Source organism: Durio zibethinus, chromosome 21, assembly GCF_047325235.1.
Source record: "Durio zibethinus cultivar Kanyao isolate XHJ-2024 chromosome 21, ASM4732523v1, whole genome shotgun sequence".
Lineage (NCBI taxonomy): Eukaryota > Viridiplantae > Streptophyta > Magnoliopsida > Malvales > Malvaceae > Durio > Durio zibethinus.
In genome coordinates, this window is record NC_143182.1 from 927,780 (window position 1) to 1,202,512 (window position 274,733).

The following is a 274,733-nucleotide window of genomic DNA, read 5'->3' on the forward strand; positions in this document are numbered from 1 at the left end:
ATAAAATAAATATCAGTAATTGGATCCTAATGAATTAGGCTCAATTGGTTAAGATTTGGATCAAATAGGGTGTCAACATCAAAAATTTAATAAATATTATATATAGAAATTGTTTCCAAGCAACCAAGAAAATTAGCCAACATAAGAGAAGTTACCCATTAATGGGTAATATTGGTCTTTGCATGTATCCTATTATCTATATTTTATAATACGAATATATCTATTTATATTTAGGAAAGAAAGGGATATAAATTTGCTATATATATATATATATATATATATATATGGAAAGGAAAAAAAAATTATGGCTATCTATAGAATTTACCTTGAACAGTGATGAAGAGTTTTATGCATTTCTATTTTCGGCTCCATCCTTGAATTTATGAATGAATGAATGGTATGTATTAAAGGGAAAACCTCCAACTAAGATCTTGTCTTTGACTCTTGAATATTAAGGTTTTTTTTTTTTTTGGACAGATAATTGAAGATTTAAACGTGGAAAGCATCATTAAAAAAAAAAGGAGCGAGTGAGAATTTTCATCAAAAGGGCTACTAATAGTATTAGGACCACAGCTTCTCCGTCTCTAAATTGATCTCTCCGATTTGTCATTTTCTTCCTTTTTTGTTTAGTTAGACCACCGGCTTTAATTTCCTCGTTGTTTGTACGCTGTAAATAGAATTCACTTCATCGGCCTGTTGACTAAATTGGAATCTGAATTCTTTACTACTTTGTGGTTCTTTAATTTAATGACAGGTAATCATAAAACATAATTAATTCGACAATCCTTGTTACACCCATGCTTTCCGTAACCCTTAAATTTACGGCATCATTCACACCATAATATAGGATATATATATATATATATATATATGATTTATTTATTTATTTGTTTTTGCATTATAACAAGTCATTCCAACAGCTTTCGGTGAATTTTTCTGGATGCGATCGAATTAAGCTTGTCTACTATTACGTTCTTTCTTTTACAGTCAGCTTGAGGGCTTTGTTAATCATTTTTTCTTTTCGTCTAATTTGAAGTCGAAGGCTTTATTACTTTCGGCTATGATTCTGAAACGACGTACTATTATTGCAAATTAAGCTTCTCTTTTTTTTACTATATATGTATTTGCTTCTGACGGCAGATAAGACGTGCCTCTGAATGCAACAAGATTTAATTTTTGTAAATACCAAGTGTGTGATTTTTCCCTTACATATACATACATATATATATATATATGAACAGTTGTCTAAAGGTGTTATAATTTAAATATTTATTCATTTATGATAATTATTAATTTTTATTTTTTTTAATAATTTTTTGTACTTAAGACTACTATAATTTAAGCATGGTCATTGAAATTAAAAATTATTAACTGCGACACGATGGTTAATTATTTTTGAACTTTTGATAAAATGAAAACTTTTTTTATTTGGTAATTATGAGAATTCACTAAAATTATGAGAATCAAAAGCGAGGTTTGATAAGAAAAAATTGGAAACGTGAATGGACGGTTACAATGAGAAGTATGATCATATATATTATAAAGCTGATGATAGATAGAGGTCAAAACTTTTGTAGATAAAACCTTTTCGGCTTCATATCTTCCGACCAGATGGACCAAGTAATAATCAACCCACCAAATGCAAATGTGGAACATATGCCTCAAAATCACACTATTATTATTCCCTTGGTGACCTTTCCCATTGCCAATGCATTTATCTGTACAAAAGGGAATGGGGAATTGTTTTCCCTTCCGTTACACATTCATTCATTCATTCATCTCCCCAGTCATTATCAGAATCTTCACAGTAGGGTCGAAAGCATTGTTGTATGAAAACCGTGTTGAGGAGGCCTCACAATCGGTGGAAATCTCCCAAACTTCAACCCTACACCGAAAGCAGCAGCTTAAGTGCATATCGTTTGATTCAAATGATAAAATTGCATACTCAATTCAAATGTCAACTGTTCTGATTTAAGAAAATATGACAAAATATGCATGAAAAAATTTCTCTAATTAAAGAGAAGAAAATTTTCAAACCAAATTATATTATATAGGACATGTAACCTTTAATTATATTCTGCTTTTAGTTACAGGCTTTTACGTACAGAATTATATAGGAAAAGAATGTAAGATTTTGTGATATAATATGAAAAAGTTTTATTGTGGAAAAACTATACAATCAAGATGTTATCTATGCTTCTCTGGATACCCCAGTTCTTTTAACTGTGCTTTTAAAGCAGCATGCTCATGCCACATCCTCTCTAACCGAGCTTCAACCATAACCATCTCTTCTTTAAGGTAATGCATCCGCTTCTCCAACCAAGCAACAGCTTCAGCTGGCCTTTCACCACCTCCACCACCCATGCTACCCATATACCCTACTGGATAACTGACATGAACGTGTTGCGGTCTGTTTAATAGCACGATCATACTCACCTGCAGTCAGAAACCGGGAAAAGGAATGTGAGCTGTAAGCATCCACCAATATGATATGATAAATCCAAATTAAACTTTAGGTTTTGATCGGTTTGCAAGAGACGAATGCTCCTTGGATTGTAACAGGTCCACATTGGAATGACCTGTTATTAAAATGAAGGGACTAGCTAATGGAGTAAGATGATCAAAATCACTTGAGTAAACCAATGAAGGTAACAAGTTAAATGGGAACCACAAACCTGCATCAAGAAGATCACAGCAAATGCAACTGCTAAGACTAGTGAAATATGACCTTGGCTTTTCAAGTATGAGTAGGATTTCAGAACAAACTCTCTCAACAATGATGCGATGGATGAAGCATTAGACAAACTTCCTTGCAAAAGATTCCCAATTCGTTGGTTAACATCCATAGAATCAGACATCTGCAATGTCCTTGCTGGATCACTCAAGTTATGAGATATTTCTGAAGGTTCTTTGGTAGCCACTTCTCTTTTAACCTGGAGTTCACCAGTTTCAGTTAAGCTTCCAGAAGGATCTACCCCTGCTTGAAACAAAGGACTTGGTCAGTAATTCCATTATCCGCAACATTGACTAGAGCACAAACATAATTAGAGGAAATTCTTAAAAAAAAAAAACCAATCTGATGCTCGAACCTCCTTGTTTATCAATGTTCTGCTTCAACAATTCGTGTGCCTGAAACATTAATGACAAAATTTCTTAGATCAATGTTCAAACAAACTTACCAACATAGACATGAAAATACAGGAGAAAGATAATACCATGTCAATCCACGTTGCATAAGCTTCTCGACATTCTTCCAGAGTAGACTGCACTATTTTCCCTGTACCACGTGCTTTGTATCAGATGAAGGAAGAGATAAAAGAAACATAATCATTAATATATAACAGCAACACATCCATTTAGTGAGCTAATCGAAAAAAAAAAAAAACCACAAATCCTTCTGAGCTTATCTTCAAAGTATTAAGGACTGCCAAATCTACAAGTTCAAAATATTTTAGATGTAACACAAAAACATCTTGCCCTTAAGATCTCCATTATTACAAAGAATTCTAGATTTCATGTCATAAAATTCCTTCCTCTACAAACAATAAATAATCTATTTCATTGTAAAAGGAAATAAGTTTTTGGCACTTCCGCAAATTAATTTAAAAGTGAAGTTAAAAAAAATTCAAAGAATTTGTAACTGGAACCACAATAAGAGAAGCTCAGTGTAAGAAATGCATAAAACACATTATTAACAAGATTCATTGGCATTCAGCAGAAGCAAACCCTTCCAAACAGTTCTCTTGCTAAAAGCCACATTCACATAAACCCTCAAAATGCAGCCTTCTTGTGGACCATCACTGTCTCTTTCTACATCCCAAAGCCCCTGATAAAATACACAGCAATTTCAAGCACATATCAGAAACATTTGAACTGAACTAAAAGCATCACAAATAGAATAGAAACAGATCATGATTGCCTAAAACAGGATAACTTTTCAGAACTGAATGCAGAAAATGGTGCAGGTGACCTTTTTCCACAGCGTAGAAGCATTCATATTCAGCATCCTCGCAAGTTTTATTATGTTATAACTCAAACATAGAAAGGGGGGCTCTATATCATCTCTTTCACTCTCCAGAATACACATCCCAAATTTGAAGAATTTTAAAGTAAGAAAAAATAATAAAATGTTCATTTGAGCTGGCTCAAAACCTTACATGCCAAGTTTGGCTACACTAAAGTTCCACGCACCATGATAAAGGATTCTTAAACCATGGTTTAATTTACCAAATTGACTAGACAAAGCTTTAGCTCAAGAAAGATTACCAACCTAGCACGATAGACTAACAAGTATGCAATAAGCATTGCACACAATCCTGTGCAACATGATAGAACAAAACACATTGAAGTAGACCAGCATTTCATAAAGGAGAAACTAAACGGTGAGTTGATTTGTACACCATATGTATCAACCAAGGGTCAACTTGCAGATTTGTTGACTAAAGGTCTCAGCAGTGCAACATTTCAAAAAACTATTTCCAAGCTTGGAATGGAAAACACCTATTCATCAGCTTAAAGGGGAATGTGGGAAAACACTTATTTACAGTTGATTGTAATCTTGTAATCTGTATATTTATATTTGCATCTCTAGAATTAAGTATTTGGATCCCTAGAATTAATGACAGAAAATTATGATAGACAATTCCTTAATTATATGATCAGTTTTAGGAAGATTTAATTTCCTAGTTTATCCACTAGTTAGTTGTATATAAACCTAAAGTACTTATATAAATCTTAATGAGCAGTGTTACAATATACATTCAGTTTTACTCTTAGTTTTTCACACAGTTTTATTTCTTAGTTTTTTTACAGTCTCCAGTATTGCACAGATTTCACTTTTGCTTTTAGTTCTCAATTTGAAGGGCTAGAGTGTAATTTTCCTCACTATTTCTGAAAATTCCAGCCCATAATCTTCAAGGAATAGCAGGATAATTTATGCCTAAAAGCAACAAACTAGGGAATGGAGAACACTTCACACATTAAAGCATGTCAAATGGACTCAGATTTTGCTTGTACCTCTACATGGAAATAATCTCCATATGGTACATCATTGATCTCTTGTGATATCTCCATAACCAAATGACTGTCCAAAGGGAGAGTGGTATTGTCAGGATTTGTACAAGAATAAGAAAAGAATATGAAAAATCTAAATGAGACAAAATAGGCAGGGTGACCCAATCAAAGAATTATAATTTATTGTCTATTCCCAGTTTGAGTGTTGTGAAATGCATAGAACAACCCACTACTTGGACAAATGTTAGGATAAATTTTGGGTTTATCGTATGAACCAGAACAGCCAATATTTAATAGTTCAATGCATCAATTACTACAACTTCAATAATATTTCTCACTAACTAAAACTAGAGACGTATCAATGGCTCTAGTTTTAGACTAAACTTAGACCAACCCATGTTAAATCTTATGCATGGTAGAACTCGGACTACCAAACATATCAAGATTTGAATAACAATAATGGAACAATCACAAAAAGACAGTACTTCCACATATGAGTGAAATAAGTGATGCAAATGCAAGAGAAAATAGGTTCATCTCAATGATGCATCCCCTCAAATAAGAAGCAATAATAAATTAAGAGTGTCTTTATAATAGCATGCAAGGCACCACAAGGAAATTTATAAGAGTGTCTTTATAATAACAATAATAACTGTATAATAGCATGCAAGGCACCACAAGGAAATTTATAAAAACCTGTTTCTGTAAATTCGAAATTTCTGGGCCTCCCGACAGCTACCAAATTTTGCACCTTGATCAAATTAAGAAAAAGGTTAATGCTAAAAGAAAACCAGTCAAGACAGCATTAAACTGACATGACACTTAAACCAATATTATCCGTTACAAAAACATAGAAGAAATAACTTTTCATGCCATTACAACTATCCTTGTCCTTATTTTAAAAGGTTTTTAATTAATTATGACAATTAAATGAAATAATGCTAATGTGGACAGGGATAAAAATACTGGGACAAAAGGTTCACATATGATGATAAAATCATACCAAAGTATATTTTTATGGGATGTTGAAATGACACATCACGAACATGTCCAAATTTGTCATGAGGGCACCATGAAGAGCACCTGAATTCTGTAAAACATAGACATTTACTAAACATAAAGGCATATGTACAAAACGTAAACACTTTTATGATATGATATGATATAATCAAAATATTAACCACAAAAATAAACCAAAAATGCATATTTAGAAATTTATAATTCCTCAAAAGTTCAGAGCGGAGTACCTTTGTCTCCACATCTTCTGTGAAAAGATTCAATGAAATTAACAGCATTATCTGAAAAATACAAATTGAAGAACTCCTCTACCTTAATCTGCAGTCCAAGAAACATGACTGACTTCAGAACAAATTAAGAATATACCTATGTTATAAATGTTTTGCAATGTGGAAGAACATTAAGGAAAATGAGTTCACAATTTACTACCGGAAACTTTGATTCAACAACCTTGGTAAAACATTCAGGAACTGCATAAAAGAAACAGCACATTCAGATGACCATGACATATACAAAAACAAAGTACAATGAGAGTATACTAAGATGCCATCTATTACCAATCAGTACAGAGGAAGAAGGTCAAGAATATATGGCCTCATGTCTATGTCAATAAGGATGACAGTTTAGTTTCCTCCCATACTTGAAAATTTTCCTACGGCCAAGGCCCACCATTGCATTTAAGCCTTCATGGTACAAAACCTAAACTTAAACCCGTCTACCTTCTCTCTTTGCCATATACCCTCATCTGCCAACAAAATGAATGATAATTCCACCCATTTCTACAAGAAATTATGAGATTTCATAGCCTACCCACTTTACTTCAACACCTCGAGAACCAGTTAAGCTGCAACTTTCCTTCAGCCTACTAATAAATTGATGTAGAACCACCTTAGAAGATTATTAGCATATTTAGGGTCATATTTGATATTTTGAGTATATTAGGGTTTATTGTAAGGCATAAAAAATTAAGTTTATAATCTTCAAAAGAGCCCTTGGAATTATTGATATTTTGAGTTATTATTGGATTTCGCAATTTCTCCTAGATTCCTCTCTTAGATTCTCTTTCAATCTTCCTCTATTATTCTCCTTTACCCCTCTGATTCTTTGTTACTTCATATTTTCGGCCTATTTCTCACTCTACTTATCTATTTTCTCACCTTTGCTTTATTTCTCTCTCTCTCTCCCATCTGTTGCACATCATAGTCCTAGTTCAGGATCACCCAAATCACTAGCCTAGAGAGTCAGGAGCGCAATGCCCACAGAATATTAAATACATAATCAAGTCCCAAAATAATCATGGAACTTGCTATGCGGCAAAGTGTGAAAAAGAAATACATTAGACAACCACAAAAATGAAGACCTTAAAATGAGATAACATGTAGAACTTGAGAACGTCACAATTCAAAACAGGATCAACTAACCCTTCGGTGCGTCACAATTCTCTGGCTTCCAGGAACAAGTATCTGCCGATGTTGAAGACCCTGTATTTGTAACTAATTCAGGACCTACTTCTAAAATGAGATAACATGTAGAACTTGAGAACGTCACAATTCAAAACAGGATCAACTAACCCTTCGGTGCGTCACAATTCTCTGGCTTCCAGGAACAAGTATCTGCCGATGTTGAAGACCCTGTATTTGTAACTGATTCAGGACCTACTTCTGCATCATTGTCAGAAGTGGATAGAATGTTAGAACCACTAGCAGTGGGAACATCCTCATCCCTGTATAAAAAAAAAAGTAGTTAAATAAAATGATTCACAATTTCAAATCCATAAAAAAGTAAAAAAATAAAACTCAGATGAATTCACAAGAAAACTCTCCAAACCATTCTGTTCATAAAGAATACCTGTCTGTGGATTCCATGTCATTTGTTGGGTTTTTGATGCTATTGACCTTTTCCATTGCAACAAATCCATTCTCTCGACTGCTGGACTCAGACATGGATTCCTACAATAAAATAAAGCAGTATAAGAAAACAAACAATGGGGAAAATATGCAACTTGCTCTAACTAAGCTATAAACCTCAAAGTTTTCACAACATTTCAACCGGGAAATTGTCATAAATTTTATTGAATTAAATGGAAAACCTACCCAAAATTCTTACATACAGATAAAATAAGAATAAGATTATAAAATCAGTATATGATACAAAATACCAGTAAATGATGCACAAGCAGTAAAAAACCATAAGTTAACATTTAAGATGAGCATGTATGCTAAAATATGCAACTTGTTCTAACTAAGCTATGAACCCCAAAGTTTTCACAACATCTCAACCAGTAAAAATGTCATAAGTTTTATTGAACGAAATGGAAAACCTCCCTGAAATTCTTCCATACAGATAAAATAAGAATAAGATTACAAAATCAGTATATGATACAAAATCCTCTAAATGAAGCACAAGCAGTGAAAAACCATATGTTCGCATTTAAGATGTGCATGCATGCTAAAATATGCAACTTGCTCTAATTAAGCAGTGAGCCTCAAAGTTTTCACAACATTTCAACCGGAAAAATGTCATAAATTTTATTAAATGAAATGGAAAACCTACCTGAAATTCTTACATATAGATAAAATAAGAATAAGGTTACCAAATCATTATATGATGCAAAATAACTCTAAATGAAGCATATGTTCACATTTAAGAAGTGCATCTATGCTATGTATCAAGAAGGGGTATCAAAAGACGTAGTCAGCATACACTGCATACCTAATGAATTGTCTATGATAAGATGTACAACAATCCTCTTCAATGCTACTCATAAGCTGTGAAATATATTTTTTCCCGACAGATAACCTGCAAAATATTGAAGATTACCTGTTCTGCAATTTCTTTGGCTCCATTACCATGATGCATCCATCCATCATTAATGAGCTTGAAAGCCTCATCACGAGATAGGAATGATGCAAAGAAATACTGCCAAATCAACAAGTAGAGTCAGATAGAATAACCAATGCATGCACGCTTATACAAGCACATAGAAGAAATATGCATGCCATGTATTACTACCTTCCTTCCTCCAGCAAAAATTTCTATTGCATTAGGGAAGATTCCAGCAGTCTTTGCTTTTTTAACACTTGTAATTTCATTGAAGGTGATTATTTTCTGCATAATAAACCCATAAAAAATTCTAAGATCATATAATTATTAGGTAAAACTTAAAAAAGCAGCCAGAAAATAGGACACAGGAAAAGAAACTAAGAGTAAAACCAATGTTTGAGGAATACCTTTGTTTCAAATCCAAATATATTAGAATAAAAGCAAATATAATGAACAAACAGGTACATGTGACCCTGCAAAAAGTATAGAAACATAATAATTAGAGAAGGGAACATAATTAGACTTAGAGCCACCAAATATTCATAGAATATAACTGCCCCACCCGCCCCCTCCAAAGAGCCCCCACAGATTGACGAAAGGAAGGTAAGGTGATATGCCTAGCAAAAATTAATAGATGCAGCAGAGTAAAGAAATCATCCAAGTAAAGCATGCAACTTCAAGGCAGGAAAGGTCATTGTAAAGATGTAGATTACCTGAAGAAAAATACTCTCCTGGAATGCACAGTTAAAATCTTGAACAAGGAACTGCAGCAAAGGAAAAAAGAAAATGTTTAAAATTACTCTACCATTAGAAGTCTAAAATATAAGATAGTGAGAGAAATCTCAAATAACAAGCAATTGTAAACAACAAGTGTTTTAAAACCTATGACCAAAAGTAAAATAAAAAGATTGGATATAGCATCAGGCTACATGAATGTTTAGATGTCTGGCATTCCTTAAATGCAACACATCATTATCTCCTTCAAATTAATCAAGAGAAAGAATGCATTAATTTGCCAGACAAAGACTGTCAAAACAAAAGGAGACAATTCAGAGAATTACTGAACCCTGGTGATCATGAATAGACTAAAGACCAAAGATGCTCACCTCTTTTAAATTTCAAAGTGAAAATGTTTTAAAAAGTTTAAAGATGACAAGATATCATTTAGAATCTAAAGTTGAACAGAAAGAACGAACAAACATTTTCAAAACTTTGACCAAAAACAAAAAAAAAAAAAAATCTGAGCTTAAAATGTCTTCTACATGAACGTTTAGGCACCCAAAACTTCTTAAATACAAACTGGGATATCTCTTTCTCATCAATCATGAGAAACAATTCTCGTATTTACAAGGCAAACGAATATCAAAACAACAAACAAAGGAGACAAGTAGAGAATTGCTAACAACTAGTGGTCACTACCGACTAAAGACAAGTACCTCTTCAGGTGGAAGCCTAAACAGTTGGCGGTATTCTTCACTTCTCAATGCTGCTGGAGACTGAAAATAAAAAGCATCAGATTTGGGCATAATGCTAAAAATTTTCAATTAATTGAAAACTAAATTCCCAATGATTTAACCCTTCTTTTTCAATGCATTTGGTTACTCATTTTTGGAGACACTTAATAGAATATTGTCGCCATATCTACTTAATCTAATCAATTCAAGTTTAACTACATTATCCATATGCATTAATTAAAACTTCTTATAGACTTTCTCTTTTAGACCTCTTATTAGATTAAAATATTTACAAATCATATTTTTCTTTTCCAGAACACCAATCAAATAATATTCCACATTTATTTTCAATTGGGCTTGTTGCAAAACAGCTACCTCAACAACTTATTTGTTACTAACCATGAACAAACCACCACATTGATCCCTTCATAGTATTGAAGGACAAAAATTTGGCAACATATTTTAATTTCTCTAGCCAACATTTTCTGGCTTTAGCCAATAACCACATGCCCAAGTGGCATGCACTAAGTTTAGCACAGGTTTTATAGCGAAAGATGAGGATTTAAAATGCCCAAAACTTTTAACTTTATATATCACTATACTTTTACCAGAAAGTTGGCACTCACCGGCTTAATCGAGCTTGACCTTAGCTACAAAGAATGCCAAATCCTTTCGAAACTTTCAGTGACTAATTTGCGAATTTAAACATGAAAACAAGAAAGGTTCAACGGATTCCTAATAATATAAAGTACTATGAAAGTAAATATGCGTAAATAATGGTAATTTGTTTAAAACTCACCCATAATTATCAAGAATTAGCAAAATTATCTTCGCAAAAGAATCCTAATCAAATTTCTCGCCTTTTCCTAACTTTAGTGAAGGGAACAGATAAACGAATTAAGTTATTACAGAGTGATAAAAAAAAAAAAAAAAAAAACCTGAATTTCAACATCTCTGTAACTGGGGTTAGGCGAAGAATTGGAAGGATCGTTGCAAGCGGGCGTGTCGGTGGGAGACGAATCATTAGGCGAAATTAAAGAATCAGAAACGACATCGGTAGCTAATTTCGGGAGAGACAGATCCATGAGCGGCCTCGGCAGATCGATCCTCTCTGCGGCGGCAGATGCCACTGCCATAGCAGAGGGGAAAAGCCGACAGAGATGGCGAAGATCTGAGTTTTCGTTTTCTTTTTTACAGGGGTGGGGTGGGAGACTCCAAATTTATGGAAGCTTAAAGGGCAAGGGGTAGTTGAGGGAAACTAATCCGTTTGACAAAACAGGGACTGAAAGCGGAAGCAAAGAAGCGTGCAGTTTTGCAGTCAATTTCACGGCCACGCTTTGTCTTCAGGGGGAGACGTTGACACAGGGCGTTTAATGAGTGGATAAAATGACAACGGTCGAGTCCCGATATAGACCCTACCACGTGCCGGAGTCAAAACAATCGGTTAAGCTTCTTTTTTTTTCGGCCCCTTCCATTTTGGGCCAAGCTAACCAACTTTTGGTGGTGGAGATTTTTGTTGGGCTTCTTAACAAGTTCTTGTTTCATGGTTCGATCGTGGCCCAAACATGGTGAGCTTCCCGTTAAATCCAGCAATGTTCTTTTCAGAAAATATCAATGGGTCATTGGGTCCAGACAATTTCATGAGCGGCATCAAAGTTTGCTTTTCAGAAAACATTGAGACGAGATCACGTGATCGGCTGGGTCATGTTCATGCGTAACTGACATGATTACATTTACCGAAAGACTGGCCACAATTCGGTTGACTAAATTTGTCTGGACCGACGGGTCCCGACCGGTGGGTAGATTCTCAATCAATCATGGGCCTATCCTAATTATTTGGAGGTCTTGTTTTAATGTCTACAGCCTCTGCTTTTAGTCTTTTACGGGTGTAATGGAGTTGAGCCAAAATAATAAATAGGAAGATTGGGCTCAGATCTTATATAATAAATCATAAAAGTTAAAGAGTAGCCAAAAAAATCCAACGTGAATGATTTTTTTTTTAAGAATAATTAGATGTCATGTTAAAAAAATATTAAAATATTAAAATAAAAGTGGTGAGACAAAATTTATTTTTCTTGATATACAGTAAACTTATATTTTTTTCACAATTTTGTATCTAAAGTAAAATGCTATGCAAACTTTGAATTTTAAAATATTCTAATATTACTTCACTAATCAAATTACAACTATAAAAAGGGTTCAAGGTAGACATAGTCTTTTAGGCTATTGGCAAAAATATTTTGTTCTAAAATCTTTTTTATTATATACTTTGTTGATTTAGTTCATGATTCAATTTCCTTTATTTGGAACATGCAAGTGTCTAATTTCCTTTTGATTTAATTTAGATATAATATAGAATATCAATATAATATAATATAATATAAAAATAAAATCTTTAATAAAAATTATTTATTTTATTTTATTTGTCTCACCATTAATTGACTAATGAATTTATTTTTTATTTGATGGTAATAACTTAAATTGTTTTTTTTTTATATGATACGTTTTAAAAAAATTGGAACCAAAAGATTAATATACTCTAATAATAGTAGGAATGTCAATTTTATCATATCTAATAAAAAATCTAATTTTTTATCTAAATGAAAATGAAAATATATATAATTTTAAATTTTTATCAGGTACAGAGAAAGGAACGAGTAATATAGCATTTATCTTGTATCATACATATATATTTAGTAAATAATTTTTTTATTAAATAATATAAATTATTATTTATACAAAAATTATATAAATATGTAATATAAAAATAAAAATTAAAAAAAATAAAATTTTTATTTTTATTTGTTTTAAATATTATAAATACGAGAATTATTCATACCAATTAAATAACTCAAATAAATTTATAGATCAATCAAATAATTATATTAAAATTTTCAAACTTAACTGAATTATAAGCAAGTGATATGAACACAAAATTTTGTTGCCAAGTTATATTTTGTTTGGTAGCTCAAATGATTTGGTAGGAAAATCTAGGTACTTGTGATTTTCCCCTTTTTTTCTATTTCTTTTAGCCAAGGTGTAAGTCCTTTGTGAATCAAAGTGGCTTCATATCTGGTTTGATTGGTTAAAAGCTTGAGACTTGGAGAGCTTTGCCTCTATGGAATGGAAAATATATAATTAAAATTTAGTACTAGAAAGCACCCCTTCCCTCTCTCACCGAGAACAACACCAAAAAGGCAAAACAATACCATATGCTCCTCATTTAGTGCAGGATTTACAGGTTATACCTGAGAATAGCCACTGGAAAAGCCTTTGGTGTGGACCAAACTTGAGGTAAGAAAAGAATCATGAAGGAACCCACCTTTAAAATCCTTCTCTTTTCCTAATTCCAATACACAAATTCACAAATCCCACACTTTCAAACCTCCCATTTATGCTCTTTTCAAAAAGCTAGGGATGGGAACAAATTGCAAGGCCCACACCGGATTACAAAACACTTATTTTCTGGAAAATGTGGGCATGAATTTTAAGCTTTGAGTATAGTAAAATATTGAGCTAATCATTTTAATCACTGAGTTTAACTTTCATGGGATTGGTGACTCACATGACAATTTGTCTAATTGATCTTGACCATTGACTCAAATAAAGTTAACCAATCATCATCCACCATTATCTTGCCACATCACCCTTATTTTTTTTCGATATTTTTGACTGAATATTTGTCGTCGTCTGTTATAGGATTCGCATCAAATTTACTTTTCTTTTTTTCCTCTCTCAAACAGGGGAAGGAAATCAATTAAATAAAAAACGCCTTTTTCCCAAATTCGGTGAGTTGATCTCCCAATTGGACAACGTTGAATAGATTACTACATGGAAACAGTCTTTTTTACTCAAACAGTTCCTTTTTATTAAGCACTTGTTCCATTTATTGAGCGAAAAGTCTTGCCCGATTTGATAAAGAAAACCAAGGCCTTAAATTTGTGGAAAATCATAATCCTAAATAACATTTTTTATAAAAATTTTAAAGAAAAATATATTGTTTAATCTTTTAGATAAATATATATATATGCTTATATTGTATATGGTAATGTAAAAATAAAAATGTTACTATTTACATTCCAATAATTACTCAACATACTCTCGTACTTTTAACATTTTATTTTTTACTTGATGTACCCATGCTCAAAATATAAATTTATTAAAAACTCAAATATTTTGTTTCTTTGTCGCTCATACCTCATCTCCTATCTCTTTCCAACCGATTTTAAACGCCAATCAAATTAAATTTAAAGAAAATTTCATCCATTTTAAGTTAGAAAGTATAAAATTAGAGGTAAATAATTTGTTCTTTATATTTTTTATTTGATTTCATATTTAATTTTATAAATTTCATATTAAAATATTTTAGTGTGATTTAAAACTTTTTAAATTTATTTTTGAAATTTCTTAAAGGTTTTCAAAAATGAAAATAGATATATGAAAGTCTTTAAAATATTTTCAAAAATTTGATTGTAAATTTTGATAACAAGTTTTTTTTTTTTTTTTAATAATAAGAGAAAAAAGCACCAAACATGTTTATGGGGAGAAGAATAAAATAAGACTAAAAAAAAAAAAAAAAGAAGATGCTAAGAAAGATCAAAGTTCAAAATAGAGATCCAGATTCAAAATTTCGAAAGAAAATATAAGTTTTATCATGATTAAAAGAACTCCAACAATAATATCAAATTATCTTAGATAATTATCATTTTGACAACTTTTAAATTGATTACACACTCATTTCAAAATACATATGTAAGATTAAAAAATTATTAGATCAGATAATGACTCAAAATTAGTCATCATCCAAAACCAACCTCCCTTTGCAATATTAGTTTTTGACAAAATATGCAACTAATATGTCATACATCAGGGATATAGGTAATAAATTTAACAATCTAATATCAAATCGCTTGATGGGGTGATAGAGTGTTAAAGGAATGTAATGATCAAAATGATATAATGATATTTTCTTCTGTCAAAGCCTTCAACAGATAATTAGAGATATTTTGATCATTTTGTATTGACTTGACATATCATGTTGATATAATATTTTCAGTCCACCTCAGCTCAACCCTGTTCTAATATTGTCCCTCTCAACTTATCTATAAATATGAAAACTCAAGCATCATGAAACTAGATTCATCTCATTCATCTCTCTCTCATTCTTACTTTTTAATTTTTTTTCTTAATCTAATATTTATTGACTTACGTGTCAGAATGTAAACACAAGAAACACTTATTATTTTTTAGTTATAATTATATTTTTTTTGTATTTACAGGAGTACTCTTAGGTCGAAGCTCAACACCTATAATTTCACATTTTATTTTATAAAATTTCATATTAAAATGTTTGAGTGCAATTTGAAATTTTTGAAAATTAATTTTCAAAATTTCTTAAAGGTTTTTAAATAAAAATAGATATTCCAAAGTTTTAAGATATTTTCAAAATGGATTTCCAAAAATTTTGATAACAAATTAATTTTTTGCTGCGAAGAAGAAGAGAAGAAAGCACCAAACATGTTTACGGAGAGAAGAATAAAATAAGAAAAAAAAAATCAACAAGGAAAAAGGAAGGTGCTGAGAAAGAATAAGAAAAAAGGACCAAGCACTGGGAATGAAATAAAAAAGTGATTGATTTAATATATATATATATAAATAATTTTATTAAAATTTAAATTTATAATAAAAATTTTGAAATATGAATAATTTTTGGAGTATAAATACAACTTCTTAAAAATAATTATTAAAAAATAACATTAAAAAAACATTTACTAAACTTAAATTTAAAATTATTACATTAAAATAAATAAATTTTACCAATTAAATCAATCTCTTACCGATAATCCAAAATAACATTAGAGTAATGCTGGATGCAACATTTTCCCTCCTCTTTATTTTTTCCTCTATCGTTTTTCAATAAAGCTTCTTGACGCGGTGAAGTCTTTGTCATTTTCCCTCTGGAAATAGAGTGTTTGCAATTCTCTAGTGAATTGACAACTGATGGCGACGTGTCTAATAACTTGACTCCATTTTGTTCGGACATGAACAACAGTAGAAAACGACTTAATGTACGTTTGCCTCGTGTCTGTATAAAATTGGTTGTAAAAAACGGGTAGAAGGTAACGGCTACTATAGTTAACAACAGCACAGGCTATTAGGTCGAATAATTCACTGTGGTCGGTCGAAACCACCAAACCACAAAACAATCACACTGATCCACGCATTGGTTTGGACATTCACTGTTGTTGTTAAGCTTCAATTTGTCGCACCTTACAGTCCTATTATTGCCTGGACCGAAAATGATAGGTGAAATTTTTATATTTTACGGTTAAATTTTACAATTATTGTTATTATAAACTTAATTGTAAAGCTAAAAAATTTAAAATTTAATTGAAAAAGGTAGAACTTATTGCAGATCAATGTTTAGAAAAATTATGAGAAATTATAAGAATTAAAAAATTTTAAGACAATGTTAACTTTATAAAAGATATGTATTAGTGTATTTGCCTAAATGTTTACGAATATGGAATGGAAAAAAATAAATTCTGGTGTACGGAGTGAGCATTTTGTCTTTGAGCAAACAATATTTTGGGCCAACAAGTGGCAGGGGAAGATGGCTGACCAGTGACCGGTCATGCTCTGAGTGGCTTCATCTTGTGCTTTGTCTGGCTCGTTATTTAGCCATTTTGGTGTAATCCCACATTTAGACCCGTCCTTTAAAAACTTTTGTGTTCGATTATTGAGCATTGACTGCCACGCAAGAGCCAGACATTGAAGGACCATGCACGCTCATGCGTCCTCTTTGTAAATGTCCAAATTGACCCTTCGTCCGGGAGAGCACATCAGCCTCGGACGTTTACATTGCAGGGCACTTTTGGACAGACAAACTGAAAAAAAAGAAACAAAGAAATCACTGTCCGTAGTCCAAACCAACGCGCTCTTGTTAATCTCCACGCCTCACCTTCCAATTATGAACTGTTATTCTTCCCTTCCTATAATTGTTGACAATTTCGTATCAAGTTTTTCCAACAAAAGAAATCAAAAGGCTTTTTTTTTTTTAAATTCCAACTCAGCATTCCGTATTCAAAATAAAATGGAATTTGAGATTGAAACTTTAATGCTATGTTTGGTACGACGGATGCAAAATGCCGGGAAGGTGTTTTGTTAGTGTTGGCCATTCGAAAAGTAAACAATTAAATGGTTGAAATATGCCATAAATTTTTTATGCTAATTAATTTAATTAAACAAAACATTATTTATTATTTTATTTTTTTATAATATTGGGAGCCTCGTCATTCATTCATACCTATAGGCCACGTATTTGAGAGCAGTTGTACTACTACCACAAGAGACCTACGGTGGAAAAATGAACTCAAATATGATTAAAAAAAAAAGCAGCAGAAAAATTATAATTTAGAAATGGGTTGGGGCCCACCTATTACAAAATCCGTGATTATATCATGGCGCGTCAACCCATCCAACACATATAAGTATTTAAAGTTAAACCAACTTTCAGCCCTCTCTTAATTCTTGTAATTAGGAACCCATTTTCCATTTGTTATCACTCATTAACTTTGCCCGCGCCTTTTTCAAAAAGCTCCATTAATGGAGCGTGGCCTATAAAATTACTTTACTTTATTACTTGTAGATTTTATTTTTTTTAATAAAGAGAATAATCATTTTTACTCGTATTTTGGTTGTGTATGTATCTCACCTTTGTATTCTTAAAAGCAAATAATTCTTAATCTATGTTTTATAATATATATAAGAACATGAATATAAATTGTTTTAATTGATGAAAATAAACATGGTTGTTAATTATATTTTTAAATTATAATTTAATAATAGTTTATTATATTTTAACATTCATTCGATAAATAAATTTAATTTATAACGAAAAAGCATATTATGTTAGGCTATTAAATTTTGAATAAAATTTAATTTACTTATACACACTATATTCAAATATAAAGCAAATTATATCAAGCTAAGTGTTAAATTTTAAATAAAAATTAATTAAAAATCACATACACATTATATTCTGACATAAATAAAGGTAAAAACGAATAAAACTTTTGATGAATCATCTGTGTATATGTTCAGTTTCTATTTGTTTATATTTATTTATTAAATTTAACAAATAATTTTGGATAATATTTTTATACTTGTTTATTAAATGAATTTAACACAAATAGAGATATATTTTATTTGTTTATATTTATGAACAAATTTGTTTAAAATTCATTTAAAACATATTCTTTTATCGTTTAGTTATAATAATAATAAGATTACATTTCTATTATTTACTTTAATCATATTTTAAAATTTATTTATATTTATGAATACGAATAAAATATAAATATCTTACCATTTAAACGAAACACACTTAAACTAACAAAGTAATTTTTTTATTTAATACGAACCAAATTCAAATATATCTAAAATTAAATAAAAAATCACAAAAATTTATTTATTTATTAATATTCGATTTATTTATACTCTAAACATAAAAGCAAATTATATTAGATTAGATTATTAAATTTTGAATGCAAATTTTCTCATGTTAGGATATTAAATTTGATTTTTTTATATATTGAAATAAAGTGTTAAAAGTGTTCTATATAACGTGTAATTTAAACAATAGAGAAGGCTATGTATATGTATGCACTATGTCATGATGTTGAATGGTGAAGGTATATTAAAAGTATGATAACAACCGCATGCAGCTTTTTAGAAATTTCATTATTCTTTTCTACCAAAAGAATTTAAGCAACATAATATTGTCAATACCTAATAATTGACTTACATAGTACTATTAGAATCTAAAAATAAAAAACCTAATAATAATTCAAAAAGGTGTGAGCACGCGCTGCTTTACGCGCTTGATGATTGCAGTGTCACAAGGCAAGCTGAAGAAATCCCAACGCCGATAGCCCGATAATGAAAAATGGAAAGAGAGAGAGAGATATCAGAGATGGAGCGCCCCACCTTTCAAAAGCAGTGTAGCCTAAAGAAGGAACAGACATGGGACCCGCTTAAGATGGACCCCAAATGGGCCCTTCACTCTCTCTCGCTCAGTCGCTCGCCTCCCTTTCCCTTCCCTTCCCACTCGCTCACTCACTAATCTTACAAAGCAAAGAAATTCTCTTCCTCTCTCTCTCTTTCTCAGAAAAGCAAAAGCAAAAGCTAGTCTGCCAATTCTTAAACCATCACAACAACAAAAGCTTTTTTAGTTGCAGAGCTAAACCAAAAAAAAAAAAGAGTCTAGAGAGAGAAAGAGCAGAGAGAAAAAAAGAAAGAGAGCTCGGCCTCTAGTAGAAAAAAGAATCTGTTAATTTAGCATTTGTTTTGGAAATTTTGGAGGAAGAGAAATTCAAGGCTGTGAACTGATAGAAGGCAGAGGTCAAAGCTCTGTTTCTTCAATCCTTTGATTTTTCTCTGAAGTCCGTACAGGTTCATATTCTTCTTAGGCTTTTTTTTTTTTTTTGGTTAGGTTCTTTTTGGCTTGAATGTTCTGTATTTTGATTTTTTTAAAAAAATTTGTTTAATAAGATTTTTGAGATCTCTATCCTTCTCGGTATATTTGCTGACTTGGAATTCGAGAACATTCTGCATGTTTTCTTCTTTTATTTATTTGAAAAGGGGGAGAGGTTGAAAGGCTTTGGGGGTGGAATCGAAAGGTTTTCGCTGGGAATGTGCTGACAAGGAAATGGAAGAAATGTGGGGAATTTCAAATTTCTACCTTTTTTTTCATTTGTTATTTTTCCTTAAAAAAATAACTAGGGTTTTTTCTAATGTTATTTTATAGTATCCCAATTTTGGCATTTCAGTTGATCGCAACTGAAGTTAAGGATTTCACCAGCTTATCTGATCGATCTGCTTTTGATTTTAAAAAATTTGCATGTTAGGGTTCTCTTTTCCAGTGTTGGCGCTAAAATTAGAGGTATAATGAGAGAGCTAGGATTGCTCTATTCTTATAAGTTTAATATTTTTTCCATTTGTGATTGTTAAAATTTGTTAAAAAATTCTTCCCTGTTATGGATAGAAAATATAGGAAGAGGCAAATATATGATTAATCAAAATTTTTTATAAAAATTATTATTCTGAAAACTAAATCTATATAAGATGTGTGAGTTTTGATTGATTAATGCTTTTATTTTATGTTGGTGTGCTGATAAAGTGGTCGAAAAATCTGAAAAATGGAATTGTTGATTTATATACCCGTTTAGGAAAAACATGAAGAAAAGCTGATTTTGAATAATATGATTAGAGAATATTGGAATAGAAATGGTTTAGTGGATTGCTTTTTAAAGTCCAACAGAAAACTAGAGGAATGATTGAACTCAACTTTGTCCCCATTTTGCAGGGTTGCTTTGCTTTAAGGTTATTCCATGTAAAGTTTCAAGATTACCCGGAATGGAAAGGGATACAGAATCAAAGTTGCTTCCTAGGAAATTGCCTGCTGTAAGTTCAGTGTCAAATAGTCATATGGTTTTCGGGAGAGAAGCAGGTCTTGTGCCGAATTTGCAAGCTGTATTGGTTAGCGATGAAGTGGGTCCATCTATTGTGGGAAACTCCCAAGATTCTGAGCCTGCTCAACCGGTAAGGACGTGGAAAGGGAAAGACTCTTTGCTTGAACAGGAAGAAATCATGCCTGATGTTCTTACATTGAAGGGCAGTAGTGATTCATTGGAGGAAGGTGGACCTAGTTCTTTTTCTGGAGTTAGTCACCCTCCAGAACCTGTTGACACGGATCTAATGAGACCCATGTATGTACCAATCGGTCAGAAGAAATCTGATCCTGGGTGTTTGATGAAGAGCATGTCAGTGAAGGGACCTTTTCTAGAAGATCTTTCAATTAGGGTTCCTCCTAAGAAACCAAGTCCTGCTGTTCTTTCGCCAGCAGAAAGTTTGGTTGAAGAGCCCAATGATTTAGGTGCATTGTCCTCTCCATTTTCAGTTCCACGTGCATCACAAAATACAGATAACTCTCTCCTTCCTCCAGATTCAGATGAGAAAGAATGTGTTTGGGATGCCTCTCTGCCTCCAAGTGGAAATGTAAGTCCACATAGCAGCATCGACAGTGCTGGTGTCGTCACTGCTATGAGCATTGTCAATAGCTGTGCCAGTACATATAGGAGTGATGTAGTTACAAGTGATGGCATGATTAGCGTGGAGAGGAACTGTGAGAGTACAAAAGGAAGTGTCAGAGCAGATTCACTTGAGAGTGCAAAGACTAGTGTTAGCCGAGCAAGTGATAGCAGTGGCCTTAGTGATGAGAGTAACTGGAGCAACATTACTGGAAGTGCTAATAAACCGCATAAAGGAAATGATCCAAGGTGGAAGGCCATCCTTGCTATCCGGGCTCGAGATGGAATTTTGGGCATGAGTCATTTTAGATTGCTTAAACGGCTTGGTTGTGGCGATATTGGCAGTGTATATCTCTCAGAGCTGAGTGGTACTCGATGCTATTTTGCAATGAAAGTAATGGACAAGGCATCCCTTGCAAGTCGTAAAAAGTTGACTAGGGCTCAGACGGAAAGGGAGATTCTGCAGCTGCTGGACCATCCATTTCTGCCCACTCTGTATACGCATTTTGAAACTGACAGATTCTCATGTCTAGTCATGGAATATTGTCCTGGTGGTGATCTACACACTTTGAGGCAGCGGCAACCAGGAAAGCATTTCTCTGAATATGCTGCAAGGTATGGCTTATACTCTAAAATGTTTGCCTAGTTGTGTAGAATATCAGCATTCTTAAAAGGAAAAAAAGAAAAAAAGAAAAAGGAAAAATCTTTCTGTATTAAGGTTTCTTTTGTATGTTATTGTTATTTAGGTTTCCTTCCTCAACTGTATCTATCTTGTCTTTCTTGATATTTTAACCTTTTTTCTCAAAAGTTTGCTTCCGCAAAGATTCAGTTTGTCGATTTGTTTTTTCTTTTTTGTTGTTCATATGCCTCTTACTATGTGTTTTTTGTATTTCTATATTTAGAATTTTGGGCTAGTTAGTCTCTAGTTATTGGATGGGTCTGCAGTTCCACTTGTTTCCCATTTTATGTTGCAAGATTTTGTTTTCATCTCTTCCATATTTTTCCACATGTTGGGGACCTTCAGCATATCTACGATTACGAACTGTTGGTTTTTTCATGTCTTTAGAGTTATGGTGTCAAGTAAAACTACCCTGGTTAACAGGCCTTTTTCTTCATCAGTTCCTATCCTAACCATGAAAGAATTCATCTTAACTGAGTCAAAAGAGAGTAGCTCTCTATGCATCCTTGGGCAATTTATGTCAGGTTTATGAAAGTTATTTTCTCCTTCATGCTACTGAACTCCGGATAGGGAGGCTTGCCGTCCTTGTGGACCTGCTAGTCTGTGAACGTGAGAGATAAAATAGCAGATGCAACTAACTGAAGCTCCTATCTCTTTCTTTAAGTCTTTTATGTTGTAGAATGAACAGGAGTCTGCAGAGCTGTTTATAATAAGGAGGCTTGAGCAACATTACATGTGTTTGGCTTGGAAATGGATTCCTTTTCCTTCCTGAGGTTGCTTGGTTCCCATTACTTAACTTTGTAGGCATCTTTTATCATAGTGTGCCATTGAATGATATTGTTAACAGTTTATTTTGAGTTCCAAGATTTCTCATGTATTATGCTGTTGCTTGATGAAATTAGTCAAGACTCATGGGACATGTGAGAGTGCTACTTAAACTGATATGAGAGAATCAAGACCCTACTTTGGCATGAGAAGATCTGAATTTCTGATATTGGTCTTCATTTATTTATTTTCAATATACCAGCATTCACTTTACCCCTTAAGCCAGTACTATCTGGAAAAATAATTTCTTAGTCACTGTTCAAAAAGGTTGTTGCATGTATTTGTCATGTTTTTGTATAGCTGGCATAAACACATTGCTAAAGGCTTTGGTCATTGTAGCAGTGTTATAAGCAAGTATTTTTCACTGATCAGTGAATTTTGGGCCAAAAAGTTATAAACCCCATCTTTCTTAATGCAGATTTTATGCTGCAGAGGTTCTTTTAGCGGTTGAGTATCTCCACATGCTTGGTGTTGTCTATAGGGATTTGAAACCAGAAAATGTTCTAGTTCGTGATGATGGCCACATAATGCTTTCAGACTTTGATCTTTCCTTAAGATGTGCGGTTTCTCCCACACTGATAAAAACCTCAGCATGTGATTCTGATCCTTCAAAACGTGGAACTGGTGGTGCATTCTGTGTTCAACCTGCCTGTATTGAGCCTACATCAGTTTGCATCCAGCCTGCCTGCTTTATACCAAGGATATTCCCTCAAAAGAACAAGAAGAAAACCCGAAAACCTCGAGTTGAGTTTGGGTTGCCTTCTAGTACCCTCCCGGAGCTTGTTGCGGAGCCTACTGCAGCCCGGTCTATGTCCTTTGTTGGAACCCATGAATACCTTGCACCTGAAATAATCAAAGGAGAAGGGCATGGAAGTGCTGTTGATTGGTGGACCTTTGGAATTTTCTTGCATGAACTGCTGTATGGTAAAACCCCCTTTAAAGGCTCGGGAAACCGTGCTACACTGTTCAACGTTGTGGGGCAACAACTGAAATTCCCAGATTCGCCAGCAACCACTTATGCTAGCCGTGATTTAATCCGGGGTTTGCTGGTGAAGGAGCCACAACACCGGCTTGGGGTGAAGAGGGGTGCAACTGAGATCAAGCAACACCCTTTCTTTGAAGGTGTAAATTGGGCTCTAATACGATGCAGCACCCCACCTGAGGTGCCAAGACCCATGGAGTGTGAGTTGCCTGGGATGCCTGGAAAATTTGGGCCAGCAGAGCCAGTGGGGGTTGGTGGCAGCAGTAAAAGGATGGTAGGGACAGGGACAGACATGAAATCTGGGGGTAAATATCTGGATTTTGAGTTCTTCTAGTTTTTCAATTAGGGGATGCAATGTTGTATCAGTATCATTAGTCAAGCTTTCCAAGAGTTTGCTGATAGTACTTTGTTCTGATGATATACTTCAGATCACTACCTCATCAAAGAAAAATTCATGTTAATTGAAAAAAAAAAAAAAACCAATGGCTTCATTTTTAAAAATATGCTGCCTTTTTACCCATCAACTCTCAGCTTCAGTTGATGTGAGAAACAATATTAGATAATTCAGACCGACTATTTACATAGCACAAATTCTTGTCATTTTTTTTGGTCTGAATTCTGAAATTGCTCCCAGTTGTCTTAATTATATGGATGTTAAAGAATGATACCATTCATGGTTGCGTAGATGAAGAAACACACCTTACCGATGGTTCCCTTCCTGCGATTTACCCTGGAGTTTGTGCAGAAAAAACATGAATTTGGTTTTTGAGGGGTGTTATTTCGAATGAATCTTGATGTACCACTGATGCTGAAGATTCGAGTATCGCCATCATTTCAGGTCTTTGGCAGCAGAAAAAGAAACATTAGTCGATGTTCTTTTTGTTGTCGCATCACTACTTTTTTGGCAGACTGGTTTTTTTTTTTATCATTACCTAATTTCCTTTTAGCGTAAACGTGGGATTGTTATTGTAATTTCATTTGGAGAGGGTGGTGTTTTTACCATTATAACCACATCATAGTTCTCTTCAATATCTTGCGCATTTGAAGCAGGCAAGAGCTGTATGACTTTTCAGGCTGTAATGGCTACATGGGTGGCCCATATACATAGATCCAGAACTAAAGAGGGGTCCAATGCAATAATGCAGAGATAGATCATACATAGTCCATATGTTGACAAAGCCTAAGCCTCTGTCCAACCTGAAGGAAGGACTGGCATTGTCAGGAAAAATTGAACTTTTCCTTTCAAAGCCAAAATCTTTGGATCTCTTCTCCACTCTTCCCCGGTTGGATTCTCACCATATGCTTCCATCTTTTACCTTTATCATCTACTCCTATAACCTAACGTCTTGTCCTCTTTATAAAAAATAATTGGCTCTTTGAAAGCAAACAAAATAACCCACAATCAAAATTTCAGCCAAGCTACAGCTGAACTCGTATGTGTAAGATTTCTATCAGTCTATTGGTTAAAAAAGAGTTGCAGTTAGACAAAATAAGGAACAATATTACCCTTCTACAGACAGGCTAGTAACATAACAAACGACGTAAGAAATTTAAGAAAACCATCTATAATTTGCAGCTTTTAAAATTTAATGTGAGTGAAGATCCTATCTTGCAGCAGGTCAATCAACCCTATCTCAGGATAGGGGATGCCCAACAGCCTGAAAGCCATTGCTGAATCTTGGATTATGTAATCATCAGAATAACATTTGATTATTAACCCATTAAAAAAAAAAAAAACAGTGCTTCAACAACTTCCCCTGGTGCTTGGAGCATTGGGGAAATCAAAATTACTGTAAAAAAAAAAAGAAGCAAATCAGTTGGAGCAGATTTTGAAGTTGTAAACCTGCATGTGAGTTTGTCAATAACAACAATTCTCTTCTTTGGGCTGACGTTCACATTTTTGGTGAAAAGCAACAAAATAGAAGTTGGATTCTTATGTGGGATAAAAAAGGAAATGTAGTGACTTGTAGTAAGATGGAAACAAAACAGAAGCTGTCAGATGGAAACAGAATCGATATTTGGAGGGACTGAACTGAGCCAAAAATATATTTCTGTTTGCAGATGGAGCACAGTAGCAGTAGTAGTATTAAATATGCGAGAATATTAAAGGGTGAAACATTCATGGAAGGCAATGGTCCAAACTTCTGTAACTTTAAAAACAAACATGGATAGTTGCCATTTTTTACTCTTTTTTTTTCACATGGGAGAAATGTTGCACCTAATTTGTTTGCACAGAATAACTGTTTTTGTCTTATTTGATAACTCAAACTTTCTTTTTTCAACGAGAAAAAAAGGAACTAGAGTATGGGGTGAAAGAAAAAGCAAGTTGAGATTCATCTTCTTGCCAAAGATGATATCAAGCTCTGACATGGCCAGCCTAGCCCTCAGATCAATAATGAATTGCCTCGCCTGGACCCTATAATACCCACCATGCTTATAAACCTTAAGCCACCATCCCTGTCAGTAAACCAAAGAAAACAATACAACAAATTGGAAGAGAGAAGGAAGAATTTGGGTATTATTCATCTGCTGAAATTGCATCCTTTTTTTTTTTTTTCCCATACAAGAATCCGAGCAATTTCCTGTACAGACAGTTCCCTTGGCTTGACAATTGATAATGACAAAACCACAAAAAGACCTCCCATGTATTTACACATTCCCCCAAAAAAGAAAAACCAAAACCAAAAAACAATAATTATAAGAGGCAACAATCAAGAAAACCCAGCTCTATAAACTTCAACCGACCTAAAAAATTCGAGTGAAAAAAAATGTATTCATCTATTTGATATGATAGGAACGGGAGCATACTGAGTCAAGTGCCTCAGTAAATAAGGCAGAAAAGCTAGTCAATGCTTGAAAAACCCCTGGCAATCCTGTTTGAAGATTATTTAGAGTCATTGCTCTGGTCACCTCTACTGCTTTGGCATGTTTCAGCATTTCATCTTCCAACCGCCTTTGGCAGACTGCAAGCTCAGATTTTTTTTCAGCAAGGGGATCTCGAGCGTCTAGAACCTGCCCATGATCAGACACAGAATCAGGAGGTCCAATACCAACCATAGAATATGAGTGGTAGAACTTCCTTTCTATGTTCCGGAGAGATGAAGCCTTCTTCTCAAGCTCCTTTGATGCAGTTTCAGTTTGCTTCTTAATCTTAAGCTCTTCAGTTTGTTTAACAGATATCACATGGATGACATTGATAAAACTTTTAATAGCTTCAGAAGCTACAGTATCAGGGACACGCTCAAGAGCAAGCTTCCATTCTTCACAAAAAGCACATACATTAGAGGGCTCTGTGTTGCCACCAACATTGTCATTACTGACAGGAAGCAAGGTGAGCTTGAACCAGCCATGGAGGGAGAGGATAAAATCCCGTTGAAATTTTATTAAACGGCAGAAATTAGAGTGCCAGGCAGAGACAGCTGACTCAAGATCACGTGTTGCCAGTCGATGCAGTTCAGAAGTTGAATCACCTTTCCCTGATCTGTTTATAAGACCACGGACTTGCTGCACAATATTGTTCTGAACTTCATGGTAATGATGCATCGATCCCCACATATACCGGATGCTGCATTTAAATACATGTGATTTGTAAAAATCATGTTTAAATTGAAATTATTTTAGCACCAAACTTGTTCTGCTATGCTGAATTTCGATAAATGGACACCAAATATTATTAGTTGAAGCACCAACGCAAGGTCTGCAGGCATGTTCCTTGTAAATTAGCTGATCCACCATGATTAAACAATTCAAGCAGCCCATAACTTAACTATTAAGGCCCATCTGTTTGGAAGTTTTCTTTTAAGTAATAAACCCCACTGATCAGCTGGGAGTGAGCATGCTTAATCTAACAACAGGTGTTATACTACAGAACTAGCAAAAACTGTTTTAGGTGTTACCTTAAATCATCATACTTCTACTCATTCTTAATCATGTTGCTGAATGACGATAAAATAACAACAACAATGATAGTAAGGGGCTTTGACCAGTTCATCATTTTCAACAACCTGTCAAAAAGGAATTATGGTGGGTCATGATAGTTAACTCCAACGCACCTAACCCCCATGCCCACCCCCACCCCACCCCACCCCACTTGTCTGTGGCCAAAAAAGAGTCTATAGATCAAAGAAACACTGTCAAGTATATTGGGGCCACTGTCTGATTCTAAAAGATAAAAGTTAAAAAGTCCAGGACTAAAAGGCACATGTGCTAACAGAGAGGATGATCAAGTGGCATAGCAGAGCAATGAATCATAATGGTTCACCTACCCTGAAACATAGCAAAATCTACACTACAATGTTTCATATGAGAAATAACGAATGCAAGATTCAATTCCCCTCCCGGCTAAGAACTCAAGCCACCCAGGGACAATTTCTTTTAAGTAAGAATGAATTTCAAAGGATGATAATAATGGAAAATGGGGGAAAGTAAAATTTTTACTGACTTCACTGAAAAATAATCTATAAATATGACAAGAGTTAAAATTATGAAATTTTCTTGTTTAAGGGAGAAGAAGATTGGAGTTGTAATAATGTTTTACTGGACTGATAATATTGGTACTTAGATCAGTATTTCACCATCCATATAAAGTTTCCCAGAGGGTATAGAGAATATTTAATCGTCTATGGATGTATATAGTTGTGTTGCATCATTAACATTTCAAAAGAAAGTCTTAACCATTTCAAGACAAAACAGAGAGAAACAAAAGAAGAAAAAAGAGTACCTACCCGTGACAAATTTCTACAAGCAGAGGAATAAGGTCACTATCTCTAAGCCCAATAATGGCAGTAGAGGTGGTGGAGACAGCCTGAGAAGTGACAATTATTAGTGACTGCAGCCTTGTTATTGATGCCTTGGTCTTGTCTATCTTGGCTTCATTTTCCCCCTTGTACTCTTGACTTTGCAGTGTTGACAACTTCTTCTCATGATCAATCTTTACTCCTTCTCTAGCCTGAAATTGTTGAAAATTTATTGCTTATATTAGCACTCATCTGAAACAATTTGGCTCGAACATAAATCGGTGCAATGGCATAAATTCACCCTCAGAGGAAGCCAACAACCAGGTAAATCATCAAATTATCTTTGCACCACATGTTTATTTTCTTATCCAGAGACAATATGACACCAGAATCCTAATGTCCAACCAATTCTTGAAAATTACAAAAGTTTCAATAAGATAACACCATAGGGTGTGAGAAAAAAAAAACTTTTACTATCTCATACAAGTTAAGTAGCCACTTTCTCCCTTAGCGTTCAATAAAAAATAAACAGCAAAAACTCGGTAGGAAATGTCCTGGTGAATAACATATCATTGAGGCATATAGGCAAATTAACAGAAAGCAACTTCATTCTCTACCAACCATCACTAATTTAAGTGGAAACCTAAGAAACTAAAGTTCATTTACTGATGCAAAAGAAACATTCCCAGACGAGACAAATCTCCCACTACATTAACAAATGCAGGGTCTGTTGGTTATGTTGGCTAATAGTAGCTAAACTGCATCCACCAAAAATAATATTAAGCCTGATTTTGTTGGGCCTAACTGTCTAATGGCAATGTCAAGGGTATTTTAGTCCTTTTAACTTATGATTTTTATACTACTAATAGTGAAAGCAAACAAAACAAAAGGATAATTACAATAGAAAAAAAAAAAGATTAATACCACTATAGCCCAATTACGATTTAGGACCACGAAACCGTCCGTTTTGACAACAATACCCCATAAAGATTCGAAGCCACTAACAGTTTCCAAAGGGGCGTTTTCGTCCAAATAGAAAAAGAAAATCAACAGTCAAAAACTGCGGTTGACATACACTACCGGGCATCAAAATTTGTGGAAATCGTAGTCATTTCTCTGACCCCTTTGTCGCAAATACGAAATTAGTAAAATGCCAGAAAAAGTAAAACTAAAAAAAAAAAAAGGAAATTAAAATTTACCTTCACTTCCTCGTAGAGCTTCTTCTCCCAAGCCAAAAGCCGGTCCAAAGTAGAACAAAGGCTCTTTGAACCGCCCGGTTCATTGAGCACAGTCGTGTCAAGCCGGTATTTCACCGCCAACGGCGGCTTTGAAGTCCAGCTCGAGCTCAAGTTACTCAACATGCTACTTGAATGATACACTGTCTCTGTAAATCGAAAACCAAATAGTTTAAAAAAATCACAAAAGAAAGTAAATAAGATTAAATCAATTTAAATTAAAATTAGCATAAAAATTCTCCACATTTGAAATTACTTTTCAACTGCCTGAAACTTTTATCAAGCTGAGCTCTACCGATCTCGAACATCTCGGAAACCTGATCTCCAGCGGCGGCAGCTTTTTCGAAATTCTCTTTTATCGCGTCGACAATCTCTTTCAAATCCTTATGCCTAACCACCATCTTCATATCCATCATAGCACCAGTTCTATAACTGCCAGATCCCACATCCTCCGACTTATTGTCCATTTTATTCCCCGCGGCGGCCCCATACATCTGCTGCTGTGCCTGCGGCTGTACTGGCGGAGGAGTCTGATTATGAAGATGATGCAACTTCTCCGACTCCCCTCTCATCGAGGACCCGAAATTGGAGCGGGTCCCAATCCCGGATCTGGATGCCACGTCATCCTCCTCTTCTTCATCCGATGAACTCGTTGTAGTGTAGTGGTCGTGGTCGTGGTCTCCCCATTCACTGCATTGCACTTCTTCTCTTTCGGTTTCCTCATTGAAATTACTCTTGGCGTTATCGGAATTGATATTGTAACGGTGACTCAATCTTTGTGGACGGAAGAAATCGTATTCTGATTTTTCCGTTTCGGTATCTTCCGCATCTTCAGGGTTGTTGGAATCTAAATGATGAAGCCGTTGGTGTAATTGTTGGTTACGTTGTTGTAATTTTTGGTCAAAGAAGTCGGAGCCAGGTGGGGATGGAGGGTAAAAGTTATCCCAGTTCCAAACAGAAGAGGTTTGAGAAGGAGTAGTTGAGTAAGTGGAATTGGCTTGATAAGCGGTTGGGAAAAAGTTGTTGGAAAAACCGGATTTGGAGCTTTGAGGAGAAGAAGAAGGACTCGATTCGGACAAAATGTGGGGGAGTTTCGGGGGTAGCTTACGTGGCCGACGACGAATGGGTGCGGGAGATGAGATGCTTGAAGCGGAGAGTATGTGGGGGAGTTTGGAGCTAGCGATTGTTGGAGAAGGGAAAGCGGAAGGAGAGAATGGAGGAGGAGGAGGAGGAGGGTGGAGAGAAGGGGAGGGAGATGGAGGGACACGTGGAGGGATCGGATTGATTGGAGGAGGAGGAGGGGGAGAAGGGTTGGCGGGGTGGAGAAGGACAGCAGGGGTTTCGTCAGAGACGGAAAGGTGTTCACCAGCGGCGAAGGAGGAGAGAGCTGAGCCGGTGACACGGATAGAGTTCAAGTAGTCGGCGTGAGCGGCGGCAAGGAGGTGTCGAGCGTGAACGGCTTCCTTCATCAGGCGGCGCCTCTCTTTGCACCGCCTCACCGTGTCTTCATTGTCCAGCTTTGACATTGTACAACCCATTCTAGCACACTATTTAATCAAACAAGAAGAAAAACAGTAACTCTATGCTGAGAAAAAAAAAGTAGAAAGAAAAAATGAATAGAAAACGTAAAGCAGCTATAAGCGGTGGCGCGTACTGCAGTGGTGGCGCCTGATTTAAGCTTTGTAAATCGTAGAAGTGATATTCCTTGAGAAAGTCAGAAAAATGAACTCTAAGCTAATGGAGTATTTAACTGTTCTGTTCCCATATATTGTTGTGGGGCGTCCATTTTTTTCACGGGTTCTTTTTTAAAATAATATTCTTTCTCTACTTTAAAAAAAAAAATGAAAAATTTTGATTTAATATATTTAATATTAAAATTTTAGTTTTTAATAAAATTAAATTTTTTTAATAATTTTTAATTTAAAAATAGCAAAAATAAAGAAAAATAATTTTAAAATAAGGGATTTAAATGTTAAAAAATGGACTTACGATACTTTTTGAGGAAGAAGGGGGTGAAGGGAGGGGATTTCGTATTTAATTATGTTTAAAATTTGTTGGTTGGTTTTCTCAAAAAAAAAAAGAAAAAGAAAAGAAAAGTTGGTTTTGGTTAATTAAATATTAGTATTAATTAATTAGTGTAGCAGAAGGCTGCTTTTTGTTTTTACATTGTGCTTTACAGGGGGTGGTGAGAAGATAAGGCATAAAGCGTGGACATTTATCTTCAACGCTCCCAAAAAAAAAAAGGTATTGGGCAGTGGGCCATGATCTTGATTATTGAGTTGAAGGGCAATAAGCAATTCATAATACCGGATTTCTTGCCCTTCTGGTGTAGGGCACAGCCATTGGCATTGCTGGATTTATTTAAAGATTTGCAATACTTGACGACTGTAAGGAGTATGCACCGTTAGAAAAAGAATTTAAGTGGTAAAATGAAAATGTAAAAATGCTTAGTGAAAGTGTTATAAGAATTTAAAAAATAATAGAGATGAAACAAATTATCTGAAATATAAAACAATAAAAATGAAAGTAAAAAAGGTTATTCGTGAGCAAAGATTAGAATTCATGAGGAATCAAGATGCTGTTATGTTCTCCTAAATCAACTGATTTGTTTACGTGGAAAGAGAACATAAATCAATTACTGCTATCTCCTATATTTTATTACATTTGAATTGAAAAAGCTTTTTTTTTTTTTTTTTAGAAAGTTGATTTATAAATGCTGACCGTGGAAAGATGTTTGCTCGAGTATTCTTTTCCATAAAAAGGACCATTTGTAAAAGAATTAGTGGGAAATTTTTAGCTTAAAAGAATGAGCTAAACATTTGACAAGATTTTCTTTGAAGTGAAGTAGATCCAGCATATTAGATTTTTTTTTTTAAAATCAGGGCAGATAAACTGATCCAACCCCCAAGATAGACTGTTGTAGATGAGAAATTTCCTCACTTGAAAGCTTAAATTATATATAAAAGCAACAAGGGACCACCAGTGTTGTAATCCAAGACATATAAGACGAATTAAACCAACCCTAGTTGACGGTTTATTAGATATTTGGTTCATTGCTCATGTTGCCTTTAAAATTTTCAACCAGGAATGTCTGAATCTTCAGGAACTAAGTGAGATTAAATGCAAGAGCAATAACACCAAAGAATAAAGAAAATGCGGTAGTCTTTGATATTGAAATTGCAATTCATAGGCAATAAAAGATGTATCGAAGGGATTGTAACTTGAGAACCCAAATTCAAAAGAACCACTGGGAAGCCAAAAGTTGTTCAAAGAGTAGTAACATGCACAAAGGATTGCAAGCATGAAAAGGCAGAATAACATAGATATTCCGCAATGAGTGGATCCTTTTGAACAAAAAAGCAGTGGGTGGTGAAAGGCAGAGACAGAAAAAGGTAAAGGCGGGATTTTTTTTTTCCCTCCTCATCCTTTCTATTTCGTAGTCTCACTGGACCCAACCCATCTCTTTTTTCTCTTATTTTCTTATTGTTGGTGTTTTTCTTTACCTTTTCGAATCAACTTTTGTCTTGCCGTTTAAACTTTAATAGAAGACTTAAACGGTGTGAAAGAACCTTTATAATTCCACCTCACCAACTCAGGCCTGAAGATGCCACTTGGTTATGCTCGAATCTGAGGCATGGAACTTAAACTCAGCTTAACGTCACTGGTACCAACAAAATATGCTTATCCTCCATCTTTTTAGGCAGTTTTGTGGCTCTAACTTTTAACTCTTTTCGGTTGGGAATATAGGTGATGATCAAAACTACGAAATTTAGAGCATTGACAAGTTGATAAAAGTGGCCAAGCAAGATGAAGTTCAAATTGAAATAATGTATGAAAAATGATGATGTAGCCATCACAGGACACAATAACAACCCTACTTTGAACTCTTGGAAACTAATCCAAATAACATCGAGTACTACCTTTTTTTTTTTTAATGAAAAAATTATACCCTACACTCTAAAGTGCAGTATGACCAAAAAAATAATGCAGTTAAACCTTAAAAGATTTTTCAGAATTTAGAAACAGTTTTTTTAGTACAACAGAGGCAGAGCCACCTGCTCTCAACTGTAAATAAAGGGTGACTAAAGCCGCATACATACATATATACGGAATGGAGTATTATTTTTCTCCAGCTTTGGTGTTGTAAGCGTCCAAGAACCCTAGCAGTTATAAAAGTCGAAAGAAAACAGAGTAATGGCAGGCGGCAATCCAAAGAAAATGATGGAACTGTTTTCTTCCCAAAAGGCTTACAAAGTGGACCCAAAAGGGAGTACATTTTTCTAGATTGGATTATCTAATCTACCTTTTTTCTATGCTTTATGAGGCAAAAAGCTCTGGATACGTGATTAATCAGGAGATTTTGAAACTCAAGTTAGAACTCAAATCACCCAATTTCTCAACACGATTAATTTGATAAGGCAATGGCCTATTATTACAGCCACCGCATCAACGTGACTTGAGCATATCAAACAAATATAAACAGACTCACGTCAATTCAACTGGACGAATACCCCTTAGCCAACAGAGAAAACAGTTTCTCCCCAAGAAAAGAAGGTAAATTCAAACTCAAATTCTATGATAAAAGTTAATAGAACTATTACTTGTAATGTCACATTGATTTTTCAAAATCTAGCATTAGCAATCCCAAATGGCGTTTTGGTCATACGCATTCCATAAAACAGGAGGATAAAGATTATAGAGGGAAGAGATTTTAAGAGAACAAATTGAAAAGCAAAAGTAACCAACCAATGATTCTGACAACACGAAGCAAGGGGTATGAGAGAAAATTTTGGTGCTGTTTGGGTCCCACCACGTTTCTCTGCCAAACAGCTAGCGGAGGAAAGAAAAGATCTTGTTTTATCGAGTCAAACAGAGCAAATACACAGAGGCAAACCCATACAGCCATAGCTACAACAAGTCATAAAACCTTTTGGAGACATTTTAGAGCTAAAGGCTAACTAGTTGAAGAGCCCTTTTTCACCTGACAAGAACCCCTCTTATTTAGTTGGCACGTGGCAGCACACGTGCTTCTATGCCTTTAATTGTATATTCAAAGTTGGCGAGAGAACTACGATGTGGAGCTGCCTCATTTTTTCATGGAGATGCAGCTGAAGACACATATTTCTGGTCATCAGGAAACCCAAATTTCCCATGCAATCCCTGAACCATGAAAAGGATAAATGTCAAAGGAAACCACATTATCTAACCCAATTTGATCACAAAATGTCAATCTGTTATCATCATAAACGAATGATATATAGACAGATTGAACAAAAAGATGCCTATAATTGTAGTAATTAAATCTTATTGTAACTTTTTGATGATTACAGTTTTTGTAAAAAAAAAAAAAAAAACATGCCAAGGACTAAGGAGGTTCTTTTTTGGGGTGCTAAAACCAGTTGCTTCAGTGAATGCAATGATGAGATTGATACTTATTCATGCTATAAAATGTTTTAGTCATCTAGTGACACTAAATAAGGGGCATTTCTGGTATGCTATACAAGGAAATAAACCTACAAATATAGTTCTCGGTACAACTAGGCAGAGCAAACTTCTGCAACAATCAAGGAAATTCACATAATGAAGGAATGAGACCAAACCAAAGAAAAAATACAACATACCATTGCATCATTGATTGCATAAGCAACGCAATAGTGCTCCTGAAAATCAGCAATTTGAAACGAAATCAGTGATGATGAGAATAATAAACTCCATAGAACTTTTTACTCAACAGATGATAAGTCATAAATTATGTAACTACCGCCTATCCATGTGTTAGATTTCCGTTCAGCGAAAGGTTCACTTACCTGCATCATATGCCATTCTTCAAATTCATCAAACAATTCCAGCCGCTCAATTCTGATCACCAGGACATTACATATAAGAATTCACCCAAAGAATATTTCGGAAATGCAAAAAATGGCAAGCTTCCCAACGTTAAGTACAAGAAAAACAGCTAAAGATGTTAACCAAGAAATTGGAAGGAATTTCTCTTCATATCTTCTCAAAAACCTTCAAAGAAAGGCTGCTCAAAGAAAGGAAGCAAAGATTATTTTTTGGCTAAAATATTAAAAAAGCCCTTGAACTATTCTACTTTTCTTAAATAAGTCACTATACTCTTAAAATTTGATTTGTATCCAAATAAGCCCTTATTTCAAATAAAAAATGATTTATGTTAAGGGTTTATTTAGGTATAAATTAAATGTTTAAGGGCTTATTTGGGTGTAAATTAAAGATTAAAGGCTTATTTGAATGTAATTAAAGTATAAGGACTTATCTAAGTAAAGTTTTAAAGCTCAAGGGCTTTTTTCTTATTTTAGCCTTTTTTTTTCCATTAAAGCAGCATTCACAGAGCAGCAATGGGATGCACAAAAAGACACAGGAATTCAGTATCTGATTTAGATTTGAACTTTCTACTTCTAAAAGTAGTTCTAATCTGTTGAAAGAACATCTTTCCCCTATAGATCCAATTTGAAGTTACACTTGGATGCCTCTTTGGTTTTCGTCATCAATTTCGGGGCCTACAGCCGCAGCTTGCACAGTGCCTAAGCCAATTACCCATGCCATGCCCTTGGCAGTTGGATAATTACTGAATAAAAGTGGTGACAGATTCCTAGGAGTTATTCGCAGCAAACAGATCCATGATTATAATTTATGTAATCAGTAAGCAATAAATAACCATACATGATCTAATTCTTTTTTTCGAGTCCATGATAATATATATCAAACTTAGCTCATGCAATTTCATAATAAATGAGTAATTCCATCAAGCTCAGGCAAGATGCCATCTAAGCAACCAAATTAGCTATGTCTTTGTTGACATAGATGAAAAAAATAATAATTTATAACGTTCAGCATATACCTGCGTCTTTCATGAGAATCAACAAATTTACTATAAACTCTCATCATGTCCCAGGCAACAGCTTTCTGAAACCTCACACAGAAAATTCACAAAAGATGGTAGATAAAACATAAGAGATTAATGTTTGGCCAAAAAATACATAAGAGATTAATGAAATAATAAAATTTAAAAGAAAAAAAGGATAGAAAGAATCCTGCTCAAAACAAATGGAAGAAGAAAAGGAACAAAGAACATACAAATATTACCTTTTTTTTTATGATGCCCTCATTTCTACAAATTAAAGTTCATCATTCTGGCAATTACAAGGAAGACAGGAGAAAAAGAGAAGGGCAAACAGTCGCTAGATTTTTAGCTTATCTAGCCAGAACTTGGGCTTTATATCAGTCATTTCTATGTTTTTTTTTTTTCTTTTATTATTATTTTTCAACAGAGACATTACCATGTTTACCATCAAAGAAATGGTGCTCCATAGGCACCCAGCAAATGTATACCATAAAATGAATAAATAAAACAGGCAGATGTATACGATATTCCTTGTCCTAAATCTCCTTATCATCAGCCCACACTGTTTCCTTAAGGAAATATAAAATAAATAAATATGGTATAATGTCAAGTGAAATTAAAAAAAGACAAGATATGTTCGTATACCTGCCATCCCTGATCAAGAAATAGTTTTTTCTTTGCAAGCAAAGTTGGTGTAGCATAAATACCCAAAAGTGCACAGCCTCGACTCTGCAACAAAAAGTCAACAAAGAGTTATTGATTTCTAATAACTAGTGTAAGCTTCTATAAGTCAACATCAAGGCATCCGAACCCCCCATTTGTGGCATAACCAGTGCTTAAGCGAAGAGAATATATCCATTTGCACCTTTTTACTTCCAAGGCACTTCAAAAAATAAATGGTATTGACTGCAATTATATGTCATAATCCCTAAGTTGAAAATTTCTTTCATTTCAACCAAAGAGAAAAAGGAGGGGAAAAAGGGTATTCTGTAAAGGGAATCTACAGTCCATATTCCTACCTAGTTAAACATCTTTCCACCTAAAATCAACAAAATGCAAAATAAGACAAAGTCTCTGGGTACAAAAGATATTTGAGCAAAAAAGCTGAATGAGAAACTACTAATTCACTCACAGAATTGAGACAGCTCATAAATAAATGAAATTAAGAAAGAAGATATTTTCACCTCCAAATTTCTTATCATTTGCTGCCCAAAAGCATCATCTGGATGAATCTGTTTACAAGGACCATAAATTGTGAATTCATCATTTTCTCTTCAACCATGACAGACACAGAAGGCAATGCATTCAAGGGAGGAACATTATCAGGAAACCACAACCAACAAAAAAAAGGAATAAAGATGTTGGGATTTCAGAAAAGTAAAGAACCTGCTCATATAAGAAAAATATTGCTGTTGAAAATGTTTTTGATGCCCAACCAACAATAGAACGGCTTGAATCTGGATCCAGGTATATTAAAACGCATTCTGCAATTATAAATGTTGGCAGACTGATACCAATATTAGATGACCCTTAAGGTCCCTAACCATGGAAAGAATAAGCAGATTCCACCCAGCAAGGGCAGAAATTAAAGATAATCCATGAAGAAGGCTAAAACATCATACAAATTTAACACCCAAACAAGGGAAACAACACAAATTTCTGGAAACCATCATAATAATAACCATGAAACATGTGAAATGAAGTAGATGGACAGATATCCATTGCTTACAGCTTCCAAATGGATTAGTAAAATGCAAACAAATACAAAAGAATAGGAATTGATTCATGAACATACCCAGGATCCATATTTGCCAGAGATATGACATCATCCAGTTTTTGTGTGTCCCGCAAATCAACTGGAAGTAGCTTGTAGTGATCACTAAGCACTTCTCCATTCTCTGCAAAGACCTGAACTCTTTATCATTCCACAAAAGAAGTATGTGCGTAAATGCACCACAAGCAAAATTGAAAGTAGTGTGAAGAACAAGAAGATAGCAATATGATTCCTTCAATCAAAAGTTTGTTTATAGATGATGGAATATAATAAACAAAAAATCTGCCCCCAAAGCCTCAAAACATCTAATAAATGCCCTTGATACATGATTCTTGAACAAGAAAATTTTTAGACGTATTTGACAAGAGGAAACAAGCTCACACCAAATACAAGTTATTCACAGAATAGTGGTTGAAAGTGACACTTTTCTACATCCTGTTTTTCATGGTATCTTGAATGCTTTAATGTTATGTACCATGGAGTAAGCACACTCCTTGTGCCCACGTAAACCAGAAAAGAAAATTGGCATTTTGAGAAATAAAAACAAAAGAAAGCCATCATGAAACTCATACCAGCAGCAACTTGATGTATCAATAACCCAGGGCAACTTACCGCGTGAAATTGATGCTGTTGCACCAATTTTGTCCCTCAACTGACTGCAGGATTCAATAAGGGAAGCCTTCTTACTAGTTACCTAAAATAAAAGAAATCACTGTTTAGAGACAGGGTAAAGTAAAAATCAACTGCAACCATACATTCGAATTTGCACCTCTTTAAAATCAAGTTCCACGTATAGATATGGTGCTTTTCCCTCATCCTGTCCAGGAAAAAGAAAATAAAAGGCCAATTAAACCTGTAAATATTCAGGCTTCTATAAAGTAAATAAAAGATTTACAAAAATTAAGGAAAATCTGCAGTAAATTACCCAAAAGGAATATGCATTATCTCCAGATAATTATCAAACATATAAAACAATAATATAATTAATACCAGTGAAATGCAAAAGTGTAACAACTTAAGTTTCAATTATTTTACACAAATCAAACAATAAAGATAAACGTTCTTAAGTCTGTCATGTGTTATGAGTTTATCCAAACTCACGAGAAAACGCAGGCACCTGCAACTGAAAATATGTGGTATCAAATCCAGCACCAAGTGATAATATCTGCTTCTTTGTGTTATCCTTTTCACTATTGCATCCTTCACAATCAAGAAACTGATAAAGGAGCTTCCTCAATGCAGCCCATCGAGCAAAATAACCTCAAATACCACCAAAAAAGAAAGAAATAAAGAACCATCAATAAAGATTAAACTCATTACAGAAATCGCAACGGAACAATCAACGTGCAATTTATTCAAATGAATCAAATCTTACCACGGTTAATTATAGGAGATCTCCTCACAGGTCTTCTAACAAACAAATGGATGTAGTCATCTTTCATGTATCCCTTTTTAACACATGACCTTCACATAAACGGTATGACAAAGTGAGAAATAAAATATCAAATACCAATCTTCTTTCAGTTTTGACTTTTGAATGAGTGAAATATACTTATTTGATTAACATTAAAAAAAAAAAATAGTGCCAGTAACAACATTATTTTTCCGAAATTAAGAAATGTTCAAAATTAATTGAATGTTCATCAGATTCATCTCCTTCGCGTCGAAATCTTGTATTTAAACTGGATCATAAACTGTTAGGGTTAGGATTATTCGAATACGATTACAATTTTCCAAACCTAAATTTTCAGTTTTCTTTAATTTTCCCGATCACAAAACATTGATAAATGAAATTAACCTTTCCGTGCAGGGCAAATATAACGGAGATAATAAGGCGAACATAAGGAAGAGGCACTCACAGTTTACTGGCAGAAGCGTCGTCGTTGGTGGCTTGAACCGCCGCACTGTTGCTACGTGAATCAGCCGCCGACTTCGCCATGCTTCGATTACCCTTTCTTTTACGCAATGGAAACGGAAGAGCAATGGCCAGATGGAAAGAGAATAGAGAGAGAGGATTTTTAATCGAAGAGAGGAAATTAATTTGCGAATAACTGAACAAATGCATGCGGTTGCAGGTTTTTAAGGGTTCGCCCAAGCTGTGAAAATCTCTGGCTCAGAATTTGACGCGCCAATATTTGGCTGCCACTTGGTAAAATTATTAAGAAGTTTTTGCTTTGCTCGGGGGAAAATAAATTATTTATTTTAATTTCGATGCGATTGAGTTTTTGAATGAATATAATATTAAATTTGAGATTTAAAATTTGATTTAAATTTAATTAATTTTTAATTTTTTTAATTTAAATTTAATTTGAGATAAAAATTAAATTATTTAAATTTATTTAATTAAATTTAATTAATATATAAAAATAAATATAAATTTTATTTGTGTTTGAATTTAAACTCGAGTTAAATATAATTTATTAATTAAAATAATTAAAATATAAAAATTAAATTTTATTCATAAATAATTTTAATTACGTATAAAAATATTTAAATTTGATTTGATTAATTAATTAAATTATTTGAATTAATACGAATTTAATTTAATAATAATTTAATCAAATTTGAATAATTTATTAATATTAATATATTATTTATATATCTAATTTCAATTGATATTTTTTGTTTATAACTAATAACTATTTGTAATTACGAATTTACCATCATACAAAAGTTTATTCTCTCTCGGAGAAGATGAAACGTTTCTAAAAAATTTTGAATCTTTATCTCTTAAATAGCAGTGATTAGTATTAGTATTCGATTTTCGAAAAAAAAAAGTATTAGTATTCCATTTAATTTCTAACCTATTTCATTTTTTTTACAATTTAAAATATTAGTACTTCAATTTCAAAGTTATGTCAATTTGATGAAATTATTAAGTGTAATTCGAAATATTTATAGGTTATATTAGATCAAATCTAATTGATTTTTCAAATTTTTGCTTAAGATTTTGTATGATTTAGAGACTTTGATTTAATAAATTAAAAATTTAAATTATATATTTTAATATTAAAATAAAATATTTTAAAATATTTGTAATAATTAAATAAAAACATATATTGAATTAATTTAAATTAAAATTTATCAAAAATCAACCGATGAAGCCTTTAAAGGTCAAGTATGTGAGTATATGATCATTACTTGTCAATGTCAATTGAGTAGAGATTTAAATGTTAATGAAACAATTGCACATGTTAATAGCCGAAAGCCCATGGAATTTTATGGAGTATATAACAAGACAACGAAGGCGAAAAAGTTGATAATACGTTTTACCTAAAAATAAAAAGTGATGTAGAAAGGAATTATTATATAAGATCAACCTTTATCCTTTTTTTCCCTCTTCTTAACAAATAAATATGCAATTGAAAAAGTATTACTAACATTTAGATCAACTAATAATTTCATCTAATTATATGATTAAATGAAAATAACTTTCTAAGTAAGTTTAGTTAGTTTTAACTTGTACCTAATCAAGTGCTTGGGGAATTTATAGTAATAAATTTGTATTAAATATAATAATTAATAAATTTATTTATGATTTCTAATTAGATCTGTTCAAATGATTAAATTATTTGTTCAAATTTGAAAGTTTATTAAAATTTTGAGATGATTTAAACAAAATATATATATTAAATAAATTTGAGCATAAATTTTAAGTTTGTTTAAATTTTAGGTTGAATTTTTTTACAAAAAATTTAAAGTTTATACCCAATATGATTCAATTATATATATTTTTATTTATATATTATATTAAATATATTATATTTAACTTAATTTTTATTTTTATATAAAATTTTTAAATTTGTATATATATAAATTGAATATAATTATATTTAATTTAATTTAATCATTTTTTAGTTTTTTATTATATAAATTAAATTTAATAAATAAATTTAAAATTTATATAAATTATTAATATTAAGTATGAATTGGATCCAACTTATAAACACTCTATTTCTAATTCATTAGGTGAAATTTTACTATATATAATAGTAATTTAAAATGTGCTCTAAAATATATTTTTTGATTTTGTTTTGATAAAAACAAAAAAGATAATATGAGATAAGGATTGAAAAATCTTTGTTTAATCTAATTAATTTTCATTTTCCACGCTAAGGATAGAAAATTTTAACGAATATTAAAAGACGAAATGTGTATTTCCTGAAGTAATATTGCAATTATTTAACATAGAAAAAGGGGAGATTTAAATTGATTCATCAAAAAATTTGTCAATTTAGGGAGTAAATTAAAACAAACCCCCCAATGCGTCCCATGATTTCACGTTTTAGACTTACATTCTTGTAACTCGAGATAATAACGATTCAATTTTTGAAAATTTTTTAATTGATACACAGTATTTTAATTTTTTATAGTTCGGATAGAATGATTTTAAAAATCGAATCAATATAAACTAAATTCATTAATTTAGATGAGTTCAGTTATTTAATTTTTTAAATTTCAAGACTTCTTTTAGCATTAAAAAAAATTTATTTACATATATTTAAAAATAAATATTTTTTAAAATAAAATAATATAAATAAATACAATTTGATGGAATTTAAATAATTTTAAAATTTAATTTCAGGAATCTAAAAATCATATGCATAGCACAATAAAAATCGATCCTATCTAAATCTAATTAAATACAATGATTCAAATTAAATTTTAATTATTGGATTTTTTTCTCACCCAACCATAACTAAACTCATCCAATCCAATGAACTTGGAAAATTTTATTTTCAGCTGAATGAATGCATCCAATGAATTTATTTAATAAATGGTTTTATCATGCCCTTAAGTCGAGCCACAGGACACCTGTGATATTGTAGCCGAAAGTTGCCAATGCAGAAAACATCTGCAATATTTACTTTTTTTCATTAAACTAAATGATTCTATACTACTATTCATTATGCAAATATTTTCTTGCCACTGTCATAAAGTTCACTGTATAACAGTAACTAAAATACTATGATTATGTAGTTTAAATGTACAATTTACTACTAATATCTTTCTTTTAATTTAAAATAATTTTGCCAATCATATACACTCGATTTAATAATTTATATATTAAAATCATATAAAATATTAAAATTTATAAAAAATTAAATATGTCATTAATAATATATAAAATATATTTTTTTATTAAATATATATATAATTATTAAAATTTTAAATTGTATTATTTTTGTATTTTATTTTAATATTATATTTATATTGCATTGCTGTATTTGTTTTTCAGAATGGGATTATCTCCTCTCGCTGTTTTGGCCCCCTAGAAAAAACTTTCGCTGGAGAGGGCACAAACCAGAGGAAGTTAAAGCGGGCCATCTCACTCTCACTGACTATCAGTATTTTATTTTATTTAAACCCTAATGCTTTCCGTCGCTGAATCCACCGTCTCCTGCGCCAATCCCTAGCTTTTTATTTATTTTCGTTTCTCTGAATTTCTCTCTGTAATTTTTTTTTTTCAAGAACATTCTTTAATTATTTTGTTTAGGGTTTTTTTTTTTGTTTCCTCGTGGGTGTGCTTTGGGGGGGTTAAATTTTTGAGGATGGATATCGAGCAAAAACAAGCAGAGTTAATCGATCACTTCGTGAACCAAGCGTCGGCTCAAAAGGGATCGGCTCTTGGCTCCGTAATCGTCGAAGCGACGTCGCATCCTTCCCTCTTCGCCTTCTCCGAGATTCTTGCCGTGTCCACTGTCGCTGAGGTCAGAACCTGTTCCAATCTAAAATTCTTTTTTTTTTCCTTTTTTTTTTATATTTAAGAGATCAAAGCCGTAACCAATTAATTTTCTATCTGTACATAGTTTGTTAACTATTCAATAGATACTAGCCATTATAGCACCCTGTTTGGTTGATGAGAAAATTGATTGAAAATAAGGAAAATAAAACTTTGATTAACGTGTTTACTATTCTCTTGATTACGTAGGTTGTTTTAGCTGTTTGCATTTTTATACATGTCATAGGAATATCATCAATGAAATTAGGTTTGACACTAGAGGGATTTTTTTTTTTGCTTAATTTAATATTTGCTGTCAAATTTTTTCATTGGTTTCCTATTCTATTCATTAATTATGGTTGTTGGGGTTGATCATTAATCAAAGATGTTCAAATTTGGCTTAAATCTATTAGACTTTATGGGTAATGATATATATATATATATATATATATATCATAAATGTGAATTACACTTTCTGAGCAATTAAACTGTTACTCTGATATTAGATTGTTGCTTTTGTCCATACTATGGTATTTTAATTTTCTTGATAAGCAGTTTTTGGGTTTTAGTTATTAGTTTACTTGTAATTTATATGAAATCAATGTCCCTTTGCAGCTTGAAGGAACTGAAAATTCAGTGTACCTTGAGGTGCTTCAGTTGTTTGCACACGGCACATGGAGTGATTACAAGAGTAAGCTGGAAAACCTGTGTTTTTTGTTTGGTTAGAACTTTGTAATGCATTCAATGTACTTGTTTCCTTCCCACCATAAGTTTTCTATTTGAGAAAATTTGACGATTATTAGTAGTAAAAATGTGTTGGTACCGTTTAAGTTAGATTTTGATATTAAACGACAAAGAGTCTTAATCTGTTCTTTTCCGAGTTGGCTGAATTTAAACCCGAAAATTGGTCATTAAGAGATGTTTTGCCTCCTGTAAATGTCAAGTATTTTAACTTTTGTGGTTGCTTGTGGCTAAAGTGGCAACTTTCAGTTAAATTGATGATAATTGATAACATAGAGCTATGGAAAATGATCCTAATATGTCAACTATTATTCGTCATCTCGTGAAAGAAACTATTACACTAATTTAACTGTCCAAATGGAAATTTCCGGGAGTAGTAATTGAAAAGGCTTTAGATTCAAATGTCAATTGCCCAACTTAATGATTTGGCTTTTTTCCATATTCTCTCACTTCCTTGCTTCTTTTATCTTCCTTCTGACAGTGTTTGTCAGTGATGTTTATTGTTCCAGGGACTATAGGCAGCAGAATGCCCTTTACTTAATTAAACTTCTTGATATATTTCTCAATCTTGATTGTTCTTATTTACTTCTACACATCATAATGCGATCAATGTTGGCTTTTTAAACTATTTAATTAGGTAATAGTGTTAGTCTTCCTCAACTGGTCCCTGATCAAGTTCTCAAGCTAAAGCAATTGACTGTCCTTACACTTGCTGAGACAAAAAAGGTATTCTCTTTGAGTTATGAGGCATTGGCACATCTAAATTTGCTATTTTCCGGTCTAGTTCCATTGTAGTGGTTATAGTACATTTTGATATTTATCAAACATGCCACTTTTATCTAACTTACTTCATAAGATGATGGAATGAATTATTTAGAATCTCTTGAAAAAAGTTTAAACTTCTTTTGAATTCTGTCATTCCAATTCCTAAATTAAAGGATATATGTATAATTTGTGGGGAATCTTTCTATGATGATTTTTCTTTACAGGTTTTTCATGTTGGCTGCATCAAGTTCATTTACCTTTATTAAATATCTTCTTCAGGTCCTACCATATGATCAACTGATGCTGGAGTTAGACGTCACAAATGTCCGTGAACTTGAAGATTTTCTTATCAATGAGTGCATGTATGTGGTAGGTAGTCTCCTATCATGATTCTCTATTCCTTTTTAATCTAAAGATTTACTCCATCACAACATGCTTTAGCTTCTGAAACAGCCTTGAAAGGCCCTGAGGATTTGATATTTCAATTTTTTTTAAGAGTGATTTTCATTCAACAAATGGCATGTGAAAGAATCATTCTGCTATTTGTGCTTTGTGCATGATTTTTTGGTAGGCTTAAGTTTTATCTGTATGCAACACATGGCATGCCAAAGAAGCATCCTATATATTATATCACACTTAAATATGTTTTGCTTTTCAAACATGTACCTACAACTACCTGAAGTCTGAATTGTCCTCTGGTGGTAGCACCAAAGACCTGAGATCAAACACTGCTTGCTCTGGGGATTGGGAAAGAAGGGGGGGACACTGCCTTTCCCATGGGGTGTTTTCTTTCCAGGAGAGAGGGGTTGATTAACTTATAGGGGAAGCAAGTTGTACCACTGTTAAACTGAAAGTGTGCTGATTGTTCATTCTTTTTCAACCTTTTTGTTAGGGTATAGTCAGAGGAAAGCTGGATCAACTGCGAAGATGTTTTGAGGTATGAATTTGCCGTCCTTACCTTTCAAGGTTTTTTGCTTTTCATTTCTTTTTCTTTTTATTAGCTTATTGAAGTTTCTAATATTTGATATGGAAGGTGCAATTTGCTGCTGGGAGGGATTTGAGGCCAGGACAACTTGGGAGTATGATACAAACACTATCAAAGTGGTAACATCTCTAGTTCTAATAAAGCATGTAGTTAAGACTTCTGTCCATGCTGCAGTCATAGTTGCTACTCACTACTGTCTGATGTCATATTAGTTTTTGGCTTTGTTTATTAGAGCTACCTAGTTCATGTGGGCTTGATCATATTGCAATGTTAAATTGATCAATATATATATATATATATATATATATATATATATATATATATATATATATAACATCTGTCTATGGATGAGAACTTAGGTTGGGTACATCAGACAACTTACTAATCTCAATTCAAGAGAAGATAAAATGGGCTGATATGATGAGCGAGTTGGACAAGAAACATCAAAAGGAGGTTGAAGATAGGGTGGAAGATGTAAAGAAGTCCCTCTCCCTCAAGGTCAGCTTAATCCAGTTTTCCCTTTAACATTGATTGTTCTTTTGCTATAATTGGAAGTGTTTTCATTAGTTTTATTATTGTGTTTTTTAGTTTTTAAAGTAATTCTATATAAGCACTGATGATAGCAAAACTAATTTTAGATTTTCAACATCTATGGTAGTTGCAGACATAAATGCACGGTCCCTTTTAAATATTGAAAATTGTTTTGGAGAGGGGTGGGTGGGTGGGTGGGTGTGATGGTGGGAAAGAGAGTCCTTTAATTCTTTCCAAAATGCATAAACAGAAAAGTTTGGAGCTTAAAGCTGCAACTTCATAGTTAAGATGCAAATGAGTGAGTTTAACTGGATCTAGAATTAGCATGCCATGGCTTCACTCATTCAATATCAAGATTAGTTGGTCGATGTGGCTTACTTACATTGTGGCAGAAGTTACACACTGTAATCAGGCCGATGTTGACTTCCGAGGGCTTGAGGAGATCTACTCTGAACCTAGTGGAGTGATGGACTATGAGGAAGACCGAAGCCGACCTAAGAGGTGATTTATTTTTCCACTTTATTCACTTTCGTTCTATATCCTTAAATATGATTTTTATTGAGGAGGTGTTATGGTTTTCATGGTGTCCTATGGTTTTCCATTCTTTTAAGTCATCCACAGCTTTATTTTGATAGCTATTTTATACTATCTTTAATGCAGTTGATATTTGGTTATTATGACTTCTAAAGTATGCTTATTATTGGCTTGAGAGAACTTTGAATTGTAGAGTATTATTTGAATTGACTGCATCTTAACGGGGACTAATGATGTGGAGAAATGCAGGAGACGGCATCCAATGGCCTGAAGATAGAGCGTGCAACTGATTGGATGGGTGTTTAAGTGACCAGCCAGATTTTTGTTCCAGCAACAGATGATTCTACATTAGGGACAGTGATACTGCTGCTTTCTTGGTGAATTTGCCATTGTTTCTTGAGACTATGAGAATTGTTAGATTGTTTTGAACCCATTCTTATTCCTGTTGAGTTGGGAAAGAACGGGACCAAATCTGGTGGTGCGGCCAAAAATTTTTAGGCAGTTAAATACCCAAGATTTACAACTCAAGTTATTGTACTTTTTGATGGTGCACTTAATGCTGCATCGTGAAGAATCTGTCCTTAGAATTTATAAATATTACATGCTTTCTTTGGCCTAATGGTTCCATTATGTTAGAAAAGTTGTAGCTAAATGACTTGACCAATATTGTTTCCGCTACATTCTTTATCGGGCAGCAAGATCTGATCTTGAACGTAACAGGGCTTTGGCCACCCGTTCTTTACTTTGTTTCTGCTGCTAGAGTCATTAAATATTCCTTGAAAAATAGTACTAGACTTTTTTCTGGTGACAAAAGTACTATTATACTTTTAACAGAAACAGAGGGATGAGGGAGCAACATAAATTGGAGAAGAGCTTGGGTGAGTCTAAAAAAATCCAATAGGTAAAGCCCATTTAGCATAGACTAGAAGCTGCAATATCATTCCATGATCTAAGTGTCGAATGAGAAACTCAAAGCACCAAAACATGTCATATGGTCTACGAGCGAATTTTTCATCTTTTTTGTTTCTGCCACTTGTTTCTTATAACGCGTGGAATTCGTGGAATTTCTCAAAACTATCTTTCATGTTTATCTGCTTTTTTTTTTCGTTTTTGGTCAATCCAACTTATGCTTTACTGATTCAACGTTGGCTGCGAACTCCATTGAAACTGTAAGTAGATTCATGAATCTAGCGGTAGTTTTATGGTAGGTTTTTTCTAGAATTTTCAAAGCTAATTATTAAGGGAAAATTTTAATGCAAGCTAAACCAGAAAGAATGGTATTCTAGCTGGTCATAATCATTCAGCCATTGGGCTGACGGCTTTTTTACTTGTTGATATTTAATCTGGTGGTTAAAGTTACTCTTTTGAATTGCTTATACTTGTTAGCTGCTCTATTGTTGCAAACCCCATCTCTGGGATTACATATACAGTTGTGGGCTTTGTTTTCTGTGTATCTGTTGGAGCAACACTTTCTCTATACGCAGCTACTTATTTTCCATCAGGTATATATAAGGAGAAAGACAATTTCAATCGAAATGTAAAACTCATTTAACAAATATATATATATATATAAATAAATGAATATAGGTACAGAGGATAGATTACACCCTTAAACAGTTAATAGTTTGGCTAATTTGTTCATATTATCTTCTATTTTATTCAATTTTTTTTTTATATATACAAAAGAGCTCAAGATTTAGAGAAATGGAGATTTAAACAACTTTTTTGGTGAGTGTAAAGGGGCAAAAAAAAAAAAAAAAAAAACAAATTGGTCAAGCAACCTCTAAAAAACATAGAATTATGAACCTATAATTATCTTATATATGAAGCTTAAAAAATTACAACCAAAATCTCAACAGTAATTATGTTCTTTGATAAATTTATCATCGTACATTACGAACAAAACGGAAAATTAAGACATTAATTTTCCAACTCTATGCAACATTAACACTTATCTTTTGTTCTTAATTGAAAAACAAAACAAAAAAAACAATTGGAAATAATTATTGGTACTTTTAGTAGTAGGAGTAAATGATTTTCATCTTCTACGCTTTGGAGAGCCATTATTGAACGAAGATGTTGATGGCTCGGGAGAGCGGCGCTTGGGCTTGACTCTAATTGGCTCCTTCAAGTTACCCGAGCCGATTAAGTGAGGAAAATTCAGCTTAGCTTTTGAGCCACGCATCTTAAAAGCTGCTTGGTCATAAGCCAGGGCTGCGTCCTCCGGCGTCTCGTAAGTCCCTAGCCACAACCTGCTTCCATTCTTCTTAGGGTCTCTGATCTCCGCCGCATACTTCCCCCACGGCCGCCTTCTCACTCCCCTATAATGCTCCATCTTTGGCAGCGCGTTGGGTAATTGAGGCCCCTCCACATTCGTCTCTTCCATCAACACATCATCCACAGAAGGCTCCGGCTTAGCCCCATTCGTTAACCCAAGCGGTTCCGATGAGAAGCTTGAGCTTGAACTCCGGAGATACACTGGAGGTGGCGCAATATTATTTCCCTGAAACGCCGTGGTGAAGCCCATTGAAGCTTCAAAATTATCTTCAAGTAGGTGACTGCTTATTGACTCTAACAGATCGAAATCTGAGTCCCAAGGATTAATATCTCCCATCATTAATTATCTTCGATAGAATCATAACCTAAAGTTTCTACAAAGTAAATATTGTTGATAATAGAGTAGTATCCGAAATGTGCAAGTTTTTGAAGTTTATATAGTAATTATAAATTGTTATATCAGCCCACCATGGTTGTGAAAGGAACGATGGATATCATCGTTTCTATGAAACTTCGTTTGCTTGAATAACTATTGGTTTTTCACGTGCCTTTTTCTTATATAATACCAATAAAAATATAGTGATTTTGTTTTTATAAGTTTTCTTTTTTTTTTTATTTTTTTATTAATGATTGGAATATATGAAATGATGGACGGTAACAATCTTTATAAAGACAAACGTCATTGTCACCTACTACTGTAATTAATGCTAATGATTATAATTTTTATTCCTAAACGTGTCTGTTCATCATATATTATGTATGGTATTGAATTATTCTATTCTTGAATGAGAAGTAAAATCTTATTGCAGTATATTCTTTGCAAAATTATAATTAATGAATTTTCATTGAAGGGAAATTAATTAATGGGTTTGTTGTATTACTTCTCTTGTCTTTTCAAAATATGAATAAAATATGAATTTGTTTAGATCCTTTTTCTTTTAGTAATAGACAAAATTTACGTGAAGTTATTTAAGTAAAATTTGTAAATTTTTTAAAAAGGTAATTTAATAAAATTTTTAATAAAATTAAATTGATAGATTGATAGAATTTAATTTTAATATCAATAATATATAAAATATTATTAAAATATTATTTATAATTTAAATTTGATTAATATTTATTTAATAATAAAAATTTTATCAACATTTTTACTATAAATATTTATCTAAAATATATTAAAATTTATTAATTTTTTTCAAAATGTATACGTTTGATATATGTAATAAGACCTTTCTATTTATTAATTTTGATTTTTAATTTTAATTTTAATTTAATTATTTTTAATAAAAAATTTCACAAATTTTATTTAAAAATTTTAATCTAAATCTTTTTTTTAATTACCCAACTATATATCCAGAAAAACTGCTGATTTATCTTTATCAGAAAGCAATTATAATATTAAATTTTGAATTAATATTGTTCTTCTCTTTCTCTTTCTTTCCTTTCTTCTTCTAATGGGAACTCTATCTTTCTCAGTTTTTTTTTTTCAGTCGGTTTGGAATCTCTTTGAATATTAAAGTGAAAGCAAATGCTTAACGAAATGGTCAAGTACACCGATTTAGTGTTTCATATGCTCGAAAATTGAATACGTCTCCACTTATCTTATTTTGGTCGTTTACTCCATCTATTAATCATGGGCAAAGTGCTGTCCTTTCTTTTTTCTTTTGTCCGACAAAACGATAACATCCCACGCGTGAATTATTTACATTTTATTTGCTTTCAATTGGGTGAATATATAACACGTGCACGTGGAAGAGCATGATTCACGGTTTTCTCACCCTTCTCAAAGTTATCTTCTAATTTCAATTTTCAACGGTGTAGTTTGATAGAATATCAATTTTTTAATTTAAATTATTAAAACTTAATTTATGTTTATTTTAATTATAAAAATGTTGACTTTTAATATTTTCATCAAACTATCTCAACATTTAAGCAAACTTACCGGCATGAATAAATAATTTGACCTTGAACAAGTTTAATTTGAAGTATGCATTGCTTCTCTAATACAACTCATTTCTATTACTTCTCTTTTTAGTATAATATATTTATTAAATTCTTAATCTATATTTAATGGTTATTTCTATTTATTTAATTCATTTAAGGAGGATAATATGTTTTTAATTTTTTTTAAATTTGTAAATTTCAAAAATCTGATGAGCGTACATGTCATCCTAGTAATTATTTCTTCATTTATTTAAATTGTAACGCATTGATAAACTGTAAGAACCTTTGATTATTTAATCGCTTCCATATATATATATTAAAATTAAATTAAATCAATAAAAACAAATCACATAATTCCCAAAATATTTGTTGCATCATTTTGATCAAAATTTTATATATAAATAAATAAGATTTAATTCACGTAAGAAACTACAACTTAAGAATAAAATAAAAAATTAATAGAACTGAAATTTGGATTATAATCCTATTACCCTTTTTTTATGAAGTTACAGTACATTAATGATTAACCATAGTCTCTTAAAATGGATAAAATTTAAAATTCTTATAATTTCCATATTAAATTTTATAATAATGAGCTTTAATAAATGGGACGATTATTTTTCATTTTTTAAATCTTGAGTTCAATAAGAGTCATAGAGCTTTTTTTCGTGACACCAAAAATTTCATAAAGAGAAATTAAAATAAAAAAGCGAATAAAATTTTTAATGGCGAATTTATAGTTAAAAAAGTATAAAAGAGAATTACCCAAAGTTTTTTTTTTTCTTGTCAAAAATTGACTAAAATTACTATTAAAATATAAATGATTATGTACACTTCCATTTAACAAATAACGGTCCAAAAATCTGTTGGCATCGATTGATACAAGTCTAGTTCAAACTCACTTCCTAACTCAGGTTTAACTGCCGAGTTAATCTCGCTCATCCTCCGTTTCGACTTGGGAGTTCCGTCATCCGACACGGATGATGGAGAGGAAGCCGACTGAGCCAACGACCAAGACGAAGACGAAGAAGGCTCTGGAGATCGCCGTTTGTTACTGGTCACTCTCACCGGCTCCACCTGATCCGAGCCAATAAGGTGAGGAAAATTCAGCTTGGCTTTCGCGCCACGCATTTTAAAAGCCGCTCCGTCATAAGCCAGCGCCGCATCCTCGGGCGTCTCGTAAGTACCCAGCCAGATCCTCGCACCATTCTTCTTCGGATCCCTTATCTCCGCCGCGTATGTACCCCACGGCCTTCTCCTTACTCCCCTATAATGCACCTTTTTCGGCGGCGCGTGGGGTTTAGGGGCAGCCTTTGTCTTAGTCTTAGTTGCCAACTCAGCTGTCGCTTCGCTGCTGGGAAATGAGACATTAGCGGCGGCTGTCTCAGCTGCATCAAATAACTGATCAAAGGTTATCCATTGATCAACATTAATAGCATTGGAACAATCCATCTGACCCAATGGAATTGGAAGTTCATTTTTTGCTACATTTTCCACAACTAGTCCTGGAATTTTAGCTGGATATTGGGTTTCAAAATCATCTTCCAATAGATACTGACGAATCGACTCCAAGAGGTCGAGATCGAACTCTGAAGTACTTTCACCGAACATTTTTGTTTTCTTCTTGTCGGAGATAGAACCCCAAAAGGAAATCAAGCTCTGTAGCGAGTAAAGTAAAGAACTTTGACGTCTGAGACTGCGAGGTGTAGCCGAGTTGGATTGAATTGAATGTCTTCGTTGAGCTCTTGTTTGATCATATATATACCTTGAGACTCTGATATATATATATATATATATATATTTATATAATTAGGCTTCATTGTTGCTTCTATAGGCAATTCTAGGAGGTTTCTGAGGGTTAAGATTTGAAAACATAAATTTTCATCACGTTTTTGAAGTGCTTCAATGTTCATTTATTTAATTATTATATATGTTTATTAAATTAATTTATTCATCCTTTGCATAGTTTATTCATTGAACAATATAATGGCGACAAAGGTAGGTCCAATATTCCATATTCCATAATTGGCCAATTTGAATAAATAGTGAATAGACCTAATATCACCATATTATGTATCTTAAGGACAAAAATTAGATGATATTTTTTAGGTGAAGTATGTAAATTTTTTTTTAGAAATAATTTAATAAAAATTTCACATAAATAGATTAATAAAATTTAATGTGAAAATTAATAATATATAAGAAATAATTAAACATATAATTTATAATTCAAATTTAATAGGTACTTATTTAATGGTAAAAATTTTATCAAAATTTTTACTAAAAATGTTTATAAAAAAATCAATTTTTATTAATTTTTTAAAAATTTTACACATTTGATCTATAGAACAAAAATTTTTAATTTATTGGTTTTGATATTCAATTTTAGTTCTTATTCAACCGTTTTTAGTAAGAAACTTAGAGAATTTCACATAAAAAAACTTCATCCTACACCTCAATTATCCACTTTTGAATGATTTCTTAACCAAACCTCATTAAGCTTGCTTTTATGCATATAATTATAATATACTTTATCAATAAACCATTAACTCAATAGTATTGAACTGCACGAACGATTTCATAAAAAAAAAATCTCAATGATATGGAAGTCGATTCCAAAATTGATTAAATTCTTAAGTTCGAATCTCAAACTTAACTCAAAAAACTAAAAAAATATATTTTACTAAAAAGCTTAGGTAGTGTTTGGTTTAAAAAACAGAGTCATTTTTCATTTTCATTTTCTTATAAAATGAAAAATATGAATGAAAATTTGTTTGGTAATTGAAAATGAAAACAAGTTTTAGAAAACAAAAATGAAAATGAGTTGAAATATGAAAACAAAACAAATAGGTTTTCAATTGTGAAAACAAAGGACGTACGTTACTTTTTTCTTTATATTTTACAAGCTACCATATTTAAACACTTTTTAATGTCATTAATTAAAAAATATATTATATTTATAATTAAATGTCATTAAAAGTAATATTATTGAATATTTTATTTTTTTGCATTTTAAAAAACAATTTTTATTTTCATTTATCAAATACATTTTTTAGAAAACAAAAAATAGAAAATAAAATCTATTTTCTAAAATATGAAAATAAAAATTTAAAATTTAAAATAAAAAAAATGTTTTCTCAAACTAAAAGGAGCCTTAATTTCCTGTATTTATATGATGCATTTCAAACTTAATTGTGGCTTTTTTATTTAGAGGTTTTAATTTGTTTTTTTTTTTTTATACATAAGGAAATGCATCTACTATATGAAGTTTGCTTTCAATCCACAACAAGCAGACAGCTCTAGCTAGCTAACACTATCTTTTTTATTTTTGGCAAAGCGAAACGACCCTTTAAAGTGAAGGCTTGAAAATTTATATTTGACTGAATATTATTTATTTTTGGTAAGGACTAAATGTTGATGAATCTGTCATAATTCTGCAGCGCAAACTCAAAAACGCGACATTTAATTAATTATTTATTTATATAAAAGAAATTATTTTATTTATTATTGGTAAAGTAATAAATTCTTTATATAATTACTTTTGTCATATAAATTTTTAAACATACACTTGTTAGATTTTATTATATGGTTTTGGGAACTTGGAATAACATGTGGAAATCCTGGTGTACTTGTTTTTATATATATTTTAAGAATAAATTATGATATATACTAACATCTGTGATTCCCTCTGCCCTCCTTTCTCTTGATTAATAATAAAGCAAAGTGTGTGCCATGTTACTCGGTGTTTGCAAAATGTAACTTTGTTTATGAAATTGATTCTCTTTGTCTTTGAACAAATAATTTGCAAGCTCAACTAATGCAACATTCCAATTATAAAAAAAAAAAAAAATTGCAACACGTGGACACATCGAACCTTAGGCCACATGCATATCTAAAGATTGTGATTTACGAAAAATTTGATAGTACATCGATTTATTTATCTATATATATATAGTTTTGTTAAATATTTAAATGAAACATATTTTTCTCAACATCTGAAATTCAAAACACATGCGAGTGCAAACAATGGAATAAAAATGCCAATGAAAAACTGCTATTTCAACTATGGCATGTTAAACAATAAAGAAAATTTCCATATCTGTGGGCTTGAAAACTGTAGAGACTCCTGGTGTGAAACAAGAAAAAGGAGGTCCACAAATAAAACCATCAATGAGTGTCTGGTAATTGGCAAGTACATATAACTAGTTAGGTACAAGCAAATCGTGAATAATTATCACCAATCAATTAAAATTATTTTTTCTATCGAAAAAATTTTTGATTTAAATTTTATTGATATTATTTTAAATATATAATTTATAATTATTTATTTTAAGTTATGATACATTTTATTTTAATTAAAAAATTAAATAATTTATCTACCCGAAGCCTGGCATCATGATTTTCAGATGGAGTTCATGGGTTTTACTACTATTTTTTGACCAAATCCCTCTCTTTGGGAAACGGGAAACCATTGTCGAAGCCTGGCCTAGAATTTTTCAATAACTCGCTACTTGTTTTTGGTTAAATATTTGATCGCCCATCTTCTTTGAAAATTCGATTGTTTTTTTTTTGAAAGGATGTAAAAAGTTGTTGAGTTATAATTAAAAAATCATATAAATTTTTATTTTTTTATTATAATTATTAATTAATCTTTTAATATTTATTTATTTCTAATTAAATTTTTATTTGAATAAAAATTTAACATTGTTAATTTTTTTATTAATAAAATAAAATTTTATGTGATATCAAGAAAATAAATAAATATTTATCATATGTCATAATTAATATATGTGAAAATAAAATAAAATAAAATTTTTTTCTTCTTTATTTCTTTTTTATTATTTGTATAAGATCTTTTTAAAGGTTCAATTAATTATAATTTAAGAATTGATTGATTCAATTTTAGTAAAAGATTAATTTTTGTTCAATTAGGAATTCATTTGAATAAAAATAAAATATTAAAAACTCAATTAATTATAATAAAATATTAAAAACTTAAATAATTTCGTCCAATTAATTTTTTTTACCTTTTCAACCTTTTTACTTTTGTTTTTCTTTAAAAACCTGAATCAAACACAGCATCTAAAATCACTAAATTTGTGCCAGTTAGACCTTTATCTTGTCATTGAAATTATACCTTATTATTAATTGATCAATGATGAAATTATACATGTTCATGGCTTCAATATAATATATATAAGTCACCTAGTACAAGCAATCAATGAATATATCTTGGTATTATATATGGATATACAGAAATTCATGTTCTCTTTCATTGATTGAAATATTCAAATTAATATTTATAAGTTAATTAAACAAGCTGATCATGATCAGGAGGATATATTAAACTAAAGCCAAAATGTTTATTAGACAATCAAACAACAGCTTTAAATTTTACAAATGTTCCAACTTCTCAATTTTTCTCTTCCAAAGGAAAGAAGAAAAATTAAAAAAAAAAAAAAAGGAAAGATAGGAAAAAAAATCGTAGTGATAGGAACTAAGATCAACCAGGCCTTAATACAGAGAACCAAATGAGAAATGACCAGTATTTGGTCACAAAAAAATCAGCATTATTCAACCTATTAATCATTTGCCCAAAAAACTATTAATCCTTTTCTTTTTGTTGTTAATATTCCTCAGTTAATTTTATTTTTTATTGGAAGTGGAGTCACTAGACAATCCAAAACTGGTCTCCAAGTATCCAAGGACTCATTTGAATCACCTCTGCAGCTAAACTGGCATTTCCCTGCAGGTTGGCCGCTGTAGCCTCGGAGTTACTTGCACTCTTCCTAATCTTCTTCTTCGGGTTTGGTGAGTAATCGCTCAATCCGGACGACACAGTAGAAGCTGAAGGTTCCAGTGAGCGGCGCCTTGAGCCTACTCTAATTGGCTCCGAAGTGTTAGAGCCAATCAAGTGAGGAAAATTGAGCTTGGCCTTAGCCCCACGCATTTTGAAAGCGGCTCTATCGTAAGCCAAAGCAGCATCCTCAGGGGTCTCGTAAGTTCCAAGCCAAATCCTCGCACCATTCCTTTTAGGGTCCCTGATCTCCGCCGCGTACTTCCCCCATGGCCTTCTTCTCACTCCTTTAAAATGCATCCCCCTCGTTGGCAGCACATTGGTTTCAGTCTCCACTTTAAAGGTTTCTTCCTTCTCTTCCCTGGAGAACACTTCTTCAACCGTCTCTGCCAGCGTACTTGTTGAATCAACCTCGTTCGAAGGACTCCACCCAGAGTTTGCCGCATCACGCAAAGCACTGTAAACCAGCATATCCTCGGAATCATCCATCTTTAAAGGTAAATCACCCCAACTTTCATTCAAAAAAATACTACTAAAACTTGAACTCCTGTTATAGGAAGGTTCAAGAACAAAATTATTATTGCTTCTGAAAGTTGTTGTTGCTGGAGATTGATCAAAATCATCAAGGAGATAGTGTTGAAAAGATTCAACGATGTTGAACTCTGACTCTGAGATAATCTCCATATTCATTTTTTAAAGTAACGAAACTTTCTTTTGGCTTTTGTTGTTCGAAAAATGGAAACTGTCGGTGGTCTGAGAGTTTGAGTGAAGATTTGCCAAAGGGTATTGTGGATTATATAGGCAGGAAACAATCTGACGAGAACTAACTAAAACCTTTATTTATTTATTTATTTTTAATTTTAAGACATTTCTACGAATGTTCATGCGCCATGGGGGCATTACAATTAATAATCTTTTTGGCCATTTGCAAAATTTTTGATTAATAATCTTGAAGTGGGGAGGATTTTTAATTTTAATCATGTGTTGTATTTCTTTTAATTAGTTTATTTGCATGGTACAGCACGTTTATTTCTTTTATTAAAAAAATAGAAAAAAGATGTTGATTGGGAATATTATTTTATTTTAATATTCCATGAATTTGTGAGATACGATCACTGGATTGGGCGATTACCCAGATGACGATTGGGGCCTAATACTGTTAAATGATGGACATTGGGTGCCGTACTATCGTCTAACAAAGCCTATTAATATAATCCACCAATGTAAAAAAGAAACACCAATAAAATTTCCTTTCAATTAGTTTACTCATAACAGTCGGTTGATTATGATAGAAAATGCAATAACCCAAGATTATAGTAGTTGAATATAGTAGTTCTCGCATGTTAAAAATAAAAATTTTTTTCCTCCTTCAGTTCTTTGGCTCGCATCATGGAACAGTTAGTTCACTTAACTTTGACTATGCATAAACTTAACCAACTGGAAGTAGGAACCAGGGAACCCCCCAAGTTAAACGTTCAGCATATTTAATTTTACGATCTTTCCTTGCTATTTTCTCCCTAATGTTATGATCAATAAAGAAATTCAGGGCGCCATAGGTTTAATTCGTTGCCTTAATATAAACGGCAAGCCATGGTCTTGTTGTTCCATTTTTTCAAATCAGGGCATTATTAAATGTGTGAAGGTAAAGATTTATTAAGGTTGTGGATCATATGACACATTACTCGGAGTTAACATTTCGATCATGCCTCGGATTCGAAAACGATGGAAGATCTTCTCGAAACATTTTGTTCTAAGTCCTAAGACTTATGAATTACGTACACACAGTTGCATTTTAAAGTTTTTTCCTGTGTTCAGTCTAGGATTTTTTATCTTTCATAGAAAAACAAAAGGAAATTGAGAGGAAACTTTATTTCCAAAAGGAAGTCAGAGTGCATACCGTACAAAAATTTCCATTCCAAAGATACAAATGCAAAGATTTTCCACATTCAAAAAGGTTGATTCTATGATCTTTGATTTGATTTTGCTTTGTAATTTACTGATTATACATATTTGAACTTATTTAGATAATCAAGAAAATGTTAACTTTCAACTGCTGTGTTTCAATCTTCCATGGAAAATTATAATATTAAAATGGAATTTGTATTAGAATATATTGAGTAAATGAAAACAAAGAAAGGGTAGAGCTGGACCTGAGCTTCAGATGTAAAGGCATCAGATGCTACCGTGTTAATTTAAGAATTCAAAGGTAACGTTTTCTAAGATATATATGGTTCACTGATTATTATATTTAATTTAATTTAAAGACTTGGAATTTACAATTGTTTTAATGTTTTATGGGAGCGTAGTTGAGACTTTTATAATAAGTAATTGCTTGCTTTTTATTTTTATATATATAACATGCGGAAATCATGATTTTTCCCTTTTTTTTTTTTTATTCTTTTAAGGTCTTTCTTTATCAAATCATCATTCTTTTACTTTCAGGTGAATGCAAATATATTCATCAGCACTCAAAAGAATAATAAAAGAAAATAAAATTTATCAATTAAAAATGACCTCTCAAGTCTCAATTAATTAATTAATTAATGAGATAGAATTGTAATGCTCCTTTTTCAAAATATTTGAAACTTTTTAACTTTCATGGGTTTAAAAAAATTTAGATTTTAGAATATTTAATATTAAAATTTAAATATTTATAAAAATAAATTTCATGATTTTTAACATACAAAATAAAAAAAATGAAAAGTAATTTTAAAGTATATATAAAAAAAAGAGTCTTAGGTTTTTAAAACAAAGAAAAAATTTTATAAAAGAATTATAAAAATTAATTAAACTAAATTTTAAATTATGAAATGTTGATACCTAAGATATCCATCGTCAGCAAGCCGATGTAAGAATAAGCCCATTATCAAGAATAATAATAAAAAAATATAAAGTGGTAGTTAAAAGGTTTTTTAATGTTATTAAATTTCAAATCACTAAGACACGTGTTTGAATAACCTATAAGGCTATACCATATAGTTAAAAAAACAAAAAAGAAATTTCAAAGAAGTAGCCAATAAAATAATTAAAAGAAGGCAACCCTTTCAACTTTGAAGTTTCAACTGTGGATAAATGCTGGTTCCTCTGCCTTTTAAGTCCACAACTATGATTATATATAACTTTGGCAGGTTTAGGTTTATATATTTTCCAAAGAAAGCTGTTCTTCATTAGTTTCTTAAACAAAACGATTAATATTCGACAGAGAACCCTAGCTTTGTTCCTTAATTTCCTACGGTCCAAGAAAAAAAAATATGTGGGTTAACGAGAGTACCTCAGTATCTGATCTTGCTTTCTTGGACTCCATTAGTCAGCATCTTCTGGCTGATGATTTTGCAGCTTCTTTGGCTTCTTTAGACTTGGTGTCCTTCAATGCACCCTTATTTGGTAGGACTTCTGGCTTCACTAGCCTTCTCCTGAATTGCAGTAATCTCCCATTAAAACTTGACAATGGGTACTTTAGCTTTGGGTGTCCACCGACAAACCCCATTGACTCAACCGCGCCTGAAAAAGTGGAGGAGCCACCACAGAAGGTGAGTCAAGTAGAGGCTGCAGCGGTGGCGAGTGGAAAAGGGGTGCATTACAGGGGGGTGAGAAGGAGGCCATGGGGAAAGTATGCGGCAGAGATAAGGGAACCTGGCAAGAAAGGCGTAAGGGCTTGGCTAGGGACTTACGAGACACCCGAGGACGCTGCTTTGGCTTATGATAAAGCCGCTTTCAAGATCCGAGGCTCCAAAGCTAAGCTCAATTTCCCTCACTTGATCGGCTCAAGAAACATAGAACCTGTTAGAGTTGGCCCAAGGCGTCGCTCACCAGAGCCGTCGTCTTCTTCATCATCGTCCATAGTGGATAGCAACTCCCCTATGCCAAAGCGAAGAAAGAGGACCAATTAATGGCCACGAACAGCTGGTAATTTCATTTGATCAATTAATGACCGATTGTATCTGATTTTTCACTTTTCAAGACTTGATCAAATTTAATTAAGGCGATCGAGTTTGATTACCGAAATTAAGAAAAAATAAAATAAAATCAAGATGTTTTCCATTTGCTTTCCAGAATTGTCCTACATGCAAAAGGAATTAGTTTGGATATCATAGATAACAGTATGTTTCTCAAATCTTTTTCATTTTGCTCTTTTATGGATGCCGCTTCAATTAAGTTCTGATGTATAATAGACTTGGAATACATAGGCTAATGCATTTTTTTTTTCCTAGAATTACAACCTTTTCAATTTCTCGTATTCTTGTTACATGGTAGAATTGTAACGGAGAGGCTTTGGAGGTAACTAGGATTATTGTAGAAGAAAATTATCTTATATATCTAGACTTAAAAAATAAAAACTTAGGTTTCATTTGTGTAGATACCAGACTCAAATTTGTGACAAATTATTTGTTTTAATTTGAAAGTTTTATAATTTTATTTTATACAAAATGCTTCAAAAATTTAAATTTAAATCTCAACTTATATACTATAACATATTTTTAAAATATTTCAATATGGAATTGTAATGTCATAAACTTCTATATTAAAGTTTAACTTTCCTGTCAAACTTAATATAAAACATACAAAAAAAATCATAAAATCAAGATCACACAAAACGTTAAAATTTTAGAGATGATTTCACTGTATAGCATTTAACTGCCTCAAAATTCTAGAGGTAGTTTTTATGATGTAACACTTAACTTTTATTTGACTAATGACCACTTTAATACCATTTATGAAAATCCGTATTTAACCTGTGATATATTATTCGTTTTGATATAAAAGTCTCACGATTTTTTTCCATAAAAAATGCTTCACAAATTTTGATTTAAGTCTCAACTTATCTATCATAGTAAATCCTTAAAACATTTTTATATGAGATTGGAGTATCACAATTTTTTTTCGTTAAAACTTGACGTCTCTATCAAGCCTAACATAAAATACACATAGAACCATAAAACCAATATCACATAGATGTTGGGATTTTAGAGATGATTTTTATCGTGTAGCACTTAATTTTCTCAAAATTTTAGAAATAACTCCTATAGAGTAGTACTTAACTCTCATCTAATTGGTAATCGTTTTAATATTATTTGTAAAGAATTGCATCCAACCTATGAGATATTATTTGTTTTGATCCAAAAGTTTCACAATTTTATTTTACAAAAGACACTTCACATATATGAATTTAAATTATATATATATATTATAGTATATTCTCACATTCTTTCAAAATGAGATCGAAAATGTATCAATTTGTTAAACCTTTGATTTTTTGCTCTTTGTTTTAAGTTTTTTTTTTTTTTTTTTCAGATTTTATCTTTTGCTTTTTCTTTTTCATTTACTTTTTGTTAAAAAACAAAAAAATAAAGTAAAAGTACTGTTGAACCAAAAAAAGAATTTCTAATCTATGCTTAAAATATTGTTGTAAATATATAATGCTATGTTGAGAATATGGATTTTAAATTTACTTTTTCCTTCTAATGACAATTATAAGGTTAAACGGTTATATTAAATAATGATATATATATCCTTTATTAATTACTCCGGCCAACGGACAGCATGGGGACCCTAATTCTCAAAGACTAATCAATTACTAGAATTTAGAAGCAAGATTTGCATTAATAACGAATTAAGCAAACTCGATTGATCACTAATTTATAGTGATGATCATATATGGTTGTTTTTAGCATACTATTATTGATCTAAGTTAATTAGGTTTATGTTTAACTAAATTGTCGAGCGCTCCAATCAAAGGTTCACATTCTAACATGCATGTTGCCATGATTTTTCATTCAAAAGATCTCCAAAACCCATGTTGCTTTTCAATTGGATGCATAAGAATTATCTTGAGTCTTGAGTACTGCCTTCCTGAATGAACAAAAAATGTGCGAAACATGCATGGCATGCCAAGAGAGCGGCTAAAGAAGTAACTGAAACAGCAGAGATGATACAACAAAAACATATCCTCTGTACTTCTCAAGGTGGCCAAATGACATATGAAAACAAAGAAGCGGCGAAAGTTCTGTAACTGCTACTGCTATGCCATGAAACACATATCCTGTTTTTGTTAGTCTCAAGCTTTGCTATATATATCCCATCTGAGCTTTTGCCATTCACCTTCATCACGACAGTGAGAGAAGCTCACCTAGAAAAAACAAGGCTCAAAACAACCGTTAGTGTTTATACTACAGCAACAATGAAGGGTGTTGTTATCTCAGTTTTGGTCGTGCTAGCCATGGTTCAATTCATGGTGAAGCCCGGACAGGCCACCGTAACTTGTCCACAAGTCAATGATGCTTTAAGAGACTGCATTCCTTACCTTACCTCGGGGGCCGGGAACCCCACGGTTGCATGCTGTGGTGGTGTGGACAGACTCCAGAAAATGGCTTCAACCACCGCAGACAAGCAGGCAGCTTGCAACTGTGCTAAGGATGCTGCTGCTCGTATCCCCGCTATAAAGGAAGATGCCGCCGCATCTCTCCCTGCTAAGTGCAACATTCAAGTTAATTTCCCAATCTCCAAGAACACCAATTGCCGAGAATGAGTATTTTTTTCAACAGCAAACTAACATACTATACACATATTGACACAGTAATTAATTGTTTTCTTTTCCTCTTTTTTTCCCATCATCCTCTAAAATGGAAGCCATCAAGATAAGAAATAAGGCCGAGGATCGCAGCCAGTAGGTGTTGGTGTTGCCATGGCCACTTCAAGTACTAGTTATCCTAATTTTTGTTGGGATTTGCCTTAAATCTCATAATCCCACATCGAAAGTTAGTGAGTTTTGAATTTGTCCAGTATCCCACATCGGGAGTTTAATAAAAGTATAAGAGGTTTCACCCTTATAAATAAGATGTTTTGATTTTAGTTTGTTAATTCCAGAGAGTTATATATCAAGAGAATAACTAAGTGAGTAGCTATTAAAATGTTATAATTGGGTTTTGGGTTAAATTTTGAGTAAGGAGTTTTAGGAGACTTTTGTCATTCTAAAAGTCTCATAATTATAAAAATTTATTTGATAGTGGATTAGGTTTGGAGTAGATCATTTTGAGTTGGACCGAACGAAATATATTTGTGTGTTCTTATTCTTGATTTGAGCTTGTTGTTTTGTGTATGATTGCTGTGTGTGGGTAAGATGTCTGAAGAAAGTATGTTTGGTATGCCTTATTAGGTTTGGAGTAGATCATTTTGAGTTGAACCGAACGAAATATATTTGTGTGTTCTTATTCTTGATTTGAGCTTGTTGTTTTGTGTATGATTGCTGTGTGTGGGTAAGATGTCTGAAGAAAGTATGTTTGGTATGCCTATGACTAAGTTTGAGATTTCGTTATTTGATGAAAAGAGTAATTTTATGTTATGACAAAATACAATTCAAGATTTGTTAGTATAACAAGGGTTGGATCAGGCATTTTAGAGTAGTAAGCCTGAGGGAATGTCTGATGCTAATTGAAAAGTATAATTCAAGATCTGTTAGTACAAAAAATGTTAGATCAGGCATTAGAGAGTAGTAAGCCTGAAGATTCAGAATAAAGTTGTTAGTACTATTAGATTGACGCTAGCTCTAGAGGTAAAATACAGTATGTTGACTGAAAGTACTCTGAAGAGTTTGTGGGATAAGTTTGAAGGTATTTATGCTTCGAAGTCGTTGACTAATAAATTATGTTTGAAAATTGATCTGTATTCTCTGAAGATGAAAGAAGGTATGAGTCTTCATAATCACTTGAATGAATTTAATAGATTTGTTTCTCAATTGCTAGCGATTTCTATTGATAAGTTAAAAGATGAAGAGAAGGTTTTAATTTTGCTATCATTTTTGTCCAAATTTTATAAGCCTTTAGTTCAGACTGTGTTAGTGGGCAGGTCTACTTTGAAATTAGATGATATGACTGCCCTGTTGCATGAGAATGACAGGTTTATGAGAGCTCAAAACTCATCACCTAAGGGGAGTATACTAGCTGTAGAGGGTTTTGATCGATGGAGGATTTAAAAGAGGGTTGATGGATCAAGAGGGAGATCTAAGTCAAGAGATAGAGATTACAGTGATATAGAATGTTATTATTGTGGTGAGAAAGAACATATCTAAGTGCGTTGTAGGAAGCTGAGAAGGGATATGGCACCTTTTAAAAGGGTGAATGATGAGAAAAAATCAGATGAAGAAAAGAGTGATACTACTACTGTCGTGTCTAATGATGATGATGTTGTTTTGACAATTTGTGTTGATGAGACTTAGACTTTGAAAAATGATAAAGGTTGAGTTTTAGATTCAGCTGTTACAGTTCATGTTTGCAATTATAAGAGTTGTTTTGTGGAGTTGGATGAGAATGAAAAGTATGGAGATATTGTGGTTGCTAATAAAGAAAAGGTGCATATTCAAGTCATTGAGAGTGTTTGCCTTAGATCTCACAATGGTGTTATTAGGACACTTCGTCATGTAAGGTATGTACCAAGTTATCACTATAATTTGATTGCTTTGGGTGAGTTAGCTTCTCGGAAATACATATATTATGGTAGTAATGATTGGTTGAAAGTGTATAAGAATGGTAATATGATTCTAGAAGGGAATATGGTCAAAAATCACTTGTATATGCTTGATGAAGGTTCTATTGCTGGGATCCCTACGATGAAAGAAAAGAAGAAAGATAAGCGTGTTAGCTTTACAGATACTGTTAAAGTGTTTGGAGATTCAAGTCAATGAAAGACTTGTTGGGATTTGCCTTGAATCTCATAATCCCACATCGAAAGTTAGTGAGCTTTGAATTTGTCCAGTATCTCACATCGGGAGTTTAATAAAAGTATAAGGGGTTTCACCCTTATAAATAAGATGTTTTGATTTTAGTTTGTTAATTCCAGAGAGTTAGACACCAAGAGAATAGCTAAGTGAATAAGCTATTAAAATGGTGGAAGGAGTTTTAATAGACTTTTCTCATTCTAAAAGTCTCACAATTGTAAAAATTTATTTGATAGTGGATTAGGTTTGGAGTAGGCAATTTTGAATTGAGCTGAATCAAATATATTTATGTGTTCTTATTCTTAATTTGAGCTTACTGTTTTGTGTATGATTGCTGCGTGTGGGTATTACTTTTTCCAACAATTTTGTTATGTTCCAACTTCAATAGTGACTATGTACGTTGTAAGAGATCATGCAATGCGCATTTGAGCTTATAATTGTATTAGTAATAATAAAAACGAAGTTCATGAAAATATCCTACACGCTTTGTTAGCTCGGAGCCACTGTTTGAACGATGTAATATATCATTTCTATATAATTTACTATAAACGCTTTGCATAATTGTGGTCTAAATTCTATTGGTCTGACTCAAATTTTTGTTCTTCGCCCTTAATACTTTATTTTGACAGCAACTCCTTCCTATGCTTTGAAGGAAGACTCTTTGAGAAATCAAAACTCCCTTTCATGTTAAAGGCTCTAGGCTGGGGTCGGTATGCAGTGGTGCCATGCGACACATGGGAATGGTCAGAGAGAGGGGGCCATGTTTACTAGAAACTGAATGAATTGAAGAGTGCTATGAAGTCTTTCGTGATTTTTTTATGGTGGGCAGTTGGTCGAACTTGCTTTTCATAGTCTGTCTTAAAAAACAAAAAAGAAAAAAAAATCAATTCCAAAAGCATGCAACACACTCTAGGGGGTGCATAGATTAATTAAGGCTATAGTATTAGTGCGCCATTAAAGAGATTATTTGGTGCTTAATTAATTATTTCAAACTTCTAAATTGATAAGAAAGAATTTAATTTTTCGACAATCCATCTAATGATTTTGTAGGTAGAAAAATGTTGAAAATTTAATTCCAATAATAAAGATTTAATTAATATTTTGAAAATATATAAGTAAATAAAAGAGATTAATTTGTAGTAAATTACTTAAATTATGCTCTAACAGAATATGAAGATCCTATATATTATATATAAAGTAAAAATTCATTTATATTAGTATAAATTTTACACCTTTTTTATTAATAAATCAAAATTAAATTCATAACTAATTTAAATCAAATAATATTTTTAATAATATAAAACTTACGTAAATCCCTACTCCTATATATATTTTGAGTTCTTGAATTAATTTTTACTTTTGTTAATTTGCAGCCAAGGTTAATTAGTAATAACTGCCGATTACAAATACAAATTCTCCAAGTCAGTCCGCCTCTTTTTAGTATTCAAAGTAAGAAGCCCAACTCCAAAAATAAGATTGCGGAAAAAATTATGAACTTTCCAAGGCTGCCCCAGTTTGAAAGGTTACTGTTAATAAATAGTAACCTATTTCATTTTCCATAACTTGACAGGTGGGGATAGACTATATAATACACATATAACTGATTTCCTAAAAATTATTAAAGAAAAAATTTGAAGAGTAAGGGATTCCAAGCATGCATCGTACAACTGCAAAAATTAAAGAAAAGTTAATATAATAGTTATTCGACCATATATATCAAGGTGGTCAAATTATGATATTATTCCCTTAACAAAATTATGAAATTTATTTTAATTTTTTGTTGAAAACTAGGAAAATTTTGATTCTTCCTGACTTAGGTAATCTTTTTTGGTAATTATTCTTCAGAATTAGCAGAAATCTAATTAAGGAGAAAAGAAAAAGGATAAAACTAAACTTAGATGAAACACTGCTAATTCTGACTACTGGCCATTGATATTAATATTATTGATCCCTGCAGCCTCGTAATAAACAGGATTGGTTACGGTTATGTCAGCAGCGTGATGCTTTTTTTAATTGCTATGAAACAAGTCACTTGTCCAGTTGCATCACGGTTGATAAACAAATTATAAACCGAGGAAATCTAATCCATAAGCTTATCTCAGGGTAAAGAGGACTAACTTCAGCTATGCCATGAGCGGAACACTCTTGTCTTTGTTATCAACAAAAATGCTACATATACCCTCCCAATGGAGATTTATTTCCCATTCAGCAAAGCATACCCAAGTTTAAACAAGAGAGAGCTTGAAGTTTCACATATATAATGTCAATTTCCACTTTCATACAAGCAAAAATGAAGGGTGTGCTTATCTCAATTTTTGTTGTCCTTGCCATGGTGTGGTGGTGGTGTCCATACCTTACCTCAGGCTGGTAATCCCTCGCCTCAATGCTGTGGTGGTGTCGAGAGACTCCAGAAAATTGCTGGAACCACCGCAGACAAGCAAGCAACCTGCAACTGTGTTAAGCAAGCTGCTACCCATTTCCCCACTATTAAAGAAGATGCAGCCACATCTCTCTCTACGAAGTGCAATGTCCAAATTGATTTCCCAATCTCCAAGAACACCAATTGCCAGGTTTCAATCATGTCTACTTGTAATAAGTAATATTATTCTTTGATCAATTTAACATTTTGCTTAACAATATTGATTCTTAATTTTCCTTTTCTTGCCGTTTCAGCATCCACTAAGATGGAAGCCATCAAAAATATTGAAAAGAATAAGACTGAGGGAGCCAATGGGTGTTGCTATCTCCTCAACTATCAACTTTTTGTCATGTTGAAATAATGATTGGTTGTGCACATTGTGAGATATGGTACAATTTATATGGGCTTGTTGCATTTGTTGATGGAAATTCCCTAATCTCATAGTAATATTCGATATCATAAATTTCCTAGTTATTCAAATAATTAAATATTGGCGATCATATAATCATTCCGCAAAAGGAATCAAGAATTACTAAAAAAAGAAAATCCTTTGGACAATTGAAATGGGCAATATTGGGCTTATTAAGCTAGGTCTGATTTGGTTCATTAGCCCAACATAAATCAACTTTGGACATACAAAACAAAAGCCGAATATATTTTCTTGGGTAATTAGATGAAGCCCAATATCTTTTCTTTTTATCTGCTGTAAGGAAATGCTCTGATATGAATCTGTCCGCAGCGTTCCTGCTTCATTGTGCAGCGTTGACCCCTAGCTCTCGCTTCGGCTAAGGTTTTTCTCTTCTTGTCTTGAGTTTGGTTTTTAGACTGGCTTTTCTTGCTCTGCACTTACATAACTATATGTTAGATTTCCCACCTTAAACTGTACTGAAAGTTGTCTCTCTCTTCCATGGATCGTTGGAGTGGTGTTTTAAAGTTTCAATTAGACCCAAATAGTGGGAATTACTACAGAATAACTGCATCTGTCTCTCTCTGTTTCTTATCTACCTCCAAATCCTTAATTGTAAGTTCTTTTCTACTAAACGTTAAAGTACCCTTTGAAACCAATAACTCACACAATCCTTGTAATCAACCAGGTGCCTTCAGCGAATGCCATATCTTTCAATGGAGATAGAGTTGAAGGGACCAAGAATCCGAAACTCATGTTTCAGGTCAAGAATTTCATGTCATTGGGAGGGCCCCAAGCTGGTACTGCATCAATTCCATTTTGCGGGTTGAGTGCATGTACCCTGGTTTTAATCTTTCTTTGCATCCTTTTGGCAGGCTGCTCTGATATACATATTTCTGGATAGCTTAATCAAGTTTGAAATCTATAGCAACTATGTTGTTGCATTTGTGGATGCGCATAAGAGGACAATCAGACAAGAAAGCTGCTTAAGCCGAAGAAGGTTTTATTTTTCTAGTGATGCTTGGGCAAAGCTCCAAGCTAACGTACTGGGAGCAATTTCATTAGCCTGCTCGAGCGGAACTTGCTGATGATTTTAAGCCCCAAGCTCCTCAAACAAATTCCCAACACTTGAAATCTATCATCATCATATAACATTCTTTTTAAGCTGGCCACTCTGAAACGTCTGACTCATTTGGGAGTTTGGTCACCATCCCTGTTTATAATATTCGATTAAAAAAAACTACCACAGTAATGGTAAATGTACTTTCCCAAGGAAGAGGGAAAAAGAAGCTATCATTAATCCTCCAAAATATTGGTAAAGATTCAACAGGGACCATACAGATTTAAGTCTTCGTAAGACATTTATGATTATATAGAAGATATTGTTGCAATGAATACAGACACAAATATGATGAGGTAAACGTTTACATCAATTCCCCATGCAAAGATTTGTTACAAGACCTAAAAGCAGACTTCAAGCAACAACTTGGGATACAAAAATGGCGAGCAAATAAAAAAGACTGTGAGAACTTGTTCTGAAAGTTCTTATATTTGAAAGGTTACAGACACCGTAAAACGTCCTTATGGCATATGAAACCCTTGACTAATATTAACTTGGTTCCTGAATTAGATACAAGGTTCTACTTGATGGTGCTCGAGGTTTCTAAGTACAATTCTTGCAAAGATTTTAGCCTCTATAGGGGCAGTGGCTGCTGCCGCTGCAGAACGCAGAACCCTAGCTGCTCCAGCACCCTGCATAAGGCTAGCATGGTGCACAGCATGTCGGCCACCAGGAATGGTGAACTGCAATTATTGAATAAAATAGAAAAGGAACAAGTAAAAATCCATTGGTGTAAGTTTAGCTACACATCTCACGCCTCAGAAAGAAGAATTTTCCAAACAGGATCTTGCTGGATCCCAAAGGGAATCCTCAGGCATCAATTACCTGGAGTAGAGCAAATGCAGCACATGCCTTGAGTATTGAAGAAGAATTCCGAAGCATGGAAACAAATCTTCCAATTTCAGCCCCACTAAAGAATATAAAAGTCATGTTAATTCAGAGAGATTAACTAAGAGTCACACCCCCCCCCCCCACACACACACACACACACAGAGACATGACATGAAAGAGAGGGCTAGAACCGAAAGATGACAGTGCTACAGTCTACTCAACAGGATTAATGAATTCCAACCAGTTTGCAAGATAGCTGGACCAGAATTTTCAATGAAGAAATTTGGTAACTAAGCTCATCAAACGGGTTATTTTAACAAGAGTAGCTAAAAGGGAGACAGATACCATACAGGAGGTCATCTTTTTATTAAAAGCATATTGCATTTCCTTGAATGAAGAAATTTGGTAACTAAGCTCATCAAACGGGTTATTTTAACAAGAGTAGCAAAAAGGGAGACAGACACCATACTGGAGGTCATCTTTTAAAAGCTTTATTAAGAGCATATTGCATTTCCTTCCGTAAATTTACAATTGTGTTTCTTCATTGACATCTATGGTGGGCATACTCTTCACCAACAGCAAGGCATTTTCTTTCAGCAACTTCACGTTATGATATTGAGAACATAATAATATCTTAAAGCACAAATGCATCTGGAATACAACCAGGGTGAAAAGAATGAGGTAAGGAAACCTGCATCTCAGATGCCCTGCTTCTTGAATACGAGCTCTTTCAGTTACTTGTGCCAATGCTGCTGGAGCTGATGAAGCAGCAGCTGCTGCAAATGCCTGTGGATCGGAGAATGTAAGTATAAAAGCTTCAATATGCTTCAAAGCCATTCTTCTGGGCCCATCCAAGCTCACACTCTTTGAAGTGCTTTCTGATGATGTGCCCATCGGTGCAAACTTGTCAATTCTGCTAAAAATATCACACCAAAGCAAAATATCATCAAGAAGGTTCTGGCTATTCTTCCCAGAGGACACATACAAGATATTAGGTTCCTTTTGACATTATATGATATCTCGTGTGCGCATCATAAACCACTAATTGCATGGTGATAGCAACACATCTTTCAGTGTATTCACTCACTTCAGCCCTTCAATTTTTTTCCTTCTACCAGATAGTGACTCCTGGAATGTAATTTTCTGAAAAAGCAATCACTTAATACCCCTTGACGGAACTATGGCATATGTTATCTGAAAACTTCAATTGTAGCTATCATGGAAGGTCCCTGGAGGAATTTACAATTTAGGTGATTGGTTGGCTTAATTTCTCATGTGTTACCTTTTCCATTATTTAAGCAAGGACATGAAGGGGAAAACCAGAATCTGAAACAAAATATTTGATATCTACAAGTTTGAGGGCAAAAAATACATTTGCAAATTTCTATTACACTCCATAATATGTTAAAGTAGCTTTTACTAGTTCTAAATTGATATCAACTGATCATATAGGAACAAATAGCAGTGCGCATCCAGACCAGATTCTAACAAAATCTATACTGAAGCTATTGCAGAGAAAAAATTTTGATATATTTGGTTTATTTGAAAGATTTCAGAATAGCAAAAGATATAATCTTTATCCATAAATATTACTCTACTTAGAAGCTGCTTTTATAAGGATAGAGATATATGTTCCGGTTTTCAGTCATTGGTTTATCTTTAACTTAAGATTTCATCATGACAAGGCACAATGCAATAGTATACACCAATTATATGCTATAGAGATAACCATAAAAGTAAACTTAATACTATAATGTCATGATGAACGATCTAGATAGAGAAAATAGACAGATATTTTAGGTTAAACTTTACAATTACCTCTCATCAAACATGTATGCCAGTGCCAATGCAGCCATGAAGCGTGCCATCTTTGATACAGATGACGAACAAAGATGAACAAGTGCAGGAACCCCACCTTCTTCCACTATCCGAAGAGCATTACTATGGTTAAAAGCAAGGTTCCAAAGAGCCCCTGCAGCAGTTTCATGAACATCCTGAAAGCAAAAGCATCAGGTAAGATCAACTTAGATGCCACCTGAACAAAAATAGATTATACGGTAGCTGCAAGGGCTGGCTTATGAAATGCTTACTTCAGCATCAGAGCGTGCGAGTGCAATCAGGGGCGCAACACCTCCTTCTTGTCCAATAGCAATGCTACAAAGACCAAATATAAATACCATCAATATTCTGCCTATTAGAGTTCCATAGCATGATAAAATGAGAATATTTGCTTAGAATAATGTATGAACAAGAAGAAAAATGCAGTTGCACCATTAACACTAAAATTTATTTGATCCAGTTCTGCCTATCATCCAGTAACAAACTTAAATTTCTCATCATGAAGCTTTGGCAGTGGTAATCATGATGACAAGAAGCACAGAGCAATCAAATAATGCTGCTTAGCACAAAGATGCATGTTGAAGACTTCAAAACAGCAAAATGCAAATTACTAAGGTTTAGGCCCATATCCACTAGCACCACCCTACTTAGGCAAGGCCAAACATTGGGTAATGGCAAAGGATTATGACAACACCATAGTTTGACAAAGAAAAAGGAAAAAGAGAAGGCAGCACAAATAACATGGTTCTGCTCCTATTGTTCTAAGACTCGTATTCTAATTGCATAAAAAAATCCATGAGGGCCAAAAGTTTAAAAAAAAATTCTCACACAATGTGTTCAAACTGCAGGAGTTCTATCACCAACTCTTGTTTAAATTCGCATGTCCACGTACAAAAGAAAAAATCACATTACCTGTTGGCTTCCGACACTGACAATCCCCAAAGAGCTCCAGCTGCCCTCTCTTGAAGACCTGGGGAAGCATTTGAACAGGATTGGGCAAGAGTAACCTACATAAAAACAAAAAGCCAATACTTTTAAGATGTAGTGAACTATTCACCAAATGAAACATATATTAAAATTTTAATTCACATGAGCTCTACCAAAGAATTATCATGAAGCCAAGAGCACAATTCAACAAATCTTCAAACATTACTCAATTTCTGTAGCACTTCATATAGTGGCTAATATTTCAGGATTCAGAATTTTGCACCAAGCCACCAACAAAAAAAGGGGAAAGGACCAAAATGAAACATCAGAGATATCCGTTGGAATCCATGGCATACATGAAATAGAAAGCCTCAGATGACATCATCTCCACATCTAAACATATTAAGGTAGATTAAGGAGATTGATGCAGTAACATACTAAATTATTTAAAAGTTTACAAAGAACAATTTATCCGAGCAAAAATTGTTTGACCTGTACACCACTAAAAATTATTGGATATTTGGGAGGCCTTTTAATAGACTTCTAACAATTATCAACTTTTTGCTGCACATAATGGTAACCAAGGCTACCTTGCTTAGCCAGAGAAAACATTAGGGGCCAAAAAAGAAAAATATCATACCAATGCCTCAACACCACCAGCTGCTGCGATTGCTTCTCGATTTCTGTCATCAAATGACAAATTCCACAATGCACCAGCAGCTTCTTGCCTGTTTCAATCAGCAGATATCATCATACATGTTAGAACAAATCCATTACGGGAACGACATAATTTAGCACATGAAGAAAAAAGGTTAAGGTCTATGAGTTATAGACTGGATTTACTATTGTGGAATCAACAGGAAAATAAGGAGAGCTGGAACAAATATTGTAGGACCAGCAGATGAATATTGAACCTATTTACAAGCAAAAGCATCTGATAGGTGGTATAAAGATAGAAAGATGGTGTTCAGCAGCCAGGAATCAGAAACTTGAAATAGGAATTTGATGAACTAGAGGTAATAATCTATAAAAAACTAGGAAAAAATTCCTCCAGCTCTAGCTCTAAAGCTTCGATTCCATGCTGCCAAACACAGCAAAAATTATAATGAGAAAATGCATTCACACTAAGATATGCAAATGAATGCATTTAAGATATCAACGAGCCAGCTGAAATACAGATTATATTTACCTGACACCTTCATGAGGAGATCGTGTAAGTTGAACTAGTGCTTCAAGAGCACCAGCCTCTTGTCCTACAGCAGCATTATTACTGTTGCTATCACCATGAGCAGCCAAATTTGCTAAGGCGCGAGCAGCCTAGCATATTTGGACTTGACATTAATCAACTCGCAGCAAAAATGTAGCATATGGTATCACAAGTAATCCTTGAATGCTCAAAAGAAGACTGGACTCCAACACAAATGTAAAGAGAAGCAAGTTGACAGTTGAAGCCATGATTTTGAATATTGAATTTAGAAGCTTTCTTAATTCCATGCCTACTAAATTGCATAACATAATTAAGCATCAAGTACAGTATTGTGGTGATGAGGGTACTCAGAAAATTTAAACAACCTAGAACAATGTGAGAAAATATCCCAGAGACTGCAGTCTCAGTCGGCTAAGTTGTTGTGACTGTGGGTGTAATAACATAGAAAAAAAAACAGCTAATTGAAAAAGCCATTCTAATCATTTCAAATCAAAATAATTTAATGGAACTGTAGTGATTATATCATGCACAGTCCAAGGTTCCCTCTTAATTGTGAAAATAATGGCACCTGCTCTTGCACTCCTTCAAACTGGCAGTTACGGGCAAGCATCACCAACGCATGCACACCACCTGCAATTGCAACTTCAATGCTACATTTATCATCAGCTGCCAAATTTGCCAAGGCACCAGCTGCACGTTCCTGAACATGCACAATGGAAATTATGATCCAACCAACAAACTACATCCTGACAGCAACTCCAACCATGCAAGGGTCAGATGCTACATGAACTTTAAACATCGTACACAAGCAAAATAAATTGCATAAAGAGAAACATACAAGAACTCCATCACCGCCAGGGGACCATTTGAATATAAGGTCAACCAAAGCTTTGACTCCACCAGCCTCAGCAATTGCAGCCTAATTTGTATTTAAAAGAATGAGGTTAGAACTAGAGATAGACAGCTTATGTTCCCAGGTATGAGAAAAAACACTGAATAGTACAAAACCTTGTGCTCTTCCCCAACAGAAAGGTTCCATAGCCCTCCAGCTGCCTCCTCAGCGACCAGCCTGTTCATGGACCTCGCCAACCCCACAAGGATATTGATTCCCCCTTCTTCAGCAACAGCTTTTGCAACATTCGCATTGACAGACAAGTTTGCTATAGCCTACACCATTAAAAAGTCCAAATCAAATCAAATATAGATAAACATCAGCATTTCAGAAAATAGATGGAAAATGGTAACCACACAGACGTTATGTGAATAACATATTCTATACAAAACCCAAGTATCAAGCCATCCTATGATCACTAGAATAAACAAAATAAGTTAAAAGAGAAGAATATGATGATAGCTGCACTGTGATGATAAAAGTAGACTTTTTCAAAATAGAAAGAAATATATATAACCTTTGCAGCTTCTGACTGAAGGCCTTCCCGCCAAGATTTTGCTAGATTCAGAAGAAGACGGATGCCACCATCTCGCATAACTGCTTCAGCCCTTCCACAATCTATGCTAGCATTTTCATCATCTATAACGACAAAAGTCGCAAGTCCAGTGGCCGCCCTTTCTTGAACATCCTCTTGTGAGCTCTGCATTAAGCTGAGCAACAATGCTGCCCCTTGCTTGAGCCAGAAATCATCAAGACCTTGTGGGTTGTTCTCAGCCGTGCGCAAAAGCGTGTAAGATAGGATACATTCAAGCCAAGTCATAATCTCATTCAAGTTTTTATCTTTATTCTTTGAGTACCTCCAATCCAAAAACACATTCCTCCCTTTCTTCGTAGTTTCAGCAAATAAAGAAGATAGTCCTCTAGAAATATATGAAAAATGAGCAAGTAACAATTTTCCTTTGGTTTTAATGGTGCTAACGCTAGTGTCCTCTTCAAGAACCGGACAATTTAAAGCGCACAAAACCTTCAAGCTCTGGGATGAGGATAACAATCTAGAAACAGTAGTTGAACCAATATCAGTTCTTGAAACATCCAACCCAATCAATTTAGGCAGCTTGTGCCAGAGGTGTGAAACCACGCCCCATTTCATATTTGATGTCCCTGCAACAGAGAGGAAACGAACAGATAAAATATTTCCCAGTGCTGCCTCATCAACATTTAGACAATCAAGGAACCCAATATCAATCAGATTCGGACAGTGCTTAGCCAAAGCATTGATCGCATCAGCAAAAACATCCCTTATTCCAGACAACCGAAGTTTCTTCAATTTTGGACAGCAAAAGGCTACTGATTTTATAGCATCACCAGTGATCCTCTCACAAAAGTCCGGCCCAAGCTGAAGACTTTCCAAAGCCTCATGTCGAGCTACAATCACGGATAGAGTAGCATCAGTTACTTTCCTGCAGTAATCACCGCTTATTTCATGTAATTTCTTAGCTTGAAGATGAATTATTGCATCAGCAGACTCTGCCCCACGAAACCTAAGCTTTTGAAGATTCACACACCTAGATGCAAGTGCTGTAGCCATTGCAGTATCAAATTTATGAGCACGAAGATCCAATGAACTCCATAAACACTGAGAAACACCCAAAACCCTCCATGTCCTACATGTTGATGACAAACTTGCCCTGTCACGATAATTCAGACATGAAAACAACTGAATCACTGTATCATCAGGCAAGCTTGTCCAATCCACAAACCCATTTCTCTCAGGACCTAAATCCTCAACTTCATTTTCAGGGTAACTCAGTGAGACAACGTCATCCTTCCCTTTCTTTGCCACCTTGCGCCGCACCCTACGACTCATGTCTTGACCAATCTAAAAAGGGCTCCAGATACAGAAATCCTTGGACCCTCAAATCAACTTAACCTATAACCAGTAAGTGCACAAACAAGGAACTAAATACATAAACCTTCAAACTCGGATACCCAATTCATAAAACCACTTAACAAGCATAGAGAGACCAAAAAAGCAATAGTCTTAGGCCTCAAAAAACCTAACCGTCAAACCAGCAATGGAATTGTATGAATGTCACAACCAACAAAACTTTAATTTTTGATAATTTACAATAATCAAATTGTCCGATATCGACAACCCAACAAAATCTAGAATGCAAGGAAGAGAATCGAATGTTCTTCTCAAACCTGAGAGAGTTCAGGCTGTTTGGGTATGCGGGTAAACCCTTAAATCTCGTGGCTTTCAGATTAAATCACTAAGCCCTTTTTTTTCTTCTTATCTGATTGCATTGAAGGAACTTCAATGGAACCAATGAAAAATAAAGAGAAAGAAAAGGAGAAAGAGTTGAAGAAGCGTGGGAAAGAATTCAGGCAACCATACGAGAAAGAAATAGCTAAGAAAAAAAAAAACCAAACCCTCGCATGGGTCGAAAAACTCTGTTGGCTGATGGGAAATTTGTAGTGAAAATTTTACAGCATTATTAAGATGCAAGGAATCATGGCAGACAAGCATAAAAATAATAATAATAATAATAATAATAATAATATATAATCAGTGCTGCATATTGTAATTTGCCGCTTCAAAATTATAAATTTTCTTGTCAAAAGAGTAACCTCACATTCAACATACCTTCTCGAGTTTCTTATACTACAATTTGACGAATAAAAGCTAATTTAGAAAAAAAAAAATTGAAGATTCTATAGGATGAAAGTACTTTTTCATTCAAAATTTACTTTTAACCGATTTTAATGTTAAACAATAAAAAAATTTTATTTAAAAATTTGGTTTTCAAGTTTAAACTAAAATTTTGTATTTTTGCTATCAATCGTAAATTTTTTTATAAAATGACTTTATTATTTTTATATATCTAAATTTTTATTATTTTATACATTTTTTTTTTACATTTAAATTGATGACAATACTTTTTTTCCTGTTAATATTAAACATTTAACATTTTTAAATCATATTTTTCTTCTATATTTTTAAATACATTTTTTTCAACTCAAATTTTTTTAATTACAACAAAAATATTAAATTAAGTTTTTTTTTTCTCTCTCCCTTGTCACCTGTGACCCTTAATTTAAGGATTCTTAATTATTTTTAAAAAATAAAATATGTCTCAATGATTTACCTTAACCAATATCATTTATAGCAATAGCTATGAAGCAGAAATTCACGTTCAAAATTTATTTTTTGAGTCAAGTAATTGAGACATTAATTACAATAATTAAAAAAAAAAAGCTAACAGGAGTATGTTGTTGAACAAGGTGAAGGTACATGCTACTGACAGTCCCCCATTAATAATTTGCACGAATCCAAGTCCCCCATTAATAATTCTTTTAAGTCAATTATGTAAATAAAAATTGAAAAGTTAAGGGTAAATTATAAATTAAAAAATAGTTTATAAATAAAATTTTGTATAAAGAATTTTTTTTTAATTGACAAGAAAATATAAATTTATATTTATTATTTTTTAATTATCATCTTAAAAAATTTTATTATAAATATTAAAAATATATTTTTTAATTTAAAAATAAACTCTAAGTTCACGAATGTAAATATCGACTGAATGTTTCCAAAATTAGATATTTTATTTCCTTTCAATTTGGACCAAAAATTACCATTTTCTTGTCATTTGAACGTTAATGTTAGTTAAACCAAGCATATTGACAGCAAAATACGTGTTTTTTGCCAAAAGAAAAACAGAACAAAATGGAAATACTCACTCCACATTTGAGAACAATAAAACAGGTAATTGTTCGTAATTTCTACTACTATATTATTTTTTGAAATTTTATATTTATACACAGATGAGATAAATTAAAAATTGAAGGGACTTGATTGGAAGCACAAAAAAATCTCCCTTAAATCTCTCCTTAATCTAATTCATTTTGCCTTAAACAATGCCACGCGGCAGAAATCAAAGCCAACCGAGTCCACAAATTTCTCGCGCGCTGTACTATTCGCGAGTGTAAGCAATCACTGCATTAACTGTAAAATCCCAATCACCGGAGTTTCCATTTAAAATGAAAATCCCGCGCATATTTAAACCCACGCTCTTGTCTCCAACTTTCCTCTCATCCAAACAACAAGAAGAGCCTCAGCTTAACAATGTCGTTCCACCTCAGTAACAAACTCCTCGGAATCATCAACTTCCTAACTTTCATTTTCTCCATCCCAATCCTGGTAGCAGGGATCTGGCTGAGCAAGAGCGGCGTGAGTGACTGCGGCCTAACCGCCGACACGAACCTGATCAGGATCGGAGCCTTAATCATGATCGTCTCTCTGGCAGGCTTCATCGGCTCCTGCTATGGCGTGGGATGGCTGCTCTGGGCCTACCTCGTCATTATACTACTCTTAATCCTCAGCGGCTTGGGTTTCACCGTTTTTACATTTGTTGTGAGTCATAAAGGTTCTGGAGAAACAGTCGCAGGAAAAGGATACAAAGAATACAAGCTTGGAAATTACTCCAACTGGATTCAAACGATAGTCAACGAAACCCAGAATTGGAATAAGATCAAAACCTGTTTGGTTGATACCAAGGTTTGCACCGGTTTCAAAAACAAGTATCTCAACTATACTGTCGAAAAGTTCCACAAAGAGCGCTTGAATGCTATTCAGGTATCATATACGAACAAGTTTATACGATTTTTCTCCTATAACAGATTGAAAAAATCTAATACATATATTTTTTGTCACGTAAATTGTTACAGTCTGGTTGCTGTAAACCGTCAAACGACTGTGGATTTACGTATAGGAGTCCGATGAACCGGACAGAGGAGAAGGGAGTGTACAGTAATCCTGATTGCAAAGCCTGGGATAACGATCCGACAGTGTTGTGTTTTAACTGCAAATCTTGCAAGGCAGGGGTGGCAGATAATATGAACCGTACCTTGAAGAAGGAAGCCACTGTTAATGTCGTGTTCCTCATTCTCCTCATCATCGTGTATTGTATTGGTTGCTGTGCTTTCTGGAACAACAAGAGAGACGATGTTTATAATAATCAAGTGTGGAAGCCTTGATCAGCTTGTTTAAATTAGTTTGTGTTTAGGTTGGGTTTTAGCAGTAATTTTCTTATTTGCGTTTAATTAGGGTCAGGATTAATTAGTATAGTATTTATGCAATGTTAACATATTAATAAATAATTTTTTTTTATATTAATACGAGATTTAATTTAATTAATTCATATAATTATTTTTAAGATGATAATATCTTTTGTAACTATGTTAATATTATTTTTAAAATGTTCTTAATGTGAAGAAAGTCTCCATTATTGAGTTTTGAACAATTAATGCTTATTATCTTTTGTATTGAGCAACTAGGATTAAACATTTTGAATCTGGGTTGAGCTCTTTGCTAGCAAATGAAATTGCATTTATAAGGAATTTTCCAAATCTTTGCCACACAGTAAATAAGACTTTATTTGGATGTATTTGATTTGAAGAAAAAAAATGCTAAAATAATAGAGAATGCATTGGATTTTTCAAAATTTAAAACTACTGATACATTAAATACTAATATAAATGAAAAAAAAATGTATAGAAAACAACAGAAAATTCTACAAAAAAAGAAAAAGAAAACAATAGAAAAAGTAAACAAAATAAAGAAAAATATGTATACATTGGATTAGATGTTTTTGGAAAGACATTGATTTTTTGGAACAACTTCCTTAAAATAATTTAATTCCACGTTGACTGCTTGTTGAACTAACCATAACAAGCCTTATGGCCAAAAAAAAACTCCAATTTTGTAAAACAGGGAAACTGAAGGTGGAGATAGTAATGATTAATGAATAGTACCCAAACACTCATCCCGAAGATCCACCCACAACCAATCATAATTTGTCAAGTGTCAAAGCTAGAGGCTGGCACCAGAAAACTCAATATGAGCTGAACTTTTCTTTTTTTTATGAGCAAAAAGTTGTAAGCTATCGGCAAATGGCAATCCTGCAAACTTCTGTACCTAATCCCATCAAAATTTCTGACACTATAAGTATGATCATCTGTAACGTGACACAGAACTTTACCGCAAAAAATAAGATCTGTCCGTTTCATTACATATGGGTAGCCAACAGGAAAATGCCACCTCTTCTTGCTTCTCTCATTTCTGGTCCTCTGCTCGTAGAGCCAAAACCCTGAGCACTTCCGCCAATCGCACTCCTTCTGGCGATGGCCTCATCCGCCGCCTCGGTCTTTTCGATCTCATCATTATCGGAGTCGGCGCCTCCATAGGTGCCGGTATCTTCGTTGTCACCGGAACCGTCGCTCACGAAGCCGGCCCCGGTCCGTGCCACTTATCACCTCCTTCTGTTTTTTTGGTTCCCAGATTTCATTTCTCAATTTAATTTTTGCGCGATTTCAATTCTGTCACAGGAGTGACGATTAGTTTCATACTCGCGGGAGCGTCGTGTGTGTTGAACGCTCTTTGTTACGCGGAACTAGCTTCAAGGTTTCCGGCCGTCGTTGGAGGCGCTTACTTGTACGCGTATACGGCGTTCAATGAAATCACAGCGTTTCTTGTATTCATGCAATTGATGTTGGACTACCATATTGGGGCTGCCAGTATTGCGCGTAGCCTAGCGAGCTACGTGGCTACGCTTGTCGAGCTTAGCCCTGCTTTAAAAGGAAATATACCGCCCTGGATTGGTCACGGTGGTCAAGAACTCTTTGGAGGAGCTTTGTCTATTAATATTATGGCTCCGATTCTTCTTGCCCTTTTGACTATTGTTCTCTGTTGGGGTGTTGGAGAATCTTCTGCTGTTAATTTTTTCATGACTACAACCAAGGTACTTCCTTCGTAAGGCTTTGTTTGGTTTTTTTTTTTTTTGTATTTTTTTATAGTACTTGTGAATAATTACAAGTTAACAATTGACCTTTTTGCGTAACAACTAACAACATAATAGGAACTTTTGATAAAGTAATTAGGAAAAAGTAACAACCAAACAAGAAAGAAAAAAGGTGAAATGGGGGTAAGTGGTAACTTTTTTCCCATAATTTGTTGCAGGTTGTCATTGTTATTTTTGTCATTATAGTTGGTGCTTTCAAAGTTGATGTAGATAATTGGTCTCCTTTTGCTCCCAATGGTTATAAAGAAATATTGACGGGTGCTACTGTAGTATTCTTTGCATATGTTGGATTTGACGCGGTTGCTAATACCGCTGAAGAATCAAAGAGGCCTCAGGTATTCTTTCTTTGAGATCAATTCAAATGTCTTATGCTGCAAACTATCGTAATTTATGTTATAAACGTTTATCTTGTATTCTATTTCTAAATAGCCTTTGCATGTTATTTTATAGATACATTCTTTATATTTCCCCTGTTTTTATTTTGATATTTCAGCGGGATTTGCCAATAGGGATCTTAGGAAGTCTGTTTATATGTGTTGCATTATACATTTCTGTTTGCTTGGTGATCACTGGGATGGTACCGTACAATCTCCTTGGAGAAGATGCTCCTTTAGCTGAAGCTTTTACATCCAAGGGTTTGAAATATGTTTCTACTTTAATCAGCATTGGAGCTGTTGCTGGGCTTACAACAACCCTTTTAGTTGGTCTTTATGTCCAGGTGAACGAACTTAGATTGTCTATGTTTTTTATATGTCCTTGTTGAGTAACATGTTCCCAGTGTACATGATGGAATGTTTCTCTGAACAGTCTCGGTTATATCTTGGGCTTGGAAGAGATGGCTTACTGCCTTTGATATTTGCTAAAGTGCATCCAAAACGCCACACACCTATTCATTCTCAAATCTGGGTCGGTATTGTTGCTTCTGTTTTGGGAGGACTATTTAATGTGCATGTTCTATCACACATTCTTTCAGTTGGCTCACTGGTATGCCATTGCCTTTTTTCTATTTTGAGAAAGTCATTGCCCAAAATTTGTTTACATCATATATGGTTATTAAATTCTCCCAAAATATTTTGCCTATTCATTGAAGTTAGTGGATACCAAACATGCATGACTCACAAATTTAGAAGGCGTACTCTTCTCCATTATGTGGTGTATTTCCTATTATCATTTTTAGGCTATTAAAGTTCTGTTTTCAGCTCAGCATGGAAGCAGATATGTATCTTCAGAACTTATTACTTGCTAATAACCTATCACAGTAGAGTGCATACCTTGGTGCTTGTCACAACATGCAATAACATATAGAAGGGCATGAATTGAGTGCTATATTGGATGGTTGTGAGGTCAGAGGAAATTATCTGCATAAAATAAGTTGCTGTTTTGAAATACAGATTGCTTGAATATGTGCATGATTGCAAAGGACTCATACCTCATATTATACTTTGATTTGTTTCAGACGGGCTATTCTGTTGTTGCAGCATGTGTTGTAACTCTTCGCTGGAAAAAGAAGACAGGAAATCAAGTTTCTTCAAAATACATGTCAGCCTGGTGTGAAGGTGTCATATGCATTGTCATAGTGGCATGCTGCGGTTTTGTTACTGGAATTCTCTATCGTTTTGGAGCTTCCTTTATTTTTATGATTGTTGTGGCGGTGATAGCCATAATCGCATGTGCTGCACTTTTTTACCGTCAGGTGAGTGAATTTGTCAGTACATAATTTTGTTTTTCTACTTTTTGTTTTTTTATATGCAAGGAAAAGGGGGCCTTTTAGGTAATATTGATATGCATGGATGTTAATGAGGTTAGAGGAATGGTTTTCTGAATTAGGCTTCAAACTACATTCTGAATATGGAAAATTAGCCCTTCTGCGGCTGATATAGATTGATTTCTGTTTTGGCTATTTACAGTGTAGACATTTGCTTTCTGCTTGATCTAACATTGTCAACTGAATTTGTAAACACCTCTTAAATAAGATTTGCTGAACTTCTTAATGTTCTTTTTCCAGTCTTATTCAGATCCTCCAGGGTTCTCTTGTCCCTGGGTTCCGATTGTGCCATCTGTTTGCATCTTTTTCAACATCTTCCTGTTTGCTCAGGTATGCTTGCAAAATGCCCCTGCTACATTCCTTTGGAATTACTGCGTTGAATTTGTAAAACCAACGGATAAAGGAGTTAAAGTTCGAAGAATTTATAAACCAAAGCTGGTCATGGTTAATTAGCTTTTTCTTTTTCATTTTTGTTCACAGTTGCACCATGAAGCGTGGATCAGATTTGTCATCCTCAGCATAATATCTGTTGGTATTTATGCATTTTATGGGCAGTATCATGCTAAGCCAAATTCAGACGAGACAATTATCTGTCTTATGGCGCCCGAAGAAGAAGCACGCTAATTACATAGTTAGATTACCTATGCTCCTCGGTAGCGTCGTACTATTACATCGATCTTTGTTATAAAATTATTTGTGACTAAAAATCATAAGACCTTTATAGTTGAAATAGGTTAGTAGAAATAAATTTTCTTAGACAATCATCGGCTTCAAGCAGCAATAAACATGTCGTTTGCAGTGTATTCTTAATTTCTTATCGACCAGGTGGGTTCTACTTGAACTGCCTTTTCTGCAGCAGCACAGTAAAGTCTACTGTATGGATCATTAAGCGTCGAAAATTCATTCAGTTGACATTGAGCAGTGAAGAATTCAATTTTCTGTTTAGAATGCCATTACCGAAGCATCAAGATTTTTAATATTAATATTTTTTATTAATAAAATAATATTTCAAATCATGTCAAACTAAATTTAAATTTAAAACATCATGTCTAACATTCAATTTAAATTAAATTATGTTAACGAACTTGATAAATAGCATTACCATCATAAACTGCATTTCGAAAATTATTTTTTTTCTCTTTAAAATAGTCAATTTTTGTTAATCAATCAGTTTTTTTGTCAAATAAACACTAAAAAAATGCAAATTTTATTTTTTTATAATCATTTTCTGCAAAATAATCGAAACCTACCTAAGTTTGATTCTACATGTTCAATCAATCACTTGAATTCACCAAATATATTGAGCTCATTCCTAATATTTTTCACGATATTTTGAAAGACACAAGAACTACATTAACTTACCATCCTTGTTCCTCTTCTCTAATTCCACCTAATTCATTTTTCACAATAGCGTCCAAGTAAAAAGCAAATACCCGTGTCCGACTAAGTCTCCAAGCAATGCTCCATCGTATTTAGATGATCTTTTTCAGTAAGCTAGCCTTACAAGAGAAAAGTGGTGCTGTCATCTTACACCCAAGACTGGTTCTCAAACCACTTACCATTTGAAGTAAGGCTGTCTAACTGGATTTGCTAAGGAACAATGCAAATTGGCAAATCTGAGTACAAAGGTGTGCATGCATGTGCAGGGAGAGAAGCAAATCAATGCTTATTAAAACAACATGCCGAAGCAATGTACAAACTTGGAAGTCTTTCCCCATCTAAACAAATAAACTTGCAGTACCTTTTCATGAAATACCATGCCTACCATTGTACAAATGCTTCCTCAATCTCTATGCTTCTGGAAAGATAGGAAAACTAAACTTGCGCTCTATCTCTTCCACGACCTCTCAACTTGAGTTAAACCAGAATGAATAAACACTTCATTCCCTGTATAACCCAACCAAAAATTGAAAAAACACAAAACACAATGCACATTGGGAAACAAAAATTGAAAAGTTAATAAAAAAAATTCTCAAATTAACATTCATGATTTGATACCGGCAAATCAATAAACCCGGATGTCAATACCAAGACTGCTCAATAGCTTTCTAGATGTCTTCTGATCTGCATGGCAATGTATCCATAGGCATGAAAGTCTGCCAATAGCAGCGTGACTAGCAAACTGAAACCTGCCAGCCAGGGTTCTGTCTCCCAACATCTCTTTAGCGGACAAATCTGTGTCAAAGCTAGCATCATATCCATCAAGGTCTGACTCCGTTACAACAACTACAGAGCCATCATCAAAGGCCACTGTGTTCTGCTTTAATGGGAAAACTAGGGTTTTCTTTACTATCATGCAGCAAGAGTTTTCAGGGATTCCATTATTTTTGACCTTGTGAAGATAGTAGTCTTGAACGGCCTATGTTAACAGAATTAGATAATATGAGCCTAGGAAGAACATAAACATTCATACCACAACAAGTATCAAAAATAATCAGCCAATTCAATAAGCAACAATAGGACATACCTGCTGCTGTGCTGGTGCCAGAAGTACCCTAGGTCTGATAGATTTGACATATTCATAAGCCGCATCAGGTGTCATATGCCTATGTTCCACCTGTTATATTTAAATACAAGATAAGATTAATTCATAAAGCAGATACTAAATTAATTTTAGCTTTTTAATCAGTGCATACCAGGTAGCAGAGAACAATGGTTGTGCTGCGCCCTCGACCAGCCTTGCAGTGAACATATGTGGTCTTTCCAAGAGATGCATTCACTTCATAAAGCACAAAAATAAGTAAATGTGTTACCAGAAAAGATTCCACACAACTAACAATAAAGACAAACCCAGAAGACACATACCATGTATGAAATCTACAGCTTGGCATATATCAGCAAATGATGGAGCAAAAAGATAGTCCCTTGTAGGAATCACCAAATGATCAATGTTGTGTGCCTACCCAGTAAAAAAAATGAAAATGAATATTTGAGCTTTGAGGCATATATATGACAGAAAAATAGGTTTCTGGATAGAAAGCAACATGCAGCATTTCTAAAATTCTTTTTCATTGAAAGAAACATTGGCCTTCTTAGCATGTGCATTGGAGAGATAAAATAAATCCCGTGCAATCTGCTGTCATATCATAGCTAAAATATGCATCTAGTACCTTGAAACTAAAGATGAAAAGGTTCAACTTAAAGGGCTCCTGCTTCCACATCTGAAATTCCCACTAACTAAAACATAGCTCACAATATGTAACTTTTCAAAGCCACGTAGATATATTTTCAATGAAACCACTATTATCTAAATTTTATGATTATTTATTTCAACAGATATTATATTCCGTTCTACAGAATCAGTGTAGATGCTAACAACATAACATTAAAACTGCAAGGACCATACTCACATGATATAGTGATGTTGGGACCAAAGTCTCGTATGGTTCATTTAAGGTCACAACCCCAGAGACACCAAGATCCTTCAAGCGGGGAACATCAGCAGGGAAAGGCACAGCACCTAAGAAAATAAACTGAAACCAAGGCAAAGTGAACTAAAGAAAAAGATTAAAACAAATAACCATAAATCAATTTGAACAATAGCATGCATCATCAGCATTATTAACAATCAAGTGAAGTTTCATTCTATCCATGGGAGGTGGCAAAACAAACAACTGGGATTCCAGGAAAACTAAGCTGAAATTCAAGTTTAGACAGTAAGATTATATAGACATTGAAGCATGTCCAGTTAATAGACAATAAAACATCAAAATGATGACTGGATCTAAAATTGAAAAAGATATCAACGGAATTACAACAAAAACAGATCATTAGGATAATTCATTATATTGGAACAAAAATATCACCTTTACAATTCATAGTTTTGAGGCATAATTCATTATATTAATAAGTCAAATTCTATCATCAAAGGGAAAACATAGCAGCAAAAGCCAATTGCATAAAACAGTTAGTATTACACCTCATCAACTCTATCCCACCACCTAAACTCTGACTGAATCTTGTTCCTGAGAACATTGTACAACAAAGTTGGATAAAAAAGAGCACGTGCACCAGCTCCCACCAAAACCCTTTTTGCATCCCAAACAATCAAGCTCTCTCCACACAATTGACTCTGATCTTGATCCTGTTGCTCCCCTTCCTTCAATTCTTCAATATACATCTCTTATTTCTCTTAATTAATTCACCAAAACACACACATCAAAGGGAAAAAAAAAATACCCTTTAAAAGGAACTCAAATTAAAATCTTAATTACCCAGAACTGGAGTCTACAACAAGAAAAATATAGAAATCAACGAAAAACAAGAATGCCCATCAACTAAAACAGATGAAGACTGAAATCGGACAACAAAAGTTAAGAGCTTGAGGCCAAATATGACAATGAAAAGCTGATAACATGTTTGACCTGGAAACATGCATGATCTAAATGAAAATTATGATAAAAGAAATTTTTAAAAAAAGGATAAAACTTTGGAGGGGAAGTAAAGAAAAGAAATCAGAGATCCGAAGAATGATAACAGAACCCGAAAACAAAGGATTTAAAACTTAAAAGCTTTAATTTTGGCCCTTTCCTTGCAGAGTCAGTTTCTCTTTTTTTGTTCTCGCTTTCCCTTTCTTCAACAAACTCTGGAAAATGAAACCTACAGGGTGTCCGTTTTCTAAAACGACGACGTTAATAAGATTCGTCTTATTATTATGTAAATAAGCTCGTGAACCAATAGTAAAATGTATTTTTAATTTAGTAATAATTGGATTGGTTACAAAATAGGCTACCAAAATGTAAATATTATGTAGTGCATAAAAAAAAGTTTCTTTTTTATATATTGATAATATAAAATTTTAATTTTATAAAGGGCTGATATATGTTTATTTTTTATTATTTTTAAGAGATATGTATGATTCTATTAAATTGTAAATTTGTAATAATTTTTTTAAAGAAAATGAGATTTTTGGTAGGTTATGTTATAACTTTTTTGTTTTCAAAAGATTTTGTATAACCAAAATCTATTTTGCATGTTTCATGCTTATACTATTTTTTTTATTTTCCTTTTATAAACATTAAATGCATGAGACGAGTCAAATAATTAGTATTTTTTTGTAATAAAATAAAAAGCACATATAATATTATAATTTGTAGTAGTACTTTTTTTTTTATTATTTCAAGTTGTCCTTTGTTATCTTTATATTTTATTCTTGACGGAGCTTATTATTCAAAGCGAATATTAATTTTCTACAATTTTGTGTCAAAGAACAATAAAAGTCGAGCAATTACCAAATTGGTAGTTGGTTTGAATTTATTTATATTTTGGTGATGGTTGGCATGAATTTATAACACATTCTTGGTAAAAACAAATTTAATATGCATTGATGTTGGCGGTCATCTATTTTCATTGATTTTCAGTAGAATGGTACCCATCAAACATGGCGTGGCATGGACTGACCTTAAACAGAATAATTATACTGTTTCACACTTCACACTTCACACAGAGCCAAATAGCTGTCTTCAAAAAAAAAAAAAAGGAAAAATCCGAACTGTGGGGCAAAAATATTGTCAGAATTCAGAGCAATGAGGCCAAAAGATTTGTGTCCATAAGATTTTGACAAGGGCTGGAGCCTTGAAAGTTGAAACATTCAAATAAAAAAGAAAGATTCTGGTTAGGGTAAATGGTGGCTTTTTCAGTTCACCCTCTCTTTCAGCTGAATGATTTGGTGATATCACGGGTCTGCCATGCATGCTCTCTGCATGTAGATGGAGAGGCCTTTCACATTCACCAGTAGGAAGAATCAACTCATAACTGCCACCAATTGTTTCAACTCAGAAAGATTTAGTCATTTAAACAGACGAAGATTTTCTAAGTTGGAAGAAGATGCAAATCCAAGATCATGTGGTTTTTCAACCAGAATAAACTGTCTTTTTTTCTGCTACTTGTTTGCAAATTCAACTCCGTTTGAAAAGTTAACAAGCGAATTCTAAGTGAAAGACATATCTCAAAAGCTAACCCCATAATTCTTATTTCTTAACCACAAAATCACAGATCTCACTTCTCAGGCATATTGATTGAGACATGTGTATGGCTGTATCATCAATCTCACACCATTCCATATATCAAAGGAAACATCAAAAGGCTGATGAAGTAAAAGTCAATGAATGATCCAGCTTTCGAATGAATTATCCAAAACATAGTCAATATTGAATATGGTTCTGCAGTAACTTGATTCTAGTAGTAATAAAAATAAAAAAAGTCCTATTTTCAACTATATATGTAATGTAGACATGATAGAATGACAAATAAATAGGGAGGTCACACACCAGGACTATGAGGATGAAGAATCCTCCATTAGTGATTACCCTTTTGTTAGACACTCCAGCTACTTTCACCTGAAAAAGTTACTAGCGATGTTGATCCCTCTTGGTGTATCAATTGATGTTGTTCTCTGAAGCCTAATCTGCTCTCTGAACTTGGCTATGAACTCACCTGCCTTTCTATCAACCTCATAAGTATCACTTCCTGCTACACTGAAAGTTCCAGCCATGGTTTCTTCATCTGAACTTACATGAAAATCCCCATTCTCTCTCTCCGAGTCTTCTCCAGACTCTTCAGCGGAATTCTCCAAACACTCTTGTTTTTCTCTGTTCTGGTTTTTAGGGGATGTTGGCTTTGGCATATAAGAGTCACTTCCAAGATTCTGCCCATTGAACCCAACTGAGAGATTATTGTGTCCTTCAATTTTTGGTTCACTTTCACCCGCATCAGCCTCTTCAATTTCATCAGATCGCATTGGCAACTTTCCCTTTGTATGAATTTCCTGCCTCTCTCCAGCATCACTTGCCCCTACGGTATTGCCACTAGCTCCAATAGTCCTAAACGTCCGAACAGACTTTCCTCTTGAGGAAGCCTTAGAGGGAGCCATAGGTTTTGCATCAAATTTCAAGGAACCTGAAATCCACTCTGTACTACTTGACGAATCATCCTTTTTGCTGTCACAGAATTCCTTCAATTCATCCTCAAAGCATTTCCTTGCATAGGTCCCCAACATGGAGCCATCACTATACTGCCGAGATTGTGATGCATTCACTGTAGCTTTACTGTTCATTGGATTTGGTATCGACGGTGAAATAGGAGGAAAAGACTGGCGGGGACTCCTTTCCTTCACCAATCCACTCACTTTGGACTTTGGTGATTCTGAAGAATTGGAATGTGAAGGAGACAGGCTACTCGGTGAATGTGACTGTGAACTAACTTGGGAAGAGAATGAAACCGTGGATCTTAAAGAGCGAGATTTGATTGATTCAAATTGAGTTTCATCAACTGAGAGAGGCCTAAAATGAGAAGGGCGAGTGGGACTACCATGAACTCTCTCACTCATCTTTCTAGATCTCGAACGCCAAGGAATCGGGGAACCTAAAACATCACTCTGATTAAACTTCCCCTCCAAATTTTCAGAACCTAAATCACCAAACCTCCCACTTCTACTCTTATCAGAGCTATCACTTGAACCAGAAGACTCATTTGATCCGTTGCCAAATTCCGGACTACCCCGACTTCCAACCCTGGATTTTAAACTCCTAACAGGCAACCCCAGAGGCTTATAATCTATAAACGAACCCGATTCACCATACTTTTCAAGACCACTATTTGGTTGAGCCAACACAACCATGGGTTCCCCTTGAAAATGCTTAGAACTCCAAGCTTGAACAACATTTTCCTCATAAGAGTTTTCAAAGCTACCACTTTTAACATTAAAAGATTCAGCTTTACCCTGTCCACTATAGTACATTGAATGATCAAAACCATCTTCAAAAAAGGACGAAACATGGAACATTCCAGAAACATGTGACTGAGAATCATCAAGGTTACCATTATCAACATTTCTACGACCAAACAAGCCATAAGAAACAGCAATGCCAATGAACAAAAGATGAAGGAGTTCCCAAAACTTGTTGAGTATTGTTTGGTTGATGAAATCTGGAGCTTGGGAAGGAAACAACGGGATGGCAATAAGAAAGAAAGTAAAAAACAACAACTTACCAACAAAGCGCGTGTAGTTATTACTATTGTTGTTTCTGTGTATGCCATTAACCCTCGTGAAGGGTCTGGCTGTAAAGGGAGGATATGAATCTGCCATTGATGAGGGACAAATGTAATGTACCGTTTGTTGGGTTTTTTTCTTCTTTTTGGGGAGTGAAGAATGGGGAAAAAACAGAAGATAAAAACAACACTGATTGATTGAAGAAAGGAAGACTTTGAAACCAAGGAAAATAGTTTGGTCACAAAGAGAGTAAAGTTGGATAGAGAGGGAGCAGATTTCAAAAGTATGATTATTGTAATAATTGTCATGATTGTGGAATTAAATGACCAAACTGACCTTCCACAAAGACGTTGCATTGTTGGTCCGTGAATGGTGGGAAAAGTAATAACGGTTACCCCTTTTGGGTCAAAGGCCAAAACGGCGCCGTATGGGAAGGGAAAACCATTTCCGGGAATATTGAGTTTGGCAGGCTTTGGATCAGAGGAGTGAGTGAATTAGCGATGATGGCAGGGGCAGAGAAATTTGTGGAAGCTGATAATGCAGAGGCTATAATAACAAGAATCGAGCACAAATCTAGGAAGATTGAGAGCTTACTTAAACAGTAAGAATTTCTAATCGAATCAAATCTCATTTAAAAAAAAAAAGAAACCCTAATTAAGCAGGATTGATTTGTTGCTATCTCAGGAATAAACCCGTTGAAGCTCTTAAAACTGCGCTCGAGGGATCTCCTCCAATGACACGTGACGAACGATGCAAGGTTTCGAACCCAAAAAAAAGTTCAATTTCTTTTTATTTAATTATATAAAAAAATCAAACTTTTTTGGTTTTTGGATTTGGGCATTTGCAGTCGGCGAATTGGATAGTTGTGCATAGAGCACTAATGGCTATAAAAGATGTTGAAGGAATGTTCTCTTCTTTGGATCCTGAGTACTATGATATTCTTATGAAGTGAGTCTTTCTTTTCTTTTCTTTTCTTTTTTTGTTATCTTTCTTTGCGGTTTATTTTCCTTATTTTGATTGAATTGTATCTCAGAATTAGGAATTGAAAGTTAGGGTATGTTTGTTTTATTCCCAATTATGTATATGGGATTTATGATCTCTGCCAAAAAGATTATTTTCTATTCCCTGCTTGTAGCCTTGTGTCACTGCCATTCTTATTGCTGATGATCATATGAGTCCAATTTCATTTCCGTTATAGCTTTCTCAATTTTCTAGCTGAATTTCCAGATTTTTCATAGTTGGTGCTGGCGATATGGTTTTAGGCTTTTACTAATTATATTGATAACCCCAAAGTTATGGGATATAAGGCTTAGTTTGTTGTTGTTGTTGTTGTACTAATTATACTGATAAGAAGTTTGATAGTAAACCATGTTACTTGGTTTTTAAGAATTGGAAAGTGTATTGGGTTTTAAACCCTTCTTTCTGTTGGAGTTTGGTCTTTGTTGCAAACTCGGAGTGTGACAAGAAATCTCAATTTGACTGGAATATAAGGAGCTGTTAAGGTTGAAAAACAATCTGATTTGAGTTATGCAGGCTATTTTTAATGACTTTTTGAGCATTGAAGGTCTCTTTTATGCTTTCTTAGAGGAGCATTGGAGATAGGTTTTATTGGATTACTGAGAACTAATCATATTCGCTAGCGAATAATGGCAAAGGAATATCTAGAAGTACCTGCAGCTGATGACTTTTACAAAACTTTATCTGATAGTTTTTTTTAGAATGACCAAATAGAATATGGTTAGAATGTGAATCATTTACCAGGTTGTTAAGTCTCACTGCTTAATATTGCCTAATGAAATGTTATAGCTCTGGGGAAACAATTGCTTTCATGACAAGCACATGGTCTGTATTTTGTGCATTTGATATTGCAAATGAATAACAAGTGATGATTGTTATGTTTTTTCCAGGTACTTGTATAGAGGATTGTCAACTGGAGATCGCCCCACATGCGATCAATGCCTTAGGATCCATGAGAAGCTGACAGAGAGAGCTGGTTTGGGATGCATACTTCGTTCCCTTGCAGACACTGTGAATACAGTTTGACTCTAATTGGCCCTTCCCTTTGAAAAATATGTATTCTAGAAATGTCTGGCATTTTCCCTTAATTACTCCAGAAGTCTGCAATTATAAAATCTTTGTTGAACAGAAATATGCTAAATGTTTTCAAGTGTTGTTCTTAATCATTTAAGTGCTTCAGAAGTTTTTCTGTGAGAGCTTTTTCCGCTGATTCATATTTCCTCAAGGACTTACTTTTTTATGCTTGGAATAGCCGTTGCAAACCTGTTGCAAAAGGTTACACTTTTTGTCAGGGGCTACAGTAACCCTTGAAATCAAAGTAAAAACAGTGAGGTATCCTATCATTTCAATTTTGAACAAACTGAAGATTAGATACAGCGGTCACACGGGCTAGTCTCATATCTGGCTTTTCTACTAGGGGTAATTAATCGTCTTACCCCTTTAACATAACAAGCTTGTTACTTATTTGATTGCTAGGAAATTGCAAGAGGAGAGAGATTGAGATACGACCAAAAGACTTAAAGTTTAGACTTTAGAGGTCTGTTACTGATATATCCTTGGCATGAGCATATTTTCTGTTTAATCTAAGTGTCCTGTTTCTTATTTTGTTTTTCATTTGGTTATATTTGTTTGTTTCTTGCTTGTTCGTGTTCACTATGGATATCTTTTTGGCATGCTTAATGTCCTCAACATAGCTGACCATCAACCAAAAACGTACCTAGAACTTAATAAAGCCTAATTTGAGGTTTAGCTGACGCAATAGAGTCGAGGCTTATATCTAGAACTTAATTGTTGTTTTGTGTGAATGACAAGGACAAAAGTAGCTGCTCATTGTTGAAATTGAGTGCATTATTGAGGACTTCGTTCCAAAAGCAGTTATTAGCTCATTGAATGCTTTTCAACTTGTCGATTATGAACTTGATAATCATCATCAAGTGCAACCAATCCTCACAGGATCCCCAATCCTGAAAATAAAAATTGTAAATTGGAAAAGAAAGTCGAGTCATGAATTATAGCTATTTGCCTATTGGAAGCTTTAGCTGCCAAACTGCGGTTATTCTATTTTACTTTTGGGCTTAAAGTAGTACCTCTGAGCTGATCATTTGTGGCTAAGAGCTGTTGGCTCGGCTGGTCATCCGTATACTTCGGCATCCTAAAGGATTAGGCCATAACAATTTAATGCAATAGGTTTGGTAAAGACTAAAGAAAAGGAAAAAAACAAATGGGTAAAAGCAAGCTAAACAAAGAAAAAACATTAACAATGAAAGACCAATGTTACCATTTGGTTTCCGATCAAAGCTAAATGATGTTTGATGTTGATGGCATACTTTTCCCAGAAACTGTTCAAGGGATGCAGTTATATGATAAAAAAATCATTTTAGGAATTTGTTAGATTTGCTGTGTCCTTCAAGGTTAAGTTAGCCAAAACATGCTGTCCTTGTTGCCAAGGGTTTGAAGGAATCGTAGACAGCAACTGGAATCTGATCAAAGTATAATTGGACAACCATTCACATGGAAAAAGCTACCAAAAGTCATAAAGGTTGAAACAAAGTCATCTTTCCATACAGTTATTATTCCTTCATTAGAATCAGTAGATGTTGTACCCCTTCGGCCAAGCTTTCATTTCTACTTCACTTTGCCCCCAACAGATCACAACAATGTAACCGAAAGGGATTCAGATTCTTCCGTTATATTTTCCTTGTCTTCCTGCTTGCTATTTTTTATAAACAGAAATTTCTGTCACTACTCCACCCTTTACAAGCCCGTTCTCTAGTCCAAAAGGAAACATGGCTTTTAAAAAAAAATCGGTCTCCTAAACAGTCATTGATTGTATATCTCCTCCCAAAAATATTCTCCCAATTCAGAAAACATAATTATATTGCTTATGATCTAGATGCAGGGGCATTGAAGGGTCGAAGACTGATTGGCATGGCGGCCCAGGGACTAACAGGCGCTGGCCGTTGATGGCTGGGACTCATCTGGCGACGATTTGGAACTGTTGAAGTAGGGGTGGAAGAAGCTGCTGCAGCAGAGGATGATGAGGAAGAAACCGCCACACGTTCACAAGAAGGGCACATGGTGAGGGTTGTAGGAGGGTTCATGTGCATGTAAAGCTGTGGGGAGAGTTTTAATGCTCTAAGCTCTTGCACTTCCTTCTGCAGCCTCCTGTTCTCCTCTGTTAGATTCTCGCAACATCTCTTCAGATACTCACAGTCAACTTCCGTCTGCTTCAACTTTGTCCTGCACCAATTCAACTCCACAAATTGAGATTTTCCTTGCTTAAACAAGTTTTCCTTTTTTTCATTTAATGAGTAACGCACTTGCATGAACAAATCTTCAGTTCCTGGAGCTGCTATAAACCCGAGCAGCTACTGAATCTAAAGATTTGACATCAGGTTAATAGGCTGACACTTTTAACTCAATAGGGATTTTTTTTTTCTCTTATAAATCTAAAATCCAAATCCAATTTAAAGCAAACTTAACAAGATGAACAGCCTTACTAAAAGTTTAAAAACCGAACCCTTAAAGATACTTATTAATCACTTTGCCTCAAAAACCAAGAGAGGAGTTAAAACATGAAACTGTGAAAGCAACCACACAATCCCTCGAAATCTTCTTTAGCCGAAAGGGACAACTCTATCCTTATCAAGGAGACATTAATAAGGGGTGTTTAAAACTCGAAATACTTAATTGCTCTTTTATTAAATCCCAAAAATACCCTTGACAAACTTTAAAAATATCTCACCTTGCCCTTCTGTTCTGGAACCAGACCTCCACTTGCCTAGGCCTCAGATTCAATCGCTTTGCCAATGCCAACTTTTGCTTCTGTAGATAAACACGAAACCAACATTTTACATCAACATCAAATTCTAAAACTACCCTTACAAAGCCAATGAAATAACTGATATGCCACTAACCGGATTAAGAGTGCTATGTTCCTTGAAGGTTTCTTCAAGCACCAAGGACTGTTCCTTTGAAAGCCTAAGCTTCTTCCTTGAGGCATCGCCAGCAGCACCGCCATCTTCATCATCACTGGCACGGGAACAAGACTCTCTCTCAGCCTCAGTTTCATCACCCACAGGGTCTCTCTCATTTCTCTTTCCACTTATGCTAGAAATGGTGCTGTTGGGCGAAGAGACCCCACCTTCCTCCTCGCAATCAGCCGTTGCCGGTGCCCGGTTCACATCAATTCCTCGAAGAAAAGATCTTGTATCCAAGTGTCGACCTGCATGCATATTGTGAATCACAAAACTCATTTCATCAACCTGATCAAGTTAACTCCATTTAAATGGCAGCTTCGTAATTAAAAGAAAGCCGATGGCTCTTTGTGAATATTGTGTTACTTATGAAACAAGTTACTAGAAAAATGTGACATGACAAACCCAATAGGCAATGTAACGCTATTGTTTGCAATTTCAAGTTTACTGACCAATTCTTTAGCCTTCTTTCTTTGCAGTTTACCAAATATTGAAGTCTTAAGATTATTTTAAAACTCCAAAAAGAAGTAAAGAAATCACCGCGGTAAATGTAAGGGATTTGCAATCTAAAGATAGAAAAAGATGAAAAAAAATCAGATCTGAATGTAAAATAGTACCGATTTTCTTCTAGGTTTGAGATTTTATGTTACTAAAAAGTAGGAAAAGTATACAAAGTTGGTCCTAAAGACAGGAGTGAAACATGACAACCCCGTATACTGGTGCAGGAAAAGAGAAGTATACAAATTTGGCAATTAGGAAATCAGCCTAGAACACATTGTATTCTTCAAATTTAACCATTTGTATTCCCAAAGCAAAAAACAAAGGAGTAAAAGGGACAAGAACATACCAGAAGACTGAAACAGCTCATTCCAAGTGTTCTTCTGCTGATGATTTTGCATGCGGGGTGAAGCTAAAGGCATGAGATTTAACTTCAAAGAAGACTGATTCTGAGCACATCCCAAGCTCAGACTCAACCCCAAACCATCATCTTTATCAGCCATTTCTTTTTCTTCTTTGTCTTTCTCTCTCTTTTCTTTCAAAACCAACAAAAAACTCTCACTTTCCAAAGTAAAACCAACTAAAGTTTTCAACTTTTCTCCTTCTTTCTGGGTTTTCTCCCTGGTGTGTTTGGATTCTGAGAAAAAGAAAGCAAAAGGGAAGAAAAGAAGAGTAGAAAATGGCTTGAGCTTCCGCAGCCAGAGGTGTCTAACAGCCTTTTGCTTTTGGTGCAGCAGTACAGCGAGAGGATGGGACTATATATAGAGATATAACAGAGCCAGAGAAAGAGACAGATTGGTGTAGATTCAATCATGACTTATGTCAGTGACCTATTGGCGCAATCATGGCTTTATGGTTTTTTGCTTGGCTTAGTTTTCAATTGCATGACTTAACTCAACCCTAGTTTAATTCTCCTTTTAACCATGATTCAGTTTTAACCGTGGTTTCAGAAAGTAAGTAACTTGTAACTGAGATCTTTATTAATGTTAAGTCCTTTTAACCGCGGTTAGGTCTTGTCTGGGGAGTTTTTTTTTTAACTTCGCTTAAAAGCGGCTTTCTCGCTCGTTGACCGTTGACTAATAGGACAGCATAAGCTGCTACAACTCCACAAGCTGTAGCCACGCGCTTTGAAAATCATCAGATCATGATAGTTATCATGTGCAGAGCAATCTCCTTCGCTCCCTCTCCCATATGGGGCCCATAAGCTGTCCATTGTTGGGCCCATGCGTAGCTTTTTGCCAGCATGCCAACATCAAAATCACGAGGGCAATGAATGCGTGGGGGCCCCGTGTTGTCTGAAGGCGAGTGAAGGCGCGTGCGTTGATTTGGTACTGGGCGCAATGGGATTATGGTAATGGAAGGAGATTTGGTTTGTGTATTGAAGGATGGGAGGTTACGGACTCGGGAAGCAAATAGGTTTCAGTTTCAGGGGAAACTGCATGGGGAGTTACCTGCGAAGGAAACCATGCAAATGCAATTGCCATTTACACTTCAACTCAAATTATTAATGCTCCATTAATACACTTAAATTTTACTTTTTTTTTGGTTTTATAGGTTTGAATGAGTTATGACTCCAAAACTCATAATTTAAGCATTCAATTTGTTAATAATTACTAATAACAAATGTTTTCTTTATATTTAGATAATTAATTTTAAATACTAAAATTAAGTATATAATATTTTAAAAATAAATCACATGATTGTTGATCACAAATAATAAACGCTACATTTGCTTAATTCAATTTTAATTAATATAAATGTAAATTTTGTTGAAAGATATATAATTTATTAGTAAAATGTTAAGTAAATAGGATTTGGCTTTTGGCAAATTTAAATAAAAAAAATTAAGTTATTATTATTAAATCTTTCAATGGGTTAAATTTCCAAATTATACGCTAATTTACAAGGCACCAGCTCCTCCCAATTTGTAAAAAATGAGCAGCACAAAACTATACTCGAGTACTTATAATATCTACCAACTAACAAGGCCAAATTGGGTAAAACTCCATGAATAGTTTTGTACTTTTTTACCCTAGTTTCAAGTTTTGTTTTCAAAATTAGAGAAGTCAAAAAAATTTAAAATTGACGGATTTCGATTCGATTCGATCTTTTAAATTTTTTTTTTGGTTGAAAATTGGATATCAGGTTGGGTAGTATAAAAGAAATTCGAGCTCAAATTTTAGACAAATACGACTTTACCTAACCCAATGTATATATAAATTATTTTTTTAATTTTATATTTATTTATATTTAAAATAATATTTTATTAATTTAAGATCGAATTAGATACAATTTTATATAATATTAAATCATATTAAGTTCGAATATTAAAATAATAAAAGTTTTATATGATTGATTCAAAATTTATATATTTAATGTCAGATCAAATTCGAAACAAATAAAAACTCTTTTCAATTTGATCCGTTGTCATTACTATTCAAAAGTCTTCCTGGAGTGAAATAAGAAGGTCTATATAATAATAATAATAATAAGAAAATGCAATATTATATACTGTTATATGCTATAGAAATACATGTCAAATTCAATAATTTAATATTAATTCTGAAAATAAGTTTATATCCGAAACTGAACTTTTCTCATATATATAGGGAAAAATGTTATAAGAAGATTCTAATCTATCATTAAATCTTAAAATTCGAGAGATTAAATAATCCAGATTCTTTAACAATAAGTAATTAAAGTGGCCAGCTCTTGGGGAAATTAGAGCCATATGGAGCTGACACAATCATAGCCATATTCATTCATGTCTGTGAAAAACATTCTTTGGTGGGGACTGGAGGACCAACTGACCAAATAATGAGACGATGAGGTCCTTGAGAGTAGAGTATACTTTTACCAAAACACCTTTTTTTTAATGAAGATTTAATTAATTAATTCGGAGTTGTAAAAAAAAATAATTATGGGGCTTATTTACTATAAATTTTTTTACGAAAATTATTGTTTAGAAGATATTTCAATTAATTAATATGTGGTAGGATGCATGTACAAGTTGGTAAATAATTGTCTTTATTGGCATATATTTATATATGGTTGACCTTCAAAAATGGGGGTTTGGCAACTTTTTTCTTCTGTAGAAATGAACAGCTTTACTTTTCTGCTTCTCATCCATTTTCTTTAACAAATGGACCAAATGAAAAGATACCTGAAGCGAATATAATTGATGACACTATCTAGGATAGCTAAAGGAATTTTCCTCGGATAGAATATATGTACATGTCTCTAAATCTTTAGTCTAATAATTAAAAAAGCTTGAGAAAACATTAATAATTTAATTTTAAATCAAATTTTTTTATTTGTATTAAAATTTTATCCTCATGATATAAATAAAAAATATATATATATATATAAATGTACAGATGACTTTGAGCATTAATTCAATCGGTTATGTTTCCACTTAAGGTGAAAGTATCGTAAATTTATAATTCAAATTTCTACATCAATAATTTTGATTTTTTTTTTAAATCACCAAGAATTTTAAGAACGGAAGAGAGAGAATAATTGCCAGCTATATCTCATATGATACCCATTAGTTTAAAGTCTGAAGTACAATGAAATTTTGGATAATGGAAACCCCAATTCAAGCTATAGGCCCAATCGTAAGATATATGTGCCAAAGTGTTGATGCAAGCTTCGATTATTTTCAAATTGTTGGATGCTTGATCAGTATTTAGTTATTTATACACAAACATGGATTTTTTTAAAATCAAAACTCAAAATTATTTATGCTTAATTGACATTAAAAACAGTTGACACCTTTGCCAGCTTGAAGGTAGAAATTTTAGGTGATTACTCAATTAATTCATTTATATAATTAAAATTTTTTATTAATAACATATCAAATACCAATTCGTTAAAAAATTAAATAATGTATAGAGGATAAAATTAGCTTGATTATAATGTTAAATATTCTTGTTTCTAGGGCTGAAAAAAAAAGTCAAAAAATTTAATAATCAAATTAAAATTATAGTGTTTGGTTCAATTCGGATCGATTTTTTTTTATTTGTTTCATATTAAATTCGGATATTAAATATATATTAGATTCGAATCGAATTTTAAATCAAAATATAAAAAATTTAGAAAAATCAAACCGAACTTAATTATATATTTTTAAAATTTTTATATATATTTAAAAAATTTATAAAATAAAAATAATAATTTTATATCAAAATTTACTTAAATATATTAAAATAATATATAAAAATTAAAAACCAATAAACTAAATTAATAAAATTTATTTCAAATTTAAATCAAATTTTATAATTTTATAATATTATATAATATTTTAAAAAATTGAATTAAATTTAATCTGATCCATTACTGCATCTAATTTTTCGAACTATATTAGTACAGGATTGGAACACAGCATCTATATCCATGCATGTAAGTGTTTATCCGGGAGTCGTACCTACCAAATCTTGTAAAAATCCGCCAACTTTGGCATGTCATCACATGCACGGTTCCTTTTGAAATCCCATCCTCGGATTCTCATCGACAAGAGGATCCCTCCAACTAATCATTCAATCACAAACAATTGAGATCTGTTTCTGATATTAGTAGCAAACTGCATCATGCTTGCTTCTGCTTCAATCAAATCCCTGTCATAAAAATATCATAACATTTTATATATAATCATTATATTATAATTAATTAATTATAATTTAAAATTAAAATTATATAAAATTCATACTAATAAACGGTGGATATCTATAAATAAATATAAAATTATAATAAGAAATATAAATAAAATGTTAAAAAAATACATATAATGCTCCTGAATTCTTTCTCCTAGATGATCGTAGCAAAGCTCTGCCTTAAAACTCGAAAAATCTCCCCAAAGTCCTCTGAGGACTCAAAAATCAATGTAGGTTAGATTAGATACTGGTTGTGTTAAGCATCGGCTTGGCTTGTGCCTGCAGCCTAGAGTAAGCTTTGAGTGAGCTAAAGAGTTGAAAATTGGGAAGGGAAATACAGATGGGGCTGAGGAAAGAGGGGAGGTCACGTGGGAGAGGTGCATCAGTTCACGTGCATGTCATGTGGGTATTCTGCCACGTGTCAACACATGGTCCCATGATTGCACTCGTGTGTGTCACTTTGCCTCTCCACAACCAGACACCCACTTGTCTACAATCATTGGATACTCTCTGTCCTTTTCCGGGATTTCATGCTTTTCCAAGTCAGCTTCCAACGTTCACGCGCCTACTCACGTCTCGTGCCCATCTCCAACGTCTTTTTTTGAAGAAGCAATTATATTTTGCATTGGTATTTCTTTAATTCGAAAATACAATATTAATTACTTTTTTTGTCTTTTTATTTTGTATATATTTTAGATATTTTAAAATTATATCCTTTTTTTTAATATTTAAAATTATAAAAATTTTTATTTTAAAATTCTAATTTATGATTTTTTATTTTTTTAAACTCTGCAAAAATTAATATATGACAAATAATTTGAGATGGAAAAAGTAATTTATTAATTATTTTCTTTTTGACCAAACAATTAGTTTATTACACTTAGGTGTAATGAAACCTAAAGAAAAGAATAGTTAGTGGCTTTTTTAAATAAAATATTATAATTTTGTAATGAATATAATGACTATATTTTAAGTGTAATAATGAATTATTTTATTATGAAATTATAATTATTTTTGCCCCTTTGTGGCTTTTGCTTTTAGCAAAGGAAAAAATATTTTAGAGAAAATCTGATATCTATCCTAAAATCTGAAAAATACTTTTTTGCTGACTCCCTTGAAGTTATTTTCTCTAGACATGTTGTTCAATTGGTATTTGTTTAAGTGGATGTAGTGAGTGAAACTGTGATTTAAATAATTTAATCTACAGCATAGGCTATAATTAACATGATTATTATTGACGAAGTGAGCTCAATTTGTGGGGCTTGGAACTTAGCATAATGATTTGAGAATGAGGGAGATTGTCGGTTCTATGATTAAGTTAGCCTCACGTGTACTTAGGAGTGAGCTAGCTGTCCCACGTGTTTTCCTCCCTATTGTGGATTCCACCACCAGCCAACAGTTCCCCACCATGCACCGTCTCTGGCCCGGACGAGGGGACTCCCCACGTGATTTGGTCCAAAATCAAATCTCTCCTTTTTTTTTGGTAAACAAGTGATGAACAAACCCCTTTCATATCCTGGATTCACGTTCAAAATCAATCATTGAAACTTATATCATTAGACCAATAACTACTAAAGCAAGTTCTTTAAAAAGCTTCTTTTCTAACTAGTAGCTTTTATAATTTACTTACAGGGCTCCATATTTCTTTGTTGTCTGCGTTGCTCAAGCGGTCCTGGTCTTGGTTGTTTGGTTGTTCGTGCATGCTGATTGAATATTCCATATATGGAGTAAAAAGAGAAAAGAAAAGTAAAATCTTTCTCTTCAAAGATCATCTGTTAGCATCAGAATCAGGAAATCGTGTAATTCTCAAACTCTCAGGTGAGGGGTCATATGGCAATTATGATGTTCCTTAATAGGAGCATTAGCGATGATAACACCATTGATGAAGACCTTAAATTATTGCTTATCTTCTTCACAAGTTGCCCGTTTCATCATATCATCATCATTAAAATTATATATCTGGGGTACTAATTCAAAAGGTGTAGCGTCATATCATGATTTATTACTTTAACAGGACGATTCAACGATGTATTTTCATTGTGGTTCCATCATTTTTTAGGTGTTTGGCCAAAATTAAAAACAAAAAAATTTTGCTTTTTAGGTGGCTTCTCGAACGGCTGGATGTAGCAGCCGATGCACAAAATCATTAATGGACCGCTCGTGCTTCTTAAGCATGTTATAATATTATCCATATTACCTCAGGAAGACAGCAGCATGATGAAGCCAGAAGATATTTGCCATTATTTTTAGGGTTCTTTCGTAAATCTTTGTGTACAAAATTTAGAAAAAATGAAGAGAAATAGTAGTCTGTATGTAGTTGTTACTTTAGCTGAGCGAGCCAAAGCTGGAGCTGGCCACTTGGACGCTTGGGGGAATGAAGAGGAAAGAGCCGGTGAGGTTGTGGAATGTAGGTGGGGACGGGCGCGAGTGAGCATCACACGAGGGAGAAGGGAATAGGAAAATAAATAAAAACAAGAGAGAATTCACGTGCAAAAGCATGTGCTGACTGCCACGTTTGAGGCGCTCTTGTTTATCATATTTTGTTAAAAGAAACTCTTAAATTTAGAATTCTTTTTATTTAATTAGAGCTAGATTCCATGGAAGGCAGACAAAAGAAATAGTAATTTCTGTTTCCCTTCTATTTCTTTCTTTTTTTTAAAAAGTTAATTACAAATGATTTTAAAAGTATAATAAATTATTTAACGTGATATTTAAATTTTAAAAATATTTAATATAGTATATAAATTATAAATTTATTAATTAATAAAATATTTTAAAAATTATTTATAAACTATATATTATCGAATAATTATATTAATTAAAAATTTTATAATTTCTCTCACGTAGGCTACAGGGAAGCACAAGTGTGGGCACATGTGGCAAACATCGTAATGGAGAATGATCAGTCAAACCTAGGTTCTAGTCGTTTGCTTTGAAGCTTCGTCCAAATTTTCACACCCACTGAACACAAAGATTATTCATATCCCGATTTGCCGACGGACCCGAGCCTTTCCCGCAATATCAGCCATTGACACGTTTACTAGTATAGGGCGGCGACTGCCGGTGAGCGCTTCCTACCTAAGATTTTATTAGAGATATACTATATAAGTATAATTAAATTTTAAAAAATTAATGGATTTGAAATAATTTAAACACTTAATATTTTAAAAATATATAAATAAAGATAAAATGATTAAAAGATAAATAATAAAAAAAGCTCCTATATTCCTACCGTTTCAATTCTCTCTCTTAATAAAACAATGGATACATCTTGCAATTATTTTAGACATCATTTTCGACGTGGACGGGCATGATTAGTATTATTGCACACGTATGAGCATAAATGTTGCCAAGTTTGCACGATTGGTCACATTCACTGATGTAAAATAGGATAAATTACACAATTGGTATTTTTAAGTGCTTGCTAAATTATTTTAATTTAATCATTAAAATTTGAATAATTATTTTTTGGTTATCAAACGTTAAACTCTAATGATCGTTAATGTGATAATAATCTATCAATTATCAGGCGTCATATGATATTATCACTTTAATGTATTTTATTTTTTTAAAATTTAAAATAATATTACATGACATCTACAATTGACATAGTAATATCGCGATAACACATTATTAAAGACTAATGATTTAGTGAAAAGAAACATTTATTCAAATTTTAATAATAAGATGATTATTTTGAAAATACTACTATAATTAAATGATTAATAGTGTATTTTATCCTGTCACTATGTGGATCAGTGTGATTTAATCGATTGAAATTTTTAGGTTATCATATTTGGGATTTAACAATAAATCTTGGCTTCCCTTTGTACAGCGTAGTCGTCCCATGATGGGAAAACAAGCGATATTTGGGCTTGTTAGCAGAGGAATTATTTTGCTTCCAGGCCAATGTTGGTCTTTGTTCATGGGCTTTAATAGAACGGATCTTTTATTCTCGTTGGGCTGTACTGATTTGAAAGGCTATCTATGACTCTGCAAATACTCTTAACGGAGCGGTGATTGTTTTGAAGACGTCGAGTGCCAACGTATACATTCTAATGTCTGTGATAGAGATCTAAACTGAGAACGTAAAGAGATCTGTAGCTAATTTTAAGGGGAAAAAAAAAGAAAAAAAAGAAAGAAGAATCATCAATTTGTCTCTTAAATACTAAACCTGGTAACAGCTTCAGCGGGCTCAGTTTGTGCTGCATGATTCGAGGAAAATATGGTAACCCGGTTAAATGCAAAGGAATGTAACTAACAAGTAATATCTCAACCAATAGCTTAGGGTGTCATCCCACCAGGGCATAACCGATACATTCATATGCAACAAATCAGTAACGAGGAACAATTCAATTTTACAGTTAATCATGTTTCTCAAATTAATTGTTATGATCTTCAATCTTCAACCATAGCTTCTAGCTTCAATCATTACTAGAATACAAGCCTACTCTATATGTGAAAACAACAAACTAAAATCTGGCACATCACTATGTCTTTCCATGGAGAAAAAAGCTAATGTAATGACTCACAGTCTTAGCTACAAGGCCAAAAGGTGCAACACTGAGACGATAGTGGCCTTGAACTGCGAATAAGCCAAATGATATTTCGCTGCAGCTTCATCACATCTGTAAACTGAGAGAAATACAGCTATGTTAGCTTTGTAAAGAACAGGAAGACCATAGCCAATTTTAAAACTTTTGCACAATTAAGTATAATGACAAATAAAATAGCACATCAATTTAAAATTTATATTTAGCAAGTAAATTAGTAATCCCAATTTACAAAGAGATTTTTCATGGTGGTGTGGCATTTGTGTAACAATTGACATTAATGATGTCAACAACTATGATGGTTCGGTAAGTGGTGTTTCTTTTGGCCAGAAGGACTGTTGACGACAGTGGTTATACCTAGGTGATGGGATACTATTATACTAAGCAACTTGTCTCAGTTATAGGCTCACATCAAAACCACGTTAACATTTGAAATACACGGTGCTGAACTGCTTATCAGACAATGTTATACCAATTAGGTGCTAAAACCTAGTTTTGAGCATTAATGTGATGGCTTAAATATAAAAAAAAGCCCTTGAACTTAATTAAATTTCTTATTTAAGAACTTAATTTTTATTGTAATCAATTGAGCCCTTTACCTACTGGGTGAAAATAATATTTAAAGGTTTTAATTGATTGCAATAAAAGGATAATGGCTTAGGTGACAAATTCAATTAAGTTCAAGGGCCTTTTTTTTATTTTTTTATTTAAGCCTAATGTGATCATCATGCATGCCCAATTTTCATATGTGTGTAGGGTTGCAGTAACATAAACCAAACAAAATCTGTACATGGATGCACAGAAGCAGAGTTTACAAGATTACCATGTCAGAGATTGTTTCTATGTGTTAAGTATGTTACCAATGGCAAGATGGAGGGAAAAATATGGCAGGAAGAAATTACCCTGGTTGTCGAGTACCAGATTGTTGTATCATCTGAGAATAAATGCATTCATCAACCCTCTGTTTTGCTAAGGCAACCTAAGAAGCATTTGTAATCAAGAAATGAGAAAACATAAGAACCTTTGAAAGACTTTAATAAAGAAGACAGTTGGGGGCAAGCTTTTTTCCTTGCAAAACTTTTACCAGCTGTTTTTATATCCATACGTCTTTATCAATTATAGAAAGTGTAATTAGAAAGAAAAAGAAAAAATCACTGAAAGTAAAACATTTGTCAAACTATCTTTGGAAAAAAAGTACCAAATCTTTTTTGGCCTTTAAATGAAAAAAATTACCTGCTGAGAACTACCAGTGAACTGGATATGCCTCACATTTTGTTCTCCTTTCCCACCATAAACCTGCAACAGTAAACTAATACAATCAGAAGTTGAGAAAGTCACATCTAAGTTGTAAAGCAGATAAACCGGCCTACAAAACCTATTAAATCCGAGAATAGCTAGAGATTGAATCCACAGTGCAAGAACCACAACAATCCCCTACCTTTATTGTTGCTCCAGACTCAATTCTGATCCTCGAAATATTGGAGCCGGATCTACCAATCAATCCACCAATAAATGTCTCCGAAACCACCATCTCGAAAGTTACAAAATCAGCTGCAAGAGTGGTTGTCCTAAAGATGATGTGGTTATAAGAAAAAAATATTAAAACTTGATAGCCACTGAATGTAGCAGTTGAAAGATTAAAATAATTTAAATATGAAAAATATTGAATAACCTGAAGCTGGGTCCACATATGACTGAGGCAGAGCTGGTCGAAGCAAGTTAAAATTATATGCCGGACTAATAGAAATCACCTGCCGTGGTGGGTTTTCCCTAAACATAGATCCAACATAGAAGTTATACATATTCCATCTTCAACTAAGTGTGATAAATTGCTCATTGTATTATGAACTAACTCAATTAACACTCAACTTATACCTGAGTAGATAACCAATCTCACTCAGAGCCTTCAATACCACTGGAACATCACCTGATATCTGTGTCCAATAAGAATTTAATCATCATTCAGCTATTGAAAGAAACAAACAATATAAAATAAAACAAGATAAACATACAAGGTTCAAAAAGTTATTAAGCCTTGACCATATAAAATCTAACCTGAACAACTCGATCAGATTCATGAGCAGATGCACACAATGGCAGCTGATTAGGAGCAAGAATTGTGATCGACGCCCCCGAAGAAGTCCTCAATTTCTCAATGTTTTGACCAGACATCCCAATTAAGCAACCAGCTTGCGATCCAGCAATCAAAAGTCTTATTGTATTTGCAGCCACATGTCCCGCACTGACAGCACCTACCTTTGCTGCCTCTGTACTACTATCATCTTCCTGTTAAGAATTACAATACAAAAACCATCCACCTAATTAATTTGTATCCACGGTTCAAAACAGCCAATGAATCCCAGAAAAATAACAACAAGACAGTATTTTCCACTTCTCATGTCTTGAAATTCATCATCTTTGCTTATCACGACAGTTAAATTAGCAATAAATTCGATAATTGAGAAATTAAGAAGAAAAAACTATTACCTTTAGGATTAAGGCAACTATTTGCTGAAGCGCATTTTCCGCATCAGACACCATGTTGTCGTTGTCTTTAGAGCTTATAATTATGACCCGTTCTTCATGTCGCTGTTAATGTATAAAATTTGGTAAAACGAAATTAAATGGAAAAGGAAACCTACAAAAGTCATGACATTTCTCAACTTACAACGATTGCATCGGCAACCTTGATGGCGGCTTTGGTGTCTTCACGAATCTTTTGAATTCTATGACCCCCTTTACCGATGACTTTACCGATCTGCCTTGATGGGACCACGATACGGAAAATGACGTCCTGGGCTTTCGCCAATCGTTTCGGAGCCGATTCTTCGGTTACCCCGGCCGCCATGGGGTCTTCTTCCTCGCGGCGGCGCTTGACGGCTGAGAAAAGGTCCTGTTGGGGTTGAAACTGGGATTGGACTGGCGGTGGAGGAGGAAGTGGAGGTCGAGATTGGATTTGGGCGGCGGGTGGCATTGATGTGTTCATATTGATATCGCGCTGTTGGGCCATCGCTGGTGGTTCGGCAAAACCGGAGAAGAACAGAACAGGGGAGAGAGAGAGAGAGAGAGAGAGAGAGAGAGAGAGATGAATCCGCTGTGAAACTTGGAAGTCAAGGGATTTTATTGTTTCGAAGTGTGTATTTACCTATATACCCTATTAAAGGGCATTTGGACTCGGTCACGAGTCGGACTCACAAGCCACTATTCACAACACAAAACTTTGAGCTATTTTCACCTTTTTTTCAAAAAATATTCATCTCTAACTAAACACTATCTTACGTAAAGTATACAATTATGTTATTTTATCTTCGAATTTTTAGTTTATTGGTAAAAACGTTTGAAAAAATATTAAAAATTTAATTTTAAATTAATTTTTTTTACTAAAAATTTATCATTTTGATATAATAAAAAAATTATATTATATTTATTAATGAATAAATATTTTACTTTATCAAAACAAAATTTATTAAGAAAATAATAAATGTTAATAAAAATTTTAAACGGAAAATAATTACATTAATAGCACATTAAAGGACCTTGAAATTAGATTAAAATAAACAATGAAATTTATCAGTTGAATTTTTGTAAAAACAATAAGTTGAAAACAATTACTTATCATTTGTTATTTTTATGAAAATAATTTAAGTTAAAAACTAAGACGCATAGTTTGGGTATATCCGCAAAGGCAGACTCAGTCACTCAGTCAGACTCCTGCGTTGTGAAATGAAACCCTAAAAGCCAATTCCGTAAACCCCAAACCCTACTGCCGGCGATGAATCATTTAACCAAATTTCTCAGCTCGCATATTTCCCGCCGCTTTTCTACATTACCCAAACTTTCAAACTTCACCAAAATCCCTTCCAAGTATCGATCCCAAGCTATCCGAGAAGCTCAACAAGCTCTCACGGATTACCTCCACTGTACTAGATACGTCCCCTTCGTCTACGCCGAACACATTGCTAAAAACTCTCTCTTTTCTCTCTCCGGTCTCATCTCCGGCATCGATTTCTCCTCCACAAGTTTCAACGGAAACGTTCGCAAATTACTCAGGTACCATCCTATTAACGAATTTGAGTTTTTCTTTGAAAGTATAGGCATTGATTATAAGGAAGTTAGTGGACTTTTACCTTCCAACAAGTTCTTTTTTTATGAAGATGAGACTGTTCTGGATGCTGCTTGTGCGCTTTCCGGATTTGGGTTTCCTTGGAACAAGTTGGGTAAGCTTTATAAAGAGGAAGTTTCGATTTTTATGATAAGTTCTAGGGAGTTGAAAGCTAAGCTTTTTAGGATTAAAGAATGCGGCTTTAACACTATTTCTGTGATTGGTATTTGCTTGGCTTTTCCTTATGTGTTAGTTGGTGAACTGGATGGGGAAGTTGGTGCCTTATTGGATGATTTGAAATGGATTTTTGTAGATTTTGATTTGGGGAGTTGTGTTGAGGCAAATGTAGATGCTTGGTATGAAATTTGTAGGAAAATGAGGGTGTTTTATGATCTGGGTTGTGACAAAGGGAAGATGGCGGAACTGATGGGTAGAAGTAAGAATCTTTTTCTTCAGCATCCAATTGAGGTTTTGGTCCAGAAGGTTGAGTATTTTTGTCGATTCTCTATTAGAAAGGAAGATGTTGGTTTGTTGATTCTTCAAAGCCCGGAGATTTTGGATTTTGATTTGGAAACACCGGTGATTTCAGTTATGGGAATATTGAAACATTTTGGATTGAGCGCAGAGGAAAGGGATTCCATTACTCAAAAGTACCCTTATGTGTTGGGGAGGAATAAAATGGCTAATTTACCTCATGTGATGAGAGCATTAAGTCTACATCAGTGGTTCTTTAATAAGATTAAGGATGGAAATCATCAATTGCTTGCTAATTATGCCATTAGTTATATTGATGAAGACTTGGATATGGATTTCAGAGATAGTTTGGAGAGAATTCAGTTTTCTAGAACCCCTGTCCATACAATGGAGAAGTTGAGGTTTTTGCTTGGTATTGGGTTTGGAGAGAATTCTTTGACCATGAAGGTTTTAGCTCATGTACATGGCACTAGTTCTGAGTTGCAGGAAAGATTTGATGGTCTTCTTGGTACAGGGATTGATTTTGCAAAACTTTGTAAGATGATAAAGACGACACCAAAAGTTCTAAACCAGAGTCCTGAAACTGTAGAGCGGAAGGTGAATTTCCTTCGCCATGAAATGGGTGTTTCTTTGGACTACCTTGATATATTCCCAGCCTTTCTGTGTTTCAACTTAGAGAACCGGATTAAACCCAGGTACAGATTACACAAGTGGCTTACAGAGAAAGGTTTGTGTACTAGAAACTACTCCATTGCAAGCATAATTGCAACTGGTGAAAAGAGTTTTGTTGCTCGTCTTTATCGAATTCATCCAGATGCTCCAAAACAATGGTTTGAGAATTTCTCACCCAATAATAGTAGCTAAGTCAATACGAAATTGTTTAGGCTTGGTTTTTCAAAAATTATTTTTGGATTGATATCTATTTTTCAAGTGAGATAGATGTCTTTCATCTCTGTTCATATCTTGCAACAATATGGTATATGCATTTTCTCATTAGTGATCAACCAGCCTTACTGTAACCTGTGCATATAACACACAATGTAATGGAAAGAGTGATGAGGATATGTCACAGGAAGTATGAGCCATATGACTATTCTAATAGCTGTTCATTGCAGGAACATTACATTTGCTTTGAGCTCTTTTATGAATTCATTATGTACCTTGAAATGGTTGAAACATTAAATTCATTTGGACCAATGAATTGTTCAAATTCGATTAGTCCAGTGTAGCTTGTGAATGGCTTCTTTTCTAAACCAAGGATGCTTGCAGACGAATGACATGCTGTTGCCAGAACAGATGGATCGATGTGCTCCAGTTTTTTTTTTCGCATTAATGGGTCTAAAATTGTGACCAATCGTATCATTTACATCTTTTTGTCCAAACGAGTGAATATTTTTGCTTGAAGCTTCCGTTCAGGTCCATGTTCAATCAGTAAGGACTCTCATCGCCTGGTGTTCCCATGTGGCCTTAAATTGTATTTTCTGGAGCAATTAGTTACCGTTCTTCTTTCATGACGAAATAATGGAGTTTAATTTTACATGTTCTTCACATTTTTTGGGTTCCAAACATGCCCTTCACATTTGAACTAAGGCTAGCTAGTAGTACTTACTAAACGAATAATTAATCCATGTTAAAAAATAATATAGCATAATCAAAGACAAATCCAAAAGGGAATGGGCATCAAGCAACACACAAGACAAACGTGTGCACAGACCTTCTATTGGACTAAGATTTTTTTTTAAAGAATGGTTTATATTATTTATGTTTATTAATTATAGCAAAATATTCAATTTAATATTTAAATTTTAAAATTTTTTAATGTGTTGCTTAATGTGGTTAATTTTAAACGGTGATATTCGATAAACAAATAATTATTTAAATATTATATTATTAACAAATTTATAATTTATATTTCACATTAAAATTTTTTAAATTCAAGTATTATATTAAATACTTTATTGTAATTTAATATTATCCTTTTAATAATTAATACTACGTCCATCTTTTTATTTTTTTTTTAAATGAAATTATATAGAATTTTTAATATTTTAAATATTAAAAAAATGCTATAAATAAAAAGAATTGCGCATTTAAGTTATTGTAAATTTCAAATTCAAGATCATTTATTGTCTACACAAATGGATTTACTATTTTTTTTTCTATTTTTAGTCAAGATTTTTGTACCCAAAAAAAAAAAAATCAAAGACACGTATGAGATAAGAAAGGCAAATTTTGGTACAATATCATATAATCTAAAAAAAAAAAGAAAAAGGAAACAGACGATTTTCTATTTTAAATTTGTGGTGAAATGATGGTTATTGCCCTTTATTCCTTTTTAAGGACAAGAGTTTCACAATTTTATTTTCCATGGCATGCTTGATCCAATTTAGATAAGATAACTACCATTTTGGGTACTTTGGATCCTCATATCTAATTTCTGAATGCTAAATTTGGTAATCCAGATTTTTTTTTTTTGTATTTTCTAATTTTTCATCCTCATTTTGTAATTTTGAAATTGACTAAGCTAATCTTGTAATTTACATTATGTTTTCTAACTGAGAATAATCCTATATTCTTAATCCAAATTAATTCCAAAAAAAAAAACAAGTGTTGGTGGTGAAGAAAAAACAAAGGGCCATTAAAACAGAAACCAAGCCACAGAAATTGCATTTTGAAAGCAGTTAGAGTGGGAAAAAGGGTATTTGATATGGTTCAAATTTTCATGAACATGAGCACACAATTTCCACTAACAGCACACAGTCAATAAATACATGGACCTAATGAGGTAATAAGGCTAGATTCTCATTATACAATTCCAATAATGGTCATTTATATCAAAGTACATGATGCCAAATTAGCAGTCTATGTACAATTCAACAAATTTTGTCTTCTTTCTTTTATGTATCACATACAAGAAAGTAACTTGCGAAAAAAAAAAAAATCTATTTAAAAGTTAAAAGTAATAACTAAAGATTTCAAAGTCGAATATTAGGTAAAACTTTTTCATAATTGATTATTTTAAATTTTAATATGAATATATAATCTAAAATCAATTAACGAAAGATAAACTAAACGTTGTTATATTAATGTGTTTAAAATGTTTCATATTTAATTTATTATCACTCAAATAATTTACTAATAAAATTAAACCATTAATATCATAATATTTTTATTTTAATTATAGTGTTACTCTTTTCATCTCAATTTATTTTATCATGTAATAATTTTTATGGAGTTAAAACAATTTGATTTTAATATATTTAATATTAAAATTAAAATTTTTTATTAAATTAAAATCTCATGATTTTTAATATTTAAAAATAAAAAATCATTAAAATATTTTAAAATATAAAAAGTAAAAATTTTAAATATAAAAAAAAGACATAATTTTTAAGACGTTTCAAAAAAAAAAAAAAGGGACCGAAGAATAATATGCTTGTAGGAAATTTTGAAACATATTTAGGGTTATAAATTAAAAATTAAATCAAATCCACTAATTTGCATGGTTATGATACATAGCAAAAGATGTTGAGTACGCAAAAACGAGTTGAGTGACATCAAGGTCGGTACTTCTAAACGTTGAAGTAGAAGCCAAACAGATCCTAAGGAATTGTAGCGCACAGTTAAAGCTAAAGACAGTGAAGAACAGAACAGAACACAACACCCGACCACGGTTCAAACTTGTAAAGGAAACACACAAAAAAAAAAAAAAAGAAAATAAAAACGAAGGTCAAAACCGTCATAAAAATTAAACTTTGTTTCCTTATGGTTCAGAGTATCATAACTGCTCTTCTTCTCTTCTCTCCATAAAACCTCAAACAACACCCTTCACTTTTGTCTTTCCTCACTTTCATGGATTTAGATTCCTCTCTATCCATTCTTCTTTAGTCAAATTTTCTTCTCAACCAAACAAACAATCACCCTTATTTTCTTTTTGGTTGGCTTTTGATTTTGTTTCAGTTGAAAGAACGGAGAATATTTTCTCTGTTCTATCGATCAATGGTGTTTCATTCAATCTCAGAAAGGAGAAAAAACTCAAACAAGAGCGAAACTGAAACTGTTATGGCTTCTTCTTCGACCTTGAAATCCCAGCCTCTTCATAACTTTCAATTACATGACCTTAAATGGGCCATGAACCACACCAACAACCACCGCCTTCGAAAACTCTCCGATTCCTCTCAGAAATCTCCTGAACGCGGCGATACTGATTCTGACTCCGATAATAATCGGAAGGGGAATCTAGTGTGCGAAGCTCTTTCAAAGAACGGAGCTTTTTCAGGTTCTTCCCCTGATAAGAAAGTCATCAATGGTTCTGATGTTTTGGTTGACAATAACTCTGAGAAGAAAGCTACTCCTTCGGACGGTAGATCGAAGATCTATATACGTTTACGAACGAAGAATCAGAAGTCTGTTGATGAGGTTGCTGATGTAGGAGATCAGAACTTAAGTGTTGAAGACGTTGAAGAATTTGTTCCCAAGACGTGGAATCTGAGGCCTAGGAAGCCGATTTCTAAACCTCCGAATCAGAATGGAAGCGCGCCGAAGATCGGAGCTTCGACGCACGAGAACAAAACTCATAGGCTGGAATCGACCCGGTCAAGAAATGCAACCGAACCCAAAGCGGCTGAGAAGAAGGAGAAGAAACAGAAGTTCTCAATTTCCCTTTCTAGAGAAGAAATTGATGATGATATCTTTGCCATGACCGGGTCAAAGGCCTCTAGGAGGCCAAAGAAGCGAGCCAAGAATGTTCAGAAACAACTGGATGTAAGCTTTTGAATTTCTTCATTATCTCTCGAAATTTGGATATTTCTAATTTTCTTTTATTTTTCTTTGTGAATATTTTACAGTACGTGTTTCCTGGATTGTGGTTAGCTTCGATAACGCCTGATTGCTACAGAGTTCCTGAGGCTCCTATAAAGGTCTGATATTTTGGCTATTCAAAAGTTTCATCTTTTCAATTACTTGGTCTAGTGATTTTGAGTAAAGGTTTGATTTTGGTGATTGCAGGGTTAGATGGAACTGTTGCTAAAACGGTGAATTTGGAGGGTGGGGATAAGGGTGACTGCTAAACTTTTTTTTTGCAGGTGTAGAATGAGCTTGTAGAGACAAAAGGGTAACAAATGTATCTTGTTTTTGTGCCTTTTTGTCTAATCCATGACGAGTTTAGAGGGATGGCGAGAGACAGTTATATTATGAATCTTGTTATGAGTAGTTACAGATTGTAAATATGACTTATCAGTTTCATAAATAGGGTTTTTACCGTTTCAGTTTATGAAAAAGGAAATCTTTTTTTTTTTATCAGGAGATCTTTTAGATCTTTAGGTTATGAGTACTTGTTTGTTGTTCATGGAACTGGTTTAAATGTTAGAGCATAATAACTGTTTATTGATCCGGAAAGTTTGGGGTGTATACTTGTTTTGATGTGCATGTGTTTCTTTCTTATTTAGTTCTTTGTAATGCACGGTTTGGATAAAGTGTAGTTAGTTACTGGCAGTTGATTGATTGGAGAAACGTCTCAATAATTATCGGATATTAGTTATGAGCACGTGTTCATTATTGATGGATTGAGTAGATACGAGCACGTGTTAGTAATTAAGGGATTGAGTAATTCTGAGCACGTGTTAATGATTAATGGATCGAGTAGTTCTGAGCACGTGTTAGTAATTAAATGGATTAAGTAGGTATGAGAATGTGTTAGTAGTTAACGGATTGGGTGGTTCTGAGCTGGTGTTAGTAATTAACGTATAAGTAGTTCTGCGCACGTGGGCATGCTTGAGCTACTGTCTGTTATGTTGAGAATACAGAGTGCTGGAGGCATACAATTTATGGAATCCATATATGGTTGGAATGTGCTTTAATGATTGATTTGCAACAGTGGAATCTCTGAGTTCTTTCTTGCTTTTTAAATGTACACTTGTTCAAGAAAAAATGGTTAGTTTTCCCGGCTTTAATTTATGTAGGAAAGTGTCATTATTTAATGAAAGTAGTTTTGCTTATTCTTTCTGTTTTAAACACGCGTCATTGGCCATCCAAGGCAACACGTGTATCTGTGAATAAGCTGAAACAGTTGAGTGATATGTCCTTTTAATTCACTTGCATGCATGGTATCTTTACGTTGTTATTGGAAAGCAAACAAGTGAGGTGAAAAACGGTTAGTTCACTGGCTTTTGATTGGTTTGAGATGAACTTCTACCGTTAAACGAATCAAAAAGTTTGCCTTGTGTGTCTTTCTTGTTTGCAGAGATTGTGACATAGGTGCATCACCACTATTTCTATAACACACATTTGATTGATCAGCAAGACTACTGTGTCATAGAAGGTGTGCATTGTGTGATTGAGTTATATCTTTCATCATTGAGTTTACTCTTGCTATGAAAATTGCGTTTATCAAAAGTAAAAGGGGTCACTTTATCACTATTGAGTAGATTTAAGAAAAATGCCAATCTATATTTGTTTACTTGTTTGTCTCCCCAACTTGGAAGTGTTTGAGTGAATGGATTTAGCAGCAACTGCTTACGCTTTGCTGTGTGTTTCTGATCAGGTCAAAAGTCAGAGCAGATTGCATGTATGGAAGCCAGCGAGCCAAATAATCAGGCTCATGGTCTTATGAAAATGTTGGCATTCTTTAATTGACTGAAGTAGTTTTTCCAGTTTGCCTTTCCTATTTGAAATCTATGAGGAATTTGTTTGCGTTATTTTTAATGGCAAGATGTGAATGACTGAAATAGGTTGGAATTTCATGGAAAATGTCAGTGTTGGAGTCTAAAGAGTGGGGTTACACTATTGTGATTGAACTCCATGCTTTACATTTGTGTCCAAGTCTTTTTGTGTATTTTCCCTCTAAAGAAAAAACTCCTCTTGGTCTCCTCATGACAAACTTCAGTCTTACGAAGTAGTTTGTATTGCTTATTATTAGAAATATTGCAATTAGAGAGACTGTGAAGCAAATAATGGTAGGTTTCAGCAGGTTAATTTTCTCTTCATTGCCATTATGACTGCATCGATATGTGTAAATACTAGTGAAACTAGAAAAACTAAGTTCTCCGACTAGGGTCTAATATCTAGCAATATGATGTGCAACTAATATTAATTCATAGAAGTTTAAAATAATGTTTATCATGCCAATTAGATTGTCCAGAGAACTAATGATCTCCATTTTTGACATTATTTAACATTTTTTGTTAACCACAGTACATACATTGCTTCTATCAGAGGTGCATGCGTCCCTAACATTCTTTGCTTTTAAGAAGGGTGCAAGAGCATATCAAAGCATATATAGTATATACAGTGATTGCCGAAAACATTTATAGCATATTGACTGAATGGTAAAAGCCTATATCGCAGCCTTAGCATTCTCTAATTTAGAGCTTTTATATAATTGGTAACTCTATAAATTCCAAATCTTGCTATAACCACATTTTATGAAGCATTAACTATTTCCTTATAGCACACATATCAAATGGAATATACCTTTTGTTTGGCTTGAGGTTTGTTGTTTTTAAATTTATCTGATTTTCTGTGTTGCAATTTGATTGCTAGCTGTACCAGCTAATTGTTCCCTCTCTCAACCCACACGCTTGCACGTGTGCATGCACATGCACACGTGCACACTATAGCAGAGCATGGGCCTTAAATTTGTTAGGATGTGCTTTTTCTTGGATAAATGATGATGCCATCTATTCTTTGATATTTCTACTGGAAATCTCTGGTGAGCTATGACTTATATATGCATCTGATGGGGAACATTGAATGCAACGCTGGTTCAGGTTAGATGCTCAGATCATGTCCAAAGGAGATCATTAAGTGCCATAATAGTCGTGATTTTTACTGTGTTTTGATTTCTAATTCAATGTTCTATAGAAAATGCTGGGTTCTGTTTAAAGCTTCAGCCTGATTAGAAGGCTATGTAAATACCCTCAGGGTTGTCACCATCCAGAAAATGTTTTATGAGCACACATTCTTTGAAGACAACATGGCAGATATCATGCTTAGTTCTGGTTCCTGCTTTTTTTGGTAGGTATAACTATTATGTTTATTCCATTTAACTTTGTGAAGTTTTCAGTTTGCAGCAGATCAAGTTTGATTACAATGTTGTCAGACAAAGATTCTGAAATGGATAATTGTTGTCATTGAGATGTGATGCCAACTCAAAACTGCTCCATGCTCTTCCCTTTCGTCCTGACTGGTTCCCAGCAAAGAACTGACTAAGCAAACCCTGTTCTGGATTTTCTAGTGAGCTTGCAGTCTGTAGATCTGATGCTGAACTTGCAGGGGCACATTGTGGTATAAATGGTCTCTATAGTGCAGCGATACCATACTGCCCATTACAGAATGGCTGCAATCCCTCCATTAGGGATCTGCAGAATACAAACGTAGTTTGTTATGGAGGGCTTTCAAATATTTCATTGTATTGTATTTCATCCTGCACAAGTTCTGAAAGTCGCAATTTTAGGAACTTCTATCATCCTGAAAGTAGAATTATTGAGAGGATGCTGTTTCCTGACAATGATGGGAGAAGTGTGCCTAGTATTGTACTTCCTCATGTATTTCCCACTAAAAATCTTCCATTCATTCATATTTTTCCTGTTCTACTTTCTTTTTAGTTGAAAATTTTGTGGGGGAAAAGGTTCCCATGCCAAAAAACCTTTGTAGCCAGCACCGGCCTGCCCAGCAACCAAGCTCGCTGGTTGCATGTATGTGGGCCAAATTTTAAAGCCGACGTTGCTCCCCGGCCCCCAATTCTAAAACCAAATTCAATTTGAAATATCCATATACATCTCTACACTATTGGAGTTCGGTGTTCTGCTTTAATGCCTGCAATGGAGGGGAGCTGGACTCAATAGGGTCATCGAGAAAATGAGCCTAGTTTGTTGGGCTAATAATTAGACCCATTAGCAATGTTTCACCCAAATTTCCGTTATCAATTCATTGGGTTGGGCTGATACAAACTTAAGCTGGTGAGCGTTACAAGAAGGGTCCAAATCGGGTGGCAATCGAATCGAAGAGAAGCGGCTTAGAAGGGTGCAACTAGGCAAAGTGAGTGACGTCTGAAGGAGGAAGACGAGTCATGGAGGTGGAGGAGAACGGTGGTGAGGGTGATAAAACCCGCTTCCACAGTCACTGGTATTGGGCCATAGCAAGCGTGGCCCAGTTCGGATGGGCTGTATCTTCGTATCGAAAAGGTTATGCCGGTGACCATCGTTTGATGCCCTTCAAAGCTTTCGCCGTCGCTTCTCTGTTCCTCGGAGCCTCTACCTCTGCATCCGTCGCTTCCCTTAAAGCCTCTGGCATTCACAAGGTGATCTAAACATGCATATCTATTGCTTCCTGTCCTGTTTCTGCAAATTTTCACCATCAACATTTGTAATTTTCTTTTATAATTTCACTTTTAACAGGTGGAAGATTTGATGGAAGTGGGTGCAAATATAAGAACTGGACTTGGAATTCGTCCCAGGGCGGGGGATAAATGAGTTTTAGCCTTGGTTTAAGGCCATTTCTTTTTGAGGATCTTTATGGGTTTTCATTTTTCTTTTCTTTTCTTTTTAGTGCCTTGTATTTACTTCAATGCAATTAGTTTTTCAGTTCAAGTCTGCATCTTTATCATAATAATCAAGCAATTAACTTTAATCTCAATCTGTGTCATTCATTTTTGTTAACAAGGATAAAACTTGCATAAAGGGTTTTGATCTTCAAGACATGAATGGGTTTTGTTTCCTAGGTAACAACTGCTAGTATTGGAAAACTGTTTCACATGTTCAAAGGAAAATAAAAGTTGAAATCTTTAATTCAAGTCTGACTAAACCGAAGAAATAGGACTAATCTCTGATCACAAACACTGGCGTTTTCAAGGTATGAGACGACAACTAGCATGTTTTTTGTTTTCACTCGATTGTAATGTTCAGAGCTTGTGAATTTGGTATGAGCATGACCATTTGATCAACATAATGAACATGGAGGACTGGGAAAAAGAACTGCTGCAAATATTATTGACTGTAATTTGTATAATCGATGCAGCAGATTAACAACAGTGTTGTTTTCCAGCACATTGTGGTAGAATTAAGACTTGAATCCATGCATCTACCAGTACCAAGGGGTAAAGTTAATGAATAAACAAAAACCAATTACCCATTGAAAGTTTCAGGGAGAAGGGACAAACAATTCCCAGTCAAATTTACAAAATCCCAAACATTTGGTGAAAAAATTCAACTGGTGACTCAGATCAAAACTGGGACACTGACAACTAAAGTTAAAGTATTCATCCCTTGTCAATTTGCTGCAGAAGACTTTAGTTCAGCTGCAGGTAAATAAGACTCCAGCATTAATTCTGCCGGGGAAGGTGAATTGATCTGAACAATCAAGTAGGTATACTTCCATTTGTTGTCAGTTTTGTCCTTGAACATTTCGGTAAAAACTTTCCCAGCTCCATGGGGCCCACGAATATAGAAATTAATCTGTTTCAAAATGATTAACAAGCAATCACAAATAAAAAATTCAATATGAGAGATCAAGGATGCAACAACCATTTTATCTTGTTTGAAGGGGTTGGGATGAGGGAGTATGATCTGTGGATGTGGAGTGGTTATCTCAGAGAACACTGCAAAATTACTATAATACAAAGCAGCTTATAGCTAACAAATATGAAAGACTTTTTTCAACATGCTTGTAAAGACTTGAGTCACCTCCACATGCTCTACACCATTTTCATCCGTGTATATCCTGTTTGGAATACGTTGGCGAGCAGCACGATTTCTACTTTCTTGACCATAGCCTGTTATAGGATGCCCAATCCTCACCCTAACCTGATAGAAACAAATGTAATCCAAGGTGAACATAGAACTGCAATGCCAACCATAACAGGTGGTTCAAAATGCTTAGAATCATATATAACTTGACCGTCTGTTGAACTGTCAATCTGAGGGCACAATTGATATTTCTAAATAATAATAAAAAAGAAACATACTAGTATGATTTATCAAGCTAATAAATGTCAGATTCATCCAAAATCTGACTTGATACATGCGAATAGATGCCAGTGCTCATTGTTATTTTATTTTAATCTCCTTCTCATACTCGGTTCTTATTTATGGTAAAATAGGGGCTCAAACGTATTATTTTGATGCTCATGCTTCATATAAATAATATCAGGCTTCTGCTTGCAGATCTGGCAGTTATAAATCATAATGCGTGTTGCATCGTTGACATTTCCAGTTTCCTTTGAGAACAGAATAGTAATCTCTTCATAGGTTCAACATATGATTAGTACATAAAAATTCCAAGATACCAATTCACAGTGTTGGTTCCAAGACAAGAACATGCTATTTTTCACAGACCTGGCTTTCATTCTGAATTCTTTCCAAAGCATGATTGAATATCTTATACCTACAAAACCACGGTTTTGAATCAGGGTGGATGTAACAAAGGGAGAAGACTTAATAGCGAAATTACCAACTAGGCATTTGACTCTTACTCTTTTGGTTGAAATATCAGCTCCATGAAGACAGCATATGCAGCAGCAGCTGCAATCCCAAGCCCAACAAGGATTATGATAGAGTAGCTAGCCCCCTCTGTAAATGTCACAGGTTTTTCGGGGATATTGTAGGTAGGAGCATCAAACGGATCCTCAACATTAGATAGTTCTTTTCTAGTCTGCCAAAGGGATAAGTACAACAAATCAGTGCAACTGATATTAAGCTTGAATAACCATAAAGCCCAGAGAACAAGAAAATGCAGCAATTATATAAACTCAAGCAGTATAGCATTTGCTGAGAATAACTCAGATAATTCTGAAGTTACTTGTTCTTGACCTTTTGGTTCACAAGAACCTTTGAACTCCCACAAGGATAGATGGACTTTGCTCAATATAAAATAAACTTCAGTAATGTTTATGCTTTGTTTAATCTTTACGGCTAATTAATATCCAAAATATGATAATGGCAGTGATAGCCTCACCATAAAAGAGGATAAAACATACAATTAATCACATATCAGAATTACAAACTAAGCAAACAACACGAAAAGTAATTTTATCAATTATTTAAAGCTAATACAGATGAGAACATGAAAGGCCGAAGATGCATTAAGATCCAAACCTCAGATGTTTCTTTTGATTGCTTTGAAGCTCTTGATGCAAAGGATCTAGCAAAGCAAGGAGATATGAGCTTTGATCCATAATTTTCTATGTGTGGGACAGAGGCCTGAAAGCTTACTATAGAATCTCTACCACACTGTCCTTTAAATGGAAGAGCAATGCCTGCTTGACATTATTGTCAAATAAATTAAGAAGACAATGGAGAAACGAAGAGAACAATAATTCTTATGCTAATTCAACTTGACATAAACATTTTATGCACTCCACAAAGTAGATTACTTATGCATGAAGTAATATTCTACCACAACAAACTCATGAAAGGTTAGGCAAACATAGAATTTCTACATAACGGATAGCAAAATGAACAATGGTATTAACTGTAAAGTTAGATTTTATCAACATGTCCAATGAAAGAAGCCCAAACCCTTCATGAAATTGAGTGAAAAGAAGGGAGGGTTCCCCTCCACAAATTTCTAAAAAATAGATATGAAACCTTCTGAGAAAATTATTTTCTCCCAAAAAACTAATCTAGATTGCTGATTGGCTAAAACCTTAATAAAATGATCATAAATGTTGACAGACAAACATATATGATAAATAACTAACCATTAGCTCCAAGTACACCCTGCAGAATGAAAGAAGAAAGCATTAGTCTGCAGCAATGTAGAGAGAAAACATATAAATAGAAAGCATTTAGTCTGCAACCATGTAGGGAGAAAATATGTAAATAGAATAAAAACTACTGCCTCACCTTTGACATATTATTGGCACCTGTCACATACCGTCTTGTAAAACTAGAATTCAAATCCGCGGGAAACTGCAGTATGTCATCAGAAAATGATTCACCAACTGATACAGATTCATCATATATAAGAGATACTTCAAAAATAAACAGGCTTTGAAAAACTGTAATGCAATTATATTAACCAACTCAAACCAAGGCTTAGGCTTAACTACATAAAAACAGAAGAAGCTCTAATAAAATTGACTGGCACATTGACCTTTTGCTCTACTTACTGCTAAAAGATTTATACTTCCCCTAATATTTCGCATGAAAGATCACCATTGCCAACTACCTTGTCAGCTAATAACACACACATAAAGAGAGTAACACATTCTGTTGGCAAGCTAAAAAAAAAACCCCTCAAAAAGAGAAAATAAAAGAACAGTACCCATACAAAGCAAGGAGTAAACGATCTTACCCTTTTAGCAGGTGATGAAAAACCATCCAAACAAGGCTTAGATTCCACAAATGATCTCACCAAACCACCCCATCTGCCGCTACTAGATATTACAGACCTCCTAATGTTCTGCATCTTCGACTATGCAAACTGAAACCTTTTCTTCAACAACTCTGCGAAGAAAATATTTTCTTTTCTTGCTGGATTATCAACGAACAACAAAGCAAAAAAAAAAAAAAATCAAGCCCAAAAGTAGAATTTATACAACAGACATAAACTAGTGAAGACAGGCCGCAGGATGAGATTCGAGCACAACGCCCAGCGGCTGAGGTTTCATTGCAGACACGTGCCACCCAAAGCCGCACGTGTTTGTTAGGGTTAATCTGAATTAACCTGGGCTAAAGCCCGTATCTAACGTGAACCCAATAGTTACCAGAAATACATATATTATTAGAATATCCTTCGAGGCCCCGCATCCAGAAGGATATAATGACAAACATTTCCAACATGGAGGGATCAAAGAATAATTATAAGAGAAAAAAGGGTTTTCTCTTTTGCAAAATATGAAATATCACAGCGCACAATAGGTATTTCCTTTCCTCCTGTCCCTCTCCCTCTCTCTCCCTCTCCTCCCGTTCCGTCTGTTACCTGATTAAGAAGAACAGAGGTGAAACAAAGGAGCTTTCCTTAGAAGCCCTTTACCAGGTAATAAAGGAGCAACCTGGCCTGTAAAAGCAGTAGCTTTTAAGGTTTCTTTGGTTTCCTGAGAGTAATGGTAGAGTTTGAATAAAGAAATGGGAAGTTTTTGAGTCATGAGACATCACAAACTTTAAAGCTTTGCTCTTGAATGAGGCTAATTGAATGACTTTTTTCTATTTCTTTTTCTTTTTATAGTACTTTGATGGAGTACCTGGGTGGATACTTATTGCTATCTGTTTATTTTTCTTCAAGTTTAGTGAAATTTGATTGAACCCATCTGAGTTAAGTATTATTCTTGCAGTGAAGTTTTTGTTTTCTTGTTTGTATTTTGTCTATGAATACGACACAACCTATATCGATAAGCTGTGGTCTTGGTGGTGAGTTGTATGTTCTTTTGAATGACTTTCTTGTGGATGGTAACTTGGTATTATGTTTGATAAGTGGGGTTTTGCTATCTTGAAATATTGCAATCAGTTTGCTGATAAATAGTGTAATCACTGTTTCTTCTGATGTAGATGGCTAGATGGGATGAGATTCTGTCCCTTCCTGTACAAAATCCACCGACCTTGGAGTTCTCTGCTCATGATCTTGTATGGTCAAAGGTGGAAGGTTGGCGTGACAATATAGATAGAGTCGCTCTAATCCCCTTTGCTAGAGTGGATGACTTTGTAAGGGGTGAATCCTCAAACAAAGACTGTCCTACTAGGTTTCATGTTGAAGCAAGAAGGCGGAGACCACCGAAGGCACCTTACAAGCCAAAGGTTGATGGTATTCTTGAATATATTCTGTAGGTTCTGCCTCCTTTCTTCCCTTTTTTTGTTTTTAAATCTTTTGATTGCTTGTGCAGTTGTGCTCAATGGTATTGCACATAATTTGGTTGAGTTTAAATTTATCCTGTTGAACTTGTAGGTATTGGTGTTCATTTGGTCCTGATGACCATAGGAAAGGTGGCATTGTTCGACCCAGCAGGAATACATACATTCCTAAGAAGACAAACGCTGGTCGACCCAACACAAAGAGGGGATGCACCTGTCACTTTATAGTAAAACGCTTAATTGCTGAACCGTCAGTAGCACTCATAATTTATAACCAAGATAAGCATGTAGATAAGAAAGGGTTGCCATGCCATGGCCCACAGGACAAAAAGGCTGCTGGCACACGTGCTATGTTTGCACCATACATCTCAGAGGATCTGCGCTTACGTGTGTTATCTTTACTGTATGTTGGGGTCTCTGTGGAGACCATAATGCAGCGGCACAATGAATCAGTAGAGAAACAGGGTGGTCCATACAACCGTGATGACCTTTTAACTCATAGGTATGTTCGAAGGCAGGAAAGGAGCATTAGACGTTCTACGTATGAGTTGGATGCAGATGATGCAGTCAGTGTAAGCATGTGGGTTGAAAGCCATCAGAATCATGTATTCTTTTATGAAGATTTCACTGATTCAGACCCTTTAACCTTGGGCATTCAAACTGAGTGGCAGTTGCAACAAATGATTCGATTTGGAAATCGCAGCCTCATTGCCTCTGATTCAAGGTTTGGAACAAATAAACTGAAGGTTTGTCTCTCTTTTTCCTTTCTTTGCCTATAAGTGTCACTATCAGGCCATGAGGACTGATAGTGCTCATTTTTAAAATTATTTTCAGTATCCTGTTTACAGTCTCATTGTCTTCATTTTTAAAATTATTTTGTGCTCATTTTTGAAACTAATTGTGCTCATTTTTAAAATTATTTTCAGTATCCTGTTCACAGTCTCATTGTCTTCAATTCAGACAAGAAAGCAATCCCGGTAGCTTGGATAATAACTCCTAGATTTGCTAGTGTGGATGCTCATAGATGGATGAGGGCTCTATACAACAGGGTTCGCACAAAAGATCCTACTTGGAAATTGGCAGGGTTTATTGTGGATGATCCTTCAATTGATGTTCTTACAATCAGGTTGGGTGTTAAGTCCTCTGTCTGAGCTGACTTTGCGTGATTATGTGTGTTTAATATGTCGTGGAAGAATATTGTTCCATTGTCTATTGTGTTAGGAGGAAGAATGTTGTTCCTTTTATTGCAAGATTATTTATTTTGTGCATCAGCTCTTTGGTTGGTGTCCCCTATTGTGTGTTTTTTAGCCTCGAGGATGCTCTGCTGATATGATTCTAATAATTGTGAAACAACTGAGGGTAGGAATTTTTCTGTTTTTTCTTTTTGATTTAGACTAGGAGCAACCTAGTTCAGCTTGATTAAGTAAGCTTCTTAAGTGGCATATTAAAATGGTAATGTCCTTTCAGCATGATGAAGGGTTATAATATTTGCTCGCTCTTATAGATGGATGGAATGTGCCTAATTTAGGTTATATTATTTTTCTTTGTACTGCATTCAGGGATGTTTTTGAGTGCTCTGTATTGATATCCTTTTGGCGGGTACGCCATGCATGGCATAAAAACTTAGTGAAGAGATGTTCAGAGACAGAGATGCGTGCTGAGATATCAAGACAACTTGGACTGGCAGTTGATGACATTTGCAGAGGATGTGGAAATGTTGATTTGTTTGAGAAATTCATGGAAGATTTTGTTGATTGCTTGGATTTTATGGATTACTTCAAAGCAATCTGGTATCCCAGAATAGGTGGGTTGCTACTTTGCCTTTCGCATTTAGTTTACACCTTTTCCTGAATTCTTGATCTTAATCATCAGTGGGGAGCCACACTAGATTGATCTATTTCTCCTAAGTATAATGGTGCACATTCAGATTTGCACTTTTGACTGTCTATTACATTTCTCTTCATTTTTCAATCCATAAAACACTGATGTAGAGCATAGATAATTGTTCAGACAGTCTGACAAACTTGATTGTGTATTTGTATCGAATGTAAACAAACTTATATTTCACTAACAGCTTAATGCACTTTTTTCCCTTTTGTGAAAGCCTCGTAACTTGTGGAAAAAGAATGCTGAAATTCTGTTCTTTCAGGGGCTTGGATCTCTGCACTTGTAAACCTTCCACTTGCAAGCCTGGAGACTTGTTCTGCAATGGAATTTTACCACAATCAACTGAAGCTCCGTTTATTGAATGAGAAGGATCCTGCTGTGTACCAACGCTCTGATTGGCTGGTTGATAAGTTGGGTACAAAAGTGCATTCCTACTTTTGGCTGGATGAATATTCAGGGAAAGATGATTTTGCACGATACTGGAGGGATGAGTGGGTGAGTGGTTTAACATCTTGGCGGAAGGCATTGAAGATTCCTGATTCTGATGTTGCCATTGAAGGAAGATGTGCAAAAGTGACTGACCAGCTTGATCAGGATAGAGTTTATGTTGTTTGGAATCCTGGCTCACCGTATGGGATCTGTGATTGTAGTTGGGCAGAAATGGGCTACCTTTGTGAGCACGTGTTCAAGGTTATAAATGTCTGTCGTGAAATAGGGGCTAGTTTGCCATCCGTCAGCTTATCTCAGTACAACAAGGCTTTGATTGAGATGCTACATTGCCCGCCTCATGATTCTTTGATCCGTGATCATGCTGTTTCTTTAGCAATCCACGTACAGAAACAGTTAAATTCACTAGTCGGTCCTATTCAGAAACAAACCAAGGATGTTATTCAGGAAGGAAGTGCATCAGTGGTTTCTGCTAAACAAAATAGAGGATTAGTTTATAAGGACCATTGTGCAAATGAGAACAAATCATCTAATCATGAAAATGGCTACATGGATTGCTCTGAGGCTCCTGCTGGTATTGCAAGTGATTTGGGCGGTGAATCGGTTGATCGGGTAGAAGGTATAAATGGCATTTGTGGTGAGAATGCTGGAGAAGGAATATCTGGTTCTGAGATGGATGTTGATCCGCCCTCCAGTATTTCTCCATCTGAATTACCATCTCTCAATGAGGAGGTTGTCGCTGGTAATGTCCTTTCTGAAAATGGAGACAGTGCTTTAATTAACAAAGTCCCTAATATGAATAGAAAATTACCTCCCAAAGATAATGCTTTAAGAGATCAAAATGGATGTGAAGAAATCTTTAACAAAAATTGCCATGTTAGTATGATGGCTGCAGAGTCACAACCAGATGAGATTCCTCAAAGAAAACAGCTTTCAAAGCCCTGCACGGCAACTCATCAGGGTGATTTTGGTGGAAAGAGTAGTGAACCTTCAATGGCATCCATGTCTATACCTGAGAAAACCTCCTCATCCATGTCCTGTACTGTCGAGCCACAAGTGCTTGATATGGCTGAAGCCTCAGGTGCTCTGAATCTTGATATATCAATGGCATCAGAAAATGAGAATGAGATTGTAAGTAAGAATCATTCTACTGATAATGCCCTCCCATCAGGTGGATATCATGTTAATTTGGGAATTGTTGTTGATCTTGGTGATGAAGCAAAGGTACTAGACAACAGTATGGCTGAACACTTGGAAACATTCCCAAGTCATTCAACAACACTGCATCATGATGATGGTCAACCACCTACTGAAGTCGCAGCTCAAGAAACTGATGATTCTGGTGAGAAGGAACTTTCTAGCAACAAACCATCTACAACTAAACCTGAACTGCAAAAGAGTATTGAAGCTGGAAAATGTGGTAATAAGGAGATTGTGAACAGGTGACCAATGATCAGAATGGTGCTGTTGCTGTGGGCATTGTTTCAGAAGAGGCTGCTAATGACTCTGTATTCAGTGCTGGCTCTTACAAACAATAGGCATATGCTAGCTATTTTCATCGTTCCACAATTCCTTACTTCTTTCTTTGTAAAGGCTCCTCAGTAAATTTAATTGTAATTCGGTGATTCAGCCAGTTGCTCTAAATGTTAATGCTAGCAATCAACCAACAGATTTACCTCGCATTGTTCATGTATATTCTCATACTGTTGCCGAAAGTGGATCACATGTTATAAATGTTAAGAAGCAATTTATGATACATTTTTTAAATTTTAAAGTCCAATGTTATAATACATGTTTTTTTTTTTTATAATTTTTTTAAAATTCCCAGCAAAAATCTCACATTAAAACCTTAAATTACTAGTCTTTATAATCTCAATTTCCCCTTTTCTTATAACATTTGAGGAAACAGAAAGAACAGATTCCAATGGGAACAACTTGCCAGACATAAGTTTCCTGCAAGGCTTATCAATGCAGGAAGTTACTGGTGATAATTTATAAATCCCTAGTAATTTTAACCCTTATTCACAAACCTGTAAAACTTCGGGCCCAAGTTTAGGGTTTAGAGCATCAGGCGGCTATAATCTTATGCGATAATTTCTCACCCAAGGTTCATGGGGAAGGAGGGGCATATATGTAACTTAAGTACCAGTTTTGAATGAGAGAAAAAATTGGGAACGTGGGGCCATTGGCGGAGGATAATGGCAATAACCGTCTTAACCGTCATTACCGAAGGAGAGAAACATAGTAAAACAAAGATAATAAGAGTAGAAATGAATCAGAAATTTTCAGATAAAATATTAGACCAAAGTGAATATGGAATCCTTCACGAGAGAAGGGAATCATAAAAATTCTGGGTTTTTAGGGAGTGAAAAGTGGGAAATGGAAGGAAAGCAACTAGAGATAAGTCAGATAACGAAAGGGCCATGGAAGGCAGAGGAAGATGAAGTGCTGATCAACCATGTCAAGAAATATGGCCCTCGAGACTGGAGCTCCATTCGATCCAAAGGCCTTTTGCAAAGAACTGGCAAATCTTGTCGTCTGCGTTGGGTTAACAAACTTAGACCCAACTTGAAGAAGTAAAGCTTAATCTTTGTTACTTTCTTCTCCTAGTTGCTTGTACTCTACTAGTAATTCCTTTTCTTTTTCTGAATCTTCGTAGTGGGTGCAAGTTTACTACAGAGGAAGAAAGGGTGGTGATAGAGTTGCAAGCACAATTTGGGAACAAATGGGCAAAAATTGCTACGTACTTGCCTGGAAGGACCGACAATGACGTGAAGAACTTTTGGAGCAGTAGGCAGAAGAGACTGGCTAGAATTTTGCAGAATTCAGGAACAACTTCCCACTCCAAATCACTCAAAATCAAAAAGGAAGTTCCTGGCTTTCTTGATGTTCCTGCTTTGGAGGTAAACGCAATTCCATCACTACATTTCATGGTTGTTTTCAAATTTCAAGTGGTTTTTGGGATTATGTTAAGCAATTTTGTTGTTTGGAACTAATGATCTCTATGTTTGCAAATAGGGATGTTATATTCTATTAGATATGCATTTGATTAATTGACTCAAAGAAAAGTGTGTAACCTTCATTAGGAAACACCTTCTGACTTTCACTTGCACTTTTCTGTTTACGTAAAGTGGTTATAAAGTTTTGGTCAATGCTTGTATTATTTTAAAGAGTGTCGTCAATTTATCATAATTTCTTCCTTAACAACAGTAAAAGTTGTTCTTTAAAGGTAAAGGAGAACCAACAAAAAAAACCTTGCAAGTACACAAACAATGCTTGAGTTGTTCTTTCCCTCGAAATTGAGGAAGTGCTCATAAGCCCTTTCTGAGCAGGAAGGATTTTGGTTGCGATTATCAATCTTGTTGCCAATGGTAATCTTTTTCTTATGGTGCGATAATAGTTTCTTTTTGTCACTTTTTAGGTTCCAAAGTTCAGCTCGTCAATGGAGGAAGTATCATACGCTAAGGGCCAATCTTGCTCATCATCCTACCTTGAGAACTCTGAGACGATTAACATGGAGCAATTTCCAGATATAATGAATCCAAAGTTGTGTAATATTGATGCAAACATTGCTCAGCTCGAGCTTATGTCAAGAGGGAAAAGCCCATATGCTGAGGCTCCATCGCAATTTTTCTTCCCTCATATCCCACAGCCACAACCATACCTCACATTATCTCTAGACAGCCAAGACCTTTTGGCTAAATTTGAGGATCCTTACTTTTCACAAGTGTTTGCACCGGTGGATGTTCCCGAACTAGGGAGTGGATATGTCGGGCAGCCATTTCTTGAACCAGTGAGAAGTAGCGGATTTGGTGTAAGGGAAGAAACTGACATGACTCCAGATGCTTTTTTTGATGACTTTCCCGCTGACATGTTTGATCATATGGAGCCGCTTCCAAGCCCATCAGAGTAATTCAAGGACGAGGAAAATTGTCTTGACTATAAAGTTTTAATTCGTTTCTTCAGCCACAAAGTTGACTTGTCACTTGTATGTTATTGATGTTTCTTGCTGTAGGGGTTTGTCTCTTCTATTTCTTTTTCTTAAAGGGTGAAAATTGTTACCGTAAAGACTCTTTTGAGCAACAAATAATTGGTTCTCCACTTTTTATTCGTGTTCTAGTTTGTTGGGCGGGCTACAAATTTCGCAATGAATCAATAGCATCAATGTTATTATCTAAAGAAAAAAACAGACTTGCTTCATCGCTTTCATTTTCTCAATCCTCACTGTTAGTAAAACAGGGGAAGAAATTATTTGTTCAATCAATGACCTTAAGATTTGATACAAAATGTAAACAAAAGCAGACGCATAAAGAGGAACGGCTGAGATATGGTTGAGATGAAGCTGGAGTCAACTTCTTTATGGTTTATGGAAAGAATCTAGAGTAATGCCAGTGTGGCCACTCTTTGTAAGCACCTCAAAGTTTCCAGCAGTGAATGACTCATTTTTGCAAGAGATGGGTCTTCTTAGTTCTGAATAAGCACAATAATCTACTTCAGTGACGGCGGTCTCCTCCAAGAATCCAGAAACTGAAACTCCAACTCCTTCCCCTGGCATATGAAATGTATAGTCAACGACAAATGCAAGTATTGGGTACTTGATTAGAAATAGAATGACATTGTTTAGGTTTGAGATTGATGGCAAATGGCCATACATGCAGGACAAAATGAAATGCCTACGTTCTTGTTGGATATGAAGAATGAAGCTTTACCATGTGTCACTAATAGCAAGTTTTCTGAGGGGTATTTATCCACCAGTGCCTTGATAATTTGTTCATATCTAGTTCTCGCACCCATCACGGTCTCTTCCCATTGTGGCAACTGTAATTTTTGAGACGAAGAATCTGAATTATGCAGATGAAACTGCATCCAGCTACAATGACAATAATCTTAAATTGTAAAAGAAAATAAGATCAAATACACTGCAAATGCTACCTCTTTTTAAACTCGTACGCTACGATCCAATGTGCCACTTGGTAACAAAGCCTCAAGTTGTGGAACATCGAAACGAAAGATTCCATCTTTGGGCGCTACATCACGCCTAATTACTTTTCGATTTAACATCTCACACAATCCATACTCAATAGAAACCTGTAAAATACAATAAACTGGACTCAAAGCCTATAAAAAGAAAAGTTGTTTTGCATGTACATATTGATCTGACCTTGACTTTTGATGGGTCGATGGAAACGACGTCGCTAGATGACTTGGCAATGGGATCGTCATCGACGGCACAAAGGGCCGCGACAACCTCTGAGGCAGTCTGGACGCAGCGGAGAAACGGGGACACGAAGACTCGGTGGATCGGAAATGGTAGGAGGGTTCGAAACGTACGGCCCGTACGAAAAGCCCTGGCCAAGCCGTTATGTACAAGGGGTGGGTCCCATGGCCTCTCCGCCGTCTTTACCCACGTGGGATCGAAGTTATCCATACGGTCGCCATGCCTCATACCACCACGTTCTGGTAATACGTTTTCGTCTCCATCCCGACCGCTTTAACGTTTAGATTTCTCCAACGAATTAAAGGTTGTCTGGTTTTTATGCCAATGGAGATTGGAGTTTGGAAAGAAGTGATGAAAGAGTTGCTCAATGTTCCCATTCTCTCCGCGCTTTTCTTCCCCTTTTATAGTTGCCTTTGCTTTTCCTTGCCAAGGCTGGTGTATTTTTTTTATAGAAAATAATTTTTTACATTATCCATTTTGGACATTGATAGACTAAATTGAAGTTTCCAAAACTTATATTCGGAAGGAATTGAGTCAATCAAGAAAAATAATACTAATAATAAGAAAAAGGCAATATCTTTTGCTTGCTTGATTAGGTTTTCTAAGAGCGCGTTACGTGAAATACTTTGGTCTATAACGATAACGAAATTGCTGTATAAGACCCAAATAAATACTTTTCAAAACGAATTTCGATTTGACAAGTTTCCGTGGAGAGAATTGCTTAAAAAAATGGATTTAGTAGTTTGATCTCTTGTTTCTCATCTATCAAAGGTTATTTCCTGGAAATTGGCTGTAGTTCTTGGAGAAGTTGATGTTCCAATTTCCAACAGCAACGTGGATGACCATGACCAAGAGGATTGAGAAATGTAGGCCATGGCGGATCAGGCCATCAATCTCGTATTGGGTCTGAAAAAATATGTTGAAAGCCCTAGGTTGGGCTCACTGAATTTCTTAGGCCCATTCAAAACATTGCCATAACCAGAGACAAAAGTAAAGGAATGTGTGGCCGGTAAATTCTAACTTTTCTTTTTGAAAAATGTTTGTCTGTAAAGTGATTTTTTTCAGTATTTGGTACTATTTATGGCATTTAGGAATTTAATATTTCAATGGTGTTTAGTAAGGAGGGTGTAAATAAATCGAATATAAATAAATAAACATATATTCGTATTTATTTATTTATTTTTTAAAAGTATTGTATTTGGTTTATATTTGTTAAAAAAATTATTTTATTTGTTCATGTTTGTTCGGTTACATGATATGTTATTTATGTTCAGTTTGTATTCTTTTAATTAAATTAAATAATTTTATTCGTGAACATTAAATGAATATATTTATGAATATGTTCATGAACATATATAAATAAACATATTCATAAACAATAAACCTTAAATAAATATAAACAAACTCAAATAAACATAAACGAACCTTAAAATATGATTAGAGTAAAATATAAAAATATAATCTTTTTGGTATTATTATAAATAAACAGTAAACGAACAATAAACAAATAATAAACAAATGAATTTTAAACGAATTGTAAATATATTTATTTATAGATATAAATGAACGAACAAACTACTATTCGTATTTAATTTATTTAATAAACAAATGTACAAATAGTTTTTAAAATTATTTATTAAACTTAATAAACAAATATAAACAAATACAAATTAAACATATTCATAAATGATTCGTCGAAAACTTTATTAACTTACACTAATAAGGATAATATGATAGAATATGAAATTTTCAATATCTTTAAGGTTTTTTAACAAATTGTTCGAAATTTAAATTTTATCTACCTTTTTGTTGTGAATAAATAATTTTTATAATTTAATTTATTTTTTATATCAAAGTAATTACATAATAAATCAAAATCTATTGAATTTGACACACAGAAATATTCCAAGTACTATTATTTGGCAATTGGTAATATATGTTTAATTAAATTTTGTTCGTAGATTTATAATTAAATTGTTTTTTTTAATTTATTACAATTTTAATTTATAAATTTTTAGATTAAAAATTACAATGTTTTTAAAATGAAAAAAGAAATTTATATTGAAAATATAGAAATTTGATAAGATATTATTTTTTCAAATACCTATAATTTCAATAACATTTCATTTTTTTATATGAAAAATGTTGATTTTATTGAAAATATATTATGAAAATTTAATTTTTAGAATTTTATGGTATAAACAAAAACAACATTTTTTGAAATATTTTTCAAAATTTTATTTTGAACATATTTATTCACACAAGTATTATTTGATATATAAAAAAAATTAATAATTATTTTATTAATTTCATAAAAATATCAAATAAATCATTTAAACCCTAAATAAATAAATAATTTAAATATAACTATACGTCACACCTTATTTTTATATTTTCATGTCTGTCATGTGCTATTCATATATAATTAAGGACAACATAATAAAAATTTCATTAGATAATATTACATTTTTAAAACCAAATAAAAAAAATCTTACATTATAAATTAACAAAAAGCAAAAATCACCCATTTTTCTTAATCTATAAGTTTCCCCGAATCATTTTCTCTTTGGAAATCATAAAACCACTTAAAAGTCTTAAGGATGGCGTCTTGTTGGGGCCAAATTTCTTGCACCACATCGGTTTACCATCAACCATCAACTTGGCTTGCTTTTTTCCACAATTAGCCGTGGTTAGTGCAATCAAAGATGACTTAAACGTAACATTCCCAAACTGCGGTGTTGTAATATCTCTATAACAATTCTTCAGCTGTGGCCAATGCACGTGTATCCTCTCCGAACAATCCCCATATTTGCTGCACGATGCACACTCTCACATATCACCAACAACAAAAGAATCTAAAAACAAGCTTTTCCTTTTATTCTTTATTATTGTTATTATTATTAAATATCACTATGGTTATCAGTTTAATAAAATGCTCATACTTACTAGGTGAAGAACCTTGCAATTTCGTGCTGTTATAGGATGTCCACTGGAGAATGTTACGAACAAGCACCGATCTTCCTCAGGAGCGCCGTGCCTTAGCATAAGGATTCAGCTGTTTTGTTTGCACCGGTATTGCATTTGGTTGATTCACTTTACAATTTCCAGCCCAACCAGGCTGATAGTTCAGCGAGCCGGGGCCACGGCCATCACCACCTATTGGCGGCCTTTTTTCTCCGAAAGACCTAGCCCAGTACGGTGCATCCATGGGATGTTCAATATTGCTTGGAGAAGTTAAGGGGTGAGGAACATGAGAGGGGTGAGAATGGTGGGTATGTATTGAGCATTGCGATGGTTCAGGAATGTTGGCTTTGAAAGAGGAAAGATAGTATATATTTTCAAGAGGGTGTTTTGAGCAGACGAAACGGTTGCAAAAAAGCAACTTTGCTTGCTGCCCATATTCTAGTTGCATTTTAGACTGCCTTGTACTATGTTTACCATTTCATCAACGTAATTTCTATAATTTGAGCCATTTGATTCAGAACATTTATACATGTTATAGGTCAAAATGCACATTTCATGTGATTGAATTTGAATATAAAAAAATCACAAAATATGGATCGTAAATTGGACAAATTTAAACATATCTTTCATGATAATTCGATACTAATAATGAATTACTTAATTTTAAATATATTTTATGGTAACAATTTGATTGATGATGAATTATGCATTTATATTGCTTTTATATTATTCTTCATTGGGTAAAATATAAATATATATATTATTCTATGCATAACCAATTGGTAATGTTGATTAAAAATTTTGAATTATACTTAATTATTAATTAATCAATTATGTTCACCAATTCATGCTTAAAATTTATATCTAAGATACAATCTTAATAGAGTTCACCCATAAGTTAGCGAAAAAGTTTACATTTAAATTTTAACATGTCACATATTTATGAATTTTTAATTTAATTTTTTATTTTAATGAGTTAATAATTAATTTAATATAAATTACGCTGACTCATCTATAAAAACATTAAAATGATTAAATTAAATATAACTCAAACCTTTGTTTTTTTTTTTTTAGCAAAAACTCAAATCTTTGTTAATATCTGTTTGCAAAAGATAAACTCAAAACACTCATTTAATCTATCAAAATAAAAATGATCAAGATCCAAACTTGACTCCTCAATAACATGAACTTTTATTGAAATGATCCCAAAGATTAATTGTCAAACTCAAAATAAATTGGTACTATACCTACGTTTGACTTGCTCATGTCTGGCCTAGTGACCTTGTAATGCAGCGACATCGTTTAATTTCCAGCCATCAATTATGACCAAACAGACGGCTCGTTCTCTCCAAGCCGCCAAGATTATATGTGGTGTAACATCAGTCGTCCAATCTTTACGTTGGATGGTTACGATGTCACGTTGACAACCTTTTTTTTTTATCAATTTTCTTCCATTCTTGAAAACGCGTTCACTTGCCACCAATCGGCACGCGACACCACACTCTTATGAGTAATTCCCCTTCGAAGAAGGAATTACTCCATCCACGACACACTTTTGCTGCTTACAGTCCAAAAAAAAGCTAAACGGAGTCGGTTAAATTGATGTGCAAGAAATAAAAAACGGCGTGACAGAATAAATTTTAATTTTCTTTTTATAAGAGATCCTCACGTTTCCGTAAAACACCTTTGCGATTTGTAAGGAGAAACTTGAGGGAACGAATCGTGCTCTCTCAAGCTTTCCTCTTGCAAAAACCGAACGCTTTTTTCCCATATCTTTTATAATTTTCCCTGAAATCTATCGCTTATTTTCTCCATCCAATCCCTAGCGGTGAGTATCTTAGTTTTGAGATCCGTTGTTAACTGCTTTCGATCTTTCATGTTTGTTCTTTGGCATGCTTTATAAGCTTAAGATTGTTTAGAATTAAAGGGAAATTTGTTTAAATTTGATAGTTTTTCGATTCTTTTGTCTGGATTTAGGGTTTTGTTTTTATTGGTTAATTAGGGTTTGTTTGACTTTAGATTTACTTGTATTTGAATTTTCTCTTTTTAATTTGGACTTTTGTAGTGTTCCAATAGTGCATTAATTATTCTATTATTTAATACAGATAATTGAAGTGATTTAATCATGTTTGGGCGTGTTCCAAAGAAGAGTGATAACACCAAGTATTATGAAGTACTTGGGGTTTCAAAAAGTGCAAGTCAAGATGAATTGAAGAAGGCTTATAGGAAGGCTGCCATGAAGAATCATCCTGATAAAGGTGGAGATCCCGAGAAGGTAAACATAAAACAATCTTTTATTATAGTGTTTAATAAAAGCGTACTGTAAACTATATCTTAATAAGGTTACGTCTCCATTGTTCTTTCAAGCTTTGGAATATCTGATCATGTTCAATTTAGCATTTTTTGGATTTTTTTTTTTTAAATTAGAGGGAGAATAGAACGTGTAGCGTTTGGTATATATGCGCATTATGCAATCAAAATTCTCATGCAAGAAAAATTATAAGGAATTCGGTTTGCGGTTTTCTTTATTTTTCCATTTTTAACACTATCTTCTGATATTGCTTCTCAGTTTAAGGGATTGGCTCAAGCTTATGAAGTTCTTAGCGATCCAGAGAAGAGAGAAATATATGATCAATACGGCGAAGATGCTCTTAAAGAGGGAATGGGAGGTGGCGGTCCTTCTCACAACCCATTCGACATATTTGAGTCATTTTTTGGTGGGGGGGCCTTTGGTGGTAAGAGATTGTTTTGTCATCCTTTTTTCGTAATTTCCCTTTTGATTGAACTTTCGAGTAAGGAAAGTTCCATTTTAATCACAAATATTTTTCATGTTTAGGTGGCGGTAGCTCAAGAGGGAGAAGGCAGAGGCGAGGTGAAGATGTTGTGCATAGTCTAAAAGTTTCTCTGGAAGATTTATACAATGGGACAACAAAGAAACTCTCTCTTTCCAGGAACGCACTATGTGGCAAATGTAAAGGGTATGTCTTCCATCAGAACAACTTTTACGATTACCTGGATTTTCTTTTTAGCAAATGTTTAGAATTTGGATATGTGTTGCTTTGAGCCTGTCAAGCAATATTGATGCTGTCTTTCCTTTTTTTCCTGTTTTATTAACATCTGATATATTCTTGTTATTACCCATTAGTTCTCTTTTTGGAATTTAATATTACATTTATGTGCTAGAAAAAAATTCGTAGGTCTCCTGAGCAATTATATTGACTGTGGTTGGCTATAGTTGTCAACACTTGTACTTTGTATATGCACCTGCATTAATGTGTTAGAAGTTATCCGTCTTCTCTCCCTCCTCTTTCTCCTATATCAACCTATGCAAAGAACCTTGTTTATGACTGGTGTGATTACATTCTCTTTGCTGGTATTCTGAAAATTTTCAGGAAAGGTTCAAAGAATGGAGCCTCTTCTAGATGTTATGGTTGCCAGGGTTCTGGAATGAAAGTTACAACACGTCAGATTGGACTGGGCATGATCCAACAGATGCAGCATGTCTGTCCTGAATGCAGAGGCTCAGGTATTTAAAATTTAATCTGCTTTATCTTGGGCTTGGTACACATTTTATGTAGGATTTTTTAACATTGATTTCATTTCCTTCCTTGCAGGTGAGGTGATCAGTGATAGAGATAGATGCCCACAGTGCAAAGGAAACAAGGTTACTCAAGAAAAGAAGGTGCTGGAAGTACACATTGAGAAAGGAATGCAAAATGGCCAAAAGATTACATTTGAAGGACAAGCTGATGAAGCGGCAAGTGAACTACTTTTGTCTTATATGTAACATATTTCTAATAATTCTAGCTTTACCCTATTCTTTTCATCACTTGCAGCCAGATGCAGTTACTGGAGACATTGTTTTTCTATTGCAACTCAAGAAACACCCCAAATTTGAACGGAAATTTGATGACCTTTTTGTTGAACACAACCTCAGTTTGACAGAGGCACTGTGTGGGTTTCAGTTTGCCCTAACTCATCTTGATGGCAGGCAGCTTCTAATTAAATCAAACCCTGGCGAGGTCATCAAGCCTGGTAATTGTCCTTTGCATATTTATTAACGATTGTTCCAACATGACATCATATCACTCATCTCATCTCCTTTGTGCGAAAACGTAGGTCAATACAAGGCTATCAATGATGAGGGTATGCCCCATCATCAAAGACCTTTCATGAAAGGCAGTTTATTCATCCATTTTAATGTTGATTTCCCTGAATCTGGGGTAATATCACCTGAGCAATGCCGGACATTAGAGACTTTATTGCCCATGAAGCCTTGTAAGCACTTGTCAGACATGGAGCTTGATGACTGTGAAGAGACTACTTTGCATGATGTCAACATTGAGGAGGAAATGAGGCGGAAGGAACAGCAGCATCGGCACCAAGAAGCTTATGATGAAGATGATGATGAGTCATCAGCGCCAAGAGTGCAGTGTGCCCAACAATAAGAAAATATTAACCTGTAATTTGAGCAGCTGGATACCATGTTACTGGGAAGTTATTATTTGTGGTTATGTCTGCGTATTAAATTGGCAGTTTGTCGTCTTTTTTATTTTTGTTACTTATATTAATCCCCAGCGATTTGTGTTATTTTGTCAGTTCGTTCACAACCCTTACAGGGTTAATCTATGTTAACATGCTATATATTTGATATTATACTACAAGTTTGAGATCATTTTGGTTGCTTGCAATGCCACTTCAAATTGCTCAACCGTGGCTAGATGCTAATGAGGTTGCTCTATAGTTGCGGAAACAGCACGATGGGCCAACTATTCTTAAGGTTAGTGGCACCACTGTCGACGCTGGGCGTGCGGGGACCTCTGGGCCTCAAGTATAAACGATTTTATCCAAGTCTTTAAGACACTGTGTCCGAAGGCAATAACGTCACTAATATTTCCTGGGAAATCTGGCTGATTAACTTGGAATGACAGAGACAGGAGAGAGGGGTCCCATTTGGTTGGGTCATTGGGTATTTATTACCACTCTACTTTATCTTTTTTCAGGTAATAATTTTATTGCACTTCATTTTTGAAGAAGTGAAATTGAACTTTAACAGAGATAAAAAACCAGACTGAATTAAATAAGGTAGAAACCAAAAAACAAAGGCTCTAGTTTAAAGTCATACGCTCTAGTCTGAGCTATTTCAATTTGTTGCTAAGAATAATAACAGAAATTATTCCCAGTATAGTTTACTCATATTTTATGGTACTTTAGCGGAAGAGAATTCTCAGGTACTAGCCTCTACAGACCTTGTATGATCATGTAAAACAGAAGTTGAGAAAAATGGGGAATTACTATTGCGTAATTGGAGAGAAATGTATAATAAATGCATAGTTAGGCTTATCGAAACGTTAGCTTTATGATATATGTTGTAGTATGAATTTGCAACATGATGATATATATTGTAGTATGAATTTACAACATAATAAAAAATATTTATGTATTAATTTTTTTTATAATTAAAGAAATTGAAGTTTGTTTATGTATTAATTTTTCGATAATTAAAGAAATTGAAGTTTTATTTTGATGAACTCTTGAATGATTAAAAGTTAGTTTAGTGAAGAAGAATAGCAAGAGAAAATGATAAAGAGAGTATGATCAAGGTGAAAAATGATGGATCAATTACCTTCCAAAAACAAACTCACTAGGGTAGTAAAATAATTAAATAGTGCCCTTAATTAATATAATTCCCACCCATAACTCAACTCTCTTATCATTGTCTAAAATGACTTGTCATTATCTAAAATGACTGCAATATTGAGAGTAAGAATCTATTTTCATAAAAAGTCTGATCAAACTCATTTGAAGACTCTTTTTTTGGTAAATCTTGTAGTGTATTTGAATCGATCAATATCATTCTATGTCTAGCTATACTTTTTTTTATATACAAAAAAAAATTATAATTTGAAGATAAAAAAAAATACAATTGTTAAGATTTGAACTTTAAATTTATTAGATGATATCTTTTAAAAATAATTACATAAAATGATCGAATTTTAATTTTTTATTCATTTTTTTTTAAAGTATACATGTATTAAAACACATGGTAATTAATGTTGAGTAGAATCTCCTTTAAGGGAGATGCAGCTTTAAAGCCGTGCTAATTATGACCAATTATTCACATTTTTTGTTTATAATGATATATCCCACGGTTTTCAATTGGAAGATTAAAGAAATATTCCTTCTTTTGTCATGTATGCATCTGGAGACTGGAGAGGCCGACTTTGGCTTTACTTCCGCATTAAAATATTGGATTTCCATCAATCTTCTTCATCATGAAAGGTTGAATATGCAAGAGTTATTTGATAATTAATTTTAGTGGGAAAGAAGTTAGGTTATCTTTTCTGATGACAAGAAGGAAAGTTATATCAAATAATTATGTATATGGAATTTCTTTTCCACCAATTTCCAAAAGAAGACTGAGGCAGCATATTTATATTTGGCGTAATTATTTCTTATAAAGGGGAACAAACTGCTGTAGATCATCTCATCCATGTCAATCCACAATGTTAGCAGCTTGATGGCTTAATTTCCATCTACCCCATTACTAACAAAAAAGAGAAACTTCTTGTTGAAATATTCCTTTAGCAATCACAATTAGCATGCTTACACTTTGGCCCTTAACTTAATTAGACTTGACTAGCCAGTTGATGGAGATTATGCGAATCAGTTAGGATGTTTTGGATTGGACAAATGTAGGGCAGGAACTTGTTTGATTTCTGACAATTATTGTAGCATAAATTGTCCTTTTACTTGAATATAATGGAACATGATTAAAGCCACTCTGGTTTCAAAAATACCAATCTGTTCACATAGTTTATTTGGATTTGCAGAATTAGAATAAGCAAGCTGATTTTTGCACCACTAAAATTTAACAACACAACCACCTTGTTTGTTGTTTTACTTAAACTTTAATTCCTGCCAAATTCTTTCCTTCTTTTGTTATCGGAGGAAAGCACTAAATATGTAATTTGCTTGAGTCCTCAGGGAAAAGAAAGAAAGAAAAAAGCCTTTCAAAGATTTTGTAGCTGAACTGAAGTTAAATTCATCAAATTTCTACATGTAACTCAATCAATTTATTTACCTTAAATTTCTAATAAAATAGTTTCTAGTTATGGAATAGAGTGATGGTTAAAGGGAACATGAAATATATAGGGGAGAAGTGGAGATTAAAATATTGAGTTAGGCCAAAATTAAGTGGATCGCCGAAATGTTAGGAGTTTGATAGCATTAAACAATGTGAACATTTTAATGAAATACTGGGTGGCAAATCTGGATGATCCCTGGATATTGAATTATTGTCTGTAATCTATATATAATCTATACCCCATGGTAGTTCCAAGAAGCTGTGATTGCTCATTCTTGATGAGACAAAGAAATAAAGTCACTCACATTAGAAACTTGGGAAGGAAAACATGAAACATGCGGAGTATTGCACGAATGACTAGCGACGGGATCTTCATATTTAATTTTGATCAATAAAAGTCTAATATTATATATATAATATTTCATTTGAATTATGTTATTTAATTAACACAAAATATATATGCAAGTAATAAACTAATAAAAAATTATAAGTTTATAAAATCATAAATTTTATCAAAATATATCAAATAAATAATGGTATTTAAAATTGTGACTCACAATTTTTTAAAAATTAAATTTGAATTAAATATTTCAGTAATATCTTTTTTTATATAAACAACTAATAAGTAGGTAAAAAAATTTAAATTTATTTGTTTATTAATTGAGTGTAAATTAAAATTTAAGAAGTTAAATTAAGTTCTTTTTTTTTAAAAAATTCATATAATTGTAATTTAATATTTGTGACAAACCAATTAATTTTAAGCATTTGTAAATAATGATTGGTGAGTAAAAGAAAAAAATATGTTTTAATATATTTTAATCTTTTAATTTGGAAGAACATTTAAATTATTTAATATATATAATATATAAATATAAGAGTTTTAAAGAGATTTTTTCAAAATCTTCGGGGGCAAGACCCTCCTGGCTTAGCGTACCCACCGGCCCTGCGAGTGACAGATGAAGTTGGCTTGATCGGGCGAGGCTCTGGGACTTCTTAGACAATTATAGAAAGAAACGCAAAGTTCGGCAAAACAATTGTAGAAAGAAACTCAAAGTTCGGCAAAGTCTTACATAGGTGGTCCATGTGCCTTTAATTAGGGCTATATATCAGAATGCTCATCATTGCTTCTAGATCCCTTGCATACGATAAGGTGGAGAAACTGCTTCATTAAGACAATGCTTCCCCTACAGGATTACAGTCCTTGGGTAATAGACAGATCATGATAACAACCTTAAACGTTAAATCCCTTCATTGAGTTAACAAGCTGATGTCTTCCTTCCTGTCTTAACAACTTTTTTAGCAAGCAGTATATATATCAGGGAATTAGGTAATGGAAAATGGCTGTTTAACATTTCAGTTTTCACATAATTGTTGATTAATTCACAATCCAAACATTGGACAATGTAGAACAGACAAGACAAAACAGTAGAGGAACCTACTGTTACTGGGAAAAACATGCGCAGAGTTCAAATCATCCGGTCTCTCTCTCTCTCTCTCTCTCTCTCTCTCTCTCCCTCATTACAGGTTGTAATTTGAAGGAAAATTAAAAAGAAAATAGAAAAATGGAAATTTATTTCCTATAATTTGACTTGTTGGATAATAATAATAATAATAGGAAATCTGGAACCAGAGCCTCAGGCACAAGAGGGTGGAGGACCCACTGGCATGTGCCCTCATGTGTCGGATTGTGATGAATAGTTATCAGAAAAGCATACCTGTTCTTGCTTTTATCATATCCTCCCTTAATACCTTATTCAAATTTTAGTAATACTTGATAATCAAAACCAGTATGTCACCAAATGTTTAATTTAAGTGTTGATTTGTATATCATACAAAACCAATAAAGAAAATGGGAATTTGTTAAGTACTATTTATAAATGTGTGCGTGCATTGCATCGGATGTCCTTTTCCTTTATAACAGAACCCACATGTTTGCTTTTTGTGGCTGCTTTGAAAACAGTTTGACAATAATATACACCATATTTTGTGCGGATCCTATCACATTAGTTAGATTTCCATTGGCCAATTTATAAAATTAAGCCGTTTCTAGACCATCAGATTTTTAACGTGTGGTGAGCATAACTGACCCTTTGAAATAAACAAATGATCATTGGTAGATGGATAGATAGGTTATGTGTGAAACTAGTGACAAATGGCAGAAAGGCCAGGTCAGGTATGAGACACAATTGGGTCAAGTTGAAGATGACGTACCAACGAGAGCTAACCTAAGGCTAAGGTACTTTGGTCCTGTGGGCATTAATTTTCTTAAGCCAGTTCAATCAAAGAAGAGGAAAAAAAAGGGGGAAAACAAAAAGTAAAAAAGAAAGAAAAGAAGAGAAAAGAAAAGAAAAGGAAGCATAAATTCATGTGAAATTTCTAAAGACTCTTTGAGGGCCATATGACAAGGTTTGTGTGCAGTACATTACTATACATGGCTTCAACCAGCGCACGATCTGGCCTACCAGTTAAAGACCAACAATGATTCAAGTTTTGCATATGGAAAAGTAGGAAATGGTTTATTACCAATTGGTACAAATACCTAGTCCCAACTTAAAATTTAACTCAATTTATTTTTATGATTATTTTATAATATAATATTTAACAAATTTAAATAAATTTAAAGTTAAAAATTTAATATTTATAACTTCTCTTATTTTTAAACGAGCAACAATCTTTATAAAAAAAAAATTGACATAAGAACATGTCAAATCCAAAGATGATTTCTTACTGTAAATATACGTTTATTCGAAAAATGTATATTTAATATTTTGTTAATATATAAATATTATATACTATCAATTAACCTTACATCGATGTCTAGTATATACACAATGACTGTAAGTCAAATATAAAACATTATTGAATTTGCCACATATAATAAAGTAGTTGAACTGTAACAGCTTTATGCCATGGACCCAGGCTTATGCTGTGGACCCAGGCTTCTTTAATTCTTTTTCTTCGTATCATTATGCATTTTTTAAAATCAAAATTCATGGAAAGAATCATACAAGTCCCTATGCCACTATCCTATATGCCAATCACTCAAAATTCTTTCTTTACCTAAAACAAGGTCTGTATCTGGTCATGGAAAGAAACATCAACATTGAGAATGATGCTCATCATAACAATTTGCTTAATTCTTCTTCCGTCATCTCTACCACCGCCACCTCCTCTTCCACTTCTTCTTCCTCCACATTCTCGTTTTCGGGTTCTTCTCATCGAAACAAGAAAACTTCAAAAAACAGTGTAGCTCCTAAAGGGTCGAAGAAAGCTGGAGACTTGGAAAATGATGATGAGAACAAGAAAAGGCACAGGACTAGTGATGATGATAGCAAACATCCGACATACCGTGGAGTACGAATGCGAAGCTGGGGCAAATGGGTGTCTGAAATCCGAGAACCAAGGAAGAAATCAAGAATATGGCTTGGAACATACCCCACTGCAGAAATGGCTGCTCGAGCCCATGATGTAGCCGCACTGGCCATTAAAGGCCGCTCGGCTTACCTTAACTTCCCTGAACTTGCAAAGGAACTTCCACGCCCTGCTAGTACGTCTCCCAAGGACATCCAGGCTGCTGCTTCGCAAGCAGCTGCCTCAACATTTCCCGAGACAAGGCGATGCTACGTTGAAGCTGAGGATGAAGCTGAAGTTGGACCAAGCCAAGAAGAACTTCCTGTTTCACATTTGTCGCACACTTCAGCAGCCTCAGTCAACATGCAAGAATCATCAAGTTCACCCTCTATCGATGACGACTACACCGTGTTTGATCTGCCTGATCTCATGATTAATTCCATGGATCGAAACGATGGTTTTTGTGCTTATTCTTCAACATGGCAAATATGTGCAGTCGACGCTGGATTCCGGATTGAGGAGCCATTCTCGTGGGAGTACTACTAGGAAATAGAGATCATCATTTCAGTACATGGTCAATATTAGCTCTAACTTTCAAAACTTCACACAATAATCCTCTGCATTCCCTGAGCAGAAGGAAACCAATAAGGAAATTAAACTTGCTTTCGAATCGTGAATTTGGTGGTTTCTTTTCTACTTTGGTTCTGAGAGGTACAAAAGGCAGTAGCGATGTTCGCAGCTTTGTCTACAGTTGCTCAAAAAAAATGAGAGATAAAAGGGTTAATCTCCACTGTAAAATATGAGCACGGGACATATATAAACAATTAATAAATGCCGAGTTTCTTCTTTGTGAGTGTAATTCGTGCGTGTTAACTGTACTTCACTCCAACTTTGTTTTTATATTTTTGTTTAGCAAAAACAAGAAATTATTCTTATGAACTTCACTGCTAATAACTTTACAGCTATAGTAGCCACCTTGCTATATCCAGATACCTCATTTTAATGGAACTTTCGACTCAATTAACTACAAAGAGGCTAGTTAATTACCTTTTAAAAAAAAGATACCCTTCTATGTCTATGGGTTGGAAAAAGACCCAAAGAAAGAAACATCCATCATATGGTGAATGATTTCTTGGCAAAGTTCTTTCTGTTCAAGGAATTGTTGAAATACAATGAACAAAATTAAAGGTGATGGAGGAATAGTTGTGCTTTTGGCCAACACCACTCTTTCTTACCATCATTTGGCAAAAGGAAACCATTTGAGATTCCCAAGCTGTTTGGACACACTCGTACACATGTAGAAGAACCCAAACGAGGTGACAGTATAATCTAACTGAAGTTATTTCACAAGTTACAAAATATCCTTCAATTTTTTTTTTGGCCAAAGGGTATCATGTGGAAAAGTATAGGGCCCTATCCCTATAAATTGTCTCAAGCCACTATTTCTTGGTGACAATGACATCGCCTTCATTATCTCCTCATATTCAAGTAGCCATTGGCCAAAGATTTCAGAACAGACAAAATATATGGTAAACCAAGTGATATATTAAGAGACCCACAAGTACCTAATCATTTGGGTTAAATTTTTGTCTTGAGTAGGAATTATTGGGAACTGGGTTTCGGTTCGTGTTAGTTATAACTACGAAGAATACAACGACGGAAAAGACAAGGATAACAAGTTAACCATCTGGGAATCTTACGACTATCGACGGGGGCAATTATTAGCAGTGATTCATCCTTCTTTAAATGTGAGTACCATTTTTTTAACGGGACCAACTGGCCTAAATTAATCACTTGAAGGCGACACTGATAACGTTATTGATCAGAATCCTAAACACAATAATTGGAAGTAAGTTTTCTAGTGAGTTGTGAGTACTGCTACACCAATATAAAATAAAAGCTTCATCAGTGGTAGAGGAAGAAATTAAAGATGTCGATCTCCTAGTCTCCTATTTACACCATTTTTTTTTTAATCAGTGGCATGTACATGTGGAGAAAATTTGGGCATTATGTTTCTTCAATTGTCAGCCAGATCCTAGACAAGGGTAATTTTATATGACATCTTTTCACCGGAAGAAAACTTTAGGGTTCCAAAATAAAGGTTAGAAATTAATGGTTCATACATATAAAATGCCTAAATTCATGAGGAAATTGATAGTCCTGCTACAAACTTTGAGTACTCAAACATGGTTGAAGATCATATATGCATGACAAAATAATTTGGATTTCTCTTCCTGCACTTATTATGAACCAGAAAAAACAATTGAGATTGGTTGGGACATCATTTTATTTGACAACTCTGTGGCTTACGGCCATAATGACCTGTATAAATCGAATCTTAAGTTCTTGTAGGATAGATGCTATGTACGAGAAAAACATTCCCATGAGACCTTTAAGGTTGATCAAGGCTGGCCACCTGCTGATGACGCAGCAAGTAATATTTTCAATTACTATTATATCGATAACGACGTTTGCATCAGATATAATATAGCTAAGGCTTTTCGTATGTCTTAAATCACAAACTTTTGCGAGCTACTTTTTTTTTCTTTGCCATGCATCCCCTTTTGACTATAACCATGAGAGAAAATGAAACATGGAACAAGAGGAAAACGATAGGGAGAATCTAATGATGAGAGAGTTATGAATTTGATCCACAATATGAATAACTAATTTTAATGATCAGAGTCTAATTAATTAAGATATGGTAACTTAAAATCAATATGTAGGACACAGTACGAACTATAAATGGAATGCAAGTGGAAGAAAAAGGCAAAGAATCCAACATGATTTTTCTTTGAAGTTTGGAAGGCAGTGGTGCATCAAATTCTTTTCCTAAAATCACGATATACTTGTATGCTTTTGATGTACTGTTTCCCTTTCCTTCTATGAGAGAGAAAGAAGCTTAATTTATCACAAATTTAAAGATTAATGCCGACTAGCACCAGGATTTATTAGCTCTTGTCTTTGGACTTCATCATGGAAACTCGCATGCATACCCGATCAAGCGATTTCCATCACTGCGGCTAATACATTTTCCTTTCTTTCTTTTAGTAAAATACCTTTAAAACCTATATTTAGAGTTTTTTTTTTACAGGCATTTTGGTCTCTAATTTTGGTTTCGAATCTTTATAGCAGCAAGAATATATATATATATATATATATACATATATATAATTTTTAAATCCAAAATTTAATTCAATTTATTCATATAATTATTCTTAAGAGGTGGGATTTAACAGGGTTTGATGTTTAGTCTTTGCATTTATAATCTCTTTTCATATCTTTGATTGTGACCTTCTTTATGTAAAAAAAAGCTTGACAAACTTTATGATAAATAAGCAAGAATTTTTATGTATGATATTGCTCAAAAATTATAATAATACAATAAAGTCACAAGCCATTATTGATCTCCAAATGGGATTATTAATTATAGAGTGCCAATTAATGATCACCACATTCATATGCCCAACATTAACTTCCTAGCAAATCTTTATATATCCGTATTTTGAAGATCATATAGGCATCTAACGGATGAATTTATACTCCTACACAAATTCAAATGTGAAAAATGAGCAAATACTTTTTTTTTTTATTTATATTTTTGTGTAGTTATTTTGAATGGAAAGAAATTGTAGCTAACTTATGGAACTACCCACATATACAGTACCAAAAACTCAAAACTACCCAACAGTAATATAGATTGGCTGCAGGTCAAAGGATCACCAGATTAGTAAAAAGTGTTTGGGTCCATTGAGGAACTAGCATGGCAAATGCAAAATAAGGCATCTCTTTGAACAAACAAAACTGATATTCTTTGTTGGTGTTTAACATTTGAGAGAGAGAAAGGGATCGAGAGCATGTGCATGAACTGAAAAGACAGAGTGGAATAATAAGATTGACATGGATGGATCAAAACTCATGTTTCTCTTGCATCCAAAATGGAAATTAGAAAGAAACAAACACTACATTTTCTTTTTTAAAAGTAGCTCTTCATCTTCGCCAGCTGCATGCAAAGGTACAACAAGGGCTAATTGTACATGAAGTTGATTGATCAGAGTGAAATTACATTGTCCAAGTGGCCTTGGCTGCAGCTTCTCATATGATATCATAAAAACCAGTCGAAATTGATTGATCAGCAATTGAAAATTTCCTGCTAACAAACCTGGAGAAAATCTCCATTAATTGTGATCTCAATTAATTAACCTAGTTACCATCTAATGTTACTGTCATAATAAATGGTCCAAAGCATAGTACTATTATGCGCCTCCTGATCTGAATAGCTCTATTCACTACAACAAATCTGGCAATTTGTGACTTTTTTTTAAGTGACGCATTATAATTTGTCACGTAAAGTATGTAATAGGTGACGAAAAATATATTTCGTCACACTTTTATATTGTTTTGATATTTTATATGATGATATATAAAATCGTCACATGATAATATCACCAAAATCTTGTCGCCAAATTTTATCACTAAATTTATTTGATGAAAAATATTTGTGACGTTTTTTATTTTAGGTGACGCTACAATTTTATTATCAATTTAAAATTATCTGTGACGAAATGTTTTTGATAGATTTTAAGTGACGTTATTAATTTTTGTCATAAATTAAACACTTTAGTTAACTATTAATGATATTGTAATTTCGTCACGTTAATGCATGATGGTATATGATGATAATATAAATGTCACAAAACTTTGACCACTAAATTTATTTTGCGAAAACTTTTTTATGACATTTTTTTATTTTAGGTGACGTTTAAATTTTGTTACTAATTTAAAATTTTATTCGTGACAAATTTTTTTTAATAGATTTTAAGTGACATTATTAATTTTTGTCACAAATGGAACACTTTAGTTAACTATTAATGACAATGCAATTTCGTCACCTTTATTTTATGGTATTATATGACGATAACATAAATGTCACAAATTTTTACTATTAATTTTATTTGGTGAAAAAATTTTTTTATGACGTTTTATATTTAATCGACATTATAATTTTATCACCAATTTAAAATTTTATCTGTAACAAATTTTTTCTGATAGATTTTAGATGATGTTATTAATTTTTATCACAAATTGAATACTTTAGTCATATCAATATATGATATTATATGACGATAATTTAAATGTCACAGACTTTTATCTTCAAATTTATTTGATGTAAAAATTTTTATGATATTTTTTTTATTTTAGGTAACGTTATAATTTTGTCACTAATTTAAAATTTTATATGTAATGAATTTTTTTAATAAATTTTAGGTGACGCTATTAATTTTTTCACAAATTGAACACTTTAATTAACAATTAATGACATTACAATCTCATTACATTTGGTGTTATATAACAATAATATAAATGTGACTAACTTTTACAGTCAAATTAATTAATTTGATGGGATATTTTTTGTGACATTTTGGATTCTAGGTGATGTTATTTATCCATCACTAATAAGTTTAAATGAATGTATAATTTGTACGTGACGATTTGACTTAACTTATATATACCTATTATTATACCTATTTAAGAATATATATATTTTTACTGAGCATAATTTATTTATGTATTTATATATGAAAATTTTATAATTAAAGAAAACGAATTAAATATTATATTTAATAAAAATTTTAAAATACGCATTTTGCTTATAATTTTAAAAGAAATTTTAAAAATTTAAAATTTTCTAATTTAAAAAATTTGTTAAAAGAATTAAAGTAAAAAATTATTTTTAAATATATATGTATAAAAAAATTTTAAAATATTTTTAGGGGTCATAGCCTCTTAAGCTTTAACGAGGCACTGCTTTTAAGAATGGATGATACTCTACTCATCCATATCTTGCCCATTAATATATTTACTTAGACATTGAGACATTGATGCTATTGAGATTAAATATTGTCAATAAACAAGTTCACATAATTTTATAATGTATAATATATTTAAGTAACATTAACATAAAAAATTTATCACAACTTAAATTTTTAAACTTCAGCACGCCAATGTATATAAAATGATAATTGACTATTTTATTAAAATTCTTATTGCTACTAGCAAGATTGTAATAATGGGATCATAAGTTGAATCGGATGTAAATTTAATCAGTCAATTAATTACTAAGCTAATGTCTTTTAAGATTAGAAGGAAATCAAATACTTCCTTAAAATCAAATATGACAGACTCTTTTATATAAAAAATTTTAAGAAGTCTAATATTTCCTTGGAACCACAAATTATAACTTTTATATAAAAAGTAATTTTAATTAAAATTTCCCTTAAACTCCTAAACTACACCATCTTATTTTCTTTTATTAGGTTTTTCTCATTCCCTCCAAAACCCATGCTAATTACAATCTCGTGAATAGACGGCATGCTAAACACCTGGTTAATGCTCTCCTCTACTCTCATTTGCTAAACTTTCTGCCACCAGATGCAAGACCGTTACTGGTTTTCATCAATAAGAAGAATGGCGCGTAGCGTGGGGATTCCCTCAGGCAACGCTTGAACCGGGTTTTAAATCCTGTTCAGGTTTGATTGATTAGGCATGAATTTTCCTTTTTATTTATTGGTGATGGGGGTGTGGTAGTTGTATGGGGGGAACTATGGGCCAAAAAATAAATGAAATTTCCAATTTCTTTCCTGACTTTTTTTAGTCCCAAAACTGATGAGATTAATTAATGTGGTATTTGTGTATTTTTATGCAGATCCTACAGAGGCATCTACATGATTTAGATTCATTTTGGTCTATGTTTTATTGTGATAATTTTTGTGTTTTCTAGTGATCTGATCTTATTTGGTTGTCCAATTCAATCTTGCTGTAGTTACCTCAATATACCTGCAGTTTATGAATAAAGTGCTTTATGCAAGAGATGGTGCTTAGAGTATAATGGATAGGACTTTTACAGATTTTCCTCGGCAAGTTATAGTAGAAGTGGATGGTGTTGAGATAGAGGTCCCTGAGGTATTGCATGCTAGCTTTTATTTAGTTACATTTGTGAAAATATAGATATGATGTGATGATAGTTCAAAAGAGATTTTCTTTCTTGAGCCTTCTATATATATATATATTGAGCTTTTTTCAGTTGGAACAACAGTTGCACATTTGATTTGATCTTTTGATTATTTTTGAAGAAGTCATTCCTTTTTTTCCTTTGAGAAAAAGATATCTAAAAGGTTACAAGATCTATTTTTCTGTTAGTGAGTCTTCCCTTAAAGCTGTTGTTTTTCATTTTTTGTTTTCTAATTCTCTTGGTTTTATCAGTCCAAACGCTCTCAAACTTATTTTTGGTTATTTAATAGTTTCTATGTCTTTTCCCCATCAGAAGTTTCTTTTTTTTTTTAGAGTGTTTATACATTGATGCTAAAGAGTTTTAATGGTGCAAATAACTATGGATTCTTATCACTGTGGATTTTATGATGTTGTTCTAAATCTATACAGGATGCAGAAGGTGTGCTTGTTGCAAACATTGGAAGCTACATGGGGGGTGTAGACCTTTGGCAAATTGAGGATGAGACATATGAGAATTTTGATCCCCAGTCTATGCATGATAAAATACTAGAGGTCGTGAGCATATCTGGAACTTGGCACCTTGGAAAACTGCAGGTAATCTATTCTCTTAAGGAAAGCGAAGCTGATGCTTTAGTGTTAAAATTGTCTGGCATTTTCAAAGGCATATGATTTCAAGTTGTATCTAATTTGATTCAATGCATTTTGGTTCCTTCTTATTTGAGCTCTGGAAGTTTGACATTGAAGTCTTGACGTGGAATATGTTTCTTAGCTGCTACTTTGTGCTATGACAGGTGGGTCTTTCTCGTGCACGAAGACTTGCACACGGACAGTCAATTAAGATACAGCTCTTTGCTGCATTGCCTGTTCAAATTGATAGAGAACCTTGGTCTGAGCAGCCATGTACATTGCTGATATCACATCATGGACAGGTCCTCTCTCTCTCTTTCATGTACGCATGATATTATACAGCTTGATTCCTTGCAGAGTACTTGGTACATCTTCCAAAGAATTATAAAAGAATCAATTGGCAAGTATTTTCGTTCAGCAAATTTGGCCAGAGTGAAAACTTTTATCTATGATATCTTTTTGTCTACCTAATAAATTAGTGTATCATGTTAGTGTTCTAAATTCAAACTACCTTAAATTTTTTTCAAGAAACCTTATATGATTGTCATTCATATTTGTTGTACTTTATTGATACATTCCTTATTTTTACAACTATATGATTTGGGCAGGCCTTCATGTTGACGATGACAGCTGATGAACCTCTAGGTCATGCAACGGTCGTAATAACGGATGTGCTTGAGAGTGCTGAAACAAATCACATAATTAACGCTTCATAGAAGTGAGCTTTTCTTCAAGAAATGGCATTAAGGCTTGCTTACAAAAAGATAAAGCATAATATGACGTTTGATTTTATTGTTACATTTGACGTTATCTTATAATTATTTGTAACAATAATTATGTTACTAATATTATAATGATTTATCTTTTGTCATTAATATATAAGACTTTATCATTTATTTTGTAATGATTATAATATTTAATGACGTTCTTTTTTATGAATAGTTGACGAAAAATAATGTCATATAAAAAAAAAGTATAAGTTGATGTTTGATTTTATTGTCATGTTTGACATTATCTTATAATTATTCGTGATGATAATTGTCTCACCAATATTATGACGATTTATCTTTTGTCACTAATATATTAGATTTTATCATTTATTTTGTGATGATTATAGCCTTTAATTATGTTTTTGTTTATAAATAGTTGACGAAAACTAACGTTACAAAAATTAACATATAAGATGACGTTTGATTTTATTGTCACAGTAAACATTATCTTACAATCATTGGTGATGATAATTTTATCACTAATATTGCAACAATTTACCTTTCGTCACCAATATATCAAATTTTCTCATTTTTTTGTGACGAATATAGCCTTCAATAACTTTTTTCATAAATAGCTGACGAAAACTAACGTCACAAAAAAATATTGGATGACGTTTTATTTTATTATCACAATAGATTCATAATAGGTGATGATATTTTATTATCGTTATTTTAGATCTTTAACGACGGTGCAAACGTGACAAACTTCATGACGTTTAATTTTTTGTCACGAAATATATAAGGTGACAAAAACTAAATATTTAGTGATATTATTCTATGCGTCACTAATTACCAAATTTATTGTAGTGATTCCATAATTCAGTCGACATAAGACCGAAAGCAAGCTAGTGTCTTTGTCAAATAATGTAGCACAAATTAACGTTCTTGTTTCTTCTTACAAGAGAACATGGCGATCATCAATGTTGTTTTTTTTACTTGCAATGTGTGTGTATATATATATATATATATATATATATATACTACATTTGTGTTTCGTGTGATATGTTAGTAATGTATAAAACATTTAATTTTAATAATCAAAATTTAATCTTTGATAATATCAAATAAAATAAATAATAATTACTTCTTTTCATTTTTTTTACTATCTTTACTTTTTTTTTTTTTTGAGTGTCTTTTAAGGCAACTCAAGATGGATTTTCTTGGGAGACTAAATTTTTAAACAAGGCTGAAATACATAGTCATAGATATAAGATGATTTGCATTATATTATGTAGTATTAAAATTTAGGAGAATTTGCATTGTTTAAATTAGGACAAGTATCAATTCTAAAAATATTTTTTTTTTTTGGGTAAAATTTTCTAGAAATAATTTACAAGAATAAACTCTTCTTATGTAAAATATCATAGACTCTTCTCTTACTATTTCCTAATATAAGCATATAAGAGTGTATTTGATATATAAGATTATGATAAAATATGATAAAATAATATTATAAATATGATTAAATTAAATAATATTATTTTATTTTATATTTGATAGGTGGAAGAAGTAGAATAGAATAATTTTATTTATTGATCACAATAATATTTCTTTAAAGTTTAGACAATTTAAATTATTAATATAATTTTTAAGATTATAACTAAGTTCAATTTCATGATTTAAAAATAATTCTCTCAATTTTGAAAAGATTCAATTATCTTATATTAAAAAGATAATTAATTTTTTTTACAATTATATCTTTTATATATATAAATTAAATATAATATAAAATGATTATTATCGTATTTTGTTCATCATTTTATGCATTAAAACTTATATATTTATCACAATTCTTCAAAATAAATACATAAACCAATCATAATTGATATATTTATTTATTTTTGAAAATTATAATTTGAGAATAAAAGAGAAGATGATTAATTGTATGTTTTTTTATAAATATTTTATGAATCAATTAAATTAAATTTTGAGTTAAATTGATATGATTATTTGACTACCAATTATTTATGAATTACTGGTTCTAATAATTAGTTCTAAAAACCTTTACTTTTTTCAAGTTTTAATGGCAAAGATTTTTTTTTTTTTAATTTCTCTTTGAGAAATTGAGGTTTGACTAATCGATCAGAGCCGTCCGTTGCAAGGACTTGAAGGGTGGGACCTTGGCGATGACCAACTTCGCCAAGTAGGCAACGAGCTCACGGATAGGAGAAGCTATGCGCCACATTGTATCCTTTTTCCCCTTCCAGACTCAACACAAGGCAACGCAATCGAGAATCCCTTTCTCCGTCTAACTCGTCCGTACGGATCTCTAGGGTTTCAAACTTCGTCTTAGATTGAATCGCTAGGGTTTCGATTCTCTTCTCTTCTCTGATCCTATTTCGAATTGAATTAGGAAATTCGAAAAATATGGTGCTTTCTCAGAGGATTCACGAAGCATTCAAAGGAACAGTGGAGAGAATAACAGGGCCGCGAACCGTCTCTGCTTTTAAAGAGAAAGGAGTTTTGAGCGTCTCCGAGTTCATCCTTGCCGGCGATAATCTCGTCTCCAAATGCCCTACCTGGTCTTGGTATTTTCTTCTCCATTCTTTCAAATTTTTTTTTTTAAAGAAAAAGTTTCCAACTTTGTTTTTGATAGTTTTATAATTATATGAATAAATTTTAATCTTCATATTGGATATCGATATTAATGGATTATGATATGGTAAATTTTGAATTTGGTGCCATAATTCAGGGTATAACAATGTAACTCGGTCAATTGTTATGAATGTTAGGGAATCAGGAGAGCCAAGCAAGAGAAAGTCCTATTTACCGGCAGAAAAGCAATACTTGATTACTAGAAATGGTAAATTGACCACCATCTTACTTAAATTCCCATTGAATTGCATATCATGATTAGTAGTAGTAATATTATTTGGTGATTTTGAGGTTAGTCCCTTGCCTAAGGAGGGCTGCATCGGTTGAAGAAGAATATGAAGCTGCTGGAGGAGAGGTTCTTCTTGATAATGAAGACAATGATGGTTGGTTGGCGACTCATGGGAAACCTAAAGGTATCTTCTTCCTTGACGTGGTTACTTGTTTTGAATCTAAGATGAAAATTTGGACTTTATACAACTTCTCTTCTTGACAGATAAAAGTTACGTGGAAGAAAACTTGCCTTCAATGGAGACTTTAGAAATCAAGCAGATGGAGACTGTAAGATCAATACCTTCATATTTTGGGGGTGGTGAAGATGAAGAAAATATACCCGACATGGCTGATTATGAAGAAGCTGACAATGTTATTGAGACTGATGCAGTAAGTCTTAAGAAACTTATTTGATGTCAGATATTCTTGCTGGTAACTGGTTTTCATTGCATTATTGTTATTTTCATTTTGTAAACAATTGCTGTAGATTAGCCGTTAATAAGAGTTGAAAGCTTGTCAACTAACTTCCTATACTAACTTAACGCTACATATCTTGGTTAAATTTTGGAGAAAAAAAAAGACAGTAGAAAGGGAAAGGAAATGAAAGATTATGCTGTGATAAGGTGCACGGATCTAGCTGTTAACTTGTTTTATTGCTTAACAAACCTATCCTGATGGACATGGATTCTAATTTCTTCTGCATACCATAAAGTTTCAAATATTTGTGTACTGATTTTATGTTTCTATGATCAATGCAGGCAACTTTACAATCAACATACCTTGTTGCTCAAGAGCCTGATGATGACAATATTTTATGGACCCGAACATATGATGTCAGTATCACGTAAGACAATTGTGATGTCTGTAAATGTGCTTAGAATTTGTTGTCTGAATATATATTTTTCATTCCGGAACATTGTCACTTGAGCATTTCTTAAGTTGATGTCAAACCTATATCTTATGATGGCTCAAACTTGCCAAACGTTATCTTATTTGCAGGTATGATAAATACTATCAAACTCCTCGTGTCTGGCTTACTGGGTATGACGAGGTAGGTGTTGGAGTTGGAGATTACGGCCATCCCCCTCCCCCCCCCCCCCCCCCCAAAAAAAAAAAACTGCCTTTACTGATTCCTTATAAATATATATATATATATATATTTGTTATTGCAAATGTTAAACTAATCAATTTGGCCGCAAATCATTGTCCTCATCTGAATTTGGTCATAGTCAAGGATGCTTTTACAACCAGAGCTTGTACTAGAGGATGTTAGTCAGGACCATGCACGCAAAACAGTATGCAGTACTTACCAATTCAAAATTTTATCTTTCAATCATTCTTAATCGACAGGAATATATTCAACTTCCTGATCAAATATTATTTTTCTGTATAGAAAAATGTCTTACTCTATACTGCTTTATCTGTATACAGGTTACTATTGAGGACCATCCCCACTTACCTGGAAAGCATGCATCTGTACATCCATGCAGACATGGGGCTGTGATGAAAAAGATCATTGATGTTCTGATGTCACGTGGAGTAGAACCTGAAGTTGATAAGTAAACCTTTTGGTTCCTCATTTTAGTACTATATTGGTGTGAAAACGTGTGCAAGTGTGATAACTATTTGGTGCAATGACTGTCATCATATTTGTTTTCTTACCCTCTTGAAAATGCAGTATACTACTTTAACCTTCTATAACCTACTAAATAGCTGTGCAAAAACATGTGTTCTTTGGGTGCTTGAGTGCAACTAATTTAATTGTTACTGTGAACCAATTCTTTCTGTTAGTTTTTACCATGGGGTGACTTTTTTTACTAATGAATCTATCTCCAACTCAACTATTGCAGGTATCTTTTCTTGTTCTTGAAATTTGTAGCCTCTGTAATCCCAACAATTGAGTATGACTACACCATGGACTTTGATCTTGGCAGCTCCAGTACGTAATTAGAGGTAACTATCAATAACTGAAGGTTTTCTTGGCTTTAGATCTAATTATCTAATCAGTAGTTTCATAAGCAGTTTGTGTTGAGGTTAGCAACACCTTCATTTTTTTCTCTTTGGGTCTATGTACCACCTAAAACCTGCTCTTTCCTTGTACTACTTTACATGGTCAATTTTGAAACTCTAGTACTACTTATCAGTTCATAATACTCAGTAACGCAAAAAATCCTGATGAAGTATCTTTTGAAACTCCAGTACTGCTTATCGGTTCTTAATACTCGTAACCCAAAATTTATTGATGGAGCATCTTTATGCCTGTACAATTTACGTTCTCTAATGTGCTACTTAACTGAATTGAATCCTATTGTAGGATTATACAGCTGTGTAAATTCTGTTATACCTGTAATGCTGAAGCCTCTGCTGGTGTCTCCAATGCTTCCAAGTGTACCTAGCGCTTGATAACCACCCCTCCTTGCATGCGCTGCTTGACAGAATTAGAGAGTCCTGCTTCGCATGTTTGTTCATAAACTACTCGGTCATAACACTTGTAAATACGACCTCTGTTTTCATACTGAAACTTTCTTTTCAACATTGTTATTTGGAACATTGTCCGTGCCACAAATGTTATTTGGTATACCGAGTAGTTGATTGTACGTGGCAAACTTAATTTGGGATTGTGAATCAATAATGCTACTATACATTTGTTGCTACATAAACCAATAGTACTTGATTGTTGAGTGTGAATGATTACATGCTAGAAAATGCTCCAAGTTCACAAAATTTCTAGAGAGGAAGCTGGAACACTAAATAAATTTGCTTACAGCACATGTAATGATATAACATAATCCTTTTATAAACATCAAACAGCCCTCTCCATTATCAATGTTCACTAATGCTTTCAACTGCGTAAACCCATGGCATCCTTCAATCAGAACAAGTAGACAAATTGTAATCCTGAACGCAAAGAGAGACTGATCAAACAAACATTTGTATTATGTCTTCATTAAAACTGGTCATACTTTAGTTATCACTTACAAGTCGGTTTGTAATGTATTCGGCATAGATAATGAAGTGTTGCTTCATAGTAAGATCGCTACTGCTGCCAATAATTTGAGTCATTGCCAAAATCCAGTCATATGTACTCATTTTCATTACTACCTTGAGGAAAACACAAAATCATAGCTAGTTAAATTCAAAGAAAAAGGCTTATGATGCACATACAAAGATTCTCTTTCTCTAGAATAAATAAAACAAAGAAAATCTGATTTTTTTTTTCTAACAGGATACTGTCACAACCAACCAAAAATATACAAAAGGAAAAACTGACGATACTAATAACATGCTATTAGAATCTGTGCAGCCAAAAACTGGAATAACACTCCCAACTGATTTCAGTATCAACTCAATGCCAACTTTCAATGTAGTGAACCAAGGATTTTTTTCTTTTTTTTTTTTGGGGGGGGGGGGGGGGGTGGGGGCGCATAGCATTGTAAATTTTAGTTCATTATTCATCCACGAAACGTTCATGGCTCTGGATATAAAATTTGATCAATTCCGACTAATCTGCAAATAATAACTTGAAAGATTCCAGTGACTCCAAGCATTTAAATGAAGAGGCAAACATCATAAATACAAGAAAATCAAGTCAAACCAACAACTTGGAGCCAAACAAGCAAAATCTGAGAGGATTTGCACTGACCAAATGGACAGGAACCCTCTAGTTCCTGTCAAGATTCTTTTCTAACAACTCTCTAATATAACAATACATGGGAACCTGTGACTGTCCATGCGCCAGGAGTTGTCGCATGCTTGCAAGACGTTGGCTGAATCTCATGGACAAGCAGTTCTGATGAGAGCTCGAATATCAGATATAAACAGGTTTAACATCATTAGCACCAAAGCTTGCAGCACACACTGGACACTTGCGGTGACGACTGTCAGTAATTTTTTGTACACAAGGGTTGCAGAAGAGGTGGTAGCATTTTGTAATGACAACCTGAAGAAGGGACAAACAATCAAGCAAATATAGAGAATAGATGAAGAAAAAACTTTTGAAACAGAATAGCTATAAAAACAATGTTAAAAGAGAATTTCTTCTCTGATAACAAATGCAACAGGTACAAAAAGTCAAAAACCATTCTTGATTCAGTCAAATGGCACAGAAGCACCCTAACCTATTGTCCTTGCAAAAGAGAATAAAAGCACAAGCCACAAAAATAAAGGGCCTAGTTGGACAATTGCCACCTTGAAATACTAAGTCAGGATTGCAGATTTACCTCTTTCGGTCTGTCAAGACAGATACCGCACTTCAGTATTTCCTTGTACTCTCTAAGTTCTTTTTGAAGCCTTTCTAAAATTGAGGATCCTTCAATCTCAGCTCGAAGACGTAACACCTTTCTTCTCACCACTTCCAGTTCCTCTTCAATTCTTTTCTTGCTAAACCTAATAGATGAAAAAAGTGAAAAAAGTGAAAAAAGAGAAACATGAATTCACCCTATGCACTTAGAACAAACTGAAACATAGAAAATACTTATAAATGCACTTACATTTCCCTCTCTAATTCTATCTGCAACTCCACCAGTGCCACTCTACTTTTCTCAATCTTTGATTGTGAGTCCTCCAGTGACTCCCTTGCCTGATGAGATGATCTTCTCAAATCTGACAATCGCTTTTGTGTATTTTCCAATGAAACTGAGTATTGAAATCTTTCTTCTGATAGTTTATGAACCTGGTCTGAGCAGACCCTCAGCTGCAAAAGGAATTGCTCAAGACTCAAAAAAATCATATTACTTCTACAAGATTGTTTCATACAAAATAAATCAAGAATACCTGATCCTCAATTCTTGCAGCTTTCATCTCATAAAACTCAAGGGATGCACTGGCTTGCTGAATCTCCTTCTCCATGGTATGTTTCTCGAAAGTTAGAGCATCATGCAGCTGTTTTGATCTCACACCTTCCAAAACAAGCTGAAAGAGGACCATTGAAGCAACAATGTAAACGTCAAGAAATAGCATGACGAAACTAGAAGCCTGAATCCTTTACAGGAATAGGTTATAATGAAACCGCAGATATTGACTGCTCTTCCAGTTTTAAAATAAGTACATTCAACCACCTTTATATAAAAATTACAAGTCCAATATCACCATTTTTAAATGTCAGTAATATTTGGCCAATAACACTCTGCCCTGATATATTTGGAGGGTTACACTATTCAGAAATCCCATCTCAATAAAATTTTAACACTAAGGTTATCACAAGTCCAATTAACAGATAACTTGGAAAGAAAAAAATATATGAATCTTCATACCAAGAAATAACGCCCAAATAGAGACTAAGTATTGCACCCAACTTCCCATGTTCTATCTCTCCATGTCTAACTTAAGGAAAATGATGCACTACCTTTCACTTTTTAGTTTTCCATGGTTGGGTTGCAAGTGAAAGTTTCAATTCCTTGCCAAACGTCTTTTGCAATTTGTTATGTGCAAGCATCCATAAGCATACAAGGAACTGTTCACTTCTAAATACATCGCTGGTAGCTATCGATAAGTGGAAACATTGAGTTTGAATAAAAGCATAAAGAGTTAAAAAAAATGAACCATATCTAGTCAGCATAAAGGCATAGTTATAAAAATTATCAAGAGATCCCATCACTTTACAGCAGTAAGCAGCAAAAAAAGAAAAGTGGTAAAATGATACTAATATATAAGCTTTTCAATGAGATCACAGAATCTCAAAAACCAAATAAATTGATTACCTTGATGTTATAGTCATCCCTCTCTGTAATTTGCTGCAATAGCTGCTGGTTTTGTGTTTGCATGTCATCATATGCCTGTCCAATAGACTGAGAAAAAAACCAAACTAACAGGCTCAAGAAAACATCATCATAGTACAGAAGGCAGAGCCAAGAGTAAATAACAAGAAACCAACCTCTATTTCAGATAAATAAGCCTCATTTTCTTCATTTTTTGATTTCAAAGCATCAGAAAGCCTAGCCTTATCCCTGAAATAGTAATATACTTAATGTTTTTCACATGCTTCTCATAAACCCATGGTTTGATAAATAAATGCTAGATGAAAAGATAAATAAAGGAAGCAACTACACTAATACCACGTAAACATTTCCATTATACTTACATCTAGGCTAATGAGAATTCAACAGAATAATGTTCAGTGGAATTGTCTAGGCACATTAAATAAAGAGAAATGACAATTGCAGATTTGCTGGAAAGGTCTAGACAATGTCCTCTTTCCAAACATGAAAAAAAAATTAAGTTTAACCTCTTAGAAGCCTCCAGTTTCTGTCGCAACTCAGCAATTTCAGCTTCTGCAGCAGCCAACCTTTGCTGGGATATCGCTTCAGCTTCATTAGCAGTCTTAACACGTAATTCCAAATTTTGCTCATCAAGACAGGATTTCAAACTTTGAACATGAGTCCATGCCTTGTATTCCGAATCCCTCGCCTCCAAAACATCTCTGCAATCAAGGAAAGAAAAAAAGTAAGAATTGGGAACTACACATCAAGAATAGAACCATATCAAGGGTTGCAAGATCAGTAATGTTACTCTAGGTTATTTGTACAACTGAAGTTGAACAAATAACCCAGAATAACAATACTCAATAATTGTTTGAAATATCAATTATATAAAATCAAAATTCCAAATATCAAAGATGCCAATAATCAAAACCTAACCTGTAAACATAGTAAAACCTACATATATGAAAGCAGGCTATATACATTTATAAAACCTATATATATAAGCTCCATAAACCCAAGTTTTAAGCTCACAGGAAAATAAAGCCCACCTAACCCAAATAAAGACATAAAATAAACCAAACAAACAAGTCCACTAATAAATTAAATCCTACTTCTTAATTTAGGTCTAGAATAGACTTTCTTCCAAGTTTTGGAAGAATGTTATCCATCATCAACTAATAACACAATATAACCAGAGGTAGCATATTGTAACCAGTGTAACATAAGATATGCCAGCATTCTCTGGAACCTTCGCTGACAATAATTTCCAAAAATCATAAAGTTAAAATACAGAAGAAACTGATGCTTATTCTAACTCTAAGCAGCACTTAAGGGGAGAAATATGTGAGAGAGATTTGCCAAAACATTGCTAAGGTACCAAGAAAATTCTATGAAAAATAAAGTCAACTTCCATGCATCAAATTAGATGTGAATTAAATGCAGAAAACAAAAGAAAGCATCTCGAACGGATCTAACCTTGAATCAGTAAATTCCCGTCTATACATCTCCAATATCAACTTCAACTCCACATCACTGTCCTTCAAATCCTGGACCTGTAATAAAAATATATATATACACAAATAGATTTTTCCTTTTCCTGAGAAAAAAAAAAGCATAAAAGCTGAGAAGAGCAGATTTTACAAGTAACATTAGGCGTCTTTTCCTTTAATTTGAACAAGTATCAAATTCCTATCACAGGTTTCTTGAACACAGATTTAATAAAAAAATAATAGAGTAACATTAACCAAGCATACCATGGCTTGCAACTTATTTATCTCAGCAAATTGGTCAGCAGATCTGACAGACAAATTCTCACACTCTTTTGCCTGTTCACAAATAATTATTTAAAAATTATTTACAAGCCCATATAGAAAAAAGATCTTTAAGCCCTAGAAGCAAATCCAGGAATACTCACACAACTTAAAAAGTACAAACCTTCCTATCAAGAATACTGGAAAGAGATTGGACGTCAGCCCGGAGAGAATGAATATCCACAGCAGCCTCTTTGTATTTACCTAATTGACTCTGCATAGAACTCATTTCCTCCGGAAACGAAGAAAGCAATCTTTTAAATTCTGCAATTATTTCCTTTCTTCCTGAAATGCAAATGCATTTTACGCAAAATTTCAGCAAAAGAATAGCTATAAGATGAAAACAGCTGATTTAGAATCAGAGAAAACATCATTTGTCCTCCTACCTGGTTCTCTAGATGCCTCTTCCAGCTTAACTTCAATTCTCTTTCTTTCATCAATTTGTCGCTGTATCTCTGCCCCCAGATGAGAAGCTCTAAAATCAGAAACTGCCGATGATCTCCTAAAAATATCAGCTATATCATTTTTTATACTCAACTCCTTTTCTTTCCAAACGAGGTTATCTTTCTCAACCTAAAAGTTTTAGGAGGGAAGTTATAGTCAGCATTGGAATTGGACACCCTCAATAAAAATACAGACAAAAGGCATAAATGAAACTACCGACCAGTAACAACCTGTAGTTTCTCAAATAAATCTTGATAACGGAAAACTTCAGACTTTGACTTTTCTAGTTGATCTCTAACCAAAAGGTACACTTGGGAAGAAGAAATACTCTTTACACTCTTCAATGTGTTCTGTCCATCAGAAATACCCATTCAATTTTATATGACTGAATTAATAGACTTGCATTTAGAAATACAGGAAAAAAAATAATTCAAAAAAGCAAACCTGCAAATTTGATAACTGCTGTAATATTTTTATCCTTTCTTCATGTAAACCTTTTAGTTCTGTTAGTCGAGAAGAAGCTTGTCCCTGCGCAGGTCAAATTAATCATCCTGAATAATTTTCAGTATCAGCAATTTCACAAGATAACTCAAAGGAAAGTAGGAATTACCAACAGCTCTTTGAGGGAAGACTCCATTTCTTGCAGATCTCTATGCTTATCTTTGACTTTTTCGCCAGCAACATGCTTACCGCCAAGGTTTAAGACAGGAAAAAAAGCCCCTTTCGCTGCATCTCTTTCTGCTTTAAGAGTTGCCAATTTGCAATTACTTTCCTGCAGTTCCACAACCGCACTCTCCAATTCACCTTCAAAAGACAAAGCAAAACACAACAATCAAAATTATTGATACTTCAATGACGTTTCATACCTTGCTAGCTTTAACTGGCATTTGAACAACAATGAAAGGGTTATCTCCCGTTGATTGGCCCATCTACAGCTTTAGAGGGAGATAGCAGTTCACCTAAGGTGCAAGAATTGTGCAGATTGAGTAAATTTACATAATTACATTGCAGGCATGCGTACTGATTTTTGTCCACGCCACCACACACATGCAAGATCAATGTATCATAAATGTGTTTAGAACATATCTATGCATGCTACATCTGCTTAGGTCGTAACCTATAATGTTACATCCAGATAACTGATGCTGTCACAACTGCTGAATGAACAGACCAATTCTGACCACATAAAGAAAGTTACCCTTCAGACGTTTAAGTTCAGCCTTATTCTTTGCATCAATATCTCTATGGCTCTGCAATTCTCTTGCCAAAGATCTGTGTTTCAAATGAATATCAGCTATTGCTAATCTCAAATTCTTAACTTTTGATTCAAGTTCAGTAGATGCCTTCTGCCTGCATGAACCTATCATAAAGAGACATTTAACACAGTTAACTGAGTAATCACTTCAGAAAAGAATTATCAAAAAAATGAAAAAAAGAAGACCATATAGAATACAATATACATTTTCCACTAAACACGTACCATAGTTCGGAAGCTCTTTTTCAACTGCAGCATATAATCCATCCTTCAGGCACCATAGGTCATTCATGGCAAGTACTATATTGTGTAAAATGTTCCTAGTCTTTTCAGAGGCAGTCTGTTCTCTATCTTCTTTCATCTGCTCTGGGCAATTACTGGAAAAGGAACTTTCAGTTGCACCTGTCTCCATAAGTCGGCGAAGAAAAGCATCCTCAGTAGGAGATAGAGCCCCATCTATGTAGCAATGCAAAAGCCTTCTCAGCAAGTATGTATGCCAAAAATTAAAAAACCAAAGATAGACAACAGAAGAATTATGTAAAAGTCCTATAAATCAGAGCTGCCAAATTTAACTCAACCTAGTAATTATAAGTTATAACAAGAAAGAAAGCGTAGTCATTGGAATTATGTTAACAGTTCATTACAAAGGGGCTACAACAATATTAAAAGAATGCAAAGCATGGAAAGATTCTCACCCTCTGTATTTGGTGCACATCCACCATCTTGTCTGCTAGACTCTCTTATGTGGATGGAATGTGACTCCAAGTCGGTAATCAGCTATTGTAAAAGGATAATGTCAAATTCCCATCAAGCAATTTACTAAATAAAGCAAAAACCTAAAAGATATAAATGTGACTACCATCTTTTCTGATAAGCAGAAAATGCATAAAATTGTCTAATAGTTTGGACAGGGTCTTACTGCTTCCCAAGATGTATTCACCACTTTCAATGTAGAGTCATATGGCTTTTGTTTCTCCTTCAGTTGAATGAACTTGTTTTCGAGAGAAGAATACTCGACCTTCTGAGCCTCTATCTTTTGTAGAAGCTTTTGATTTCTATATTGCAAAACTGCAGCATCAAGCTGCATCATAGAAATAAAAAGAAGGTGGCATTAGGAGAAGGTTCAAAAAATACGAGTAAAATGAAGAAAACTCTCCAACTTGTGGCTTGAAGTTTCCGATTCTAAAGGAAGATACTTCACCCAAAAAATTAATGAAGTCCAACTTCCAAATCTCCACAGAGCAATCAACCTACCCAAAACCCAAGCAAAACTCTTCTCCCTCCCCAAAATTATAGTAATCTCCCATAGTCACGTCCAAGCACACCAGAGGACCCAAGAACTAGCAATGTTCAACCAAAAGCAGACAACTACATTGAGAAGATTTGTACAAATAGTTACTACAGTAAGGTAAATGAGATCTACAAAAGGGGTTAAGTAGCATTGGCAGCAAATAAGCTTTCATGAAATCCATGATGACCTAAAATAATAGAAAAATGCTCAGAAGTCAAAAGAGAAACAGAATCATATTTCTGGTATCAATATTTAAAGTTTCAAGCATTAGGTCAAAATCATACATGCACATGCATCTATTCGATCACATAAACGAGATTAAAGTACAATCATGATGCTAAAATAGCAATGCCAAATTTGATACATAAGAAAATAATAAGTAACAGTACAAGCATAAATATTCCACTAATCACTTCAAATCAGAAAATTAACAAAAGTAGCAACAAAGACAGCACCTTTTTCTCCTCAGAAATTGGTGAGAATGGTTGCTTCTTTGCGGCAACAGCAGTGGGCGATATGGAGCTAAAGTGACGCCGTTTTCGGTCAGCCTCACCGGTGCTCCCCATTGAACCCAACCCACACTCACAAACCCTAAAAACCCACCCAACCCAACCTTTATTCACATCAAGGCCAAGTGGAATATCCACTTCAAAAGAAAAAAAAAAAAAAAAAAACCTTAATCTTAACCTAATGAATCAAAAATTAGTGGTCATGTAACAAAATCCTAGCCGATTAATCCGTTCGAAAACCCTATTTCCGCAAATTGAAATCCCTAACCGATAGGATTTCTTTTTAAAACCCCAACTATATTGAAAGTTTAATCGGAAACAAAAAAAAAAAGGAATAAAAATCACTTTCTAATTAATTATAATAATAAGAGTTGTTGCAGTTTCTTTCACCCTTTACTTTCTCTCCATCTTTAAAAAGTAAAAATAAAATGAACAAAATAGTTTGGGCTGGGGTTGGGTAAATGGGGGTATTGAATGAATGAGTTTGAAATTTCGTGAATGATAGAAGGGTAGTTTTGGAACTTGTGAAACACTTTTTTTTTTTTTGGTGGTGTGTTTATGCTTACACACACCTGGCAGTTTCTGTTGGAGAGGAATGTCGTAAAGGCTAAGGAGGCGGAAGTGGTGAATAATGACTACGACACAGGGAACGGTACGCAAGAGAGTGAGGGGTGGAATCTGATTGGGTGAACAAGGTGAAAGACTGTTCAATGGAGTGTTTGGTTTGACTTGAGGGTTCTCATTGCAGCGTTGAAACCTTCGCGTCTGTCAGAATGGCGTATTTCCCAACTACAGCAACAGGATTTATATTCCTAAAAGAGATATTGGTGTTAGATTTACTTTTAAAACCAACTGGAACCACATATCTGGTCAACTTGTTGCTGATGTTTTCTATTTCTTTTGTCTCAACTTGCTAACTCCTTTTTCCTTTGCACCAAACAAACGGGTACGACAGAAAGAAAAAGAACTTTATACATAAAGGGGTTTCCCTTCCATGATCTAAATTAAGATACCGTCCGTCCATTTACAAAAATTTATCTCATCAACAAGAACAAATACGTAATTCCAAAACCATAAAAGTGCCAAGAGAAATAATTATAATAGCAGAAAACAAGATAGCAATTAAAGAACTTAGATCTTGAGAATTGAGATAGTTCAGCTATATAAATCAACTCCTTATTCTCTTTGATCATGGTCATACATTTTCTGGTTTTACACCTTTGGCACACCTGGAGTCTGCCTAAATGCTTTCAGCTATATACATGATCAAATCGTATGGCCAAAAAAATTAAGACCTCAAATAACCAACTAGCCTATTACAACCATGCGTAACAACGAGATGAGTGGTCTGTGGTCATACATTTTTCATCCGAGTGTTCATGTTTTCTCTGCCCAACTTCCACAAGCAATGTCAAAAGAGCCTCGCACACTTGCGATGCATCTGCTTCAGAAGGGTCATCCTTCAATGAGGAATAAACCATCTAGGCATGATCTAATTTACGTTTTGGCCACACCACAACAGATCCTCGGAATTCTGGATCACAGTGTATTACGACCCCATCACTCTTTTCACCATATCTGACCTGCAGCAACTGGGCACATGCAGCTGTTGCAGCACCAAGGGGCATAACCACAGGCAGTTGCAGGCTGGCCAGCAGAGAGGGAAGCCATCAACGGTAGCTCTACATAAGCAACGTGACACAATGTTGCCAGAACAGCCAGACTGATGATAGCTTCAGTATGGAAAGAAACAACAGGAAGCTCGCTCGGCAAATGGTGTTTCTGCAAAAATTCCTTCCTCCTCTAGTAAGTCAAGTCTTCCAAAGCTTGCATGTCCCCCTTTACAGTCAGAATGTTTCATGTGAAGAGTGATAGAAAATAAAATGTGAAGGGCTATAAATAATTAAAAGATAATGCAACTACATTTCATCAGAAAGTAGACTCATTTTGGACACAAATCCCTCTTCCATTGAAAAAGAGTTAACAATAACTACACTACCAATGTACCTGCTGGGTTCCTCCCATTTAAACTCAGAAGTTGCAGCAAAGTCATTGCATATGACCATGATGTCAATTATTAATAGAAATTACCACTTGAAAATGGATGGCCACAAATCACAGACTCCTCAGTCTGTCCAGAAGAAAACGCTACTAATTCTTGGGCATATACAATGGAATCCCTCGAATCTCTAGCAGCAGGTTCCACTGCAACATTGCCAAAATATTGCAATTAATTCATCCATAATTCATGGGTTAACTCAATGAGAAGAAATATAGAATTTCAGCATGAAAATGAGATAAGTAACTTCAAAGGCTAAAGATTAGGTTCCAGGGAAAAAGAGAACAAAAAAGAGAAATAAATGGAACTTCTGTAGTAGATAAATATCGAAGGAAAAAAATGGGAGAAATACAAGGTGAAAGGAGAGAACTTACCAGAATAATCAGAAAAATAACCAGTTAAGTAGTTGTTTGTGCAAGATATGAAGCAGCTTCATTTAGAGCTGATAAAGAGGCAAACAACTAAGGAATAAGCCCATCCTTCCCATACCATCATTTTGTGCCTGAAAACAGGATAGCTGTTACTTGTAATTTAAGATAAGGGTGGGCAGATCAGGTCTTAATGTGATTAACAAAGAGTTACAAAACCAACGTACAAAGGAAAAAAAAAATTATAACAACAAAATATGAAGCGATAGAGCTCAATTATTGCAAAAGAGGATCTTAAATCATAGATAAAAGGCTGAAGAGAAAGGTTATATCAAACTAAATATTAGCAACAACATCAGTTCCTATTGAGACAATTGCACAGAAAACCACGCGTCATAAAATAATAGAAGAAAGAAGATTTATAGCAGAGAAAGTTCTAGTATGTTATATATGTCAACTGGTGACCAGATCAGGCTAATGTATTGGCAAAAGAATATCTTTTAAACCCAGTAACATCTTGAAACCTAAACGTATAAAGCATTTTCAAACAAAAATGACACCTAGACTTTTGAAGCCGAAATAGATACTTACCACCAACCTCTAACAACCAGTAGGTGGAAAAAATAACAAATTAGCATCTTAATAAAAAAAACACTAAGAAACCAAAAAAAAAAAGGCCTTGAAGAAGAGCAATGGAAGCCTTATTAATCCAAGTTTTTGACAGAATATAACCATAGTAGAATAATTTGCTTAAAAAATCTTCCACAAATCAGTGTTTGATTCTTTCATTTTTGTTTTTACTGATTCTGAAACCCTAGATCGTTCTAATTGAAAGATTCGACGGATAACTTGTTCGATTTAAATGGAAATTTTAAGCAAAATGAAGAAGAAAGATTAAAGAGGAAAGCAAATAACAATCGGACAATCAACGATTAAAAAAAAAAGGAAATATTATTTTTAGAAGTAAATCAATGAAGCATATACCTGAGGCCTCCTAAAGTTATTAATTATCTCTGAAATTTTTGCATCTATTGGAATGATAGTAATTTTGTTTTATTGTACGCTAAACGATAAAGAAGAGGGAACTAAACGGGAAGAAGCTAGACGATGTCGTTTTCCACTCACTTTAATTATATTGGGCCGTGAAGGAAACAGAATTTTGGGCCAGATCTGGTTTCACTGCCCAATAATTATGGCCATGTTTCATCAAGGAAATAAATTTTAATGGGCCATAAAAAGGGATCAATATTATATATATATATATATATATATATTTATCGAACAATTTTATTCTTATATATTTGATTAATTTTAATTTTGTCCATACATATTTAATTATATATTAAATTAATTATTTTAAATTATAATAATTAAATATTAAAAATATTAAAATATTATTAAATTAATTAAATAATAGTAAATGTTATCAAATTAATATTTAATCTTCAACTAATAAAATAATATTTAATATTATTAGTTTAATATTAATTTATTATTATATTAAATTATTATTAATATTTTATTAAATTTGATTAATTAATAATTTTAATAATAAATAACAAGGGTATAATGATTTTTTAAACTTATTTCATTCATATTCTATAAACTAACCAAGGTATTAATATTAATTTCTCTTCCATTCCATTTTAATGAAAACTTCATAATATATATTCTACTCCATTTCTCATGTTTTTTATTCTCCTAAAATACAATTTCATTCTCTCTTTATTCCATTTCATGAACTAAACATACTGTAAGAAATTCTAAATAGGTGCTTTTGCTACGTAAGCTAAGTATTAAAAATTTTCTACATTATAATTTGAGATTAAAAGTAAAGTTTTTCATAGTCAAAATTTCAGTCAAAAAATTAACAAAAGTAAATCAATTATTATGGATAAAATAAAGAACAAATAAAAATAATGGAGAATATACCAATATTAATAGTAATATACTATGGATTGAGAGTTGAGAGAAATTGAACATATTCGTTTCAAAGACAAAAGTTCAAATGTCATTTCTTAGTTACTGGATTAAAATGAGCAGAACATAGGAATAGAACTAACAGGTTGCCGTAGCCATAAAGATTAGGCAACCAAGTAATGTGGTTACAGGCTGCGAAGAAGAATGCCTTCAAATGTAATTCCAGGACCAAATGCTAAGGCAAGCCCCCATTCTTCCCCTCCCTCTCTCTTCAACTCCTCCCTCATGTACTCCATGACATAGAAAATGGTATTGCTGCTAACATTTCCATAGTCCATCAATGCTCTCCGGCTACATTCTAGTTTCCCCTTGTTCAGTTTAAGAGTGTTCTCCAAGCGGTTAAGTATAGCTGGTCCTCCAGGATGCACAGCCCAAAACAAGTCGTTGAATTCTGTCAAACTAGCCTTTGACATGAGTTTCCTGCAGAATTCCTCGATGTTGTCTTCAATCTTTTGGGGGAGGTCTCTACCAAGTTTGAAGTTTATGCCCTCTTCAGAGAGGCGTCCATCTATGACATTTTGTGTTCCTGGCAGAAATTGTTGAACTGCATAGTTAAGTTCCATGAAAGGAGATTCTGTGCTTGTTATTGGATCGGTTCCAATGATCACTGCTGCTGCTCCGTCACCAAATAGTGCTGCACCAACAAGGTCATAAGGGCGTTCTTTGTTTGGAGGTCTAAAACCAAGGATGGTGGTTTCAGAGGTAGTTAACAGAACACGACTTCCTGGATTGTTTTCAGCAATGTCTTTGGCCACTCGAAGGCCAGTTACACCCCCATAACAACCAAGGAAATAGAGCATTACCCGGTTAACATCATTTTTTAGTCCAAGTTGGCTTGCAAGGTAAAGATCACCCCCAGGTAAACGTATCTCGCTGGAAGAAACATAGATTATATGGGTGATATCAGTAGCAGGCCTTCCCCATTGCTTTATGCAAGCTAGGCTTGCTTCAAATGCCATCTCAACAACTGCCGGGTTTGCTATTTCAAGTCTTTGTTTGATTGTTGATGAGCCCTCAGTTGCCAATTCAGGGTATTTATCTATAATCTCCTTGGACATGACCGTGTACCTAGTCTTCACGGTCGTTGTTTTACCTACCGGAGAGAATAAAAACAAAATGCATGATGAACCTAATCATATATATAATAAAAAAGACAACACCATGTCAGTTTGAAAAAGAAAGAATTTTGCTTACATAAACGTTCCAGTTTCTCTTTAATGGAGACATCTTCGCATTTTGTATCACGAAAGTAACCCTCCACCAAGCGTTCTTGCGGAATGAGTTGCCTTGGAAACGCCTTGCCGATGGCAAGCACTGTTGCCTTCCCTGGTGTGGAGGCACGCTTAAGATGGTGCCTAGGTGCACCATTGTTGTCAGTTTTTGACATCTTTTAGGAGGCCTGGAAAGAAGATACTGATCAGGCTCTTGGAAATTTTTAAGTTAGGCGTTTTCATGAGCAGAGAGCATATAAAGGAGAGGTCAGCTTGTTCTTGGAGAGAGTTTGGTTTCAAGAAAGCCTATCATGAAAAGAGAAAATTGTTTACTTTATTGGGGTTTGGTAATATTTTGGGCATCGGTTGTTAGAAGTGTGAAGGCTCCGAAGATTAGCAGTTTTTTCCTTCTTCTTTAATATGACCTTTTGTAATTTAAAACATCCCTTCGCTCTTGGCATGAGTAGAAAATATAGGAGTTAAATTCAACTTGAGGAAAACCTTTCTTCATTCTCTTCTGATAAATTAAAGAAGTAACAAAAGAAAAAAAAGAAAATAACAATAATAATAACAATACTCCCTCCTTTGCTGATTTTGTTTTGTTTTCTGGACCAAAATTGTTTGAATTACGGGTATATTTGATTCGGCTGAATCTTTTGTAAAAGGCAATCTTGATAATAATTTGTCTATCCATATTTCAAAATCTCCACTTTTAACTATAGATAATACAAAAGATGATAGATATTGTTAAGAAAAAGAAATGGTGAAGCAAAGTAATGCATGTAACATCTTTTGCCCTGCTTTTTGTAGAAATGCAGAGCGGAGCTTTTGTGGATGAACATAGATATTTAACAAGCTAAAGAATTAGTTTAAGCAATATAAAATCAAAGGGGGGGGGGGGGGGAATGATGTAATTGGGTCGAGTGAAGGTAGATTGCAAGTTCCGTAATCCATGCAATTTGACAACATTTAGTGAAAGTTCAGATTTGGAAGCATCCAAGTAGGGGCAAGTTGAAGATGAGATCAGCAGATTCCTCAATAGACGGCCGAAGTAGGAAATGCAGACATCTGGTCCACTGGCTTCTGTTGTTTTTGTCATTTTTGAGGCAGTATCATACCAACAACCCTTGATGGTATCAAAATCCTAATCATTATTTCATTAGTGCCCGAGTTTTATAGTATTTTCAATGCACGATGTACAAGTATCTCTCGCCTTTCTCTTCACTCTTAAACAAGGTAATTTTCTTGGTGGAACACTTTGAATGGTTGTCTAAACTTCCCAAACAAATTGTGCATGTAGCCATTGATTAATTTGGCCTTCCCCCAATGAAATCGTCTTAAAACCAAACTACATATATAACAAGGTAATATAATAATATAAAGCAGTAAAAATATTGCTTGCCATAATGCCATAATAGTTTTTTTACCTTGTTTTATGTTGACTTGCCTTACCATTAGAAATCAAAATGAAATAAAAAAAGACATATTTTGTCTGCCATTTGCATCGTACAACTTTCTTCATGTCTTCCATGATAGACCCATCGCGTACCCCATCAGCAACCACACCACATGACTGGCAAATCTGTAATTAATAAAAAACTCCCTGGAAATTAGAAAGGGCCAAGTGGCCAACATTCTTATATATAAACTAATAGCCATGCTATACAAATTAAACAAGTTCCTTTCAGTCCCAAAAATACTTCAAAAAATGCAAGCCAAAGCCTTCCAGAGCATTCCAGCAGGAGGATTCCATTTGCCGGTGAAACTCCCCCAGCTACATCAACCATCATTACCAACGAAACTGCCACGGGCCATATCCATTTCCAATCCTGCAGATAATCATGTTTCAGGCCCTTTAACAGTAGTAGACAAGGATGATTACGTGGCTGCTTTTTGGGACTATCAATTTTTATTCGTGTCACAACGATCGGAGACGGCGGAGCCGATCACGCTCCATGTTGTGGACGGTGCAATCCCGCCGGACTTCCCTTCTGGTACATATTACCTAGCCGGTCCAGGGTTATTCACCGATGATCATGGCTCGACTGTGCACCCTCTAGACGGTCATGGTTATCTTCGGGCCTTTAGCATCAATGGTGTTGCTAGAGAAGTCAAATTCATGGCTAGGTACGTAAAGACCGAAGCTCAAGTAGAGGAGCATGATCCTGAGACTGACACGTGGCAGTTTACGCATCGGGGTCCATTTTCTGTCCTAAAAGGGGGCAAAAAACTTGGTAATGTTAAGGTGATGAAAAATGTAGCTAATACCAGTGTGTTGAGGTGGGGAGGCAAGTTATTGTGCTTATGGGAAGGTGGAGACCCTTACGAGATTGAATCAGGGTCGTTGGAAACCCTCGGTAGTTTTAATGTGATAAACGATCGTGATTTGTTGCCGGAGGCTGAGAAGAAGGGTACTGTTGATTTACTGGATGTTGCCGCCCGGCTGTTGAAGCCGGTTCTACATGGTAAGTATGTCCATTTTTAGTTTTTTTTATGTCCATGATGTTTACTAGATTTGGAATATCGCTAGTTAAGGAATTCACGTCAGCATTGAAGATGACAATTTTCATATTCATTAATAATTTATAAGTTAATATTTGATGCTATTATATAAATGATATATATTATCAATTAACCATTCTATGATATCTAGTAAAATTTAAAAAGTTCAGATTTTAAATTTTTAATTATTTTTTAATAATTAATTAAACTTAAATAAAATTATTAATATTTATTCTTTTACGTGTTTAGAGATTTACTTTAAAAAATTAGAATAATACAGAAAATTTTAATATTTTAGCCTAAATTAATTAATAGTGTTCCTTTGATAAAAACAATAAGTTGAGTAAAATATAATTGGTTTTTCACTAACAAAATGTGTGGATCAGAAGTAATATTTATTTGTTTTTTAACTTTTGCACAATTGACAAAAAACAGTAAAAATAAATAAAACCTAATGGCTTAATGAACCGGTCAAACAAGTTAAATAAAATAGAGAGATTATGTTTTGATTTCTTGTTCTGATAATATGCTCGACAGGTGTGTTCAAGATGCCTCCTAAAAGACTGTTGTCTCATTATAAACTCGATGCTCAAAGGAACAGACTTCTTACAATATCATGCAATGCAGAGGACATGCTACTGCCCCGCAGCAACTTCACATTTTATGGTCTGTCATATATATTAAGTTATTTCTACATAATACATGGTAGTTCATAAACTCGATGATAAATGTGATAATTTCAATTTGTCTATTTCATGTTTGCAGAGTTCCACCCAGATTTCCAGTTGTTGCAGAAACAAGAATTTAACATCCCTGATCATTTGATGATCCATGATTGGGCCTTTACTGATACTCATTACATACTGTTAGGCAACCGCATCAAGCTTGATGTTATCGGTAATGAACAACTGCGAACAGATTGAGAATTTTGTAAACAGATCATATAAAGCGAAACAACTACATTTTTGTTGTACTTAAGTGCAGGATCAATGACTGCAGTATGTGGGTTATCACCAATGATATCAGCATTGTCAGTGAACCCAAGCAAGTCCACGACTCCCATTTACTTGCTTCCTCGCTTTCCAGCTGATAAATCTGCTCGACATCGAGATTGGAGAGTGCCAGTGGAAGTTCCCTCTCGGAAATGGCTATTGCATGTTGGCAATGCCTTCGAGGTCAAGGATGTCCATGGAAATTCGAAGATTCAAATCCAAGCTTGTACTTGTTCTTATGAATGGTTCAATTTCCAAAAATTATTTGGTAAGTGCATTTTTCCAGTGGTTTAGTTCTTTTGCTTCGAGCAGGTTATGGCAAAATCTTTTCGAAGTTTCATATTGAAGCATGTCATATACCGTGTATTGGGACAGGATATAATTGGCAAAGTGGTAAACTAGATCCCTCAATTATGAACGTGAAACAAGGTGAAAATGAGTTGTTACCGCACCTTGTTGAGATATCTATCAACTTGGATTCTGATGGAAACTGCCAAGAATGTTGCATGGAGAATTTGAATCAATGGAACAAGCCATCAGATTTTCCGATTATCAACCCAGACTTTTCTGGCTACAAGAATGCATACATTTATGCATCAACTTCTTCAGGGTCAAGACAAGCATTGCCTCATTTTCCGTTTGATATGGTAGTGAAGCTAAATTTGTCTACCAAAACAGCCAGTACATGGTCTGCAGGGGCTCGTAGATTTATTGGTGAGCCTATTTTCGTCCCCAAAGGAACTGAAGAAGATGATGGGTACATTCTTGTGGTTGAGGTCAGATATAAAATTTTTTGGCTTAGATTTTGCTCGGTTCTGACATTTTGCTTACACAATTTTATGTTGTTGTACTTTTACAGTATGCAGTTTCAATTCAGAGATGTTATCTTGTCATTTTGGATCCTAAGAGGATTGGAGAAACTGATGCGCTTGTAGCAAGACTTGAAGTGCCCAACCACTTGAACTTTCCCCTTGGCTTCCATGGTTTTTGGGCCAACAGTAATTGACCTTGCACGAAATTGTAAACATGTACTTAATTGAACGGTGCTGTATTAAAATAGTTTCAAAGTTTGAAAATGTGAATCGGGTCTGCAATTTCATGTAACCATCTTTTCAGAGGATTTAAGTTTTGTCTTGAATCAAACTCTTTGAACCCGAGCTACAATCACGATCAAAAGTATAACAATCGAGAGAAGCAAGGATGATCTGATTTTTTCCTCCAACTGGTCTCTGGTTTCTTCATTAGGTTTTTCCGTCCTACGATTTTTGAAAACCTCATTCAGAAGCGATTGGAATTTCAACATAAGTTCTGTAACTTTCGCTTTTGTCATGTCCAAAATCCACTGCAAAATGTCATTGCCGAGGTCTGCGTCAGTGGTAGAATCCCAAGACCTCCCATTTTCAACTGCAAGAAACAGAAGACTTGGAGTGCCAAATCATACAAAAGGAAAGAACTAATCTGTTGACTGACATTATTTATATAGAAAAGAAATACATGAATTTCCCTGTCTAGTAAACAAAAAGGTTGGTATTTTTCCTTCTAGGCAGAGTTTTTTTTGAACGTTGCAATTCTTTTTTTTTTTTTCCAGTATTTCTGAGGAATAGGAAAACGGAATTTCTAAACACTCAAATTCATTCCATTGAATTGCTCACTTTCATATATTGGAAGCTGCTAACATAGCAGCAGGGTTCCACCAAAAGGGTTAAGCACATATTTAGCCGTAGGAAACCCTGTGGGTTATGTTTTAAACAAAGATGATGATGGCTATCAGAATTCAGAAACAGACCTGCAGGGTGGGGCAAGTTGCAGAGCTTCCGAACTAACTCGTTATTCATAATAGCATCCCAAACAGCTTTATCAGATGATAGCGAAACGACCAACATCTACATGCACATTCGATTCAATAAGAAACATAGTCTAGAAATGTATCCAAAACCACAAATCACGTTAAATTTGAAGCAGAACTAGCAATTCAGGAACTGCCCTTCAAAATATCTAATAAAAAAATTAGTCAAGGCACCTTAACGGATGGCTCTGTCAGGAGCAAGATGAAGCCATCATAAACTCTACCAAGCCCTTGAGATAGCAATTGTCTCGAGTCGTAACTGTCCAAAAGAGGCTGCAGCCATTTCAGTTCTGGTCTAGATGAAGAAATCCCATGTATGAAACTGGTCAAGAAATCAAAATCATAAGAAACGTTCAATGGGAATTAAGCATAAATTCTTATATAATAGATACACAAAACCACAAAACTAACAAAATTAATAGAGCAAAAAGTCAGAAACCACTCACTTCTGGAGAGCAGCTAAGGCATTTTCAACTTCTGGCTCGGATGGAACAGGCCCCAAAATAAAATTATTGAAGGACCCAGTTACTATTTTGTTTTCTTTTCCATCTATAGCCTCTAGCTTCTTACAAATTTCACTTTGGCTGGAGGAAGAAGAAGAACAAGCTGCTGAAGAAGGTCTAAGTGGAGCAGCATAATTGGATGGAACCGGAAGGTTAAGATTATTTGAAGACGAGTAAGAAACAGAAGGAACAGCAGCGGAAGAAGAATTGAATTGAATCTTTGGAAGGTCGATGGGCATGGCTCCTCCTCCCATGGTTCTCCTCCTCTTAGCTAGTCTTCAGTAATCAAAGCTTTGCTTTTGCTGTTGCTGTTGTAGCATAGGAAAGACTTGAAGGCGCACCAGTCGTGAGTTCAAGATTTTAGCCTTTCTTTTTTTCTGGGCCAATGATCCTTCTGCATGATAGCCTGTGGTTGAGATATTATTCTTGTAGATAATATTAGTATTTTGTTAGCAAGGAAGATTATTACGATGGATTTTTTAATTACTTGTTTCTGTATTACATATAACCCTTATTAAGATTTGACCATTTACAATTTATTTTAATCCCGCGGTGTTTTTGTCCATATTAAAAACAGTATTCCTTTTCCAATTGCAAAAAACGAAACAAAGGCTACTTTCAACAAATAAGTTATCTAAGCGTATTCCATTTGGATCGTTGGACACAAACAATATATTATAACTTAAATTAAGACTTTGTTTTGGGAGTGGTTTTTGTGATTTCTCTAACAATTTCGATTATCCTTTGAACCCGTAATAACCCTGTTTTTCTGGGGCTTCTGGGTTCTCGTGGTCAAAGAGGATGCGATGCGACTTCGATATGAATTTTGTGTCTAACGCTTCTTTACATCCCATAAAATAAAGTTAACGTTGTCCTTCTCCGCAGGAAAGGCAATGGAAAATTATTGAAAAAAAAAGAAACTATATAAAGAAAAAAGAAAAAGGGAAGATTGACTGACTCTTATAGAAGGTCAAGAAGAAAGCAACTCCCAGCAGGCTATTTCGTGATTCACTTACTTTGTTTTTGCTTAATTGCCTCGGATCCTGGTTTCTTTTTGGACCAATTTCATCCATATCCAACAAAACATATAAAAAAAAATGGTTTCCCAAGCATAGCCTTTCTTTGTCTGTCTTTCAAATCTCTTACATTAGTAAAGCACATGCAGAAAGTGGCTGACGATGTTTTGTTTTTGTTTTTGTTTTATAATATTTTGATTACTGATGGATGGCAACAATACGCCTTTACGTTACGTTAAGGCTTACAAAGGAAAAAGAGCCTCTTGAAGATATCACCCCTGGAGAACTCAATCAACCCATTCAAATTCCTCATGTATTTTTTTCTCAATCGGCATTCCTTTATTATCTGTTTCTGTTGCAATATAATTGGGTTTAAATTAGTTACTGAAGTAGGGAATTCTTTCTTTATAATTGGATTTTATAACTAATTATTCATAGATGCCCTGAATGTGGGCAACCTCTACCTGAAAGCTGTGAGCCACCTGCTGATGAAGACTGGACAACTGGAATTTGCGGCTGTCTTGAAGATACTGAGAGCTGTAAGAGTCCAATTAATCCTCTTTTATAGTTACTACATATCATCTTCATATTAGTTGTCCATACAGAACAAGCAGCATCATTAATCCACAGGTTACAGATGATTTCTTCCCTGTTCAGGGCATTTTCACAGTGCTGCAATATAGTTGTTGATGAGTCTTGGATCTTTGCGTATTTTTGTAGGCCGAACTGGTCTCCTTTGTCCATGTTTGTTGTTTGGGCAAAATGTTGAAACCCTGAGAGACGATATTACACGGAGCGATGCATGCTTTTGTCATACTTTATGTGCAGAGGGCGGAATGGTGGTTGCAGGAGCAACTCTACTCTTCCATGGTATTGACCCTAAAACATCATTTCTCATTTGTGAGACCCTGGTTTTTGCTTGGTGGTTGTGTGGCATCTATAATGGCTTGTTTCGACGACAATCACTACAGAAGAAATATCATCTCAAGGTATGTTAATTCTTGATGTTTAGGTGCTTGAGCTTCATTTCTTATGAAAATAATTAAAGGTTAATTTTACATTAATTAGAAAATATCACCTATGCTATCAGTTTCATACGGATGTGAATATCAATCAATGATTAATGCATCTTTAATTCCAATGTCATCCATAAAATGTCCAGGGTTTTATGGAAACATGAGTGATGAACCGGTGCTAAGCTTGTGCTGTTGTTTTGCAGAACTCACCATGTGATCCCTGCATGGTTCACTGCTGTTTGCATTGGTGCGCCTTGTGTCAAGAGCATAGAGAGATGAAGAACCATCTATCTGACAACAGTGAAACGCAAAGGACCGTTGTTAAGCCTCCTCCAGTGCAAGAGATGAGCTCTGATGATCGGAAACAGGAGACTGCATCATCATCTCCATCTGTAGCATCTTCTGGAAATGGTGAAAACACAAAGTTGGAGACAGCCTGTATAGGATTTTCTGACTAATCATCAAAATTTTCTCTTTTTTTTTTTTTTTTTTTGGGCAAGTCAAATCTAAGCCAAGCAACTGGTTGAGGAGGTTCGGGAAGGCTGATTGCTAGACTAAAGAATTTTTTTTAAGTACTGAATTCATTGATTAAGCATTTGGATTTTCTTTTTTTTTTTCCCATTTATTATTATGCTTATTCATCAATTATTTTAGATACGCATAAAACTTCATTTAAGTCCATAATTGTATTTTGTGTTTGAGCTTAGTATATCCAACAATGTATGTTCGGCTCAGGGGCCATGGGCTAATGCCAAGCAGCTAGTCAAATAGGTCCAGACGCAAGATCCAAATTATTTGACCCGTTGAGAATATGAATCCAATTTCTTCCCCATCCTAACCCGCCACATTTTCAAGTCAAAACCCCAAGAAAACTGAAAATCCCTTAATCTTGGGTTTAGGGTTTTACCCCCACCAGTTACCGCCACCACTATTCCATCATGGCGCGATTCCCAAGATCCACAGTTCGGCGCCTCCTTTACACCTTCTACTCAACCAAAACGACGCCGTTATCTTCCCCCTCGCCTACCGCCGCTCTCCTCATCGGGAGCTTCGAGGTCCGTCACTTCTCAGCGGGTAACGTCGCGCGAGCAAAGGACGACAAAGAGCCGTGGTGGAAAGACTCAATGGAACGACTTCGAAACATCGGAATCTCCGCTCACATCGACTCGGGCAAGACCACGCTAACGGAGCGGATTCTCTATTATACGGGCCGGATCCACGAGATCCATGAAGTTCGTGGCAAAGACGGCGTCGGAGCAAAGATGGACTCCATGGATTTAGAAAGAGAGAAAGGAATTACTATCCAATCTGCTGCCACGTGTTGCACCTGGAAAGATTATCAGGTTCGTAAGAGATTTTAATTTGACCTAATTGGACAATTTCTTCTACTTATTTTTTAATCTGTGCATTTTTTTTATCGACTGTTTTAGATTAATATAATCGATACGCCCGGTCACGTTGATTTTACGATTGAAGTGGAGAGGGCGCTGCGTGTTCTTGACGGTGCCATTTTGGTTCTGTGTAGTGTTGGTGGTGTACAAAGTCAGTCAATTACTGTTGATCGACAAATGAGAAGATATGAGGTTCCAAGACTCGCCTTTATTAACAAGCTTGATCGAATGGGAGCTGATCCATGGAAAGTTCTCAACCAGGTACAGTTGGATATATTCATATAAATGAATAAATGTTATTGAACGTCACATAATTTAAAATTGGCATGTTGATAATTTTTGTGTCTGTTGTTAGGCAAGGTCTAAGCTTCGACATCACAGTGCAGCTGTGCAAGTCCCAATTGGCTTGGAAGAAAATTTTCAGGGTCTTATCGATCTCGTGCAACTAAAAGCTTATTATTTTCATGGTTCCAGCGGGTTTGTTTCAATCTTTCTGGTTTACTTAATTTTTCTTGGAGTGTATAGCCTGTTTATTTCTTTGTCCTTTTTTTAATCATATTCTAACTATTGCAGAGAAAAAGTTGTTGCTGAAGAAATACCAGCAGATATGGAGGCCACAGTTGCAGAAAAAAGACGGGAACTGATTGAAATGGTTTCTGAAGTGGATGATAAACTTGCTGAAGCATTTCTAAATGATGAGCCTATTTCATCAGCTGATCTTGAGGTCTGTTCGGAGAATGATGCTTTATTTACTTCCTTATTTTCTAATGACAGAGAGTGTACTTGATACTGGCCATCTAGTTTCAGTTTTGAATTTCAAAAATGGCAGAGAAATATAGTATAGTTGCCTTGACTGTTACTTTATGCCCATCACATCTTTGGGGTTGATACTTGTTTCTGAAAACTAATGTGAAGATGAGGGGCTCTCACTGAATTTAGAATGATCCCCGCATGTTAAAAGGTTTTTCATCATTCTGTATATGTTCTGTATGGGTGGATGATGGAGGCTTTTTCTTGCCTCAAATGTTAAAATGTGAAATTAGCTTAACTATTACCAAGTGTAAACCACAGAACATTTTATCTTTCTATTTTGTTAACCTTACAATTCTAAATGCTGCTGTTTTCTTTTTTACTTATTCTCTTTATGAACTTGGTATGATTTCTAAAATTTGGAGCTTCATCCAAGCAGGCAGCAGTTCGTAGGGCAACCATAGCGCGGAAGTTTGTTCCTGTATTCATGGGTAGTGCATTCAAAAACAAGGTACTTTATGATTGATTGTCTTCTTTGGTTTCTGTTAAATTCACAATCAACCAACTTGTGACAATAAGGCACTCATTGGAATTCCCTTTCTTATATTGTTTGAAAGAAAACAACATTATGTGATTTGTTTTACTTGTTTTTTGGATCATTAGATGCCATTTATCATATGCTTTTTCTTCTGCTCAGGGTGTACAACCGCTCTTGGATGGTGTCCTTAGTTACTTGCCATGTCCTATTGAAGTCAATAGCTATGCCCTTGATCAGACAAAGAATGAAGAGAAGGTATAAGATTGATACTACAAGTCCTCCAAAATAAAGTTTTGCTAAAACTGATATGAAACTTTTACTTTTTTTATGTAATCCTTTTTTGTAATCTCTTGTAGGTTATGTTGCCTGGAACACCAGATGGACCACTTGTGGCATTAGCTTTTAAGTTGGAGGAAGGCCGGTTTGGTCAGCTAACATATCTAAGGTAATGCTACTGCATCATTTTCAATTGATGTTCTGCATTGTATTAGTATTTAGTGGTTCTCTTATGCTAACAGTAATTTATATTGATGAAGAGTCTACGAGGGTGTGATTCGAAAGGGTGATTTTATAGTTAACATAAACACAGGCAAGAAGATTAAGGTAAGTTAATTTATTGCTTCATGTTGCTTCATGTTCTCTTGGGCCAATTTTTTCATCCTTTTTTTAACTTCCCTGTTATGTGATCTTGTTGGGCAACATAGCATGGTTCCATTTTCAATTGTTTGAACCGACACATCCCATGCGTTACACTGGAGGTTTTGTTGTTTCTTTTTTCTAAAGTGTGATTTGATCTTGGGCTATGAAGAGTAAGATGGACTTCCAGAAATACCACATGTATCAAACTAACATATGATTTTAGTTAGTATTTTGTGATTTGTGGTAGAAACCAGTATTAGGTATTTAGGTGAAATTTTGTAAAGCAGTTGCCTGTAATGTATGATCATATACTTGCCACATATGAATGTTAATTTCACACTGACATGCAAGGTGATTATTCATTGAAATTGGATAATTTTAGTCCTTTTTATTGATATAATGTTTATAAATTGTATGGTTCTATTAGGTCTGAACATGTGTCGTTCTTGGTATTGTGGTTGATGTGATCCACTTCCATGAAAGGGAAATGTTATCTTTTCTTTTTAATGCAATTTGTTTGTTTGTTTCTTTTCCTTGCTGTACTAACCTGAACTTGGGAGTTTAGTCTACATGCTAAATATTCACCATTTTGTCCCAGGTGCCTCGTTTAGTTCGGATGCATTCTGATGAAATGGAGGTTACACTTTAGATGACATCAGTCTTAGTATTTATGTGAATTGTTGGATCTTTAAGCAGTTGTTTTATTAAATATTGTTCGCTTCGGGGTTTATAATATGCAGGACATTCAAGAAGCACATGCTGGGCAAATAGTTGCAGTGTTTGGTGTAGATTGTGCTTCAGGTCCTACTTCTCACTTTGCATATTTGTTCACACAAGTGCAAGCTTCTGTTTATTATTTTTTTCTTTTTTTTTTTTAATGTTTAATTATTCAAGGAGCTTCACCACACAGGAGCAATAAAAATGCCAATATGATTGTTGGTTGAGTAGACAAAGCTTTTGTTTTCCCTTAAAAAAAAAGCCGTAAAGGCTTTCCAAATTTTGTCATAATGTGTGGCTCTTTTTCCAGGTGATACATTTACTAATGGGTCTGTCAAGTATACCATGACTTCTATGAATGTCCCTGAGCCAGTGATGTCATTAGCTGTTCAGCCAGTGTCGAAAGATTCTGGAGGACAAGTGAGTGCTTTCTGGTCCAACATAAATGCTTGTATGCATGCATTCAACCATAGCATATGGTGCTAACTAATGATGAATCTTGTGTTTCCTTGAATTAGTTTTCCAAGGCATTGAATCGGTTTCAGAGAGAGGATCCTACATTCCGTGTGGGCTTGGATGCTGAAAGTGGACAGGTGTGATATGGAGAATTTATTTTCAATGATTCTTGTTAAACTAACTATATGCAACTCTGTTTTGCATTAACTGACATATGGTATCATTTTGTTGATTTATTTACATAGACAATTATCTCTGGAATGGGAGAGCTTCATTTGGACATATATGTGGAACGGATCCGGAGAGAGTACAAGGTTTTCATCTGTTCTTTGTTCAGCATATAAAATAAGCTTTCTAACATTGTTATGATTGAAAACTTCACTTTTTAGATAACTCATACTTCCTGAAAACAGGTTGATGCAACTGTTGGAAAGCCTCGTGTGAATTTCAGGGAGACTATAACTCAACGTGCTGAATTTGATTACCTACATAAGAAGCAATCTGGAGGACAGGGTCAATATGGACGAGTATGTGGGTAAGCAGCAATGATCTGTTTTTGGCTTATTTTTCTGTTGACATCTTAGTAATAATATCTATCTTGTATTAAGTTAGATGCAGTTCCTTGACTCCTGAATCACTTGTCCAATACTCCTCTATGATTCTGTTGTGGGCTAGTTATTTTATATATAACATTTGTTTGTTATTTTCTTTGTATTGATAGGTACGTTGAACCACTTCCACCAGGGTCTTCAATTAAGTTCGAATTTGAGAACATGATTGTTGGGCAAGCTATACCATCAAATTTTATTCCTGCAATTGAAAAGGGTTTCAAAGAAGCTGCAAATTCGTGAGTATATTTCTTCTGCTCCCATGTTTCTTTAAACTCACTCATCAATAAAGAATTATTACTTTTGTACATAGTTTCTGTTGGAGTATGATTTAATGTATTGGTTGTGTTCTTATGTACAGGGGTTCATTAATTGGACATCCAGTTGAAAATATCCGGATTGTTTTAACTGATGGTGCTTCTCATGCAGTGGATTCCAGTGAGCTTGCATTTAAGTTAGCTGCTATATATGCTTTCAGACAGGTATGTCTAATGTGCTTAGCATGATTTAAGTGATTGCTTCTTATCTTTTGGGTTTCCTTCCTGTTATTCTTTTTGGCATAGCATTGCTGGACTTTTATATTTTGACTTGTGAAATAGTGTTATACTGCTGCAAGGCCAGTGATACTGGAACCTATTATGTCGGTTGAGTTGAAAGTACCAACAGAATTTCAGGGTACAGTTGCTGGTGATATTAACAAGTGAGTTAGCTATTTTTCTCTTTATACTTGAAATGTTATTAGTACCTGTCAATTCTTTTATCTTGAACCTTTTTCATCTTTATTTCTGCATGTCAATTATGTGTAGGAGGAAAGGTGTTATTGTTGGAAATGATCAAGATGGAGATGATTCTGTAATTACTGCCAATGTAAGTGAAACTTGTTTTCTCATGAAATGTCCGCCTTAGCTGTTTTTCCAAGTAATTTCATCAATAATCTTCAATCATTGTGGATAAATTTTGGAAGTTGCTATTAAATTTTGTCCATAGACTTTCATGAATTACCTTCTTACCCTTGTGTAAACTCAGGTTCATCTTTATTGAAATGATATACCTTCATAAATATATCAAAGGATTGTTTGCCACCTGCTATTGATGTAAGATTAGCATGATGCATTAATCAGAGTATCCTTGTAGATCTCCAGGTTGGCTGACATTTGAGCATCAGTGAGATAGTGTGCTCAGATAAAATTGTGTTTGATTATTTTTTGGTATGGGCATGTCATATTATACTTGTGAATATGGTGCATTTCATGTATATGCTATGTCTTGCATGTAGAATCTTGATTTGCCATACAGCCTTTTGCCATCATAGCAGCAGGTAAAAAATATGCCCTTTTCTCAAGACAGCTGAATATTATTTTTGCATTTTTCCAGGTCCCATTGAACAATATGTTTGGGTACTCAACAGCACTTCGATCAATGACACAGGTGAGGCATAAAATCAATTCATAGATGTGGCATTCGGGATCCCCCATTAGCTTGATCCTTGTTTTAATTTTGTAAATTTGTTTTATATGTACTATATTCTCTGCACAGGGAAAAGGTGAATTCACAATGGAATACAAGGAGCATTCACCAGTTTCTCAGGACGTGCAAATGCAGTTAGTGAACACTCACAAGGCCAATAAAGGACCGGAATAATCATGGGGATGCCTGAAGAACCAGGCACAAGTACTTATGGTTTTTGCAAGTCATATAATTTGTTGTTATATTCGTTTTTGCTATATTTATTTAGGCTTTATATTTGATCATATAGTGAAAAATTTTGGAAGCACAATAAGTTCAAACCGGCATTTCTCGGCCAACATGAAGGGGCAAGAATTATATAGGGATATGTAGAATTTTATGTGCTAACATTGACACAATTGTTTTCACCATAAATATAGATATTCCTCTTATTTTATTTTATGCACATTTTAATGTACATCAACAATTGTAAGCCCCTCGACCGAAAAAGATGTAACGCCTCTGTTTATTGAAGAAGATTTAAACAAGACTAGAAAAATGTTATCTTCTTTAGCGAATATGATGCCCCAAGAATGCCACCAATATCTTTATATTTTCAGGATGAGAACCCATATATTCAGATTCTATGTATATTACTATTACCATCCGTCCTTCAACTTTTGGCAAGACTATCCGGTGCAACTAGCTAAATTCTTCTCGCTGTTTTGTCGGGAGCTTTTGAACTGGCTCAGGTTCACTGAGGGGTGCAAAGTAGTGGTTCAGCATATCGTTATACATTTTTATCAAGCTTGGGGGTTTCCACTATATTCCACGAAGATTAAAAAAAAAAAAAAATCAGTTTTGATAACAGAATAGACTAGTACAAAACTGAAAAAGGAAATTAAGATCTGTTAAATACGAGTTTGCTTATTATTTATGCAAACTTGTAGTTAACAGTTTTGATAACACCTTCAGCTTGCTTAGTATTTAATCTTTAATATTCTTAATCTCGTTTCTCACATTATGATGATTATTCATTAAAATGATAAATTTCGCGTGCATGCTGTAAAAATGTTTTCTTTTTATGATATAAAATCATCAGGAAAATTTCAAGCAAATTAAAAAAAAAAATCAATAGGATAAGGTGTAGGTGGAAGAAGCCAACTAATTTGATTTTGTTGTTTATCATATTCATAATATCATAGCATATTGGTATTATGCTACATGGTTCCTAGTGGGAAAAAGAAATTTTCTTGGCTAAATTTCAGTAACATCGTTGGCGTTGAGGAATTAAGGATATTTCATATATTTGATTTCCCCTCCAGTCTAGCAGCTCTATTCACTGTAGTCGCCTGTTAGGATTCAAACTCTATCTAAAACTACCTTCAAAACGGGAGTATTATCAATTGAAATAATCAAAATGACAGGTACCAGGTTTTTGATGACCCGAGTCGCTTCCACTATAAGAACTAACAAGTGATCGCCAGGGCATGAAGACCATACGAAAAACAAACAAAAAGGGTAGTTTCTCCTTTTCATGATGATGCTTTCTTTCTAACTGTTACAGGTTTCATATCAGAACATTATCATCAACCCTTATCTCTTACCTCGATTACTGTCATTTTTTGATCTTGACTCCTCATCTAAATCTTTACCTATTCCCTTATCTGTATACAATATAAATCCAAAACCACAGCCAAGAATAATTTTGCAGTATCATCTGATCATCATTCAATTCATCAACATTACAAAACATTTTTAAGAGCCTCGGAATTTCTCTGTTGAAGCTCCCTTCGATACGATGGCGAAGGACCCAGTTAGAGTTTTAGTTACTGGTGCTGCTGGTACATACTCTTCATTTTTTTTAACGCAGTTGTTTCCTGATTGCATTTTCTATATTTCGAAACCCATCATTGCACGCTTAGTTGTCAATATATTATCTTAATTATTAATATGTTCTTTGTTCTTGACAATCATACAGAAGGTAGATTCTTTTCTTCAGAGTAAGGAGATATTTGATTGTTTTGCATTTCCTGTACACTTCGTTTTAGCATCGGATTGCCTCGTTCTGATCATTTTTGTAGATTCTTAAGCCATTGATAGCATATCTATAAAAAACTTATGGAAGATAGGTTTATATAGTCTTGAATTCAACGCAATAGTTTGTAGTTCTGTTTGTTATTGGAAACATGGAGCACGAACATATTCTTTTGCTTCAGAAAATTTTGGTTGTTCTGTTTTCTGTTGCTTTGTTCTGGAAGATAATCAAGTACATGTGTGGCCTTTTAAACGTAGAAAAGGAGCCTGTGACAGTTCTCGTTACTGGCGCCGCAGGCAAGCTTGAAGCAATCCTTACGTTTTATCATTTTATCATCTCTTTTTTTCTTTGCCATATATCAGCTCCATTTATTTTACACAATAGTACTAGAACAACTTTTCAATCCCAGTACCGATACGTATGAAATCCGATAGATTGTAAAAATAAATAGTTGTTTTTTTTTTTTAATGTACTTCAAAAGGTTTATTTTCTTCAACAGGGCAAATTGGCTATGCTCTTGTTCCTATGATTGCTAGGGGGGTCATGTTAGGGCCTGATCAACCTGTAATTCTTCACATGCTTGATATTGAACCCGCTGCTATGGCCTTAAATGGAGTCAAAATGGAACTGATTGATGCTGCCTTTCCTCTTCTCAGGGGTATGACTCATGACTCAACTTTGTTGAGTGATCAAAAATGTTCTCTTTCGAAATTATCTTATGTTTTCTGGTTTATGCTGTTTTGAAAGGTGTTGTTGCTACCACGGATGTTGCTGAAGCCTGTAAAGATGTCAATATAGCTGTCATGGTTGGTGGATTCCCACGGAAGGAAGGTATGGAAAGGAAGGATGTGATGTCCAAAAATGTATCAATTTACAAGGCTCAAGCTTCAGCCTTAGAGCAGTATGCTGCTCCAGACTGCAAGGTAAGAAACCAGTTACTACTGCCCTTATCTTTAAATGAGTTTTGAGAATATATGCTGTTAGAGATAATGTTGCTTCCTTGAGCTTGATGTATTAATGCTTCTTACCATCCAGGTGCTAGTGGTTGCGAATCCAGCAAACACCAATGCGCTTATCTTGAAAGAATTTGCACCTTCAATCCCAGAGAAGAACATCACTTGCCTTACCCGTCTTGATCATAACAGAGCATTAGGCCAAATCTCTGAGAGAATAAATATTCATGTTAGTGAGGTGAAGAATGTAATCATATGGGGCAATCACTCGTCAACTCAATATCCAGATGTCAATCATGCAACTGTCATACCCACCAATGGTGAAGAGAAGTCTGTTAGAGAGGCTATAGCAAATGACAATTGGTAACAGAAATTCCTGGTCTATTTTGAGAATTGAGACTCTTCGTTTTTTAGAATTTTTGTGTGATATATTCATAATTCATTACCAATGAATAGTTTCTGTACTAATTGTTAATGTTCCTAGGTTGAACACCGAGTTCATTACCACAGTACAGCAGCGTGGCGCAGCCATTATCAAAGCTCGCAAGCTATCAAGTGCATTGTCTGCTGCAAGTGCGGCTTGTGATCATATTCGTGATTGGGTTCTTGGGACTCCGAAGGTCGTTGCTCTTCCTCTCAAATATATAGTTCAGGAATAATTGTTTCCTCTACAACATTCTTGTTCTATTTGTAACCCCATTATTTGCTTTTGGGTCATTTATTCAGGGAACATGGGTCTCCATGGGAGTCTACTCTGATGGATCTTATGGAATTCAGCCTGGCATTATTTACTCTTTCCCTGTTACATGTGAGAAAGGACAATGGTCAATCGTTCAGGGTAAGGTTCCTTTTTGCATAGTCGAACAAATGGCAATGGCCGAGCAACATTTCATAATCTCATTGATTGCTAACTTAAGAATAGTTTCATTGCAATGGCAGGGCTGAAGATAGACGAGTTCTCAAGGGAAAAGATGGATGCAACAGCGAAAGAGCTTATGGAGGAGAAAACACTGGCCTATTCTTGCCTTAATTGATGAAGAAGTGAATCAACTTGATCGTCTTTCCTAAGTTATAATTGGAGACTGATTAATAAACTCATGAAAAATAATAATAAATGGAGAATAGAGTTAGATGCCTTCTCTTCTCCTTCCAATTCTTTATTCAGGCCAAATTATGTTTATTTATTTGCAATGGAGTTTCTTTTATACATAAAAATAATAAAAATAAATCTTTGAATTAATTTTAATACGTCAACTCTTTTCTTATTTTTTCATATAAACACTTTTATATTGCATAATTTACTAATTGATATGTTCGAGAATGCATTATTTGATACATTCGATAATGGGATGATGATTTGGTTAAAGATAAAAAAAAAAAACCTTGGATTGAAACCCAAATATATAAATGTTTACAAAGAAAAAATGGAAGTTAGGAAAATTATCCCCAATTTTTTTTTGACCTTTGTAAAAGATAAGATTAACTACTAATAATAAGTGAAATGTAGAATTTATTAAATTAATCAACAAAAATATTAAAAACCTTTTTAATAACATGAATTTCATAAAAGAGGAATTAAAATTTAAAAAAAAAATCAAATGAAATCAAACTAAAAAGTTTTAAATCCAATTTTATCTAAAAATACAAAAAAGGCCCAAAGGTAATAATCCTTTGATTTGGGCCAAACTACAACATCGGCGTTACTTAAATCCAAGTACGTTTCAAGCCTAGTAGCCGTTTCCTCTTTTATTCTTCTTCTGGCTATGAGCCGACATTGCATATCAGGTTTGGACCTTTGAGCGACATTCTTATTGTCCTCAAATTTTCATCCAATTTTTCCACTCTCACCCAACACTAGAAAAATAAAATCCATGGATTCCACTTTCTTTTCTCTTTAATTTTCTTTGAACCAAACCGAGACGTTTCTCTTTGTTATCACAATTTCCCTCTAATTGTATACGGATTTTGGTTTCTACACAAGAAAATTCTTCCTGGGTTTGAAATAATTGATTTGCAATCTTCATGGTAACACCTTTTTTCCCTCTATTTTCTCTACGTTTCTCTACATATATTTCTCTTTTGCTGCAAATTTTTGTGTGGGTTCCGATTCTTTGTTGTTATTAATTAAATGAAACCTGGATGTTTGTTTTTGATATATGCTTCGTTAATTTATGCTTTTAAGCTATTAAGAGGTAGATGGGAACTATGGTTTGTCTTTCATATGCATTCTTTGAGCACTGTTCAGGTATGCTTTTGGTTTGGTGTTTCAATACTTGGTAAAAGTATATACCCTTGGTTTTCAATCATTTAGAATTAAAGAATTCATATGTAAGCAGAGAATGGACCATTGGAGATATGATTGATGAGCTGTTTATGTTTCATTTATAGGTTTCTATGCTTTGTTATATTTGTCTCCAAATGAACCTGTTCTGGTGATCTTATTGAGAATGAAAGCTGCGACCATAAACAAACTCATATACTTTCTGGTGTAAATCATAATCTTCTGGGAAACTATTTCATATAAACAGCTCGTATACTTCATGGAATAATTGCAGAAGGTTTTGCGACGCAGCTGAGACCACTGTGAAGTATGCTGCGGTTTCTATCACCGGCATCCCTGCTCGTATAAACCCTTTTATTGGATGAGAGTATGTTATTTTGCTTTTTCTTGCTTTAACCAAAAACTATGCACAGATTGATGTTTTATTGCCGTTTTTCTAAGAAGATCACTAGCTGTTTTATATAAATACCAAATTGGAGACAATTCAATATAAAGAGGCATCTTTTTTTTCCTCTCATTTTGTATTTTAATCTTAATATTTAATTAAAATTACTGGCTTTGTTTTGCCTCAATATAAAGGTCTAAAATTGATTTTTCCTCGCATTGTCTCTTACAATTTTCCTTCATTGAGAATGAAAAATTTTTCATTACTTTTCATTGAACCAAATTGAGCAAGTTTCTTTTCAGTTTGTGTGATTGTCAAGTTGTTAAATTTCAGGTAAAGGGTGCTTTTTAGGGGATTTGGAAATGGATGAGACTATGAACCAATTCCAGCAAAGCTTGATTGAGCTTGAAACTGAAGCTGAACATTTACTACTAGCCAGGAATCAGGTAACCCTTAGCTTATAAACTCTCAGTTCCTAGAACAGACAAGTTCACCTAGGTGTGGCCAATACAATTATGCATCTGGGTCAAGAATTTAAAACTCCTTCCATTCCTTTATTAAAAAGTTAAAACAAACTGCCATTTATTATAAGATACAAATGTTTAATTTTTCTTTCCTTCGTTAAATAATGGAATGTGTTAAAGTCATATTAATTAGAAATGCAGCTGGTTGAGAATGATAAAGTGAGGAATGGGAACAGAGAAGCACTTACTGCACTGAGGAAAAAGGCCCGGACAACAAAAACTAGTGTCCCATCTCCTTTTGAGTCAATGATGAAGAATACTGGGAACCCTGGATCAAGACCTTTGGTAAAGGAGGTTTGTGCAACTTGTGGCAACCATGACTCAAATGAGCGGACATGGATGATGTTCCCAGGAACTGATGTTTTTGCTAAGATCCCATTTCATGCTGCTCACATTATTTTGGAGAAAGGTTTGGTGTGCAAGTCAATTTATTTTGTTTAGAAAGTTATACCATGGAGAAATGTGTTATTGTGGATTATATCAGGTGATTCACTGAGAAATTCTGGATAGAGCTTTGTTGAGTAGTTGAGAACAAATTGGATTTTATTCCTCAACATCACTTGCTGTAGTTATCATACTTTTTGTAGATATTTAGATGATTAGGATGCTGTTCTCCTGGCCTTTCTATCATTTTCCCTCTTTTGTTAGTATTCAGGAATAACAAGCTCTAGAAGTAGCTCCTTATGGCTGTAATATTTGCTTATATCATCATTGGGCATGCAAGCCAGCTCCATTGAATTTCCAAAATTTGGGTTAGCAAAAGAGAAGAGATTCTTTTTTATCTGTTAGCTTGCTCCTCACTAAAAAGTCTAGAAAAACAACTGCTATGTCTCTTATGGATTATAACATTGCTAGAGTCAATCTGTAGGTTTGCCACATGCTAAGACAACAAGTTTTGCCGAATTTATTTAAGCATTAGTCCTGTGCTTTCCACATTGAACTTGTAACATTTTATTTTGGGGCTCATGCATGTGTTTTGTCAATGTGAGAAGTTAATATTTTGGCCACTTTTTAATCACCTCAATCAATTCTATTTGCTATTGTTGTTTTCACCAACATTGCTGTAAGAATTGGGGGTTAGAGCATGATTGCAGAGCAGTACTTAATAGTTATTAGAATGTTTTTTCCCATAGTTTTATTCATGATTCATGTGCACGGATTATTTATTCTTGTCCTTTCTGTTATTCAGATCAAGCAAAGCTGGATCATGAAGCTAAGAAACTGCAAAGCTATGTGAAAGAGAAATCTTTTTTGATATCAGAAAAAGGTGTCCTTGCTGATAAGATTAGTCCTGGTGTACTTAGATCCTTAGTTGTGTTAAAAGATAAACCATGGTAAGTAAAACATGAGTAGATATCAGTTTATCCTTTGTAGTAACAAATCATATTTCTCCTATTCTGTGCACTAGCTTTAGTTATATAGGTTTCTTCACTTATATCTTCTTTCTTTTTATGACAACTGCTCATAGACAGCTGACTGCATTGGTTCTTGTGAAAGATGGATTTGTATGATGAAGAAGCTAGTATTTGGCACCCAAAATTTTAGTCTTTTGCTTTTTCTCTATGCAGAAATGAAATTCACATTCTTCTTTTATTCTTGTTGTTTCAGTAACTTATTCTGCATAGAAAGCAGGCTACACGAGGCATTTCTTAGGCTCATGGTTTATTTCTCACATTGTATTGATTTTTGAAAGCAAACATGTTGTGCCTTAACAGATGCAATCATCATCACGAAGAGTGAATTCTAAACGTGCTTTTTTATCCTTTTATAAACTATAATTTTTTGCTGAGTTGTGTGAAGTTGCCATCTCCTTTTTTGCAATGTGTGACTGTCTCTGCAATATTTTTTTTTCTCCCTTCCTACTTGAGTTGAATGTCAGGAAAGGTCAATATCAGGTTTTGGGACCATTTGGATATGTGCTTTTTATTAGAGCTGTGAAGTTTCGTGACAACTGTTTTAGCAATCAAGGTTACCTTGTAATGCTATAAGCTTCTTTTTTTAATGTGGTCCTCTGCCCCCTCCCCTCCTCCAACCCACCAGCCAACAACAAGAACAAAGGTCACTTCTACTTGTGTTTTAGTTCAAACATAATTTTGTGTAATGGTGTTTTTCCTAAGCTGATTTATGCTCACTATCACTGTTTGTTGTGCGGCCAGTTAGAAAAGGTGTGGCAGATAATAATCTGGGTTATTGATTGAGAGTTCGTTCTGCTCTTTATTTTCAGATTGTGAGATCTGACTGATGTGATGAAGCAATCAAACAAATGAAAAGTTATTTTTGGGAGTCAACATTGCTCTTTATAGGGGGGTTGGCAATGAAGTTGGTTGGAATATCTTTTGAGCAGAAGTGTCTTGAGAAACTTGAAGGAACGTGGATGAAAGTTATCAACTGCTACTGATTATGATGACTATGCTGTGAATGTTGGTTTTATAAAAACATGAATGTCTTCTTTGAATCTGTTTTGTTATAAATGACTGAATGGACTTCCTCTGTCAAAGCAATGTTAGCATTAGTGGGGTTATAGAGAAACGGTTTTCGACTGATTCATTATCTGGACTGAGTTCTCATTTGCTCAGATTCACTTAAAGCTGCGAAATCTTGAAATGGACAAGCATGATGTGTTATTTCTTTCTGATGCACCTATTTGTGTAGTTGCATTATTGTTCTTGTGTATCTTGTATTGGCTAAGTTGTTAGTTGAAGAGATGTTGACGGGGCAAAGAATATGGCATTGCATGATACAGAGTTGCTCTTGGCCTGTTCTACTTTTTCAATCGAATTATTTTAATTTGTAGCTGCTGGGCTGGCAATGGATTTTTTTCTCTTTGTTGTCAACTTTAGTCGGTTGACATGCGAGTGTTTTAACCTTCATGTGGCAGGCAGGCAGGCAGGCAGGCAGCCAGCCAGCCATCTTTAATCTTAATCTGAAGTTTTAGTCGAACTTATAACAAACATATCCATAGGTTATAAGAAAGTTAATGTAATTATTATGATGAAAAATTAAGAAAAAATCTCTGACAAAGCAGTGGGCATTCCGTACAGAAGAGTCAACGTCTGTGTCAGGCTTTCACCATATGCAACCAGACGATCACTGTACTCTCTTGTTTTTGGACTATTATCTCCGCATTTTCATTTTTCTTTTCCTTTTTAATTTTTATTTATCTTTTTCTTCCCTTTTGCATTGCAATATCAGTTTACTCGCTCTGCTTGGGCTAGTTGTGTAACATTTGGGTGTTGTTCTGCCAGCGCGTGTCCGAATCGGTTCGATGAAAGCGTGTAGGGGCGTGGCTTCGATATAAACAACAAAACTTCTTACAGCACTGAATAATACATCGTACGATGAAGATACGATCGGCTTCTCCCTTGTCTGCCTCCAACAATGTACCCTTCTCTTTTTTATTTACACGATATGCCCCCTCCTTCCCCGTATTAATGCTCACCTTCTCCTCCGCCCCCCTAAACGCCAAAAAACAGATCATGTCCGCCCCTCTAGATGCTAAATCGTAGATTCTAAAACCATTTTTCTGAAAAATCCCGGTAAGTGAAAATGTAAAATGTAATTATATATAGATGATATTATTGTTGTTGATTGATCAGTAAATACGCGAGAAGCTTGCTGTAACAATGGATAAGTTAACAAACATTCACTCCCCCCTTTTTATTGATTATTAGACGAGAGAGAGTGAAGGAACTTTGAATGCACTGGGGACAGTTTTGGAGAAAGGTCAGTGCATAACAAATTTAGCCAAACCACTAATTAGTCCAGGCCTGCAATTTACAGTGTCCACGATTATGAGACAAATTTCCCTGATCTGTGTTGATTAGAAAGCTATGACATGTTCCATTTTTTTTTCTCTTTTCAAGAGAGAGTGGGGTTGGGGACAGTGTCGGAATGGTGGGTTTAAACTTCTGCTCGACCATGAAAGGTTCCTTCTAATATGTTGATTCCAAGCACTATTTCGAACAGTCGTTTTCACCTATCAATTACACTTCATACAAGGGGCTATAGGTTCAAAGAATAGAGACCATAAGTAACAGTAGTATTACTATTTGTTTCTGAATCAACATCCCCTTTCTCGCACTCCAAAATTGACATCCCCTTCATGCAAGGGGCTATAGGTTTAAAGAATAATATTTCAAATTTTTAAACCTTCCTAGTACCCTAAGCAACGGTTTTTCGCCATGCAATTCGATATGGTCATGAGTTTGAATTACATTAAAAAAAAACACACGCACAAGTCACACCCCATTTGTATAGTCATTTTGATTAGAGTTTCGACCGATTATTGTCTTGGCTAACTTGGTCATGTACTTGTCTCCTACTTTTCTTTTCTTCTTCGTTTACCCCATCCACCACTTTCCCAAGCAAAGCACGTCACTACCCAAATAATCGAGTTTAGAAATAGTAGTCTTTTTCAAGGATGGAGCATGCAATTTGGCATACAATCGTGAAGGCCACTGAGGTTTGGATTATTGGAGGTTTAGACAAGCAAACCAAATTTCCCTGGCCACCCACACTTTATAGGAAACGACATATTATTGTACAATATTGAACCCAATATTCAAAGTGACCAAATCACACGCTAAGGCTTTATTATTTCTTTTATCTTTTGTTTTTTTTTTTCTCCCCCTTTAAAACCTTAAATCGTGTTAACCTGATGATCCCTTCTGGCTTCTCGGGCAATTGATCAAACAAAGGTCAGTGGGACCAGAGGTTTTAAGAGCACCGCGTGGCGTTGCACTGCAGAGAGGAAACCAACCACACGGTTATTACTATTAGCATTACCATCCTTAGACTGAAACCAAAAATATGCCCCATTTCCTAACTAGTTGGACTAGGAAAAGATCAGAAGAAAAATTAAGCCAAAGCCACGGCCAGCTCCTACCTCTTTCTCTTTCTCTTTCTCTCTCTTTCACACTGGCCACTCCCCTCTATTTACCAACCTTTTTACACGGAATTTCATTGCACTGTTTTTTCATTGTGCCCCCACAAATACGTAGCCATCACGTGGGTTAAACTGTAATTTCCTCTTCCAAACTCACCAATCACTTCTGCACAAGCCGCCTCATAACCCAGTTTCCCACACTCACCTAGACAGAAAGAGCTAAATCGAAGTTGGCTTTAAGCCTTTAAGAGAGAGAGAAGAGAGAGAAGGAAGAGTTGCATTTTAAGGCACTTTAAAGAGACTAAACTAAAGACTAAAAATGAGTGAGCTTTAAAGACTAGAAGATATAGAAAGATTCGAAAGAGAGAGAGAGAGAAAGAGGGATTGGCTTAATGAACATGCCAAAAGAGTGGAGAATTGAAGAGTTGAACTCCCTGGGAATGGCAAGTTGAGTTAGGGTTTCGAAATTCGCATCCACTGCTTCTAACAGAGTATAAGCCTGTTATAAGGTGAGTGTTTTTTTTTTTAAACTCCTTTGCTTTCTTTCAGTTTTTTGGGCTAAAACCACCTTGAACGCCAACATGTCCCCTCCCCCAAAAGCTAGGCTACTAGTACTATTCTTTCTTACCACACTCTGAAAAGTTAGCCATTAAAACCCCCGAAACAACTTTTCTACTTGTCTATCCCTTCAATTATCTCTTGTGAAAGCTGACACATTTTCCATCTCTTTCCTTTTCTCTCTCTAACTCTATGCTTCCCTTGTTGTTGTTGTTGTTGACAGATCATTAGTTGCAATAGTACCGACAAAAAAACGATACCGTAACCTCGCCGGAACAAGGGAAAACAGAGGGTTTATCTTGCAATTTGGCAACTTCAACAAAATGTTGGAATACGAATGGGGAAACCCGTCAGCAATAATACTATCGGGTGAAGAGCCCAACCAAGAAACCGACCCGAACCGTCAGATTTTCGATCACTATGCCACCACCACCACGACCCAGCAATCTTTCAACGACACTCTCCTTTCCCATCAACACAGCACTGGCTTTACTCACCAAAACCATTTCCATAACCCTAACCAACCTCAAGCTCAACCTCATCCCCACACCCATCTTCACTCCCTTTATGACCCACGAGCCTACTCTGGCGCGTCGGCTTACTCCACACCCCACCCTTCCTTCCTGTCCCTGGACCATGTTTCCGGAGCCGGAGGAAGCGGAGGTGCTTACTTTCTGGTTCCGAAGACGGAGGAAGTTTCTAGGCCTGTTGACTTTACAGCGAGGATTGGACTCAACTTAGGTGGCCGTACGTATTTTTCCTCTGCCGAGGATGACTTTGTAAACCGGCTTTATCGCAGGTCTAGAACGGGAGATCCCAGCTCGAACAACTCCCCCAGGTGCCAAGCTGAGGGTTGCAATGCTGATCTTACCCATGCTAAGCACTACCACCGCCGCCATAAAGTCTGCGAGTTCCATTCCAAGGCCTCCACAGTCATCGCCGGCGGTTTGACTCAACGATTCTGCCAGCAGTGCAGCAGGTTGAGGAAATTTACTAAAATGCCATTTCACTTTTGCAGTAATAATCATATAGAGTGTTCGATAAGCTTTGTGGAGTAGGAATGAGGATAATGATTGTGTTCCGAATGACGGAAGTGCCCCTGTAGAGGCCTGTGAAGGCTAATGATTGGCTACCCCGTACGTGGGGTGATCCCGAGGGCATTTGTGTCCGTGAAAGTTCCCTGTTCTTCCCGTTTACGTACCGTTTGCTTTGCTACTTATAGTATTAACTTAAAGACACATTTGATTAGCATTAAATTACAGAAACACCCTCTACATGCACTCATATTTTCACTTTCTGGAATAAGTTTCACCGGAATCTTCTTTTTTAGTAGTAGTATTTTTGTTTCTTCTGCTATTTTCTTGTGAATATGGATGAGGATTGAGCTGACCAGAGTGCCCCGGCAGTTATATTCTCAGATCAATGATTGGTTCCCCCGTACTTGTGGAAATCCCGAGGACATTATCGTCTGAGCATCTTGCTCTATTGTGTTGGGTTTGCTCAACTCGACTCAAAATCAGTTGATAATAACAGCACTGCTTAATTTCATTAACGTTGGGGTTCTTAAAACTTTCTACAGGTTTCATCTTCTCTTAGAATTCGACAATGGAAAGCGTAGCTGTCGAAAGAGATTGGCCGATCACAATCGTCGCAGGCGAAAATCTCAACAACAACCCAACAATCAAGAAAACCAGACGCACAACATCCCGCTTGAAAATGGCCGCAATTCCACCTCTGATAACCCCCCAAGTCTGTCATTTTCAAAACACTTCTCCATGTCATATACCAGGAAAATAGTCTAATAGTGATAAGATCTTTTTTTTTGGTGATTTTTATATATAGGGTCACCGCCGGATTCTGGGATTCAGTCTTCTTCATCAGTAACCGTGGCAGTTTCGCCACCGCGAATGTCATTGGATTGTTTCAGGCAAAGACCTTACAATGCAACGGCATCTTCATCATCATCAAGCACACTTTTTTTCTCGGGTAATTAGTACTAATAAGTAGTGGCATTGAACAATATGGAGATCGAAGAGAAACCAAGAAATTAGCTTTTGCAATAACAAGTTGAATGTCTCTAGTACTATTCTTCTCCTCTCTTACCTCAGAAATTTCAATGTTTATTATCAGTTGGTGTTATTAGCTTAAATTTTAATGTTTAATATCGTCAACAAATTTGGACTAATTGAGCATCTAACATATTTTATTTTTTTCGCTGCAATATATATATTTGTTCCAATCATTATGTAACTAATATTTTAATTATTTGCAGTGTTTGTATTAATTAATTCTCTGCACGGTATAAATTTTACCGATGGTAAAGTGAAATTTTGGTTTAAAAAATTTTCTTTTGAGGTGGTAAATTTAGTCAGGAACAGGCTGTGTACTTTGCAGGTTTATTTTTACATTTTGGGAATGGAATTACGACCTTTTTATCTGGTACTGGAATTTACCCGGAAAATGCAATGTACAACTGTATATATGAAGAAAGAGAAGAAAAAAAAGAATCCAACGGAACAGCCGAACAGGGTACGAATTTTCTAGGAAAATGGAAAGTTGAAGGGTGGGGAGGGACTAGGGACTAGAGAGGAGAAAGCAATCAAGTTTGTCTCCTCCATGGAGGCTGGCCGTACCAAAGCAAAGTTATCATGAAGAAAATCAATCTGATAGTTTCTAATTTCTCTCTCGTAACATCATCATGATCATCATCATCGATATCATTATTCATTTGTTTTTGGACTTGGGAGAGTGGTAGAAACGTTAAAAAGAGGCCGATTGGGCTGGGGTCGACTCGAGACGAAGTATCGCCTTGCTAGATCTCAACGTTTATGATTTGATTTGATCGATCCCAACCCGTCTATAAATTGCTCAAAGGAACCCATTTGCTATGTTCCCTGCCTATCGTCTCAACCAAAGTGATTCAGCTATTGATATGACCCTAACACTAACTATGTTGCTGCTAAATGCTGATTTAATTTACTTATTGTTTTAGACTATTCAGACCTTCTAAATGCGTAGATTAAACTTGAAAGGTTAAAAGTTCTATATTTCGGGGTTAGATTCGGGAAAAGTAACATATTCTTGCCTGAATTTTTTTTTTTGTATTTTATTTTCTTAGTTTAATTCACGGAGCGTGCTTTTTAATAGTGTAAAAAAAAAAAAAGAAAAAGAACGAGAATAAAAAAAATTCTTCTTCCCTTAAGATTTTGTAGATTTTGAAGGGAAAAAAATTTTATCTCATTTGTCTTTATTTATTTGAATTTTCGGATTATATTATCTTTTTATGTCTCCTAAAATTACAAAATAAATATGATTTTTATTATTTATAGTTTTAATAAGTATTACGTTTTTTTTTTTTTAAATATAGTAGATATTAAAATTATATTTTCAAAATTTTAAAATTTTAACAAAATTCTTTTTTTAAGATAAAAAAATGTAAAGGATTTTGAAATTTTTTTTCAAAATTTTGAAATTTTAACGAATATCTTATTTTTAAGATAAAAAACGTAGTGAATATTAAAACTTTATTTTCAAATTTTTAAAATTTTAACAAAAATCATATTTTTTAAAAATAAAAACATAATTCTTATTGCTACTCATAACAAAATTAAATTAAACCTAACATACCTTTATCTAATATTATTACATATAAATTTTAAAATATATTTACTTAACATTATTACATATAAAGTTTGTTCCATGAATTTCACTCTTGAAAACTTCGATTAGAGGGTTTGCTTCCCCTTCTAACTCTCACTTTGATCTTATCACGAAAATCGATTTACCTAGAGATAATTAATGTTAAGATAGGAATTAAAAATGTAATACTATTTTTATTAAAAACATAAAAAAAATTAAAATTATTTAATTTCAACAAAAATTATAAATTATTCGCATGTCATATATTATTCACATATAAATATCATAAATATCACGGGTTATTCATTTATCATAAAAAATAATATAGTAAAAAATTATATTAAATAATCATACATATTTTTAAATCACAAAAAAAAAAAAATTACATTCTCTAAATCTATAAATTAAAAATATAAATACATGTTCTTAACGATAAAATGTTGAATTTTTTTAATAAAAAAAAATTTTAAAGCCTCAGTGCTCGGCCTAAAAACTTTTTATTGTCCGTACAGATGATAGGGTTTAGTTAAAAATGATAAAATAATGAAGTTAAATGATTGTGATGTAAAAGGGCAGAAGATGGCTAAGGAAGGCAAAGCATGTTTGTTATTTTGATTTTCTCCTTCTTGTCATATTGGTGGGTTGATACTGACACGACATTCCAGAGATGAAAAGTTGGCACTTTGCTCCAAGTGATGATTACAAAAGTTGATGATAAGATCTTATGTTTGTTTTTATTCAGATGCGCATAAAATATTATGTGTTATTATGTGGGTTAGTAACCTCTCGGGTTTACGTTTGTCTTCAAGGTTTAAATCATTCGGAAACCTCCTTGCAACTTCGAGGAAATTAATTGTGGGTCCTTCAACTTTTTTATATTTGTATCCATTTCGATGTCACTGTTTTAATCAAGTTTTGTTTTCGTCTCAAAATATATTAAAAAACTAATTCGCACCTTCTAAGAAAGGAGAATTTCCCAATTCTGTCACATTCCAGATTGTTTTATTTATATTATATATTAATAAAATGTAGTTCCATGTAGAAGAAATTGTTTTTTATAGTCACACATTATATATATATATATAAAGAAAAGTTGAATACATGCATGCTATTGCCATTATATATAATTAGAAGTAATTCGTTTATGGAAATCATTCATTTAGTCTTATATTGAAGAGATAACATTTCGCTTTTCTTCTATTGGAATCGTATCTTTTTGTTTTATTTTATTCTTATTGTGCATGTATAAAAATTAAATTAATAACATTGTTCTCCTCTTGTCATTTTGGTGATCAATTTGATAAAATTCATAGGCAATATACTAATAGGGTTGGCAACTCAATTCAAAATCGACGGATTTTGACTTAACCCGATCAGACACAACTCTATAAAATCTTTTTTTTTTTTAATCAGATTTTAGGTCGAGTAGAGTTGAATATTATTAATGGAGAATCGGGTTCAGGTTTTAGATAAATTTGATTTAATCCGACATGATATTATATAAAAAATTATTTTTTAAAATTTTTTATTTATATATATTTATATATTTATATTTAAAAAATAAAATTTTGTATTTTTAAAATAATATTTTATTAATTTCAGATTGAATCGGGTACAATTTATATAATGTCGGGTTTGAATATAAAAAATAAAAAAAAATTAGGTCAAGTATGAGTACCAATTTTATGTTTATAAAATTGAGTCGGATTCAGAGCGAATAAAAACCCGTCCCACCCCAACCCGTTGCCAACACTATGTATTAAGGAATAGTTCAAGCACTTTTGACATGTTCGGATTTTCTTCATATTAATAATCTTGAAGATGAAATTAAGTTTTATATTTATATAAATAATAAATAATAAAATATTTGAAAAGTGTCGAATACATTAAGATAAAATAAAAGGATATGTCACTTATAATTACCTTATTGCAATTAATTAATAATAATTTCATATTGTATAGAGTTCAAAAATGATATAAAGTTGACGCTTTTATATAGTAGTTTCTTACATAATTTTTATTATGATTGATTAATTGTATAATCATAATAAAAAATTAGAAGTGAAATAATTTAAAAAAAAAAAAGTGTTACATAACGTATAAGTATGTATGATTGTCCAACATCAATTTTATCTTAAATGATTAGATTAGCATTTAAAAGAGATTAGATTAGCATGTAAGAAGTCGACTTACTTAAGAACTCCTACACCCCCCCAAAAAAAAACTAATTTAACAAGTGATTAACTTTAATTTTGGAATTAAAATTATTTTAATTGATTAAAACTTTGTTCTATGGCCTCCAATTAATTCCAAGAATGTAAAACTGTTGTCTGTGAATGATATAACATATAATCTCATAATTCATAAATATATATATGTATGTGTATGAGGCATGGATTTTTTTTTTATCTAACTTAAAATAGTAATAATAGTAACAGCATTGTTTTAGTATTTGATTAAAAATGGTTAACCGAGAAAGAGAGGTGAGTGATGGGCAGTAAATATGGGAAGCAAATGCTGTATGTCTGACGTCACTCGTGCGTGTAAATATAGGTTTAAATTATTCCTTTGTTAAAACAAAATTGAATGGGGCCATTCTCTTTCTCTCTATATATCAGGTGCATCTACGTATTCCAGAGTTGTGAATCTAGCCGACAATATTAATTTACATTGCTCGTACAATTATTTTATTTATTTTTTTACACAAGAGGTCATAATAATAGAAGAGAAATAATCATATGTGAATTTGAATCCTAATTTACAATTAGTAGACACTATATTTGAAACAACTCTCTTTAAATAGGTTTTTTTTTTTTTTTTGAAGGCTTAGGTGTCTATTAAAGTAGGATTTTTTATCTTAATTTTAAAATATCACTTCTTAAATATAATTATATAAATTAATTAAATTCAAATTTTGAGTACATTAATTAAATATATATAAACATTTTAAATTTGTTTTCTTAAGAACATAACAGAAACTTTTTATTTTTAAAAAAATCAAATTAATAACTATAGCTAAGCTAAAAATGTCTTATTATTTAATAAATATATCATTCCAATTTTAATGTTTGTAATCTTTTTATTATCTCAAAGTTATAATCTTATTTGTGAAAAAAAATCCTCTAATCAAATAAAAAAATATTTTTGACTAAAAATTCATGAGATGATCAAACTCATTCTCGGCTATCAACATTAAAAGAGAAATAATAGCAAAAGAGATTTGGTAACTGTTTGATTAGGTATACCAGAAGTTTGCAGTAATTGAAGTGTAGCGTAGGACAAGAGAGAGTTGCTTTTAACGAAGGAAGTAGTGGTACTAGTAAAAAAGGCTAATTAGGATGTGGTATCAGCACATGCATATGTTTTAAGGTGGGGACATGGCCCACTTAACTTACGGACTCAGCCTAGGTTTTAACCCATTTGTTCCTGTTCCCAACCCACCAGCTTAATTATGTCAAATCTCTAATATGCATTTTACCCTTCCTAAAAAATAAATCTGTATAAATTATAATTTACATTTTTTTTTTTTTTTGCAAAGAAGATATTATTAGGGGGATTAAAAACAGTGGTCCAAAAAAAAAAGGAGAATGAACTACATTTCTTTTTCTTTCCAGCTTTTCCTGTGTTTAATCGGACAAAGGTTGAAAGCAACGTTTCACACATTGCTTCGCGGAGGGAGTGCAGCAAATCCCATCGCTCCCCATTCTCCAGCTTTGTAGGGTCCCCCCATACACATCTTTTTCCTCATTTATTACCGCTGGGGCCTACCCCTTCCCCTCCTCTGGCTTTATGGAGGGGAAAATGGACTGGGCCCCCATCTTTCAATGCGCTACTAGGGACTCAGGTTGCTCTAAGCTACAAGCAACACTACAAGCAAAGCTCGGACAGTGTTAATGGAGGAAGGGGAATAGTGAATACTTTTAAAAGCTTTGGCTTCCACGTGGACTCCCTCTTTTGGTTTAGCAGTCATGTAAAGTGGGGGCCTCTCCTGATTTGGCATGATATGTATTTGCAGGGTTCACGTGCAGTGAACGTGATCATTGGTTGAGGGATTGTCCTTCGTGGGGACTTTGCCAAACAGTTTCGGGAGCCATTCTAATTTGGTAGCTAGCTTCGCTATGTGTGAATGAGAGAGTTTTGCTCCACTCCTTTTTTCTTGTTGGTTGGGGGGTTACTTTCGATTTCGAAAGACACAAAATGTGCGAATCGTGAGAGTCAGTGACTCATTCAGTTGTTGTTTTATTTTTTCTACGACAAACATCATGAAAAATTATCTTTAATCCATTTAATTAGTTGCTGTAATTCATGATTTTGTTGTACCAATCTTATCTTTATCTTTGCAAGTAAGATAAAAGAATTTTTCACTGAAACCAAAATTTAATTTAATTGATTAATATAATTATTAAAAAAAATGTTAAGAGTAGCTGATTTAATACCTGCGTTTAAACACTCAAAATTTTATAAAATTAGGTCAATTCATTTTTATCATTGAGACCGAATACTTGCTTTCATAAATTACCAGATATCCGTCATAAAAAAAAAAATTAACTTCTGAAATAAATGAGATTATCCTAGTAAATAATTGATTTGAAATTACAAAAACGAACTGATGTGATTCCAAAAAATCTCGAGTGTTAGTTAATGATTATTTTTCAAGTACTTTTAGCATTTCTTTGATTATTATTGCAATATTTAATAAAAATTTTAAATCTTAACATTTATGATTTTTCTCGGATTCCTTCTTTGTATTAAAAAAAAAAATCAAATGAACTTAATCGTATTAACAATGAGTCGCTGCAGTCGTGCTTTCCTTTACTAAAGAAAGAAAGTAGGGTATTATTAATTGGATACGGTAGGTTATCAATCTGCTTAAACCTGTGCGGCAGAACTCAAAGTATGCTCAACTACTTCAAAACGAGGGGACAAATGGGCTATGGTGCTTATAGGAAACACTTTAATAGGAAAGAGAGAAATATAAATGGGTAAGATACATCTCATTTTTAAATTTTTATATTATATATATTTTTATATTTATATTTAATGAATATTTTAATATATTTTTATTTTTATTTTCATTAATATTTAATGAGTATAAATAATCATCATACTCGTAACTTTTTAAAAAATAAAAAATAAAATTTATTTTTAAAATTTTTTTATTTTTATCTTGTATATTTAAATAATTATTTTATAAATATATATTATTCAATAAGAATATATTGATTCTAATTAATCTAAAATAATAATTTATATTATTTAATAAAAATTTATTTATTAAATATATATAAATATTTATAAATGATGATTATGAAACGAATATTATATTATCTATCCCCATTTTTATACCTAATAAAAATTTAAAATTATACTAATTTTTATTCTTATACCTATAATATAATAATCATCATCATCTCTATTAGGATAAACAACCAAATTTTTTATTAAATATGGATAAATTTGACATATTTATAAGGAGATAGCATCCTCAATTGTCTTAGATTTATGATCAATTATTTAACTTGAAACCTAAAACAATAATTCTTTTTCTTTTTCTTTTTCTTTTTAACAAATGGAGCCAAAATCTAAAAGAATAAGAAAAAGAAACATTGTAAATACTAGTAATTGAATCTTAATTTTAGCTAAATTTATTTTCATATGAATCATTCGGGTTAACTTTTCGATTTCAAAATAATATTTATCATGGTATATGAACATTAGTATTAAAATTTAGGTCAAATTATATTAAAAATCCTTATAATTTGTAAAATTTAAAATATAATTTTTATATTATGTTACGCTATTTTGATTTAATAAATTTAATTTAATCACTAATTTTATTAAATTTTTATCGTTAAAAATATTAAGGTAACCGTGAACTTTATCATTGTAACATTTAATTTACTGATGTGACCACTAAAGAGTTTTCTCCACTCTTAATCAACTTAATTCTCTTATATTGACTTGGTTAATTAATGTGAAACTGGATTATCATCAAACAGTATGTATAATACAAATTATTTACTAAAAATTCCATAGAAAGTGATGGGAGGGGGGAAAGGGTGGATGCAAAAGTGGTCACCAAGATAGAGACGATAATGGATGCATGTTATTTGTGTGTGGATTTTCGCTTTCCACGCAATGAACGTTGAAAACACATAATTCTAAAATGGCTTGATCGCTAAGGAACTTTCCGACAAGAAAACAACCAGTCACTTGATCAATCACAGAGCTGAAAGTTGATAGCAATACACGTGCCGCTTATAGCAAAATAAAGCTTGTCTTAACTTTATAGTCGTGGGAATACACTTTGAGAATAACTCAGCCGGGCATGCAGTGGCAAATCCTTGTATGCCTTGATTTTATCTTGTTTTGGATGATTATTATTATGTCTTTTAAGACACAGCTTTTCAATTCCATGTGTTCTTTTTTACATAATGCTCTTCGGAAATGACATTTTCTTAAAATTAAAAATTTTAGAAATTTAATTTAATTAATTTATATAATCATTTTAAAAAAATTATAGACTAATTTTAAAATTTAAAATTTTCATTTTTTTAATCTTTAAATTAATTCCTTCTTTATAAAATAATAATAATAATAATAGAGAGCAATTAATCACCTGCCGCTGGTAGGAGTGTTGAATGGTTTAGTATAGTTTTATCCATGTGTTCTCTCTGATTTTTTTTTTCTAGTTTTTAAAAATTGTATTCTTATCAAATATTTAAATTTAGTAAAACAATTCATCACTAAGAATTTTTTTACACTGTTTTAGCAAATATTTAAATAATTATTTGTTTTAAACAATATAAAAAATTCAGTTAAATGATAAAAGTAGGTATAACACGATTTTTTTATGAAATGGTTCCACTAAGATTTCATTTTTAAATAAAATAAATCCCTTTTTGATTTGGTTTACAATATATACGTAGATATATATTGATAAATGAAAAAGCATGCAATATTCAGCAGATATCCATTTCAAAAATGAAAATCTGGGTTCAGCCCAACACATTTACTAGCAAAATATTAATGCACTCAACCATGGCCTAAAAAATAAGAAATTAAATAAGCAGCGCCGAACTCAACCTGACTTCTGTTGCCCCAATTATCAGGTTATGCTCCAAATCTCTTTTACGAACTCTGAAATATTAAACAATCATCAATTATATATTTAAAGAAATTAATTTGGCTACCTTAACAATGTGGCCTAGAAAAAGCTCAACACTCAACAGCAACAAACAATCAAACTTCAAAATGAATCATAAGGAAAGCTGGCAAATTCTTGAAATGCATTTATGAACTTAGTTATTCTAAAAGAATATCCCTAAATATGATTATAAAAACATTGTGAGAACATTGTTCTGACAATTGTTCTCAATCAAACTATGAATGTATTATACAGTCCAGCAATCAATATTCAAATGTCATCCTAGAAGACCATGCAACTAAAACTATTACAAGCCAATATATAACAGGAATTTCAAAGCACGTGTGTTCCCTCCAAGGAATTCCACAACTCCGAACACTCTTCTTCCTCTTCTTTAGCTTTCCCTCTCACAGACAACATTCCAAATGCTGAGCTTGACGCTTGCATGAGATCTAACGTTACTTGAGCACCGGTTTCTGGAAACCTGTCCCAGCCGTGAGGCTCAGGTAATGAGTGGTGCTGCTGAACTGCTATAGAGCTGGACCCAGGATGGGCCTCTCCTAAGTCTTCCATCGCATGGTGGTGCAAGTGCCAGTCTCGATCAAGTATGAGCTGCCGAGCCAGGATGGCAGCTCGATTTTCTGCAATCAGCTCGCGTAAGGCAGCACTAGATCTTGAGGAGAGATCAGATGGGGAGATCCAGGAATCGGCCCTAGGTGACAGAAGAGAGAGAGCACATTCTGTCTGCGACGATAGGTATGGAAATCTCCCAGTCATCAATTTATTATCTGTTGAGCACATAGATATCATAGAAACATGTTCAGCTTTCTGAGTTCATAAATCACGTAAGTTTTTCCACTACTTTTATCTCAGGTACAATTCAAATAAAATGATTTAACATGATCCAGAAGGGCTTGGCCTCTTCATCGTCAGCAGCTCCAAGCTTAGACAATGAAGACAGTCGTGCTGATAACATGAACAAAGCTCCAGAAGCACTTTAAGTGCTTGCTTTAATACAAGGTGAGGCTATACTATATTTAGAGAGTAAATGTTTTCTTTGCAATTTTAAGTAATTAAAAGAGTAACAATGTTTAATATTAAATGATTCTGTAATACTAAAAAAAATCATGTGTAAACACAAGCTGATATGAAATCCACAGGAAGAATATCACAGAAGCAGCACATACAAAGCATGTACCTTTTAGGCTCACCAATTTATGTTATTAGAAACCAGCTCACTGCCATTTATACCTCAACAAAAACATTTGAGAAATCAATACACCAAACCTTGTTGAACTCAATTAGTCGTTGTGGTAATCTAGGGGACAAATGCAACTTGATGATATATAAAAATGAGTTTTCCCACATCATCGTACATAGAATAGCATTATCACCTGGCTGGTCTTGGTTTCAGTAACAAGATTATTAGGCAATTCTTTAAGCTACGAACCAATGCAGATGAGAGTTAGACCAAAAAGGTTTGAAGTTGAAACTATAGGGACAAGGCTAAAACTCTTTTTACCAATATATATAACAGAATATTCATATCAAGTTTAGGTTGGACTCAAGTCACGATATGTGGCTTAACAGTTTCCCTCTTCCCTCTTTCCTTTTTTCGATGGTTGGCTTTTACCAATGTCTAATGGAGTTGTGTTGGGGGGAGAGGATTGAAAGCATTGGGGAAAAGCTTTGCAAGGACACAGATCAAATGAAGTGCCTTACTTTAATGTTTTTCTTATCCCAAAGAAAAATCAAGAGTTTGATTAAGGCATGAATGTAAAATTAAAGTTAGAAATAAAGACCTAAATGTACTAACAATACTAAAAAGCAGAATAGATGGCATATCTTTGTGGTAAAATTTTAGTCTCTGTAGAAACTGCTGCTCTATTATTGCTTGAGCTTTGACGAAAATCATTTTAACTAGTGTTATCCCCATACCTTCCAATTGTAACCAAACCCCGAAATTCTTATTTGAAGAGAACTTAAGCTAGTATAACTTAAACGCATGAACATAAATTTTCAACTTAAACCATTTTAGAAATGCAGGGCTGATCTTAAAAGTGTTAAGATATCATTTTTCCACATGCACAAGAGAAAAGTGAAGTTTCTCTTTGGAGTAAAGCAGTCTGATTAGCAATTTAGTATTAGCAAATATTGGTTCAAACGAAACTTATTTTCAAGAAACTCCAATTTTCTTTTTTTAGTTATTATTATTTTTTGGAGAGCAGGAGGGCCAAGGGGGTGTAAATAGTACTTTAAGATTTTGATTTTGATTTCTCTAACTTTGGGTACTAAAAAGGGCGTAATTAACATTAACCAGCTCATGGCTTGTGTCATTGTCATTTGTCAATTGAATATCAGCATCTAATCGACCGTCATCCTCATTAGAACTATAGGGATTCAATTCTACTGTGAACAGTTCAACAAAGAGAAACCTTAAGTCCTTATCCAAATTAAAAAGGAAATCAAAGGTAAAGGAAGAACCTAAAGTCTCAAGAGAAACAAAAAACTTTATCCCAAGTTCCCAACTGCAGAAGATTCATAACAAAATGCATGCCCTTTTCTAATTAGTAAGCTTAAAGGGCTGTATGGGTACTTTACTCTCAATTTGCCTTTCCAAAACTCTGATTATTCAACAGGTTTTTCAAAAGCAAAGTTGATTTTTCCCGAGACATAAAGCCTTGTGCATCTTGGAAAAGCACGATTAACATCCGCTAATGCAGTCTTGAGGACTACTAAAATAATAATAATAACGTCACATGTATATCATGCAGAAAAAAAAATTCCATAAACAACACTAGGACAATACATTAAAGAATTGATTAAAAAAGCAAGTAAAAATACTATGTACCTTGAGCAGAGTTCCTGGAAGCAGAATCATGAGAGCTTTTTCTTCTACGCTCATTGTGCCCTGCCAATCTCCTTCTGCAACTCCTCTTCGAGTCGTCAAACTCTGACACCACATGAAACCTATGCCCATTTGCCCACTCATCCATCAGCTCATTAAAATACCAAAGATTTCTTACTACTTTCATTTCCTATCACCAGGCAAATTTGACCAATACGCATACAAAGATACAGTACAAAAAAATGAGAAAAAGGAAGAAAACGAAAAATCAAAACATTTTTCACTATTCCTTCTTGGGTATAAATCATTAAAAACTATTACCTATTATATGAAGTAGTAGTAAAAAACCCAAAAAAAAGTACATAGAGATAAAATGGGACATACAAAATACTACTACTACTTTATGTAAACTTTGATGGCATATTTTTAGCCCTAAGATGGAAAAGGACGAGAATTGAGAGAGTGACCTGCTACACTGTTGACAAAAACGTTGCTCTAACCCTAGCACCACCACCTTGGGTGCTTTGGAGTGCATCTCACAAACTTTATGCCTCCGGTGATAGTCTTTAGCATTGACCAGTGCAACGTGGCATCCTTCAACTTGACACCTTGGTACCGTCGCTGGAGGCCCCATCATGGCTGTCGATGAGGAAGGCCCAACTACAGCATTACCGCCGTCACCGCCATGATTATTGTAATAGGGTTTACCTTTCTTGCCAATGGAGAACCCATCGGCCATGTGTCGCTCGGTCAGAGCTGTAGAATCCTCGAAGTATTGCCTCTTGCCAAGCTTCAAGCAAACAAGATGAGGGTCCGGGTGCATATGAGACCCGTCGCCGGTGTAAAGAGAGTGTTGCTGGTTCAAGTGGTGGGCAAGAGTAGCATTGCCTTGGTGAGGAAGGTACATGAGCGCGTGTGCAGTATTCGCCTCAGGGAGAGTGGAAGAGGAGGTAGTCTGCGCTCTGGTGACGCTGGGGGTAGTAGAAGTAGCAGTGGCGTACAGGTTGAAGTTGCTGGTATTATTGTTGCTTCCCCAATCGAATCTTGTAGTTGTAGGATTAAGCTCCCGAATGTCCCAAGCGAGATTAATGTTGTTATTACCAGTTTGCCCTCGGTTCCCCATGAACATATGCCCGCCATTTTCCATAATCTCTGTCTTTTCACTTGCAGTTGGAGCTAGCAGTGTCCGTAGTGCCTTTGCCTATATCTATCTATTTATAATTAAGCGATAACGGTCGATAGCTTTGGGTTTGGGATACCTTTTTTTTCTTTTTGCTTACCTTTGCCGGTTTTGCGTACGCAGAGAGGACAGAAGCATCCTCTGATTGTTTTACACAAAAGAAGAATTTTTAAAAAAACTTCAAAGAAATAGAGAGAATAAAGAGAAAATAAATGTGCAATCCAATGCAGGGAAAAACTGCAAGTTTTACAGACAGAGAGAGAAAGAGAGAGAGCGTGAAGCATGAAGGGGGAAAGAGGCACGTGAGGAGAAGTGTGTTGCACGTGGCAAGTAGAGTGAAGGTGGGCCAATCCAAGTTGGCCTGGCTTAAACTGATTTTTATTGATATGAAGAATCAGCTGCTGAGGCGGCAATAAGTAAGAGAGAGAACTGACATGACTCAAGCAGATCACATAAATCACCTCCCTACTCCTAGTCCTACTGTTTTTTGCAATTTAATTTATTTTTGGTTTAGAACGCGGATGGGAATTGGGGAGCAAGAAAGCAACAAACCCTTTCGGTTTTTTTTTTTTTTTTTTTATTTAAAAAGCATGCTATTTATTTTGATATTTATTCATGTAAGTGGCTGTAGAAATGTTGTTGAGACGCAGTTCAATGAGCGTATACTTCACTGTTGGTATCTCTGCTAAGCTGCATGCATTTCCTACGTAAGCCCTCGAATGGTATTGGGAACTCAAAGGTTTTAACTTACAGATTCTTCTTATCTTGCTCGAACCGACCGTCTTTCGAACGCGCTTCAACTGGCTGTCACATTCCGATAAATCTGCAACGAATCGCTTCCCCAATTTTCTTATTTTTTGCCAAATAATTATTTAAATTTTAAAAACAACAAATAATTTGATTTAACATACTGCTACTTTGGAAGCTTTGATTTAACAATACAGTCCATGAAATTTATTACATGAGTAATATTGGTAAATATAATAAGTTGTGGTGATTTACAATTAATAGATGAAGTATAAATATATATTTTTTTGAAAAAATATTCATTTGAAAAAATGTTGTTTAATCAATAAAATTTATGTTAATTTAATATTTCATTTTTTTTTTAATTCAAATATTTTAACCATTTAGGAATAACAACCTATAGAATTTTGCAGACGCAAAATTAGTTAACCAAAACTATATATGGTTTGAAATTCGGGCTCAATAATGATACTATAACATTGAATCAATCATAAATGTGTACATCACAGGACTAGCTAAAAAAAGAAACCTCACCCTATTCGGTAATTTATATATTTATATTATATAAAATATTAATATTTATGTATTTAAGTTATACTTTATATAAAAAAAAATTGTGTTATAATTGATATTAGTATGAAAATATAAAATATATTTTTTATTTTATAAACATTTTAAATTATTTTATTTTTATATGTTTTTTTAAATAATTTTCATATTTTATTGTCATATTATATTTTAAATTATTAATTCTATTTTTAAAATTTTCAAAATTTATGAGAAAGGGAGCGGGAGAGTAAAGGGAGATGGTAATCTATCTAAAAAGATAGGTGAAAAATATCTTCGTAATTATACATTTGGCTTCTTTTATGGCTAAATATTGCTAGAATTAATGCTAACAAAGATAGATGAAACTTAATTCGGTTAGAGATAAGTCGGGTACTGTATTTTGCAATCTCATTACTCATTTGCTTTTTATTTTTTAATTTTAATTTATTTTAAAATTTTTTATTTTATTACATACTTGACCGAAAAAATATCATGTGTTTAAATTTTTTCGATCTCATAATTTTTAAATATCAATTTTAATGACATACAAATTAATCAAAATGTTAATTAATTACTCATTTGCTTTATCTTCAATAAAAAAAAAAGTGATTTTTTATTTTCATTGGAAATAGTTAAAGATTAAATTTTATTTTTGAAATTATAAATTTAATAGTTTATAAATAAATCAAACAATTGTTGCTAAATAAGAATGAATTTATGTATATGACATTATTAACTTTTTTATTTTCATAAAATGCCATTATGGACTATTGAACTTACTGAAACTTGATTGGAAAACTGGACCTACCAACATTAGCATTTAAAAAACAATATGTAAATTAGGTGAACAAACACTTGTATTACCTTAATTTTGATGTACTAATTAGCAGTGCATTATGTCAAAAATTTCCCTCATTGGTTGCTTATTAATTTGATGTACTACTACTATATTTTTCGGATACATAAAAATTTCTTATTCCAGCATTAAATAAAAAAAAAAAGGGATAATTTTGCTACAAAGAAACGAATCAAACATAAATACGAGTACAAAATAACCTACCGTTGCCTATCTAATCTCATATTTTTACATAATATATATTAATATTTTTTAAAAACAAAATTTAAACTCAATTTAATTGATTTATATAAATATTTTTAAAATATAATATTCAATTAATAAATTTAATGTCTAAATTCTAACCTTTGCCATTTATTTTTTTTATTTTCGAAAGACGTACGAAATTATTTTAAAAATAAAAATAATTATATTAATATAATATCAGTGAATAGCGGGTCATTATTGTATTTTCAATGACCTTTTTGAAGTTTTGGTGGATAATTATTATTACTATTATGAATATATGAAGGATTTCCTCGTTGAATGCAACACAGTCTGTAAAGTGATGACACAATCTTCGATTAGGGAAGGCCATACACGTGTTAAGGAAATGGATTCCAACGCAAAGATTTTCCTCCAATTACACCAAAGATCGACCAAAATAGCTTTGATTGTGACCACACCTTGCAAGGCATGATGGCATTCTTTTTGAATGGTCATTGGGTCAGTGAAGAAGGAAACCTACATCAGATTCAGATGGCATTTGTCGTAAATAGAAAATAACATGGAGAGCTGTTACGTTGCATCGACGTTCTGAAGGAAAAAGTTGAGACAATCCCCCTTAGAAACGGACTGCAATTAGCAAAGAAGACTTGTACAGATCAAATTACTCCCTCTTTTGCTTGTCGTGAAATGGTAAAGAAAAAGGTTTTGACAGATCGCAGCAGAACATGACCAGGAAGGCCTGCAGCAGTGAAAACGCTTCAGCCCCCACGCGCCTTTTCTCAAATGCTATCTCGCTTCGGCCTTCAATTCTCCCATGGTCATTCCAGGAATGGAAATTCAAAGCTTTTAGCAGTATTATCTGCATTGGATTTTATAGAAACTAAAAATATTACCCTTACTAAGAGCCTGACACTGATGGGCACTTGTCAATATCACAGAATATAAATAAAATCCAATTTTCCAACTAAACAGCTTAATCCAATCCTTATTTTTGCCTTTAATCTTCTTGAGATTATTATTTTTTTAAAACCTAAACAAAAGCTGATGGTTTGGTTTGGTTCCACTGTTGGCTGTTGGGCTGTTGCTGCTGACCATCAGGTTTGTCATAAAGATTGCGTAGTTAAAAGACTGAACCATCGGGGTATCCAAAGTTGTGGGACCCAACAATAAATGGCCTTGGATCCAACCACGTGTACGGCCATAATGGTCCAACTTTAGTTGCAGGCGATGGAAGGAAAATTATTTACTCCTATCCGATAACAATTAAGTATATTTGAAGAAAAATTTGTAGAATAAAACAAACAAGTTCCTGAAAAGCTGGGAGAGATAGGGAAGAAACTCAGGGAAGAAACTCACACTTTGTACTTGCCAAGTGGGTGTTTGACACGTGTACATCAACAAACTTGATTGAGGATCCAATTTTCCAAATTCTATATCCCCCCGTACTCAAAAAACAGAGTTGGGGAACTGAGAAACATGGGGAAGTCTGAAACTATATTGTTTCTTTTAATGAAACACGAACAAAGAAGGTTCACGAAAGAGAAGAAATTGGAATGGGGAAGGGAGGGGAGGGGACCATTTGAATAACTTTTTTTTTATTTGTTTCTGTTTCGAGTGTTACAAGAGGGGGACCATTTTGACTAGTCCGATCATCAAAATTTTGGCCTTAAATCTAGTAAAGGAACATTCTCTCTTATTTGCTTATGCAAGCGTTGCATCCCGAGTAATAAACTGATATCTAAAGTATTGAAATAAATACTTATATACACTACATATACTTTTTAAAACAAAAGGATCATTATCCTTGTCACAACGTAACTGTCTTAATCCTAGCTGATACTGTTGAGCAGTAAATTCTCTTAATTAATTGGTAGGGAAATCTGGATTTTTTTTTTTTTTATGGATGGAGAGGAAATGGAAGTGGGGGAGAAGAGCAAGTAACTTTCTGATCTCCTAATGAGCTAAACAATCTTCCTCAAACTAAGGAAAATTGAATTGATACTCAATAAAGCAGAAGGTGAATGGGACATTTCACTCAAAAGAAAGAACTGAGGAGTGAAGAAAGCTTTAATGCAACATCGATAAGGCTTGAAGAGTGGGGGGTGGGAAGGGGGAAAGTATCGATGGAAAGATGAAAATATTCTATTTTTTGATTGGCTCCTGCCAAATTTAACACTTTGGATTAATAATAAACACATACTATATACATTTGGACAGAAAAACATTTGCGAAATTTGGACAGAATCTGTTCTTGGTGTCATTGATGTCATAGCGAAGATATCATCATAACATTCATGCTACCAAATTATTACATGCTACAAGAAAAAGCGAAACTTTCGATGACTCAACGAAAGATTGAATGGAATGCTCGCACTTTATTCCTGTCACCAAATGGGAAAAAAAAAGATGGCGATCAGAAGAGCATATGATAGCAGGATTGAATTTTACACAATTAACTTTAGTTGGTGATATATAAAACTGAATCAATTGTTCATGAACAAGAAGCTGCTTGTGCCCAACCTTATCTTCATCAGGGCTAAAAGAAGTAAACAAAAGGAGAATAGGATGCTAAGGGAGGGGGAATGGTATCATCCAGGAACAGGTTTAAAGTCATGCATTTAGAATCAAAGATATTTGCAAGGAAGGATGAGAAAAAGGGCCCTAGCAATAGGTTTTTAATGAAAGCTGGGTGGAGCTGAGTCAAGAGGGGGCCCTTTCTCTGTCTCCTGATTTATCTGTATAACTGGATTTGAGCATTATTTATGGACCCATTTCCTTACGTCACCTCAACGTCACTTACTGAAGGGAATGCCTCAATTATTTCAGTACTTTTTTCTTTTCCATTTTTTAAACAACCAATTCAACACAGGGTCACTTCTTTATTTCACCATAAATAGAAGTTCGTTACACACATCTAGACGTTGATGGGCCCTGTTTAATGTAGTCAACTGTTTCATTGTGGTCAGGATTAATTGGTCAGCTTGAAAATTCACCCTAAAAGGTCCCATAACAGTGTCGTATCTGTTCGTATATCAGATTTTCTGTTGAAAGTGTCATCATTGAGCAAAGCAGTTGCAGATTCAGGGCTACCAAAGTAACCAAACTATTACTTCTTTGATCTAGCTATAAGATAAAGATTGGCCTAGGATGGATTCTAGACTACAACCCTAAGAATGACTGAATAAGCGTCCCACAACTGATGAACACGCATAAACTCTTTCGGCAGTGAGCTGGGTCTTCAGTTTTTGAAGTGGTTTTGGATCGAAGAAACCGAGACTTTTTGGTCCTTATCAACTTGTGTTGGGCATTCTGGGTCCACAGTAAAAACCCGGATTTCTGAAGGGGTTGTTCGGTCTGATGGACCAAGGCCTAATGATTAGGAGCGCTGGTGGCATGGGTTGTTCTGAATCCTCTTCAAGGACATGACAAACATTGAAGGCCCAATATTCCATTTCGACTCCTGCTTGCTTATACATCATAATTTTCTTTTCTTTCTGTTGTACAAGGTATCCTCCTCTCGATTCATAAATCCCAATCCTCTTAACTCTTAATTATAAAATTTCATGTTGCAATTATAAATTTCTTATGTTCCCTCAAATTAAATAAGTGACTGCTTATTTCTGTTTTTCTTTTTGCATAGAAAGTTTGCTCTCAAAGTCCCACTGATATAAATAAATAAATAATGTCAATGACATATTTTGAAATTGACTGATCATTCCACATACGAGAATTGTTAATGGACAAAAACTTACTGAGATTATCTCAATTAAAAAAAATAAAGAAATTTAAGTGGAACAAAAGATGAAATGAGTTATATATTAATTTCAATTTCCATTCTCACCGATTCAGTCCTTTTTGTATAATGTCAAATTCTAAGCATACGAGAGTAATTTTGATACCAACGTAAGCCTAACATAAGATAAAAAAAAAATTAGTAGTACCTTTTTCTCGAATGAGACAGAAATTTGGAACGAGCAAGCAAACCATACAGTAGTTGCCTCAAATGGTAGTTCCATATCCATTACGTTTTCAAGCAAGTTGAAGTGAAGATCGAGTCTTCTACACGATCAAACAGCAAGAGCAGAGCAGCATTTTTCATGACTTTCTTATAGTTGACATTAACAGATTGAGTCGTCCGCACGTCTAAACCGACTGATAACAACAGAAACAATGATATGTCCTAACGATCAGTAACAGTTGCTTCCAACTCTATCCTTTAACTTTCCTCGCCTTGTGGAGAAAACAAAACTGCAATTAGAGTTTGTTGGGTTTGAATAAGATATAATCGATTGAGTTTGAATCGATATAGTATTAAGTTAAATTTAAATTTAATTTAAAATTTAATAATTAAAATTTAATTTAAATTTGATCAAGTTTTATTTTTTTAGTTTGAACTAAAAATAAAAATTAAATTACTTGTATTCAATTAATATATAAAAATATATTTGATTCTTATATTAAATAAAAATTTGATTATTTATATTTAAAATTGAGCTTAAATTTAAGATATTTTATTAATTAAAATATAAATATTTGATTATATTTATTAATTATTCAAATCAAATATAAAAATATTTAAATTCGACTTAATTGATAAACTAAATTACTCAAATTTAAATTTTATTTTGACTAAAACTTAAGTAATTTATACCCAAAGTCTAACGTGCGCCCACCTAGACTCTGCCTTTTGCCACAATCCCATTTCGATTTTATTTCCCTATTTGGGTCCACTTTCGGCCACCCACTTTAATACATTTGATCCAAAATCTTTTGTCTTTATCCTCCTTACTGAAAAATATAATATATATATGTATGCCATTAACATTTAAGAAAAAGTTTAAACCATTTGTGTAAAAACAAAATTAGATCTTAATTCCTTGAATTTGGCAATGTGACACACACACTTAAATTTGTGAGTTGAATTGAAATTTAATTAATAGAAAAAAGGAAAATTTGCTTACTGAATCCACCAAAGATTGAGGAACATTCCCATTTTTTCACTTCAACATTGTAATAAGTCTTGATGTAATTATGAATCTATTTATCCAATTGTCCCAAAAGCAACAGAAAATATGTAATCATGCGTCTATTATATATTTTCAAAAATTCTAATGGAGTACTACTTTAATAACCACTTCATTATTACAAATTTGATTCTTTCTTTATAACAACACTTCCCCCCATCCCCACACGCGAAAAATCTCCACCCGCCCTTATCATGCTTATGCCATCCACTCGCTTTCTTTCCCTTATCCTCATCTTCTTTCTTCACAACTTGCCACCCAACACGGCGGCGAGACTAGTATCCGAGTCCCATTTAAGCAACTAACTGAATCAATTGTCAATAACTTCTATTTCTTGGGTTTGCCATTCTAAAACAAGGCCTTGAAGTGAATGGATGACTTTTAATGAGTTTGACAAGCTTAAACAGGCTTTTAACGAACTTCTATTTTTTGCTGACTCGCTAGCAGAGATCGGTGTGGATCTCAAGAATAGATTTTATAATCTTTATGTGCTTATGTTTGCTTATGATCCTCTTCTTTGAATCCCGGTATTTTTATGGACACGTATAATAAATAAATTTTCTATTTTGGTTGAGAAAAAATGATTCCTTAATTCCTGGAGAGGCAGCCACGTCAGCGGCATGTAGAAGATCAGGATATATATTTCCTCTGTATAGGTTATGCAATATCACTAGATTACAATATGCCAGATGATATCTTCGATGCTCAATTCGAATATTCAGCTATCATTGGTTATCAATCAAAGCTTGGTCTTCATGTTACAGGGCTTGATTACGATGCGCTGTCTCAAAATTTTCTCCTAGATGTGGTGTACCCGACCCTAACACAGAATCATCTCCTACGCTGCATGCATCGAAAAACTATGTATATTTTCCAGGGAAACCTCGACGGGCGCGTCGCATTCGAATGACACTAATGTATGGATTTTCAACTGACAATTTGATCCATTACTTGAGTTTATCCAATTAAAAGAAAAACAAAACCATTTAAACCAGTTTTATCTAGATGGGCATCGGTTATTCCAGTTAGTTTCGTAGAAACAGAGGATTATGGCTTTGCTGATATCAAAATAGGGTTTTACACTGGTGATCAGTGACCATGGCGACGGAGAGCCGTTTGATGGGGTATTAGGGATCCTCGCACTGTCGTTTTCTCCTAAGGGCGGGAAGTTCCATCTCGATGCAGCTAAGACGTGGGCCGTTGACTCTGGGGTGGAGAAATCGAAGGTAGCCATTGATTTACAATCAGTGCAGTTGATGAGATCGGGCATTTGTTAGGATTACCTCGTAGTCCGGTTAAAGGAGCTATCATGTACCCAAGCTTGAAACCTAGAGAAGAGAAAGTTGATTTATCGGTCGATAAAATACAAGAGGTCCAGTATCTCTATGGATCAAACCCTAATTTTACATAAGGTTCTTTGTTGGAATCTGATACTTCAGCAAATCAAGCCATTGGTTTGAGAACTGATTCATCTTTATAGGCCATGTCGATGCTCTTGGCCGCCTGCTTCTTCTGCATGTAAATTTTCTTCTTCCGGTGATTAGCTTTTGGTCCTGTGATCTGTGGGTAGCCCAAACGCTTGAAATAGGATACTTCTGCAGTCATGCAAGAAGAAATATGCATATTTTTTAAACAAAATGTAAAAATGATTACTATTACATTTAACTGAAAAAAAATGTTCATCATGTATAAACATCAGTTATTATTTCCACCAAACTAATTATCTTTTTCTTTTTCAAGTGTTTATTTTTCTAAATTTCTAATAGAATGACGTGGCAGAGACCATATCCTTATAAAATTGTCAAACAAGTCAAACGTCAATGTCAAAGTCAAGGCTTCAGCCATTTGATCAACATGGGCGGCCTTGATGATGGTGACTCTATTGGAGGGCGGCGATTCCATCTTAAACCAATGCTTTTATAGTTGATGGGATAAAACCCCCCCCCCCCCAAAAAAATTTCACAAATCGATTTTTACAGTATCAAAGTACAAAGTAGTAAATGGCTGTAGATTTTAAGTTTGGGACCCAGAACTGTGAAATCAACTACTTTTGCTTGCCTTAAAATTTTAAATTATTAAATAAATATAGCATATATCTATGCAAAATTTATAACACTGAGTAGGGCATGCATGAGTATTTTGGAAAATATGGAACGAAATGAAACAAAAGAGAGCTCTACGGTTTAAAGACATCACAAACAAGGCCGACCAACAGTCAAGAAACCCACTCTGAACAAAGCAGCATAGAGTTGTTTCTTTGTTTGCATTTGGCAAAACAAGACCAAAAGAGTGACTGCTGCCAGGCGATGCCCATCTCCCCATTCAAGGCAAAGATTTTTTTTCCCCCCTTCTGCTGTTCTAAAAGTTTCAATAAAAAATTCATTTCTACTGTGCATATTTGTCGGATTCTTTGGCTCTGTTCTAGGAACTACTCATGAACCATCCCTATCCTCCCTCCCCAAACAAAAAAGTAAATCAAAATCAAATCGATTCAAAGTTAGAGAAGTGGCAAAACAGGTTAGGTTTGGAGGCTGTTAAAACTTAATTTTGGTATATATTTGCATTTAAAGGGTCAATAGAACATATTTATTTATCATCTCAGTATGAAAATATGCTTGACCATTCAAGCAGGAAACATTGAAGATAAAAAAATGATGACATTCAAGGTAAAGGAAGAAACTAAGACAGTTATTAAACATCGACTTCAGTTGTTTCTCGTATCAAATCTCATCTATCTTAAAGGCAAATAGAGGATCATACGGAGGAGCCCAGTTTTGTCAAATACCATAAATTTCTGGTCTGGTCTATATATGTTTTAAGTGTTGATTTTAAGTAGATAAGATTCATGCATCTCATTCTCATTTGGAATAGCCTTTGCAGTGCAGGTGTAGAAAAATACATTTAATTTCCACACGGTTTGTTTATCATTCCAAGATAGTGGCTATGCGTTATTAATATACTGAAAGCTGTCTTGTTTCCTTTTTGTTTGTTCAATCTGATTAACTATTACTATCAAATATATATATATATATATATATTTCTTCAATGTGGTCCCTAAGGCTTCTAATTAAACTTCACAGTGCAAATTATGTAAAATATTATCCGATTAATTATGTGTCTAAAATAAAAATACCACATGCCATTTGTTTAAAAAAAGTCAACTTCTTAATTTTGTTGTGTAATTAATTAATTTTGTAGATAATGTAAAATCATTATATGCTGGTCAGACTTTTTAAGGTAGGGGTTATTTAAGTGTAATTTATTCCTCAAATGAATTAAATAAACAGAGTTGAGGGTTAAAGATTAAAATTTTAAAAAAAAATTATAACATTAACAAAAAATTTTGTATGCAAAAACATTTTTTTTTCAGATTTGACGTTATATTTTCATTTTTTAAAAGTTCATTCAGTTCCATTAGAATAATATGAAGATTATTATTAACTCAAATAGCTGATCCTTTTATAAAATGTGACGAAAACAAAGTAGAAAAACATTAAATCTATAGCTATCAGATTCAATAGTTCTTTTTGTGTGTGTGTATATATATATATATATACACACGCAACCATGCAACGCAAATAAATAAAATAAATAATTAATGACCTTCCTGTCTCAAGTACTGTCTGTTAAACATGGGGTTTAGCTTCTTTCTATCATATACAAACCCTGCTGCAAGGCTCATTAAACTGACTCAATCTCCCAGTCTAACCCTATTAGCTTGGGGACCGCAATGCTCCCCCACCATTAATTCTCTCTCTCGTCTCTCGCCAATCGCCCCCTCAAACAAATTAACGAGCCAGAATCAAGGAAATTAAAAAATAAACCTTGATTACCATACCTTTTTTATATTGAGAAACAATATAATATCGTCCTCTATCCTCGTATGTTTATCAAAGCTGTACAAAAACTAAATATTTAGTGAAGCAAACAGAGAATTGACCAAGATCATAGTTGCTTTCTTCTGTTGAAACGTGTATTAAAAAATGATTTATTACAGTAATTGTTGTAACATCATTTTTGTCATGATTGAGTAGACATTAGAGATTAGGGGGTGATTGGAGTTGACAATTTCGATGTTAATGGCATCCAAGTGCCAAACCACAAGACTGTCCACGTGTACTTGGCATGAATTTTATACGCAATTCGAGGCCACCAACTTTATTATTTTGGCCAAATCAACAGTGCTTCACCCAACATATATAATAATCAGTTAATGAGATATGTACCCCACCCCCTACAATTTCTGCTTGGAATTATCTGTGTTTATTCAGTTAATGTGCTACAAGATTCTTACATAGATTTAATAACTTCAATCAGAAAATGACTTCGATTGGCTGCTACAAAAGGAAAATTGTTTTCCAATACTTTAAAAGCTTTACATTCACTTACAAGATGAAAGAAACAAAGGCAAAAATATATATCGTTCTCATCACTTTCAACTCTTCCTAGAAATTTCGTTTATGTTTGGGGGAGGGAATCGTTACGATGAAATTAGACATCGTCTAGCTAGAATCTACATACTGCTGATTCAAAATATCATTCCAACCAAGTTTGTGCTACGTCCAAATCATAATCAAAAGAAGTTATCTCAACTCTTCAATAATTTAAAGTTTATATCATGCACAAGTTCATAATTTGTTGGTTAAAATTTTAGGTGGTATCACTTAAAATGTTTCCTGATGATATCATCTGATCATCTATCTGTGGAAATAAACCATCTAATAATCTCAGTACTCCAGCTAAGTATAATTATAGATCTTTAGTTATGGACACATGAAAGAAAATATAGAAACATGGAAACAAAGTTTTTGGTTTTTGGGAACCCTATAAGGAAATAACATATGATCAAGTACAAAATCAGATACATGAATTGTTTTTTTCTGCAACATAAAATCAAAATTAAAACCCTATTGAAGAGTAAAAAAACTAAACAGAATTTGATATCCGTGCTCACATGCAATCCTAACGACAAACTTCTGGATAAAAATGAATGATAAAACAATATAAAGATATGTTTAAGATACCCAGACAATTAATCATATATTCGATCCTTGCATGTTAATCTACAAAGATCCTAAAATATTACTAACGAGTTGCTTGTAAGTTGGATAATGGAAGCAGCGACCATGTGATCCTCTTCATGATTGTTTGGAAATAAAGGGAAGTATCGACAAATAGAAATTTGGGTCATGATTGTTTTATATTTGGTGACTTTCCTTCTTCTTCAAATCAGGTTCACATGAAGAGGTCTGACTCAGACCAAATTTGTGGAAGGGAAAGTAAAAGTAGAAGAAGATTAAAAGAGAGAGAGAAGAGATTTGGTAACGAAATCATTGAGTAATCCTTGGGTGCCATCAACTGAGGGTAAGAATAAAAATCGAACAAAAAAAAAGGGATTTCTGTAGATGAAGGTCATGGCTTCATTGTCACTTCAAGAGCCCCAATAAGAAATGGTTTTGTTGGTTTCTCATAAATGGCCAAAACAGATACAGTGGAGGAGACCTTATCAGCGTTGTGTACTTCGGAGATATTTCATACAACTACGAGTCAAGACTGCAGTACAAGCATGTTAGAAATATCAACAGCGAATGACTTAAATGAATGGCCTAGGAGCCACGATCTCCTTACGAGAAAAAAACAAGTCTCCCTCTGTCCTCTCCCGTCTTAACAAGGTAGTCTAGTTCAAGCCCAAGTTAAAACATTTACCACATATAATTTTCTCTTCTTCACGGAATGGCGTGTTGACATTTTTTTACAGTATACTATAAAAATACACATTTTGCAGGCAATTCCTTGTTTTTTTCCTCTCTAAAATAATAATGGGAGGGCCTAGCAATTAAAGGCCTTCAATGAATCTGTAAAACTTTGCAGCTTTAGGTACTATGAATTCTTTGGCCAAAAGGCAACCGATTAAGTGCATTCTATTCTCCTTAAGAGACTCAACAAAGTGGAAGGAAATGAAGGTGCAACTCCTCCCAATAACCCTTTGTTATGACGAAGCAAAAACTTAGCTAGATAATCACTCTGATGCTTATCCAAAGCAGCTAGCTAGGTCACTGATCCGGAATTCAGCCTAAAAGAAAATTTCATTATATCTCAAGGACCAACCGGACTTCAATAAGTTATCAAACTTTGTTATGTCAGTCAGTGGATTATATTTTTTATTAGCTGATCCAACATTTTCCATGCATGAAACCTATCTCATCTGTCATGCATCAAAGAATTTTCTTCACCTTAGCCTAAATATATCAAAATCTAGCAGTGGGACAAACGGGGGCAGACAACGGATTGAAAAGAAAAAGCTTAAAAACTGGTGCCACCGATCCAATTTGATTAAAGTTACATTATTTTATTAACATACTGAAAAGGTTAAAACCATACTGCAAACAAAATTCATCCATAACCCTCAAAAGAAAACACTGGATAACTACTTATAAACATTTGCTACTATCAACACAAGGAAGTTTTCTTGACACAAACTTGTTTTTTTGGGTGGGTTTTCTTTTTCAAGTGTTTTAACACATCACATCCTTGAGAAGCTTGTACCTGCGTGTAGTGGGCCTTGGAGAAGGCGTTCCACTGCTCTTTCCTTTCTGATGATCACCACTCTCGTCTCGATCGTGCTGCTTGATTTTGTCACCCGAATACTCGGATCGGTTTATAATTCCAGTTTCACTTCCAGCTGATGATTTCTTTGAAGAGCTTCCGTGCCTTGAGTTTCTTTCTTCGCTTTGGCACCAATCACACAGTTCAATTGGCTCTGCGAATTCGCTGTAGTAGTTACTGCAATACCTGCAAGAATCAAGAAATTGTTTAAGGACAAGTTTTAAGCCATACATTACAATAAGAGGAAAAAACTATGGGTATGATGAAAACATGAAATATATTTATATATGCTTTAAAAAGATGATTATAGCATGATGATGATAGACTAGGATGTTTCACTTCGGCTATTACGAAATCATGCTTTTGGTGGTGGTTGTTGGGTGGTGCTTGGTGGAGATGGGTCTCCAGTTATCTACCTGTGATGATGATAAGATGAATTCAGTTAAAGGTAGCTATCAAGCCTCATGATGATGATTATATATGCATACATGTAGATGGATGATGATGCTGATGATGGAAGGGGCTATATATGAATGGATACATAGATTATGATGATGGTGATGATATGGTGAAATGAGAAAACCCATACGAATGTTGAAAGCGGTGGCGGCATTTGTTGCAGCGGAAGAGTTTGTCAGGGAAACCAACGTCGCCGCACATGCAACAAACGGTTTGAAGATCCACCATTACTGAAGAAGGCGTTGAATTTTGCTGAAAACTAAGAGAATAAAAAGAAGAAGAAGAAGAAGAAGAAGAACTGATGGAATTGAAGAGTGAAAAAGCCCAAGAGAGAAAGATAACTACAAGAGAGCCATATCTATATATAAAGAAAGAGTGATGGTTTCAGAGTCGGTGTATAAATCCCATACATTTTTACTTTTTATATATAAAAAAAGAAATAAATTTATATATTCACAGGTAGACCATAGGTTGCTTGCAGTCGTTTTCAGTTAGAAGGAGATGGAGAGAGAAGAGGGATATGAACCTTAAAATTTTTGACCAAAATGACAGTTATGTCCTGGGCTGGGCTTTGCTTTTGGTCTCTTTTCTTACTTATTCTTTTTTTTCCCCCATCTTTTGTCCTTTTCTCGTTCTTTTTGCCCCTTTGCCATTTATAATTGGCGAGCTTTGAGCTTCCACCCCACGCTTCTTCTCTCTCCCTCACCAACACCTTCCCTAGGAATTACAAAAACATGTGTCTTATTATTGACTTAAACTACTCCAAGTTAATTTATTAATTTGATTTATCAATAAAACAATCAAATTTTTTAGTCCAATATTCTAAAATAGCAATTATTTAAGTATTTATACAAAAGAAAGGTATATTATTTTACAACCATAATATATATGAAGGAAAATAAAGGATGCAGGTTCGAGAATTTTTATTTAAAAAAATTAATAATTTTTAGATCAAGCTTGAATTGTATTATTTTTTAAATATTAAAAAAATTATTTAAATCATTTTAAATATACGATATGTAATTATTTATTTTAAATTATTATATATAATATATTTCATTTTATTTTAAAAATTAAATAACTTATTTATTTTTAAACTTTTTCTTTAAAAAAAACTATTTAGGATAAAGATTAAACTAGTAATTATTTACTAATTAATTAGTACTAATAAAAGAGGAAATACGCCTAGTTTTGTAAAAGTGCAGTGGGGCACGCGCACGTGAAGAGAGTGGGTTGGCATGTCGCATTTGTTGGAAACAGTGAAGTGGTGAAACAGTGAAATTGAAAGGGAAATCTTGGTCAACTTGGTTCAGCTTCTGCTGCATGCCTGCCTTCTTTCTTGGGTTAAAAAGCTTGGGACGCAACTGTCATTAAATCAATTCGAGTGGGGAATTTGGGAAACGTTGAAAAATTCAAAGTACACTATTACTGTTTATCAACCTTTAAACAAAAGTCTACAGCATCATAATCAAAAGTGGAAAGCAGCCTCTCCGTGCCCAAACACTCTGCACCGCACCTCTACCAAACCTGCTTTACAGTCAACCATCTTAACCGTCAACTCTTTTCTTTTATATGTGAGGTTGCCGTTAGTTTCGTTAACTGAAAATTAAAAATTTAATGTCTTCCAACAAATGACAGTTGATTTCAATGGTAAATTCATATTACACAGATTAACTATCACAAAGGAGTTAAATTCAAATAAAATTAAAATATAATTTTTAAAAAAAAATTAATTCTTGTATTAATAAATATGACTAATTTATAGTATGGAAAAAAAAAAACATGCAGGAAAAAAAGTGTCGTTCGGGGAAATTAATACACAATTCGGTACATGTCAAGCTCCCCCAACAATCCGATAAAAAAAGGGGTCTGTTAATCGGACGGTAGGAAGAGAAGTAAGGATGCATATAATGGTATGAGTTAAGAACACAGAATAGGACATGAAGTTGATAAGCATCACGTGGGGGCCAAGAGCTCGCTTTACATCTGCCTTTTGTCTAAGAAATTGACATGAGCCGAGAAAGCAGCAAACGTGTTGGGCCTCCAAATTCCTTACTGCGATATCTGCCGGTTTCTATGTTTATTTTTTCCTGGAAAGAAAAAAAAAAAAAGCACTTAATTTATACTTATGACTGTAGATGATTTTGGTGGAAGGAATGATTTTTCAATTGATTATGTCCATATTAAATTGCTGAAGTCACGAGTTAAATCAGCAGATCATTGGTCAACTAATAATATATGAACTTTCATACAAAATGTAAGACCAAAAACCCATTTTTGTCTTCCTCACTAGTGTCCATTTTTTATTTAATTTTGTGAGCCATTCCCCTCATTATCAGTAAAAACAAATTGTATTTACTCTAAGATATAATTTTGATTACAGAAATTAAATAATTAATATTTTATTAATAAATCTCGTGATTATTGATTGAATAGCTTATCTGCTTTGAAAATTTATTAATATATATATATGTGTGTATTTTGATTCTTCCTTGAAAAATTTAGATTGCTTACTTGTTCTACATTCAAACATGCTTAGGGTGCTCTTCAATTACTTCAACTATTGGTACAATGCATGTACATGTATGTAAGCCATGATGTTATAAATATTTTTTACTTTATTATTCTTTCACTATTGGACTTTTCTCTTAATTTAAAATGTGAGAGTTTTTTTTTTTCTTTTCTTTTCAATATGCCACCATCCTCCCATCCTTTTCAGCCCTGGAAGCGTGAAGCATATGCCAGCTTCTGATGCTATGGACAAAAATTTTGGCTAGTTATTTATTAAAGAATTGTGGCTAAAGATTGAAGACGAAGGAGTTTAATTTGAAACATGATATTACCAGGATATTTTTTTGAATTATTGGAGTAATTCTCACTTGAAAATCGAGATTTATGCTCTGAATTCCATGGTGGGCTCCTACGAAGAATGTGACCTTTTGCTCTTACTTCGGCATTGATGTGGCATCACTCTGATCATTTTGATGACATACTTTAGGTTGGCTCAGATATATATCTATTAACTATGATTAATGTATAGATAGGAATAACCTAATAATTTAAAATATGATATAATGATATAATATAAATATAATACAAAAAAATGAAAATAATATAATTTAAAATTTTAATAAGAATTATGTATAGATTTAATAAAATTAAAAATATATATTTTATATTTTTATGTCAATATAAATCGTGACACATAATTTTTAAACAAACACAATACGAATATATGAATTTTAGTATTTTACACGATAAAAATACACGAATTACTAAAAGATATTGCCAATTCATCATTTTTTTTTTATTTTTAGTTATTAATATCTCTTTTTGTTTAATCACATACTAATTAGGAATCTAACACTTTTTTATTACAAAATGAAGCCAATGAAAATTTTATAAATGTCATTTGAACCTCAACTTTATAAAAATCCATTTTTAAGTAAGATAAGTGAAATAATTGAACTACATCTCTCGAATTTAACGAAATCATATGACCTATAATAATTGCATTTAAATTAATTTATTAGAAATCATAATTATATAAGACTAAATAGAATATTATTTGAAGTTCATAGTTATAAGTAGGAGATTTGTACAAAATTTTTAATTGTGATTAGATCATTTTAAGATTATAATAAAAAAATTTGTAAGTGAAATGCTTGGAAATTTAAAACCTTTTAAGATTACAAAAAGACAAATTAGATTTTAGGTCATGAAAAATCTACTTCGAGTAGTACTCTCTTTTAAACCAAATAAAGATTAATTATAATTTTTTTAGCTCATGAACAATCAAAATCAGACCAACATTTTTATAGTTCCGACAAGGTATAGACAGTGATTTTTTTTGGGAAGAAAATGTTCCATCAATCTGTTGATGATTGGATAAGGGGATTTTTTTTTAATTTCCTGTTCCAGCAATGCTTGTTGACCTAACTTTTCCCAATGCAATTAGTGCCATTCTTATTCTTTTGCAAGAAGAGATCATCAATACAGAACTTACGATCGAGACTTTAACCTTATCATCTGTAATCAAATTTTATATTATATATGCAAATATTTTAACATTTTATATTTAAAATTATCAAAAATTAAATCATGATCAATTAAATTAAAAGTTTGACGACATATACTTTAATTAAATAATACAAGATAAGAATTATTAAATGGTTTAATTTAAAACCTTGACAGTGTATTTATGGGATAGCAATTATGAGATTAAATCTGAAATATTATTATAAGGTTGAAAGTCTATTATTGGAATAATTTTTAGGGAATGGAAAGTAAATCTTCATGCACCATCTTTAAAAAATGATAATAAAATTAATAATTAATGATATAACATGAACCAAATCTCAAGTTCCATCACCACTTGTGGACTTGGCTTTTTAGGATATGTCAAACCAGAAATTTTGGATTAGATTTCAATAATTTTCTAATGAATTATATCAAGATCTAGTTCCATCATCATTTGGTAGACTTGGTTTTTAGGATGTCAATGCTTTAGATCTTGGGTCACTTTTCATTTTTTTTTTTCTATTTCTTTCCAATGGCGCAGTCAGGTAATCATCCACTTCAACTGTCCACTTCTTGTGAGAAATAGAAATCATACTTGGCTTGAGCATAAAAAAAAAAAAAAGAAAAAATCGTAATAATTTTGATTTGTGATTGACATTTCATCAAATAATCACAACTTATGATAAGAATGCATAGGGATAAAAAGAGATGATTTTGACTATATATCTAAGTTTGAAGCAAACTCAAAGATATGGGATATTAAGTTTTCTTTTTTAGATAATATTAGAAGGAAAAAAAAAACTTTGGAGTTTAAGTTATATATAATAAAATGAAATAGACTAGTACCAAAAAAATTTAAAAAAGCATGTCTTATCCCATTTGTCAGAAATTTAAAACAAATGAAATGAGAAAGGTTGTCTTTAATTCGTTATATATATACTTTATTAATTTTCTTCATACAATGTATGTAATCTCGAGGAAAAGAAATCTACACGATTAATTAATTAGGTATTTGGTATAGGTTGATGCGGATATGTTGATCATAGTCAGTGTTATGTCCTGGGTGAACGCACCAGGTGCATATATCATGAATTTAAGGAAGAGTCTTAAATTTTACATTGAACATAAAAATAAGGGTTATAAGGATATATAAGGATTCACACTATCTCTATTTTGTGAAGTATCTTTAGTATGACAAAATCATTAGGTCAAGGGAGTCAGAGCGGATAATATCTCATAACGGTGTGAACCGTGACAGATAGGTTGATCTAGGACACCGAATGAGTAGATGCCTGGGTCCTAGAGCCGCACGGGTCGAAACTTAAGTATCGACTTGTGACAAGTGGTATCAGAACCAACCCTAAACCGTTTGATCCACACCAAGCGCCTCGATAGAAGTAAGTAGGGTAACCAGCCGTCGTGACGAGAACGTCACAAGGTTAGGTGGGAGAAAATGTCACGGACTTAAGAAAGAGTCATGAATCTCGCATCGAACATAAAAAGAAGGTCACTGGGGTATATAAAGGTTCACACCATCTCTGTCTTGTGAGGTGCTTTTTGTGTAACAAAATCGTGAGGTCAAAGAGGTCATAGCGAATAATAACTCATGAGGGTGTGAATTGTGACAGGTAGGCTGATATGAGACTCTTAATGAGTGGATGCCCGGATCCTGAAGCCACACAGGTCAGAGCTTAAGTCTCAACTCGTGACACATAGACTTGAGCATCAGAGGTTAAGGCTCGCGTACCAAGGATATTGATGGGGGTTTGCACACTATATCTTGGAGAGGAGTCTAGATTGCCCGCACAGCCTGCAAGCCTGCCCGCATAGCTAAGGCCAGGCCCGTAAGATGCCCTCACCACACCTAGGAGGGTCCAAAGAAGTAAGTGCGCTTCATGATCGACAGAAGCCTTTAACAGGATCTGGTTGATCTTAAAAATCATGAGAAACTTTTTGTATTAATGTGTAATTTGTGTAATCCTTGAATTTTAATAGATATTGTAATCTCGTAATTTTAGAGACTATCCATAGGTACAGCTAGGGGCTTCAACTGTAAATAGAAGGTCGCTCCACCCTTATTTATACATCATCAGACACTTTGCTTCAGTAATATACAGTGCATATTCCAGTAATTCTCTTGTTTTTTCAAACTTACGCATTTTATCATTTTAGTTGTTTTAGTGCCCGCACGCTTATGTTTTAAGCTGACTTAGGCTAGAATGAGATGATTCCAAGCCTAAAGCCACACGAATTTTGAGTCTTAAATCAGAGTCTGTGACAATTAGTATTAGAGCCAACTCTGAAGGTACTAACGATGTACCACTGAGGATGGTGGGCTCTCGTTAGAGTGAAGGAGGATGTCAAGGTCATAAAGTGAAGCTTTAAATCTATTATTAGTTGAGTACTAGAGTTGTTCTTAGGATAAACGAGTTCATACCACTTATTCCTTGTGAAACACCTTTTGTAGAATAAAATCATAAGGCAATAAGAGCTAGAGCAAATAATATATCTTACAAAAATGTGAATTATAACAGATAGGTTGATATGAGATATCAGAGAAGTACATGTCTAGATCTTGATCCATACTAACCTAAATGTTGAGTCTCGAGCTGTGATAACCAAAGGCTAAAGTAGGGTTGGCAAATTAAGCTACACGCATGCTTTTTAAGATTAAGCTAATTTTAATTAGTTATATAATTAGACAGTATTAATTAGATGATTAATAATTCAATACAAATTAGCTATTGCCAGAAGTACTAACTCCATCATCATTTTTAATAAACTCAACTATACTAATTTTTAGGCCAAAAAATAAATGGTAATTTCCTTTCATTTCAAGAAATTGCCATCGATCCTTACGAATCCTTTTTATATATGTAAATAGATAGATAAACCTATCAATTGTCATTAATCATTGACTAAAATCATTTATGCACGAATGAAAATAAAAAATAGAAGTCTAATTAGCTTATCTACCACCACATATTATCATCAATAATTAATTAGGATTAACAGTACATATGTCATAAATAGAGTACTCTAACCTAAAGTTTGTAGTTTTTTTCAAACATTATGACCCGGAGTTTGGGGGATTGAAGGGAAGAGAAAAAAGGAAGGAGAATTATTTTCTTTGCTCATATTTTATACATTTAAAAGAAAAAAAAAAGGGAAATGAAATAAAATTGATTAGTTTTCAATTTTTTTATAGAAATGGGTGCTTTAATTTCTTTCTAATTTTTCTCCCAATTTACTTATGAAAGCTAGCTTTGCAATTTTATGGTATAAAAAAAGTATAAATCCCTTCATTTTTCTTCTCTCCACCTATTTCCTTCCTTTTATTATTCCAAATACAAGAAATCTTAAAATAACCTTAATTAATACTCCAAAAATTTTGTAAAAGTTAAAGGTACACATTCAAGCGCAATAAAAGATTGAGTGGTTTCATTCAAATATTTATGCACCCACTCTTTAAACTTCATTTTTCACATTGAAAAACTGTCACTTTCTTTTTTTCCCCCTTTTCAATTATACTCATTTTCATATAAAAGGTTGTTTTTTTTTTTTAGCTCATCATTCATGTAGTGGGTACCACGCCTATCTGGTTTGAATAAACATCGGCCTCTCTTTTCCTCTGATCTTTACACTCGAGAGATCATGCTGAAGGAACACAAAGAAATTAGGAAATATGAGATGGAAACCATATTTGGTTAAGAAAAAAAAACAAAAACTTTAGGGTAGCATTAAAAATGTCCACATCAAAATTTTGTTTTCACCAATTATCAAAAGGAATTGCTTCAATCATTGTCAATGTCATATCGATGTTGATTCGAATCCAACTCAATTTTAGTGTTTAGGTTACTCGGATTTGAATGATTTAAGAATCCATTACAAGTCTTTCAGTTGTCAACTAAGAGTAAAAAAAAAAAAGAAGAAGGGTTTATTGGCCTCTAACTTCCGACGATAGTGCAACGTAATAAGGACGTCATTTGTGGCCAACTAGCTTCATTTCATAGGAAAAAAAAATTTATATTAGGATCAATAATCAAACAGTACTGTGTATCTTTTGGATTTTCTATTGTTTCTGTTTTAAGAATTTGGTCATTGGAATAGTTGGGTTGATATCAATCAAGGAGAAAAGAATTTGATTTTGAATGTCAACTCGAGTTTAAGAATACAAATTTTCTTTATTTTCTAACTTTGAATGTTTAAATACTTATAATAATGTTAATGTGATGAATCCAAACTGTTACGTTTGCAATGAGATATTGTCTACTTTAGATGCTCAAAGGCTTGTTTCATGGTTTTATCCCTCGAAAAAAAGTTTAATCAAGTATTTAGGTCTTACTTGTATGTTCTTCAATGGTTTTTAATATTGTGCCACATGAACATTATCATGTAAGCGTGAAACATTCCAAGATCGATTTAATTGTGACATGTGTCCTCCTTAAATGACTATTTAGATAACAATATTTATTTATTTTTGATGTTTCAATTTTTATATAGAATTTAAAAATGCACTTGCATATATATTGAGACTATTATTAATTAATATTTTATTGTTTAATTTTAAGTTACATAAATATAATTATTCATGAATTTAAACATTTATTAAACTATGACATTTATGAATTTAATTAATTGTAAATGAATATATTAAGTACTTCGAGTCATTTATAATTTAAGTTTAAAATTATGTCTGTTATTATTAAGTAGTATAAATAACATCAATCAAATTTAAATTACATGAATTTAATTATTCATTAATTTAATCATTTATGAATCTATGGGATCCATGAGCCAAATAAATTATAGATTAGTCATGAATTTAGAAATTCATATATCTATGTTATCGAAAGTATTTTGTGTTTCGTGTTTTATTAATTTTGATTTTAAATTCACATCTACTATTAAATAATATAAATAACCTTAAATCAAATTCTGAGTTTAGATTCATATCTAAAAAAAAAAATCTTACCACTCATCTTATCTTGGATCACAATGTTATAAAACTTCTAGATACTCACGTCTAAGTTTTGGCATCTTATCTCTAATTGTAAGAAATTCTCCTACACACTCTACTTCTACATTTATTAGTATTTCATATATTTATTTTTTAACATATTTATTGAATAGTTTGAATTATTGAATACCTATGAATTAAATCAACGCATTAAAAAAATAAGACTCCAGCAATTACTGCCACAAGTGATCTAATTCCTACATATTTCCTAATACATGCATTTAAAACCTCCGTAAAGGCCAAGAAATGCATGCATGTGATGAAAGCGGTGCGTTCATGAAGCTTAAATTAATTCTTAAACTCTTGATGAAGTACAAGAAATGCCGACAGCTATATAATTTTAAAGTTAAATAAAATAAGTGTTGTTTTTATTATTCCATGCAATATTCCCAAGGATAGCAACATGCTTCCTCACATGTTTGCTTCAGCCCATGTTATTAATTTGTTCATATTTGAAAAAAAAAAAGCCAATATTGTAGGGTTTTTGCCAGAATTCGATAGGGTGCTAGTATTTGTAACTTGGCAAAGCCATTGGACTGAGACAGAGACTGAGAATTAGGGAGAGCAGTTCTGAGCAGAGAGAGGTGCTGCTAAAATCGTAGGGAAATGGCGGTGAGAGTTGGGGTGCTAAGGCTGGCTATGTTGATGTAGGAAGGCAGCAGGACACGGCAAACTTTTTGCGTAGGTGAGACAGACGCAAGTGTAGCCAAAAGAAAAACAGCTGTTTTAATGGCTTTTGGTCACTCCCTTCACCAATGGATCGATCCTCGGGACCACCAAAGATCTGCACCAGATTTCCACAATTGGGATCATTTCCAGTCTGCTGCGCTCAGATATCTTTCATTGCTTTACATCCACGTGTATGAGTTTCAGCTTAATTTACTCCTCACTTACCGTCCATTGCCAAAATATACGACTAATTTCTATTTCAGGTGATTTTTTTGCAACTATAATCGATTTTATTAAAAACTCAAAACATATAAAAATCAATAATTCTAATTCCATAAAAAATCAATAATATGAGAAGCTTCCAAGAGATCATTCTTTCTATGCCACCAAAGCTTCAAGTATCATTTAAAAAAAAAAAATTTCTGTAAAGATAGAACTAAAAATCATCTCCACCTTAATCATCAAACACTGTCCAAAATTCCAAACTGTGTTATTAAGATAGCATTCCAACAAAATCAGTCACTATAAAACGATAATCATTGAGAACAGTCCAAACCACCGATGCTGCAACGAGTCAAATCTATAATACCAAATCAAGCCAACCAAGCCGCAAAGAAATTTGCCTCCTATTGATCCTGAAATGAAAAGCATCTATATTACATGTAGGATCGATAATTTAATTTATCTGTGACAGATTTCGATCGAATTTAATTTTATAAAATTAATTTTTTTTTAAAAAAAAATTAAGTTTTGTGTCCAATCGAATCAAATAATATTAATAAAAAAATAAAGTCAGGTCGAATTCGAATTTTAAACAAATCTAACTTGATTCGACCTGATATTATATAAAAAATTATTTTTTAATTATTTATTTATATATATATTTATATAATTATATATTTAAATATTTATATTTAAAAAATAATATTTTATTAATTTTAAGTCAGGTTCAGATATGAAAAAAAAATTTAGATCAGATCGAACGAGATTTAATAAAATATAAAATTGAGTCGGATTCAAAGTGAGCAAAAACCCATCTCAATCCATTGTCAACTCTAATTCACAATTAACAAAACATAAATGAAGTTTTTTAAATAAAATTTTTAAAAATAATTTTTAAAAATTATTTAATAAAAATTTTAAATTGATAAATTAATAAAATTTAATATGAAAATTAATAATATATAAAAATTATTAAAAATATTATTTATAATTTAAATTTGATAGGTATTTTTTTAAAGATATAAATTTTATCAAAATTTTTATTAAAAATTTTTATCTAAAATATATATCAAAATTTATTAAATTTTTTTAATTTTTATATATTTTATTTATATAATAAGATAATTTTATTTTTTAATTTTAATTTTAATTTAATTATTTTTAATAAAAAATTTTCATGAATTTCACAAAAAAAATTGTCTAAATCTTCTTGATGGTTTTTTTAGACGGTGACTAGACTGAAAGATTGAAGGGACAATTAACTTGAATAATTGTGATAAACTGTAGCAAAGAACATGTTCAGGAGAAGTTGGCGAAAAGTTTACTGGACGGGATGATCAGGTTATATAACATGCCTTAAATGTAAACCTCCCTTTTGATGAACCCTTACTTTTAAGACAAAAAAAAAAAAAATTGAGTTCATTGAATTGGGGAACTTTAACATTAGCAGCTAGATTAAACAACTATAAAACTATTAGAAAACTAGGTTAGTGAAATATTTAAAGTATAATAAGCATCATCGTTTTATTTAATACTACTGGAAAGGGCAACTGATCTTGCAGTTCTTGCTCCTTCGAAGTCGATATGTATATATACACTTGGTGTTGCCATATATGTTGACATGCAATTAATATTGTATATGAAAATAAAAGTTGATGTTGAATAATTGCCAGAAAAGTTGTTCTCTCGTCCAAATCATAGACTCTAGAATGCTGCCCGGCCCCTCCGTGTTTGAAACCTAACCAAAACTCACAGACAGACAGCGTGAAACCATACATCAGCTTTAATTTATATATATCTATGGCTATGTAACAAAGACATATTACAGGAGATTAAATTTTTAATAATATTTTTTTTATGTTTAACGATATTTATAAATATCATTAAAATATTAATGATGTTTGTTAAAAATATTGTTAAAAGTGTTGATTATATATGTGTCGGAAAAAATAATGATATTTTTAGAAAATATCGTTAATTTAGTAAAGTTTTTATCATAAAATATCACTAAATTTAATAGTATTTATAGTAAAAAATGTCACTAAATTTAATAACATTTATATTAGAAAGTGTCATTATATTTTAGCATTTAGTAGTATTTTTAAGTACAAACACCGTTAAATTAAGATTTTTTTTAAAATTTTTTTAAAATTTATTATTATCATTAAATAAAAATTTTTAAAAGAAATAAAAGTAAACTTAAATTCATAAACTGAATATTATAAATATATAATTCGTTCCAATATGGATTGAACACGAAGTTTAATATATGCAATAACATTTAAATTATTTTATTACATTAAACAAAAATTTAAAATGTATGAAATTGATGACTGCATAGATTTGGAACACTACCATTTGATGAAAGATTTTTTTCACATTAGTCACTAACGTACTTAAAAACTTACTAACTTAATCTTAACTTTTGCATTCAACTCTTATCCATTTAGTACTTGCTATATTATTAGACCAAAATTATATAATTAAATTAGATGAAAATGAACTACAACATAATTAATTATACTATGTATTAAATAAAAAATAATAACAAGACGATATCATAAATAACTTATTACAATGCAAAAAAAAAAGTACTATTACGTGTCATGCATTGATATTATGTTTTTTAAATAATGCAAAAAAGGAACAAAGATAACATAAACAAAAATTTTATATAAATTTTAATTGAATATTCATACATATAGAAACCTACAGTGTAACAGAAAAAGATTAAATATGTGACAAATATTTTACCTTATAGTATTCACAAATGACTATAGATGTCTTATTCTTTTATTTTTTATCTCCCGTTGTTTGTGATTTTTATGCACAACGAATCATTTCAAACAAGATTAAGTCGTTTTATCAAATATCATAATTTTAAAAAACAAACAAAACAAATGCCACGACAAGATAAAAAAAATATAATAGATTATTTTAGACTGATTTCTTAAGGATATCTTGAATGGATCAACAAATTCATGTTAACAAATAATAATTTTTTAGTAATTTCAAAAATATTATATTGAAAAAAAAAACTAAACCTAAAATTTCATTTGTGTTTGTAACTAAATTCAACGTTTTATTTCAAAATTTTCAGATAAAAATCCTATTTCTTTCACTTTTTATTCTATCTTGAATTTTTCTCACAAATCAAATAAAACCAAACTCAAAACTGCAATAACGAAATAAATTGATAAAAAAAAAAAAGGAATGGCCAAATACTGAAAATTATCAATGTTGAAATAAAGCTTACCAATGAAGCTTGAACGGTGGTAAAAATGCAACAAATTATATAAAAAGTTTAGGGATTTAACCCAAAATGCAAAAAAGTTAATTAAAAACTTACAAAAACAAAAGGAAAGAAGATGAAAATTGACCACAAAATGACTAAAACTTAGGTAAAATAGAAGAAAATGACCCAAAATGAGCAGAAATAAAAAAAAATGAGTAGGAAAAAGAAAAACAAAAATGGGATCTCGAGGGTATTGAAATTTAAAAAAAATTAACAGTGAAAAAGTGTGATTATTCAAGACATTTTTTGTCAAAAAATATCTTGAATAATCTCTTACAAAAAATTGAATAGGGTTTTCAAGACATTTATGACAAAAAATACATTGAATAACCCTATTTAATTAAAAATTATAGGGAATTATTTAAGGTATTTTTGATCAAAAACACCTTAAATAATCTCCTTCCATTGTTTTTAAGATTATTCAATGTATTTTTTTACCCAAAACACCTTCAAGAATCTCTTACAATTTGTTTTAGGATTATTCAAGGCGTTTTTAGCTAGAAAACACCTTGAATAATTCCTTACAAAAAATTGAATGGGGTTATTCAAAATATTTCTGACAAAAAATACCTTTAATAATCCAATTTAATTTTTTTTTAATTATTCAAGGCGTTTTTTATTATTATTATTATTCAATGTCTTTTTGACTATGAATAATCCATTACAAAAAATTAAATGAGGTTATTTAATGCTTTTTTGATAAAAAATATTTTTAATAATCTTTTTCAAATTTTTTTTAGATTATTCAGAGCGTTTTTATTCATAAACATTTTTAATAAAAATTAAAGAAGATTATTCAAAGCATTTTTTTATAAAAAAATGCTTTTAATAACTCTTAAAAAATCATAAGAATATATTTTTAATGGTATTTTTAAATCCAAAAGTGTTATATAAGAATTTAGTGGCATTCTATAAAAAAATGCCATTAACCTTATAAAAATATAAAAATTTGTAATGTTTATTTAAAAATACTACTAAAAAACAGTTACTAAATCTTCATTTTCATATAGTGATATGTGCATATATAATATGATATGATGCATCATCTTGCTTCCGGTTGAAATGAATGCTCAAAACTCTTTCAAATATATGATCAAACAGAGACTATTCGTTTGACAAACTGATAAACTTCTACTGCAAAGCATATGTCACATTCATGGCAGAACCCAATTTGACTTCTAAGCCTCTCTCAGGCACTAATAATAGAGCAAAATCAATGAATATTGAAATTTGAGTGATGAATGATGAGATGCATGATTTCACAAGTTTGCCACAATTAGTGATTGTTCAACATCCAACAACCCTTTACATGAGGAAAATGAGAAATTGATTTTGGAAAAGCTTAAACAATCAATAATAACAAAGAAATTGGTTAAATCATGTCATGTGTGTGGACACAAGTTAAAGCATCTGATGAAAGCAATAAACTTGAACTGTTTATACAACGTGAAGTGCGTGTGGGAATTGTGTATAATGTTTTGGCAGTTTTTCAAGTGCCATTTTAATCAATCAATGGTACTCAATTAATATAATAATTCCCAACATAATGAAAAGACTAATCCTGCTGGTCAGGTCAACATCTTTAGTATCATATTCCATGTTATAATAGATGCAAGCTATAGTACTCTTCATTATTCAAAATAATCGAAGAAGACATGGTGGAACGCCAATTATTTTCCTTTTCGCCAATCCAAGTTTTAGAATTAGCTGAATATGTTTAGGCCTTAACTTTTTCCTGGAGAAACTAGCACATATGCAGACAAGAAAAGAGAAAGTTTGCGCCTAAACTTTGTCCAAGTTGGATCTTATTATTGTGGAGAATAAACCCGCATTTGTTAAGTGGTATAGAGGCGTAGGTGTCTGAGGCTAAGGTCGCCGACATAACGTAAGTTTCGACAGCAAAGTTTATGAAAACCAAGGGTGGATTTGCATCAGTGTCAAGTCGAACATGACACCTAGTAAGGGAAGGGAGAAGAGGGAGGGGTCCAGCATCGTAAGGCTAAGAAGCAAGGGAACCCACACAAAATCCGCCCTAATTTGGCACCTTTTCTTCTTTTCATACATCATGATGTGCCCACAAGCCCAACAGCCACTCTCTCTTGCCTATGCATTTCGGGGAATTTATTCCGTACTAGCAAGCCTTTGGGTACAGAACTACACCCAAAACACCATTATGGAGAGAGGCAGAGACGTACCCTCTTGCAATAAAAGTTGCTTGTTTTGGTGGGCCAATCGTACCCTCCATCCAAATTGACTCATACCAATGTTTCCATGAAATTTCATCCACATTCGGTCCCATGCACCCGCCATTACATGTGAATCACAATCGACTGTGGGCCTCACAGATCTCGCTGAGTGAAAGCTAGGGTCCGATCTAGATTCTACGTACACATTCCACTCCATACGAATTAGTACCACCTTAGCTAGCTAACCTATACTCAAAACGCAAGGACTTCCTCCATACTCTATAGTCTATTATCTATCCCTTCTTTTTTACATGAATATGATCGAATTATGTGGTAAATAAATTTTCTTTCATACATTAAATTCAACCCATTATTTTACCAGAGAGCAGGTTGATCGTTGCATATTGAATTGCTCAAGTTACTACCTTTAAATACGTGCCTAAATGCGTTTTACCAGCTTGCCACAATGGCCAAAGGTCGCACCGGACACTGGACCATCTCTGCGTATCAGGTCGTGGAAAAAGTTAGGGGTGGGCCACTGGGGTAGAGGGGTACGGGTACAAGGGACAGAAGGAAAAGTCGTTTCAAACTAGGGAAACGGTATTTAATCCTACCTAGTTAATGCTTTTATCTTGTAATGATTATGATTTTATACTCGGAATCCTTTTCGATCTCTGCATTTGAATCTTATAGTAAATCTTAATAATGTCCAAGATACGAAATTGAAAAAGATACAAAAGCTCATGAGAGGCAAAGTTTATGGTCAGTCAAAGGAAATAAACAAATATGTGACAACTGAAGCTGTGCACAAAAATGAGGATTCCAATTGGCAATTCCCAAATCCCCAAGTCAAAGCAGGCAAAAAGAGGGTTAAGCCTTTATTGAAGTTGCGCAACCAAAAGAAAGCCGCGCATTCGTGCCCACAAGCAACGGCCCTAAGCTTATTGGAAGATGGATTTTGCGCTCAGCACGCCTGCTTAGTGTGTAGTAAATGTATCCAGCCTCAGATTTTAAATTTCCTGATTATCTGCGAATATTGCAGCCCATTACTGCTTAATGCCTAAATATAACCAAACACCTTGTTCCCAATGTTCCAATTGGTGGGGGGGGGGGGGGCATTGGATTTTTTTATCCAAAGAGATAAAAGAATGGAAATGATTGGTTCAAACTCTCACTTTACACATATGGGGGGCATTGGGATTTTAATAATATGCTTCATGCAATCTAAGTTCAAAAGGCCCAATGGAGGTGTTTATAAAATCCTTAAATGTCTTCTCTATGGTATAGGGGTTGGGTTCTTGTTAGTTATACAATCATAGTATCCAAAAAATGCAAAGGATCCATGTAAAGTAAATCCACAACTTAGTTTAAGACCAGCAGTTGCACTAAATATGTCGGTTTTGTACAGAAAATTTCAGCCAATTATTTACCTATGGATTGGGCAAGTGGCCCAAATGTACAAAGAAAAGCTGAGAGAGAGAAGGAAAACGAAAACATAGGTTGCTAATTTAGGTCGTAATGAAGATTGTTTTATATGTTTTTGATCCCAAAGATGAGTTCGCTGCAAAGAAAACTAACATTTAAATGTGCCAGTTAGAACTAAAAAATAAAGAATATCTGTGTGTGAGAGAGATATAAACTTGAATTTCAGAGTATGAAACCAGTTTCACTCGGATTTTTCTTGCAGTGATATAACCTTTGGTTTTTTATTGTGCAATCTTAGCTTCAAATAGAGTAGAAGGCTCGAAGAAAACAATGTAGCAGACTAAGACTTATGCAACATAGAAAATATGAGGACCGAAAGGCAATAACATATATAAGAACTGCATGATAGGTTCAGGTTTCCAAGAGATCATGTGTATGGTAACACTACTAGTCTAAGCATGCTCTGAATGACTTCAGAGAGCAGAATTTATGGGGAAAAAGAAAAGCAAACCCAACAAACTCATTTAAACATTATGACGATGTTATCACAAATTAAACCACCTAAAACATGCAAACAATAATGGTTAACTTCATCCTATCATAGGGGCCACAGTCCACAACAAAACAATCATCACAAATATCCTTCCCAACCCTGAAATTGACAATCTATATCTAAAGATGTGAACCTGCATGATATAGGATTTTTTTTTTTTTAGATATAGACAGGCCAACAAAACCTAGCTTAAGTCAAACCAAATTCAAATTAAAAGGTGCTGGTACATATTAACCTACAAATACTATAATTCCTGGTGACAGAAAAAGGAAACTAGAGAACTTCATGCCTATAATGTGAAGTATAGACATCAATCAACAAGGTTGTGTTCCCATTTATCTTCTGCAATGCTTCAAGTTACAAAACACCTTTAATTATATTAGACATATCTAATTGACTCATCATTTAATAAGCACGTACTTACACTTGAATGAAGAAGTCTTTTTGTGAGGATATTTTAACAAAGGCAAGTAACTATTGAAAACACACAAAAGGTACGAAGCTAGGGCCACATTGAACCCTCATCTTTTTCTGCCTTCAGGCTAATGAAATTACCTGGAGTTGAGCTCTTAATAAAACTATGACGTATAAACATTCATAATTAGAAGCAGAAAGTTAAAAAATGTTATTGCATCTTTAATATTGAAGTGACCCTCAATAATGTGAAGTTAAGGAGAAAAGGCCTATGAAGTCAAAGATAAATCAAAGTAAAGAAGCGCCCTCAAATAATTCTCTGATCAACAGATAAGTGTCCAAGATTAAAACAGAATGAGCAAAAGATTAAAACAGAATGAGCAAAATATGTGTTCATGAGGGTGGTCTAACAAATAAATATGCCATGAAAGTGAAGGCTTCAAACAATTGAGAGTAAAATGAGCAGAATATCATGTAAAAAACGCGTGCAATCGTGATGTTTAATGAAAAGAAGGAAAAGATAACCCGAGTTGAAAGTTGAATTAAGTAAATCAATTGAATTAAGTAAATCAATTGCATCAAGTAAATCAATTGAATATAAAATTCCTGAAAATATTCACAACTACAGTATATATTTGTTAAATATACATTGCATGTTACATGTTTATGTCATCGTCAGAGCAGGTAAGAGGCCATGAATCCTGCAGATAATTATTTTGAAGCAGAGGCCCATCCGTGGAACATTCACCTGATAAAAAATAATGGGAAAATAAGGGGGGAAGGGGGGGGGGGGGGGGTGGGGGAACCCTTTATTGGTGGCTTCGCATGGTATTTCCTCAAATATGTCTACGTGCATGCAAGTAAAGAACTAAGTATGCCGATGTAACACAAAGAAAATCAGCACAGCTTCTTTTTAGTTACTGTTTCTTACCCACCATATAAATCATACTGTCCCCTATCGACCTCAGGGCAAATCCAAAAAAAAAGGAAGAAATAACTTATGGATAACTAATTTGCTATTAAATAATAGACTAGGAATAAAAGACTCACATTTGATTATAATGAGAGGCAAAGGTCCTCCCATTTTATTCTTTCCAATTACATGGAACACGCCTAACAACTAAGTAATCATCCCTGATATCCTTCACAACTCGAATCTCATCATCAAAGTAGACAATCTCAAACCTATATAAAATCTTGAGATCAGTAAAGCTCAAAGCCCATTCCTGCTTTAACAACTAGAACATGAAACATTGAAACTATATGAGAAAAAGATGACCTCAGATAACGAATTACCATAAAATACTAGAAAATATTTGAGTTAGATGAAGCAATGAAACTTCAAACCATCTTTAAAACAAAAAATTCAAATTAAAATTTACCAAATACTTAATCGGGAGGGAAAAGAAAACGACAAAAATTAGATTGGGTTAAAGAATTAATTACAGAAATTCACTCTTCGAGAACTGAGAAGAAGTAATTTCAATGCTGGATCTAACGAAGAAAACTCCATCAGGTGGAAACGTGGGATAAACCTATATGTGGCGTGCAATGCAAGTGGTCATTTTTTAGTTTCTGATTCTGGATCAAGCCCAAAATAGTGATTTTCTCATCTATAACATTACCACTTCACTACCACCACCCAAACCCACACACGCTACCGATATAATTTTTTAAGTGAGGAGATCAAGGGGAGTTTGTGACTAAATTTTGGTGAAGATCGGACATAGGTAAATAGCAGACCGTGATCGGTACGGCAACAAGAAGGCGATATGCCTCCGCATTCAGGGGTGGGTTGGTGGTCGACAGCGCGCTGAAGATCTTAGAAAGGGGAGGGGATGAATGAATTAAAGAACAAAATTTTGGCTTTTACAGGGGATATTAAAACGTGCGTTTAAGGCCTGGTATAGAAAAAAAGGAGGGATGGGTCAGCGGCCTATCAGACCCGACCAGTGAACTGATCCAGACCTGCCCTGGAAGCCTACTACGCTTCTGGTACATATGATTCCTTTGTTTTGGGCTCAAGCCCAATCTCAATTAAGGTATAATTTTATTATTTTAAGTTATTTCAATTTTAAGTTGTTTATTTATTTTAAATACATGTAAAAAAATTTTTTAAAAAAATTGTTTTGATAAATAAATTAATGTGTGGTTTATTCGGATGTTGATAAAATGTTTTTTTTTAATAAATGCGTAATAAAAAATGGTGATTATTTAAGAAAAATCTTTAAAATTTTTTTTTTGAAAGTACTAATTTTTTTCAAAAGCTTCTAAGTACAAAAATGGTTGGGGAGACTTTTGTAAAAGAAATGGAGGATGTCAAAAATAATTTTCAAATAAAATAACTTTTAAATAAAGGTTATTATAAGTGATTATGTGAGAAAATAAAATTGGTCAAAGAGAAAGGGTGTTCATTTACCTCATTTTATTTGTGTTACGTTGTATGCATTTAGAATATTATTCGAATTCCTGATAATGAGATTTTTATAGATGTTCAAGTGATAATCCCTTGAAAATTTTCTAATGAAGTGGATTTTTCGAAATTTCAACAAGGAGAATTTAGGAAAATTTTTAATAAAATGTTTTTGCTTTATATTAACGTTGCTTGGCTTGCATTTGGTTAATAATTATAAAGTAAACTGAAAATCTTTAGATGCGTGAAAATTTTAAAAAAATGAATGAAAAGTTTTAATTATTGCTATATTCAACATTTGTTAAATAAATTCAATGATAAAACCTCTAGAATGAAAATAAATAATTTTTTGAATATTCTCAAGATGATAGAATTTTCATAAGTTATTGTCAAAAGCATTGAGATATCTTATGAAAATCTTTAATTTTTAAATAATGAAAAAATTAAAATTAACAAATTAATACGGTAAAAAAAAATGATTGAGGATCCTTTATAAAGGCTAAAAAATGAATAACACATTGACTGATTTTGTTTTTTGGGCGGACTTTATAAAAGTACTATTAATTTTTTTGAATAATCGTATTTTCAAATCTTAAATATGAACAGATTAAATTTTTATTTTTTTAAGGATATTAATTAAATGTAAAATTTATTAAGAAAGAATTTTAATTATCATAACGAATATATGTTTAACATCAATCATTACTACATCTGTATGATTAATGGTTTTATTTGATGATGTTATCAATCATCTTCAATTAGCAATTAAGAAAGAAATTGAACTAATTGAATCGGTAGTATGTCCGGTCCGATAAGGTCCAAAACATCCGTTTAATCGGGCTAAATTGGACCAGTGCATTACTTGAATTGATTTTGAGCATTTTAAAATTTACTAAAAAAAATTGTAAATGTCTTATTTTTATATTAAACACCATATTATTAAGTTAAATGCATGTTTTTCTATTAAATTATTATCATATTTAATAATTATTAAATAATAAAAACAATCATTTACTTTAATATATTTTATAATTAAATTAATTGATTGAATCAATAATCAAAACTTCCATCGATGTAATATTCGATATAATATTTTAAATATTATTGTAACAAATGGAAAATTAAAAAACTAGGACATTAAATTTGAGGTACATGGATTAATATGCAGTTTTTTACATATATTTAAATAAATAAATATTATAAAAATAAAAACCCATTGTAACCATCGAATATGGAAGATCCTTGGCTATTCCAATTAAATAATGCCTTCAATAGTGGTAAGTAAATTAAATTGTAGTAGTACTAGTTTTGAGTACATTTCAATGTAGCAGTAGTTGTAGTTGAATACGGATAACGTCTACTTATAATTATTATTATTTAATTTAATCATCATGTCACATAGAATTGGAGTATTATTATAAACCATCATATTTATAGGCACATGCCTATGCACGTGACATACTGTTGCTTTGGGATCACCACACTTTCGTGTCACGTGATTCGATATCTTTTCAACCAATACCGAAACCTCAGTCAGCAGCTGCTCATCATTAATTTTTTTTTTCTAATTTCTTTCGCCGATCTATCCAATTCAAGTACGGCCTCTCATCTTTTATTCCATTATTATTATTATTATTATCATTTTTCTCGGCTGCAGTTAATATTTAAAAAATAAAAAATAAGGTTTTTTTTTTTTTTTCTGTCATGTAAATAAGTACATTAATAACGTGCCACGTGAAGGGAGGTAAATGATCAAACGCTTAATGTAGAAAAACATCTCTGAATTCCAGATTAATGCAAACAAAATAAAATGTCTTACAATTCACAGAGGCGAGACAGAGATGGAGACAGTACAGGCTGGCAAGAGCCTGTTTTAATATTGATCACATATTTTCATGTTCGTTAATGGAGGAAATTAGAAAAAGGGTTGTTTTTTTCTTTTCTTTTTTTTTAAATCAATTCTAAAAAGAAGAGGGGCAAACAACGTACGGTCTTGTACTTTCCTTCCCCATAAAAAAGAAACTTTTATTATTTCTTTTTTGGCTCTCCACCGCCACCCAAACCCCTCTCCTTGAATAATTGCCTGCCTCGCCTTCCCATCTATAAGACTAAAAACAAATCAAAGAGACAGTGCCAGTTGTGACTAGTTGTCGATAGTAGTAGGTTAAAAATCTCTCTCTGTCTCAGTGTTTAATAATGGAGGGAGGGGGTGGCGGTGTGGGTGGCGACAGGGATAATAAAAACTCATTCAACAAACGTAACGGAACACGCCCCGTTTCTTTTTTTTTATTTTTTATTTTTTATTTTTCTTCTCTAATTTTGGCCGTTACAAAACAAAGTTTCTATCTTTTGTCAATAAAAAATTTTTTGGTCCCTTTGAGCTTGTCTGAAGCATGCAGTAACTGCCTCCACGCTGCTCTCTTTGTTCGCTTCTCAGTTATGTCCCATAGATTAAGAAACTTTTCTGTTACCATTTCAGACGCTACTGAAACATGAAGCAACTGATATGCTTATAAAAAGCTCATTTCACAGTTCCCTGTAAATAATTAAAATATTAAGTAACAAGTCATTTTCCATTGACTTTGTCTACATTTAACAACTTAATTTAATTAGCAGTGAAAGTATGAGTAGTGGTAGAACAACTCTGACCACCAACGTTGACAGGCCAATGGGTTGGAGTGATTGTTACCTGAGTTTTTTTTTTTTTTTTTTAATATATAAGCTATAGCTAGATATACTGTGTATTACCCTTATTTTTTCGCAACCTACCGACACTGGTTTTCTGTGTGAGATGAATAATAAATTCAGCAGGTATGAGCTTCAGTAATTGCAGGTATTATTGCACTGGCCATAGCCAAAAGGGCTAACTGAGAGAGAGAGAGAGAGAAGAGCAACATTTCTCGTGAAAGAGGTGGCAGTTGAGGTGAGTGAGGTCAGATAGCTATCTTTCTTATATGTTTGCCTTTTGCCATGAGCCCATGACCTAAAGTCCTACTAGTATATATAAATATATTATATATGAGCATTTTGCAGGCTTCAGTTTCCCGGAAATTCAAAGGAACGTACAATTTGGAGAAGATGAAGAAGAATTCGAGCTATGTTACAAATTGCAAAAGAATACATATATCAACTACCAAATCAAATGCTTGTACAGTTATATAAATTAGTTCAAAATAAACCCTAAACGGATCAAATAAAAATATAATTTAGTTCTTTGGGTGGTTTTTTAAAGAGGAAGCATTTATAGCTACTTATCTCAAATTAATTACATCTCTGTTAACGAGTTATAATACTATTAATTAACGCATATCGATCCAATCCCAGCGTTCCCAGAGGCCAGACCTTTTTCATGAACAAATACGCGAGACAAGTCAACTACAGTTTTCAAACCCTAGAAGTTGCTCGCAAGATTAAGAATTTTGTTAGAAATTAAAAATCTAAATTTAATTTGCTGTCATTATGTTAATGTTTTCGTTATTAGTGACGTTACTGTTTTTTTTTTCTTTTTTTATTATATTAAGAGGATAAAATCCTAATATAAATAAAAAAAATAAAAAATTTAATTCTTGATATCTTCTCAAGGAGCTTTAACCTTTGGTTTCAGTGAATTTGCTGTTGCTTTTACGCTAACAACGAGCTACAGCGCCATACAAAGTTTTCTTGTTGCCTGTTGTGATTCTTATTTTAATGCACCTTTATTTCAAAAAAAAAAAAGTTTTCTTGTCCTGGTTCTTTAGTAACTTCTTGGCAACTATATATTAATATTTTATTTTTAACTATTTTAAGTCGAGAAATGTTATATATTCCTTTTAAAAACAAAAAAAATCATATCGTTTACTCTTAATTTATTAAAATATTTTAAAAAATGTCTGTAGTAATCTACTTTCAAGTCTTTTTCGCTTGATTAATGCTAGTATTATATTATTGTTAGATACATGTATAAGCAACGCTGAGCGTAAATTTAAGACCAAAAATTAAGGAAAGGGCTAAAGGTGACAAAATGCCTTTAAAAAATATGAAAATACGGATAAAATTTTTTAAATAAAATTCGTAAAATTTTTTTTATTTTTTTTCACTTGTAAGAGTTATATTCTCTTCTGAATAAAAAAAAAAGATTTCAAAAAGAAAAAGAGAAATTCAAACCAAAATTTACCAATGTGACTGTAAAAGAGGTGCTAGTTTACAATTTTTTCATTAGAAGAAAAAGATTTTGGTTTAAAAACTTTGGCAGTATCTTAGCGTAAAAATATTCTATCCTACTAAACGTTGAAGTAAAAATAAAGTACTAAGCAAAGGAAGAAGACAAAGAGATGCTGGCGTGGCTGGATCTATATAGAATTAAACTAGAAAACTACCCAAGAGGAGATTTTTTTTTTAATTTCATGAAAAATATGATAAAAATCAAAATAAAACTTTAGGAGGTTAAGGATCTGAATATATTAATTAAAAAATTAAAGTTTGAAATAAAATCAAAATAAAAAATTAAAGATAATAATTGAAATTTATCCCCGTGAATAATTTAGATGTTAGCAATTAGTAAAAAGAGTAGAAGAAAAGAAGTAAAGGCCGTAAAAACGAGAAATATAAGTAATTGTTAGAGTATAAAGGGGCGAGGGAGCAGGTATGCCAAAAAGAGCCCATATCATGTGCAGTTAGCAGTGCATGTGGTGGAGCCACCCATTTCTCTCCCATCATTATATACTCTATTATATCATGCCATCCATCCATGCATGGTACTTTTTCTCACTTATAACAGTACATTACTGCTAGTAGTCTACTACTAGCACTTTTTTATTACTTTTATATATATATATATTATAAAATTATATACGATATGTACATGTACATGCATGCATTTCCTACTTGTAGCGTTTTTATCTAATTTATATATAAATTATAAATCCCTTAAAAAATATTCACTCTTCTCTCACTGTATGGTCACCCCTTGCACGTTCCTTTGCCCCCTCTTCTTGTCAATATATCACTCATCTTCCCTCTCCGTCTTTTCTCTATAGCTCTTTTTTTTAAGGGAAAGAGGGCTGAGAGAGGGAGAGAAAAGATGGATATGTATGGGTTTTCAACTCCAGAACTGTTTCGTATTGATGATCTTTTGGATTTGTCCAACGAAGAGCTTTTTTCATCTGCTTCCACTTCCACCAACAACGATCATTTTCCTCCTTCTGAAACCCCTCCTTTCAGCTACGCTTCCGCTTCCTCCTCCTCCTCCGCCGCCGCCGTTGCCTTTCATCCCTCTTTCTCAACTGACTTCACCCACGACATTTGCCTTCCCGTAATACCTTTGCCTGAACCCCTCATTAGTTTCATTTATTTTTCCTTCTTTTGTTTTTCATTTCATGATTAAATATTGTTGTCTGATTGTTTGCAGAGTGATGACGTGGCTGAGCTGGAGTGGTTGTCGCAGTTCGTAGAGGGTTCCTTCCCCGACTTCCCATCGAACTCGCTCGCCGGAACCCTTAACCCTAAAAATGATCACTCGTCTTTTTCAAGCAAATCTCGGAGCAAGCGTTCGAGAGCTCCGACAACACTGAACGCGACAAACTGGACGGCGATGTCGGAAGCAGCAGCTACATTAAATGGAAAGTCGAAGACGAAAAAGGAAGTCCAACGTCAAGCATCGCCAGCGGCGGAAGGAGGGGTAAGGCGATGCACGCACTGCGCATCGGAGAAGACTCCGCAGTGGCGGACGGGACCATTAGGACCCAAGACATTGTGCAACGCTTGTGGGGTTAGGTATAAGTCGGGTCGGCTTGTGCCGGAGTACCGACCCGCAGCAAGTCCGACATTTATGCTGACTCAGCACTCGAACTCGCACCGGAAGGTGTTGGAACTGCGGAGGCAGAAGGAGCTGTCGAGACAGCAGCAGCAGCAACAACTACAACAGCAAGAGCAAGTGCATCGTCAGCACCAGCAGCACCTTCAACAGCATGACTTTGAGGTGTGCTGACGTGTTAAAAAATAACTGTTGTTACTGTAATCATGTTCAATGGGACAGTACTCTAGTCTTTGGGCCCTTTGCTATGTTCATCATCAAAATTCAAACCTTTTTTTTTTTTGGCAATTCTATTTTCTTTATTTATTTTTCTATAAATTTTTTTTTTGTTATTTTTAACGAAAAGGGAAAGAAAGAAAAAGAGTCATTAATATTTTCTTGGGGTTGGAGGGATTAAAGCTTCAACTACCATTGGTTGCTGCTTTAACGCTCGTTGAAAGGTGGAAAGAGAATGGGTAATGTGATGAGAGTGACTTTCCACGTGATCCACCGCAGCGCAGCAGATGGGACGGGCCGAATATTCTCTTTCTCTCTCTCTACCTCTAAACTATGGGGCTTCACATGGAACTCCAGACAAAAGCTTTAGTTATGGTAAAATGAACAAAATAAAGAAGAGCCAATGAAAAATAACTACTTATAAATAAACTTTTACTACTAATACTACTATCACATTGAAGATAATTATGATTTAGTTATGGAAGCTTTTAGCTGAGTAGTAAGATGAGATAGAGGGGTTGGTGGCGGTCATGGTGGAGGGACCAGCATTTTCTTTTTGGTCGGTGCATTTTCTGATTATAATAGGGGATTAAGCTTAAGGGGCTCCTCCGGTGGACCTAGACTGTGGCGTCTGATCAGTAGTTCAGTATGAATCGACCCACCCACCTTTTTTTTTTTTTAACTCTAATTGGTGAAATTAAACTATAAGATGTAAATTTTGAAATTGATTTTTTTCTTATGAACTAAGAAATAGTAGTAGTGGTGTGTTTTGTTGTTGACGATGAGGATGGGAGATAAATGCATGTGCATTAGCACGTTCATCGACAGATTCCTGTAGGAGAGGAGAGGAGAGTCAGCCTTCTGATCTTAAACAGATTAAACTACTTACTTTCCAATCAAGACTCTCAACCATCCTCCGTCAAGGTTCTGGCTCAACCCAGCTGGACCGACCACTGCTGACATCTTCAGATAGCTATAAAACATTTAGGTCAAAGCCTCAATAAACACACATGCGATCGGTTTTCAGGAATGGAAATTCCTGATTTTGAGATAAAGCCATCCATTATTCTGATCCCAAACCAATAGTTTTATCGTTTTAATATTTCGTGTTCACCTATTTTTCAACATGGTAATGATTGATCCCAGTTCCCAACTTTGAAAGCACGTGCCAATCAAAGAGAACATGGTTTTATCTCAAATGGTGGCGATCTTGCTTTCTGTCTGTTTTACCATTTACAAAGGGAAATTGAAACATGAACCATTGTTGAAAGCAATAGTTTCCAAGGAAAACAGCAAAGTCATCCATGTTTATGCAATTACAGATATGGGAATAAAGGAATATAGCCAATTTCAGTATGGCACTATCAACATATATCTTAAAGAACAAAGTCCATAATCTTATATTAAGAAAACTTAACCTGCAATCTAAATTGAGATGCTTCTCTGCTTGGAAGTTCGCCAAGGATATCTTTCAATCCTGATGCAACAGGAAATATGGGTGTTCTCTTAGCCACATAAATGCTGAAATGTTCAATGTACCTAATTGAGAGAAAGTACTTGAATACCTGCTGCTTGTCCTTCAATCTTATAAGCTGAGTGAATCAGACTATGGATCTGCTTACCTGAAACAAATTTGAATATGTTCCAATGAGGAAAATCAGCCTCAAGAAGCAGAAGTTATTATTTCACTTCCCTGGAAACATCAACAGTAGACTATGAAATAATATTTCACTAAATGCTAAGTTAAAGCATTTAAGTTGATCTAAGGGAATGATTAACTTATAATTTCTGAGTAGTACGCAAAGTTTCTAAGGATATTTTAATAAATGTTATTTCTTTTTTTTTTTAGCTATGAAAGAAAAGGAACTGCATCACTGTCAATGTACTTCCAGGAGGTCTATTAAGAAAAAAGAAACTTCTCTAGTAGCTATAGACATCACCACATGAACACTTTGTTGGATGAAAGCTGTTTGAAAAATCAGTTCTGCAATTAAATTTTTTTTTCCATTTCTGGGGATTAACCAATTTTCCTTGAAAAGACAGCCCATGGTGCCATTTAAAACCGCTCAAGGTATATCCTTGGGCACACTGAATTCTCTGTTTTCACTGTTAATTACATAGAATTCAGATAACATTCCATTTTTACCTTTAGATTATTATTATTATTAAATAAAGAAAAAAAGGTTAATGACTCATGCGTTTGACACAAGTATTGTAGAATAAGCTGAAATTCCAAAGAAAAAGGTTCTCTTCCATTGACATACTCACATATCTAAACAATACACTATAGACAAACAGAGGTCCAAAATAATTAAAGCATGAAATGACACAAGCACATGATAATAGAATACTTGGCAATGGTTGTCATCAATTAGATCCACTAGGGAAAGTATTACCTCCAACTTCTCACTTTCAGCCTTAAGGCGGTCAATTAATTGTCTCAGCTCCTTTACTCTGATATCAGCTTTGGAAAGCAAGGACTACAACAAACAAATAGTAGGAAGTAAATGATAGGATTTTAAACTGAGAAGATGCTTGATGGACCCGCCCACTAAAATGGGATAAACTCTTTTTTTTTTAAATAATCTGGTAAACTCCAGAAAGATGCTTCCTGATCTGAGTGTTTGAGTAATAAACAATAAAAACTGATAAAAATATCAGTGCATGGACCAAGATGTGCAAAAAGAAATAGAAGATCCCAAAAACAGAACAAAAATCCATTGTTGAGGGAGACATTCAAGCAATATTGGGAATACAACAAGCTAGAAAAAGCTTCTCCAACATTACTACAATAGGCTATTGCAACTTTCCCTTGACATTTCAAAATTCTACTACCTTCTGCTGCAAAGTTACTCAATGCAAATGTATGGCAGTCGTTTATTCATATGTTTGCTATGAAAAGTCTGCATAATCTTGGGTAGGTAATGGATTCGAACTCTCAGATAGAGCCAAAAGCTGAAGATGCTATAAGATGCACTCTTTGTGAAAAAGGTGTGTGTGTATGCAGAATTACACAATCCAATGTCATTGGTAGGCTAAATAGGATGTAATCTGTGAATTCAGTTTGAAATCTCATTCATGCCCTCTTCTAAAATCCAAATAGACTATAAGCCATACTAACACTCCAACAAAGACCAGGTAGAAAGGATAGAAAGGGGTCTCTATAAATCAGAAGATATAGAGAGAAACTATATTTTACTGACCTCTTGGTTCTCAAAAAGACGCAAAGTCTTGTAATAGAATAAACGTCTTGGCCCTGCACATTGCAAGCAAATGAAACAATATCAATTATGTTCAGATTCTAAATCCTGATTGCGACAACTTAAGTAACAAGGTGAAGAGAATTGCTTAATGTATCGCTAAGGAATTATGCAAACTTAGCACTTGCAAAGCTAGGATTCACTAACCTGCAAGTTATCTATCCAACAACTTAATCAAGTTCCCTTTGTCACCTAAAGAAGAATCTGAATCCCATGTTAAATATAAAAGGAGGGTCGTTGGGATATAAAAATGTTCACACCATCTCTTCATCTCTTCTTTGTGAGGTACCTTTTGTAAGGCAAAATCGTGAGGCCAAAGAGTCAGAGCGGACAATACCTAACAATGATATGAACCGTGACAAGTAGGCTGATCTGAGACATCAGCTGAGTAGATGTCACCTAAAGAGGAGTGGGTGACTGGGGTATAAAAGGATTCACACCATCTCTTCCTTGTACGGTGCCTTTTGTAGGATAAAATCCTGAGATCAAGGGAGTCAGAACGAACAATACCTCATAAGGGTGTGGTAGGTTGATCTGGGATATCGAATGAATGGATGTCCGAGGGTCACTGGGTCTTAGACCTAAAAAGGAGTGGGTCACTGAGATATAAAATAGTTCACACTATCGGGTCACTGGGGTAGACCTAAAGAAGGTCATTAAGGTATAAAAATATTCACACTATCGAGTCATTGGGGTAAACCTAAAGAAAAGTAGATCACTAGAATATAAAAGGGTTCATATTATTTCTTCCTTGTAAGGTGCTTTTTGTAGGACAAAACCTTGAGATCATGGGGGTTCAGAGCGGACAATACCTAATAAAGTTGTAAACCGTAACAAATAGACTGATTTGAGACGTCGGATAAATGAATATTCGGATCCCGAAATCGCACGAGCCGGAAATTAAGTTTTGACCTATAACACCTTCACTATTCTAGAACACTTAAACTAATCGCTATAATTGGTTATGAAATAGCAGCACCTCCACATTGTTAGAAAGAGTTTGTTTCAATCGATAACAAGTTATGCGTAGACATTTGTGCGTACAATTACATGGTAGCAGCTTTTTGGGGCATACACACAAAAAGAAAAGATGGGTTTAATTTATGCTGCTGTTGCATACACAACCTAGGAATGTAGAAACTACCTACAGAAATCCCAAGCAAACAACACCACCACCCGAGATCAATGGATGCGAAGCTGCAATGTTAACCCCCTCTGCAGCAAAAAATGTCAAACCTCAAAACCTTAAAATCTGAAAGTTAATTGTCTCTCAGATACAAACAGAATGTGCACGGATTGAATTGATCGATGGAGCAGACCTTTAATTTTGCCAAATGCCATGTCCCCATAAGCAGCAAGTTGGGACTCCACATTTTCGAGTGAATCCTAGCAATGAAAATAATTACATAATTCTTGGATTAAAACTTAAAAAAAATAATGCACACAAATGCTCTGTTTTTTTGTCATGTAATGGAACTGTTATTTTAAAATCTCTATTTGTAGTCTGTATGTAGCGTTTTATTGTTACTTGTCCTTGTACCCTGTAACAAACCAGTCAAAACTTATTGGTGATTACTTAAGTCCTATTTTATTGTCCGCAAATGTCCATGACTAGGAGTGCATTGTACACAGTACTTGATTATTTTATGCATAAATTGTGAATTAACACGCCTAATTGGCTCTGGCCAAATGAAGTTTAGGTGCCTTGGATTCGGTGATGCTGAATGCTGATGGTGGGCTTATCTTGTTCGCCCTGTTACTTAGATGAGTGGTTGGTTGGACATCCATCGTGGGTTTCTAAAGTTTATACATTGCAGAGATTGTAACCCAAAATGCCCCTGCTGAAACTGATACTAAGGGAATAAAGAAAGGGCTGGAGAAATTAAATGAAATCCATTATTAAGCAAAAATCCACAATATTGAACTTAGTTTTTGCTACTGTTAACACACTTTGAAGCCTCCCTAGTCCCTACGAACAAAATACAACTTCCCCATGACATGGAGCATGGCAACGAACGCAATGAAACCAATGCTCATGACAAGAACCACATTCGGAGAGATCTTAAGTCCTGGAGCATCATCTGTGTAAAACTGAAGCATAGTCCCAGCAGCCCCTCCTGAGGCCCCCCCACCGGTTGTTGTTCTCCTCCTGCGCATGCTTGCAGCTGCCGCTGCACTTCCTCTTGGTGGTGCTGTTCCAGTTGCCATTTCTGTAACCACCACCAAAACTCACTTATTCAATTTTGGATACTAAATAAAACGTCTATACAAAGAGTACCGAATTCCCAAATCACTATTGACATAAAAATATATATTTATCAACTTTTCTTCATGGGGGCATTAGTGAAGAATGGCTGCCTGAAGAGAATTATAGCTAATTTGCAAGAAACAAAAAAGGTTGCAAAGAAAATAAAGCCAGATGGGATGAATATAGACAAGATTAGAGAGGTGGCTAAGATACCCAAAGTCCAAAACGCTCCATTTTCAATAAAATCAGGAAAAAAGCATGTTCATATAATCCTATAGAATATATATATATATATATATATATCTATATATATATATATAATCAATTCAAAACCACCAAAATTTGTACTAAATCTATAAGCTCTATGCCAATTGAATTATTCTAATTGAATCATCTAAAAGGAATACCATGGAATTCCATCCACCAAATTTTAAAAGATTCAATCAAATCACAATCTAATTCAATTTAAAAGGTTCATTGCCTGCATTAAATCCTAGTTAGCCATCATTTACAAAGAATTTCAAAAACCCTAAACTTGAAGGTTTTAAGAAACAACAGATCAAAACGATGTAATAGAATCAGATCTCGGAAACCAGATCTAAATTTGACTAATCCAAGGGGTCGATCTATTCTATTCGGATGCTAATCGGAGATCAAATCTAAAATCAAGCCATCATTTATAGCAAAACAGCATTTAAAATCTAACGGAAGATAAAAGAGAGGGAAAAGAAGAACTCGCCTGAGTTGACTCGGAATTCAGATCGGAGCTTCGGAAGCTTTGGAGACTCCCGCTTAATATCTTTGACTATATTTCACTTTGAACGCGAATTGTGAGCTTGCCTTCCAGTTTTCATATATATACAAAGGGTACTTGCTGAGCACTACCACACAGCACTGACCAATCGCTTTCTGCCACGTCAGCCTTAAGAGTCCCAAATAAAGAATCAAACTTGCCTGCCGGGATTGTCTCTGACGCGTACGATTGTGTGGACTAACTAGGCCCAGAACTTATGGGCTAATTTGGCCCAATTTGAGATTTTTTTCCTTAAAAAGAATAAATAAATCTAAAAATCTATGTAAAAATGTATGGTCACACTAATTTATACTTTAAAAAAAAAACATATATTCTATTGATAATAAAAAAAGAGTTAAGAATTTTTAATTTCACAAAGGAAATTAAAATATTAATGCATGTTTTTATTTTTAATTCACTTTTCAAAATGCTAAGCTTAGTAAGAAAGATGCTTTTTTTTTTTGTAAAATATGAATAAAAAATGAATAATGATTAGAAAACCAAGACAAAAGAAAAGCATCTATAAAATGGATTCTAAATAAATGGATCATTCATTCATTCTATAAAGGAAGCAGCTGGATCCGAATTACAATGAGTTTGAAAAAAAATGTGTAAAATGTAAACTATATTCTTACCTTTTCGGTTTACATCAATTAACAAGTCAGATGATTACTTGTCAATGAAACTAGAAAATCTAACCCTCACTGAGAAGTTTGATGGAACGACATTCCCACCACTAAAAGACATTAACAAAGTTAATTCTTGCTTCAAGTTGAAATTCATGTGACAACTCCGCTCAGCTGGATTGATTGGTGTAAGGATGGCAAATCTTCCTCTGTTATTACCATGAATGAACATCATCTAAACTAAAGAAAGAATGATGATCGTAGAATCTTATAGGGCCTGTAGGTGTTGCTCTCACATCTTTTTCCATTAACTAGTTGATACCCAAATGGATGGCATCAGGCAGAACAATCAATCCTTTGACCTCTTGAAGAATCTACCACCTTTCATTCCCATTCCAGTCCCTGCAAGAGTTGACGATAGCAGAGATCGGGAATCCGGTCTCCATTTCAACTCTTTAAGCACAGAAAACAAGGTTGCTAGTTCAGGTGTGACTTCAGTATCCTTGATATTAGTACATGACATTACTCTCAATTGCTGAAGCTCTTTCAAAGAAAGCACCACCGACTCCAAACCTTTTATAGTCAGCAATGAGCATCCTTCCAGAGAAAGAAGCTTTACCCTCCTATAAAGTGGGGAAAATAAAAACGGAAATCGGTACTCAGAATTCAAATAAAAAGACTAAAATCACAAACTGAATATCCATAGAAAAGTGATGAAAGAAACTAGACAACTGAAAATGCATGATTATCATCAACAAGCATTCCTATTAACCATTTGAAAATGACGAGTAAATAGAAAGCAGGAAGAAGCAGAATTGGGATTTTAAAATACAGGCCATGAGCATATAACTGAGACGCTGCAACCTATTAAGCACCAAGAGGAAGGGAGTGGCCTCCTGTTCAACTGGAATCCAATTCTGAACTTTATAGAAATTTATTGCTTTGTTTGTGCAGACAAATTTAAGATTAAATCAACTGTCAAAGGCCTATATTTTCATCTAGTCATATTGCAAGAGCAAGACTAAAGGCCCCTTGTTAAAAGAGGAAACCCTTCAAAACCTAATCACTAATTTTTACCTCTCAACTTGGTTAATACTCGCACCATTCTCTAATAAGATCACCAATTTCCTAATACCCTACTTCCTAAATAATAATGCATTATGGAACATTAAAAAGTAATTTCCACAAAGCAAAGGTTGCAAAAAATCTAACATGGACACTTTCCTATCAATTTGGAACAAGAATCAGAAAATATACATGAACTACAATAATCCAAGTAAAAAAACAAAAGATAATGCAAATAGAAATGACAAAAAATCTCGTACCTACAAATACTAGCAAGGCCAAACACATCATCATCCAAACCCCAACAATTCTGTAAAACAATATCCCTAACATTTCCGCAAACCAAAAGCAAAGCTTTAACACTTTGCTTATCCCGAATTTGACATCGTTGCAAATGCAACTCTTCAAGAGTCGAACAAGACCCCAAATGCTCATCCGCCCCGGGACTCTTATCAATACTTTTACAGGACCTAAGCCTCAAAGTCTTCAAATTCCCGCAAAATGAAAGCCCAGCTAACCACCCACCATCCATTTGATGGTCAGAAAAGGTCAATTCTTCAAGCATTTGACAGCATTGCCCTATTGCCTTAATCCCATCATAGCTCCCTTCACATCCACAAAGCTCAAGCTTAACTAACCTTCTACAACCTTGAGCTAATAACGTTAACCCAATATCTGAAATTATGGAGTTGTAAAACCCATCAATGAACCCGATCAATTTGACTACCTGTAAATTTTTAATCCCCGAAATACCCTTCAAAGCCAAATCCCCACAACAATGTAGCTCCAATTCTTGCAATGTAGAACACTCCTCTGCAATTCTTAACAACCCTTCTTCGCTTGCTCCAATCACCACTAATCTCCGTAAATTCGGGTACTTTTCGGCTACCATTATAAGCCCCTGGTCAACTGCATTTGACGGCAACAACGCCGTTACTCCAAGAAATCCATTGGGGTTAAAATTAGTATCGACATGAACCGACACCGTTTTGTGGGTCACTAGAATCTCAGAGTTTCTCGGCATCCGAATACACGAACGGACAAGGTCTAAATCGGTGAGATTGGGGAACCGGATAAAAACCCGACCTGAAGTAACAAACGACCAATCGGTAACTTTGAGGGATTGCACCAACCGGCCGTTAAGGCACAACCAACGTTTGCAGACCAAGGAATTGGGGACATGTTGAGAGATGGGAAGCTTCGAGAATATTTTGAGAAGAAGTTCGTCGGATAGGAGGGCGCCGTAATCTGGTCCGGTGGGGTCCAAGGATATTGATTGAAACGATGTTAAATCAGGCTCGGACGGCGGCGAAGTTGATGGGGTACTGCTGAGAGGACGGTGGAACTGTTGCTGCATCTTGTAAAAAACATGCTTTAGAGCTTGTTCTTTGAACCAAATGTCTGGTAAGCTTTGAGCCCTTTTTGGTGATTGTGGCTTCAAGTTTAAGTTTTTATTGTAATACTCATGGTCCTGATTAGGGCTAAGGCTAGGGTTAGGGCTTGTCTTGGGGGAATTTGGTGATTTTGGTGAATACGACATTTTGTAAGGGTTTGGTTAACAAAAAAACAAAATTTTGAAAAATCTAAGCCAACACTCTGAACTGATTATTATATGTATTATTTAATTCGTTAACCTGCTTAGTTTTAACTGTGTAATAGCAGTAAGTTTTTGCTTCTCTTTCCCTCCCTACTTTCTATAACTGGGATTTGATTCCCAACCAAAAAAAAAAAAAAAAAACATAAACCATTTTTTCTTCTTATTGGATTTGTGTGTTGTACAAAAGATGATTAGATTTCCTTCACAGCACAGGAAATCCTTTTACCCTTTATACATAGTAGTGCCACCTCAGCAAAATTAAGGTGTTGGAATGACGTGGCATAATACTATAGGGTGATTGGAAGTTGGGGGCATGGTAATTTGGAGTTGATTGGCATTTAGGACTATCAGGAAATGATGAGTAAATGAATGTTGCCTTTGAGTTCGCCATGATAAAGTTGGTGGTCACTTAAAAGCTTTGAAGTTTGTCTCTTGTAATGTGAGATTCGAGTAACCACTTTCTTGGTGGATAACATTTTGTTTCCTCCTTTCTCTTTTTCCTTTGCCATAGCCATTGTGCCAAATTCTTTTAATTATGAAAAAGTAAACAAAAAGCAAACCTGATTGATGCGATGGTCATGCTTTCTTTCTTTCCGAGTTAATCAAATTACTAATCATTGCTATGGTTTCAGATTCTTCAAACTATTTAATTTTAATTTTGGCTTGTTTATGCTACGCCATCTTTTTACTAAAAAAGATTAAAAAAAAAAAAAACTCTTGGGTGTTGATTTTTTTTTTTAATACAAAAAGTGCTTCCATGTTCAACAACTGCATTTACTGCAATTGATAGCTCGAATTTCCTTTTCCATTTTACTGCAATATATGGGCCTGGCTGAAGAAGTTCATTAAAACCAAAGCAACGAAAATAAACATGAATTCTGCTTTAAACTTAAGTAATACTAGTGCTAGTATAATAAATGGGGGGAGAGGGGAGGCAAAGCCCATTAGAGACCCTGTTGAAGACAGAACCAATTGTGAGCCCACACATTGTAGGATGGTTTTGATACTTTTGGGGAAAAAAGTGCGTAGTCCAGCCGCCACTACAAATGCATCGCAATTTCTTTCAGCAACTTTCATTTTCCACTAGGATACATTCGTGTGGTTTAATAGGAAGTTTGGCTTTGGTTTCTCTTTCAATTGCATGTAAAAAGAGAGTGAAAAGTTCAAGCCATGGAATTATTGGAATCACCCTCTTCAATATTATCCACGTTATAAGAAAACAATTCAATATTCATAAAGAATCATACAAGTATGTTTGCATCGGCTTTAGTATATATTTTTAGATCATTTGAAAGTGGCATATTAAAGTGTTTAGAGAGAGATTTTTGCAGTATCACTCAGAGAAGTGAAAGAATGCATGATTTTTTCACCCCATGCATCCTTGTATGCTGAAAGGGATTTGCATGAAAATCAATCCATTGCAAAGATCCGAACTTCAAAGGAGTCATCGTGGTACCAAATTTATTATTCAATAGGGTTTGGCGGTTTGCTCTCCCATATGATTAACGTTTGGACCCCTGAATATCCATGCAATTTCAAGGCATTGGGCTGGTAAATGTCATGGAAATAATGAATCAGGCCTCACTGGAGCCCCACCATCGGCATCTCTGGACCATTATTTTCCCTTGCATTTTGCTAAAATGCAGATATTTTATTAGATTTAATTCCTGTCCCCCTTAACCGGTGATTTTGAAAAAAACAAGTTTTATATTAATTTAATTCATTCGTTTCATACACCAGAATAAAATTTTAATATTTTTATTTAATCTTTAAAAATGAATCCATTTTATGGATGCAATGCGAGTCAATCGGTGACCAGAATACATTGACGTGGCTGGGTAAACCACCACAAATCTTTAAATATATGTTTCACAAATACTTGGAAAACTCTACACATCAAATAGTTAGATAGTTAACCAACTTTGCAGTTTAAACTGACATGTTTTGTCCTGCAACAACATTTCAAGCTTCACTTCTTCCCCTATTTTGGGCTGTATGGACCCCGTAAGATTATAAGAAAACTAGTAATAATAAGAGCTACGGATTAAACTAGAGTGCGGGGGAAAGGCCAGTCTTTTAATGTAAGTAGAAATTCGGTGTGAGGAGATGTTTTCTGAATTCTGAATGCTGTAGAGCTTTTGCCCGTGGCAGTGATACTCACTAGGCTTCATCTGGTTAGTCCTTTGTATCAGAGTTACAGTGTACAATTGATGAGTTATACATTACAGTTCTCACACGGGCGGTTTGGGTGAATAGCTTTTACAATCGCCTCCGTTTCCAGCATGAAGGGGTCCCGCATTCTTACTTGACTGTTCAATGTACTCGATATCAATATTTGGAGTCTCCGCTTGGCCCTTTATTTCCCATCTTTCGTTCGGCCTCTGATTCTGTGGCTGTCTCCTGGTGGATATAACTTGTGACCCAGTTACTCATCATCGTTTCGTACCTTTTTATTTAATTTTTGTTATTTTAAGCACTTCCTCATTTTCTCCTTTAATACATATGGACCAGAATCCTTCTTTCTTTCTCTCTTTACTTTCTTCAATTGATTGCGATTCTTATCTCCATAATAAAAGCTTGGTAACGCATTTATTTCTCGGTACCATTAACAACAACCTGAATAGACCCCAAAATATTCCCTTGTCTGAAACGTTAAGATTGTTCAAGCAAAACGGATTGCAAAATTAGTTCCTATAAGACAACAATCACTGCTAGTAGTCACGGCAAGTTCTGTTAAAATGAGTCAGTGCGTTCCTAGTTGGGATCTCGACGACAATCCGGTCACTGCAAACCACTCTCTCCGTTCCAACTCCTATTCAACTGCCCCTGATGTTCCTATGTAAAACGCATCTCTTCTCTATATAACGAGTGTCTGTAAATTTACCTATTTTTCTTTGTGTTGATGTTTGTGGTTTAATTTGCAGGTTAGAATATGAAGTAGCAGAATTAACATGGGAAAATGGCCAACTAGCCATGCATAGCTTAGGTCAGTCATGCGTGCGGGCCAAACCCCTAAACTCCACCTCTCCCTCTAAGTACAATTGGGAAAAGCCACGCGGTAATGGCACTTTGGAGTCCATAGTGAACCAGGCAACACGCTTTCCATATCGTATGGCTTCTCTTGAAGGCGGCGGGGATGAACTTGTACCCTGGTTCGACCAGCACCGTGCTGCAGCCGTAGCGGCGGCGTCATCAGCCACCATGACTATGGATGCTGTGGTTCCTTGCTCGAACAGGTCCGAGGACCGGACCACGCACGTGATGGAATCTATATCAAGGCTTGGAGCAGGTACTTGCGTAATGGGAAGCTCCACTAGGGAGGGATCCTGTAGTGGGGCAGCTGGTACCCAAGAAGACGAGGTACTCCTCACTGGGAAACGCGCAAGGGCGGCGCGTGTTCCTGCAGCACCCGAATGGAGCGGCAAGGAACAAAGTGCAAGCGCCAGTGCCACGTTTGGAAGGGATAGCCAGCAAGTGACCGTTGATACGTACGAGAAGGATTTGGGTGTGGGTTTTACTTCGACTTCCCTTGGTTCCCCTGAAAATACAAGTTCTGCAAGAGCTTGTACCAAGGCCACCACTGCTGACGATCGTGACTCTGTTTGTCACAGTAGACCCCAGGCAAAGTTCTATTCAATTATTATTGCATGTGCGTGTACTTTGATTTTAACTTTAATCTTCCCTTTTTTACAAAAATATTGAAAAATACTTTCTTTTGGTTTTTTTTTTGTGTGATTTTCCTGTTACGTTAAAGAGGGAGATAGGTGAGGAATACAAGAAGAAAGAAACTGGGAAATCTTCAGTTTCAACTAAAAGGAGCAGGGCTGCTGCCATCCATAACCAGTCTGAACGTGTATGATCTCCTTCTCTGTCTTGAAAAGGAATTAAAAAGAATAAAAATAATAATCCAATATAATTGTTCATGACTGAATATTAGCACATAATTTGATTAATAAAATGGTTATTGTAATTGTTTACATCAATGAGACATCGTAAATGACTGGATTGGATTCGATCAGACCAATGGCGAAAGTGAAGACTCATTCATCAGTCGAATGGAATTTGACTTGTTTCAAATGTTCTGAATAAATAACTAAATACTCGGTTGGTAGTATTGGTATTTTATTTTTCTTCTTTGTAGAAAGTACTTACTTTTTTTGTTGATTTTGAGTTTTTCCAGAAAAGAAGAGATAAGATAAACCAAAGGATAAAGACGTTACAGAAATTGGTACCCAATTCTAGCAAGGTACGAAATTTTTAACTCAGCTTTTTTTATGTGGTAGTATTAATTACGAAAAGTACTTTTGGCAGTGGTGAAATGAATTCGAGTACGGTAGTTGAAAGGATCATCTCAATGTTGATGTCTTGTTATTTTTTCACAAATTTCCATATCTGAAGTGATATGAACCTCTCATCACAGTACTTCACGTGTTGACATGAAGGAACAACATTTTTTATACTGTCTACTCATAACTTTACACAGTATCTTTCTACCAAAAGTCATTCTTAATAAAGTAAGGGTGGAGGTTTCACTGTATATTTTAGTTCTTCCTTATCCTCGACAAGATAGTTTTTGAGTTTTTTTTTTCATTGATTTATCAAATAAAATAAAATAAACTATTAACTTTCCCCGTACTTTTTCGGTTCCTTTAATAAATGCTATCTTGACGTTCAAACTTGGAACAAGTTGATCCACTCATATAGGATAAAACTATTCGTGTCGTGTCGTGTCATGTCGTTCATGCCAATCTCTTAAATTAAACATATCGTATATATCCTGACGTACTATCCTCTTTAGCATCTTTTCACTTTTAAACTCTCTTTGAGCTTGTACTTTCAGCCTGCTCTCTCTTACTCTTAAAGGCGCTAAAAGAATAGCTGGCATGGCTTATATGAGATTTAGATACAAAGGTGAAGATATCTTGGATTTGATCCTTGTGTTGGTCGCTTGATTTAGATGGTATTCATATTTTATAGAGCATTTATGTGCCACTAGTTATTTATGAATCGTAGTCAGAAAAAGTAAATCTGAGAGATAGCAAGAGAATGTAAGAAACTATTAATATATTCAACATTACTTCACATGATTAGGAGATCCTAGCTTCCTAGATTAGTCTTCATTAGATAAATTGCCGACATAGAACGATATAAATGTGGTCCAAATCAATTTTTCAGTTCAAATGGTTGTGGGTATTTCGGGACTGTTTCCCAGGCCACACAATTAACTAATTTGCCATGGGGACAACTTGACAGAAGGTTGACAGGTGTGCAGACAATCACCTGCAACCACACAATGACCCTTTTCATGGTAGGCCCCTGTTGCTCTTGGACATCTCTGAAATCTGTCACTGCCATGATTCTAATCTATAACAACTGCAAGGAACGTTGGTGTACACGCTTTGGTAAGTCGGTCATGCATGCAATACTAAACAGAGTAACACCATAATGTTACGGTTTGGAGATATTTGGTTTTTCTCAGACTCTGATTATACATAAAATGAAAGGAGTTGAAGAACTTTGTGGTACAGACAGTTACCCTAAGGGCTTGTGTCTTCACTTTGACCTATGAACATCTTCTAAGCCTTCTGCCTTGTCTGAACTCATTCTACCCTTAACTAAACAGCTACTGATTTTAACTTTTCCAGCTATGAGTAAATTATGTGATGCTGAGGGTTGGTTCGTGTTCATCTTTTGATTGATGCTACATTTCGGTTTTAAAAAGAGCATTGCAAACATGAAAATATTGAAAATTTCAAATGGTTTCGAGTCCTACTGAATCAAGTTTCACGGCTAAACTGCAAAACCCTCACATTTGTGTTCACAAGCACCTCAACTTCATTTTTTGCCCCATATGATATTATAGAACTGCAAGTTAAAACAGATTTCCAATAAACATAGTTAGCAGGGTATGCTTTGCATGTTTGGCAGTTTCAGAGAATGACCCTTTCTCGAGGAAATTTCTCGATATTTTACAAAGTAAAAATTCAAAACTATAGAGATTTTGTTGTTTTATACGTCTAAGTTAATGATAAATTAATTTTATTTCATTACAGACTGATAAAGCTTCAATGTTAGACGAAGTTATTGAATATCTGAAACATCTACAAGCACAAGTTCAAATGATGAGTAGGATGAACTTGCCACCAATGATGTTGCCGATGACAATGCAACAGCAACTCCAAATGTCAATGATGGGGATGATGGGAATGGGAATGGGAATGGGGATGGGGATGGGGATGGGCATGGGCATGGGCATGGGTGTCATGGACATGAACACCATTGGCCGGCCTAACATCAACGGTATCTCTGCAGTTCTGCCTAATCCTTTCATGACTATGACTTCTTGGGATGGCTCTGGCGACCGGTTACAAGCTGCCTCAGCAGCTCTAATGCCAGACCCTCTTTCCACATTCCTGGCTTGCCAATCACAGGTAGCATTTGTTTTCTATCGTGTTAAAAATATCTTGCCGCTATAGTAATTGATTGACGGTTCCACTTAGGCTCTAGCAGGTTGATCTCAATGTTGAACTACTGGATTAATAAGTTTTGCAGTGTATCAATCAGGTCATTAACTAATAACTAGTCAAATCATATTAAATTCAGTTACTTATCAGTGGTTACTATGTCTCATTAAGGACAAAAAGTGGCAACCTTCAGTTTCTCATCAACCAGCTGGCATATGATAGGGATATACTATATTTACATTTGAAATTTTGCTTATTAGGATGAATCATCAAATAATCTAGGTGGATGTAAGATATCAATATAGGCTGTTTGATTAATAACAAACTTGTTGCAGCCGATGACTATGGATGTGTACAGCCGAATAGCCGCCTTGTATCAGCAGATGCAACAACCACCAGCTTCTAGTTCGAAGAGCTAAGCTAAGTTTTTATATTCAAAAACATGAACTTGGGTTTTAATTCTTGCACTTTCACAGGTTTTGGTACGATCTAGTTCATGTAATTATTTATTTCTTAATTACAAGCATGTGGTGTGGGTGGTGAGTTTGTTGCAAATCATTCTCTTTGAATTTGTAATATATATCGTGGCTCCAATGAGCGAAGATCTCCGAATCTTCCCCTTTCTTCGATCTTGTATTTAGTGTAAAATTTCATCTGTCAAAGTATCAATCAACTAATCTAAAGTCAAACCTTCAGATGTTTTTTTGCGCATTGATTGTGAAAAGTGATCTAATGCTTCATCCTTTGAGAAGATACAGCATTTGCTTAATTGGAGCTCGCGTTTGTGAGCTAAATGACGGATCAATTGAGTATAAATTTGTTGTTTTTGTTTTCAGATTTGGATATCTTTTATAAAAAATTAAGTCTGCAAATCAAAATTAAATCTGTTTCAAATAGGGCATTGCCGTCGTAGATGCCATTAGTGGTAGAAACCCAAACTTGATCATCGGCTTGTCTACCTATACTGTAATTTAATGGTGGATTCCATAATCAATATCTGAATTGTTGTCAATTCCAATGCCTTGGGGAGTCAGCAAACGTGTAATGTTCATAAAAGATGAACATTTAAATGATTGGATGCTCGTCTGTCAACTTGCAATTAGGAATCACCACACGTTTGTTCTAATGGGTTCCACACAAATTATCATTTTGCCACATTATGAATGACTTTGGACTTTTGGACAAAATCATGAGAAATGCCAATTTTAAAGCCGACAGTAGAAATATTTTCTTTTTTTTTTTCCTTTGATTTTGCTTTTCACATTTTCCCTTTATTTTGGAGTCCATGATCAGACTTCCTAGTGCACCAAATCCTCACAAAAGTTATCCGGACTGCTGCAAGCTTTTTCTGCTGGAATCATTATACTTAAACTCAATTGGTTCGACTTCATTTCTTTGAGCCTGTCAATTGGTTCAAACCATAACTACATGCAAGAAGAACATTAAAATAATTAAAAATTAATTTGAGACTGTAGTATTTAA

General features: G+C 33.9%; 41 protein-coding genes, 1 long non-coding RNA gene and 8 pseudogenes across 81 annotated transcripts; 27 read left to right on the forward strand and 23 right to left on the reverse strand.

The window, feature by feature from the left end:
- Positions 1 to 1,658: 1,658 nt before the first annotated feature.
- Positions 1,659 to 11,652, reverse strand: LOC111304549 (protein VASCULAR ASSOCIATED DEATH 1, chloroplastic-like). 4 transcript variants are annotated; one of them, XM_022901179.2, is made up of 20 exons: positions 11,246 to 11,652; positions 10,290 to 10,349; positions 9,567 to 9,617; positions 9,261 to 9,326; positions 9,043 to 9,138; positions 8,851 to 8,949; positions 7,879 to 7,979; positions 7,602 to 7,753; positions 7,452 to 7,511; positions 6,460 to 6,500; positions 6,261 to 6,348; positions 6,017 to 6,103; positions 5,710 to 5,764; positions 5,017 to 5,083; positions 3,727 to 3,826; positions 3,216 to 3,277; positions 3,090 to 3,129; positions 2,676 to 2,977; positions 2,178 to 2,436; positions 1,659 to 1,885 (listed from the first exon to the last, which is right to left on the reverse strand). In XM_022901179.2, the coding sequence occupies exons 1-19, from the start codon at positions 11,441 to 11,443 to the stop codon at positions 2,188 to 2,190; spliced, it is 1,974 nt and encodes a 657-aa protein (XP_022756914.2). In that variant the 5' UTR covers positions 11,444 to 11,652; the 3' UTR covers positions 1,659 to 1,885; positions 2,178 to 2,187. The 4 variants fall into 4 exon arrangements, with proteins under 4 accessions (XP_022756914.2, XP_022756913.2, XP_022756917.2 ...); XM_022901178.2 differs by lacking the exon at positions 1,659 to 1,885 and having other exon boundaries at positions 1,993 to 2,436; XM_022901182.2 differs by lacking the exon at positions 1,659 to 1,885 and having other exon boundaries at positions 1,993 to 2,579.
- A 7,625-nt stretch (positions 11,653 to 19,277) lies between these two features.
- On the forward strand, positions 19,278 to 24,468 carry LOC111304552 (serine/threonine-protein kinase D6PKL1-like). Of its 3 annotated transcripts, none has more exons than XM_022901189.2 (3): positions 19,278 to 19,750; positions 20,674 to 22,012; positions 23,320 to 24,468. In XM_022901189.2, the coding sequence occupies exons 2-3, from the start codon at positions 20,724 to 20,726 to the stop codon at positions 24,215 to 24,217; spliced, it is 2,187 nt and encodes a 728-aa protein (XP_022756924.1). In that variant the 5' UTR covers positions 19,278 to 19,750; positions 20,674 to 20,723; the 3' UTR covers positions 24,218 to 24,468. The 3 variants fall into 3 exon arrangements, with proteins under 3 accessions (XP_022756924.1, XP_022756922.1, XP_089606294.1); XM_022901187.2 differs by having other exon boundaries at positions 19,279 to 19,760; XM_089750168.1 differs by lacking the exon at positions 19,278 to 19,750 and adding an exon at positions 19,976 to 20,250.
- Positions 24,469 to 26,373: 1,905 nt separating this feature from the next.
- Positions 26,374 to 31,593, reverse strand: LOC111304550 (nitrate regulatory gene2 protein-like). Of its 2 annotated transcripts, XM_022901186.2 has the most exons (5): positions 31,509 to 31,593; positions 30,111 to 31,401; positions 29,819 to 30,003; positions 28,608 to 28,831; positions 26,374 to 27,448 (listed from the first exon to the last, which is right to left on the reverse strand). In XM_022901186.2, the coding sequence occupies exons 2-5, from the start codon at positions 31,390 to 31,392 to the stop codon at positions 26,662 to 26,664; spliced, it is 2,478 nt and encodes an 825-aa protein (XP_022756921.2). In that variant the 5' UTR covers positions 31,393 to 31,401; positions 31,509 to 31,593; the 3' UTR covers positions 26,374 to 26,661. The 2 variants fall into 2 exon arrangements, with proteins under 2 accessions (XP_022756921.2, XP_022756920.2); XM_022901185.2 differs by having other exon boundaries at positions 30,111 to 31,593.
- A 2,985-nt stretch (positions 31,594 to 34,578) lies between these two features.
- On the reverse strand, positions 34,579 to 40,546 carry SBI1 (Leucine carboxyl methyltransferase). Its single transcript, XM_022901190.2, has 13 exons — positions 40,353 to 40,546; positions 39,869 to 39,957; positions 39,611 to 39,753; positions 39,263 to 39,310; positions 39,106 to 39,187; positions 38,515 to 38,617; positions 38,106 to 38,226; positions 37,904 to 37,951; positions 37,365 to 37,448; positions 36,717 to 36,781; positions 35,662 to 35,713; positions 35,476 to 35,514; positions 34,579 to 35,014 (listed from the first exon to the last, which is right to left on the reverse strand). The coding sequence occupies exons 1-13, from the start codon at positions 40,430 to 40,432 to the stop codon at positions 34,949 to 34,951; spliced, it is 1,020 nt and encodes a 339-aa protein (XP_022756925.2). The 5' UTR covers positions 40,433 to 40,546; the 3' UTR covers positions 34,579 to 34,948.
- A 3,184-nt stretch (positions 40,547 to 43,730) lies between these two features.
- LOC111304554 (COP9 signalosome complex subunit 7-like) lies at positions 43,731 to 48,390 on the forward strand. Of its 5 annotated transcripts, none has more exons than XR_016331337.1 (9): positions 43,731 to 44,204; positions 44,831 to 44,906; positions 45,594 to 45,682; positions 46,001 to 46,090; positions 46,614 to 46,658; positions 46,755 to 46,825; positions 47,066 to 47,204; positions 47,488 to 47,738; positions 48,021 to 48,390. XR_016331337.1 is itself a non-coding variant. In XM_022901193.2 (9 exons), exons 1-8 carry the CDS (start codon positions 44,046 to 44,048, stop codon positions 47,702 to 47,704), a joined length of 744 nt encoding a protein of 247 aa, XP_022756928.2. In that variant the 5' UTR covers positions 43,731 to 44,045; the 3' UTR covers positions 47,705 to 47,738; positions 48,021 to 48,390. The 5 variants fall into 5 exon arrangements, 4 of the variants coding, with proteins under 4 accessions (XP_022756928.2, XP_022756929.2, XP_022756927.2 ...); XM_022901193.2 differs by having other exon boundaries at positions 47,630 to 47,738; XM_022901194.2 differs by having other exon boundaries at positions 47,633 to 47,738.
- Positions 48,391 to 49,555: 1,165 nt separating this feature from the next.
- On the reverse strand, positions 49,556 to 50,493 carry LOC111305883 (ethylene-responsive transcription factor 2-like). The gene has a single exon (XM_022903746.2). The coding sequence runs from the start codon at positions 50,386 to 50,388 to the stop codon at positions 49,810 to 49,812; it is 579 nt and encodes a 192-aa protein (XP_022759481.1). The 5' UTR covers positions 50,389 to 50,493; the 3' UTR covers positions 49,556 to 49,809.
- Positions 50,494 to 52,748: 2,255 nt separating this feature from the next.
- Positions 52,749 to 53,745, reverse strand: LOC111305881 (uncharacterized). The gene has a single exon (XM_022903745.2). It carries the CDS (start codon positions 53,601 to 53,603, stop codon positions 52,833 to 52,835), a length of 771 nt encoding a protein of 256 aa, XP_022759480.2. The 5' UTR covers positions 53,604 to 53,745; the 3' UTR covers positions 52,749 to 52,832.
- Positions 53,746 to 57,647: 3,902 nt separating this feature from the next.
- On the reverse strand, positions 57,648 to 58,669 carry LOC111305880 (ethylene-responsive transcription factor 13-like). Its single transcript, XM_022903744.2, has one exon. It carries the CDS (start codon positions 58,477 to 58,479, stop codon positions 57,664 to 57,666), a length of 816 nt encoding a protein of 271 aa, XP_022759479.2. The 5' UTR covers positions 58,480 to 58,669; the 3' UTR covers positions 57,648 to 57,663.
- Positions 58,670 to 60,915: 2,246 nt separating this feature from the next.
- On the forward strand, positions 60,916 to 61,947 carry LOC111305884 (ethylene-responsive transcription factor 13 pseudogene; annotated as a pseudogene).
- Positions 61,948 to 63,369: 1,422 nt separating this feature from the next.
- Positions 63,370 to 64,423, forward strand: LOC111305885 (non-specific lipid-transfer protein A-like). Its single transcript, XM_022903748.2, has one exon. The coding sequence runs from the start codon at positions 63,968 to 63,970 to the stop codon at positions 64,313 to 64,315; it is 348 nt and encodes a 115-aa protein (XP_022759483.2). The 5' UTR covers positions 63,370 to 63,967; the 3' UTR covers positions 64,316 to 64,423.
- A 4,341-nt stretch (positions 64,424 to 68,764) lies between these two features.
- Positions 68,765 to 69,175, forward strand: LOC149512740 (non-specific lipid-transfer protein 1 pseudogene; annotated as a pseudogene).
- Positions 69,176 to 69,596: 421 nt separating this feature from the next.
- On the forward strand, positions 69,597 to 70,496 carry LOC111304557 (uncharacterized). 3 transcript variants are annotated; one of them, XM_022901201.2, is made up of 3 exons: positions 69,597 to 69,708; positions 70,013 to 70,124; positions 70,200 to 70,496. In XM_022901201.2, exons 2-3 carry the CDS (start codon positions 70,026 to 70,028, stop codon positions 70,410 to 70,412), a joined length of 312 nt encoding a protein of 103 aa, XP_022756936.1. In that variant the 5' UTR covers positions 69,597 to 69,708; positions 70,013 to 70,025; the 3' UTR covers positions 70,413 to 70,496. The 3 variants fall into 3 exon arrangements, with proteins under 3 accessions (XP_022756936.1, XP_089606185.1, XP_089606184.1); XM_089750059.1 differs by having other exon boundaries at positions 69,689 to 69,939; positions 70,200 to 70,376; XM_089750058.1 differs by having other exon boundaries at positions 69,689 to 69,939; positions 70,013 to 70,376.
- Positions 70,497 to 70,660: 164 nt separating this feature from the next.
- Positions 70,661 to 78,586, reverse strand: LOC111304555 (protein ARABIDILLO 1-like). 3 transcript variants are annotated; one of them, XR_016331123.1, is made up of 12 exons: positions 76,658 to 78,586; positions 76,257 to 76,415; positions 76,087 to 76,167; positions 75,817 to 75,948; positions 75,231 to 75,358; positions 74,682 to 74,769; positions 74,027 to 74,121; positions 73,366 to 73,429; positions 73,094 to 73,269; positions 71,967 to 72,061; positions 71,270 to 71,354; positions 70,661 to 71,127 (listed from the first exon to the last, which is right to left on the reverse strand). XR_016331123.1 is itself a non-coding variant. In XM_022901199.2 (12 exons), exons 1-12 carry the CDS (start codon positions 78,005 to 78,007, stop codon positions 70,951 to 70,953), a joined length of 2,757 nt encoding a protein of 918 aa, XP_022756934.1. In that variant the 5' UTR covers positions 78,008 to 78,586; the 3' UTR covers positions 70,661 to 70,950. The 3 variants fall into 3 exon arrangements, 2 of the variants coding, with proteins under 2 accessions (XP_022756934.1, XP_022756932.1); XM_022901199.2 differs by having other exon boundaries at positions 71,967 to 72,188; XM_022901197.2 differs by having other exon boundaries at positions 71,967 to 72,191.
- Positions 78,587 to 80,213: 1,627 nt separating this feature from the next.
- Positions 80,214 to 81,253, forward strand: LOC111305886 (tetraspanin-8-like). The gene is made up of 2 exons (XM_022903749.2): positions 80,214 to 80,779; positions 80,872 to 81,253. The coding sequence occupies exons 1-2, from the start codon at positions 80,270 to 80,272 to the stop codon at positions 81,178 to 81,180; spliced, it is 819 nt and encodes a 272-aa protein (XP_022759484.1). The 5' UTR covers positions 80,214 to 80,269; the 3' UTR covers positions 81,181 to 81,253.
- An 837-nt stretch (positions 81,254 to 82,090) lies between these two features.
- LOC111305887 (cationic amino acid transporter 9, chloroplastic-like) lies at positions 82,091 to 85,623 on the forward strand. The gene is made up of 8 exons (XM_022903750.2): positions 82,091 to 82,440; positions 82,531 to 82,943; positions 83,162 to 83,338; positions 83,497 to 83,721; positions 83,811 to 83,987; positions 84,460 to 84,696; positions 85,009 to 85,098; positions 85,249 to 85,623. Exons 1-8 carry the CDS (start codon positions 82,218 to 82,220, stop codon positions 85,390 to 85,392), a joined length of 1,686 nt encoding a protein of 561 aa, XP_022759485.1. The 5' UTR covers positions 82,091 to 82,217; the 3' UTR covers positions 85,393 to 85,623.
- A 786-nt stretch (positions 85,624 to 86,409) lies between these two features.
- On the reverse strand, positions 86,410 to 89,338 carry LOC111304558 (phosphatidylglycerophosphate phosphatase PTPMT2-like). 2 transcript variants are annotated; one of them, XM_089749711.1, is made up of 7 exons: positions 88,688 to 89,338; positions 88,119 to 88,241; positions 87,574 to 87,667; positions 87,405 to 87,487; positions 87,236 to 87,325; positions 86,767 to 87,127; positions 86,410 to 86,655 (listed from the first exon to the last, which is right to left on the reverse strand). In XM_089749711.1, the coding sequence occupies exons 1-6, from the start codon at positions 88,886 to 88,888 to the stop codon at positions 86,774 to 86,776; spliced, it is 945 nt and encodes a 314-aa protein (XP_089605837.1). In that variant the 5' UTR covers positions 88,889 to 89,338; the 3' UTR covers positions 86,410 to 86,655; positions 86,767 to 86,773. The 2 variants fall into 2 exon arrangements, with proteins under 2 accessions (XP_089605837.1, XP_089605836.1); XM_089749710.1 differs by having other exon boundaries at positions 86,410 to 87,127.
- Positions 89,339 to 90,862: 1,524 nt separating this feature from the next.
- LOC111304559 (cotton fiber protein) lies at positions 90,863 to 93,025 on the reverse strand. The gene has a single exon (XM_022901205.2). The coding sequence runs from the start codon at positions 92,852 to 92,854 to the stop codon at positions 91,103 to 91,105; it is 1,752 nt and encodes a 583-aa protein (XP_022756940.2). The 5' UTR covers positions 92,855 to 93,025; the 3' UTR covers positions 90,863 to 91,102.
- A 151-nt stretch (positions 93,026 to 93,176) lies between these two features.
- LOC111304561 (actin-related protein 2/3 complex subunit 5A) lies at positions 93,177 to 94,969 on the forward strand. The gene is made up of 4 exons (XM_022901207.2): positions 93,177 to 93,359; positions 93,443 to 93,515; positions 93,606 to 93,706; positions 94,666 to 94,969. Exons 1-4 carry the CDS (start codon positions 93,259 to 93,261, stop codon positions 94,799 to 94,801), a joined length of 411 nt encoding a protein of 136 aa, XP_022756942.1. The 5' UTR covers positions 93,177 to 93,258; the 3' UTR covers positions 94,802 to 94,969.
- Positions 94,970 to 95,989: 1,020 nt separating this feature from the next.
- On the reverse strand, positions 95,990 to 99,071 carry HAT3 (homeobox-leucine zipper protein 3). Its single transcript, XM_022901206.2, has 4 exons — positions 98,600 to 99,071; positions 97,693 to 98,000; positions 97,521 to 97,600; positions 95,990 to 97,015 (listed from the first exon to the last, which is right to left on the reverse strand). The coding sequence occupies exons 1-4, from the start codon at positions 98,751 to 98,753 to the stop codon at positions 96,658 to 96,660; spliced, it is 900 nt and encodes a 299-aa protein (XP_022756941.2). The 5' UTR covers positions 98,754 to 99,071; the 3' UTR covers positions 95,990 to 96,657.
- An 8,101-nt stretch (positions 99,072 to 107,172) lies between these two features.
- LOC111304562 (RNA-binding KH domain-containing protein PEPPER-like) lies at positions 107,173 to 110,562 on the reverse strand. Its single transcript, XM_022901208.2, has 9 exons — positions 110,124 to 110,562; positions 109,943 to 110,044; positions 109,511 to 109,741; positions 109,331 to 109,389; positions 109,128 to 109,225; positions 108,894 to 109,006; positions 108,689 to 108,751; positions 108,358 to 108,434; positions 107,173 to 107,537 (listed from the first exon to the last, which is right to left on the reverse strand). The coding sequence occupies exons 1-9, from the start codon at positions 110,463 to 110,465 to the stop codon at positions 107,525 to 107,527; spliced, it is 1,098 nt and encodes a 365-aa protein (XP_022756943.1). The 5' UTR covers positions 110,466 to 110,562; the 3' UTR covers positions 107,173 to 107,524.
- A 561-nt stretch (positions 110,563 to 111,123) lies between these two features.
- On the forward strand, positions 111,124 to 113,249 carry SHOT1 (Mitochondrial transcription termination factor family protein). The gene has a single exon (XM_022903751.2). It carries the CDS (start codon positions 111,228 to 111,230, stop codon positions 112,893 to 112,895), a length of 1,668 nt encoding a protein of 555 aa, XP_022759486.1. The 5' UTR covers positions 111,124 to 111,227; the 3' UTR covers positions 112,896 to 113,249.
- Positions 113,250 to 115,867: 2,618 nt separating this feature from the next.
- On the forward strand, positions 115,868 to 120,608 carry LOC111304565 (uncharacterized). The gene is made up of 4 exons (XM_022901217.2): positions 115,868 to 116,795; positions 116,879 to 116,950; positions 117,039 to 118,350; positions 120,094 to 120,608. The coding sequence occupies exons 1-3, from the start codon at positions 116,031 to 116,033 to the stop codon at positions 117,042 to 117,044; spliced, it is 843 nt and encodes a 280-aa protein (XP_022756952.1). The 5' UTR covers positions 115,868 to 116,030; the 3' UTR covers positions 117,045 to 118,350; positions 120,094 to 120,608.
- A 152-nt stretch (positions 120,609 to 120,760) lies between these two features.
- Positions 120,761 to 121,664, forward strand: LOC111304567 (StAR lipid transfer-like protein). The gene is made up of 2 exons (XM_022901220.2): positions 120,761 to 121,329; positions 121,427 to 121,664. The coding sequence occupies exons 1-2, from the start codon at positions 121,099 to 121,101 to the stop codon at positions 121,499 to 121,501; spliced, it is 306 nt and encodes a 101-aa protein (XP_022756955.1). The 5' UTR covers positions 120,761 to 121,098; the 3' UTR covers positions 121,502 to 121,664.
- Positions 121,665 to 121,990: 326 nt separating this feature from the next.
- Positions 121,991 to 125,723, reverse strand: LOC111304564 (putative mitochondrial import inner membrane translocase subunit TIM21). Of its 5 annotated transcripts, none has more exons than XM_022901216.2 (9): positions 125,573 to 125,723; positions 125,322 to 125,473; positions 124,871 to 124,936; positions 124,726 to 124,744; positions 124,121 to 124,281; positions 123,499 to 123,677; positions 123,362 to 123,410; positions 122,711 to 122,830; positions 121,991 to 122,482 (listed from the first exon to the last, which is right to left on the reverse strand). In XM_022901216.2, the coding sequence occupies exons 2-9, from the start codon at positions 125,433 to 125,435 to the stop codon at positions 122,297 to 122,299; spliced, it is 894 nt and encodes a 297-aa protein (XP_022756951.1). In that variant the 5' UTR covers positions 125,436 to 125,473; positions 125,573 to 125,723; the 3' UTR covers positions 121,991 to 122,296. The 5 variants fall into 5 exon arrangements, with proteins under 5 accessions (XP_022756951.1, XP_022756949.1, XP_022756948.1 ...); XM_022901214.2 differs by having other exon boundaries at positions 125,322 to 125,491; positions 125,573 to 125,715; XM_022901213.2 differs by having other exon boundaries at positions 125,566 to 125,715.
- Positions 125,724 to 125,904: 181 nt separating this feature from the next.
- On the forward strand, positions 125,905 to 130,922 carry LOC111304563 (uncharacterized; annotated as a pseudogene). The gene is made up of 6 exons (XR_016331579.1): positions 125,905 to 126,005; positions 126,515 to 126,786; positions 126,909 to 127,560; positions 127,741 to 127,940; positions 128,374 to 128,618; positions 128,964 to 130,922. The product of XR_016331579.1 is annotated as an uncharacterized LOC111304563 (transcript).
- Positions 130,923 to 131,280: 358 nt separating this feature from the next.
- Positions 131,281 to 133,162, forward strand: DUO1 (myb-like HTH transcriptional regulator family protein). Its single transcript, XM_022901222.2, has 3 exons — positions 131,281 to 131,724; positions 131,808 to 132,051; positions 132,570 to 133,162. Exons 1-3 carry the CDS (start codon positions 131,462 to 131,464, stop codon positions 133,059 to 133,061), a joined length of 999 nt encoding a protein of 332 aa, XP_022756957.1. The 5' UTR covers positions 131,281 to 131,461; the 3' UTR covers positions 133,062 to 133,162.
- A 126-nt stretch (positions 133,163 to 133,288) lies between these two features.
- Positions 133,289 to 134,855, reverse strand: LOC111304566 (uncharacterized). Its single transcript, XM_022901219.2, is given in 5 exon segments — positions 133,289 to 133,696; positions 133,858 to 133,966; positions 134,081 to 134,236; positions 134,310 to 134,596; positions 134,599 to 134,855. Coding segments are annotated over 5 exon segments (888 nt in total). The 5' UTR covers positions 134,744 to 134,855; the 3' UTR covers positions 133,289 to 133,505.
- A 1,948-nt stretch (positions 134,856 to 136,803) lies between these two features.
- On the reverse strand, positions 136,804 to 137,411 carry LOC149512741 (uncharacterized; annotated as a pseudogene). The gene is made up of 2 exons (XR_016331499.1): positions 137,313 to 137,411; positions 136,804 to 137,178 (listed from the first exon to the last, which is right to left on the reverse strand). The product of XR_016331499.1 is annotated as an uncharacterized LOC149512741 (transcript).
- A 1,601-nt stretch (positions 137,412 to 139,012) lies between these two features.
- Positions 139,013 to 142,005, forward strand: LOC111304569 (dnaJ protein homolog 2-like). The gene is made up of 8 exons (XM_089750977.1): positions 139,013 to 139,158; positions 139,436 to 139,605; positions 139,900 to 140,065; positions 140,167 to 140,308; positions 140,723 to 140,856; positions 140,945 to 141,091; positions 141,171 to 141,365; positions 141,450 to 142,005. The coding sequence occupies exons 2-8, from the start codon at positions 139,456 to 139,458 to the stop codon at positions 141,776 to 141,778; spliced, it is 1,263 nt and encodes a 420-aa protein (XP_089607103.1). The 5' UTR covers positions 139,013 to 139,158; positions 139,436 to 139,455; the 3' UTR covers positions 141,779 to 142,005.
- A 104-nt stretch (positions 142,006 to 142,109) lies between these two features.
- On the forward strand, positions 142,110 to 148,619 carry LOC111305889 (ethylene-responsive transcription factor ERF035-like). The gene is made up of 2 exons (XM_022903752.2): positions 142,110 to 142,333; positions 147,488 to 148,619. The coding sequence occupies exons 1-2, from the start codon at positions 142,255 to 142,257 to the stop codon at positions 148,312 to 148,314; spliced, it is 906 nt and encodes a 301-aa protein (XP_022759487.2). The 5' UTR covers positions 142,110 to 142,254; the 3' UTR covers positions 148,315 to 148,619.
- A 5,462-nt stretch (positions 148,620 to 154,081) lies between these two features.
- LOC111305848 (diacylglycerol kinase 1-like) lies at positions 154,082 to 156,199 on the forward strand. Its single transcript, XM_089750858.1, has 4 exons — positions 154,082 to 154,731; positions 155,209 to 155,373; positions 155,571 to 155,708; positions 156,015 to 156,199. Exons 1-4 carry the CDS (start codon positions 154,657 to 154,659, stop codon positions 156,120 to 156,122), a joined length of 486 nt encoding a protein of 161 aa, XP_089606984.1. The 5' UTR covers positions 154,082 to 154,656; the 3' UTR covers positions 156,123 to 156,199.
- Positions 156,200 to 158,350: 2,151 nt separating this feature from the next.
- LOC111304572 (autophagy-related protein 3-like) lies at positions 158,351 to 161,701 on the forward strand. Of its 2 annotated transcripts, none has more exons than XM_089750055.1 (10): positions 158,351 to 158,704; positions 158,909 to 158,979; positions 159,068 to 159,184; positions 159,265 to 159,431; positions 159,800 to 159,885; positions 160,041 to 160,092; positions 160,271 to 160,336; positions 160,473 to 160,600; positions 160,892 to 160,994; positions 161,356 to 161,701. In XM_089750055.1, the coding sequence occupies exons 1-9, from the start codon at positions 158,544 to 158,546 to the stop codon at positions 160,986 to 160,988; spliced, it is 945 nt and encodes a 314-aa protein (XP_089606181.1). In that variant the 5' UTR covers positions 158,351 to 158,543; the 3' UTR covers positions 160,989 to 160,994; positions 161,356 to 161,701. The 2 variants fall into 2 exon arrangements, with proteins under 2 accessions (XP_089606181.1, XP_022756967.1); XM_022901232.2 differs by having other exon boundaries at positions 158,568 to 158,704; positions 158,869 to 158,979; positions 161,356 to 161,574.
- Positions 161,643 to 170,864, reverse strand: HUB1 (histone mono-ubiquitination 1). Of its 5 annotated transcripts, XR_016331121.1 has the most exons (21): positions 169,997 to 170,494; positions 169,170 to 169,331; positions 168,946 to 169,027; positions 168,476 to 168,706; positions 168,194 to 168,355; positions 167,606 to 167,799; positions 167,440 to 167,523; positions 167,226 to 167,345; positions 166,938 to 167,124; positions 166,676 to 166,836; positions 166,495 to 166,566; positions 166,217 to 166,293; positions 165,265 to 165,459; positions 164,914 to 164,986; positions 164,741 to 164,827; positions 163,815 to 163,952; positions 163,532 to 163,734; positions 163,262 to 163,427; positions 162,685 to 162,981; positions 162,021 to 162,139; positions 161,643 to 161,939 (listed from the first exon to the last, which is right to left on the reverse strand). XR_016331121.1 is itself a non-coding variant. In XM_089750053.1 (20 exons), exons 5-20 carry the CDS (start codon positions 168,660 to 168,662, stop codon positions 162,850 to 162,852), a joined length of 2,238 nt encoding a protein of 745 aa, XP_089606179.1. In that variant the 5' UTR covers positions 168,663 to 168,706; positions 168,946 to 169,027; positions 169,170 to 169,331; positions 169,452 to 169,590; positions 169,997 to 170,480; the 3' UTR covers positions 162,518 to 162,849. The 5 variants fall into 5 exon arrangements, 4 of the variants coding, with proteins under 4 accessions (XP_089606179.1, XP_089606180.1, XP_089606178.1 ...); XM_089750053.1 differs by lacking the exons at positions 161,643 to 161,939; positions 162,021 to 162,139 and adding an exon at positions 169,452 to 169,590 and having other exon boundaries at positions 162,518 to 162,981; positions 169,997 to 170,480; XM_089750054.1 differs by lacking the exons at positions 161,643 to 161,939; positions 162,021 to 162,139 and adding an exon at positions 169,505 to 169,618 and having other exon boundaries at positions 162,518 to 162,981; positions 169,997 to 170,129.
- Positions 170,865 to 171,172: 308 nt separating this feature from the next.
- Positions 171,173 to 172,116, reverse strand: LOC149512742 (uncharacterized; annotated as a pseudogene).
- Positions 172,117 to 174,041: 1,925 nt separating this feature from the next.
- LOC111305890 (type III polyketide synthase A-like) lies at positions 174,042 to 176,196 on the reverse strand. The gene is made up of 2 exons (XM_022903753.2): positions 175,652 to 176,196; positions 174,042 to 175,550 (listed from the first exon to the last, which is right to left on the reverse strand). The coding sequence occupies exons 1-2, from the start codon at positions 175,842 to 175,844 to the stop codon at positions 174,583 to 174,585; spliced, it is 1,161 nt and encodes a 386-aa protein (XP_022759488.2). The 5' UTR covers positions 175,845 to 176,196; the 3' UTR covers positions 174,042 to 174,582.
- A 1,116-nt stretch (positions 176,197 to 177,312) lies between these two features.
- On the forward strand, positions 177,313 to 180,243 carry CCD7 (carotenoid cleavage dioxygenase 7). 2 transcript variants are annotated; one of them, XM_022901236.2, is made up of 6 exons: positions 177,313 to 178,133; positions 178,708 to 178,836; positions 178,936 to 179,067; positions 179,155 to 179,430; positions 179,538 to 179,938; positions 180,022 to 180,198. In XM_022901236.2, the coding sequence occupies exons 1-6, from the start codon at positions 177,326 to 177,328 to the stop codon at positions 180,166 to 180,168; spliced, it is 1,893 nt and encodes a 630-aa protein (XP_022756971.2). In that variant the 5' UTR covers positions 177,313 to 177,325; the 3' UTR covers positions 180,169 to 180,198. The 2 variants fall into 2 exon arrangements, with proteins under 2 accessions (XP_022756971.2, XP_089606183.1); XM_089750057.1 differs by having other exon boundaries at positions 179,538 to 180,243.
- LOC111304575 (uncharacterized) lies at positions 180,223 to 181,930 on the reverse strand. Its single transcript, XM_022901237.2, has 4 exons — positions 181,455 to 181,930; positions 181,183 to 181,330; positions 180,949 to 181,045; positions 180,223 to 180,566 (listed from the first exon to the last, which is right to left on the reverse strand). The coding sequence occupies exons 1-4, from the start codon at positions 181,763 to 181,765 to the stop codon at positions 180,301 to 180,303; spliced, it is 822 nt and encodes a 273-aa protein (XP_022756972.1). The 5' UTR covers positions 181,766 to 181,930; the 3' UTR covers positions 180,223 to 180,300.
- A 718-nt stretch (positions 181,931 to 182,648) lies between these two features.
- Positions 182,649 to 184,128, forward strand: LOC111304576 (cell number regulator 6-like; annotated as a pseudogene). The gene is made up of 4 exons (XR_016331122.1): positions 182,649 to 182,838; positions 182,950 to 183,066; positions 183,248 to 183,516; positions 183,747 to 184,128. The product of XR_016331122.1 is annotated as a cell number regulator 6-like (transcript).
- Positions 184,129 to 184,384: 256 nt separating this feature from the next.
- LOC111304573 (elongation factor G-1, mitochondrial) lies at positions 184,385 to 190,554 on the forward strand. 2 transcript variants are annotated; one of them, XM_022901233.2, is made up of 20 exons: positions 184,385 to 184,886; positions 184,974 to 185,195; positions 185,290 to 185,411; positions 185,508 to 185,658; positions 186,124 to 186,195; positions 186,382 to 186,477; positions 186,579 to 186,667; positions 186,759 to 186,825; positions 187,460 to 187,498; positions 187,602 to 187,662; positions 187,889 to 187,998; positions 188,097 to 188,171; positions 188,280 to 188,348; positions 188,448 to 188,569; positions 188,756 to 188,881; positions 189,004 to 189,124; positions 189,242 to 189,342; positions 189,449 to 189,509; positions 190,017 to 190,070; positions 190,179 to 190,554. In XM_022901233.2, the coding sequence occupies exons 1-20, from the start codon at positions 184,482 to 184,484 to the stop codon at positions 190,281 to 190,283; spliced, it is 2,268 nt and encodes a 755-aa protein (XP_022756968.2). In that variant the 5' UTR covers positions 184,385 to 184,481; the 3' UTR covers positions 190,284 to 190,554. The 2 variants fall into 2 exon arrangements, with proteins under 2 accessions (XP_022756968.2, XP_089606182.1); XM_089750056.1 differs by lacking the exon at positions 187,460 to 187,498.
- A 1,033-nt stretch (positions 190,555 to 191,587) lies between these two features.
- On the forward strand, positions 191,588 to 194,239 carry LOC111305891 (malate dehydrogenase, cytoplasmic-like). Of its 2 annotated transcripts, none has more exons than XM_022903755.2 (7): positions 191,588 to 191,932; positions 192,626 to 192,784; positions 192,874 to 193,049; positions 193,162 to 193,442; positions 193,564 to 193,699; positions 193,806 to 193,917; positions 194,019 to 194,239. In XM_022903755.2, the coding sequence occupies exons 1-7, from the start codon at positions 191,890 to 191,892 to the stop codon at positions 194,111 to 194,113; spliced, it is 1,002 nt and encodes a 333-aa protein (XP_022759490.1). In that variant the 5' UTR covers positions 191,588 to 191,889; the 3' UTR covers positions 194,114 to 194,239. The 2 variants fall into 2 exon arrangements, with proteins under 2 accessions (XP_022759490.1, XP_022759491.1); XM_022903756.2 differs by lacking the exon at positions 191,588 to 191,932 and adding an exon at positions 192,172 to 192,422.
- Positions 194,240 to 194,800: 561 nt separating this feature from the next.
- Positions 194,801 to 198,908, forward strand: LOC111304577 (P53/DNA damage-regulated protein). Of its 6 annotated transcripts, none has more exons than XM_022901239.2 (6): positions 194,801 to 195,104; positions 195,635 to 195,727; positions 196,079 to 196,191; positions 196,411 to 196,678; positions 197,459 to 197,603; positions 198,494 to 198,908. In XM_022901239.2, coding segments are annotated over exons 3-6 (498 nt in total). In that variant the 5' UTR covers positions 194,801 to 195,104; positions 195,635 to 195,727; positions 196,079 to 196,107; the 3' UTR covers positions 198,495 to 198,908. The 6 variants fall into 6 exon arrangements, with proteins under 6 accessions (XP_022756974.1, XP_089606133.1, XP_022756979.1 ...); XM_089750007.1 differs by having other exon boundaries at positions 194,817 to 195,104; positions 195,468 to 195,727; positions 196,390 to 196,678; XM_022901244.2 differs by having other exon boundaries at positions 194,817 to 195,104; positions 195,468 to 195,727; positions 196,403 to 196,678.
- A 2,567-nt stretch (positions 198,909 to 201,475) lies between these two features.
- Positions 201,476 to 203,897, forward strand: LOC111304579 (squamosa promoter-binding-like protein 8). The gene is made up of 4 exons (XM_022901245.2): positions 201,476 to 201,663; positions 201,936 to 202,691; positions 203,292 to 203,461; positions 203,555 to 203,897. The coding sequence occupies exons 2-4, from the start codon at positions 202,036 to 202,038 to the stop codon at positions 203,704 to 203,706; spliced, it is 978 nt and encodes a 325-aa protein (XP_022756980.2). The 5' UTR covers positions 201,476 to 201,663; positions 201,936 to 202,035; the 3' UTR covers positions 203,707 to 203,897.
- Positions 203,898 to 212,630: 8,733 nt separating this feature from the next.
- On the reverse strand, positions 212,631 to 216,780 carry LOC111305893 (uncharacterized). Its single transcript, XM_022903757.2, has 3 exons — positions 215,814 to 216,780; positions 215,350 to 215,468; positions 212,631 to 213,286 (listed from the first exon to the last, which is right to left on the reverse strand). Exons 1-3 carry the CDS (start codon positions 216,491 to 216,493, stop codon positions 212,832 to 212,834), a joined length of 1,254 nt encoding a protein of 417 aa, XP_022759492.2. The 5' UTR covers positions 216,494 to 216,780; the 3' UTR covers positions 212,631 to 212,831.
- A 7,164-nt stretch (positions 216,781 to 223,944) lies between these two features.
- LOC111305894 (metalloendoproteinase 4-MMP-like) lies at positions 223,945 to 225,389 on the forward strand (annotated as a pseudogene).
- LOC111305895 (uncharacterized) lies at positions 225,299 to 231,446 on the reverse strand. Of its 3 annotated transcripts, XM_089750659.1 has the most exons (4): positions 231,105 to 231,386; positions 230,867 to 230,931; positions 230,456 to 230,701; positions 225,299 to 225,504 (listed from the first exon to the last, which is right to left on the reverse strand). In XM_089750659.1, exons 1-4 carry the CDS (start codon positions 231,126 to 231,128, stop codon positions 225,450 to 225,452), a joined length of 390 nt encoding a protein of 129 aa, XP_089606785.1. In that variant the 5' UTR covers positions 231,129 to 231,386; the 3' UTR covers positions 225,299 to 225,449. The 3 variants fall into 3 exon arrangements, with proteins under 3 accessions (XP_089606785.1, XP_089606784.1, XP_022759493.1); XM_089750658.1 differs by lacking the exon at positions 230,867 to 230,931 and having other exon boundaries at positions 225,307 to 225,504; positions 231,105 to 231,369; XM_022903758.2 differs by lacking the exons at positions 225,299 to 225,504; positions 230,867 to 230,931 and having other exon boundaries at positions 230,238 to 230,701; positions 231,105 to 231,446.
- A 17,904-nt stretch (positions 231,447 to 249,350) lies between these two features.
- LOC149512743 (uncharacterized) lies at positions 249,351 to 250,709 on the reverse strand. The gene is made up of 2 exons (XR_016331367.1): positions 250,225 to 250,709; positions 249,351 to 250,016 (listed from the first exon to the last, which is right to left on the reverse strand). It is a non-coding gene; the product is annotated as an uncharacterized LOC149512743 (long non-coding RNA).
- A 5,328-nt stretch (positions 250,710 to 256,037) lies between these two features.
- Positions 256,038 to 257,162, forward strand: GATA4 (GATA transcription factor 4). Its single transcript, XM_022903760.2, has 2 exons — positions 256,038 to 256,481; positions 256,578 to 257,162. The coding sequence occupies exons 1-2, from the start codon at positions 256,251 to 256,253 to the stop codon at positions 257,154 to 257,156; spliced, it is 810 nt and encodes a 269-aa protein (XP_022759495.2). The 5' UTR covers positions 256,038 to 256,250; the 3' UTR covers positions 257,157 to 257,162.
- Positions 257,163 to 262,332: 5,170 nt separating this feature from the next.
- On the reverse strand, positions 262,333 to 263,604 carry LOC111304580 (protein transport protein Sec61 subunit beta pseudogene; annotated as a pseudogene). The gene is made up of 2 exons (XR_016331135.1): positions 263,446 to 263,604; positions 262,333 to 262,668 (listed from the first exon to the last, which is right to left on the reverse strand). The product of XR_016331135.1 is annotated as a protein transport protein Sec61 subunit beta pseudogene (transcript).
- Positions 263,605 to 264,027: 423 nt separating this feature from the next.
- LOC111304582 (F-box protein At5g51370-like) lies at positions 264,028 to 266,888 on the reverse strand. The gene is made up of 2 exons (XM_022901249.2): positions 265,451 to 266,888; positions 264,028 to 264,748 (listed from the first exon to the last, which is right to left on the reverse strand). Exons 1-2 carry the CDS (start codon positions 266,728 to 266,730, stop codon positions 264,475 to 264,477), a joined length of 1,554 nt encoding a protein of 517 aa, XP_022756984.1. The 5' UTR covers positions 266,731 to 266,888; the 3' UTR covers positions 264,028 to 264,474.
- Positions 266,889 to 268,683: 1,795 nt separating this feature from the next.
- Positions 268,684 to 273,962, forward strand: LOC111304583 (transcription factor UNE10-like). 2 transcript variants are annotated; one of them, XM_022901250.2, is made up of 6 exons: positions 268,684 to 269,626; positions 269,712 to 270,408; positions 270,542 to 270,640; positions 270,968 to 271,033; positions 272,841 to 273,218; positions 273,587 to 273,962. In XM_022901250.2, the coding sequence occupies exons 1-6, from the start codon at positions 269,526 to 269,528 to the stop codon at positions 273,668 to 273,670; spliced, it is 1,425 nt and encodes a 474-aa protein (XP_022756985.1). In that variant the 5' UTR covers positions 268,684 to 269,525; the 3' UTR covers positions 273,671 to 273,962. The 2 variants fall into 2 exon arrangements, with proteins under 2 accessions (XP_022756985.1, XP_089606787.1); XM_089750661.1 differs by having other exon boundaries at positions 269,495 to 269,626; positions 269,712 to 270,450; positions 270,497 to 270,640.
- Positions 273,963 to 274,733: the final 771 nt, after the last annotated feature.

Coding starts and splice junctions, on each gene's coding strand:
- LOC111304549 (XM_022901179.2), bottom strand. CDS start 11,443: ATGGCAGTGGCATCTGCCGCCGCAGAGAGGATCGATCTGCCGAGGCCG. Junction 9,139..9,260: donor TATTTGGATTTGAAACAAAG/GTATTCCTCAAA, acceptor TTTATTATGCAG/AAAATAATCACCTTCAATGA. Junction 6,349..6,459: donor TTGTTGAATCAAAGTTTCCG/GTAGTAAATTGT, acceptor CTTGGACTGCAG/ATTAAGGTAGAGGAGTTCTT.
- LOC111304552 (XM_022901189.2), top strand. CDS start 20,724: ATGGAAAGGGATACAGAATCAAAGTTGCTTCCTAGGAAATTGCCTGCT. Junction 22,013..23,319: donor TTCTCTGAATATGCTGCAAG/GTATGGCTTATA, acceptor TTCTTAATGCAG/ATTTTATGCTGCAGAGGTTC.
- LOC111304550 (XM_022901186.2), bottom strand. CDS start 31,392: ATGGGTTGTACAATGTCAAAGCTGGACAATGAAGACACGGTGAGGCGG. Junction 28,832..29,818: donor AGCTCTACGAGGAAGTGAAG/GTAAATTTTAAT, acceptor CAACAATTTCAG/GCTAGAGAAGGAGTAAAGAT. Junction 27,449..28,607: donor CTTGTAGAAATTTGTCACGG/GTAGGTACTCTT, acceptor ATTTAAATGCAG/CATCCGGTATATGTGGGGAT.
- SBI1 (XM_022901190.2), bottom strand. CDS start 40,432: ATGGCGAAGTCGGCGGCTGATTCACGTAGCAACAGTGCGGCGGTTCAA. Junction 39,754..39,868: donor ATCTCCTATAATTAACCGTG/GTAAGATTTGAT, acceptor GTGGTATTTGAG/GTTATTTTGCTCGATGGGCT. Junction 38,618..39,105: donor AACAGCATCAATTTCACGCG/GTAAGTTGCCCT, acceptor AGGTCTTTGCAG/AGAATGGAGAAGTGCTTAGT.
- LOC111304554 (XM_022901192.2), top strand. CDS start 44,046: ATGGATATCGAGCAAAAACAAGCAGAGTTAATCGATCACTTCGTGAAC. Junction 46,826..47,065: donor ATACAAACACTATCAAAGTG/GTAACATCTCTA, acceptor ATGAGAACTTAG/GTTGGGTACATCAGACAACT. Junction 47,205..47,649: donor AGAAGTCCCTCTCCCTCAAG/GTCAGCTTAATC, acceptor CACTGTAATCAG/GCCGATGTTGACTTCCGAGG.
- LOC111305883 (XM_022903746.2), bottom strand. CDS start 50,388: ATGATGGGAGATATTAATCCTTGGGACTCAGATTTCGATCTGTTAGAG.
- LOC111305881 (XM_022903745.2), bottom strand. CDS start 53,603: ATGTTCGGTGAAAGTACTTCAGAGTTCGATCTCGACCTCTTGGAGTCG.
- LOC111305880 (XM_022903744.2), bottom strand. CDS start 58,479: ATGAATATGGAGATTATCTCAGAGTCAGAGTTCAACATCGTTGAATCT.
- LOC111305885 (XM_022903748.2), top strand. CDS start 63,968: ATGAAGGGTGTTGTTATCTCAGTTTTGGTCGTGCTAGCCATGGTTCAA.
- LOC111304557 (XM_089750058.1), top strand. CDS start 69,826: ATGGATCGTTGGAGTGGTGTTTTAAAGTTTCAATTAGACCCAAATAGT. Junction 69,940..70,012: donor CTACCTCCAAATCCTTAATT/GTAAGTTCTTTT, acceptor GTAATCAACCAG/GTGCCTTCAGCGAATGCCAT.
- LOC111304555 (XM_022901197.2), bottom strand. CDS start 78,007: ATGAGTCGTAGGGTGCGGCGCAAGGTGGCAAAGAAAGGGAAGGATGAC. Junction 75,949..76,086: donor CTGGCGGTGATGGAGTTCTT/GTATGTTTCTCT, acceptor GTGCATGTTCAG/GAACGTGCAGCTGGTGCCTT. Junction 73,430..74,026: donor TCAGTGTCGGAAGCCAACAG/GTAATGTGATTT, acceptor TGGTCTTTGTAG/CATTGCTATTGGACAAGAAG.
- LOC111305886 (XM_022903749.2), top strand. CDS start 80,270: ATGTCGTTCCACCTCAGTAACAAACTCCTCGGAATCATCAACTTCCTA. Junction 80,780..80,871: donor AGCGCTTGAATGCTATTCAG/GTATCATATACG, acceptor AAATTGTTACAG/TCTGGTTGCTGTAAACCGTC.
- LOC111305887 (XM_022903750.2), top strand. CDS start 82,218: ATGGGTAGCCAACAGGAAAATGCCACCTCTTCTTGCTTCTCTCATTTC. Junction 82,441..82,530: donor CGCTCACGAAGCCGGCCCCG/GTCCGTGCCACT, acceptor ATTCTGTCACAG/GAGTGACGATTAGTTTCATA. Junction 83,988..84,459: donor TTCTTTCAGTTGGCTCACTG/GTATGCCATTGC, acceptor GATTTGTTTCAG/ACGGGCTATTCTGTTGTTGC.
- LOC111304558 (XM_089749711.1), bottom strand. CDS start 88,888: ATGTATATTGAAGAATTGAAGGAAGGGGAGCAACAGGATCAAGATCAG. Junction 87,668..88,118: donor TCCCAACATCACTATATCAT/GTGAGTATGGTC, acceptor TTTACTGGGTAG/GCACACAACATTGATCATTT. Junction 87,128..87,235: donor TGGCACCAGCACAGCAGCAG/GTATGTCCTATT, acceptor CTGTTAACATAG/GCCGTTCAAGACTACTATCT.
- LOC111304559 (XM_022901205.2), bottom strand. CDS start 92,854: ATGGCAGATTCATATCCTCCCTTTACAGCCAGACCCTTCACGAGGGTT.
- LOC111304561 (XM_022901207.2), top strand. CDS start 93,259: ATGATGGCAGGGGCAGAGAAATTTGTGGAAGCTGATAATGCAGAGGCT. Junction 93,516..93,605: donor CACGTGACGAACGATGCAAG/GTTTCGAACCCA, acceptor GGGCATTTGCAG/TCGGCGAATTGGATAGTTGT. Junction 93,707..94,665: donor TACTATGATATTCTTATGAA/GTGAGTCTTTCT, acceptor TGTTTTTTCCAG/GTACTTGTATAGAGGATTGT.
- HAT3 (XM_022901206.2), bottom strand. CDS start 98,753: ATGGCTGATAAAGATGATGGTTTGGGGTTGAGTCTGAGCTTGGGATGT. Junction 97,601..97,692: donor AACATAGCACTCTTAATCCG/GTTAGTGGCATA, acceptor GTTTATCTACAG/AAGCAAAAGTTGGCATTGGC. Junction 97,016..97,520: donor TTCCAGAACAGAAGGGCAAG/GTGAGATATTTT, acceptor GAATTGGTGCAG/GACAAAGTTGAAGCAGACGG.
- LOC111304562 (XM_022901208.2), bottom strand. CDS start 110,465: ATGGCCCAACAGCGCGATATCAATATGAACACATCAATGCCACCCGCC. Junction 110,045..110,123: donor AGGTTGCCGATGCAATCGTT/GTAAGTTGAGAA, acceptor ATACATTAACAG/CGACATGAAGAACGGGTCAT. Junction 109,390..109,510: donor AATCTGATCGAGTTGTTCAG/GTTAGATTTTAT, acceptor TATTGGACACAG/ATATCAGGTGATGTTCCAGT.
- SHOT1 (XM_022903751.2), top strand. CDS start 111,228: ATGAATCATTTAACCAAATTTCTCAGCTCGCATATTTCCCGCCGCTTT.
- LOC111304565 (XM_022901217.2), top strand. CDS start 116,031: ATGGTGTTTCATTCAATCTCAGAAAGGAGAAAAAACTCAAACAAGAGC. Junction 116,796..116,878: donor ATGTTCAGAAACAACTGGAT/GTAAGCTTTTGA, acceptor AATATTTTACAG/TACGTGTTTCCTGGATTGTG.
- LOC111304567 (XM_022901220.2), top strand. CDS start 121,099: ATGGAGGTGGAGGAGAACGGTGGTGAGGGTGATAAAACCCGCTTCCAC. Junction 121,330..121,426: donor AAGCCTCTGGCATTCACAAG/GTGATCTAAACA, acceptor CACTTTTAACAG/GTGGAAGATTTGATGGAAGT.
- LOC111304564 (XM_022901216.2), bottom strand. CDS start 125,435: ATGCAGAACATTAGGAGGTCTGTAATATCTAGTAGCGGCAGATGGGGT. Junction 123,678..124,120: donor AATCAAAAGAAACATCTGAG/GTTTGGATCTTA, acceptor TCCCTTTGGCAG/ACTAGAAAAGAACTATCTAA. Junction 123,411..123,498: donor CTGATATTTCAACCAAAAGA/GTAAGAGTCAAA, acceptor GTGGTTTTGTAG/GTATAAGATATTCAATCATG.
- DUO1 (XM_022901222.2), top strand. CDS start 131,462: ATGGAATCCTTCACGAGAGAAGGGAATCATAAAAATTCTGGGTTTTTA. Junction 131,725..131,807: donor CTTAGACCCAACTTGAAGAA/GTAAAGCTTAAT, acceptor GAATCTTCGTAG/TGGGTGCAAGTTTACTACAG. Junction 132,052..132,569: donor TTGATGTTCCTGCTTTGGAG/GTAAACGCAATT, acceptor GTCACTTTTTAG/GTTCCAAAGTTCAGCTCGTC.
- LOC111304569 (XM_089750977.1), top strand. CDS start 139,456: ATGTTTGGGCGTGTTCCAAAGAAGAGTGATAACACCAAGTATTATGAA. Junction 140,066..140,166: donor TGGTGGGGGGGCCTTTGGTG/GTAAGAGATTGT, acceptor TTTCATGTTTAG/GTGGCGGTAGCTCAAGAGGG. Junction 141,366..141,449: donor TGGCGAGGTCATCAAGCCTG/GTAATTGTCCTT, acceptor GCGAAAACGTAG/GTCAATACAAGGCTATCAAT.
- LOC111305889 (XM_022903752.2), top strand. CDS start 142,255: ATGACAGAGACAGGAGAGAGGGGTCCCATTTGGTTGGGTCATTGGGTA. Junction 142,334..147,487: donor TCTACTTTATCTTTTTTCAG/GTAATAATTTTA, acceptor ACCTAAAACAAG/GTCTGTATCTGGTCATGGAA.
- LOC111305848 (XM_089750858.1), top strand. CDS start 154,657: ATGGATAGGACTTTTACAGATTTTCCTCGGCAAGTTATAGTAGAAGTG. Junction 154,732..155,208: donor TTGAGATAGAGGTCCCTGAG/GTATTGCATGCT, acceptor AAATCTATACAG/GATGCAGAAGGTGTGCTTGT. Junction 155,374..155,570: donor GGCACCTTGGAAAACTGCAG/GTAATCTATTCT, acceptor GTGCTATGACAG/GTGGGTCTTTCTCGTGCACG.
- LOC111304572 (XM_089750055.1), top strand. CDS start 158,544: ATGGTGCTTTCTCAGAGGATTCACGAAGCATTCAAAGGAACAGTGGAG. Junction 158,705..158,908: donor AAATGCCCTACCTGGTCTTG/GTATTTTCTTCT, acceptor TATGAATGTTAG/GGAATCAGGAGAGCCAAGCA. Junction 159,432..159,799: donor ATGTTATTGAGACTGATGCA/GTAAGTCTTAAG, acceptor TGATCAATGCAG/GCAACTTTACAATCAACATA.
- HUB1 (XM_089750051.1), bottom strand. CDS start 170,107: ATGGGGAGCACCGGTGAGGCTGACCGAAAACGGCGTCACTTTAGCTCC. Junction 164,987..165,264: donor AAACTGGAGGCTTCTAAGAG/GTTAAACTTAAT, acceptor TTACTATTTCAG/GGATAAGGCTAGGCTTTCTG. Junction 163,735..163,814: donor CTGCAAGAATTGAGGATCAG/GTATTCTTGATT, acceptor TTCCTTTTGCAG/CTGAGGGTCTGCTCAGACCA.
- LOC111305890 (XM_022903753.2), bottom strand. CDS start 175,844: ATGTCAAAAACTGACAACAATGGTGCACCTAGGCACCATCTTAAGCGT. Junction 175,551..175,651: donor AGAGAAACTGGAACGTTTAT/GTAAGCAAAATT, acceptor TCTCTCCGGTAG/GTAAAACAACGACCGTGAAG.
- CCD7 (XM_089750057.1), top strand. CDS start 177,326: ATGCTATACAAATTAAACAAGTTCCTTTCAGTCCCAAAAATACTTCAA. Junction 179,068..179,154: donor CATCAAGCTTGATGTTATCG/GTAATGAACAAC, acceptor ACTTAAGTGCAG/GATCAATGACTGCAGTATGT. Junction 179,431..179,537: donor CAATTTCCAAAAATTATTTG/GTAAGTGCATTT, acceptor GTATTGGGACAG/GATATAATTGGCAAAGTGGT.
- LOC111304575 (XM_022901237.2), bottom strand. CDS start 181,765: ATGGGAGGAGGAGCCATGCCCATCGACCTTCCAAAGATTCAATTCAAT. Junction 181,331..181,454: donor GCCTTAGCTGCTCTCCAGAA/GTGAGTGGTTTC, acceptor TTTCTTGACCAG/TTTCATACATGGGATTTCTT. Junction 180,567..180,948: donor CAACTTGCCCCACCCTGCAG/GTCTGTTTCTGA, acceptor TGTTTCTTGCAG/TTGAAAATGGGAGGTCTTGG.
- LOC111304573 (XM_022901233.2), top strand. CDS start 184,482: ATGGCGCGATTCCCAAGATCCACAGTTCGGCGCCTCCTTTACACCTTC. Junction 189,125..189,241: donor CTATATATGCTTTCAGACAG/GTATGTCTAATG, acceptor CTTGTGAAATAG/TGTTATACTGCTGCAAGGCC. Junction 190,071..190,178: donor CACTTCGATCAATGACACAG/GTGAGGCATAAA, acceptor TTCTCTGCACAG/GGAAAAGGTGAATTCACAAT.
- LOC111305891 (XM_022903756.2), top strand. CDS start 192,278: ATGGAGCACGAACATATTCTTTTGCTTCAGAAAATTTTGGTTGTTCTG. Junction 193,050..193,161: donor ATGCTGCTCCAGACTGCAAG/GTAAGAAACCAG, acceptor CTTACCATCCAG/GTGCTAGTGGTTGCGAATCC. Junction 193,700..193,805: donor GGGTTCTTGGGACTCCGAAG/GTCGTTGCTCTT, acceptor TCATTTATTCAG/GGAACATGGGTCTCCATGGG.
- LOC111304577 (XM_022901239.2), top strand. CDS start 196,108: ATGGATGAGACTATGAACCAATTCCAGCAAAGCTTGATTGAGCTTGAA. Junction 196,192..196,410: donor TACTACTAGCCAGGAATCAG/GTAACCCTTAGC, acceptor TTAGAAATGCAG/CTGGTTGAGAATGATAAAGT. Junction 196,679..197,458: donor TCACATTATTTTGGAGAAAG/GTTTGGTGTGCA, acceptor TCTGTTATTCAG/ATCAAGCAAAGCTGGATCAT.
- LOC111304579 (XM_022901245.2), top strand. CDS start 202,036: ATGTTGGAATACGAATGGGGAAACCCGTCAGCAATAATACTATCGGGT. Junction 202,692..203,291: donor TTCTGCCAGCAGTGCAGCAG/GTTGAGGAAATT, acceptor AACTTTCTACAG/GTTTCATCTTCTCTTAGAAT. Junction 203,462..203,554: donor CACCTCTGATAACCCCCCAA/GTCTGTCATTTT, acceptor TTTTATATATAG/GGTCACCGCCGGATTCTGGG.
- LOC111305893 (XM_022903757.2), bottom strand. CDS start 216,493: ATGGAAAATGGCGGGCATATGTTCATGGGGAACCGAGGGCAAACTGGT. Junction 215,469..215,813: donor TTTTGTCAACAGTGTAGCAG/GTCACTCTCTCA, acceptor AAATGGGCATAG/GTTTCATGTGGTGTCAGAGT. Junction 213,287..215,349: donor TTCCAGGAACTCTGCTCAAG/GTACATAGTATT, acceptor TGTGCTCAACAG/ATAATAAATTGATGACTGGG.
- LOC111305895 (XM_089750658.1), bottom strand. CDS start 231,202: ATGGTGGATCTTCAAACCGTTTGTTGCATGTGCGGCGACGTTGGTTTC. Junction 230,702..231,104: donor CGCCACCGCTTTCAACATTC/GTATGGGTTTTC, acceptor TGATTCTTGCAG/GTATTGCAGTAACTACTACA. Junction 225,505..230,455: donor CCAAGGCCCACTACACGCAG/GTACAAGCTTCT, acceptor GCATGACTGCAG/AAGTATCCTATTTCAAGCGT.
- GATA4 (XM_022903760.2), top strand. CDS start 256,251: ATGGATATGTATGGGTTTTCAACTCCAGAACTGTTTCGTATTGATGAT. Junction 256,482..256,577: donor CCCACGACATTTGCCTTCCC/GTAATACCTTTG, acceptor GATTGTTTGCAG/AGTGATGACGTGGCTGAGCT.
- LOC111304582 (XM_022901249.2), bottom strand. CDS start 266,730: ATGTCGTATTCACCAAAATCACCAAATTCCCCCAAGACAAGCCCTAAC. Junction 264,749..265,450: donor GGCCTTGCTAGTATTTGTAG/GTACGAGATTTT, acceptor CCCACTTTATAG/GAGGGTAAAGCTTCTTTCTC.
- LOC111304583 (XM_089750661.1), top strand. CDS start 269,526: ATGAGTCAGTGCGTTCCTAGTTGGGATCTCGACGACAATCCGGTCACT. Junction 269,627..269,711: donor ACTGCCCCTGATGTTCCTAT/GTAAAACGCATC, acceptor TTTAATTTGCAG/GTTAGAATATGAAGTAGCAG. Junction 270,641..270,967: donor TCCATAACCAGTCTGAACGT/GTATGATCTCCT, acceptor GAGTTTTTCCAG/AAAAGAAGAGATAAGATAAA.